This window comes from Scyliorhinus canicula, chromosome 8 (genome assembly GCF_902713615.1).
Source record: "Scyliorhinus canicula chromosome 8, sScyCan1.1, whole genome shotgun sequence".
In the NCBI taxonomy this organism is placed as follows: domain Eukaryota; kingdom Metazoa; phylum Chordata; class Chondrichthyes; order Carcharhiniformes; family Scyliorhinidae; genus Scyliorhinus; species Scyliorhinus canicula.
Window position 1 is genome coordinate 3,131,848 of NC_052153.1, and position 288,358 is coordinate 3,420,205.

The following is a 288,358-nucleotide window of genomic DNA, read 5'->3' on the forward strand; positions in this document are numbered from 1 at the left end:
TTAAAGGACTTAAATGGCACTTTAAATTAAACTTTTATAAAATCTGTCCCAATATTGCTGGGTTTTTAAAAGCTTTTCAAATATTTTTCGGTGGGGGGGGGGGGGATCTTAGTTTGTGAGCCATTAAAGTATGATTTGGAACGTGCATCAACCTGTTCATAAGATATGGGAGCAGAATTAGGCCATTTGGCACATCGAGTCTGCTCTGCCATTCGATCGTGGCTGATCTGACACAGATCTCGGCAGCAGGAAAAGACTTCACTATGCTTCGGTACGTGTGACAATAAATCAAATCAATCAATCCATCTCATCCTGGCCTTAAACTCCACCGTCCTGCCTGTTCTCCATAACACTTCAACCCATCACCAATTAGAAATCTGTCTAACTCCTCCTTAAATTTAGTCAATGTCCCAGCATCCACCGCACTCTGGGGTAGCGAATTCCACAGATTAACAACCATTTGGGGGAAGTACAAATCTGTTTTAAATTTGCTACCTCTTATCCTGAGACTGACCTCTCATTCTAGAATGCCACATGAGGAAGCATCTGCTCCGCGTCTACTTTATCCATATCTTTTGTCATCTTGTATACCTCAATTTGATCTCCCCTTATTCTTCTAAACTCGAGAGTATAGGCATAAACCGTTTAATCTTCTCATATGATTATGACAAATCCCCCATCTCTGGAATCAATTTGGTGAATCGCCTTTGAACTGCCTCCAATGCCCCTCAAATAAGGACACAAACAATCTGCAGTAATCCAATTGTTTCCAGAGATGTTTAAGATTTTGACCTTGTGGAATAATACCTAAACCAATCTTTTAGACATTTTATGTGGGGAAAAATAGTCCCTTCTCTAAAGTGGGAGTGCTATCACTTAATCCACAGTAATGTCTGGACAATCTGTTTTAACTAGACCTATTCCAGTAAACTATGATGTGCATTAGATCTCTAATCATCTTTTAATTATTTTGCTGCCTTAAAGATTTTCATTCCTTGTGCCGTGTACATGGTATCTTGCAGTTCTCAAATGATTCTTTCCTATCTTGCATTGACTTTTTAAGATTGCTTTTCCTAGTGCAGTCATCTGAAAAGTCTGAGCTTGAACCAGCTAACTGTTAATTCTGTCAATTAAATCAATGTCCAAATGAAATGGATTCAAACACCTGGGGTAGTCGCTATTCCTTTGCCATCTGATAAATGGACTCTTTCAAATTGACTAGTCCATGCAGATTCACTTTAGTTTAGGAACAGCAGATGTGGTGAAGTAGCTTCAAACCACTATTTCACTTTGTGACAAAAGCTGCTGTCTCCCCAACCAAAGCTGTATTTGCCCATTTTAAAAAGGGGTTGTACCCTTTAAATGATTTTTTTTTCAAAAAGGCTTATGTAATCACAGATTTAAAAATAGAGCTTTAATCGTGCTAACGTAGTTTCTTAAGGCTAAAAATGAAGGTCTGTGGCCTCAAACTGGCAGTGTTCAGTGTTCCTGTTAAAATCCTGAAAGCGAAGCACATTTTGTACTTTTAAATTAACCGCTTTGTCAAAAAATAAATCCGATTTAAAGTTGGTGAGTGCTGCTGAACTTGATGAAATCCGTATTCAGCAGTGAGGATAGAGGGACAGTAACCTTGGATAATTGCTCTCCAGGTTTGAGATCCCCTCCAGCGCCCTGAACAGATAATCTTGGATGACACAGGGCCAAACCTTCTCCATCTGATGATGCACCAATACCTTCCACTGAACATACCTTCTCGAGCAACATTGTTAACCGATGTAAAGTGTGATCGTACATTTATGTAGTTATTTAGGCAGGTCACTGCCATAGTTTAGTGAACAGTTTAAATATGTTACATCAGCTCCTATCCAGGCTGCTCTCAACTAGACACTGCTGTTTCTAATTTGCCCTTGCAAAATGTTTCTGTAGCCTCACTGCCTTGTTGGATACAATTGGGTGGAGGCACTGGATATTTTTTCACGGTGATTTTCTTCACTGCGATTTTGCCTGAATTGTGACCCAAGTTTGATTTGTGTTGGTGACTGGTTGTGGGAGACCTGCGTGTTTGGGATTTGTTGCCACCAAAAAAAAATATTTAGTGCAATTTCAAGGCAGCTATTAGCAAATTTTAGCCCAGACCATATCATCTGATTCTCTCGATAAATTACTTAATAATTTATTGGGCAGTTTGAAATTTGCCAACATGTGAACATGATTATGGCTGTATTTTATGCACCTTTATCAGAAACTACATGCCACAACCAAATTTGGAAACCGAGCTTCATTTTAAACCACACTGCATCTGCAATAGACTGTCAGCATTTAGTAATCTAGCTCTGGGCATTGAGATTTAGTTACTCGGATTCAACGTGAACTCGGATGGCGATTACGAGAAGGTGTTACAGGAATTGTCAAGTACCTTGGGGTAGGTAGTTTGCCAGAGAATCTCCACATTTGATGCAAGGCAGTGAATAAAGGCCTACTTGAGGGTTCAAAGATAACGATTGTATTTCAAGGACAGGCTTTAGCTAAGTACCAATTAACTCTTGGCCTGATCGCTTACTTATCTTGATTAATAAAATGAAATCATCTTTGCAATGCCCTGGGAGAATAACAGGACTAGAAGAATAAAAGGACTATTAATGTTTAGTGAAAGCAGACCTACAGTTGTCATGTGAGAAGTTGGCAATTGAAATCAAAGAGCTGTTGCTTGCAATAAAGTCGCCATTGTCCCAGATGACCATAGGCAGCTTCCCCCTTTGGGAGAGCTGACTGGTGGTGATTTAACCTGAGGGTCACCACACCTCGGGCGAGGGGTAAGGTTGAGAAGGCGGGGCCGTCATGAATAACCTCAGCCGGTACGGGGAATTGAACCCACGCTGCTGGCCTTGTTCTGCATCACAAACCAGCTGTCCAGCCAGCTGAGTAATCCAGCAAAGTTGGACTCTGAACCATGTGTGGAGATATTAGGACAGATGATAAAAACTTTGTCTAGAGGTGGATTTTTAAGAAGGAGAGCGATGCAAGAAGGAGAGAGATGCAGAGAAGTTGAGGTTCAGGCAGCTGAAGGTTTGGTTATCATAGAATTTACAGTGCAGAAGGAGGCCATTCGGCCCATCGAGTCTGCACCGGCTCTTGGAAAGAGCACCCGATCCAAGGTCAACACCTCCACCCTATCCCCATAACCCAGTAACCCCACCCAACATGAAGGGCAATTTTGGACACTAAGGGCAATTTATCACTGCCAATCCACCTAACCTGCACATCTTTGGACTGTGGGAGGAAACACACGCAGACACGGGGAGGATGTGCAGACTCCGCATAGACAGTGACCCAAGCTGGAATCAAACCTGGGACCCTGGAGCTGTGAAGCAATTGTGCTAACCACTGTGCTACCGTGTTGCCATTGGGTGATCAAAATCGGGCATGTGATTTGAAAGAGACGGGATAAGGGTTGTAGTTCTAAACTTGGTTAGAGATGGCAAGGGTACGAGGGCATTAATTCAAAACTAGAATGAGAATTTTAGAATTGAGGCATTGTTGACTCAGGAACCCATGTGAGTCAGCACAGGGCTGATGGGTGACCAGGGTTTAGTATGAGGTGGTTTGGAATAGGTCCAAATTCATGGAGAGTGGCCTAATGGTCATTGAAGTCTGCTAGCAATTGTTACTACCTCTGCCCCCTATGTACACTCCACAACCATACCATAAATACTAAGAGGGCTAAATTGAACGAGGAGAATTTCTGAATCGTCAGTCTCGAGGTAATGAAGATAAGCATGAGGAGTTTGGCAGAGCTGCGGAAGGGGCGGAGTCAGTTGATGTGGAGATGGAAATAGGTGGTCTTACGTGATGGTGTTGTAGTCTGAAGCTCGGCTAGGAGCCAAATATGACGACAGGGTTACGAACTGTTAGGTTCAGACAGTTAACCAAGGAGTGGGATGAGGTTGGTGACTAGTGTATGATGTGAGCAAAAACAATGGCTTCACGCTTGCTCATATTTACTTGGATGAAATTTCTGATAATCAGTACTGGGTGTAGAATTAGCTTGGGACAGATTACTGAGACTAGACGATCAAGAAAAATGATGGTGTGGTACAGCTGAATGCCATCAGCATTCGTGTGGAAATTGGTTTGTGGAACAGAACTCCCATAGCATGTATTGGGCAAGACACCAAGCTAGGGGTACAGGTCCACAGGTCACTGAAAGGGGCAACACAGGTGGGGAAGGCATTCGGCATGTTTGCCTTCATTGGCCGGGGCATTGAGTATAAGAATTGGCAAGTCCTGTTTCATCTGTACAGAACCTTAGTTAGGCCACACTTGGAGTATAAGTGTTCAATTCTGGTCGCCACACTACCAGAAGGATGTGGAGGCTTTAGCGTGTGTGCAGAAGAGATTTACCAGGATGTTGCCTGGTATGGAGGGCATTAGCTATGAGGAGCGGTTGAATAAACTCGGTTTGTTCTCACTGGAACGACGGAGGTTGAGAGGCGACCACCTGATAGAGGTCTACAAAATTGAGGGGCATAGACAGAGTGGATAGTCAGAGACTTTTTCCCAAGGTAGAGAGGTCAATTACTAGGGGGCATAGGTTTAAGGTGCGAGGGGCAATGTTTAGAGGAGATGTACGAGGAAAGTTTTTTACACAGAGGGTAGTGCGTGCCTGGAACTCGCTGCTGGAGGAGGTGGTGGAAGCAGGGACGATAGTGACATTTAAGGGGCATCTTGACAAATACATGAATAGGATGGGAATAGAGGGATACGGATCCAGGAAGTGTAGAAGATTTTAGTTTAGACAGGCAGCATGGTCAGCGCAGGCTTGGAGGGCCGAAGGGCCTGTTCCCCTGCTGTACTTTTCTTCTTTATTATCCAGATTCTGTATCTGAGTGTTTGGCAATTGCTGCTAAACTAGGGGTCAGCTGGTGTGAAGCTCACTCAAAGATTTAAACTAAAATAAAAGACGCCCACCAAGAAGTGTCTATGAAGAGAACCTACAAATTGATATCGCTGTCGGTGAAAGATGGGGAAACCTGTCAGCGGAATGATTTTTTAAAAAAAGGAAATGAAGGAGGAACTATCAACACTGCTGAAGTTAATGGGTTAAATAAGGATTCTTGGATAATATGAAAAATTCTCATGGACAATTGTTGTGGGTCTGGGAGTTGCATGTAGACCAGACTAGGTAAGGATGGCAAATTTCCTTCCCTGAATTGGTGAACCAGATAGTTCCATGGTCACATTACAGAGACTAGCTTTATATTCCAGATTTATAAATTAATTGTAATTCTGGGCTGAGTGGGATTTGATTGGGTGGCTAGTGCTGTGACATTGTCACCAAGCCACTATCTATTGTACAATATGGTCACTGATAAATAATTCCAACATGGCACTGTTGGGCTGAAGGACCATTTTCTGTGTACACATACAAACAAAGGCTGAATGTGGGCTCTGCATTGATTGAAAGGAATGAAAATGGCTAAAAACCGGCAATGCTGGTAAAGCTCGCATGGACGTTTAGGGTTCAATAGGACCTCCTTTCCCAAGGAGCGTCACTTTGGACTCACTAATTCTCTTTCCTGCTCTGCAGATGCTGCCAGACCTGCTGAGCTTGTCCAGCATCTTCTGGCTTTAATTCAGATTTGCAGCATCTGCAGTATTTTGTTTGACGGAGAGGAAAGAATTGGGGCTAGCGTGCCCTGTTGAACAGTGTGGCGATTGAAAAGGAAGTTCTGGCTGGGGTGATAGAATTGTTTTGAGCTTGTGTCGGCAATGGAGAAGCAGGTTGGAACATTTACAGAAAGAGGTTGAAAAGTTGTCATTTCACATTTGATGTTTTGCAAATACTAAATATTGGAATCCACTTCCAGATGTGAATCCTCTCGATCTCTCAGCGCCGTGTGTCCCCTTCATTTAATACCGTGTTTCGTTGATTGCAATATTGGAAACTGCTTTGCCGAGTTAAATGATTGGTGCAGATTATTTTGTAATCCATGTAATTTGGGAGAATGTGTTAGAGGTGCTTCCACATGATGAACGTGCCCATTTTATATGATGTGAATTAATGTCAGCAATTCAAATAAAAGGCTTGTGCTGGAGGCTTTATCCTTTCTCATTGTTTTTCTTTCCAGTTGATACACAACATGGTCATTGACCTATCCATGGTGTTCCCACACTCCTTAGGGTTGCCCCACAAGCGGGCACTCAAGAGTTTGATGGCAGATTACCTCAACCATAGCATCCCAGTCAATGGTAAGTAATTTTAAGAGCATTAATGTGAGCTGGAAGCGGCCATTTGGACCTTGAGCATGCTCCATCGTTCAGTAAGCTTGACTCCACATTCCCTTGGAGTGTGACAACCAAAACTGTGCAGTGCTCCAGACGTAGTCTTACCAAAATTCTATATATTTGTAAAACATCTTCACCCTTTTGTTTTAATCCCTCTTTAATAAAGGCTTAACACATGTTGTGTCCGATTGTTAACTTTGTGATTTGTGCACAAGGACACCTGGGTCCCTCTACCAATGTGTCCCAGCTTCAGCAGTAAAATCAAAAAAGTGCCAAATTGGATAACTTCATGCTTCTCTATTCTTCCTGTCACATTCTTGTCTGCTCATTTAACCAGTCTATTTCCCAGTGTAGCCTCTTTGTATCCTCCTCACATAGAACATAGAACATAGAACAGTACAGCACAGAACAGGCCCTTCGGCCCTCGATGTTGTGCCGAGCCATGATTACCCTACTCAAACCCACGTATCCACCCTATACCCGTAACCCAACAACCCCCCCTTAACCTTACTTTTTAGGACACTACGGGCAATTTAGCATGGCCAATCCACCTAACCCGCACATCTTTGGACTGTGGGAGGAAACCGGAGCACCCGGAGGAAACCCACGCACACAGGGGGAGGACGTGCAGACTCCACACAGACAGTGACCCAGCCGGGAATCGAACCTGGGACCTTGGAGCTGTGAAGCATTGATGCTAACCACCATGCTACCCTGCTGCCCTCACAGTTCCCCTTCCCACCTAACTTTGTTTCACCAGCAAACCTGGATACATTACTGTCTTTTTATATGTTACTTGACATAGTGGATTGTAAACAGCTGAATCCCAAATATTTGTGATACCCCACTAGTACTGTCATGAATCCATGCTGATATCAAAGGTTAATGGATACAACCGTACAAGATGGTTAAGGAGCCCTTGTATTAAACAATGTAACTGCATGCATCAATAAGTAATGTATTTTATGAACTAAAACTCCATTGGTCCCTACACTTCTTTCTTCTCCCTCAGCTTATTTTTGCAACGTGAGAGAAATATGCTGCAGTTATAGCATCTTTAATGTATGTGCTTCACTGGAGCATTTATTAGGGAAAGTTAAACATTGAGCCACATGGAACAGGTGACCTAAAGCTTGATCAAACTAGTAAGTTTCATTCTGAGTGGCGGCAAGTTTGGGGGGGGGGGGGGGGGAAAGTTCTGAACTTCAGTTCCAGGCAACTGGTATGAATGTTTAGCTTTAATGAAGCAGGTCACAAACTTAATAAATAGTAGCAGGAGTAGGCCATTCAGCCTATCCTGCCATTCAATAAAAGCATGAGGTGGCACAGTGGTTAGCACTGCTGCCTCACATTGTCAAAGACCCAGGTTCAATTCCAGCCTTGGGTCACTGTCTGTGCGGAGTCTGCACGTTCTCCCCGTGTCTGCGTGGGCTTCCTCCGGGTGCTCCGGTTTCCTCCCACAGTCCAAAAATGTGCGGGTTAGGTGGATTGGCCTTGATAAGTTGCCCCTTCGTGTCCAAAAGGTTAGATGGGGTTACGGAGACAGGGTGGGAGCCTGACTCTAGGTAGAGTGCCCTTTCAGAGGCTCGGTGCAGACTCGATGGGCCGAATGTCTCCCTGAACTGTAGGGAATTCCATAACGTTCCCAATCTTTCTTCATGCCAGGACCCAGTCAAGTGAATGTTCTCTGAACTCCTTATAACATTGTCTCCTTTTTCTTAAATAAGGAGAACAAAGTACACAACTCCAGATGCAGTTTTACTCTGGCCCTACACAAGCTTCAGCAACACTAAACACTATTTTATAGTCTATTTCCCTTCCATTCTACTTACTTTGAAGCAAAGTAACCTTTGTGGTGCATGTATCAGGACATCAATTCTTCAAACTATCTCCATTTAAGTAACATATATTGCTTTAATTCCTGCCGAGGTGGTCACCTTCACACTTTACCACAATATACTCCACTTCCAAACTTTTATCTACTGACTTAACCTGTCCAGATCTCTTTGTTAGCTCTTTATGATCTCTTGATAACTAGGTGTTCTACCCATAATTACGCCATCAAGCAAAGTTAGCTACCACACATTCCATTCCTGGAAAAGCTCAGAGGTATACATTCTTATCTCTGACTAGTGGAGATAAAACACTTTCAAATTTAATTGCTTTGTCATGCACCGCAGCAGTGCAGGAACAATTGGCTGCAGAGTTAATGAGAGGGAAAATGACCAGATTCCCTCTACTGTCTGAGGGGTGCCTGATTCGACATGCGGGTACAGAGCTGGGCTTGGCTCCGTCTCCACACTCAATGTGCTTGTACTTCCTGGTCAAAATATCCCTTGGTCATCAAACGTCCAATAAGGAGTATGAGGAACTTCCATTACACACAGGCTAAATAAGCTGGAATTGTTTTCCAGGGTGGAGATGGCTGAGGAAGTAATATTCAATCATGATTTTTGATGGAGAAAGTACTGTTTCTAAAGGTATATTATAGTGATTGACAAAGGGGCAGGTAAACATTAACAGGATAAGGCTGATATTCTCCACTCTCATGTCCCTTCCTCAGTCTAAGTGAGTTCCATAGTAATTCTCTAAAGGGAACTGGACAAATACTTGAAAAGGGAAAAAGAATTGCTGGGGGGGAAATGGGACCTGCTCTTTTAGAGAGACAGTACAGCAACGATGGACGATTGGCCACCCGCACTGTATCATTCTAACACGATAGTCTAATGGAAGATGGTGGTGGCAGTGGTGAGGGAAATGGAGAATAAATTTGATTTGCCTTTCCTCATTTCTTACACCAGTTGACTGCTCGGATAAGGGGCGTGCATGTATGGAGCTCATGATGTGGAAAGTGAAGCATGATGCAAAAGGCAGGAAGTGGTGAGACTACGTGGAAAGTCCATCGGAAAAATGGTCCAAAGCTTTTCAACTTGCAACACCCCAGTGGATGAGGCATGACCCTCTGCCCTGCTCAATCCTGTTTAATCACATTTGAATTGTGTATATATGTCATTCTTGTTTTGTGGTGAGGAATGGTGATAAGATAGTAGGTCCTGATTACAAAATAAATTGGGTGAATAACGCTCGTGTCTTTTTTTTTTAAGACCCAAGACCTTTTGAGATAATATTGCAAGCATATCACACATTTGAGAGACGTGCTACCTAATTTGTGAGAGGGAGCTGGATTTTTTGTATACTGACCAGTAATTGGTGTGGTGTAGTGAATGCTAACCTTTAACTAATACTAATGAGGCTATTTTGTTCATTGAGCAATACATAGCTACAATTGAAGAAAATGCATGTAAACCAAAAACAAAATCAAAGCTGATTTCCAAAGATGTAACTAGTTTGTCATTTCATTTCTGTGTATGGGTAGTGAGGCACTGTGCACGATGAATAACCCCCTCATCAAGCTAATCAACTTCCATCAGTAGAATCATAGGAGCTTTTGCAAAACAAAAGCTGATGGCTATGGTCTTCCGTTTAAACCACGCTGCCCTCTGCAGAGTAAATCTGGCCTGGATATGTTCTTGGTGTGAAGTACAGTACAAAGGAGGAAAATATTGATTCAGAAAACTTTAGGTCTTTTTGTAATTATGGGAAGCTTTGTGTCTCATTACTTTTTCTGGTGGTTGGTCCAGAATATATAGTTTTATCAACCTATGTATGTTCTTCATACTCTTCGCCCTATGCACAGTCTCCTGCTTGTGATAATAGATTGATGTCAAATGTTAATTATTTTCACTGGAAGTTACTGGTCTTGTTTTTCCTGAAAAAAACTTGGATATGATTGTGTACTTTATAAGTAGGTACACTGTCTTGAGTAATAGCAGTTCTGTATAGTTTAACAAGGGGATTTTCTCCCTGTTTTAAAAAAAAACAAAATTAATTTTTGACAACTTGAATACACAAATGTTTTGAAAGTGTCCTATAATACTTGATGGATTAAGATCTTGATTAAATGTTCTTGTTTCAATATTTTGGCAAGGAGCTGGGCTATTAAAATGTATCAAAGCAGTTTGGTATTTGTATTTACTCAAATATTTGCCAGAAATATTTTGCCTGTTCTTTTGTTTCATCGCTGTTCAAATCTCTGTGACATGACGCATCGCTCATTTAATTAATGAGTGAAAAGGATATAATTGATGCTATCAAGAGTTACAAAGCCAATATGCAGAGGTATGATGCAATTGAATTAAATATTATAATAAATTGCCATTTCCTGTTGAGGCTGTTACTCCGGATTATTTGAGGCTGTTTCTCTGGATTATCAATCTGATTACGGAGCAGCCCCACTGTTGTTCTGTTCACACAAATCACCCAGTAAATTTCTGCAAGCTGCCACTCCAAAATCCCATACAAACTTGTGGCTAGCTGTGATGGATGCCAAGTGTAGTTCCGGAGCTGAGCTAATACATTTCTCTAGTGCAGCAGGAGAGTTTTGAAACCGTACAATTCTCAATATGCAATAAAGGTGATTACTTTGGTACGTTACTGGAATAGCCGTGCTGCAGAACTGCTATTACTCAAGTGGGTAATAAATGCTGCAGTGATGCTCTTGTCTCATGACTAAATAACATTTGGGTGATGAAAACCCTCAGCCTTATAATGGCCTGGGCTACAGTGCCTTATAGTAGCACAGTGGTTAGCTCTGTTGCTTCACAGCTCTAGGGTCCCAGGTTCGATTTCTGGCTTGGGTCACTGGCCGGAGTCTGCACGTTCTCCCCGTGTCTGTGTGGGTTTCCTCCGGGTGCTCAGGTTTCCTCCCACAAGTCCTGAAAGACGTGCTTGTTAGGTGAATTGGACATTCTGAATTCTCCCTCTGTGTACCTGAACAGGTGCTGGAGTGTCGAGACAAAGGGATTTTCACAGTAACTTCATTGCAGTGTTAATGTAAGCCTATTTATGACACTAAAGATTATTATTATTTATTATTTTGGGAAGTTACTGGGCACTAAAACCATGGCTGATTGGGTAACGTACTCCTCTGAGTCAGAAGATTGTGGGTAGGAGACTCTCTCCAGTGACTTGGGTGCATGATCCAGGCTGATATTCCAACTGATTTTCAGTGAGATGTCGAACTCTGGGATCCCACCTGCCTTTTCTGCTAAATGGAAACGATCCTATTGCACTAAGAGTTGGGGAGGTCTTTCCTCATGTGCTCGGTCAATATTTATCTCACAACCATGAAATGAAAATGAAAAATCGCTTATTGTCACGAGTAGGCTTCAATGGAGTTACTGTGAAAAGCCCCTAGTCGCCACATTCCAGCGCCTGTCCGGGGAGGCTGGTACGGGAATCGAACCGTGCTGCTGGCCTGCTTGGTAAGCCAGCGATTTAGCCGAGTGAGCTAAACCACCACCACCAAAAACATTACCTGGTCGTTATCCCACATTATGTGTATGGGAGATTACTATGCACAAATTGACTGGTGAGTTTCTTATATTAAAGCACTGACTACACGTCTAAATGTGCTTAATTAACCGTAAAGTAAATAATGATAGCTTGAGGTTCTGCTATACAAATGCAAGCCTTTATTTTAAATGTACATTTTCTTCTATTTGTAGCTGTAGTTTCTTGTAAATACACCACATTCTTGTGGGAAAGATGTTCTTAATGCCAGGCGCTCCAGATTAATCCACAGTGAAGACTGGGCAACGACTGGTGACATTTTTGTAGGATTCCGAGGACACATTACAACAATTATGGTGTAATATGTTCCTGCCTGGTGTTTCTTTAGCTCTAACAGGTGGCACACACTCAACTGGTTCTCTCAAAATAACATAGCATGGTCTTGTGGTATTCAGAGCTGGGTATCTGAGAATATCCTCAGTGGCTCTTCGTAATGGTGAAAAGGGCAATAGGTCTACATACCTCATTTTGAGGAGGTTGACCTCAATCTCAGTATCTCAGATAATGGGACTACCATGTTGATATTGATATTTAGGAGCAATTATTTCTAATTCATAATGTTTCTACCAGACAGTTCTCATACATGGAGGGCAAAGACTTGAGTTGCAGCTGGTAAGTATTGTCAGCTTGGTGCTTGTGTGGTGACAGTCAAAGCCTTTCAGTGACATTAAGGTCAAAAATTCAGAAGTGCACAGATGAGTTTACTTTCTCAGGAGATGGACAGGTGCTTGGGGTAGGATTAAGCTCAATCTAGGGTGGGGATTTCATTCCATGAATCCATTTGGCCTCCGATGCCAATGGCATTTCTTCATTTCAACCAAATATACTGGAGAATTAACAGTTGAAGCAAAATAAATGTTGGCGATCAGAGAGATTAAAAGACAAACTTGCTGGGAATATTTAGGGAAGGTTGCTTTGTCCCTGTAGCACAGTAAGAAGTCTTACAACACCAGGTTAAAGTCCAACAGGTTTGTTTCAAACACGAGCTTTCGGAGCACGGCTCCTTCTTCAGGTGAATGGAAAGGCTTGTTCCAGAAATGTTTATATAGACACAGTCAGAGATGCCCCGGAATGCGAGCACCTGCAGGCAATCAAATCATCAAAGATGCAGAGAGAGAGGTAACTCCAGGTTAAAGAGGTGTGAATTGTCCCAAGCCAGTTCAGTCGGTAGGCCTCTGCAAGTCCAGGCTTGTTGGTGGGGGCCGAATGTAATGCGACATGAATCCCAGATCCCGGTTGAGTCCGCATTCCGGGGCATCTCTGACTGTGTCTATATATGATGTGGAGATGCCGGCGTTGGACTGGAGTGAGCACAGTAAGAAGTCTTACAACACCAGGTTAAAGTCCAACAGGTTTGTTTCAAACACGAGCTTTCGGAGCACGGCTCACCTGAAGAAGGAGCCGTGCTCCGAAAGCTCGTGTTTGAAACAAACCTGTTGGACTTTAACCTGGTGTTGTAAGACTTCTTACTGTGTCTATATAAACATTTCTGGAACAAGCCTTTCCATTCACCTGAAGAAGGAGCCGTGCTCCGAAAGCTCGTGTTTGAAACAAACCTGTTGGACTTTAACCTGGTGTTGTAAGACTTCTTACTGTGCTCACCCCAGTCCAACGCCGGCATCTCCACTTCATTGTCCCTGTAGGACATTAGATTGGCATGTGATTTCTAATCTATTTAGTCTGTTCCCCTGACCGTAAGGTGCAGGAGCAGAAGTAGGCCATTCGGCCCATCGTGTCTGCTCCGCATGATTCAATGAGATCATGGCTGATCTGATATAATTCTCACTTTCCCGCCTTATCCCCACAACCATTGATTTCTTTACCGATTAAAAATCCACCCCCATCAGCCTTGAACATACCTAATGACCCAGCCTCTGGCAACATTCACCGATTCGCTACGCTTGGAGAGACGAAATTCCTCCTCATCTGTTTTAAATAAGTGACCCTTAGCTCTGAGATTAAGCTTTCTATCCAAGACTCTCCAACAAGGAATTTAATGCTCCATAAACAACCTTCATGTGGCTTCCCACTTTTTATGAACGAAGCACTGATGATTTGTTTTTGAATAGTTTGGTGGGAAATATGCTTTTGTTCACGAGCAGTTGCTTATGACCAGTTAGTTTACTTCATTCCTAACAACCAAATGCTCCAGATATCAGCCCAACCTGAACGTGCCTCAGTAAGAAAACTGGTGGGATTCTCCGTTCCTGAGACTAAGCGTTGACGCCGTGCAGGGTTCGTGGAGTTCCACAACTGCAAAGCTGGTGCCACACCCGGATCGATTCAGTGATTGCGGAGGGGCAGCACCAGCACCGCATGGAACACAATCGATTCCAATGAGAAACGGGGCCGGATTCGCCGGGTCCGTGACTGAAACTCGGGAGGCTGACAAGATGCAGCCACTCATACACATTACACTCCCCACACACACTCATCCCAGCCGCACATACACATTACACTCCCCACACACACTCATCCCAGCCGCACACACATTACACCCCCCACACACACTCATCCCAGCCTCACACACACATTACACTCCCCACACACACTCATCCCAGCCGCACACACACATTACACTCCCCCACACACTCATCCCAGCCGCACACACATTACACCCCCCACACACACTCATCCCAGCCTCACACACACATTACACTCCCCACACACACTCATCCCAGCCGCACACACACATTACACTCCCCCACACACTCATCCCAGCCGCACACGCATTACACTCCCCACACACACTCATCCCAGACGCACACACACATTACACTCCCCACACACACTCATCCCAGCCCCACACACACATTACACTCCCCACACACACTCATCCCAGCCGCACACACATTACACTCCCCACACACACTCATCCCAGCCGCACACACATTACACTCCCCACACACACTCATCCCAGCCGCACACACACATTACACTCCCCACACACACTCATCCCAGCCACACACACACATTACACTCCCCACACACACTCATCCCAGCCGCACACACACATTACACTCCCCACACACACTCATCCCAGCCGCACACACACATTACACTCCCCACACACACTCATCCCAGCCGCACACACACATTACACTCCCCACACACACTCATCCCAGCCGCACACACATTACACTCCCCACACACACTCATCCCAGCCGCACACACACATTACACTCCCCACGCACACTCATCCCAGCCGCACACACACATTACACTCCCCACACACACTCATCCCAGCCACACACACACATTACACTCCCCACACACACTCATCCCAGCCGCACACACACATTACACTCCCCACACACACTCATCCCAGCCGCACACACACATTACACTCCCCACACACACTCATCCCAGCCGCACACACATTACACTCCCCACACACACTCATCCCAGCCAACAGGGTGGCACTGGTTGTGCTGGAGTGCGCCCATACAGCTGATGGGGCACCTGGGGGGGGGGGGGGGGGTGGCCTGGTGGGGACCTATACGGCTCGTGGCCTTAAGTTCGCAGTGGGCTGCCAACGACATGTGCAGCTGCATGGCTGCTTTACCGGCTGCTGCAATGGTGCTCTGTGTCCACCCACCCCGACCCCACAGCCCACCTCCTGGCCACCCCCCACTACTCCCCCCGACCCTGAAAGAAGCCCCCCAGCCAGAGGCACAACTGTCAGCAATCTACACCTTCCGTACCCCCTCTCTCTCCCTCAGCAGCCATGACACTGGTTTCACAATTTTTAAATGCACAATCTACCTAACCACAGGGTAGCACAGGGATTGGTGCTGGACCCCAGCTATTCACAATATATATTAATGATTCGGATGAGGGAACAAAATGTAACATCTCAAAGTTTGCAGATGATACCAAATTAGGTGGGAGGGTGAATTGTGATGAGGATGCAGGGGTCCTACAGCAAGATCTGGACAGGTTGGGCGAGTGGGCAAACCAATGGCAGATGCAGTATAATTTGGATAAGTGTGAGGTTATTCACTTTAGAAGCGAAAACAGGAAGGCAGATTACTACCTGAATGGTTGTAAATTGGGAGAGGGGAGTGTGCAGCGGGACCTGGGTGTCCTTGTGGCCCATTCGCTGAAGGTAAGCATGCAGGTGCAGCAGGCGGTAAAGAAGGCTAATGGTATGTTGGCCTTTATTGCGAGAGGTTTCGAGTACAGGAGCAGGGATGTGTTGCTGCAATTATACAGGGCCTTGGTGAGGCCACACCTGGAGTATTGTGCGCAGTTTTGGTCTCCTTTTCTGAGGAAGGATGTTCTTGGTCTCGAGCGAGTGCAGCAAAGGTTTACCAGACTGATTCCAGCGATGGCTGGACTGTCATATGAGGAGAGATTGACTAGGTTGGGATTGTTCTCGCTGGAGTTCAGAAGAATGAAGGGGGATCTCATAGAGACTTATAAAATTCTAACAGGACTAGACAGGGTAGATGCAGGGAAGATGTTACCAATGATGGGTGTGTCCAGAACCAGAGGTCACAGCCTGAGGATTCAGGGTAAACCATTTCGGACAGAGATGAGGAGACATTTCTTCACCCAAAGAGTGGTGAGCCTGTGGAATTCATTACCACAGGAAGTAGTTGATCTTAAAACTTTGAATATATTCAAGAGGCGGCTGGATCTAGCACTTGGGGAGAATGGGATCAAAGGCTATGGGGAGAAAGCAGGTTAGGCTATTGAGTTGGATGATCAGCCATGATCGTGATGAATGGCGGAGCAGGCTCGAAGGGCCAAAAGGCCTCCTCCTGCTCCTATCTTCTATGTATCTAACCGGCCCATCTTTGGACTGTGGGAGGAAACCGGAGCACCCAGAGGGAACCCACCCAGACTGGGGGAGAACGTGCAGACTCCGCACAGACAGTGACCCAAGGCTGGAATTAAACCCGAGTCCCTGACGCTGTGAGGCAGCAGTGCTAACCACTGCGCCACCCTGTCATCTCAACCTCCCTTGGTAATTTCCACATTCTCTCTGCTCTGGCTATACACGTTTCTCCTGAATTCCCGATTGGATTTGTTAGAAACTATTCATATTTATTCCCCATTGTTTTTGTCTCCCCCTACATCTTCTCAAACCCTTTCTTAATTTAAAAGGCCTCCAACCTACTCTCTTCTAGAAAAATGAACCCAGACTCTTCCTTTCCAGGTTCACAGCTCCAGGGTCCCAGGTTCGATTCCCGGCTGGGTCACTGTCTGTGCGGAGTCTGCACGTCCTCCCCGTGTGTGCGTGGGTTTCCTCCGGGTGCTCCGGTTTCCTCCCACAGTCCAAAGATGTGCGGGTTAGGTGGATTGGCTATGCTAAATTGCCCGTAGTGTCCTAAAAAAAAAGTAAGGTTAAGGGGGGGGTTGTTGGGTTACGGGTATAGGGTGGATACGTGGGTTTGAGTAGGGTGATCATTTGCTCGGCACAACATCGAGGGCCGAAGGGCCTGTTCTGTGCTGTACTTCTATGTTCTATGTTCTATGTAATTATATAGCCTCTCAATCCTGGTATTATCTTTGTGAATCTTTTTCACAGTTTCTCCAGTGTTCCTAATTCCTGTTATAAAGTGTATAAAATACTCCAAGTGTGGACTAATCAAGTTTCAATTCAGGTTTTTAAAAAATAAATTTAGATTGCCCAATTATTTTTTCCAATTAAGGGGCAATTTAGCGTGTCCAATCCACCTACTCTGCACATCTTTGGGTTGCGGGGGCGAAACCCACGCAGACACGGGGAGAATGTGCAAACTCCACACGGACAGTGACCCAGAGCCGGGATCGAACCTGGGACCTCAGCGCCGTGAGGCGGTTGTGTTCAATTCAGGTTTAACATGGCGTCTTTGATGAGGTTATTACGACTTAAATTAGACAAATTGTTCTAACTCCCTTGACTATTTGTTTAAATAATGATTAAGATGATCTTTTCTGCCCAGCCTCTGTTTTGGATGATTCTCATACTCTTATCCAAATGGCATTTTACCTTTGAAATTGAGTGGGTTTTTTTTATTTCTTCATAGGGCGTGAGCATCGCAGGCTGGGCCAGCATTTATTGCCCATCCCTAATTGCCCTTGAGGGGACAGTTAAGAGCCAACCACATTGCTGTCAGTCTGGAGTCACATGTAGTCACATGTAGGCCAGACCGGGTAAGGACGGCAGATTTCCTCCCTTTGGGGCATTAGTGAACTCCGGTTTCCTCCCACAGTCCAAAGATGTGCAGGTTGGGTGGATTGGCCATGACAAATTGTCCAAAATTCTATGATTAACCTAGGACAAAAGTTCGGCGCAACATCGTGGGCCGAAGGGCCTGTTCTGTGCTGTATTTCTCTATCTCTATTAGTTGGGTTTTTACATCATTAGACTTTTAATTCCAGATTTTTATTGAGTTTTTTGCTGTGGTGGGTTTGAACCCGGGTCCCACGTCATTATTCTGGGTCTCTGGATTTCTAGTCCAGCGACAATACGCCTCCACCTACCCTTTTCACAGTGAAGAATGTTATAGTAAATTGTGAACTATTAAGTCAATTACATAATTAATGATTACATTACAATCTAAACTTCCTGTTCTATATTAATGGTGGAAATCTGTAGCTTTTAATGTATTTTTCTTTTGGTGCATTTTTGGATCTATTTACCTTCTAGAAACAATGTAAAGTGTGTTAGTCCACATCCACATTCAGGGTGGTTAGCTGCTGTGCAAATTAAATGCTCTAACACTTACCCACGGAGAGGGTTTTCAGCATTCCTGTGATTAACAGATCGTAAAATTAGATGGACACAGATTTGGGAAACAGGGGCAACCAATGAACAATAACAACCTTTTATCGTCACAAGTATGAAGTTACTGTGAAAAGCCCCTAGTCGCCACATTCCGGCACCTGTTCGGGTAAGCTGGTACGGGAATTGAACCCGCGCTGCTGGCCTTGGTCGGCATCACAAACCAGCTGCCTAGCCCACTGAGCTAAACCAGCCCTGAAAGTTGTGGAATTAAGTTTCCTCATCGAGATAAACTTGGGCTGGATTCTCCTGCCTCTCAGCCACACGTTTCTCAGCTGCGCGCCGTTCGCTGGGAGTGGGATTCTCACTGCCGCTGCTCACCAATGAGATTTCCCATTGAAACCACCCCACGGTAAACCCGCCAACGAGGGTTCATATCAGCGGGAAAATAAATTCCTGGTGACACGCAGACAGACGGAGAATCCCGTCCAATGTCTAAGGAAGGAAGGTAATGAACAAGAACGAACTTTAAAAAATCATGAATGTGACAGCCAAAGCATTTTGCTACAGAGATGATTCTTCGAACAAATTTGAAGTTTTGTTGTTCATGTTTTTTGATCTTTTGGAAAAATTACTTTTGGCTTTTGTTCTGGCAGTCAGCACTGATAACTTTTGGGGAGTCTAAACCTAGCTGATATCGAGCGTAACAGTGTGATGGCTTTGGATTAACTAATGTGATTTGAACCAGAAAGAAATAGGAACGTGTAGGCATCTAAGATGGCCACCTGCAAAGGACCATGGGAATTATGGCCAACCCAGGACTCAGACAGATACAGAGCCTATGTGTATCTAAAACACAGGTAACCAGACCTGATCGAAACCCTCCGCTGGTTTGCATTTTAATGGCCCATTCCCCAGAACAATAGGACTCCAATCAAGCAACCGGTACAGCCACAGACTGATCGGCGCCACTCCCTTTACTCAGAGAGCCCAACTGCCAAGGTCAATGACCGCTAAGGACCCACCCAGCTACCAAGGCAGCACGGTAGCATAGTGGTTAGCACAATTGCTTCACAGCTCCAGGGTCCCAGGTTCAATTCCCGGCTGGGTCACTGTCTGTGCGGAGTCTGCTCGTTGTCCCCGTGTGTGCATGGGTTTCCTCCGGGTGCTCCGGTTTCCTCCCACAGTCCAAAGACATGCAGGTTAGGTGGATTGGCCGTGCTAAATTACCATTATTGTCCAAAATTGCCCTTAGTGTTCGGTGGTGTTGCTGGGTTATGGGGATAGGATGGAGGTGTGGGCTTGGGTATGGTGTTCTTTCCAAGAGCCGGTGCAGACTCAATGGGCCGAATGGCCTCCTTCTGCACTGTAAATTCTATGAAAGGCACCCGCCCCTTTATTGGCCGAATTCAAAGACAGTGATCAGAGCCCGGTCGAACTATTGGGTCCAAGGTTAAGGACCGTCCCAAAGAGCGTGAAACCCCAGAGGGATAAAAGAGAGCGCAGCCATGTGTTCAGTCTCTTTTGGATCCAGCCTGTGCCACCCAATTGCAGCAGGAACAGCCAGCCAAGTTCAAGACCAACGATCGCTACCTGACGGATGAGGCCAGCAGAGACAGAGCCGCTTTCTTCGAACCAGCCAAGTGAAATCCAGATAAAGGCCTTATCCATTTGCACAGTGCCGGTCGCCCTGAAGTTAAGTATAGGCTATTGTAGCTGATAAGGGGCAGCACAGTGCACAGTGGGTTAGGCCTGTTGCCTCACGGCGCCGAGGTCCCAGGTTCGATCCCAGCTCTGGGTCACTGTCCGTGTGGAGTTTGCACATTCTCCCTGTGTTTGAGTGGGTTTCGCCCCCACAACCCAAAAATGTGCAAGGTAGGTGGATTGAACATGCTAAATTGCCCCTTAATTGGAAAAAATTTAATTGGGTACACTATATTTTTTTATTTTAAATTGTAGCTGGTAAGTGTAGTTTAACTCATAGTAGATATTGTGTTTGCATGACAACATAGCCCTTGTGTATGTGAATAAACCATCTTTGGAACTAACTGGTTGTGTGGTCATTTGATCGATATAAGGGAAGGCTTGTGGTTCACCAACATTATTAACAGAGCAACAAGCGGAAGTGGAGTATAGGCACAGTGGTTAGCACTGCTGCCTTACAGCTCCAGGGTCCCGGGTTCAATTCCGGCCTCAGCTGACTGTCCAGAGTCTGCACGTCCTCCCCATGTCTGCGTGGGTTTCCTCCGGGTGCTCCGGTTTCCTCCCACAGTCCAAAGATATGAAGATTAGGTGGATTGGCCATGCTAAAGTGCCCCTTTGTGATGGAAGGTTAAGTGGGGTTACGGGGATAGGGCAGGGGAGTGGACCTAGGTAGGGTGCTGTTTCGGAGCGTTGGTGCATACTCGATGGACTGAATGGCCTCCTATTCCATCGTTGGAATTCTATGATGATAAGGCCCATTGAGCCTGCTCTGTCATTCAATCTGATCGTGTGTTTCACCTTCACTTTGCTGCTTGCTTCCCGTATCCCTTGGCAATGTCCTGCAGTAGTGGCTACAGAATTGCTGATCAGGAAACTCGTCTGCTCTTACCACCCCCTACCAGACATATTGAAAGGATTTACAGTCTGATAATCACTCAAACCTCAACATAAATCATCTTTAGTAGAGGAAGAACAAAGTAAAAATTTCATTTCATTTCATTTCAGTACAGAGATCGTTTCAAGGATTTCCTTTTCTTCATGAAAGTTTCCAGTGGATTGGTATTCTGCTTTTAAACAACCGCTGAAAGGTACATGTGAGGAATTGTACTTGACTTGCCTCCTTCACTTTCGGAGGAGATTCACAGACCAGTGATTCAGGATATTGGGAATAGCAATGTGTGTTACAGGCGTGTCTACATCTGTATCAGCAGGAAAATGTGGGACTTCCCTTTTAAGGAAGGCAAATTTTGGGCTGGATTCTCTGTAGCTTAGCGCCGAAGTAGTGTTCGGCGATCGGGCAGAGAATGGATTTTCGTGCCTAAATCGGGGCCGCCGCCTGTTTGATGCCGGTCCACCATGCCCCGCCCCCTCCAAACTGGCGTCATCGTCATGCGTGCCGCGTGCCATTACAACAGCGTTGGTGCATCATCAGCCAGCCCACCCGCAATGCTCTGCCCCCCGATGGGCTGAGTTCCCAAAGGCGCAGGACACGTGTGGTCCCAACCGTGCGTGAACCCGGCACGCCAGCTGCAGACTGTATTGTCAGGTGGATGAACCTTAAAGAAATGGGTGTTTATTAAATAGCTGCAGTGATGTCAGTGTGTTGGTGGAGCTGGGCTTCTGTCTGTCTTTTACTTTCGGTTTGAGCTGAAAAGCTGCTTTGTGGCTCTGTTTTTGATTTTGTTTTCAGAGTTGGAGAGCTGTTTTCAAAACAAGCAGAAGTGTAGATAGATAGAAATAGAGAAATACAGCACAGAACAGGCCCTTCGGCCCACGATGTTGCGCCGAACTTTTGTCCTAGGTTAATCATAGAATTTTGGACAATTTTTCATGGCCAATCCACCCAACCTGCACATCTTTGGACTGTGGGAGGAAACCGGAGGACTCGGAGGAAACCCACGCAGACACGGGGAGGATGTGCAGACTCTACACAGACAGTGACCCAAGTCGAAATCGAACTTGGGACCCTGGAGCTGTGAAGCAATTGTGCTATCCACAATGCTACCGTGCTGCCCTTAAGAAATTAATCTCCACCCCATTATTCTACCCTAATCCATGTACCTATCCAATAGCCGCTTGAAGGTCCCTAACTTTTCCGACTCAACTACTTCCACAGGCAGTGCATTCCATGCCCCCACTACTCTCTGGGTAAAGAACCTACCTCTGACATCCCCTCTATATCTTCCACCATTTATCTTAAATTTATGTCCCCTTGTAATGGTGTGTTCCACCCGGGGAAAAAGTCTCTGACTGTCTACTCTATCTATTCCCCTAATCATCTTATAAACCTCTATCAAGTCACCCCTCATCCTTCTCCGTTCTAATGAGAAAAGGCCTAGCACCCTCAACCTTTCCTCGTATGACCTACTCTCCATTCGAGGCAACGTCCTGGTAAATCTCCTTTGCACCGTTTCCAAAGCTTCCACATCCTTCCTAAAATGAGGTGACCAGAACTGCACATAATACTCCAAATGTGGCCTGACCAAGGTTTTGTACAGCTGCATCATCACCTCACGGCTCTTAAATTCAATCCCTCTGCTAATGAACGCTAGCACACCACAGGCCTTCTTCACAGCTCTATCCACTTGAGTGGCAACTTTCAAAGATCTATGAACATAGACCCCAAGATCTCTCTGCTCCTCCACATTGCCAAGAACCCTACCATTAACCCTGTATTCCGCATTCATATTTGTCCTTCCAAAATGGACAACCTCACACTTGTCAGGGTTAAACTCCATCTGCCACGTCTCAGCCCAGCTCTGCATTCTATCTATGTCTCTTTGAAGCCGACAACAGCCCTCCTCACTATCCACAACTCCACCAATCTTCATATCATCTGCAAATTTACTGACCCACCCTTCAACTCCCTCATCCAAGTCGTTAATGAAAATCACAAACAGCAGAGGACCCAGAACTGATCCCTGCGGTACGCCACTGATAACTGGGCTCCAGGCTGAATATTTGCCATCCACCACCACTCTCTGTCTTCTATCGGTTAGCCAGTTTGTTATCCAACTGGCCAAATTTCCCTCTATCCCATGCCTCCTTACTTTCTGCATAAGCCTACCATGGGGAACCTTATCAAATGCCTTACTAAAATCCATGTCCACTGCTTTACCTTCATCCACATGCTTGGTCACCTCCTCAATAGCTGCAGTGATGTCAGTGTGTGGGTGGAGCTGGGCTTCTGTCTGTCTTTTACTTTCGGTTTGAGCTGAAAAGCTGCTTTGTGGCTCTGTTTTTGATTTTGTTTTCAGAGTTGGAGAGCTGTTTTCAAATCAAGCAGAAGTGTAACGATCTCGCGCTCTACAAGCTAAAGAATGTCTTCAGCTCATTGATGATTTCAAAGTAATATCTGTTTCTGTAGAGAATTTAAACCTGTTGTCTTTGTTAAAAGGGTTTAACTTATGGATATTGCTAGGAAAGTTATTACCTAGAGAGTATTGTATCTGTGGGGTTACGTGTGTTGGTATTTGATAAGATGTTTACTCTGTGTTTATAAAATGTTAACTGGGTTCATAGAATAAACATTGTTTTAATGTAGAACATACAGTGCAGGAGCAGACCATTTGGCCCATCGAGTCTGCACCGACCCACTTAAGCCCTCAATTCCACCCTATCCCTGTAATCCAATAACCCCTCCTAGGGGCTGGTTTAGCACACTGGGCTAAATCGCTGGCTTTTGAAGCAGACCAAAACAGGCCAGCAGCATGGTTCAATTCCCGTACCAGCCTCCCCGAACAGGCACCAAAATGTGGAGACTAGGGGCTTTTCACAGTAACTTCATTGAAGCCTACTCGTGACAATAAGCGATTTTCATTTTTTCGTAAATATTTTTGGACACTAAGGACAATTTATCATGGCCAATCCACCTAACCTGCAACATCTTTGGACTGTGGGAGGAAACCGGAGCACCCGGAGGAAACCCACGCACACACGGGGAGAACGTGCAGACTCCGCACAGACAGTGGCCAAGCGGGGAATCGAACCTGGGACCCTGGAGCTGTGAAGCCACTTGTGGTGCCGTGCTGCCCGTTTTAAAAATACTTAAGGTCTCTGTTGCATAGAACCTGGAGAGTGGAAGCTTATGCTCCTCATAACCAAAATCTATAAACAGTTGTAGGTCAGGTCAACTCCATGATATACTTTGGTGTTCTCTGAACCTTGGCCCATAACAGTATCCAGCGCCACCACACTCGGCCAGGATCTGTACCACTGGCCGGGGGGGTGGGGGGTACTTCTGCGAGGGCTGGGGGGAGGGATGCCAGGGGATGGGCTGTGTGATTGCGGTTGGCAGGTTGGGGTCACGTACGGCCCAGGACCCCGCCATTCTCGGCCGTTTTCGGCACGGGCGGCGGAGGTTTCAGTCGGCGCCGGTGCTGGTCCTTCATCGTTCCCGGAATCGGTCAGGGTTTCACGTCGATGTACCACACAGCTCCGCTAGCGGCGACACTTAGCCACTGAAACAGACAATCCAGCCCCATTAATTTTCTCATCCAAAGCAGGGTTCTCATCAGGCTTGTTATTTGCTACACAATTGACACATTCCCATGCAAACAAGGTGTTGTGAACTGGACAAACTCAGTGCAGTCACAGGCTGCATTGTAAGGAGACAAACACTTTCTACATTTGAAGTTATTGATTTTAACTGCTTCTTCTCTTCGGTCTCTCAGACGTCAGAATAGCCTGGTCTTTGCTGACGATGTACATATTGCACACAAGTAACTGCATTCATCCTGATCTATAACGCTGAGCTAGGTCCCAGTGTAAGGTCACAGGAAATAGACGCAGTAACGTAAATTTGTGTAAAGGACGTGCTGGAGAAGGGCGAGATTTGAAAAATATGTCACAGCCATGAGAGACCGCAGATATCACCCTCCCTTATCACAAACAGCATCTCAAAGAGAAACACCTGTTGTGTTATGCAATTTGGAATAACACAAGCTGCCACTTGATGCAGCTTTGAGTAATAGATGCTCCAGACTTTGAAGGGAGTTCAATGTGTTTTATTGAACTATTAGCACAGTTCTCAATGAGTTCGACTCTCTGCTAATCTAACTGTAGTAACTCAGTCTAACTGAACCAGCCTTGCTCTAAGCCACGTGCTGGGGGGTGATGCTGAGGATACGCCCTGTCTCACTCTGTAGATGTTGGTCTGTGGAAAGAGGCGGGATGTGAGCGCCTCATCCCTTTTATAGTGAGATACCACCCCTGAGTGTCCTGACTGCTCATTAGTCATGTCCTGTTCTATGTGTTCATTAGCTGCATGTTTGCCTATCATGACAAGACCCAGCAGTTTTCAAACTATTTGTGTGCACTTTCCTCCATTTCATTAAGAATGGGGATCCGCTCCGAAACTTAAATATCATGAGAGAGAAATATCAACTAACCATGGAACCATATGGAATGAGGTTTCCATTGGAATGAAATTATTTCTAATTAGCAGTAAAACCTCTTTGCAATTAGCCTGGGTGTTTGAAACCATCTTAGCAACTATGCATAGTATCCATAGAAACCCTGCAGTGCAGAAGGAGGCCTTTCAACCCATCCAGCCTTTGCTGACCATCTGAATAAGCACCCGACACAGGCCCACTTCCCCCGCCCTATCCCCATAAACCCACCTAACCATCCCTGGACACCAAGGGGCAATTTAGCATGGCCACTCCACCTAACCTGCACATCTTTGGGACTGTGGGAGGAAACCGGAGCACCCGGAGGAAACCCACGCACACACGGGGAGAAAGTGTAAACTCCACACAGTCACCCGAGGCTGGAATTAACCTGGGTTCCTGGTGCCGTGAGGCAGCAGTGCTAACCACTGAGCCACCCTATCTGACCAGTCATTCCAAATCGAATTACTTGCTTTCCTAATGTTGTTTTTAATTTCTAAAGCATTTCTTTTTCTCAAATCGTCTTCCCTTTTCCCACCCCTTTTGTTTTGATTATGATTCCATGGTTACCAGCAGCTGTGTCACACCCAATGCCCAATGTTTGAGAGTGGTGGGGCGGCCCTGTCCTCGGCTACGGGAGAGCATGGATCCAGCAGGACTCACTAAGCAGTGCGGAGGAATCCTGGAAGGCATTTCCCTCTTCCTGCCCACGCGGGACAGTGTCATTCCTCACACTCTGCTGTGGCTTCCACTGAGCTGAGAAGGCATGAGTCATCAGCAGAATATTGGTTCCTGTGTTCCACGGTGAGGGGTGGAGGGGGGGGGGGGGCGGAGGGGGTGGGCGAGGGTGGCTCGTTCCCTCGCAGTCACTGCTCTTCCTCCGATTGTTTGGCAGCTTCAAGCTTCTTTCCTGTTTGTGTTCCGACTCCATAACCCGCCAACCTTTCTGCTGCTGACAGCTTGCCCCTTGTGCTGTTTGTTAAACCCTGCTCTGTTCAGAGGAACGGAAGAGAAAGTCTGTTTCTCAAGGACACGCCGAACACCATTTACCCCGACAACAACAACTTGCAGTTACTCAGCCTCGAAACCAACAAATGTCCCCAGGTGCTTAACAAGAGCTTTATTGATCCAAATTTGACACTGAGCCAAACAAGGATATTTCAGGGAAGATGCTGGGCTGATTCAGGTCAGCTTTAAGGAGTGTTTTAAAAAGAGAAAAGAGAGTGAAAAACACTCAGGGACGAGATTCCAAAGCAGGCAGCTGAAGACATGGCCACCAAATGTGGAGTCAGTAAAGGGAGCAGAATTGGAAGAACAGTTAAATGATCCTCATTATTTCAGCAATTCAGACGGAATGATGTCCAAAAGAAGCACAGAATGATCATCTTCCATTTTCCCAGACTCTCTGATCATAACTGACTCTCTCCTGACATGAGGAGAACACGCAAACTCCACACGGAGAGCGACTAGGGGCCGGGAGTGAACATGGACCCCCGGCGCCGCGAGGCAGCAGCGCCAATCACTGCTCCCCTACGACTGCATTATCATTGAGAAGTATTGTGGTGAACGTATTTCACCTAATGCATGAGCTGTCTGTTCCGTCTGCAGAATGATGTGATCCATGACCTGGAAGTGATGATACGGGCTACTTCCAGGTACTGTACTGGAACCCTGGTGGGCTCCGCCTCTGGCTCTGCCCTCTCCGGGGCCATATATAGTCCGGCCACCTGTGGGTGGCAATCATTTGTACAGCCGACTCTGGCAGGAGTGTTCATGGATATTAAAGCCTAATGTTCACTCTTTCTCACCGTCTCACAGTGAATTGACGGTACAACAAGTATACAGCACAGAAAAGTCCCATCGCGTCTGTGCTGGTCAAAAAACAGCTGTCTTCAATGCTGTGGGTCCCAAACACATCCGAGACCACACATCCCATTCCCATATTGTCAGACCGAAATCCCCCAAGGACGAAGAATGCCATCCCCACAGCAGAAACCTCTGTCAGGGTTCCCCAGGGGGAACTGAGACAGAAGCCGCAACAAGCGACGCTCCACTCAGAACATAGAAAAATACAGCACAGAACAGGCCCTTCGGCCCACGATGTTGTGTCAAACTTTCGTCCTAGATTAAGAACAAATTAATCTACACCCCATCATTCTACCGTAATCCATGTACCTATCCAATAGCCGCTTGCAGGTCCCTAATGTTTCCAACTCAACTACTTCCACAGGCAGTGCATTCCATGCCCCCACTACTCTCTGGGTAAAGAACCTACCTCTGACATCCACCCTATATCTTCCACCATTTACATTAAATCTATGTCCCCTTGTAATGGTGTGTTCCACCCGGGGAAAAAGTCTCTGACTGTCTACTCTATATATTGCCCTGATCATCTCATAAACCTCTTATCAAGTCGCCCCTCATCCTTCTCCGTTCTAATGAGAAAAGGCCTAGCACCCTCAACCTTTCCTCGTATGGCCTACTCTCCATTCCAGGCAACATCCTGGTAAATCTCCTTTGCACCTTTTCCAAAGCTTCCACATCCTTCCTAAAATTAGGCAACCAGAACCGCACACAGTACTCCAAATGTGGCCTGACCAAGGTTTTGTACAGCTGCATCATCACCTCACGGCTCTTAAATTCAATCCCTCTGCTAATGGACGCTAGCACACCATAAGCCTTCTTCACAGCTCTATCCACCTGAGTGGCAACTTTCAAAGATCTATGAACATAGACCCCAAGATCTCTCTGCTCCTCCACATTGCCAAGAACCCTACCGTTAACCCTGCATTCCGCATTCATATTTGTCCTTCCAAAATGGACAACCTCACACTTTTCAGGGCTAAACTCCATCTGCCACTTCTCAGCCCAGCTCTGCATTCTATCTATGTCTCTTTGCAGCCGACAACAGCCCTCCTCACTATCCACAACACCACCAATCTTCGTATCATCTGCAAATTTACTGACCCACCCTTCAACTCCCTCATCCAAGTCATTGATAAAAATAACAAACAGCAGAGGAGCCAGAACTGATCCCTGCGGTACACCACTGATAACTGGGCTCCAGGCTGAATATTTGCCATCCACCACCACTCTCTGACTTCTATCGATCAGCCAGTTCGTTATCCAACTGGCCAAATTTCCCACTATCCCATGCCTCCTTACTTTCTGCATAAGCTTACCATGAGGAACCTTATCAAATGCCTTACTAAAATCCATGTACACCACATCCACTGCTTTACCTTCATCCACATGCTTGGTCACCTCCTCAAAGAAGTCAATAAGACTTGTGAGGCAAGACCTACCCCTCACAAATCCGTGCTGACTATCCCTAATCAAGCAGTGTCTTTCCAGATGCTCAGAAATCCTATCCCTCAGTACCCTTTCCATTACTTTGCCTACCACCGAAGTAAGACTAACTGGCCTGTAATTCCCAGGGTAATTCCCATCTGTGCTTCATTGTCCCATTGTCATCTGGGGCGATGAAGTATAAATCCCCACCTGATCCACCGCTGCCCCACCGGCTGCCCCCCCTCCCCCCCAAGCCCCAGGAAACCCATGCCACTCCAGCAACACTTGATGCCAAACCCCTTGTGGCCGCCTTTTATGGGGGGGCAGATAATGCAGAGTGAGAGTTACTCGGACATGGTCAGCACAGCGGGTCCGGGGCCAGTGTGTGTGTGTGCAGGGCACCCAGCAATGAGGAGGCGGTGTGGGTGCTGCCATGTGGTACAGGGTGGGTTGCTCGCAGACTGCTGGCAGGTGGGGTTCAATCTTCCTCTGGGGGGTGGGGGGGGGTGGCTACAACAGGTGTGTGGGACAGGGGTGGTGCCAGGAGTATGATGCTGGTGGCGATTCAGCCTGGCTGACCCAGAGGTTCCCATCTCCCGGTCTGCCGGTGGGGGGGCGCATTGGACTGGCGGGGGGGGGGGGGGGGGGGGGGGGGGTAGGTGATTGGTGCGAGGAGCGTTGCACGAGGCTGGTGCTGGGGCACGTGGTGGTGGTGACTTACCCTGGCCGCCCTGAGGAGGTCGTGCACTGCTGTCTGGTTCTGGCGGCGGGCTCCTAGGTGCTCACGGTCTCTGCCACCTGGGCCCTGTTGACATCGGTGGGTGGCAGTCTTCTTCCCACCCTGGGGAACAGGATGCCCGCCTCTCCTCCGCGGCATCCAGCAGGGTCTCCCGCTCAGCAACTGCGAATCTTGGGGCCGCTCCACGGGGTGGGGCAACAGAACCAACGGTAACACTTTGCCGAGTATAATCTTAGACCAATCCAATTGAAGTGCATGATTGCCAACACCTTCTTAGGGTATGATACCTGAAGGAGGAACAGTGCAAGCAACTGTGCACCTATTGTCAATAACCGTTCTTCACGTTAGGACCTGTGCACTGAATGTCAGTGAGCAATTTGACTGAGATACAAGGTCCAAACCAGTTTTCATCTCTTACCATAATGATGGTCATCATAAAGATGGGTTCTAGCGTCACCATCACACCAAGGTTGAGCCCATAGAATCCCTACAGTGCAGGAGGAGGCCATTCGGCCCATCAAATCTATTCTGACCCTTTGAAAGAACATAAGAACATAAGAACTAGGAGCAGGAGTAGGCCATCTGGCCCCTCGAGCCTGCTCCGCCATTCAATGAGATCATGGCCGATCTTTTGTGGACTCAGCTCCACTTTCCGGCCCGAACACCATAACCCTTAATCCCTTTATTCTTCAAAAAACTATCTATCTTTACCTTAAAGGACAACCTACGTAGGCCCACTCCCCTGCCCTATCCCCGTTAACCCCACCTAACCTGCAGGTTTAATATGTTACCATACACTTAATTTGTTGAGATAATTTTTGCAACATGCGTAAATATTCTCTGTGTAGCTTGGGCAGCACGGTGGCACAGAGGGTTAGCCCTGCTGCCTCACGGCGCCGAGGTCCCAGGTTCGATCCCAGCTCTGGGTCACTGTCTGTGTGGAGCTTGCGCATTGCACGTCCTTGCGTGGGTTTCACCCCCACAACCCAAAGATGTGCAGGCTAGGTGGATTGGCCGCTCTAAATTGCCCCTTAATTGGAAAAAATAATTGGGTACTCTAAAATAAAAAATATATTCTCTGTGTATTTCAACAGAAGGATTTTTAGGGAAAATGTTTACAGGGAAGCTTTATGGAATCAGGCTTTACGTTAGTTAACTTTAGCAGTCAGTAATGGGAGTGGTGCTGACTTGAAACACTGAAGGTTTTATTCTCTTCCTTTCACAGTGTCGAATCTGTTTTTACTTCTGCCAAGGCTATTTTTTCTTCACAAACATGCTTTTTGTTCAAAAGAAATTAAATGGATACGCAGAGATTAAATATAGTAACTTTGTAAAAACAAGGAAATATTTATTTACTTTTCCAAAAATAATTTTAAGAACTGTAACTATTCTTGCAGGAGATTGATCAAATGCAGCATCTCTAAGGAAGCTGGAACCGTGATTAACAAGCGACGCTCTGGAGTATATCTCACTGTATTTCTAAATTAGATTCCGGCTAAAATATCCATATAGGTTGTAACTCGCAGGAAATGCTTACAAATAGCTGTAAATATTACGCATGCATACAGATAGCCAGACTCAAATATTGCTACAATAATCAAGAAAGCCGATTTAAAATAATATCTTTTGTGTATATATTGCTATGCCAGCATTAATAATGTAACGGAGATCAAATAGGCCTGTTTCACAAAGTCAAACATTCAATGAAATTTTTGTTTTTACACATTGTTTAAAAGCCAAATAGTACGAGGCTGTCAGAAATGGCGGGATTAACGAAACAGTTGAAATTCGCTGACTCTGAAAATAGCAGAAGGCATTTAATTAACACGAGTAACAAATATCCTGACGCTAATGAGTTCCGTCACTCTCAAACACTGCAGACAACTCAACGTTGCTACAAACTTAAGAAGGAGTTTAGTCATTAGATTGGCCACCAAGATAAACCTCAACTCTTAAACAACTAACGATAAACTACACTGTTTCTTATTCAGGATTAACATAGAGGTTCCAAGAACTATATACACTGTGATAATTGCCAGACATGGAGAGAGCTCAGATTTAAATACTATACATTTCCATCATCCAGGTTTGAATCAACCCGACACTCTTGCCAAACTCCCACCCAGCTCCGTCATGGACACAAAAAATCAAAGGCTCACCAGGTTCAATGTAATGAGTTAGCAACTCCAATTTGACTCTATTTCTAAAGTGGACAATTACAAAGCATTATCTTTTGGGTGAGATATTAAATCTAAGCTTCATCCTCCCTCTCAGGTGGATAGGGAAGATCAAAAAGTTCTCCCAGTATCCTAGCGCCAATATTTTTCCCTTGACCAACATCACTAAAACTGATGATTTGGTCACTATCAGATTCCAGTCTGTTTAACATGCAAATTGGCTGCTGTGTCCTCTCTATTACAACACTTCCAAAAATACTTCATCGATTGTGAATCACTTTGGGATTTCCGGAGTTCCTGAAAGGCGCTATTAAAATGCAAACCTGTCTCTTCTTGGACTTAATTGTAACCTCCATTTATTCACTTCTGTCACCTTGTTCATTTTTGTCCTTTTCGTGGGATAATCGTTACAATTACTGAACATCTTCATTTAAATTTCTCTCACTGCCACTTCAAAATAAAAGGCACAGATTGACATCTTCACTAAAGTGAAGTTGGGAGGAGTTGCAGATGCAAATGCAGATGTTTGTGTTCATCATTCTCCAACATAATTTCAATGCCTGTGTTGGTTTTATGGATAATCATTGCTTCTGACTTCATAGTGTGTTGGAAAAAGTAATGCACACATGAGGTTAAAACTGAAGCACGTTTAGATTAATGACTACCTTTACTGATATGAATGTCCAAAACAGATCCTGGGTCAGCTCACTTACAATGTACAATCCAAAAAATTCCAAACGTACGTAAAAGCAACAATATTGATTTGTAATCCATTTTGAAAACAAATTCCTGATGGTGACACTCTATCTTTGCAAATTTACATTTGTCAATAAACCTTCGCCAATCACTTCCATATTTCCACAAAAATAATATACTATAGTGCATTGCATGTGTTGGCAATTCTGTAATTTACAAAAGTTTACAAAACACAATTTAGTTGAGTTTTCACGAATGTCGTTGCCCCGTGGAGTGTTCACCCAGCCTCTTCAGCAGAGCAGTCGATGCCTGCATAAGCAAATTTCTCAAACAGCGTTGTGTTCACGTAGGTCTAAAATGAACGCACAGAAACAACAAGTGTCAAGGACCCTAGCCGACCAGTTTCAAACCAGAAGAACACATTAAAATATGGAGTGAGCATAGACGGTCAGTATAGAAAACAGGCGCAATGTGGGTGCAAGCTGGGATTGTTCTCCTTCGAGCAGAGAAGGTGAAGGGAAGAGATCCCACAGATGATGTTTAAAACGATGAACGGTTTCACATGAACAGGAATAAACTGTGGAAAAACTCTTTTCAATGGTAGAAAGAACGTGAGGACGCAGATTTAAGATCATATACAAAGACCTCTGGGGTGGAGGTGGGCGGGGGGTGGGGGTGGAGATGAGAGGGTAATTCTTTTACACAGTAGGTTATAACGATCTAAATGTGTTGCCTGTCATGGGGCGTTAAAGCAGATTCAAAAATGCTGCACTATGGGGAAAGAGCACAGGGAGTCAAATAATTGCTGGATAATTCCTTCAAAGAGCTGGCACAGATTTGACAGACCAAATGGCCTCCATGTGTGCTGAGTAATTCTCTGATTCTATGCAGTCTGAGGTAAGGGTTGAGCATTGCAACCTCAGCCGCCCACACTTACATTGAGTACAGTTCCTCTCTGGAAGTGAGAATTTGCGGAATATCTCAACCAATGTCTTCAGACTTACCTTCCTTTCCTCAAGCATCCTGTTGAGGGACACCAGTATTTGAGCGAATGCCGGTCTCTCGTAAGGCTTCTCACGCCAGCATTGTAACATTAACTCGTATCTGAAAGAATTGAATATCACTATTTATCATCACAAAGACATTTATTATATTTGCACTTTGTGTTGAATGTAATGTTAAAGCAGTTTTAAAGCTGCATCAACAATTAACCAATGTAAGTGTCACTAATAAACCCAATACAGGTTGAGCATTCCTTATCCGAAATCCCGAAAACCGAAAACTTCGGAAATCTGCGCTTTGTTTCAAGCACTGCCATGATGTCACGGGTCCCCGGGCGATGCGCAGGTCCCAACGCATGCCACACATGCACAGTTCCCAATGCGCACCGAGCAATGAGGTTCCCAATGCGTGCCACACATGCATAGTTCCCAACATGCACCGCACAGGCAGAATGCCCAAAGTGCACCACACCGGCGCAGTTCCCAACACGCGGCGCACATGTGCAGTTTCCAACGCGCTGCACATGTGCAGTTTCCAACGCGCTGCACATGCGCAGTTCCCAGGGTGCTTCAGATGCGCCTTTCCCAACCCGCGCTACACATGTGCACTTCCCAATGAAACCACCCATGAGCAGTTCCCAACACATGCCGCACGTGCACATTATATTCCGAAATTCGATACACACTCGGCCCCAAGCATTTCGGATATGGGTGCTCAAGGTTGGGAAAGCCAGAGGAAGCTTCTTTGCTCAGTGAGTGGTGAGAATGGGTGGTAGGGTTGTAAAGTATTTATGGGGAAGCTGAATAAACACATGAAGGAGAATGAAATGGAAGGATATGCTGATATGGTGGATGAAGAGGTGGGGTCTGGGATGAGGTTGGTGGAACTGAAATGGCCTGTTTATATGTCATTCTATGTAATCAGGCCAATTCCTGATTATTGTACACATGAGATAAGATGAAAAGGGGAGTAGAAAGCTGATAAATTCACAATGGCCACTTTGTACAGTTTGAAAAATATCACCACAAGCCCGGGACTGCTCATCCTCATGGTCAGAATCCTGGATGGTCTGAGGGAGTTCTCATTGAATCCCTACAGTGCAGGAGGCCATTCGGCCCATTGCTTTTGTACCGACCCTCCAAAAGAGCACCCTACCTACGGCCCAACCCTAACACCATAACCCCGTAACCCCACCTAACCTTTGGACACCAAGAGGCAATTTAAAATGACCAATCCGCCTAACCTACACATCTTTGGACTGTGGGAGGAAAGCAGAGCAGCCGGATGAGTTTTGCCAGACTTATCTTCAGAAGGTGCTGGCGAGGGGATCAGCAACCTGGCCGGGAAGGAGAAAATTAGAAAATTGGAACAGGAAATCAAACTGGCAGAAAGTGGGGATGTGACGGGAATGCCCCTGTCATCGGCGTCTGTTGAGAACACAGAATGTGGCCACCTGGAGTCTTTTTCAGGAGAACCTGCCAGAGAAACAATGGAATGGCTGCTTCACAGGGACATCCACTGAACCTCCATTAAAGTTAAAACATGTGATTGGGATGAACCTGCGGAAATTCACCTCTTCGTTGGAAAACTACACTTGGCGCTCAAACCAAAAACAAACCAAAGATTAACCAGTCCCCATTCTGATATTGATCACTTTTCCTCAGAATATTTCCCGTGATGTGGAGCTTCATGAGTTGGCTTCTCTAAAACACAGTTTCAGCAACAGCGGAGAGCAGCAACCAGTCGAAAAGGTTTTGAGAAACTTACACTTCATCAACACAGTTGAGTGGTTTTTCCATCCTGTACCCAAGGGGCAGCTTTTCATAAAGTTCAGCACAGGTCACTCCACAATAGGGGGTGCCACCTAGTCACAGAGTCACAACACAAGGGGGTTATTTACCGCCTCAATGCAACCATATCGCAAACTAGCCATGTAATATGTTAACAGATTATTTTAAAACTTCCTTTCAGTTATTTACTGTAACATCAGCAATACTGAATTAGCCGTCCATTATACATCAGCCCATCATACTCTCGCCCGTCATGTACCCCACCAAGATTAATGGTCAGTGAAACCTAGTACTGGGGACCCAATGGGTCTACCAATTGTTACAGACTGGGCATCCTGGATATTCCAGTGTAAAAACTGGCAAGTCAAGCTGCCGTTGTATAGAACCTTGGGAAGGCCGCACTTGCAATATTGCGCACAATTCTGGTCGCCACACTACCAGAAGGCTGTGGAGGCTTTGGAGAGGGTGCAGATTGGTTGACCAGGATGTTGCCTGGTCTGGAGGGTATTAACTATGCAGAGAGGCTGGATAGACTCGGACTGTTTTCATTAGAACGGCGCGGAGGTTGAGGGGCGACCTGATAGAGGTCTACAAGATTATGAGGGGGATAGATAGAGTGGATGGGCAGGTACTGTTTCCCAGGGTGGAGGGGGCATAGGTTTAAGGTCCATGGGGCAAAGTTTAGAGGAGATGTGCGAGGCAGGTTTTTTTTTTTTTTACATAGAGGGCGGTGAGTTCCTGGTACGCATTGTGGAAGCAGGTACATTGACGGTGTTCAAAAGGCATCTTGACAAATATATGGATAGGATGGGTATAGAGGGATACGGCACAAGGAAGGGCTGAGGGTTTTGGCCAAGGGTGGTATCATGACCGGTGTAGGCTTGAAGGGCCGAAGGGCCTGTTCCTGTGCTGTATTGTTCTTTGTTCTTAATTACAGTGATAAAAGAATGGTTTACATGGTGTTACTTACCGAGACTAACAATCTCCCACAAGAGAACTCCATATGACCATCTACAGAAAACATTCAGTGAGTCAGAGATATTTTTGTAACAAGTCCATCTTGTAGTCATATAAATAATTCATTGTTTCAAAAATTTATGCAACGATATAAACTGGGGCTGTCTAACTAATCAATAACTTCAATTTGTTACAAACATTTAAAGAAATAACCAGCTGCGGTGGTGAATAATCCTCTTGCAAATTCAGACAAATAAATGTCAACGCATTGAGGTGGGTTTCAGATCATTTTCTGAGCAATATTCTAGTACAAAGATTGCCTGTCCTTTATAGAGCTAATTGAATAAGAAGCCGAGGTGGCCTGTACGGGGTGATCTGCTAGATTCTTGCCCAGACATTAAGGGGGACATTGGCTTCATTATTTGTGTGATTCATACAATGAGGTGGAAAATGCCATGCTGCTTTCGAAGCCGACACCAGTGCTCAGATGCCTTCCTGGTCACTTTGCGTATCCTGAATCACATAACCCAACAGGGAATCTATTCCCAAGACTCTTTCAATGGCAGTTTTGAATTTGTTGAAAGAAAGAGAGGAGCCTGGTAGTTAAAAGTCTGGATAATGTTCAGTTCACCCTTTCATGCATTCCTATTTTTTCAATGTTAACAGGATGAAGGATACAATGGTGGGAAATTCTTTCTGTCACCCAGTATCAGTATTATACACGCTCCCACACTGAGTAAAGTGCAGCCAGCTGTGCAATACAATCCTTCGCAATTCTGCCTCAACAATCTAATTCTACCCCAACCTCAGTTGAGCCCCACTTTACTGCAGCAATGTAACAGTTTTTTCAATTCCTCATTGATGACCCTTCTGCATTTGTCCTTCCTGGTGCGATTGCCAATTTAATGCCAGATTTGGGATTGTGGGATTAAAGAAAGAAAGAAACACAAGAAACAGGAGCAGCTGTTGACTATACAGCCCCTCAAGCCTGCTCCTCCATTCAATATGACCATGGCTGATCTTCTACCTTATTGCTACTTTTCCGCACCATCACCAAATCCCTTAACTCCCTTCGAATCCAAACATCTATCGATCTCTGTCCTGAACATACTCAACGACCGAGCATTCACAGCTCTCCGATCTCTATCCTGAGCATACTCAACGACCGAGCATTCACAACTCTCTGAGTGAAGACAAGTCTCTTCATCTCAGTCCTAAATAGCCTGCCCCTTGTTCTGACACCGTGACCCCGTGTTCTAGACTCCTCCAGCCAGGGGAAAAGCTTCCAGCACCAACCCTGTCAAATCCTCAAAGAGTTTTATTGGCTTCAAAGGCATCACCTCTCAGTCTGCCTAACTCCAGAGAGTATGGCTCAATTCAATTCAATCTTTGGTTCATTGTGAAAAAAAAGGAACTTACACGTCACTGTTTGTGGTATAAACACTGTAATTTAAAGATTCAATGGCCATCCATCGGACTGGCAACCTTCCCTGTGGAAAGACAACAGTGGATAAAATTAGATTACTGCAATGTATAAGCATCAATGTTCTGTTGTAAATCAATGAAAAGTAAAAACAACATTCGTCAAGTCCTTGCGCTATCTGCTTATTCGAATATCAGATGTGTGCCGCTTATGATTTTCCTTCTGAACAATTGCCGTTTTTCAATGAACTTCCTGCGCTGAAATAACCACCTCGTGCTCTGGGTTGCTCTGAAGAATTCGTACGCATATGATCTGCAGGGTAAGGTGTCAATTCTTGAGGACAGCATGGTAGCACAGTGGTTAGCACTGTGGCTTCACAGCACCAGGCTCCCAGGTTTGATTCCCCGCTGGGTCACTGTCGGTCGGGAGTCTGCACGTTCTCCCTGTGTCTGCGTGGGTTTCCTCCGGGTGCTCCGGTTTCCTCCCACAGTCCAAAGACGTGCAGGTTAGATGGATTGGCCATGATAAATTGCCCTTAGTGACCAAAAAGGTCAGGAGGGGTTACTGGGTTACGGGGATAGGGTGGAAGTGAGGGCTTAAGTGGGTTCGTGCAGACTCGATGGGCCGAATGGCCTCCTTGTGCATTGTATCCCCTATTTAATCTATGACATCTCTCCCGGTGTGGGATCCTGCTCGGAGAGTTGGGTACGGTCTGCAGTGTGTGAAATTCACCGTGTGCTTCCGATATCCCAAAAATTAGCAGTAGCTTGAACAGGCACGGAGTGGTCGAGCGAGGGAACCGTGGTTTATTAAAGTAGTTGAATCACTTGTCAAAAGGTAGAAGGAGGCTTATGTAAAGATGAGACGTGAAGGTTCAGTTAGGGCGTTCGAGAGTTACAAGTTAGCTAGGAAGGACCTAAAGAGAGAGCTAAGAAGAGCCAGGAGGGGACATGAGAAGTCTTTGGCAGGTAGGCTCAAGGATAACCCTAAAGCTTTCTATAGATATGTCAGGAATAAAAGAATGACGAGGGTAAGAGTAGGGCTAGTCAAGGACAGTAGTGGGAAGTTGTGCGTGGAGTCCGAGGAGATAGGAGAGGTTCTAAATGAATATTTTTCATCAGTATTCACGCGGGAAAAAGACAATGTAGTCGAGGAGAATACTGAGATACAGGCTGCTAGACTGGAAGGACTTGAGGTTCATGAGGAGGAGGTGTTAGCAATTCTGGAAAGTGTGAAAATAGATAAGTCCCCTGGGCCGGATGGGATTTATCCTAGGATTCTCTGGGAAGCTAGGGAGGAGATTTCTGAGCCTTTGGTTTTGATCTTTATGTCGTCATTGTCTACAGGAATGGTGCCAGAAGGCTGGAGGATAGCAAATGTTGTCCCCTTGTTCAAGAAGGGGAGTAGAGACAACCCCGGTAACTATAGACCAGTGAGCTTTACTTCTGTTGTGGGCAAAGTCTTGTAAAGGTTTAGAAGAGATAGGATTTATAATCATCTAGAAAGGAATAATTTGATTAGGGATAGTTAATACGGTTTTGTGAAGGGTAGGTCGTGCCTCACAAACCTTCTTTGAGAAGGTGACCAAACAGGTGGACGAGGGTAAAGCTGTTGATGTGGTGTATATGGATTTCAGTAAAGCGTTTGATAAGGTTCCCCACTGTAAGCTATTGCAGAAAATACGGGGGCTGGGGATTCAGGGTAATTTAGCAGTTTGGATCAGAAATTGGCTAGCTGGAAGACGACAGCAGTTGATGGGAAATGTTCAGCCTGAAGTTCAGTTACTAGTGGTGTACTACAAGGATCTGTTTTGGGGCCACTGCTGTTTTCATTTTTATAAATGACCTGGAGCTGGGCGTAGAAGGATGGGTGAGTAAATTTGCAGATGACACTAAAGTTGGTGGAGTTGCGGAAGGATGTTGCAGGTTACAGAGGGACATAGATAAACTGCAGAGCTGGGCTGAGAGGTGGCAAATGGAGATTAATGCAGAAAAGTGTGAGGTGATTCGTTTTGGAAGGAATTCGTTTTGGAAGACAGAGTACTGGGCTAATGGTAAGATTCTTGGTAGTGTGGATGAGCAGAGAGATCTCGGTGTCCATGTGCATAGATCCCTGAAAGTTGCCACCCAGGTTGATAGGGTTATTAAGAAGGCGTACGCTGTGGTAGCTTTTATTGGTAGAGGGATTGAGTTTCGGAGCCATGAGGTCATGTTGCAGCTGTACAAAACTCTGGTGAGGCCGCATTTGGAGTATTGTGTGCAGTTCTGGTCGCCGCATTATAGGAAGGATTTGGAAGCATTGGAAAGTGTGCAGAGGAGATTTACCAGGATGTTGCCTGGTATGGAGGGAAGATCTTATGAGGAAAGGTTGAGGCACTTAAGGCTGTTTTCGTTAGAGAGAAGGAGGTTAAGAGGTGACTTAATTGAGGCATACAAGACGATCAGAGGATTAGATAGGGTGGACAGTAAGAGCCTTTTTCCTCGGATGGTGATGGCTAGCACGAGGGGACATAGCTTTAAATTGAGGGGAGATAGATATAGGACAGATGTCAGAGGTAGGTTCTTTACTCAGAGAGTAGTAAGGGCATGGAATGCCCTGCCTGAAACAGTAGTGGACTCGCCAACACTAAGGGCATTTAAATGGTCATTGGATAGACATATGGATGATAAGGGAATAGTGTAGATGCGCTTTAGAGGGGTTTCACAGGTCGGCGCAACATCGAGGGCCGAAGGGCCTGTACTGCGCTGTAATGTTCTATGTTCTATGAGTTGGATATTCCTGATAGTGAGAGAGAGGGAGCAGATTGGGATGAGCTCACCATGACACATTCACCAATCCCTTCAAACCCAACCATTTAGAAAGACGAGGGCAGCAGAGACATGCAAATGCAACCAGCTGCAAGTTCCTGGCCAAGTCTCAAACCATACTGACTTGGAACGAGACAGCCGTTCCTTCACTGTCATTGGGTCACAATCAGGGATGGCCAACAAGTGCTGCCCTCGACAGCGAAGTGCGTATCCCTTGAATTGATAAAAAGGAACAAATCTTGGAACTCCACTGTGAGTGTGCCTATAGCACACGGACTGCAGTGGTTCAAGAAGGCAGCTTGGGTTAGGGTTGAGGGCAGTTAATGAAATAATCTTTATTGTCACAAGTAGGCTTACATTAACACTGCAATGAGGTTACTGTGAAAAGCCCCTCGTCGCCACATTCCGACCCCTGTTCGGGTACACTGAAGGAGAATTTAGAATGTCCAAATTAACAAAGTCTTTCAGGACTTGTGGGAGGAAACCGGAGCACCCGGAGGAAACCCACGCAGTCACAGGGAGAACGTGCAGACTCCACACAGACAGTGACCCAAGCCGGGAATCAAACTTGGGACCCTGGAACTGTGAAGCAACAGTGCTACCCACTGTGCTAAATTAGGGATGGACAATAAATGCTGATCTAGCAAACAATGCATACACCCTGAGAATTTAAAACAATTGCTGTTTCATTTTTCCAGAGTAAGTTTGACAGCGACATCAAGGCAGCCGGTAATTGAGAATGCATCACGAGAATCTTTATTACCCTCTAATGATACTGCCGGAGTAATCCAATAGGAACTGGATTTACCACTAACGGGGAACAATGGATGGTGAGTGACTCTAGATTTATTCTCATCTGAATGACCCTATTAGAGAATGGTCATTGGTCCAAGAAGAAACAAACTCGAGTAAAGCGCAAACGATACAAATAAGCTGAAGAATTCCCGGGGAAAAGGAACACACAACTTGACATTCCATAGCCTGTGTAACATCGTAAACCAGCCCTTGTTATTGGGCAAAATAACGACACTGAATCGCATGAGGCAATGTCAGAATACGTGATCAAAACCTTGGTCAGAGAGCCAGGTAGCACAGTCGTCATCTTACAATCGTGAGCCAGCGGTCTGGATTTTATTCCCCCATTTATTCTTTCATTGGATGTGGGTGCTGCTGACAAAGCCAGCATGTGTTGCCCATCCTTAATTGCCCTTGAACTGAACATTTCAGAGGGGAAGGTGGGAGTCAACCCCATTGCTGTGGGTCTGGAGTCACATGTAGGCCAGGCCGGGTAAAGACGGCAGATTTCCTTCCCTAAAGGACATTAAATCACAAATGGGGTTTTATGACAATTAATGATAGTTCAGATTTATTCCATATCATAAAACGTGGGAGCAGAAGTAGGCCACTCAGCCCATCAAGTCTGCTCCGCTATTGCAATGAGATCATGGCTGATCTGACATAATCCTCAACTCCACTTTCCCACTTTATCCCCTTAACCCTCGATTCCCTCACTTATTAATAATCCGTCTATCTCAGCATTCAGCATTCTTAACGACGCCGTCTCTACAGCTCTCTGCGGTAAAGAATTCCACAGATTCACTATCCTCTGAGAGAAGAAATTCCCCCTCATCTCTGTCTGAAATGTCTGACCCCTTACTCTGAGATTCTGCCCTCTGGTCCTGGACTCTCCCACAAGGGGAAACAACCTCTCAGCATCGACCCTGTCAAACCCCCCGAGAATCCGATATGTCTCAATAAGGTCACCTCTCATTCTTCTAAACTCCAATGAGTCCAGGCCCAACCTACTCAACCTCTCCTCATAAGAAAACCCCTCCATACCAGGGATTAACCAAGTGAACCTCCTCTGGACGGCCTCCATTGCCAGAATATCTTCCCTTAGATAAGGGGACCAAAACTGTTCGCAGTATTCCAGATGTGGTCTAACGAGTGCCTTGTATAGTTTTAGCAGATTTCCCTATTTTTAGACTCCATTCCCTTTGAAATAAAGGCCAACATTTCATTTACCTTCCCTATTACCTTCTGAACTCATTGCCAGCTATTTGTGATTTATGCCCACGACCCCCAAATCCCTCTGAGCCGCAGTATTCTGCAGTCTTTATACATTTAGATAATAATCAGCTCCTTTATTCTTCCTACCAAAGTGCATAGCTTCATATTTTCCTGCATTATATTCCATCTGCCATGTTCCTACCCACTCACCTAACCTGTCTCTATCCCACTGTAGACTCTTTCTGTCATCCTCACCATTTGCCTTCCCACCCATTTTTGTGTCATCTGGAAGCTTGCCAACATTCACTTCCCTCGTCCAAGTCATTTATATATGTTGTAAATAATTGTGGCCCCAGCACTGATCCCTGAGGCCCTCCACCAGTTACAGGTTGCCATCCTGAAAATGCTCCTCTTATCCCAACTCTCTGTCTTCTATCAGTGAGCCAGTCCTCTATCTGTGCTAATGTACCACCCCAACACAATAGGCTCTTATATTATTAAGTAGCCTTTTGTGCAGTACCTTATCAAATTCTTTTTGGGAATCCAAGTATATTACATCTGCTGGTTCCCCTTCATCTACCCTGCTCATTACCACTTCAAAGAATTCTATCAAAATTTGTCAGGCATGATTCCCCCTTTATTAAAACCATGCTGACTCTGCTTGATTAGCGAAATACCCAGGATATTTATTGCAGATTTATAATTGAATTTAAATTCCCCCAGCTGCCTTGGTGGGATTTGAACCCATGTGTGTCTTAGGGCATTAGTCTGGGCCTCCGGATTACTAGTCCAATGTCTATTACTAAATAATGATGACACCATTGCCCCCAAATAATAATCCAAGACCATGAATTCAAATCCTACTATCCTGTACCAGAGTTTGTGAATTCAGTGAATTAAGTAATTCTGGAATAAAAACACTGGCATTAGTAATAAACAAAGAACAAAGAAAAGTACAGCACAGGCACAGGCCCTTCGGCCCTCCAAGCCCGTGCCAACCATGCTGCCCATCTAAACTACAATCTTCTACACTTCCTGGATGCATACCCCTCTATTCTCATCCTATTCATGTATTTGTCAAGATGCCCCTTAAACATCACTATCGTCCCTGCTTCCACCACCTCCTTCGGCAGCGAGTTCCAGGCACCCACTACCCTCCGTGTAAAAAACTTGCCTCGTACATTTCCTCTAAACCTTGCCCCTCGCACCTTAAACCTATGCCCCCTAGTAATTGACCCCTCTACCCTGGGGAAAAGCCTCTGACGATCATAAATGATGACCATAAAGCACTGGATTGTTGCAAAAACCCATCTGGTTCACTGATGCCCTTTAGTGAAGGAAATCTGCCGTCCTTACCTGGTCTGGCCTATATGTGACTCCAGACAGACGGCAAATGACGAGAAAGACACCAATCTGCATCAAAACCTCTTACAACAGGTTCTGCAGTGTTCAAGAAGGCAGCTCATTCTCAAGGGCAACTAGGGATGGGCAATAAATACCAGCCTTGCCAGCGATGCGCACATCCTGTGAATAAATACATTATAAAAGAGCCCTAAAGGAACACCGAGTTAGAGATCCAGAGGTCCAGGTTAATGCTCTGGGAAACCAATGAGTTCAAATTCCATCAAGGCATCTGGTGGAATTTAAATTCAATGAATAAAATCTGGAATACGTATCCTGGAATAAATCTATCATCAATTGTCGTAAAGTCCCATCTGGGCCACTAATGCACTTTAGGGAAGGAAATTTGCTGCCTTTACCCCAGGCCTAAAACAATGCGGTTGAGGTTTGGGGAGGGAATGTGGAGAGGTTTGGGGAGGGAACGCCAGAGCTGTGGTCCGAGACAGCTGCAGCAGACACCAACAATCTCACTGTCTTTTTCTGTTCTACAGACGTGATTTAAAAAAAACACAGGTATTTTTTTTTTACACTCACCATTGTCTTTTTCACATAAACCTCCTTCCCTCTCGACAGTCCAAAATCTGCAATCTTTGCCACATAACTGTCCCCCACAAGAACATTTCTAGCCGCCAAGTCTCTGTGAATAAACTAAACAAATGAGAGAATGCTGTCAATAGATGGGTATTAAATGGGCGTTCTCATGTGAGTGTCCCTTTAAGAAAGGTTTTGTCTTATCACATGGCTTGTAGCATGGCTTCAGTGATGTAATTTGTGGGTGGAGCTGGGCTGTGGCTGTCAGGTGAGAGTGGGTTTAGTGTTTTGGTTTTTTCTTTGGACTGCAATAGAGAAGCAATGTTTCCCTGTTTTCATTTTAAAGCTGTCCCAGTGAACTGAAAGCACATTGGGTGGGGTAAACTGCCTTGGTAACTTTAAAGATAGAGTTGCTTTCCGGATGGAATTTTGAATCTGCTGGTTGGAACTGGATCAGAATCTCCGGGAAAGGACTAGTCCCATTCCAGTGAGATTACAGTGTGCTGGGCCACATGATTTGGTTTATTGGATTTTGTATTGAATTGGAACAGTTATAAGGGGGATTCATTAAGAATTATGTACATAGATTACTGTAGCTGTGGTTTGTTTTTTCGTGTTTGTAATTGAGAACAACTTCTTCCTAACTGTTTTATATATGTTAACTACATTCTTATAATAAACTTTGTTTTGATAAAAACGCCTAGGAGGTCTGATGACTCACCCTTGAAGTGAAGGGCTCTTGCGCTCATCCTAGCCAAATTCAACATAACAGTTATAGGTCAGGTGTGCTTCATAATATACTTTGGACTTTCTAAGCCCTGGCCCATAACAGTGTATTGAAAAAAAAGATAACTGCTACTTCGATCTCTCTCTCCCCACTGCGAGTACGTGACCATCGTCAATCTGATTGATTGGTCGGAGGTGGGTTTGCTGATCATAGTGGGAGTCTCTGGGTTTGAGATGAGCGTTTGCCCAGATGAACATTAATTGGGAGACCATAAAAAACCCATTGAGGGCACCGTTTGGGTGGTGGGGGAACCATATTAATTTGAATCCCCAAAATGACAATGTTCCTGCTACCCTTACCCGACCCCGAGGGAAGTCAGTTTTGACTCGCACTCATTTTACTTCTAATTTCCCAAATGCATTTGAACAGCAACGTGGTCAGAGAACTGAGGAATTCAAAGAGTTCAATGAAAGATCCAAATTTAATCTCTGCTTTCTCATCTGTTAACCAATCATGATGGTGGAGCATTGCAATTGGCTAGAGAAACCAAGTGACAGGTGGAGCTCAAAATAATTATCGCGTTGGGCAGCATGGTGGCCTAGTGGTTAGCACAACCGCCTCACGGCGCTGAGGTCCCAGGTTCGATCCCGGCTCTGGGTCACTGTCCGTGTGGAGTTTGCACATTCTCCCCGTGTCTGCGTGGGTTTCGCCCCCACAACCCAAAAAAAAAATGTGCAGAGTAGGTGGATTGGCCACGCTAAATTGCCCCGTAATTGGAAAAAATAATTGGATAATCTAAATTTATTAAAAAAAAGAAAATAATTATCGCGTTCCCTTACCAATTGGCCTGGGAAAATATAAATGTTGTTCCTTGGATCGCCTGATAATATGAATTGATGTAGAGCCTCACTTCTTGATCGGGTTCTTGTAACTAACAGGAGGGGCCACTAATCCACTCGGTCTGGACTGGATTCATACTTGGGTCATGTAGGAGAATGATAGAACATAGAGTGCAGAAGGAGGCCATTTGGCCCATCGAGTCTGCACCGATCCACTTAAGCCCTCACTTCTACCCTATCCCCGTAACCCAAATAACCCCTCCTAACCTCTTTGGTCACTAAGGGCAATTTAGCATGGCCAATCCACCTACATGTCTTTGGACTGTGGGAGGAAACCGGAGCACCCGGAGGAAACCCATGCACGCACGGGGAGAACGTGTAGACTTCACACAGACAGTGACCCAGCAGGGAATCGAACTTAGGACCCTGGCGCTGTGAAGCCACAGTGTTAACCACTGTTCTGCTGATGATGTGCGTTAACCCCCCTGCAATGGCTCAGCTACCCCTCCCCCAAACACACACACACACCCCCCTCACACACACACCCCACACGGAACCACGATTGAAAATAAAATGAACAAAATAATGAGGCAAACGAGACATAAATTCAAACTGACGCCCAAAAGACACTAGAAGATGATGATAGGGGTGACATTACAAAAGTGAAGCGAACCTGTTTTTGGCTGAGGTAATCCATACCCTTTGTCACATCCGCTGCGAACTGCAGCAACTGCTGTGAGGAGAGAGTGGAGGCGGTGCCGTGGGCAATGGCGTAGGCAGGGTCGGTGTCCAGCACTCTGCTGTTCCGCAAAAAATCCAGCAAATTCCCATGTGGTGCAAATTCGATCGCTACATACAAATATCCTGCAAAAGCATAGAGATCGCACAGAGCATTCAGAGTGGAGATTCTGCACAGAAACCCAACAGGACCCAATAGCACAGCTATCTACGGAAAGGATAAAATATACTTACACCAATAACTCGCAAAATATGCAAAACTTTTAATGCAGTAAAATGCTTCACAGGAGTGGAACCAAACAAAATCTGACTGCGAGACACACAAGTGATATCAGCTGATCAGAACCTTGGTCAACGTTTAAAGGAGCGCGTTAAAAGGGAAGAGAGAGGTGAAGAGGTTTAGGGAGGGAATTGCAATGTCGGAGTGACTGAAATCAGGCTGCTCTTGAGGATTGGAAACAGTGACTCATAGATCATCCCTCGTGCGGGCTTTTAGAAATTCAGACATTTGCAGCACAGGAGGATGCCATCTGGCCCATCGTGCCTATGCTAGCTCTTTGAAAGTTCTACCCAGTTAGTGTAACTCACTGCTCTTCCCCCACAGCCCATACACGTTTCTCCTTTATGATTATTTCTCCAATTTCCTTTTGAAAGTTAGTTTTGAAGATTCTTCCATCTCCCTTTCAAGCAGAACTCACTGCGTTAAAATAGACAATCATCTCTCCCTCGTCCTTCAATCTGTGTCTTCTGGTAACTGACATTCGTGCCACAGAAAACAATTTCTCCTTATTTGTTCCAGCAACACCCTCCATGATTTTGAACACATCGATTAAATCTTGCACCAGCCTCCTGTTGGGTTTCAGATCCTGGAGGTCATTGGCGGGATTCTCCGATGGCGGGATCCTCCAATTCGCCGGCAGCGTACCCACGCCCGCTGGAGTCCCGACGGCGTGGGGATGGCCACAATGGGAAACCCTTGACCGGCTTTGGGAACGGGAATCCCACTGCCGCTGGGGGGGGGGGGGGGGGGGGGGCACATCGCCGGAAAACGGGGCAGGCCGGAAAGAGAATCCCGCCCCTTGTTCCTGCGCAGATATTTCGAAACCACTTCTCCAATGGAAAAGCAATGTATATAAATGGTTAACGATACTTGTCCAAGAACTCCCTTGCTGGTCTGTGATTCTTTTTCCAGGCCGAGTTTTCCTTTTATTTATGTGCAGAGTTCTGTAATCTCACAGATTCTTTGCAGAATAGTTCTTCACTAAAGCTGAACAAATCAGCAAGGAAAGAACAGCAATGGCCCATTGGTGCTCTCAGGCTATCAGCCATGATAAAGTTTCAAAGATTTTTATACTTGACAGACCATTAAGAAAAAAAATAACTCTCTAGAATTCTGTACATAAAGCTATTAATGAACAGGTATTCATTCTGAAACAGAAATACAAAGCCCGTTAATAGTTTTCAACGTTGATGGAAAACCATAGAAAGCAGGTATTTTGTACAAAGTTAATTCTAAACTTTTAACTTCTGTTTTTAATGTTTCTGTGCGAATGACAGTTTGAGTGAAACAGAATTCTAGTCAGAGCGACTTCGACTGATAACAAGTTATGACAGAAGCACCGAACACACAGAAACAGATATTGCTGATGAAGAGGTACAACAATCTCTCTGCTGATGTCATGCACCTGGAAAATTAGGGAGTGAGTCAAGTTATGGAGAGATTTTCTGATTAAAACTGAAGTCCAGCTAATTGGATGAGGTAATACTTAGAAACATGTGGATTCTCGCGTCATCCGAGTGAAGTAAAAATGGATAAAGGGGTGTTGGTATTCAACAAGCCTCTTCCAACAGATCCCCTCAAACTTGAAGCCTGTGACATGAGAGTTAACGAGAATAGTACCATGCACATGAACTTGGTTATAATAATTATTAATAATAGCCATCATCGTGTTATTAATGATAGTTATTACAGTAAAGGTTTGATTATTACTAATAATAGTAGGGCGGCACGGTAGCACAATGGTTAGCACTGTTACTTCACAGCTCCAGGGTCCCAGGTTCGATTCCCGGCTTAGGTCACTGTCTGTGCGGAATCTGCACGTTCTCCCCGTGTGTGCATGGGTTTCCTCCCACCGTCCAAAGATGTGCAGGTTAGGTGGATTGGCCATGCTAAATTGCCCTTAGTGTCCAAAAAGGTGGAGTGGGGTTACTGGGTTACGGTGATGAGGTGCAGGTGTGGGCTTAAGTGGGGTGCTCTTTCCAAGGGCCGGTGCTGACTCGATGGGCCTAATGGACTCCTTCTGGACTGTAAATTCTATGATTTCTATGAGTTATCAATGTAGGTTTAATAATGAAAACCAATAAATGCCTTTGAAACCTATTATTAGTCCAATAACGTATAAATGTCTCAGTATAAATATCTGTTCCTTAACTACATTTGGATCAAGAGATGAGCAAAATACAAGACGTGCTCATAGTGTTGAGAGCACTGGTTATAGGAATTGTATATAAAACACTGACAGCAGGTCTATCAGAAATGAAAATCGCTTATTGTCACAAGTAGGCTTCAAATGAAGTTACTGTGAAAAGCCCCTAGTCGCCACATTCCGCCGCCTGTTCGGGGAGGCTGCTATGGTAATTGAATCTGTGCTGCTGGCCTTGTTCTGCTTCAGAAGCCAGCTGTTTAGCCCACTGTGCTAAACCAGCCCCCAGTACCTTAACTAGTACCTGTATTGTTTCTCGGCCCTGTAAGTCAGTCTGAACTGATTTATCATACTGCATTGTGACTATTCAACAATCTGTCATTCCAGCAAGGAGTAGCATCCACCAAAATAATAGTTGGAATATTTTCCCCTGTACTCTTCTGACCATTTTGAAAGTCAGAAATCATGGGTACTGTATCTGAGAGTTTGATAATCATTACACACAACAGACTGACACTTGGAGATGTGAAAACTTCGACCAACCGTACCAGTGATAAGAAATGTTGCATCACATTGATATTCCTCCATAGAAATGATACAAAAACAAGTGGTCTACAGATTGAAGCTATATTGCCTTTCAGAATTTGGAGTATTTCTATCCCATTAACAATCTATATCACAGAATGAGACAGAATATGATGAAGGATCCATACCCCTGTGCTCACAGGCTCCCAGAAGGTTTATGATGTTTGGGTGATGTCCAAGTCTGCACAGAACTTCCAGTTCACCAGCAAAGTCCCTATGATCATCTTTGGAGGCATATTCTACAGGAGGAGTAAGAATCACAGTTAAGGCTGCAGCAAGATTATTTCCAATAGTACCAGAGGATTTTAACTTTCAATTGTAAGTGCTAAGAATGAACAAATAGCTAAATTTTTGGGACCATTTTATCACTCGCACACAATCAACAACAAATTTACAAGGTGCCTTTAATGTACTAAAATGCCCTCAGATGCTTTACAGGAGCGAATATCAAATAAAATGGACACTGAGCCACATACAGGACAGGCTGGCCAAAAGTCTGATCAAGCAACTAGGAGAGTCTTAAAGGAGGAGAGGCAGAGAGATGGAGAGGTTCAGGACGGGAATTCCAGAGGAATGGCCCAGCAGAAGGCACGGTTGTCAAAGTTGATGCAAAGGAAACTGGAGATGTGCAAGAGGCCAGAATTGGAGCAGGGCAGCGTTCTCAGAGTGTCAGGGGGGCCTTGTAAAGGTCACAGAGGTTTGGGGAGCGGGGGGTGTGCTGTGGCCATGTGAATACAGTGGTGAATGTAAGATGGACGTCGGGAAAAATATTCATTCAACGCCTCTCCTGTCTCTTCTGACTTAAAATCAAATTAGGCTGGAGAGAGAAAACCGTAATAAAGGTGAAATTAATTATGCTGACAGTTAATAGCGAAGAATTTGTGCAAAGCAATGTCCCTGGATTTTGTTATTCGAGAATAACATAGAGGATACCAGCACTTGTAATTATAATGGAATAAATCAGACATCAGAGACTGGATTCTCCGAGCATCCACACCAAAATAACGTCCAACATGGGGGGGCGGAGAATGGCCGTTTACCCGGAAATCAGGACCGGCGTTGCTAAAACGATTCTAAGAATTGCTCGGGAGTCTCTCGCGCGCGATCTACACAGCGCGGGTAGGGGGCCATTGACAGAGCCCCCCCCCCCCACGATTCTCCACACAAAACTTGCCGAGTTCCCGACGGCGTGGTGCTAACCACATATCGGCCGTCGGGAACCTCGGGTGGCGGCTGCGGACTCAGTCAGCGGCCACCCTGGCGGGGGGCGGGGGCATCGATCACCGGGGGGGGGGGGGGGTGGCCTCATGGACGGCCAGGGGAACGATCGAGTGGCACGGACCCGCTGGAGGTCTACATTTTTGATGATGGTCCGCGGTGCAAGTCCGCCATGACGCAGGGAGCCCGATCTCTGGAGAATCCAGCCCCAGGGGTCTGCACATGCACACTTAAATATGCAAATCTGAAGTTGCTGTTTGAACTTCCCTGTTCCTGAAAAAAACTGCTCTACTCATCTCATAGTGTGAAGATGTAATACTTACCCACTGGTTACCCACAAACATACCACAGAATGTTCGGCTGATACATTCAAACGTAAGTCAACTTTGTTCAGAGTGAACATGTTTTAGTTACTTCCACACAAAACCTCTCTGCCCTCGGAAAATTACTTTCATGAGTTTGGAGTCTCATCCTTCAGGTTTTAATTGTTGTTTGAGATTAAGGGTGGGATTTTCCATGCAACTGGCCATGCGGAAGACGGCCCGCCATTGGCCGGCGGCGGACCTTCCGGTTCCACCATTGCCAGCGGGGCTTCCCGCTGAACCTGTGGTGGGGGTGCGTCGTCGGGGGGGGACTGGAAGATACCGCCAGAGTGGACGGCTGGAAAATCCCACCCTAAGTATTTTGTATATCTTTCTCCTTTAACGGTTTCTCTTCATCCTACCTTTCTTTGTCTCGATTTTGATTTCTGGTCATGCTGTAACACTGAATTAATTATTCTGACACTTCAGGATTCGGATTCTGCGTGCATCAGTGAAGATTTTTCAATCTGAATGGTTAAGGGACCTTGCATGCCCTGCTCATACCCGCCACAGGTATCTTGCAGAGGGCACTGGGCACTTACTGGTGCATGGTGACTGCAAATTGGTGCCCAAAAGGCAACACTAAGCCAGGGCAACGAACGGCAAAGGCCATTCCTTCACTGCTGATCACAAATCCTGGGCCAGGAGTTTTAAATCCACCCTCCCCCCTACCTCGCCCCTGCAATGCCTTTTCAGGCCCATTACCCGATTTGAACTGCTTTGTCTCCTCCTCCTTGGAGAGCTAGATAATTGTGGTGCTCCCTCAACCAAATGACTAGGGGCTTTAACCAAATCTCAATGATGCATAAAATATCAAGGAAATGATTCTGGCAACTGACCACTCCCACCAGGGAACAATGGACTCACCTCCCACTCAATGGAAGCAGTCACTTCAAACTAAACATTTTCTTGTATGAAAGATATAAAACTCAACATGTATAGCAAGGGAAGGGGTGAGGTTTGCGTGTTAAAACTGTATTCATAAGCAGTCTGCTAAGGTATGGTGTCGGTGATGTCTATCGTCAACAGATATGAAATAAAGATTGAGACGAAACCTATTTTCTCTGGTGGGGGAGTCCAGGATAAGGCGGGGGGGGGGGGGAAACCTTAAAATCCGAGGCAGTCATTCAGGGGTGATGTCAGGAAACATTTCTTCGAACCCTGGGGGCGCGGAAATCTGGAACTCTCGCCCCTAAAAGGCTGAGAAGGCTGGCGATCAATTGGAAACTTCAACACTGAGGTTGTTAAGTTTTTGTTAGTTAAGGGGATTAAGGTTACTGAGGTAAGGTGGGTAGATGGGATTACAATTTAGAACAGCCATGATCTAAATGAATGGTTGAACAGACTCGATGGGCTGAATGGCCCTCCTGTTTCAATGTCCCTATATAACAAAGGAGTCTTACCTTTCATTCTTTTAATGGCAGCGTTCATCTTGTGCCCATCCTTCTTAATTCGAGCCTTCAAGACTTGTCCAAAATTCCCTTCACCAATAATGTCTTCAAATTTGATATCATCCCACTGGAGTACAGGGTAAACAATTGGCATTCGCAACTGAGGCTTTGGTTTTTTGGTCAAAGTGAGGGTCCCTGAATTAAACTGAATAATAGGTTCCTCCCTCTTCAAAGCAAAAAAATAAAAGCAGGTTAAGTGTCATTCTGTAAGAAAGATCATTTAAAATTATTTAAATTATTGAGTCGGTTGCGGACATGTCGAGTTTCCTGGGTATGGAAAAAATTAAGTTAGCCTTGAGGGGATCTGTGCAGGGGTTCGCCCGGAGGTGGCAACCATTTATTGACTTCTTTGCGGGAGAGTGAGCGTCAGCAGGGGGGTGGGGGGGAGGGGGGGTGGGGGAGAGTAGAGTAGAGTAGGAGGGAAAATATGGCGGGTAGTACCGGTGGGAGAGGAGCGGGCTTGTGCAATATGTTACGGTGGAAGTATTGAAAGTACGTGGATGTTTGCACATTTTTGCCTTTTTTGCTTTCTTTCTGTTGATGTCTGTAACTGTTTATAAAGCCAAAAACTACCTCAATAAAATTGTTTATTAAAAAAAAAATTATTGAGTCGCCATGGGAATTTTCTTTTTGAGCCCGAGATCCAGCTGCCACTTAAATTGGCCCATTTGCCTGGATTAGGGTTTATCTTGACTTCACTGGCGGGCCGCCATTTCCAGGAAGGAGCACCAAGAGGCAAGGCCCAACGGAGCTGCTCTGGGGACAGAGTACAGCAGCAAAAGGGGTGTTGGAAACTCACGTCTTCGCTGATGGGCTCCACTGAGATTGAGGCCTTCAACAGCCGGACACCAGGGCTAACTTGAAGGATGCTACATAGGCCTCACCCTCAATTAATGAAAATGAGGATCTTTCCTGCCGCGTCTTGGGCTCTATCACCACATTCGGCAAGGAGCCCCTGGATGGCGGTGTGGAGAGCCAAGGGGTTTAAGAGAATCCTTTTGGGGAAGGAGAGAAAAGTGGCCAATGGCAATTCTGGTATGGCAGAATGGACTTCTCCATCTACCCTTGCCGACTGATGCTCCCTGATTTTGCATGGCATGGTGGTGTGATTTCAGGAAGCGCTTCTTCACACAAAGCGCAATGGAAATCAGGAACCCCTTTCTCCAAAAATCTGTTGAGGCTGGGAACCAATTGAAAATGTCAACAGTGAGAGGAATACATTTTCGTGGAGTAAGTGGATCAAGGGTCTTGTAACCAAGGTCAGTCGACAGGGTTAAGATACAGCTCAGCCATGATCTAATTGAACAGCAGAACAGGCTTGAAGGGCTGAATGGCCTTCTCATGTTCCTAGAGTGAATGATCAGATCACAAAAACATTTCACTTCAGCGGCCATGGCCGGACACACCTAGTGAACATTAATTGATATTTTAAGTTGAGTCCCAAGAGATATTACTCAGTCCTGTAAAACCCGCAGAACTTTCTTATTGGAAGGGTCTCGATTACATCTCCCTGTAGGAGCAACAGTGATGTCAACCCAGCAATGTTTGGTCTTGTGATCGTACCGAGCTGTTTTGGAACGCTTGCACCATTCTCCGTTGGAAGTTGTTCCTCTTGAAGTGAAGAACAATGCAAAAGGCTAATAGGATAGTCATACAGGTCATCGCTGCTGATCCCAGGATGGCATAGAGCAGCAGCCGCCCCTCTTGCTGGCGTCTGTAGTATTCTGCTGGAAAAAGACGGCATCAATGCTTAGATAGATCTCAGGGACGTTGCACTTTAAGACGACAATTAGATATTCTTACAGCACAGCAGACAATCATCCAGCCCATTTTGGTGGTGCTGGACCTTTAACAGAGCTCTCTAATCAGTGCCACTCACTCTGCTCTTTCTAAATAGTGTGCAAAATTCTTCTTTTCAATTCTTTATCCAATTCCCTTTTGAAAGTTATTGTTGAATCTGCTCCCACCGCCTTTTCTTTTTTTTTAGAAAATATTTTATTGAAGCATTTGTAATTTTCACAATTTAGCATATTGAGATTTCTGAAACAACTCCGCCGGTCGACACACAAAATAACAAACAAACCACGTACCCCACTTCTCCCGCCCTATCCCCAATTACCCGTATACTAAATTCCCTGTCCTTATCTAACATCACCATGCCTCCTGCCCCCCCCCCCCCGCCACACTTTTCCCTTTCCCACCTTACTGCTGACGTTCAGTTTTTGATAAAGAAATCGATGAACGGCTGCCAACTCCGGGCGAATCCCTGTATTGATCCTCTTAGAGTGAACTTGATTTTCTCCAGACTGAGAAAGCCTACCATATCGCTGACCCACACTCCTGATTCCGGGGGCTCCGAGTCCCTCCATCTCAGCAAGATCCGTCTCCGGGCCACCGGGGAGGAGAAGGCCAGGATATCGGCCTCCCTCCCCCCTTTGTCCCCGGATCCTCCGACACCCCAAATATTACTAATTCTGGACTTGGAGTTACCCTACCTTCCAGGACTTCCGACATGATATCTGCAAATCCCTGCCAGAATTCCCTCAGTTTCAGACATGCCCAAAACATATGAACATGGTTGGCCGGGCTACCCCCACACCGCCCACATCTGTCCTCCCACCTCCTCGAAGAACCTACTCATCCGGGCTACCGTTATGTGGGCCCTGTGGACTACCTTGAACTGAATCAAGTTGTGTTTAGCACAGGACGAGGCTGGATTTTCCCCTTTTCAAGCTTTTGCCCCACAGTTCAGTTTCCAGCTCCCCTCCCAGTTCCTCGTCCCACTTCCTCTTTACACATGGGACCCCTTCCCACTCTAACAATTCCCTGTATATGTGCGAAACATTCCCACCTCCAACCCGTTTTTGACAGCACTTTATCCTGTAGTCCCCTTAGTGGGAGGCGAGGAAAGCCTGGGACCTGTCTCTATACAAAGTCGCACACTTGAAGATACCGAAACCCCTTCATACCCGGCAAATCAATCTCCTCCTCTAATGTCTCCAAGGTCGGGAAGCCCTCCTGGATGAATAGATGCCCAAATCTCTCAATCCCTGCCCGCTGTCATACCTTAAAGCCCCCATCCAGCCCCCCCAGTCTCCAGTCTCATATGCTGCCTCCATTGCCCCCACACCCTCAGGGCTGTCACCACCAGAGGACTTGTGGAGTACCGAGCCGGCGAGAATGGCAGGGGCGCCGTTAAGTAAAGCCTCCAGACTCGTACCTTTGCAGGATGCTGCCTCCATCCGCTCCCAGACCGACCCCACCCCCACTACCTGACCATCGATATGTTGGCAGCCCAGTAATAGTTAATAAAGCTCGGGATAGCCAATCCCCGTTTCCCGCGAGCCCGTTTCAGGAGGGTCCTCTTTACTCTCGGGGTTTTACCCGCCCATATAAACCTTGATATCGCCACATTCATACTTCTGAAAAAAGCCTTTGGTACAAAATCGGGAGACACTGAAAAAGAAAAGCCATCTCGGAAGGATAGTCATCTTCACCGTCTGAACCCTCCCTGCCAGCATCAGTGGGAGAATGTCCCATCTACAAAATTCCCTTCTCATTTGATCCATTGCTTTGCCCAAATTTAACTTGTGAAGCTGCCCCCAATCCTTGGCCACTTGAATCACCAGATACCTAAAACTCCTCCCAACCACTTTAAAAGGTAGCTCCTTCAGCCTCCTTTCCTGCCTCCGTGCCCGAATCTCGAACATCTCTCTTATTCCCATAATTAAATTATAGCCGGAAAATCACCCAAATTCTCCTAATACCTCCATGATTTCGGTCATCCCCCCCCCCCCCAACCGGGTCCGTGATATGAAGCAACAAATCATCCACATAGAGAGAGACCCTGTGCTCCACCCCCCGGCCCCCCTCTCGCTATTCCCCTCCAGGTATTGTCTGCCCTCAGAGCCATTGCTAAGGGTTCTATGGTCATGGCAAACAGTAATGGGGAGAGCGGGCATCTCTGCCTTGTCCCCCGACAAAGACTGAAGTATTCTGACCCAACTCGGTTAGTTTTTACATTTGCCACCAGGGCCTGGCACAGTAGCCGGACCCACTCCACAAATCCCTGCCCAAACCCAAACCTGCCTAAAATATCCCATAGATACTCCCACTCCACTCGGTCAAAAGCCTTCTCCGCGTCTATGGCAATTACCACCTCAGCCTCGCACCCCTCCACTGGCATCATAATTACATTAAGAAGCCGTCTAATATTGGATGTCAGGTACTTGCCCTTTACAAATCCCGATGATCCTCCCCAATTATCTCCGGGACACAATCTTCTATTCGAGTGGCCAGGATCTTTGCCAATAATTTGGCATCTACATTCAAAGGGGAGATTGGCCTGTACGATCCACAGCTCTCCGGATCCTTGTCCCGCTTCAGGATGAGAGAAATTGATGCCTGTGATAACATTGGGGGAGTACTCCCAGCTCCTTGGACTTATTGAAAGCCTTAACCAGGAGCGGCCCCAGTAACACAGAGAACTTCTTATAAAATTCCACTGGGAACCCATCAGGTCCCAGGGCTTTACCCGATTGCATCGCCCCCAGTCCCTCTATCACCTCCCCAAGCCCAATCAGGCCCCCCAGGGCCTCCACCAGCTCCTCATTTACCTTCGGGAACTCTAGCCTTCCCAGGAATTGATTCATGCCCTCCTCCCCAACCGGGGATTCTGACTCGTATAGCTGGCTATAAAATTCCCGGAACACTTCATTCACCAACCCCGGGTCCGTCACCGTCTTCCCCTCAAATCCTTTATTTTCCCTATTTCTCTCACTGCCTCCTGTTTCCTCAGCTGATGTGCCAGCATCCTGCTACCTTTCTCCCCATGTTCATATAGAACATAAGAACATAAGAACTAGGAGCAGGAGTAGGCCACCTGACCCCTCGAGCCTGCTCCGCCATTCAATGAGATCATGGCTGATCTTTTGTGGACTCAGCTCCACTTTCCGGCCCGAACACCATAACCTTAATCCCTTTATTCTTCAAAAAACGATCTATCTTTTGCCCCTATATCCATATTGCCCCTTTTACCCTCCTCAGCTGACCCTCTGCCTTTCCTGTGGAAAGGAGCCCAAACTCCATTTGAAGTCTCTGACTCTCCTTCAGGAGCTCCTCATTCGGAGACTCTGAGTATCTCCTGTCCACCTGTAAGATTTCTCCTCCCAACCTGTCCAGCTCCAACCGCTCAGTTTTATCCCTGTGGGCTCGAATCGAAATACATTCCCCTCTAATGACCGCTTTCAGTGCCTCCCGTACCACCCCAGTTGCAGTCTCTCCTGTGTCATTGATCTTTATGTACCCCGGAATGGCCTCTCTCACTCGCTCACAGATCACCTCATCCACTAACAACCCTGTATCTAGTCTCCACTGTGGGTGCTGGGGCATTCCCGTGTCTGGCAGTAGGTCTATCCAATGTGCTGCATGAACTGAGACCACAATTGCTGAGTACGCAGTGTCCTCAACCCCTGCTAACAGTGTTTTATGTAGCACGAAGAAATCTATCCTGGAGTACGCCTTATGTACATGGAAGTAGAATGAATATTCCCTGCTCCTTGGTCTCTCAAATCTCCACGGATCTACCCCTCCCATGAGCTCCATGAACCCCGCAGTTCCTTTGCCATTGCTGATAGCTTCCCCGATCTAGCACTCGACCGACCTAACCTCGGGTCCAGGACTGTATTAAAGTCACCCCCCCCCATGATCAGCCGGTGCAAGTCAAGGTCTGGAACCTTCCCCAGCACCTTCCTGATAAATGCAACATCATCCCAGTTTGGGGCCTATATATTCACCAGCACCACTGCCATTCCCTCTAGCTTCCCACTAACCATAATAAATCTGCCTCCTGGGTCTACCTCTATCCTCCCCACCTCGAATGTCACCCTTTTATTATTCAGGATAGCCACCCCCTTGTTTTAAAGTCCAGTCCTGAATGAAACACTTGCCCGACCCATCCCTTCTTTAATCTAATTTGGTCTCCCAGCTTCAAGTGTGTCGGGGAAGACGGGGGGGGGGGGGGGGGGGGGGGGGGGGCTTTTGCCCCCCCTCCCCTGTCGGTCAACCATGACCTTTCCTAGGCCAGCTCCTACCCCGAGGTATGTTCCAAGCGGATCACACCTCACTTGATCCGCCCCTCGGCGGCGTTCGCCATCTGATCTCCATCTCCAGTCTCCTAACTGTCCCTTACCCATCAGCAGTACCCCTCTCCCACCCCCCTCCCCCCCATTTTGTCTTTCCTCAGCTCTCCCTCCACTTTGCTCCCATGAACCAGCTATCCAGCTAGCTCAGCATCTCCCACCCTCTGGCGTCAAAAAGCCTGCCCCGACTGCCAGATTCTATCATACCGACACAGTAACAACAATCCCAAAAAGCAAACATACCCTCCCCCAATGTGCAGGCAATGAAGCAAACCCCTCCCCCTCTAACCGATTCTTATCAGTCCCATCACCTTCAAACAGAATCCAACACAAAGGAAGAAGCTTCAAGCAGCTTAAGCGAAATTATGCATGCAAGAATCAACCATCCTTCTTGCAGAAACTAAAACACCCCATCGCATCTTAAAAGTTCTTCCCTCTCTCTAGTACATAAAACAATAAATCAAAATCAAATTACACAAAAAGAGATGAAAGAAAAAAAAATTATAACAACAAAACCCTTTTCTTCCCGAACATCGCAACTTAACTCACAGAATTTAAAGACCAAAATTTTAAACAAGACTGTCCCTTCCCCCAAACTCAGACCACCAGTTTGAGTTTAAAAGTCGTTACACCGATTGCCAGGTTCTACTCCTTGCCCTTTCACCCAATCTTATCAGTCACATCACCTTCAAAGAGAATCAGAAACAATAGAAGAAGCTTCAAGCACCTTAATCAAAATTATGCATGCAAGAATCAACCATCTTTGTTACAGAGACTAAATCAAAATCATATTACACAAGACGAGAGAAAAGAAGAGAGAGAAAAACATTTTTTTATTTTTAACATAAAACACCCAAACCCCTTTCTTCCCGAACATCGCAACTTAACTCACAGAATTAAAAGACTGAAATTTTAAACAACGAAAAGCAGAATATAGAACCATGTTTCTCTCCTCCCCGCCACTCCATCCTGTCCCTCAAACTCAGCCCACCACAGTTAGAATTTAAGCCAGATTATTAGGGGCAGCACGGTAGCATGGTGGTTAGCATAAATGCTTCACAGCTCCAGGGTCCCAGGTTCAGTTCCCGGCTGGGTCACTGTCTGTGGGGAGTCTGCACGTCCTCCCCGTGTGTGCGTGGGTTTCCTCCGGGTGCTCCAGTTTCTTCCCACAGTCCAAAGATGTGCGGGTTAGGTGGATTGGCCATGCTAAATTGCCCGTAGTGTCCTAAAAAGTAAGGTTAAGGGGGATGGGGTTGTTGGGTTACGGGTATAGGGTGGATACGTGGGTTTGAGTAGGGTGATCATTGCTCGGCACAACATCGAGGGCCGAAGGGCCTGTTCTGTGCTGTACTGTTCTATGTTCTATTGTCTTTCATGAAAGTAACCACCTCTTCCGGAGAATTAAAGTACAGCTCCCGGTTCTCATTAGGTCACCCAAAGACACGCCAGGTATAACAGTCCGAATTTAATGTCTTTCTCAAACAGGGCCGCCTTCACTTTGCTGAAACTTGCTCTCCTCTTCGCGAGTTCTGGTCCCCAGACTTCGTGCACCCGGACATCTGATTCTTCCCACATGTACCGTATCGTCTGCCTGGCCCACTTCATGATACGCTCCTTGTCAAGGAATCAATGTAGCCTCACCACCATGGCCCTCGGGGGCGCATCACCCTGGGGCTTATGTACAAGCACCCTATGCTCCCGGCCCACCTCCAGCCGCTTGTCAAACACATCGGCCCCGACCATCTCCTGCAACATCTTCCCCACGTACACTCCCGCATCTGATCCCTCCTTCCCCTCTGGCAGCCTGACGATTTGGATATTCTGCCTGCAAGACCGGTTCTCCAAGTCTTCTACTTTATCTAGCAGTCGTTTATGTCTGGCCTGTAGTATGCTAATTTTCAAAGCTAATTTCATTGGACTCCTCTCGTTCAGTCACCAGCTCCTGCAGCTTTAGAATCTCCTGTCCTGGGTCGTCATTTTCTCCTCCACCCAGTCAACCATCTCCTTAATCGAGGCTATCGCCTGGGTTACATCTTCTGTACACTCCTTATGATGCCGGGCGAACTTCTCAACCAGGTACTCGACCCATTGCTCCATTGACCAGTGAGCTGGCGTGGACACGCTTTGTCTCGTTACCATTGAGCTCGATGACCTCTGATTCTTGCTTTCACTCACCTTTTGGTTTCTCCTCCTTCAACTCTTATTTGGACAGGATTCCATAAATTGAGGGTCACCTCCTTTTCCTCTCCCTTCGATCAACTTGTGTTGAGAAATTTTCTGAAAAATCCGGCTTAAGCACCATGAAAAAAAGCACTAAGGGCGTGAGCTGCTGAATGTTGACTCCATGGCTGCCACCAGAAGTCCCCCCCCCCCTTTCAGACAGTGCCTCCCAGATCACAACACCTGATGCGTAAAAACAAATTTCTCCTCCCCCCTGGTCCTTTTGCCAATTGTATTCAATCTGTGTCCTTCCTATCACCAGCCCTCCAGCCACTCCCTCCTTATTTACTATATCAAAATGCTTCATAACTTTGAAAGCCTCTATTAGATCTCTCAGTAGCTGTCTCTGCTCCAAGGAGGAAGCTCCAAGCTTCTCCACTCCCTCCACATAATTGTTCATCCCTGATACCATTCTAGTAAATCTCTCAAAGAAATCGACATTGGGCATAATGAATAAATGTCTAACTTGCAAGCTGTAGGAGAGCATCTAACTGCGGATCATAGCACACTGAAAATAAAGAAAGTCTCTGTGATCCCCGAGGACCAGAAGCTGCTCTCTCCTTTTGAGAGCTGACTGGTGGTGATTTAACCGAGGTTACCGCACCTCAGGCGAGGGGCAAGGTTGAGAAGCTGGGGCCTTCATGAATAATCTAAGCACGTACGGGAATTTCACCCGCACTATCAACCGGGAATCAAACAATATAAAGGGAATTGAGGGAGAGAAATTCATGCAGTGTGTCCAGGAAAATACTTTCAACCAATTAGTGACAAACCCAACAAGAAGAGATGCAATTCCAGACCTAGACTTGGGGAACGAAGAAGGGCGAGTGGGTGAAGTGGCAGCTGGCGTCCGTATCGGGGATAGTGATCACAATTCAGTTAGATTCAGTGTTACTATGGAACAGGACAGGGATAAAGCAGCAGTAACTATTTTGAATTAGAGAAAGGCAGATTTTGCAGAAATGAGAAGGGGCTTGGCTGGGGTGGACTGGCTAGAACAGCTAGAGGGTAAATCAGTGGAAAACCAGTGGGAAGCACTAAAAGGAGAGATCCTAAATGTACAAAGTAGACATGCCCCATGCAGAATAATAGTGGTACTGCCAAATGCCGACCCTCTGGTTGTCTAGAGGTACACAGGGGAAGATCAAAGAGAAAAAGAAAGTGTATCATAGGCACAAACAGACAGACAGATAGCCTCGACAAGTATAGGAAGTGAAGGGGCGAAGTAAAAAAGTAAATAAGGGAATCAAAGAGGGGCCATGAAAAAAAGATTACCAAGTAACGTTAAAGAAAACCCAAAGATGTTTTACCAATATATTAATGGTAAAAGGTTAGTTAAGGAAAAAGTGGGACCTGTCAGAGATGAAGAAGGGAACTTGTGTGTAGATGCAGAGGCTGTGGGAAGGGTTTTAAATTAATATTTTGTCTTGTGTTTACAAAGGAAATGGATGATGCAGATATAGTCGTCCAGGAGGAACACTGCCAGATATTGGATGAGGTAATCATAGAGAGGAAGTACAGAAGAGTTGGAATCCTTGAAAGTTGATTAGTCACCAGGGCCAGATGGATTGTTTCCGAGGCTACTGACGGTGGCCAGGGAGGAGATAGCAGATGCTCTGACGGTGATTTTCCAATCCTTATTAGGTACAGGGGGGGTACCAGAGGACTGGAGAAATGCAAATGTTGTACCATTGTTTAAAAAGGGATCAAAGGAAATGCCAAACAATTATAGGTGAGTTAGCCTTATGTGTGCAAATTAGTAGAATCAATGCTAAGATATAGGATTAACTGTCACATAGAAAGGCATGGTCAGCGATGGTCAACATGTGTTTGTTAAAGGAAAGTCTTGCCTCACAAATTTGATTGAATTCTTTGAGGAAGTGACAAGAAGGTTTGATGAAGATAGTGCAGTGGATGTGGTATACATGGATTTTAGCAAGACGTTTGACAAAATCCCGTATGTCCACATTGGTCAAGAAAGTGAAGGCCCATAGGATACAGGGCAATGTGCAAAACTGGATAAAAAGTTGGCTTTGTAACAGGAAACAAAGGGTAATGGTCGATGGTTGCCCTTGTAAATGGAAAGTTGTTTCAATGGTGTTCCACAGGGCTCAGTGTTGGGACCCTGACTGTGTTATATATTAACGATTTGGACATGAACGTGGGGGGGGGGGCAAATTGGGAAATTTGCAGATGGCACAAAGATTGTCCAAGTGGTGGACAGTATAGACTGAGGATAGCTATAATCTCCAAAGTGATTTAGATGGGTTGGTGGAGTGGGCAATAAAGTGGCAGTTGGATTTGAACACCGAGAAGTGTGAGGTCATGTATTTTGGGAGATCAAACAGTTATAGGGAATACACAATAAATGGGAATATACTAAGAGGGGTCGATGAAGTTAGAGCTCTTAGTGCACAAGTGCACAGGTCCCAAAAGGCAGCAGTTCAAGTAGACAAGGTTGTAAAGAAAGCATATGGAATTGAAGGGAACTGACTATTTCTGATAGGTAAAAGGGTCATTGATGTAGCCATGTTTAATGTAAATGCATTTTTAATGTAAATGGATTTTAAACTGGGTTTCACCATAAAACTTCGAGCGTAATTTAGATTACAAAAACACACAGCTTGCAGGATTTGCAGTGGCAAAGTACAGAATTTGAAATATTTAAAAGCTAGCTAAAGCTTATGCAACATTTTACTGGAAGGTTAAATTGACATTATAAAATATCCATTGATCTAATGAACAGAATTACAAAAGTTATGCAGGTTAAGGTTACCATGACAACATGAATCCACTATTGTTCACAACATAGATAATAGCGCAGTCAGCAGTGAAACCAGTAAAAGCTAGAATTGATTAAAAGTATAAAACACATTTCAACACATAGAAAGTACCCAAAGATGCACCATATCTGCATATATGTTGCACATTGATGATTGACAACTGACCATCCAACCAAATGCATTTGAGACCCATCCAAGCCAATCAGCGCATTGCAGAGGTAGGGACAGATGGAGGCAGACTGGTAACATTCTCTTTAAACATAGAGGTCCGGGCAGACACTTTTCATTCCGGAATCGCTCTATATCTTTTTGCTTAACTATTCGATATCCTTATTTCGTATTTTCATATTTCCATTCTAACTCTTCAAGTCTGAACAAAGAAACCGTTATTGTATTTTGAAAGTTAAGTCTGTTTGTAAACCATTAAGCCAATTACTTCTCTTAAAGTCTTGCTGGGAAGGGCTTTATTGAGAACATTTGATTTGTAACCACAAGAAGATTTCAGTCTCCCAATTATAATCAATAGACACAGTAAACGATTTTTATTTCGCATCCGAGACGTGTAACTTAAAGTCTACTGAGTTTTGATGTGTATACGGACTACACTTAAACCGCATGGTAGATTCCTACAGGAATGCTCTCCTTCATTGGCAGAGGTATAGAATTTAAAAGTAAAGATATACTGAGTTCTCCGATTTTGGCGTGAGAACGGTGGCGTTTGACGCCCAAAAAAATGGCATAAAATGGGCACCGATCCTCCGTTTGATGTGGGAGTGAGCAGCCCAGCAGAGTAGAGCACCCCCGGCTGTAGCTGCCGATACAGGCCGGAGAATTGCCGGGTCCGTGGCTCTGCATGCGCAGGGCGGTGGCCTGCAGCGGCCGTGCTGTGTTACATGGCGGCGGCCGCTTGCGGGTCCGTGAAATAGTGCCCCCCTTTTGGCTGGCTCATGTGCCTCAGACCACCCCCTGACAGTGCCCCCAGCCCCTGCCAAAGTCCCCCCTGCCCGCGGATCGGCCCTCCTCCGAGTGTGGCGGCGCTGGACTGAGTCCACAGCTGCCAGGCTGAGTTCCCGACGGATGGGAGCATGGAAGACCCCAGACTTTCGGGAACCTGGCCAGTCGGGGGCAGAGTATCGGCGGGCGGGCCTCAGGCAATATCCTGAGGCTGTCGCCAAGGCGTGCGCTGCTTTGGAGGGGCCGGTGCATTGCGAAATCGGCGCCACGCCCGATTCAGTCGTGAACGGGGATTCTCCGGCTGATCGCCAAATGCAATTTCACTGTCGGCGACTGGAGAATCCAGCCCATAATGTTAGAACTGTATAAAACACTGATGAGGCCACAACTGGAGTATTATGTGCAATTCTGGACAGCACAAATTGCTCTGGAGGGGGTGAAGAGGAGGTATACAAGAATGTTGCCAGGCGAGAGAAGTATAACTACAAGGAAAGATTGGATAGGTTGGGGTTATTTTCCTTGGAACAAAGAAGGCTGACCGATGACTTAATTGAGGTGGACAAAATAATGAGCGTAAGAGAAAGAGTGGGCAGGATAAAATTGTTTCCCTTGGTGGAGAATTCTAGAACCAGGGGGGTACAGATTAATGATAAGATGTGAGAAGGTGTAGAGGGGAAATGAGGAAGAACCTTTATACGCAGAGGGTAGTGGGAGCCTGGAATTCACTGCCCGAGTTGGTGGTGGAGGCAGAGACACTGAACTCTTAAAAACTACTTAAAAGGTGGATGTGCACCTTAAGTGCTGTACGATACAGGGTTATGGACCGGGTGCAGGAAGGTGGGATTAGAAAGGGCACCTGGGTGTCCGAGGGCTGGCATGTACAAGATGGATCGAATAGCCTCTTTCTGTGCTCTACCTTTTCTATGGTTCTATGTTGGCATCGCTTCACACCACAAAGCAGCCAACTGAGCTAATCGAACCCACATTATACTGGTTGTAAATAGCAATCGAGATATTAAGTCAAGTTTCGGGGATATTAATATCAATTTGTAAATTCCTGCACTGATTTAATAAAGTGATTATTTTTTAACCTAATGGATGAAAGCATTAAACTAACCAATTATCGAGGTCATTATTGTGAATTCTAAAGGATAAACTATAGAGACAAGAAAGTAGGGCTAAAAATGGATTTGCAAAACAAGTGCTATCTGCCAACAATTTCCCAACTTCCTACCAGCACAAGGAACACTCGACAACCCTATCGCAATACAAACATCAAGTAATAATTATTAAGGGCCGCATGGTGGCGCAGTGGTTAGCACTGCTGCCTCACATGCCGAGGACCCGGGATTGATCCTGGCCCAGCGTCACTGTCCGTGTGGAGCTTCCACATTCTCCTTGTGTCTGTGTGGGTCTCACCCCCATAACCCAAAGAGGTGCAGGGTAGGTGGATTGGCCACGCTAAATTGCGCCTTAATTGGAAAAAAATAATACTAATTAAACCATATTGGGGTGATATTGAGTGCACTGACAGAAGCTCTTAGATCTGCTGTCAACCCACAGATGGATGGAACATAATTATATTGTCAACGCATGAAATGATTGTAACCAAGATTTGCTTTGGGAACAGGAATCATTTTGCCTTATTTTATATTATTTCAGAAAGGAGCTCTTGCTCATATTGACAATGGTAAATGTCCTTGTCAGGTCAGTCAGCATGGTTATGGAAAATTGTAACCTAATAGCAAAAGTACCTTTTATTTATTTTCTGTGGGAGGCAGCAATCAAATCCAAGAAATAAAAGCAGAACAAGTTCAGTTAATATTTTATAAACATGAAGTAACACAGACATTTTATGCATGTGTATCAAATAGTCTTTGTAATTTCTTGGGTTTATCTATGACATATATATTGACAAATACATGTTCATAAGTGACACATTTACCACTTAAAGTTGTACCTGCAGATTCTGGCAGTGTATGTAGTTCCATGGTCGGATTAGGATCACTCTTTCCCATGTTATTCTTTGCGTAGATTTCTACCAGGTACGGTGAATTTGCCTCCAGCCCTCGCAGCTGGAATTCTGAAACAAGGTTCTCCCTCACGTTGATTTCTGTCTCCTGCGTGTAATCCTCCACCCCATAGATTTTGTAACGTATGACGATCGATGATATTGAGTTGCCGTCTTCGATTAACCAGGAGATAAAAGCCGAGGAGTCGGATATATTAAAAATCTTGATGTTGGTCGGAGCAGGAGGCTTTTCTGTCAAAATCAATAGGACCTTGGTGTTAACCCCACTGAGTTCAACTCTCAGTCCAGCTTCTGGGAGGAGCCCACATTGACAACAGAACACTGTTAAAGTGGAGGCCAATATCAGCCCTTCTATCCCTCTCTCCCTCATTTTAGTATCCAGTATCCCCTTAAATATATCTATATGGTTCACCTCAACCACTCCCTGTGGGAGTGACTACCACATTCTCACCACTCTCTGGCTAACGAAGTTTCTCCTGAATTCCCGTTTGGATTTATTAGTGCTTATTTTACATGGATGGTCCACATTCCTGGATTCTCCACAAGTGGAAACATTCTTTCTACCTCTATCCCAATCCAAACTCTTCCATAATTTTGAGGAGAGGTCACTCCTCAAGCTCACTCTTTTCTAGAGGACATCGCTGAAGACAAGTTCCGGAAGCAGTCAGTGGGCAGGGAATGACTTACTGTCGCTGTATGTCCACGATGTCACAACGTCACACCATTCTCCCACCGAATTGGTTTGAGCTCGCACCCGACACTGGTACTGCTGTTTAGGCTGCAGGCCCACGATTTCCAGGCTGGATTGATTGCCGGGCACCTCCAGGGTGGTGGGCTTTCCTTTGCTGTCATTGGCTGCTTGGCACTCTACGTGGTAGGCGATCTCCTCCAGGCCCCCAGGGACTGGCTGCCATGTTAGCCGAAGGGAGGTTTGGCTTCTGGGAAGAACTGTAAAACCCAGTGGAGCAGGAAGAGCTGGAACACACGGAAGAGTCTTTTACCACTGATGCAATAGATTTATTAACAATTCTACTGGTCATTACCAAAGATAAAATGCAAATGATTAAAATTAAGAATGCAGTCCCTTTTAATGGGACGGGCTTAAAAACTATTTGCATTTTGTGCTAAACAGGACATAAACATCATTTTAAAATCAGTATAAACACATGTTAAATGCTCAGTGGATAGATAAATAATCAGGAGCATGTTCAGCATTCATCGCTTAATATTGACAATGTGATATATAGGCTCCGCGGGAGATCAAAACGATTTGGACAAACCCTACTACAAACAGGTTTGTAACATCCAAAATTCTGCTGTCCCTGTTTTAACTCACATCCAGCCAACTCATAAGATTTGGAGGGGGAGAAGATATTTCCGCTTGTGGAGCTTTCCGGACACCCGCTCAAATGGGAGTTGAGGCCACAACTAGATCAGCCATGGCCGTATTGAGTGGCAGAGCAGGTTCAAGGGGCTGAATGGCCTCCTCCTAATTCTTCTTTGTGCTTGCACTTAATCATCTTTCACCCATCACCCCATGTTTGCTGACCCAGTGCATCCTACCCCAGCAATGCATTGATTCTAAAGTTCTGCATCAAATTTATTTGATAATGTTCCTGTGAAAAACTTTGGGACTCTTAATCATTTTAAAGGAGGTATTAATACAAGTTGTTGTTAATGTTAAGTGTTCATTCTGGCATTCAAATTAACTGGGACCACAAATGCACAACCCCTTCCATGCACTCCCGATGTAACATTGGCAGAGCTCAATGGGAGGGCTTTAAATAGGTCTGTTAATACCTGCTCCAAATCTTGTCCTGCCATTTCCACAGGGGCCCATAAGACACTGAACCCTTGCCCCCCGGGACAATAAGGGCGTGTTGTGATATATGGGATGATGGGATGGAGGGCAGATGTGCTCAGTAGAAACAGGTGTTACAAACTCACTGATTAGTGAGATTGGATTCCACCTTGTCCCAATCTGGGACCACCTCACTGCCCCAAAGCCCACAAATGATTTTTGACCCCCTTACGAAAGAGTCCAATCCCACCATGGGAAGGGCACTTTTGTAGCCACAGAAATCCCAACCTTCACAGGCACCAGGGCTATATTCTACAACGTTTCAGCAACGATCTCCCATTACCAATCAGCCAACTCGGTTGCACAGGCTGTATTCCAATCTCTGATATTTACAATCAGCAATGTGTTCCCATCTCCAATATTTACAATCAGCAATGTGTTCCCATCTCCGATATTTACAATCAGCAATGTGTTCCCATATCTGATATTTACAATCAGCAATGTGTTCCCATCTCCGATATTTACAATCAGCAATATGTTCCCATCTCTGATATTTACAATCAGCAATGTGTTCCCACCTCCGATATTTACATTCAGCAATGTGTTCCCATCTCTGATATTTACAATCAACAATGTGTTCCCATCTCTGATATTTACATTCAGCAATGTGTTCCCATCTCTGATATTTACAATCAACAATGTGTTCCCATCTCTGATATTTACATTCAGCAATGTGTTCCCATCTCTGATATTTACAATCAACAATGTGTTCCCATCTCTGATATTTACAATCAGCAATGTGTTCCCATCTCTGATATTTACAATCAACAATGTGTTCCCATCTCTGATATTTACAATCAACAATGTGTTCCCATCTCTGATATTTACAATCAACAATGTGTTCCCATCTCTGATATTTACAATCAACAATGTGTTCCCATCTCTGATATTTACAATCAACAATGTGTTCCCATCTCTGATATTTACAATCAGCAATGTGTTCCCATCTCCAATATTTACAATCAACAATGTGTTCCCATCTCTGATATTTACAATCAACAATGTGTTCCCATCTCCAATATTTACAATCAGCAATGTGTTCCCATCTTCAATATTTACAATCAGCAATGTGTTCCCATCTTCAATATTTACAATCAGCAATGTGTTCCCATCTTCAATATTTACAATCAGCAATGTGTTCCCATCTTCAATATTTACATTCAGCAATGTGTTCCCATCTCTGATATTTACAATCAGCAATGTGTTCCCATCTCTGATATTTACAATCAACAATGTGTTCCCATCTCTGATATTTACAATCAGCAATGTGTTCCCATCTCCAATATTTACAATCAACAATGTGTTCCCATCTCTGATATTTACATTCAGCAATGTGTTCCCATCTCTGATATTTACAATCAGCAATGTGTTCCCATCTCCAATATTTACAATCAACAATGTGTTCCCATCTCTGATATTTACAATCAACAATGTGTTCCCATCTCTGATATTTACAATCAGCAATGTGTTCCCATCTCCAATATTTACAATCAGCAATGTGTTCCCATCTCTGATATTTACAATCAACAATGTGTTCCCATCTTCAATATTTACAATCAGCAATGTGCTCCCATCTCCGATATTTACAATCAGCAATGTGTTCCCATCTCTGATATTTACAATCAGCAATGTGTTCCCATCTTCAATATTTACAATCAGCAATGTGTTCCCATCTCTGATATTTACAATCAGCAATGTGTTCCCATCTCTGATATTTACAATCAACAATGTGTTCCCATCTCTGATATTTACAATCAGCAATGTGTTCCCATCTCCAATATTTACAATCAACAATGTGTTCCCATCTCTGATATTTACAATCAGCAATGTGTTCCCATCTCTGATATTTACAATCAGCAATGTGTTCCCATCTCCAATATTTACATTCAGCAATGTGTTCCCATCTCTGATATTTACAATCAGCAATGTGTTCCCATCTCCAATATTTACATTCAGCAATGTGTTCCCATCTCCGATATTTACATTCAGCAATGTGTTCCCATCTCCGATATTTACAATCAACAATGTGTTCCCATCTCCAATATTTACAATCAACAATGTGTTCCCACCTCTGATATTTACAATCAGCAATGTGTTCCCATCTCTGATATTTACAATCAGCAATGTGTTCCCACCTCTGATATTTACAATCAGCAATGTGTTCCCATCTCCGATATTTACAATCAGCAATGTGTTCCCATCTCTGATATTTACAATCAGCAATGTGTTCCCATCTCTGATATTTACAATCAGCAATGTGTTCCCATCTCTGATATTTACAATCAGCAATGTGTTCCCATCTCTGATATTTACAATCAGCAATGTGTTCCCATCTCTGATATTTACAATCAACAATGTGTTCCCACCTCTGATATTTACAATCAGCAATGTGTTCCCATCTCCGATATTTACAATCAGCAATGTGTTCCCATCTCTGATATTTACAATCAACAATGTGTTCCCACCTCTGATATTTACAATCAGCAATGTGTTCCCATCTCCGATATTTACAATCAGCAATGTGTTCCCATCTCTGATATTTACAATCAGCAATGTGTTCCCATCTCTGATATTTACAATCACCAATGTGTTCCCATCTCCAATATTTACAATCAGCAATGTGTTCCCATCTCCAATATTTACAATCAGCAATGTGTTCCCATCTCTGATATTTACAATCAACAATGTGTTCCCATATCTGATATTTACAATCAACAATGTGTTCCCATCTCTGATATTTACAATCAACAATGTGTTCCCATCTCCGATATTTACAATCAGCAATGTGTTCCCATCTCTGATATTTACAATCAACAATGTGTTCCCATCTCCAATATTTACAATCAGCAATGTGTTCCCATCTCTGATATTTACAATCAACAATGTGTTCCCATATCTGATATTTACAATCAACAATGTGTTCCCATCTCTGATATTTACAATCAACAATGTGTTCCCATCTCTGATATTTACAATCAACAATGTGTTCCCATCTCTGATATTTACAATCAGCAATGTGTTCCCATCTCCAATATTTACAATCAACAATGTGTTCCCATCTCTGATATTTACAATCAGCAATGTGTTCCCATCTCTGATATTTACAATCAACAATGTGTTCCCATCTCTGATATTTACAATCAACAATGTGTTCCCATCTCTGATATTTACAATCAGCAATGTGTTCCCATCTCCAATATTTACAATCAACAATGTGTTCCCATCTCTGATATTTACAATCAACAATGTGTTCCCATCTCCAATATTTACAATCAGCAATGTGTTCCCACCTCCGATATCTACAATCAGCAATGTGTTCCCATCTCCAATATTTACAATCAGCAATGTGTTCCCATCTCTGATATTTACAATCAACAATGTGTTCCCATCTCCGATATTTACAATCAACAATGTGTTCCCATCTCCAATATTTACAATCAACAATGTGTTCCCATCTCCGATATTTACAATCAACAATGTGTTCCCATCTCCAATCCAATATTTACAATCAGCAATGTGTTCCCATCTCCGATATGTACAATCAACAATGTGTTCTCATACCTGATATTTACAATCACCAATGTGTTCCCATCTCCAATCCAATATTTACAATCAGCAATGTGTTCCCATCTCTGATATTTACAATCAGCAATGTGTTCCCATCTCTGATATTTACAATCAGCAATGTCTTCCCATCTCTGATATTTACAATCAACAATGTGTTCCCATCTCTGATATTTACAATCAACAATGTGTTCCCATCTACGATATTTACATTCAGCACCGCTGTTCCAGTCAGCAATAAAATTGTTCAAAGAAAAAGTACTTTAAAAAAAAAACAACCTGAGTTCACACAAGAGTAATTCCTGGAGACTCCAACCATGAGGGTTAGCAACCCGACTGGGTAGGATAGAACCTGACATGGACCTTATTGTGTGAGTAATTAACCATCAATTTTAAATGGTGTGACCGTCCCATGACCTGAAACTGGACCTCAGTGTGTGTCAAAGGTCACGGGCATGAATATTATGGTTTGTGGAGTTTGAATCCCATTATGTTCACCGTGTTTCCCTCTCCAGCCCCTGTCCCCAACCCCTTCCTTCCTTTTCTGGAGGTAATAAGTCAAGGTCGGGTAACAATTGCACCGTGCTGGTAGTTTCAGGAATCATCCCAAGGGCCTTTCTTTGTGCAGGATTCCAGGCAAAGGCAGGTTTTTCCACATTGCAGTTTATCACCGGGAAACTCATTTCTAATCTCAATATTTACACATTTGTACCTACACCAGGATGTACTGCATCTTGATCAAGAATGAGAACCTTGGGCGGTGTTCACTGATCCTGAGGCTAAGTGTTGACGCCGTTGTAAATGCCAGCAGCAATTCTGATCCCTCCAGGGGGCCAGCACAGCACTGGAGTGACCCACGCCGCTCCGGCTGCCGATGCTGGCGTCAGAAGGGCGCCGTGGGTCTGCGCATGCACAGTGGGGCCGGCGCCAACGCACGCATGTGTGGTGTCTCCCTTCTCCGCGCCGGTCCCGGCACAACATGGCGTAGGGCTACAGGGGCCGGCGCGGAGCTAAGGAGGCCCCCAGCCCGAGAGGCAAGCCTGCCGATCGGTAGGCCCCGATCGCGGGCCAGGCCACAGCGGAGGTCCCCCCCACCCCCCCCCCGGGGTCAGACCACCCTCTCCCTCCCCACCAGGCCACCCCCAGATAGACGTAGGCCGAGGTCCCGCCGGGTAAGACCACACGTGGACCGCGCCGGCGGGGCACGCATTTTTTATGCGGCCCCTCGGCCCATCCCGGGCGGAGAATCACCAGGGGGCTGCGTAGAGCGTTCCCCAACCTGCGCCGCGCCGGCGCCAATTCTCCGCTCTCCGGAGAATCTCTGGACCGGCGTCAGGGCGTCGTCATGCGATTCGTGCCCGCCGATTCTCCGGTCCGGCCTGGGCTGAGAGAATCCTGCCCCTTGTATCATCCCATCCCCTGACCCTGGGTCACCGTAAGATCCCCTCTGCTACCCCGATTAAGATCAATTATGCATTTTGGTACATTAAAGATTTTCAAACTGCATAAATGTTTTGATTCATGTCCACTGAAGCAGCAAAGCTTTTCTCACAATATCCGACTGAGCTGTCAGTCCAGTTGTCAGACTTCACCACAGGCAATTTGTTAACATATGCGGCCCACATGGAGCTGATCCTGTGAATGACAACTTCAAACAGCACTCACTGCGAGGTGCCACTGTCTCAGTGTACAACCCAGATAACACGCCAAGAGTTCAACAAAACCTCTTGTTCCAGCTTTCTCTGTTGCTGCCTGCAGCTCACGGTTTGACGGAAGACTGCGCAAGGCCAGATTTTGAGGTAAGGTAAAGTCTGAACATGTCGCTAGACAATATGTCAATTGGACTTTGGAGGATGTTATACATTTTGGAGCTCTTCCTGCAGGAAAGGAGATTAACCCCACGGAGCTCTCTCTATTAGAGGACAAAGTACCTACGTGGGAGCCGCACTGATCCCTACTTCCAGTGACAGACAGGCTGGAGACACAACATCAACTGATCAGTCATTACACCCTCTGATATTTCCCACAGTGTCATTCACTCTTTAATGAACCATTACAGGGTAATGAACCCTCTAGTTCTTTATCCAGCACTCCACTCATTCAGCAACTTCACCACCAAACTCCAGAATTCCCTCAAAGATTAAATATGTTGGGCTAAATGCTCTGATTTTGAGGCCGAAGGATCCGGGGCTTTTTACGTGGGAGAGATCGGCGGCGCCCAGCAGCGATCCTCAAACCAGTGAGGGGCTAGGAGCAGCGACATGTTAAACCCCCGGCCTCCATGAAATAAACAGCCGGAGAATTGCCAGGTCCGTGTTGGCACATGGACCAGCCATGCACAGACCTGACCTGCCAGATAGTTGCCCCCTGGGCACCCCCCGCCAGCCCTCGCGGAAGCCCCCCCCCCGGCCAGCGGCACGGCTCACACTGACCGCAGCCGCCACGCCGGCTTGCTGACCGCTGAGACCCCACGTCAATCGCGCGGTCGGGAACTCGGTCCATCGGGGCCCAGCATCGGGGGAGGGCCTTCAGGTGACATCCCAATGCCGTGCAGCGTGCGCCGCGATGATGCTGTTTTGGAGGGGGCGGAGCGATGATGCTGTTTTGGAGGGGGGGGAGCGATGATGCTGTTTTGGAGGGGGGGGAGCGATGATGCTGTTTTGGAGGGGGGGGAGCGATGATGCTGTTTTGGAGGGGGCGGAGCGATGATGCTGTTTTGGAGGGGGCGGAGCGATGATGCTGTTTTGGAGGGGGCGGAGCGATGATGCTGTTTTGGAGGGGGCGGAGCGATGATGCTGTTTTGGAGGGGGCGGAGCGATGATGCTGTTTTGGAGGGGGCGGAGCGATGATGCTGTTTTGGAGGGGGCGGAGCGATGATGCTGTTTTGGAGGGGGCGGAGCGATGATGCTGTTTTGGAGGGGGCGGAGCGATGATGCTGTTTTGGAGGGGGCGGAGCGATGATGCTGTTTTGGAGGGGCGGAGCGATGATGCTGTTTTGGAGGGGGCGGAGCGATGATGCTGTTTCGGAGGGGGCGGAGCGATGATGCTGTTTCGGAGGGGGCGGAGCGATGATGCTGTTTCGGAGGGGGCGGAGCGATGATGCTGTTTTGGAGGGGGTGGAGCGATGATGCTGTTTTGGAGGGGGCGGAGCGATGATGCTGTTTTGGAGGGGGCGGAGCGATGATGCTGTTTTGGAGGGGGGGGAGCGATGATGCTGTTTTGGAGGGGGCGCCGCGATGATGCTGTTTTGGAGGGAGCGCCGCGATGATGCTGTTTCGGAGGGGGCGGAGCGATGATGCTGTTTTGGAGGGGGGCGGAGCGATGATGCTGTTTTGGAGGGGGCGGAGCGATGATGCTGTTTTGGAGGGGGCGGAGCGATGATGCTGTTTTGGAGGGGGCGGAGCGATGATGCTGTTTTGGAGGGGCGGAGCGATGATGCTGTTTTGGAGGGGGTGGAGCGATGATGCTGTTTTGGAGGGGGCGGAGCGATGATGCTGTTTTGGAGGGGGCGGAGCGATGATGCTGTTTTGGAGGGGGCGGAGCGATGATGCTGTTTTGGAGGGAGCGCCGCGATGATGCTGTTTTGGAGGGGGCGGAGCGATGATGCTGTTTTGGAGGGGGCGGAGCGATGATGCTGTTTTGGAGGGGGCGGAGCGATGATGCTGTTTTGGAGGGGGGGGAGCGATGATGCTGTTTTGGAGGGGGCGGAGCGATGATGCTGTTTTGGAGGGGGCGGAGCGATGATGCTGTTTTGGAGGGGGCGGAGCGATGATGCTGTTTTGGAGGGGGCGGAGCGATGATGCTGTTTTGGAGGGGGCGGAGCGATGATGCTGTTTTGGAGGGGGCGGAGCGATGATGCTGTTTTGGAGGGGGCGGAGCGATGATGCTGTTTTGGAGGGGGCGGAGCGATGATGCTGTTTTGGAGGGGGCGGAGCGATGATGCTGTTTTGGAGGGGGAGGGGATGTACATCCTCCATAGAACAGGCGCCGCCCCAATTCTGTCGGAAAATGGACTCTCCACCCGATTGCCAATTACGACATCGTCAGGGAAAAGGAGAATCTCGCCCCCTGTGTCAGTAGGGAAAGTGGCAATATACCCTAAGACATTGTGTGTCGTGGGGGGGGGGGGTCGTATCTGTGTGTTTGTGTGTGGGGAGGCGTGTGTGTGCGTGTGGGGGGCGTGTGTGCATGTAGAGGGAGTGTGCGTGTGTGTGTGTTTGGGGGGGCATGTGTGCGTGTGGGGGGAGCGTGCGTATTTGTGTGTGGGGGGCGTCTGTGTGTGTTTGTGTGTGGGAGGGTCGTGTATTTGTGTGGGGGGGCGTGTGCGTGTGGGGGGGTAGTGTGTGTGGGGGGTCATGTATGTGTGGGGGGGGAGTGTGTGTGGGGGGGGGAGTGTGTGCGTGGGGGGGGGGAGTGTGTGCATGTGGAGGGAGTGTGCGTGTGTGTGTGTTGGGGGGGCATGTGTGCGTGTGGGGGGAGCGTGCGTATTTGTGTGTGGGGGGCGTCTGTGTGTGTTTGTGTGTGGGAGGGTCGTGTATTTGTGTGGGGGGGGCGTGTGCGTGTGGGGGGGTAGTGTGTGTGGGGGGTCATGTATGTGTGGGGGGAGGAGTGTGTGTGGGGGGAATGTGTGTGTGTGTGTGTGTGTGGGGGGGGTAGTGTGTGTGTGGGGGGGTAGTGTGTGTGTGGGGGGGGTGTGTGTGTGGGGGGGGTGTGTGTGTGGGGGGGGGTAGTGTGTGTGTGTGTGTGTGTGTGTGTGGGGGGGGGTAGTGTGTGTGTGGGGGGTAGTGTGTGTGTGGGCGTGTGTGGGGGGGGGGTAGTGTGTGTGTGTGTGTGTGTGGGGGGGGGGGGCAGGAATCAGGCAGGAACTCATTCCGTTTATTCTTTCCATCTAGCGTGGCCATGGTGCTGGTTTGGGAGCTTCCTGTTCATCTCATCTGTGTGGGGCTGAAAGTATCTGCGAAGATGAAAAGGGAACGTGGGAATCACAGGGTGGTACATACACTCAATTTAAATCAGCACATGATATCGGGGGCTGGAGGAGGCTATAAAATAGGAAGGGTTGTCAGGGCTGTAGGAGGTTACAGAGGTAGGGAGGGGGTGTAGTGGCTGGAGGAGGTTACAGAGATAGGGAGGGGGTACCAAAATCAGGGGTATGGGTTAGCGACATGGCTGGGTTTCTCAGGCTTGAGAAAATTAAGTTGGCCTTGAGAGGGTCAACGTTAGGGTTTGTTTGTAGGTGGCAGCCGTTTATCGACTTCTCGAAAACTAAACTGTCAGCAGATTCAATAAGGGGGCGGGGGGGGGGATAGGGAGTAAGGGGGGATAGGGTCAAGTTAGGCTATTTTTTGTCTAGGTTAGGTGGGAACAGTCTGATATGGAGGGATGTGTTACGCACTGAACTATAATTACATTTTCATTTCTCTCTTTCATTGTTATAAAACCATAAATGCCTTAATAATATGTTTGTTAAAATAAATGTTAGGGAGAGGTTGTAGCTGCTAGAGGAGGTTATCTAACTTTGTGCTTGTTGGGTCACTGTATAAACGTGTTCAAGCTAACTTCATGTTACTGGTACAATGTGAGCAATCAAGTGAATCACCTTCAGTCTTAACATTTTATAGTTTGGGAAGGATCTAACAAACCCAGATGTAAAAGGGACACATATCAAAGATCTAACTCAATACATTATCCAATTTCCCTTTTCATTCTTAAATTACAACTATACCTTCTGATACTTTTTCCATCTTGATACTGCTAATCTGTTGCAAGAATGTAAATTACTTGTTTCAATTTCTTTTTAAAAAAAAACTTCTTACACATGGAAATGTGGAAAGTAGGAATTCAATGGCAGAATTGTCACATTCGCACTTTCCAGCTATTAGAAAATTACCAGCAGGATTTGCCTGGTTGGATACTATCCTGGAGGTTTAATCACATGATCTCAAGCTCCCTGCCTGGTCAAATATCCTTTCAATTTCCCATCTCCAACCTCATTATAACAGCTCGGTGCAGGGGCAGCACGGTGTCCCAGTGGGTTAGCCCTGCTGCCTCACAGCGCTGAGGTCCCAGGTTCGATCCCGGCTCTGGGTCACTGTCCGTGTGGAGTTTGCACATTCTCCCCGTGTCTGCGTGGGTTTCACCCCCACAACCCAAAGATGTGCAGAGTAGGTAGATTGGCCACGCTAAATTGCCCCTTAACTGGAAAAAATAATTGGGTACTCTAAATTTATAAAAAAAAACAACAGCTCGGTGCAGTGGCACAGTGGTTAGCACTGCTGCCCCCCAGCGCCAGGGACCTGGATTCGTTTCTGACGTCAGGTGACTATGGAGGTTGCACGTTCTCCCCGTGTCTGCGTGGGTTTCCTCCCACAGTCCAAAGATGTGGCAGGTTAGGTAGATTGGCTATGCTGAATAAATGTGCTATCCACCTTTGCAGAGGGGGATATAGTCGATAAGTTGATTTGAATTGGGACTGTATTGGGTATGGAGGGAGCGATTCATGCTAGTGGACCTAGGGGATAGAGTTCAGATTGAGTTAACTGAAAACTAATTCAGAAAGAAACACTTTTGTTAATAAGATTGCAGAACCATTGGTGGTACAAAATTAATTAAGCGAGTTAAGGAAGAAGATGGGACCTTGTTCAAGAAGTAGCTGATGTTAGAACATAGAACATAGAATTTACAGTGCAGAAGGAGGTCATTTGCACATCGTGTCTGCACCGACCCTTGGAAAGTCCAAAGGTTAGGTTAGGTATTGCCCAAAGGTTAGGTAGGTTTACGGGGATAGGGGTGGGGGATTGGGCCTAGGTAGGGTTCTCTTTCGGAGCAGGGGCCTGTGCAGGCTCGATAGGCCGAAAGGTCTCGGTGCGCACTGTAGGGATTGTATGACCTCTACGATCTCCAACATCATCAGAATTAATAAACAAAGGTGTTTAAAGCATATTCAGAAAAACACAATTTAGTCTATGCCCCAACTCCCAGAAAGTCTCCCAGCTGTAAGTGATTAACCTTTAATTCCTGGAGACTCCCGGGCAACCTTGGAAGATTGACAACCGTAAGGATTACTTGTTTAAGAGCTGACGTGACAAAGATCGTTTCCAATTTGTATAATTGCTCTCAGGTTAAGAACAGAACTGTTACAAAGCAGAACTCAGTAATAAAATGGAAGCGCTCCATTACTTGGGCAGTCAGTCCAAAAGCTTGCCACTGGACCAGGGTGTCCTTCTCCCCCATCTCCAGGTCGGCTCAGCTGTACACACACACTGTACTGGCACATTGGCTGTAGGTTGTCCAGTTTCACCACTTCTGATGAATCTGTTACTGAAGGGAAAAAGAATACACACATTATTTTGAGTTGCTATAGAGATTTGGTGAACCGATGATATTGCTAAGTCTGAATTATTGAAGAATTCACACCCCAATGTCCACCCACCCAGATTCTCAGGAATAGCAGATGCATCTTTCCTTTGTCTTGGTTCTAATTCACCAACCTTTCCGCAATTCTTGACCTCCAGCACCTAGAACGACAAAGTAGTAAGTATATGGGAACCCCACCACTTCCGGGTTTCCCTCCGGGTCACACACCTATCGCTGTTCCTGCATTGTCATTGAGTCAGAATCCTGGAACTCGCTCCCAACCAGCACCTTGGATGGACGTGCACCACACAGGAATCTCATCGCCAGCTTCCTAAGGGTAACTATTGTTCAGTAATATACGCTGACCTTGCCAGCGACGCCCTCATCCCAAAAATGATTATTTTGAGAAAGATGTTGTATCTATTTAACCCTAGTCCTCCAACCTATCTTAACGTGGGTGGCACGGTAGCACAGTTTGTTAGCACTGTGGCTTCACAGCTCCAGGGTCCCAGGTTTGATTCCCGGCTTGGGTCACTGTCAGTGCGGAGTCCTCATGTTCTCTGCGTGGGTTTCCTTCGGGTGCTCTGGTTTCCTCCCACAGTCCAAAGATGTGTGGGTTATGTGGATTGACCATGCTAAATTGGCCTTGGTGTCCAAAAGGATTAGGGGGATTACCGGGACAGGGGGAAGTGTGGGCTTAAGTGGGGTGGACTTTCCAAGGGTCGGTGCAGATGCGATGTGCAAATGATCTCCTTCTGCACTGTAGATTCTATGTTCTATATTCTAACATCAGCTACTTCTTGAACAAGGATCCATCTTCTTCCTTAACTGGCTTAATTGATTTTGTACCACCAATGGTTCTGCAATCTTATTAACAAAAGTGTTTCTTTCTGAATTAGTTTTCAGTTAACTCAATCTGCACTCTATCCCCTAGGTCCACTAGCATGAATCGCTCTCTACATACCCAATACAGTCCCAATTCACATCAACTTATTGACTAAATCCTCTCTGCAAAGGAGTATTGCACATTTATTCAGTCTCTCATCATTGTTAAATCCCAGATTTCTTGAACTATTCCTATAAAACACAACTGGACCTGCTCCAAGTCCACATCTCCTTTCTGGTGGGGGCAATTTAGAGATGCAGCACCTTCCATTCATAGCTTGTATAATGGCCAATCCTTCCTGATGTTGCAGATGAGGACAAACCAGCTCGGTTTGTTAAAAATTCTTTCAAGGGTTGCGGGTGTGACTGTCTGTTACCCATCCCTAATCACCCTTGAACTGAGTGGCTTGCTGGGCTACTTTAGAGCTTAGTTTCGCGTCAGCCACATTGCCGTGGGTCCGGAGTCACAATTAGGCCAGACGGGGTAAGGTTGGCAGATTTCCATCCCCGAAGGACATTAATGGACCAGATACCTTTTTCTGAGGATGTTTGTCAAGGTCACCATTGCTGCGTATTTGTGTTTGTTCCTGGTTGGAACAAGGTCACTTTAAGAGTTCCATCACGCAAAGTACTGACGTTGTCATCGGCAATTTGAGCTGGCTAACAGTCAGTCTATTCTAGCAGCCTGTGTGAAAACACCTTCCCAATAAAGCCTGTTTTCTGCCTTTGTGGTCTGCAAGTTCCTCTTTTAAAAACAGCGCAACCATCACCGAGATTAGCCTGATCTTCCAGATTTATTAATTGAATTTTTAATTTCCACCAGCTGTCTTGGTGGAATTTGAACCCACACCCCCAATATATTAGCTCAGATTATTAACCCAGCCATATTACCAGCACACCACCACCTCGAGAATCTCAGTTTCCTTGTTTTAATCTTCCGTGCCTCCAGTGAAAATCATTATCCGTCCGACTGCTTTTTGAACCAATGGGCTAGTTTGTTGGGACTTGAGCATCCTCAGTAAAACCCTCACTTTATTTAATCTTCAGAAGCAGATTCTGTTGGTATTAATTAATAGCAGCCTCCAATATTCACCAGCTGGTTGTGAACACAGGATGGTACAAGTTACATCAGGATGTATTATGGTCACGTTATATTCTCCCAACAATACAAATGAAGCATGTATTTTCGTATTCCAGTAAAATGAAACATGCACCATGATCCAAAAACAGCATTCCTGTTAGTTAGATGGTGAGAAACGTGTTGTTGATAAATTAAGTGTTTAATTCCAGCTATGCTGGGTAGGAAATCTGTCAATATATCCTGTGCATAAACTCAAAGGAATTTCTTTGTTCAAATTTACTCAGTGAACAACAAGAACAGGCACTATAGTCTCTGAATCATAGAACATAGAACAGTACAGCACAGAACAGGCCCTTCGGCCCTCGATGTTGTGCCGAGCAATGATCACCCTACTTAACCCACGTAACCCGTATACCCGTAACCCAACAATCCCCCCATTAACCTTACACTACGGGCAATTTAGCATGGCCAATCCACCTAACCCGCACATCTTTGGACTGTGGGAGGAAACCGGAGCACCCGGAGGAAACCCACACACACACGGGGAGGACGTGCAGACTCCACACAGACAGTGACCCAGCCGGGAATCGAACCTGGGACCCTGGAGCTGTGAAGCATTGATGCTAACCACCATGCTACCGTGAGGCCCGTAATCGACTGATTGATTTAATCGACTGATTAATGCCCATAGGAGCTTAACTCTTTACTATTGAGTAATTCGAAAACTATCGAGTATAAATAAATTCTTCTATTAAGAGTAGCAAATCACCCCCCCCCCCCCACGGACAGGGAGATCTAACTTCCCCACAGGACAGGGGGGAATACACTGGTGTTGTGGTATTGTCACTTTGGAAGCTAGTGGGAATTTAAAATTCCATGAATAATTCTGAAGTATACGGCTAGAGTCAGTGATGGTGAGTGTTCAGTTCAAGGGTAGTTAGGGATGGACAATAAATGCTGGCCTTGTCTACAATACCCACGTCCGATGTTAGAATAAAATCGAACAGAACTAACTCCTGGACATGGAACCGCTCCCCACTGCCACAGAATCTTTTCTAACACTAATTAGTGTCATATTTTCATACATCTGGTCGAACAGTTTTTAAAAAAGTGAATGATATAATTTATATGGCCACCATCAGTTCCAGGAATTGTTTCTGATTTAAAATTCCTTCCAGTTTCAATTACTGTGTGGTTAATTTTTAGCATTAGATCCTTTCGCCAAATTCTTAGTCAATTGTATCAGCTTGGCCAGGAAACTGGGATTAAAATTCATCATTAGTTCTATACTTCAGAAGCAATCCGATATTATGTTCTGGGAAAACAATAACGGGAAATATCTTTAAAATCCATCATGGAGTGAGTGAATGGCCCGTGGCTGAGTTAATCCACACGCAATGCTCCTCAGCGACCACTGATTTCACTCCCAGAGTGCCCACCCTGACTCTTCCTCACTCCTGGAGTGACAATCCTGATCCTTCCCCACTCCCAGAGTGACCACCCTGACCCTATCTCACTCCCAGAGTGACCACCCTGACCCTATCTCACTCCCAGAGTGACCACCCTGACCCTATCTCACTCCCAGAGTGACCACCCTGACTATATCTCGCTCTGAGTGACCACACTGACCCTATCTCACTCCCAGAGTGACCACCCTGACCCTATCTCACTCCCAGAGTGACCACCCTGACTCTATCTCACTCCCAGAGTGACCACCCTGACCCTATCTCACTCCCAGAGTGACCACCCTGACTATATCTCGCTCTGAGTGACCACACTGACCTTATCTCACTCCCAGAGTGACCACATTGTCCCTATCTCACTCCAAGAGTGACCACACTGTCCCTATCTCACTTCCAGAGTGACCACACTGTCCCTATCTCACTCCCAGAGTGACCACACTGTCCCTATCTCACTCCCAGAGTGACCACACTGTCCCTATCTCACTCCCAGAGTGACCACACTGACCCTATCTCACTCCCGGAGTGACCACCCTGACTATATCTCGCTCTGAGTGACCACACTGACCTTATCTCACTCCCAGAGTGACCACACTGACCCTATCTCACTCCCAGAGTGACCACACTGACCCTATCTCACTCCCAGAGTGACCACCCTGACCATATCTCACTGCCAGAGTGACAATCCTGGCTCTATCTCACTCCCAAGGTGACCACCCTGACCCTATCTCGCTCCCAGAGTGACCACACTGTCCCTATTTCACTCCCAGAGTGACCACACTGTCCCTATCTCACTCCCAGAGTGACCACACTGACCCTATCTCACTTCCAGAGTGACCACACTGTCCCTATCTCACTCCCAGAGTGACCACACTGTCCCTATCTCACTCCCAGAGTGACCACACTGACCCTATCTCACTTCCAGAGTGACCACACTGTCCCTATCTCACTCCCAGAGTGACCACACTGTCCCTATCTCACTCTGAGTGACCACACTGACTCTATCTCACTCTCAAAGTGACCGGACTGACCCTATCTCACTCCCAGAGTGACCACACTGACCCTATCTCACTGAGTGACCACACTGACCCTATCTCACTCTCGGAGTGACCACACTGACCCTATCTCACTCTGAGTGACCACACTGACCCTATCTCACTCCCAGAGTGACCACCCTGACCCTATCTCACTCCCAGAGTGACCACCCTGACTCTATCTCACTCCCAGAGTGACCACCCTGACCCTATCTCACTCCCAGAGTGACCACCCTGACTATATCTCGCTCTGAGTGACCACACTGACCCTATCTCACTCCCAGAGTGACCACCCTGACCCTATCTCACTCCCAGAGTGACCACCCTGACTCTATCTCACTCCCAGAGTGACCACCCTGACCCTATCTCACTCCCAGAGTGACCACCCTGACTATATCTCGCTCTGAGTGACCACACTGACCTTATCTCACTCCCAGAGTGACCACATTGTCCCTATCTCACTCCAAGAGTGACCACACTGTCCCTATCTCACTTCCAGAGTGACCACACTGTCCCTATCTCACTCCCAGAGTGACCACACTGTCCCTATCTCACTCCCAGAGTGACCACACTGTCCCTATCTCACTCCCAGAGTGACCACACTGACCCTATCTCACTCCCGGAGTGACCACCCTGACTATATCTCGCTCTGAGTGACCACACTGACCTTATCTCACTCCCAGAGTGACCACACTGACCCTATCTCACTCCCAGAGTGACCACACTGACCCTATCTCACTCCCAGAGTGACCACCCTGACTCTATCTCACTCCCAAGGTGACCACCCTGACCCTATCTCACTGCCAGAGTGACAATCCTGGCTCTATCTCACTCCCAAGGTGACCACCCTGACCCTATCTCACTCCCAGAGTGACCACACTGTCCCTATCTCACTCCCAGAGTGACCACACTGTCCCTATCTCACTCCCAGAGTGACCACACTGTCCCTATCTCACTCTGAGTGACCACACTGACCCTATCTCACTTCCAGAGTGACCACACTGTCCCTATCTCACTCCCAGAGTGACCACACTGTCCCTATCTCACTCTCAGAGTGACCACCCTGACTCTATCTCACTCCCAGGGTGACCACACTGACCCTATCTCACTCTGAGTGACCACCCTGACCCTATCTCACTCTCAGAGTGACCACCCTGACTATATCTCGCTCTGAGTGACCACACTGACCCTATCTCACTCCCAGAGTGACCACCCTGACCCTATCTCACTCCCAGAGTGACCACCCTGACTCTATCTCACTCCCAGAGTGACCACCCTGACCCTATCTCACTCCCAGAGTGACCACCCTGACTATATCTCGCTCTGAGTGACCACACTGACCTTATCTCACTCCCAGAGTGACCACATTGTCCCTATCTCACTCCAAGAGTGACCACACTGTCCCTATCTCACTTCCAGAGTGACCACACTGTCCCTATCTCACTCCCAGAGTGACCACACTGTCCCTATCTCACTCCCAGAGTGACCACACTGTCCCTATCTCACTCCCAGAGTGACCACACTGACCCTATCTCACTCCCGGAGTGACCACCCTGACTATATCTCGCTCTGAGTGACCACACTGACCTTATCTCACTCCCAGAGTGACCACACTGACCCTATCTCACTCCCAGAGTGACCACACTGACCCTATCTCACTCCCAGAGTGACCACCCTGACTCTATCTCACTCCCAAGGTGACCACCCTGACCCTATCTCACTGCCAGAGTGACAATCCTGGCTCTATCTCACTCCCAAGGTGACCACCCTGACCCTATCTCACTCCCAGAGTGACCACACTGTCCCTATCTCACTCCCAGAGTGACCACACTGTCCCTATCTCACTCCCAGAGTGACCACACTGTCCCTATCTCACTTCCAGAGTGACCACACTGTCCCTATCTCACTCCCAGAGTGACCACACTGTCCCTATCTCACTCCCAGAGTGACCACCCTGACTCTATCTCACTCCCAGGGTGACCACACTGACCCTATCTCACTCTGAGTGACCACCCTGACCCTATCTCACTCCCAGAGTGACCACCCTGACCCTATCTCACTCCCAGAGTGACCACCCTGACTCTATCTCACTCCCAGAGTGACCACCCTGACCCTATCTCACTCCCAGAGTGACCACCCTGACTATATCTCGCTCTGAGTGACCACACTGACCTTATCTCACTCCCAGAGTGACCACATTGTCCCTATCTCACTCCAAGAGTGACCACACTGTCCCTATCTCACTCCCAGAGTGACCACACTGTCCCTATCTCACTCCCAGAGTGACCACACTGTCCCTATCTCACTCCCAGAGTGACCACACTGACCCTATCTCACTCCCGGAGTGACCACCCTGACTATATCTCGCTCTGAGTGACCACACTGACCTTATCTCACTCCCAGAGTGACCACACTGACCCTATCTCACTCCCAGAGTGACCACACTGACCCTATCTCACTCCCAGAGTGACCACCCTGACCATATCTCACTGCCAGAGTGACAATCCTGGCTCTATCTCACTCCCAAGGTGACCACCCTGACCCTATCTCGCTCCCAGAGTGACCACACTGTCCCTATCTCACTCCCAGAGTGACCACACTGTCCCTATCTCACTCCCAGAGTGACCACACTGACCCTATCTCACTTCCAGAGTGACCACACTGTCCCTATCTCACTCTGAGTGACCACACTGACTTATCTCACTCTCAAAGTGACCACACTGACCCTATCTCACTTCCAGAGTGACCACACTGACCCTATCTCACTTCCAGAGTGACCACACTGTCCCTATCTCACTCCCAGAGTGACCACACTGACCCTATCTCACTTCCACAGTGACCACACTGTCCCTATCTCACTCCCAGAGTGACCACACTGTCCCTATCTCACTTCCAGAGTGACCACACTGTCCCTATCTCACTCCCAGAGTGACCACACTGTCCCTATCTCACTCTGAGTGACCACACTGACTCTATCTCACTCTCAAAGTGACCGGACTGACCCTATCTCACTCCCAGAGTGACCACACTGACCCTATCTCACTGAGTGACCACACTGACCCTATCTCACACTCGGAGTGACCACACTGACCCTATCTCACTCTGAGTGACCACCCTGACTCTATCTCACTCTCGGAGTGACCACACTGACCCTATCTCACTCCCAGAATGACCTCACTGACCCTATCTCACTCCTAGAGTGACAATCCTGACCCTATCTCACTCCCAGAGTGACCACACTGACCCTATCTCACTCCCAGAGTGACCACACTGACCCTATCTCACTCCCAGAGTGACCACCCTGACTATATCTCGCTCTGAGTGACCACACTGACCTTATCTCACTCCCAGAGTGACCACATTGTCCCTATCTCACTCCAAGAGTGACCACACTGTCCCTATCTCACTCCCAGAGTGACCACACTGTCCCTATCTCACTCCCAGAGTGACCACACTGTCCCTATCTCACTCCCAGAGTGACCACACTGACCCTATCTCACTCCCGGAGTGACCACCCTGACTATATCTCGCTCTGAGTGACCACACTGACCTTATCTCACTCCCAGAGTGACCACACTGACCCTATCTCACTCCCAGAGTGACCACACTGACCCTATCTCACTCCCAGAGTGACCACCCTGACCATATCTCACTGCCAGAGTGACAATCCTGGCTCTATCTCACTCCCAAGGTGACCACCCTGACCCTCTCTCGCTCCCAGAGTGACCACACTGTCCCTATCTCACTCTCAAAGTGACCACACTGACCCTATCTCACTTCCAGAGTGACCACACTGACCCTATCTCACTTCCAGAGTGACCACACTGTCCCTATCTCACTCCCAGAGTGACCACACTGACCCTATCTCACTTCCAGAGTGACCACACTGTCCCTATCTCACTCCCAGAGTGACCACACTGTCCCTATCTCACTCCCAGAGTGACCACACTGACCCTATCTCACTTCCAGAGTGACCACACTGTCCCTATCTCACTCCCAGAGTGACCACACTGTCCCTATCTCACTCTGAGTGACCACCCTGACTCTATCTCACTCTCAAAGTGACCGGACTGACCCTATCTCACTCCCAGAGTGACCACACTGACCCTATCTCACTGAGTGACCACACTGACCCTATCTCACTCTCGGAGTGACCACACTGACCCTATCTCACTCTGAGTGACCACCCTGACTCTATCTCACTCTGAGTGACCACACTGACCCTATCTCACTCCCAGAGTGACCACCCTGACCCTATCTCACTCCCAGAGTGACCACCCTGACTCTATCTCACTCCCAGAGTGACCACCCTGACCCTATCTCACTCCCAGAGTGACCACCCTGACTATATCTCGCTCTGAGTGACCACACTGACCCTATCTCACTCCCAGAGTGACCACCCTGACCCTATCTCACTCCCAGAGTGACCACCCTGACTCTATCTCACTCCCAGAGTGACCACCCTGACCCTATCTCACTCCCAGAGTGACCACCCTGACTATATCTCGCTCTGAGTGACCACACTGACCTTATCTCACTCCCAGAGTGACCACATTGTCCCTATCTCACTCCAAGAGTGACCACACTGTCCCTATCTCACTTCCAGAGTGACCACACTGTCCCTATCTCACTCCCAGAGTGACCACACTGTCCCTATCTCACTCCCAGAGTGACCACACTGTCCCTATCTCACTCCCAGAGTGACCACACTGACCCTATCTCACTCCCGGAGTGACCACCCTGACTATATCTCGCTCTGAGTGACCACACTGACCTTATCTCACTCCCAGAGTGACCACACTGACCCTATCTCACTCCCAGAGTGACCACACTGACCCTATCTCACTCCCAGAGTGACCACCCTGACTCTATCTCACTCCCAAGGTGACCACCCTGACCCTATCTCACTGCCAGAGTGACAATCCTGGCTCTATCTCACACCCAAGGTGACCACCCTGACCCTATCTCACTCCCAGAGTGACCACACTGTCCCTATCTCACTCCCAGAGTGACCACACTGTCCCTATCTCACTCCCAGAGTGACCACACTGTCCCTATCTCACTCTGAGTGACCACACTGACCCTATCTCACTTCCAGAGTGACCACACTGTCCCTATCTCACTCCCAGAGTGACCACACTGTCCCTATCTCACTCCCAGAGTGACCACCCTGACTCTATCTCACTCCCAGGGTGACCACACTGACCCTATCTCACTCTGAGTGACCACCCTGACCCTATCTCACTCTCAGAGTGACCACCCTGACTATATCTCGCTCTGAGTGACCACACTGACCCTATCTCACTCCCAGAGTGACCACCCTGACCCTATCTCACTCCCAGAGTGACCACCCTGACTCTATCTCACTCCCAGAGTGACCACCCTGACCCTATCTCACTCCCAGAGTGACCACCCTGACTATATCTCGCTCTGAGTGACCACACTGACCTTATCTCACTCCCAGAGTGACCACATTGTCCCTATCTCACTCCAAGAGTGACCACACTGTCCCTATCTCACTCCCAGAGTGACCACACTGTCCCTATCTCACTCCCAGAGTGACCACACTGTCCCTATCTCACTCCCAGAGTGACCACACTGACCCTATCTCACTCCCGGAGTGACCACCCTGACTATATCTCGCTCTGAGTGACCACACTGACCTTATCTCACTCCCAGAGTGACCACACTGACCCTATCTCACTCCCAGAGTGACCATACTGACCCTATCTCACTCCCAGAGTGACCACCCTGACCATATCTCACTGCCAGAGTGACAATCCTGGCTCTATCTCACTCCCAAGGTGACCACCCTGACCCTATCTCGCTCCCAGAGTGACCACACTGTCCCTATCTCACTCCCAGAGTGACCACACTGTCCCTATCTCACTCCCAGAGTGACCACACTGATCCTATCTCACTTCCAGAGTGACCACACTGTCCCTATCTCACTCTGAGTGACCACACTGACTTATCTCACTCTCAAAGTGACCACACTGACCCTATCTCACTTCCAGAGTGACCACACTGACCCTATCTCACTTCCAGAGTGACCACACTGTCCCTATCTCACTCCCAGAGTGACCACACTGACCCTATCTCACTTCCAGAGTGACCACACTGTCCCTATCTCACTCCCAGAGTGACCACACTGTCCCTATCTCACTCCCAGAGTGACCACACTGTCCCTATCTCACTCCCAGAGTGACCACACTGTCCCTATCTCACTCCCAGAGTGACCACACTGACCCTATCTCACTTCCAGAGTGACCACACTGTCCCTATCTCACTCCCAGAGTGACCACACTGTCCCTATCTCACTCTGAGTGACCACACTGACTCTATCTCACTCTCAAAGTGACCGGACTGACCCTATCTCACTCCCAGAGTGACCACACTGACCCTATCTCACTGAGTGACCACACTGACCCTATCTCACTCTCGGAGTGACCACACTGACCCTATCTCACTCTGAGTGACCACCCTGACTCTATCTCACTCTGAGTGACCACACTGACTCTATCTCACTCTCGGAGTGACCACACTGACCCTATCTCACTCCCAGAATGACCTCACTGACCCTATCTCACTCCTAGAGTGACAATCCTGACCCTATCTCACTCCCAGAGTGACCACACTGACCCTATCTCACTCCCAGAGTGACCACACTGACCCTATCTCACTCCCAGAGTGACCACACTGACCCTATCTCACTCCTAGAGTGACTTTCCTGACTCTCACTCCCAGAGTGACCACTGTTATGGGCCAGGGTTTAGAGAACCCCAAAGTGTATCACGGAGTTCCCCTGACCCACGACTTTTACTAGATTGTGGTATGGGGAGCATATGGCCCACTCTACAGGTGTGGTACAGCAGAAATGGAAACGTATTTTTTAAAGCAAAACAATAATGAACTCAAGTTAACCTTTTTAAAACATGCAGTGAACATCTTAGCAACCATTAATTCAAATACAACCCCCAAAGAATACAACACTAAGTAATCCTTAATAACTTCCCAAACAACATCCAGAAGACAAAAGAAACACCTTTTAACAGAAGCACATTAGGCTTACATTCACTACTGAGAACATATATAGTTCTGAATTCACCAAATGATCAAGGGATAGTCTTTTCATGGCAGAGAGAACAGCAGTACACCTGCTTTGGCTGGCTTCAGCTCCAACACTGAAAACGAAACTAAAACACACTCTGCAGCAAACAGCCTAAAACGAAAGTAAAAAGCCGACAGACAGCCCAGCTCCACCCACACTCTGACATCACTGATAAACACCCATTTCTTAAATGTACACTCGCATGACACCACACTGACCCTATCGCACTCCCAGAGTGACCACCCTGACCCTATCTCACTCTGAGTGACCACACTGACCCTATCTCACTCTGAGTGACCACACTGACCCTATCTCACTCTGAGTGACCACACTGACCTGGTCAAATCAGCCCCCATAAAACTGATATTACCTCTTGCATTCGGTAGAAACAATCTGTAGCTAATAAGACAGTAATCAGATGATGCTGAAATACTGTGCGTATGAAGCTGCTTTATAAGCAAAAGTATTTATAGATGCAAATGAAATCAATGAGTCTTGTATATTCTTAATTACTTTATGATTAACGTTTCGTAAATATTAATTCCTTCCAGGAGATTTACCAGGATGTTGCCTGGTATGGAGGGAAGATCTTATGAGGAAAGGCTGAGGGACTTGATGCTGTTTTCGTTAGAGAGAAGAAGGTTAAGAGGTGACTTAATTGAGGCATTCATCGTGATCAGAAGATTAGATAAGGTGGACAGTGAGAGCCTTTTTCCTCGGATGGTGATGTCTAGCACGAGGGGACATAGCTTTAAATTGAGGGGAGATAGATATAGGACAGATGTCAGAGGTAGGTTCTTTACTCAGAGAGTAGTAAAGGCGTGGAATGCCCTGCCTGCAACAGTAGTGGACTCGCCAACATTAACCCCGTTCAAATGGTCATTGGATAGACATATGGACGATAAGGGAATAGTGTAGATGGGCTTTAGAGTGGTTTCACAGGTCGGTGCAACATCGAGGGCCGAAGGGCCTGTACTGCGCTGTAATGTTCTATATGTTCTATATAGAACATAGACCATAGAACATTACAGCGCAGTACAGGCCCTTCGGATGACTTTGGATGTCATCCCTCTGATGACTTTTCCTCCCTTCTATTATGCCGGGGTGTGGCCCCTGCTCACCAAGATTGCTTCCTTGGCATGGGATAACTGCAGTTTGAAGCAATACATTGGAGCCCACATGCCACGCACTTTATAAATACTAACAGCTCCTCGAAGCAAAGAGGGACCATGTAGAATGACATTCTTACCTTCGACGGATGACCATGACTCCAATCCTCCTGCAGGTTTATAGAGGAGTCTTGTTAGGATGATTGGTCCATCACCATTATGTGGCTCAACATTGGCCTTAACAATAATGTATCGGGTGCCGCTGTTGGTTTTAGTCGGAGGAGTCTGTGGTGAAGGAGGGACTGTTGAAAATGAACAATTAGTAATCAGTTAAGGCGCCACTGATAGAAAACTGTTGAAGAAGCATATCGTACAGGCTCACCAAGAGGGAGGTACACACTAGAAACATTTTGAATGTTGATGAAAATAAACATGTTGCTGAAGCTTTTTATGTTACACACATCAGGACAAATGCGAGAATATCAAATTTCAAACCATCACAACAATTTAAACTGCAGGAGAAAAGGTGGTCCCGATTTGTTGGCAAGTTAATTTTGATTGGCTGAGGTGTTGCCTTGCAGAAAACAATGGGGGACTAAGCTTATCGAAGCTCCTGGGCAGTGCCAAAAAATGTGAACGGCTTGAACAAATTCCTTTTGTATGCAGAGTACAGGACCCCGTGTACAAATGTATTTCACGTCTAGCAAGTGCCATGTTACAAGCTTGACTGATAAACTCCAACTGGCTGTTTGTGTAGATACCAGCGCACTCGGGATTGCTCTGCAAATGCTGTCCAATCACAGAATTACACCTAATGCTCGATGCTTTGTTTTAGAAACATTTTATTGTATACTGAACACCCACAGATTTTAAACATTTTATTTCCCCTGAGTTCCTACTGGAGTAAGACCACAGTAAGATGACAACAAAAGGTAGAACATTATAAGATGGTAGTTGAGTTACAGTAGTGTTATGATCCCAGTTGGTGTTATAACTGGTCAGGAAGATCCCAGAATGGAACCCTGGCTCAAATTACCCTTACTTTCACTTTTTAAAAAATAAAATGTGGAGGAACAGAGTCATGGGACCGCTAATTAGTTTTAACAACAATATTTTTTAAAAATTAAACATGAAAAAAGTTAGATTATAATACCTTTGCTCCCCCTTTAGTTTAACAGTTACACACAGACTTTAGGATTAACGTGGATTACAAAGTACATCTTAAACCAAGGGGAACTTAACCAGCATTCCATTAAATGTATCCAATCTATTCACCTCTACCAATGTCTTTGGCATTGGGTTCCACAATCTCACAACTCTCTGAATAAAGATCTTTTCCTTGATATTTTAGATGGATTACAAAGTACATCTTAATCTACTCATTGACACAAAGTCCATTTAAGCACACAAGATGACTGTGGGCAAATACACTCTCCACTGTGAACCCTAAGTGAATGTTTGTGGCTATCTCTTTAGAATTCCCACAGATGATTGTCACATGAGAGTTTCCAAAGTCCACTCCCAAAAACAGCTTTAAAATCTTCTCTCATAATTATGCTTTTGCTTCGCAGTTCACATTCCGAAATCCAGACCAGGTTTTCCAAATGACACATGTTTAAACAAAGCCACTGCACCAATTTTAAAAGTGAATCCAGTCCAGGAGTTTAACACTAATCCCTTTAGAAGTTTTTCCTCTTGACCGCTGTTGAAACTGCTCACAATTATTTTAATTCTCAATTCCCAGATTGTATTGAAGTAGCATCAGATGTTTGATTTACCTTTGAGGGCTGTTATCCCACTTTAAATCATGTTACCGCAATTGTCTCTTGAACTGAGAACACTGAATTCGCCTGAACCATACCTTGGTCTCTGTTCACTTAACTCCAGATTTGTTCTTGAACACTTCTCCCCATTTCTCTAGTTTCCTTAACTACCTGGACTTTAGATTTCCAGCAACTGTTTTTTTTTAACCATTACTCCATAGTATGGCTTTTCTCCTTGCATGGCTGAGAGTGATGTTCCTTCCTTTGCCTTCTAAAGCTAACTGTTTCTAGCACAGCAATAAGAGCAGCCTTCTCCTTCACTACCTATCTCCAACTGCAATCAAAGTAGCTAAACTGTAACTTAAAAGCATTTTGTATTCCTTACAAGGGCCTCCAGTTGCTCAGCAACCCCCACATGCCTTTTATTTATTCTTCACACCTTAGCCCTCTCTAAGCACAATAGAAAAATTGGAACTTAACCAACCCCGCACATACAAACACCTTTTTCCAGCATGACTCCAACTATAGATTGTACCCTTCCAGGCAAAGAAACATTAAATTAAACCCACTTAAAACTATAACTCATTTTTAATGTTTACCAACACAAACATAAATCTCTTAAAACTATCTTTGTTTTCATAACAGTAGATAAAAAAGATATAACATGTTGTTCCTGGGAACACTTGTTTGAAATACCTGTGCACTCACTAGATGTAGAGAATACCAGAAACAAACAAAGATAAACAGAAGTGAAAAATTAAAATTTGTGGCTGCTTGCTGTGTAATGTTTTATATGCGGTCGATGTCTGAGTTTGTGGAGTTTAACCATTTGCTTGATTGACTTGAATTGGGGTATGGCTGGTAAGGAGATTTTCTGATTGCAAAAATTTGATTTAGATAAATTTAGGAACATTTCAGCATAACCTTGTTGCTGCACTCAATAATTTCTGGGGCCTAAATGTTTATTTTGCGAATTCTGTCATAAAGTTTCAATGTCAGGAGGAAGTGAGCACTGCAGGTTACCTACCAGGTCATGTCTTCTTTATCGCTGTTCTTGAACATAACTCTTTCCGAGAGCTATGTCATGTTGTGGTGATCACAGGGATTTCAGCTGTAACATTGTATATACCAGGACAGACCGACGACTGGCAGTCCAGACTTGAGATACCGTGCACTGTTCTGGGGCAAAATTCTCCAACCCCACGCAGGACAGCGATGGGCAGAAGTCCCGCCGCTGGGAGGCCTCTCCCACCACCGAGGTTTGAACCACCTCTGGTGGCGGCGCAAGCGGGCCCCCGGGGGGTGGGGGGGGCGATCGGACCCTGCGGGGTGCCCCCACGGTGGCCAGGTCCGCGATCGGGGCCCACCGATTGGCGGGCGGGCCAGTGCCGTGGGGGCACTCTTTTTCTTCCACCGCCACCACGGCCTCCACCATGGCGGAGGCGGAAGAGAATCCCCCAGCGCGCATGCGCCGGTGGTGACGTCAGCAGCAGCTGCCGCTGACGTCACCACCGGCGCATGTGCGAACCGGCGCATCAAAGGCCATTGGTGCCGGTTTTGGCGCCAGTCGGCGTGGTGCCAACCGCTCCGGCGCGGGCCTAGCCCCCAAAGGTGCGGAGTAGTTGGCACCACTCCGCTACGCCGGGACCCCCCGCCCCTGCCGGGTAGGGGAGAATCCCGGCCCTGATTACAAGTGTGTGGAGGCACCGGAGAAGATGCAAGAGATTCACAGAATTGAGAGGTTACAGACCAAAAATGTTGGGATCTTTTCCTTTGAAAAGAGAAGGCCAAGTGGTGAGACAATAGATGTCTGTGCAATTATGAAAGAGTTTGACAGGATTGACATGGAGAAAGTCTTTCCAATGTGGACGAGATCAGGACTAGGGACCATGAATACAAGATAATGACTATTAAATCCAATGTGGAATTCAGGAGAAACGTCTTTATCCAGAGAGTGGTGAGGATGTGGAACTCACTATCACAGGAAGTGGTTAGGGAAAATAGTATAGATAAATTGAAGGAAGTTAGATAAGCATCTGAGAGAGAATGGAATAGAAGGATAGGATGAGAGTCAGGTTGGAGGAGGCCCGTGTGGAGCAGATTCACCAGTGGAGACCAGTTGGGCTGAATGGCCTGTTTTTGTGCTGTAAATACTATGTAGAAATAGCCTACCTTTGACAGACACATTGAAGGGCCTCACAGCAACTCCAACCGCTGTTTTGACGTGGCAGATCCATTCGCCTGAATCCGATGGTGACATTTTCAACACTTTGAAGAACGTTATGGTTTGGTTGACTGGGTGAGTTATCGTCCTTTCCGGCTGAAATGGAGAAGCAATAGACAGTGTAAGTGACAACGGACAAATACAACATCCTTCCCAATCTGGGGAATATTCATACAGCCAAGGTTTCAGCAAACTGCTTAACAGAGCGGGTTTTCTGCAAAGTTCAACATCTGGAGGTTCTTTAATAATTATCAACACCCAGGAAGTGTATCAAACTGGGCTGAGCAGAGTTAAATTATTTATCAATCAACAGAACCAGAGAACCAGGTGAAAATGTGGAACTCCTGACCACAGGGAGTGGTTATGGTAAGTGGTATAGGTAAATATCTCAATATCTAAGGACTTTTTGGGGTGATCACGTCTCTGGCTACCAACAAGGGAGGGAGCATTGAGAGGGAGCATTGAGAGAGTTGGAGGAAGCTGCCACTGGGATAATGTGCTTACATTAACTTCTCCTCGATGTGGTATCAGTAGCTGAATGTCACCGTGCACTGGCATTGGCTGTCCTGTCGCTGTACAGTTCAGACGCAAGTTCATTCCAGTATTCACCTCAATGTTGTCACTGGGATTCACCAATTGAAGAGGCAATTCACCTAAACCTGCAAAGGCAACACACAATTTCACAAAAAGCAAAGTCTCTTGAATGAAAAAGCTACAATGAGTGTGGAGGTTGGGGGGTGGAGAGGGGTCAAGCTCCCCTATGAGGGTGGCGTAGCAGCAGTGATGCTGTCAATGATGTAGGCAGTTGCCGGAGATGTGTCTGCAATGGCCCCCGTGCCTCATACGAATGATCTGCCTTTCGACTTCCACAAGGGCTAGCACAGGAGGCCACCGTCAGGCTCAATTAGCACAGCAATATCAGGGTCAGCAATGGCCTCGCAGGAAAGACAGCTGGAAATGAGCCATGTTGGTCATTTCATGGAAGCATAGAATTTACAGCCCAGAGCACCCTACCTAAGCTCACACTTCTACCCTATCCCCGTAACCCAGTAACCCCACCCAATCTTTTTGGACACTAAGGGACAATTTAGCATGGCCAATCCACCAAGCCTGCACATCTTTGGACTTGTGGGAGGAAACCGGAGCACCCGGAGGAAATCCACACAGACACGGATAGAAGATGGAGACTCTGCACAGACAGTGACCCAAGCCGGGAATTGAACCCGGGACCGTGGAGCTGTGAAGCAACTGTGCTAACCACTGTGCTATTGTGCTTCCCGTTCTTGTCAATTAACCACTTTTTCTCATAGCGTGCGCAGTAGTCACCAAGTTCGGATACACTGAGGGAGAATTCAGAATGTCCAATTCACCTAACCAGCACGTCTTTCGGGACTTGTGGGAGGAAACCGGATCCCCCGGAGGAAACCCACACAGACACGGGGAGAACGTGCAGACTCCGCACAGACAGTGACCCAAGCCGGGAATCGAACCTGGGTCCCCGGAGCTGTGAAGCAACAGTGCTAACCACTGTGCTACCGTGCCACCCAATGTGTACCCAGGTTGCCTTCTATTACTCGAATTTGGAATTCCCTATTTATTATATGCTTCCGCATTAAGATGTACTGAGATGTTACAGTGCTATTAATTGTGCTTTTTACCTTCTTTCTCACACCGTTGGCCCTGCCAATGCTGGGGGCACAGGCACCCTCGGAAGCGATCACACTTTCCTCCATTGATACACTCACACTTCAGCCGGCAGTCAGGCCCATAGAACCCAGGGTCACAAGCTGCAAACAAAAAAAAAACAGTTCAATAAAAATGCCCCTTCAAAATAAATAACCTTCAGTATAATTTTGAAGATCCTGTTTTATGACTGAAACTTTTTTAACTCCACACTTAAGAGGGCTCCCGATCACACCAGTCACTCAGAGATTGTACAGTTTGCAGAACATTCCAGAATATCTTTGATTCGTCAACAAGGAGTTGAAAGGTACAGGGTAGAGGACTCTTAGACAACCACAGGGCGAGAGGTCAAAGGGGCAGGGGGATTGATCTGTTGTAATATGTATATCTTTAGATGTCACAAGATGAGATCTTGATTCTTGTGTGTTTAAACATGAACCATTTATTATTTGTTTTTAACTATTTACAGATCACAGGTTGCTGTCATGCATGACACTGCTCCATGCAGGTATGCTTCTTCCAGAGTATTAGAACATAGAACATAGAACAGTACAGCACAGAACAGGCCCTTCGGCCCTCAATGTTGTGCCGAGCCATGATCACCCTACTCAAACCCACGTATCCACCCTATACCCGTAACCCAACAACCCCCCCCATAACCTTACTTTTTAGGACACTACGGGCAATTTAGCATGGCCAATCCACCTAACCCGCACATCTTTGGACTGTGGGAGGAAACCGGAGCACCCGGAGGAAACCCACGCACACAGGGGGAGGACGTGCAGACTCCACACAGACAGTGACCCAGCTGGGAATCAAACCTGGGACCCTGAAGCTGTGAAGCATTTATGCTAACCACCATGCTACCCTGCTGCCCGAAGGGAAAAGTATTCTCTTTGAGCCTATTACCATGTGACTCTATACATCATATTGGGGGCACACTATTTCTCCAGTTCCACGTTAACCCTTGCACTATCGAGCCCTTTTAAAAAAAATGTAGAGTACCCAATTCATTTTTCCAATTAAGGGGTAATTTGGCCTGGCCAATCCACCTACCCTGCACATCTGTGGGTTGTGGGGACGAAACCCACGCAAACACGGGGAGAATGTACAAACTCTACACAGAAATCCTACACAGTGATCCGGGACTGGGATCGAACCTGGGACTTCGGGGCTGTGAGGCTGCAGTGTGATGCACTATCAATTACTACAAAGACGAGAGTGGAGAATAATCGAGGCTTTATTGAGCTGAGATGTGTGGCCTCCTGCAGCTGCTACCAGAATGGGAGCAGCTCCGGCGAGCACACACATTTATACTCCGCCTACTGGGCGGAGCCAACAAGCAGGGATTTACCCCTGTACCTCTTACCGTACTACATCTAAAGCCTTACCGTGCTACTAGAGCCTTACCGTACTACATCTAATATACAGTTACTACATATAATATATAGTTAGTGGTGACTACCACATTCACCCCCTGTTACAAAAAAGTCCAGCGATGGTGGAAAAAGGTACAGTTCAGGCAAAATCTACAGGTTCAGTCAGTCGGGTGCCTTGACCCTCCGCTGTGATCGCCTCGGTCCCGGTGGTGATGCGGGCACCGACTTGGTCGCCTGTGACTCCGGGAGAGTGTTGTCCTCATCCTCATCCCCGAGTGGAACCAGTGGGAGGACAGATCGTCCTGGGGCGGGGACTGGGGTGAGGTGCTCTGGGGGGAGGGTGAGTGGCGCCGGGGCAATCGGAGGGAGGGAGGGTGTCGGGTGGTGGGCCGTGGGTGGGGATCCAGCTGGTGCCAGGTCCCGGAGGGAGACTGTGTCCTTGCGCCCCTTAGGGTGCGCCACGTAGGCGTACTGCGGGTTCGCGGGCAGTAGTTGTACTCTTTTGACCAACGGGTCCGCCTTATGGGTCCGCACGTGTTTACAGAGGAGGACGGGTCTGGGAGCTGCCAGCCATGTTGGGAGCGAAACCCCGGAGGTAGACTTCCTGGGGAAGGCAAGGAGGTGTTCATGGGGGGTTTTGTTAGTTGCAGTGCAGAGTAGTTACCGGATGGAGTGAAGGGCGTCAGGGAGGATCTGCTGATAGCCGGAGGCCGGGAGAGTTTTAGACCATAGGGCCAGCAGGACGGCCTTCCAGACCGTCCCATTCTTCCTCTCCACCCGCCCGTTTCCCAGGGGAATGTAGCTGGTCGTCCTGCTCGTGGCGATGCCCTTGCTGAGCAGGAACTGACGCAGGTCATCGCTCATAAAGGAGGATCCCCGGTCGCTGTGGACGTAAGCGGGGAAACCAAACAGGGTGAAGATGCTGTTGAGTGCTTTAATGACCGTGGCAGACGTCATATCAGGGCATGGGATGGCGAAGGGGAATCGGGAGTATTCATCGACAACGTTCAGGAAGCACGTGTTTTGGTCAGTGGAGGGGAGGGGCCCTTTGAAATCCATGCTGAGGCGTCCAAAGGGGCGGGAGGCCTTCACCAGGTGCGCTCAGTCTGGCCGGTAGAAGTGCGGCACTCCGCACAGACCTGGCAGTCTCTGGGTACGGTCCTGACCTCCTCAAATGAGTAGGGCAGGTTGCGGGCTTTTATGAAGTGAAAGAATCGGGTGACAGAGACTATCCTGTGGGGCTCAGAGTCGGTCCACTAGTGCGCTGGCACATGTACCTCGGGATACGGCATCAGGGGGCTCGTTGAGCTTCCCGGAGTGATACAAAATCTCGTAATTGTAGGTGGAGAGTTTGATCCTCCACCTCAAGGTTTTATCATTTTTGATCTTGCCCCGCTGTGTGTTGTTGAACATGAAGGCAACCGACCATTGGTCAGTGAGGAGAGTGAATCTCCTGCCGGCCAGGTAATGCCTCCAATGTCGCACTGCTTCAACAATGGCTTGGGCCTCCTTTTCGAAGAGGAGTACCGAATTTTGGAGGTATGGCTGGTGCGTGAAAAGAATGCCACGGGCCTGCCTGCCTGGTTGAGGGTGGCGGCCAGAGCGACGTCCGATGCATCGCTCTCGACCTGAAAAGTGAGGGACTCATTGACTGCGTGTATCGTGGCCTTTGCGATGTCTACCTTGATGCGGTTGAAGGCCTGGCGGGCCTCAGCCGTCAGGAGGAAAACTGTGGAGTGGATGAGTGGGCGGGCCTTGTCCGCAAAGTTAGGGACCCACTGGGCATAATAGGAGAAAAATCCCAGGCATCGTTTCAGGGCCTTGGGGCAGTGGGAGTTCCAGGAGGGGGCACATGCGGTCGGGGTCGGGCCCTCGGACTCCGTTTTCCACAACATAGCCAAGGATGGCTAAGCGGTTGGTGCGGAACACGCACTTCTCCTTATTGTACGTGAGGTTGAGGAGTTTGGCGGTGTGGAGAAATTTGAGGTTAGCGTCGTGGTCCTGCTGATCGTGGCCGCAGATGGTGACGTTATCTAGGTATGGGAAGGTGGCCCGCAGTCCGTACTGGTCAACCATTCGGTCTATCTCACGTTGGAAGACCGAGACCCGTTAGTGACGCCGAAGGGAACCCTAAAGAAATGATAGAGGTGGCCGTCCGCTTCAAACGCAGTGTATTGGCGGTCCGCCTTGTGGATGGTGACTACCACAGTGCTACCCACTGCACCACCCTGCTGCCCTCTATCGAGCCCTTTAACATTACACTGGAAACTAATGGAGATCTTTCATTGTACATTGTTGTGAATTATGTCTGTTTGTTAAAGGCTGATCAGAAACGCAAAGGGTTTTATCATTTAGGATACTGTCATTATTTTTATTGGTGATTGAGGGTTGAGAGTCTGGTTCCACAAATTGTACCTTTATCGCATTGAAGTCCCCTCCATCCAGTAGCACAGGAGCAGCCATAAGGGTCAGGTAAACAGAACATGGAGAAGCGACAGTTTCCTCCTTTACATATTCTGCAGCTTCTCCCGTACGTACTTTGCCCACATGCTGTAAGAATTTCAATAAAGTAGAGTAAATATACAGTCAAAGGAAGGTGCTCGATGGAGCAAGGGGTCATATTGTCTGTGTTAGTTCTTTGCTAGAAGCAGCCATCCCTTATCTCTCTGCCCTGTTGTCTCCTTGCATCCCTGTATCTTCCTCTGCTTCAGCTGGGAATTCCAATGTTCCCTGAAAAGATGCAATGGTCATTGTGTCAAACCCTCCCTCTGTGCTGAAACAATTGTTGCAGCACGCCTCATTCTCTTAGTAAAACTGCTCCTGAAGGTGTAGGGCAAGAAGGGGTAGGGAAGGGTATTAACAAGTACATCAGGACTAGCCAGAGTCAGTCAGGATTTGACGTCACAGGGGAATGAGTGACTCCAATAACCCACAACACATCTAGTGGGTGCATTGGCAGTTCATCTGCCACATGCAGCAGGCAGTAAAACCAAAAATGTAGAGGCTGCACCCATTCTTGTTATAAACAATTTCATTTAGTAGCTGTCTATCCTACTTATTCACACTTACAATCAGAAAATCATTGCGAACCTCATCAGATTTTCATCAGGTGTGATCATCTGATTGCGACCACTCAAAGCTTTGATTCTTGCTGATCTTGTTCAATGAGTTAGTCTGGGATAAGCACCCACTCAACTGTGCGAGATAGCGCATTTAAAACAGTTTAAGCAATGTCTTTTAATGCCTATGGTCACGGCAAATGGTCAGATCCTTGACTCAATATGGGCAGTGTCTAAGTGACGTGTGGACAGTGAGTGGTGGGAGCTACACTGCAGTTTTAACTCCGGTTTGACACGATGACCACTGCATCTTTTAAGAAAACATTGGAATTCCCAGCTGAAGCAGAGGAAGATACAGGGATGCAAGGAGACAGTAGGGCAGAGAGATCAGGGTTGAACTCCAAGATCACACCGATTGCAATGAGCACTCCTATGAAACTCAGGCTGCAAACGAGAACACAGAGCTGGCTTAGCTAACAACAAACTAACTTTTGGCAGCTTGTTTTTAAACAATAGAAAATACGTTAACGGCGCTAAACACAGCTGTCCCCAAATCTGAAATATCTCTTATAATTTTAGAATGAAGTTGTAGCATCCCCACCTTTACATCTTTAAGAAGCCAACTTTGGACCTATTTTTCAGGTCAGTGGTTTGTATCAGTTTAGATTTACGGTAGCACAGTGGTTAGCACTGTGGCTTCACAGCGCCAGGGACCGGGTTCGATTCCTGGCTTGGGTCACTGTCTGTGCGGAGTCTGCACGTTCTCCCAGTGTCTGCGTGGGTTTCCTCCGGGTGCTCCGGTTTCCTCCCACAAGTCCCAAAATACATGCTTGTTGGGTGAATTGGACATTCTGAATTCTCCCTCTATGTACCCGAACAGGCACCTGAGTGTGGCGACTGGGGGATTTTCACAGTAACTTTATTGCAGTCTTAATGTAAACTTAATTGTGACAATAAAGATTATTATTATAAAATTTGAAAATATCCGATCGGCTACAAGAAAGATTTTAATTGCTCTGGCATCTTTCACCAGCTCAGGATATTGCAAAGTGCTTTCCAGTTAATGATTTACTTTTTGAGATGCTGTCACTGGTGTGATGCAGGAAACACCAGCGAGTACATTGATGAACTTTCAGTGATGACCTGATAGTGATTGGAGTTTGTGGGCATCTTATCTCGACATGGAAGCTTGCTGGATACAAATGCCGGGGAAATGACACTGTAGCACAGCATGTAGATAACATCAGAAACAGGAATTTGGGAGCAGTTACTCCAGTGGAACGGATCCTTATGCAATTGTAAACCTTCAGTAATGGAGCGGGACTACGATTTGCTGACTCGGAAAGGCACTCAAAACTGACTAAGACAGGCCAATAAAACTCACCGAATATGTTAGAAAAAGCCTGATCAATTTCAAAATGTTTTTTTTATCATGTTTGCGGTTTACAGAACTTTGAATTTACTTTGAAGAAGGAGGCCATTCGGCCCATCGGGTCTGCACTGGCTCTTGGGAAAGAGCATCCAACTTAACCCCTCCTAACCTTTTTTGGACACTAAGGGCAATTTACCCTGGCCAATCCACCTAACCTGCACATCTTTGGACTGTGGGAGGAAACCGGAGCACCCGGAGGAAACCCACGCAGACACGGGGAGATCGTGCAAACTCCGCACAGACAGTGACCCAAGCCGGGAATCGAACCTGGGACCCTGGCGCTCTGAAGCAACCGTGCTAACTACTGTGCCACCATTGCTGTTGTAACTCAAAGCCTTGGATTGTGGGTCATTATCTGATGTGTGGGAAGCAAGACCTCTGAAATGTACCTGTTTCACATCGCTGCCCCATGAATCCTGGTGGACAGATGCATTTCCCCTTCTGGTCATGGCAAACCCCTCCGTTCAGGCAGTCCGGACACAGCTTGGAGCACTCAGCTCCCCACATGTTAGCTTCACATTCTGTAACACCAATATTTCATCATTCATACACTGGGACTGTTCAACAATTCAACTGATGTTCAATGAAATCCAACAGAAACGACAATCACAATAACCTTCACACACACACACAAGCACAGCACCGACAACAGAAACTTGCATGTTTAAGGTCCCGAGCGAGGGTCCTGACCGGGGCGGGCGGGTGCTGACATTTTGGTTCTCATTGCAGTAGTGGGAAGGATGTGGCCAGGGATCCCACCAACAGCTCAGGCTTTTTTCCATCAGGACCATGTCACTATGATTACATTTGGCCTGATCTGTGTCCATCTGTGGGGCGGCTAGAAGCCTCCAGAATGAGACCTGCAGTAACAACGATTGTATAAGCAAACCCCAAGCCCAGGACTCCGAGGAGAAGGAGACCCAGCCAAGGAGACTGACCACCTCATCTTGCAACGGGTGGTATCTGAATCCAAGCTGTGAGCTTTGTGGCTCATTGTAATAAGTAATCTTAACAAGTAAAGAGCAGTTCAGTGTTTATCTAGCGTTTTAAACATTGATAAAGATTCAGTTGTATGACATATCTCACCCCTCAAGTCCCAGATTTCCGCAAATTTTCGTGTGAGAAATACTTCCTGACATCGCTCCCAAATGGCCAAGGTAACTTAGAGATTCAGTCTCCTTTTACTGAGTTACCCCACCCCACCAGAGGAAATAATTTATTTCTATTGACCCTATGAAACCCTTTAATCTGCTTAAACACGTCAATTAAATCACCCCTTAAATGTTTAGTCCCGAGGACAGACAGACCCAGTCAGTGAAACCGGCCGTTGTGATTTAACCCTGGTATGATTGTAAAGCAGAAGCTGGAAATGTAGGATCAGGTAAACAGAACATGTAGACACGGCATTTTCCTCCTTTTTATTATTCAGTTTCTCCCGTACGCACTTTGCCCACAAGCCTGGAAATATAATGCAGTTATTCAAAACTATCTACAAATCTTACTTCTTACTATCAGCCGGGTGAATGCCGCAGTTAAAACATTTCCTCCAATTAAAAATGCAGAGTAGACACCTGCATCATCCACAGTGACCGATTTGAATGGGTATTCGACCATATGAGCGACATCATCCCTGGGTACGGATGAGATAAACCCACCTGGAACAGCAAAAAGAAACAGCAGTTACAAACTGCAGGATAAACTGTGAAAAATCAAACTTTGCGGGCAAGATTTTCTCCAGTATTGGCAAAGGCCGATGTCGGGCGCCAACCGCAATGGTGGTATCTGCTGCCATGCAGCGCGGGATATTGAGAAAAGGCAGCAGGGGTTCCCCATCGTATCGCTGGCAGGAAGCCAGCCCCACCATCAACTCAGCCAATCAACGATCTGGCCATCGTTTGTAAAGGCCACCACAGCACACAGCGAGCACACCAGGAAATATTCCTCACCTGGGACCAAACAGAAACTGCTGGAAAATCTCAGCAGGTCTGGCAGCATCTGCAGGGAGAGAAAAGAGCTAATGTTTCGAGTCCAGAAGCTTTGACAAAGTGTCACCTGGACTCCAAACGTTAGCCCTTTTCTCTCCCTACAGATGCTGCCAGATCTGCTGAGATTTTCCAGCAGTTTCTGTTTGGTTTCAGATTCCAGCATCCGCAGTAATTTGCTATTATTCCTCACCCGGGAGCACCCTCTGGCACTCCCCTGACATTAAACTGGCATTACCCTGGCACGGCCCTCTTGCTGTGAGCCTCGCATTCATCTCAGAACTCACCTGGGATTGCTGCTCGCCGGGTGCATTTCACCCAAGACCAATCATGCTTCACGTTGCCGTGGATGGACGTTTTGGTGTGGGGGATTATTCCGGCATATCACCTGACAATGATATGCTATATGTTAATGTATAACATGAAGGTTCCTGACAAATGGCAGGAGACGCAGCCCGACACTGATGAGGGGGGAGGGGGGTGGTGATCGTTTCCTCGTGAAGTGCAACTTTGGCCTTCTCAGGGTATTTTCCTCTTTCGTCACCAAACCTGCCCAATGAGAGCCGAAGAGGAAAATCCCGGCCTTTCTTTACAAATGGCGATCCTCTGGCACCTTGGCTGGAATTTCCTGGTCTATCTGACCAAGGGCAAACTCCTGCCAAGGGTTTCACTGCGGTGGTACAGGTCCATACAGCAGGCAGTCCCGTTAATAGTGGCAGGGTCAAAATAAAATGTTTAAAATGTGTGCCTCATGTTTTCAATCCTGTTTTGAGCTCTTAATACTTGAAAAGTTGTCCCCATATGTGATCAATAAACTAATTCTCGTTTATATCAGAAAATTTATAATCTGACTTCATTGCTATCACAAGGCCAAATTGTTTCTATATTGTACAATCTCAATGGATTTCAGCAGAATTCATGTTTATCTTGGCTGACGAAACTGGTTCAGGTGGTAATAAAAATTTCATCAACAACTAGAAACTTTGAAGATTTTCCAAGTATTCCTAAGAATAGGTCAAGGCACGTGAGAGAGTTCTTGTTCTGGGAAGAGTACTTTGCCGCCTTCGAGACTTTGACATCCTGTTGCATGAGGTGTCGTTTATCCTCACAAATGTGAGAGGTCGGTGCTGGGCAAAGCGAGTTCCCGATTCAACTCGAAGGTTGGCTGCCATGCTTCACTAATCTTGATTTGGAGGCTGGGTGCACCCAATTGTTGGGTGTTTTGACAAATCTTTTTCCCTTTGGCGATGGGGGTCTCCCCGGGTAGGGCTGGCGTAAGCGTCCTTTATTTTCAGTGTGAATGGGGGCGGTGCATTCCCCTGGATGCGGTTGGAGAGGTGCAGGTCCGGCTGGGGTCTGGGTGTTGGGCTGCGCTGGAAGTCCCGGGGGGGGGGGGGGGGGGGGGGGGGGGCATTGATTCCTGTGTGTCAGGAGGTGCTGGGCTAGCCAGGTCCAGTCTGTGGCTGATAACCTGTTGTCCCCTGGACCTTCTTGAAGGTGCCTATTCGGGACATATTGTGTATTGCTTTGTTGGTGCACCAGGACCTGGGGTTGATCTGAACCCTGCATTTTGGTTGATATCCCGTTACCCCCGGGGTGGGGGGGGGGGGGGGGGAGGGGGGGGGGTTGGGATGCTTTCTTGGTTGAATGAGCAACTTGTTCTTGTTCTCCATTGTTGGGTAGTCTGCAGGCACCTGGGAAATAGGGAACCAGGACTGGTCCTAGTCCTTTGTTAACCTGTAGTTTGCTTATGGTGGTTCCAGCCTGTTTTCCTCTCTGTTGTTCCTGGGAGACCTTGAAGACTTGATCATAATCCAAACATGTTGCGGTCCTCTCTGTATTAATGCATGGAATGGTTTTGGCCACACACTGAGCCGGAGACTGGGGGGGGGGTTAAGTTGTGTTGTGTGGTATTTATGTAACTCCCTTTAGAACTGGGGTTTTCACGTATTTGCTTTGTTTTCTTCTCTCTTGTAAGCAATGAGCATCAAGAACACGTGGTTGACTCCTGTGTGAGCGCAGACGGGATTGGTATCTGAGGAGAGGAGGCTGTGGTCTGTCATTAGTGCCTTTGGTACTGTTAGAGTTGAGAGAGATGTATATTGGTGTGCAGCAGAACATGATGCAGAAACTCTATCCTGAACTCTCTTGGTAATTGTGAGCAGATGCATCATGGTAAAGCGACGCCATTTTACCATTTGTCCTGACCTCGTCCGATTTCTTCCTTAATCTCTGGTGGGGTTTATAGAAGCATCCTGCCACGACTATTGATTGTATCGAGACAGTTATAATGTTGTTCTCCTGTTCCCCTCCATATTCATTATGTTCAGACGTTTTTTTCCTTGCTTACTTATTTATTTTGTAATTTTGTTGCGTTGTTTAAAAATCGTAAAATCCTAATAAATATACTTTTTTAAAAAAAAAGTAAAATGTCCCAAGTTGCTCTACCGGAGCATCATCAGACACATTTTGATAGAAAACGACATTAGGACAGCTGACCAGAATCTTGGAGTGAATTGAGAAGCATCTCCAAGGAGGGGAATAAGGTGGACAGACGGAGAGAGTTCAGGGAGGGAATTTGAGAGCTTAGAAGACAGGCAGTTGAAGGTACATCCGCCAATGGTGGAGCGATTATGATGAGCAAGATGCCAGAATTGGAAGAATGAAAACCATCATATTTATTATTTATGAATAAATGTCTGAAGAAGGATTAGGAATGTTGAAGAAGGAAGTGATTGAGAATAACACTGTCTCTTTGTCTTTCACAATAAGTTGGTTAGCTTGACAGTAACAGCTTAAATGTTAATTAATAATAATATTCTGAACTCAGCAGGGCTGGTTTAGCTCAGTGGGCTAAACAGCTGGTTTGTGATGCAGAACAAGGCCAGCAGCGTGGGTTCAATTCCTGTGCCAGCTGAGAATTCTGAATTCTCCCTCCGTGTACCCGAACAGGCGCCAGAATGTGGCGACTTGGGGATTTTCACAGTAACTTCATTGCAGTGTTAATGTAAGCCAACTTGTGACAATATTAAAGATTATTATGAATTATTATTATTAGAATTGGTGCGTCTCACATCTGACAGAGAAAGGATCGAACTACAGATGTTCCATTACCATTTTTATAGATCATCACATCAGCATCTGTCTGGAGTTGTCGCCTGAATTGAATGGTCACATTTTCACCCTTATTTGCAGTAATAGAAAATACCTCTGGGAAGAAATGAGCTGAAAAATAAAACATATTTTAACAGGTCAGGTGGATCGCTCTATCCTTGAGCAAGGGGACATAAAGTCAATGATTCAGGATCTATGACAGAGGCAGAACCATGGTGGGCACACACGCTGATGTTTTCTGCATCTGTTTAAGGATCACTTTGAAGGAGGGCGGGATTCCAGCAGCAGGAATACTAATCAATCGCCTGACCATTCCAGACAAGAGAGTCTAACCAAACAGCTGAGGCAAAGCACTTCGGAAACTCATTCAGAGATGAAAGAAGATCTCCATTGCAAATATCGTGACAAAGTTAGTTCTTTATGAGTGCGGTTGTTGCAAATACTCACTGCACAAGGGAATTGTCCTCTGCTGCATTTATTTTGTAGTATTTCCTCATAATATCAGTGAGATTCATAGAATGATTCAGCCCATTATGACCTTATTTATTCTATCAAAATCCTTCATAATTTTGAACATCTCCCTTACACCTCCCTATGGCCTTCTCTAAAGGAAAAAGAGTGCCACAAAAAAGGGAACTTCAGAATGTGTGAAAAGTGATGGAAAAGTGGCATGAACAGCTTTTATTACGGTTATTGACATTGTCAACATTATACTGTGTATTTGCTACAAATGTGATTAATCAGGTGGTACAGCTCTGCATCTGATTTTTGCTGACCTAGAACGTACAGAGTGAGTTGCACATGATCACTGCCAGGGAGATGTGGATCTGTAATGATTTGATTACCTGCAAATGCTCGCATTCCAAGCATTGTCCGGCATCTCTGACTTTGTCTATATAAATGTTTCTGGATCATACCTCTCCATTCACCTGAGGAAGGAGCAGCGCTCCGAAAGTTCGTGTTTGAAACAAACCTGTTGGACTTTAACCTGTTGTAAGACTTCTTACTAGGGAGATGTGGGTGAGAGGGTATGGGTGCAGGTTTCAGACAGAGTGACTGTGAGGTTCGTGAGTAGTTTGACATTGGGAGTGAGGTGCTGGCGGGCTTAAAAATGGACAAATGCCCAGGTCCAGATGAGTTGGCTCCCAGGCTGCTAAGGGAAGAAATTACAGGGACTCTTACTCAAATTTCTAATTCCTCTCTGGCCACAGGGGAGGTGCCAGAGGACTGGAGGATGGCTAATGTGGTTCCACTTTTCAAGAAACGTGGTAGAGATAAACCAGGGAATTACAAACCAGTAAATCTCACATTGGTGGGAGGGAAACTATTGTAGAAAATTCTGAAGGAGAGAATCTATCTCCACTTGGAGAGGCAAGGATTGATCAGGGATAGCCAGCGTGGCTTTGTGAGAGGGAGGTCATTCCTAACAAAATTAATTGAGCCTTTCAATGAGGTGACTAGGTGTGTAGATGAGGGCAGTGCAGTTGATATAGTTTATGTAGATTTCAGCAAAGCCTTTGACAACGTCCCAGATGGAGTAGCATTATAAGTTGAATCCTAAATTGGCTTTCTGATAGGAGAGGGTGGTTGTAGAAGGCTGTGTGACTGGAGGCCGGTGTCCAGTGTCATACCATAGGGATCAGTGGCAGGTCCCTTATTGTTTGTGATATATATAAACAATTTGGAAGAAAATGTGTGTGTGTGTGTGTGTGTGTGTGTGTGTGTGTGTGTGTGGTGGGGGGGGGGGGGGGGGGGGGGGGGGGGGGGGGAATAAGTAAGTTTGCAGATGACATGGAGATTGGTTGGGTGGTTGACTTTGATCTAAGGTTATAGAAGGATATAGACAAGAATACATGAATTAGAAGCAGGAATAGACGATAGGTCTACCAATACGATCATAGCTGATCTATTCCGGCCTCAACTCCTTCTCTGTACCATTTCCCCCAAAGCTCTCTATTCCTCGATGTATCAAACAATTATCCACCTCCACCTTGAACACTTCTAATGATCCGGCCCTCTCCTCCCGTCAGGCAGAGAATTCCAGAGATTTCCCACCCTCTGCGAGAAGAAATTATAGACGGATGTGGATGGATTGGTCAGGTGGGTGCATCATGGAATTTAACCCTGGACAGTGTGAGGTGATGCAGTTTCGAAGGAGTAACACAACAAGGGAGCACTCAGTGAATGACAGGACACTAGGACTCTCAGAGGCACAGAGGAATCTTGGGGGTGCTTGTCCAAGATTCCTGAAGGTGGCAGGGTAGTTAGGAAGGCAGACGGGACACTTGCCTTTGTCAGTCGTGGCATAGATTAGAAGAGCAAGGAGGTTATGTTGGAGATGTACAAAACATTGGTGAGGCCACAGCTGGAGTACTCTGTGCAGTTCTGGTCACCGCACTATAGGAAGGATGTGACTACATTAGAGAATGTGCAGAGGAGATTCACCAGGATGTTGCCTGGGATGGAGCATTTTAGCTATGAAGAGAGGCTGGATAAGCTCGGGTTATTTTCGCTGGAGCAGAGGAGAGAACCGATTGAGGTGTATAAGATTACGAGGGGCACGGACAGGGTGGGTAGAAAGCAGCTTTTCCCCTTGGTTGAAGGCTCAATAACAAGGGGACATAATTTTAAGGTAAGGGACAGGATGTTTAGAGGGGGAAAATCTTTTTCACCCAGAGGGTGGTGGGAATCTGGAATGTTCTGTCTGGGAGAGCAGCAAACGTCACAATCTTTAAACAGTACTTTGACGAGTACTTGAAATGTCACAACATTCAAGGCTGTGGACCAAGTGCTGGGAAGTGGGATTAGTGCCGATTAGGATAGTTTTTAGTCTGTGCAGGCTTGATGGGCCAAAGGGCCTCTCCTGTACTGTACTGTGGTGCGGAAAGGACCTGTGTACTTTGCCAATTTCCTGAGCAAGGCGACCAACTCAACTGCTGCTCCTTTCACATCTCTGAAACCAAAACATCAGTAAAAAGGAATTTCAACTGGCAATCAATGACCCACTATTGTGCTCAACAAGGACTCGGAGCAACAGGCACAGGGCTCAACAATGTCTTTTTTTTTAGAAAGAAGGGCCATATCTCACTTTGGGGTGCAGGTATCTATATTGCCTTTGGATGGAATACAATCCATAAACCACGTGAGACCAAAACTGATCCCAGTCATCTCGATAGGCTCCCACCTCCAGAACTGTTGAGTGTTTTTACCTTGTTGTGACATCTTAACTGTAGTTATTGTGGTAACTTCTTCATCAACTCTCCCCTCACAAATGAATATTCCAACGCTATCGTTTTGCTCGTCGTTTCTCCACACCACCTTTGAAGAGTAGTTTTTAGTCCTGCTCTGCTCCGCAAGGATCCTTGGCCGATCAACGAAGGCATCAACAGCCCGAGCTATGGAAATCTGGTCAGGAACAGGTTTGCCATTGGGAACACACACCAATGAGGTTTCAGAGGTGGAGATCAGAGGGCTCGGGTTTATTAATGTTAAGTCCAGCGATGCCTCGATTAAACCTGCAGTCAAATGTAAACACATCAGTCAGAAGGAATTGATTGCAACAGAGAGGAGAAAGATAGATTCATGTTTCTGTATTTCACACCCTCAGGGTGCTCCAGGTCCAATGAAGAATTTACTGAACTGCACTCACTGTTGTAACACTGTTGGAGGAAACAAAGCAGCCAATCTGTACACAGCAAGATCCCACAACAACAACAAAGGAATAATGGCTAGATAATCGGTTTCCATGATGTTGGTTGAAAATTAACATTGTGCGTGAGAGAGAGTGCGAGAGAGAGGCGAGAGTGAGTGAGAGAGAGGAGAGAGGAGAGAGTGAGAGGAGTGAGAGTGAGAGTAAGAGACACAGAGAGAGAGAGAGAGAGACAGAAAGAGACACAGAGAGACAGAGAGAGAGAGACAGAGAGAGAAACAGAGACAGAGAGAGAGACAGAGAGAGAGACAGAGAGAGAGACAGAGAGAGAGACAGAGAGAGAGACAGACAGAGACAGACAGAGAGAGACAGAGAGAGACAGACAGAGAGAGACAGAGAGAGACAGAGAGAGACAGAGAGAGACAGAGAGAGACAGAGAGAGAGACAGAGAGAGAGACAGAGAGAGAGAGACAGAGAGAGAGAGACAGAGAGAGAGAGAGACGGAGAGAGAGAGAGACGGAGAGAGAGAGACGGAGAGAGAGAGACGGAGAGAGAGAGAGGGAGAGAGAAAGAGAGACAGAGAGAGAGAGACAGAGAGAGAGACAGAGAGACTGAAAGAGAGAGAGAGAGACAGAGAGCGAGACAGAGAGCGAGACAGAGAGCGAGACAGAGAGCGAGACAGAGAGCGAGACAGAGAGCGAGACAGAGAGCGAGACAGAGAGCGAGACAGAGAGCGAGACAGAGAGCGAGACAGAGAGCGAGACAGAGAGCGAGACAGAGAGCGAGACAGAGAGCGAGACAGAGAGCGAGACAGAGAGCGAGACAGAGAGCGAGACAGAGAGCGAGACAGAGAGCGAGACAGAGAGCGAGACAGAGAGCGAGACAGAGAGCGAGACAGAGAGCGAGACAGAGAGCGAGACAGAGAGAGAGACAGAGAGAGAGACAGAGAGAGAGACAGAGAGAGAGACAGAGAGACAGAAAGAGAGAGAGAGACTCCCCCACTTTGCGTTGAAAGGATGGCATGGGATTTTTTAACTTTCATGTGAGAGGGAAGATGGGGGTCCTCAGTTTAACATCTGCTCCAGACACAGCACCTCCTGCAATGCAGCACTCCCTCAGCACTGCTCTGGGAGTGTCATTGTCAGATTATGTGCTCAAGAATCCAGAGTGCAGACTTGAACCCACAACCTTCGACCTCAGGAGGTGGGAGTATTACCCACTGAGGCACAGATGACACACACCAATACTATATCAACTTTTCATGGCGATGTTCTGATGCTGCAGGTTTTCCTGAGACAGTTTTGTCCAAAGATGTGCAGCTTAGGTGGGATTACGGGGTAGGGCGGGGTGTGGGCCTAGGTGGGATGCCTTTCAGAGGGTCACTGTAGGGTACTGGTTTTGGTGACATTTTAAATGCTGGTTTTGCACATATATTAGCGAATGAGATATTGGAGTAAGGTTTTCACGCTGCTGGGTGATCTAGAGGAGAGATGACAAACAAAAGCTCTAGCAAGAAACAAAACTAGAAGCATTTTATGTACCAAAACTAAAATTCCTGTGCATACAGGAAATAAGAAAAAAAAACAGTAACTGCTGAAAATACTCAGCAGGTCGGACAGCATCTGTGGAGAGAGAAACAGAGTTAGTGCAGTTTATTGACCTTTCAAAAGAACTGGAAGATATACAAGGTGCCTTATAGAGATTAAATGCATCCAGTCATTGCTCATTCTGTTTCTCTCTCCACAGGTGCTGCCTGATCTGCTGAATATTTCCAGCAAACTCAGCGAAAGAATCTTGGCTTTGCCTGGGGAGGAGCTCCAAAGTGCTTTCTAATTCTTTAACAAGCCATGTCTAATGAAAGGTGAGTAGATCATTAGAAAGCAAATATTTAAGGTTATTACCAAAATACCCGGTGGAGAGATGAGGAATTTGTTTTTCTTTATTCATTCATGAGATGTGGGCATTGCTGACTAGATCAGCATTTATTACCCATCGCTAAGTGCCATTGTGAAGATGGTAATGAGCTGCATTATTGAACCGCTGCAGTCCATGTGGTGTATGTGCACGCACAGAGCACCCTACCTAGGCCCACACCCTACCCTATCGCCGCAAGATTTTGACCCAGCCACAGTTAAGGAACGATGATGTATTTCCAAGTCAGGATGGTGAGTGACTTGGAGGGGAACTTGCAGTTGGTGGTGTTTCCTGGTGTCTACTGCCCTTGTCCATCCAGGCCGTCGAGGTTTTGGGTTTGGAAGGTGCTGCCTGAGGAGCCTTGGTCAGTTCCTGCAGTGCATCTTGGAGATGGCACACACGGCTGCTATTGTCCGTCAGTGAAAGTAGTGAATGTTTGTGGACGGGGTGCCAATCAAGCGGGTTGCTTTGACCTGGATAGAGTTGAGCTTCTTTAGTGTCGTTGGAGTTGCACTCATCCAGGCAAGTGGAGAGCATTCCATCACACTCTTAAGTTGCAAGTTGAAGATGGTGGACTAGCTTTGGGGAGTCAGGAGGTGAGTTACTGCCCTCAGGATTCCTAGCTGCTGACTTGCTTTTGTAGCCACAGTATTTATATGGCTAGGGTCCAGTTCAGTTTCTTTTTAACAAAAATTTCCAATTAAGGGGCAATTTTAGTGAGGCCAATCCACCGACCTTGCACATCTTTGGGTTGTGGGGGCGAGACCCACATAGACACGGAGGGAATGTGTAAACCCGCATGGATAGTAACTTGGGGCAGGGATTGAACCCGGATCCTCAGCGCCATGAGGCAGCAGTGCTAACCACTGTGCCAACCTGCAGTTCAGTTTCTTGTCAATGGTGACCCTCAGGATGTTGATAGTGGGGGATTCAGTGATTGTAATGTCACTGAATGCCAAGGGTTGATGGTTAGATTCTCTCTTGTTGGAGATGGTCATTGCCTGGCACTTGTGTGGCACAAATGTTACTTGCCACAGATCAGCTCAAGCCTGAATATTATCCAGGTCTTGCTGCATTGGAACTGCTTCAATACCTGGGTCGCAAATGGTGCTGAACATGGTACAATCAGCAGTAGCAAACATCGCCACTTCTGACCTTATGATGGAAGGAATATCATTGATGAAGTTGCTGAAGATGGTTGGCAGAGGAACTCCTGCAGTGATGTCCTGGTGCTGGGAGAGATGGTTGACCTGTACAACCACAAACACCTTCCTTTGTGACTTTCTCCACCGCTCTAAAGCGGATTCGTACAGACTCAAAACGTTAACTCTTTAACTCTCAACAGATGCTGCCAGACCTGCTGAGTTTTTCCAGCATTATCTCCGTTTGTTGAAAATTTTCAGCATTTGAAGAGTTTTGCTTGAATCTTCCTTTGTACTAATTCTGACTCCAACCAATGGAGAGTTTTGCCCGATTCCCATTGACTCCAGTGTTGCTAGGCGATGCCACACTTGGTGAAATGCTGCCTTGATGTCAAGGGCAGTCACTCTCACCTCACCTCTGGAGTTCAGCTCTTTGTCCATGTTTGAACCACATTTGCACATTAAAGTTTCTTAAGGACTTAGAACCTTTGACCAGAACAGTGGTGCAAGCAGAAAAGATAACCATTTCTAAGAGGTAAATGGTAAAACAAGAAAGGGTAGGGGGATGGGGTTAAATGGACAATTCTGTCAGGAAGGTATATTTGCATTTTTACAGGGGTTTCCCACGGCTTCAGGGTGTCCCAACGTGCTTCACAGTCGATTCAATAAGTTTCATAGCTGATGTGACAGAGAATAGAGCTCGTTAACAGTCTACATTTATAAAGGCTGCTAAAAGGATTTCCACATTCTCAGACGCTGCCCTCGTCCTTGACAATTTGTGAAGGTAATATTGCTGCTGGTTTAGATTAAAAGCCGAAATCCATGCAGTGCTAAATAATTGCAAACCCAAATACCTGTACAACATTTGCCAAGTCCAAGCACAATAAGAGTCTCCAATAATAAATGCAGAAAATGCTGGAAACTCTCAGCAGATCAGGCAGCAACCCCGTGGAGCGATACCGAGATAATGTTCCAACCACAATCTCCATCATTGATGCGATTATCACCAACATTCTGACTGAGTAAAACTTCCACCCAAAACGCAGGACACGTTATGATATTAAATCAAGGGAAACAAAAATAAGGCGGATTCTCCGAGCCTCCACGCCGAAATTGCGATCGGTGCGGGGCCAGAGAATGGGCGTCAAACCCGAGATCAGGGGCGAAATTCTCCGACCCCCAGCAGGGTCGGAGAATCACCCGGGGCCACCGAAAATCCTGCCCCCGCCGTGGCAGAAATTCTCGCCGTAGCGGGGGCGGGAAACGCGTCGCACCGAGCGGCGAGCCCCCTGCGGTGATTCTCCGGCCCGGATGGGCTGAAGTCCCGCCGCTGGGAGGCCTCTCCTGCCGCTGAGGTTTGAACCACCTCTGGTCGCGGCGGGATTGGCGGCGCGTGCGGGCACCCATGGTCCTGGGGGGGCACGGGGCGATCAGGCCCCAGGGGGTGCCCCCACGGTGGCCAGGCCCGCGATTGGGGCCCACCGATCGACGGGCGGGCTAGTGCCATGGGGGCACTCTTTCCCTTCTGCCGTCGCCACAGCCTCCACCATGGCGGAGGCGGAAGAGAATCCCCCAGCGCGCATGCGCCGGTGGTGACGTCAGCGGTAGCTGATGTCACCACCGGCGCATGCGCGAACCGGCGAAGGCCTTTCGGCCAGCCCCGGCGGCGGGCGTCTAAGGCCGCTGGTGCCAGTTTTAGCGCCAGTCGGCGTGGTGCCAACCGCTCTGGCGCGGGCCTAGCCCCTCAATGTGAGGGTTTGACCCCCAAAGGTGCGGAGAATTCCACAACTTTGGGGAGGCCCGACGCCGGAGTGGTTGGCGGGACCCCCCGCCCCACCGGGTAGGGGAGAATCCCGGCCCATATCCGATGCCAGTCTCGCGATTCTCCGGCCCCCGGAGAATCGCCGCCAATCAGGCGCACGCGGTTGACACGGCGCCGGTCGGGGAACATTGAAAGAGGCCCCCATAGTGATTCTCCGAGACCAGCTGGCCGAGTTCCGGCTGGTGTGGTTCCCTCATGGTTCTACCCGGAAGGGAATCGGCGTGGCGGCTGCTGACTCAGTCTGCGGCCACCCTGGTCGGGGACAAGGGGATCATTCACGAGAAGGAGGGGCCTCCAGGACAGCAAGGCTACCGAATCAGAGGCCACCGATCCGCGGGTGCGCACTATCTGGGGGGATTATCCTCTTGGTGCCAGTCCACGGTGTGGGTCGGCCATGTCGTGTGGGGTGGCCGACACAGGCCGCCGCCATGCGCACGCTCGGATCCCCGACCGGAAGTGCAGCGCCCCATATCGGCAGCCGGAGCTGGGAGGAGCACTCCGGGGCCCAGCTAGCCCCCTACAAATCGCAGAATCACCCTGGTAATTACTCCAGGTAAGTCCAGAGTGATTTGTGTGCATTTTTCCACGGGCGTGGGGACATAGCCGTGTTATTGGAGAATCCCGCCCAAAATCTTCTGGCTCATTGAAGTTTGAATTTGTGAAAGAATTGTTGTGAATGTCATAGGTTTGCAACAGGATTCAGTCAGTCACAGCATCAAGATGATCATTTCTAACATCAATTATTTCATCAGAAGCTGTGATGTAATAAATATTACGGTGGACAAAGACAAACTGTGTTTGGAATTATGGTGATGAAGAATTTTGATAGCAGTTACCACAGTCACCGAGAGATTCTGACATTATCCCCTTCACAATACGGGGTCATATAGTATAAGAATTTATAGCCATGTTGTGGCGATGTCGGCGTTGGACTGGGGTGAGCACAGTAAGAAGTCTTACAACACCAGGTTAAAGTCCAACAGGTTTGTTTCAAATCACTAGCTTTCGGAGCACTTTCGGAGGAAGGAGCAGTGCTCCGAAAGCTAGTGTTTGAAACAAACATGTTGGACTTTAACCTGGTGTTGTAAGAATTTATAGCACATGAACCGGCCAATCAGCCCAACAGGTCTATACTGGTGTTTATAACCCTCTCCAGCCTGCTCTACATTTCTCCCTCATGTGTTGTTTCTCCAGCTTCCCCTCAATATTCTATTCACCTCAACTACTCTCTGTGGCATGGAATTCCACATCCTCACCACACTCCGGTTAAAAGAAGACCTGCCTGAATTTCCTATTGGATTTATTCGCGACTGTCTTTGCGATTCCTCACCCTGCTTTCACCCACAAGCAGCGAAGCATCTTCTCTTCGTCTACCCTGTCAAACACTTTCATCATTTTAAAGATCAGTCACCCCTCAGTCTTCTCTTGTCTAGAGAAAAGAGCCACAGCTTGTTCAGTCTATCCTGACTACATAACCACTCAATTCCAGTGAATAGTTATTACATATGAACATGCGTATGACTTAAGAGCAGGAGTAGGCTTTCGGCCCAGGTCATGGCTGATTTTCCTGTTCAGCCCCTACAACCTTTGACTCCCTCGTTAATTGAGAACCTCTCTAACTCAATCTCCAATTCCCTCTGGGGGAAGAATGACCCTCTGAAAGAAAGGATTTCTCCTCATCTCTATATTAAATAGGTATCTCCTTATTTTTGAACTGTCCCTACCCAGTTCTCCAACAAGGGGAAATATTTCCTCAGGATTCACCCTGTCAAGTCCTCTCAGGATCTTGTATGTTTCAATAAAATCGCCTCTCATTCTTCTTCCCTCCAATGGATACAATCTCAACCTGTCCAACCTTTCAGCCCAGGCATCTGCTGCATGAACCTTCTCTGAACTGTTTTGGATGCATTTAGAACCTTTCTTTGGAGACCAAAACTGCACACAGTACTCCAGATGTGGCCCTACACAACTGTAGCAAAATATTCCCACCTTTTATATTTGAACACCAACATTCTATTTGCCTTCCTAATCATAGAATTATCATAGAATTTACAGTGCAGAAGGAGGCCTTTCGGCCCATCAAGTCTGCACCGGCTCTTGGAAAGAGCACCCTACCCAAGGTCAACACCTCCACCCTATCCCCATAACCCAGTAACCCCACCCAACACCAACGGCAATTTTGGACACTAAGGGCAATTTATCACGGCCAATCCACCTAACCTGCACATCTTTGGACTGTGGGAGGAAACCGGAGCACCCGGAGGAAACCCACGCACACACGGGGAGGATGTGCAGACTCCGCACAGACAGTGACCCAAGCCGGAATCGAACCTGGGACCCTGGAGCTGTGAAGCAATTGTGCTATCCACAATGCTACTGTGCTGACACTTGCTGTATCTGTGGACTAACTTTTTGTGATTCAGATACCAGAATGTAGAATCTTCTGCAGTGCTTCTATCGTATTTTTATAACACGGAGGCCAGAACAGCACACAGCATTCCAAATGTTGCGTAACCCAAGTTCTACACAACTTTAGCATACATAATGACTTCAATCTGAAGCAACAAGTTGAATCTCTCCAACGGTATCACTAGTAAAAATATCATAACTTCTTCTGTAGAATATATTTTCGGACACAACTGCAATGAATAAATTTGTTGAGATTTGACTGAGGGCTTCTGTGAACACTGGATGTTTAGGCGCAAGATTTTTGAAAAGCTAACAAGTCCTTCATTTCATTCACAGATGGTAATAGCCCAGAAGAATGTCGTGTGTTCCTTCACATTAAAATGCTTAACTTTATAAAGTTGCAGCTGGAAACTATCCAGGCCTGAAAGCAACTTTTGTTTTTAACATGAGACTTTTAAGACCTTCCAAGATGCAATGTTAAATGAAATGTGCGCACATTTGTGTTTTCATTGTGGAAAACGCATAATGCTCTTCCCACTGACAACAGTTTGAGTAAATCCAGATTTCCTCACCTTGCTACCCCGGGCAGTTAATCAGAAGAAACGGCCTTGTCTGCTTTCTGTTAGTTTTAATGCTAAATTCTACAGACTATTCTACAAATATTGGAAGAGTTTCCTCAAGGTCAGCAACTGTTCTCATCTTTCATATAAATATTTGTGAAGTGCATATTTATTCAGTGAGCTACTGATAAATCATTAAATTGAAACCCCTTAGAAGCTGTTAAGATTTACTTTGAATAATGATATAAAATGTTAGTCTCAACAGTGTACATCTTGCTTATGTCAGCTGGGCACCAGACACTAAGAAGTTCTGACATTGCTGCATTAACAATGTTTACATTTCCAGGGAGGCATCGGTAGGAAATATTTGAGACACACCTGGAAGATTGATCTTGAAAGATCAAAATACAAAGGAATGAGAAGTAGGGGCTTAGTTCAAGGCCATTGAATCCCTGCCTGTGCCCAGCTTTAGTAATTGAAGTTACCAGAGCAATATAATTACAAACGAGTTATAAAATGTCACAAGAGCATTGCCCAGGTTTTCCCAGGTGTGATAGTGTTATAGGACTTTGATTTTGGCCATCTGTTAAAGCTTTTACAGCAATGTATTCTGCTGTACATTGAATTACTCAGACAGATGTAGACCCAGAGGTGGCCTTGCGTGGCCATTTTGCTGACGCAGCAACTGCAAAACATGTGACTCACGCAATTGCCAATTTATCCCTAGCTGCGCAGAAAGTATTCTGACTAAATGGTGATTAGCCCATCACCTTCCCTCTCTAGGGATCATCCTCGGACAAGATTTGCCTGTATAAAAGAGTAAAGAATCATCACTTTATTTATCTGAATAACCGAACACCTTGGAGTGGACACTCTGCTGCCCACCGCTGGTAGTGGAGTTCCCAATGTGGCAGAGAATCCCACATCCAGTAAAGAACGGGATCGGCGCCCGATGCTCTGGTCCCCCGCTGACAGCAGCAGCCCCGTGCATTAGGATGCAAATGGGTCATCTAAACCCATTTGCATCTGATGAATGGGCTGGACACCAGATTCTCCAGGCGGCCATGATACTCCAGCTCTCCCGGCTGGGGTTCATGCGAGTGTGGATTGCTGCAATTACTTTCCGGAATTGCCCTTATGAAATGGACCTTGTGGTGGGCCAAAGGGGTAAATATTTAATGGAAGTGCCCTCAAAGTCCATTGGGGGGGCTCCTCTCCCTCACAACACAAATCCTGCCCATCCCACACCACCCCCAGCCCCCATTAGACTCTCATAGCAGAGACCCACATATCAGAGACCCTCCTGCAAATGCTCCATCTGACTTCCATTTCAGAACCCCCCCCCCCCCCCCCCCCCGTTTCAAGACCCCCATCAGACCACCCCAGGTAAGAAACCCCCCATATCGGAGACCCTCATATCAGAGACCCCCATATCAGAGACAACCCCCATATCAGAGACCCCCCATATCAGAGACCTCCCCACTCCAATCAGTCGCCCCTGCCTGGAAGGTAAAGAGCAGTCCAGGCAGAAACAGTGAAAATCACTGCTTTTGCACTTACCTGTCCTAACACCTGTTGCCTCAGTCAGAAGTGTAGACAGCAATACCTGATACTTCATAGGAAGCCAAAACCACAGCACAAGGCTTTAAATCACTTCAGATCATTTGATGTGTGAGGCGTCTATTCACTTCCAAAGAGAAGAAGCTTTTAGTAGGCTGCAATTGATGGGGTAATAGCTTCCAGGCAGCCAGGTGTCTGGATTGTTTATTTTCATTTCCCTTCATGCTTGAGTGCAACTCAAGTATCCTGCTGTGAAGCTAACCATAATGTTTATAAACATCGATGAGGTAAGTTCTTTCACATCCTCATTTTCTGAGCAGAAAGTACTTAACTGCTTTTGATGTGGTCAAGACCTATTAATTATTTCTCAATGTCTCTAATATGGCGGGGGGGTGTTTCTCTGATATGGGGTTACTCTGAGATGAGGGGTCTCTGACATGGGGGGGTCTCTGACATTGCGGTCTCTGATATGCGGGGGGGGGGGGATGGATCACCCTCATGCTCACGTGCAGTCGGGTGGCGGGAGGTGGCGAGGTGACCCAGAAATTCCCATGGGCGGGAGGATGACCCTACTTGATAGTGGGTGGGCAGGGGCAGGATTTGTATTGTGGATCAGGTAGGGGGCCAGCCAACGCACCTCAGCTTTGGGCCGCCCACTCAAAATGGCGGCCTGATAACAGGATTCAGAACAGAATCCCGGGAGCGCGCACCATGCATAAATTTCCATGGCAAGGGAAAATGAAACGCACCCGTGCACCACTCCTTGCAAACCAGGAGCGATTCTACTCCGTCGGGAAAAGGGTCTCCCAAATAGTGAATCCTGCCCATTGTTAGAAACTCATCTTGTGAATGGCGATAAATGGGCAGCGTTGGATCCGTCATCTGTTTTAATCCCTGCCTGACATCCAATTTTACTGCTGAATATCGAATTGAATATTGGGCGTGGTGTATAATGGGCAGTGTATGATTTCACCCAATTTCTGCTACTGCCCAAGGTAAATATTTACCCCTTTGCGTTCATTATAAATCTATCACATACAAAATGCACATCATATTCTCCATCAGCTGATGGCTGATTCGTTGCGATATCATGTTGATCAAACTGTGAGGAAGCATTAAACCAGTCAGTTGAAGAATAAATAAATAAATAAATAATCTTTATTGTCACAAGTAGGCTTACATCATGGCTTAAGATCTAGTAGCCCCACTGTTATTCATGATGTACCAAAGGCTAATACAGGATTTTACTTTCAGGCTTATGCTCATGGCTCTTGTAGACCCTCCTTTTTTATAGCATTTACAGTGCAGAAGGAGGCCATTCGACCCATCGGGCGAGGGTCCGCCTAAGCCTACACTTCGTACCTATCCCCGTAACCCAGTAACCCCACCAACCTTTTGTTTTTGGGCACCAAGGGCAATTTAGCATGGCCAATCCACCTAACCTGCACGTCTTTGGAATGTGGGAGGAAACCGGAGCACCCGGAGGAAACCGACGCACACACTGGGAGAACGTGCAGACTCCGCACAGACAGTCACCTGAGGCTGGAATTGAACCCAGGATCCTGGATCGGTGAAGCAACTGTGCTAACCACTGTGTGGCCGTGCTGCCTCAGGTCACATTACGAGTACATTTCACCAATTTTATTGCCTGGTGGAAATTCCATCCGGCTGTTCTTCATCTGCCTCAGCGGTGGTTTGATATTTTCCACTTTTAATGTCCATGATCTCAGTAACGTAAAGAGGGGCTTACAGAAAGATGATGGAGCATATTCTGTGCTTTTCCCAAGGTCCCCATTCATTACACCGATTTCCATGGGGTTTTTACATTCTATACGCTAATCATAGAATCTCCGGCACAGAGACATGCCCTTCAGCCCAAACTGGTCCATGCCAACCAAAAAACACATCTAAGCCAACCCCATTTGCCTGCATTTGGCCCATATCCCTCTACACCTTTCCTAGCCATGTATTTAAAAAAAATTAGAGTACCCCATTCATTTTTTCCAATTAAGGGGTCATTTAGTGTGGCCAGTCCACCTACCCTGCACATCTTTGGGTTCATAGAATTTACAGTGCAGAAGGAGGCCATTCGGCCCATCGAGTCTGCACCGGCTCTTGGAAAGAGCACCCTACCCAAACCCACACCCCCACCCTATCCCCATAACCCAGCAACCCCACCCAACACGAAGGGCAATTTTGGACACTAAGGGCAATTTAGCATGGCCGATCCACCTAACCCACACATCTTTGGACTGTGGGAGGAAACCAGAGCACCCGGAGGAAACCCACGCACACACGGGGAGAATGTGGAGAATGTGCAGACTCCACACAGACAGTCACCCAAGCCGGGAATCGAACCTGGGACCTCGGTGCCGTGAGGCAGCAGTGCTAACCCACTGGGCCACCGTGCTGCCCCTCCTATCCATGTATATAGAATCTGGAACGGGATTTCTCAGGCAATATTGACATTATTACAACTGGCATAATCAAGATAACAATGTGTGCAAATGCTGTCATTTATCAAAAACAAGTCTCATTCATGCAAAAAAAACCTATCTAATATGGGAACCTCAATCTGAAAGGGCATTGTCTTCATGAGAAAAAGCCAGACAAACTAATTTTTGTCAAGTTCCAGCTGTAGTTTTCATTACTTGCTGGTGGTTTAAAAGTTAATTCACGTAAGTTGTAAAAGGGTAGAAATTTCATGGTGATTGAGTGAAGCTATGATGCACGGGAAGTTTTAAGGTACTCGAACTCGTAAATAAGTATCAATGCCCAAGCATTGAAAGGATTAATGGTTTTATGGTTTATGTCAGGTTTATTTGTTTGGCCAGAAAGCATATTGACCTCAGAAGGTGTATAGAGAAGTAGATCTAGATGTTTCAATTTTACCTGTGAGATATCAGCGTTGCTTTGAAACTACAAGGAAGCAAACACAAGTATTCTGTGAACGATTTTAGTTGCACACAATAAACTAAAAGTGACTTATTTGAACAAACTAGAACAATGTGAGGTGATTGTATTTCTCACAAGGAGATAATTTCACAAAAATAAGGAAGATACATTTCTGTGATCATAGAATTTACAGTGTAGAAGGTGCCATTCGGCCCATCGAGTCTGCACCGGCCCTTCGAAGAGTACCCGACTTAAGTAATTTCAAGTTTAATGGTCAAACGTATTTTTGGACCCCACCGCATTGATAGAAATGTTTAAAATACACAATAAGAACGTTATTACTTCTGAAAGTATATTGAACCCAAAAGGTGTACAGAGTGCTGCAATGTTGGACGGTCAGAACTGAGGGAGTGCTGTACAGTCAGAGGGTCAGTGCTGAGGGAGTGCTGCACTGTCAGAGGGTCAGAACTGAGGGGGTGCTGCACTGTCAGAGGGTCAGCACTGAGGGAATGCTGCACTGTCAGATGGTCAGTACTGAGGGAATGCTGCACTGTCAGAGGGTCAGTACTGAGGGAGTGCCGCACTGTCAGAGGGTCAGTACTGAGGGAGTGCCGCTCTGTCAGAGGGTCAGTACTGAGGGAGTGCCACACTGTCAGAGGGTCAGTACTGAGGGAGTGCCGCACTGTCAGAGGGTCAGTACTGAGGGAGTGCCGCACTGTCAGAGGGTCAGTACTGAGGGAGAGCCGCACTGTCAGAGGGTCAGTACTGAGGGAGTGCCGCACTGTCAGAGGGTCAGTACTGAGGGAGTGCCGCACTGTCAGAGGGTCAGTACTGAGGGAGTGCCGCACTGTCAGAGGGTCAGTACTGAGGGAGTGCCGCACTGTCAGAGGGTCAGTACTGAGGGAGTGCCGCACTGTCAGAGGGTCAGTACTGAGGGAGTGCCGCACTGTCAGAGGGTCAGTACTGAGGGAGTGCCGCACTGTCAGAGGGTCAGTACTGAGGGAGTGCCGCACTGTCAGAGGGTCAGTACTGAGGGAGTGCCGCACTGTCAGAGGGTCAGTACTGAGGGAGTGCCGCACTGTCAGAGGGTCAGTACTGAGGGAGTGCCGCACTGTCAGAGGGTCAGTACTGAGGGAGAGCCGCACTGTCAGAGGGTCAGTACTGAGGGAGTGCCGCGCTGTCAGAGGGTCAGTACTGAGGGAGAGCCGCACTGTCAGAGGGTCAGTACTGAGGGAGCGCCGCACTGTCAGAGGGTCAGTACTGAGGGAGTGCTGCACTGTCAGAGGGTCAGTACTGAGGGAGTGCCGCACTGTCAGAGGGTCAGTACTGAGGGAGTGCCGCACTGTCAGAGGGTCAGTACTGAGGGAGAGCCGCACTGTCAGAGGGTCAGTACTGAGGGAGAGCCGCACTGTCAGAGGGTCAGTACTGAGGGAGCGCTGCACTGTCAGAGGGTCAGTACTGAGGGAGTGCCGCACTGTCAGAGGGTCAGTACTGAGGGAGTGCCGCACTGTCAGAGGGTCAGTACTGAGGGAGAGCCGCACTGTCAGAGGGTCAGTACTGAGGGAGTGCCGCACTGTCAGAGGGTCAGTACTGAGGGAGTGCTGCACTGTCAGAGGGTCAGTACTGAGGGAGAGCCGCACTGTCAGAGGGTCAGTACTGAGGGAGTGCCATGCTGTTAGAGGTGCCAAGTTTCAGCTGAGCTACAAACCAGGTCCATCTCTCTGCCAGGTGGACATAGAAGTTTCCACAGCAACGTTTCTATGAAGGGCCAAAGAGTTCTCACCAAAGCTCCAGCCAATATTTATCCCTCAATGTAAATTGCTGTAACAGTTTATCTGGCCATTAACAATTTCTGTTGTGGGAGCTTGCTGTGCACAAATGGTCTGCTGTGATCCCACAGCACTGCAGCAGTCACTCCTGTCCAAAGCACGTCATTTACTTGTCAGCACACAGGAACCATAGAAGCACAAGTGTCCCTTTCTTCTGTATTTAACGTTCAGACTCTTCCTGAACAACCTGTGCTACAAAAAAATATTTCCAGTAATTCTCTTGGAAAAGATTTGTTCTGCTGAATTACCCTTGCATCTTGATCCACAGCTCAATTTTGGAATGAAGACACTGAACAAGGCTATCACATCAAGCATTTTTTTAATTACACAAGGAAACGTGGTTTTAATATCAAAAAATGATTTACAAGAGAATTGTGGTTGGTAAATGTGAGACAATAGGATTCTTTGACTTTTTCCTGTTTAAAAGGTTTCCCTTAGGTTCACCAGATACAAGAGGCTGCACTGCTCAAAATAATATACCGCCCGTCATTCTCTTTGTAGCTGAAGATTGTTCAAGAAAGTAATGAACATTAATTGGCTACAATTTATCAAGGGCCCAGAATAATTTTCTGTTCCTCCCTCCTTCCTGTCCTCGGACAGAGCCCTCAGTAAACAGGGTGGTCACAAGGACTTTAACCTAGCCAATGGGGAGGGTGGGGGAGGGGGTGTTGCGAGGCCTCAGGGGAACTCAATACAGTTCCAAAAACAAGTAGCGGGGCAGAGAATAAAGAAATAGTCAGGAACCCAACTTCAGGAACTGCAGCTAATGGCAAACAACAAGTCGTACAATGGTCAAAGTGAAAGTGAAAAATAATAAACAAGCAAATAAAACATTAGCCCTGAGGGCCAGGTCAGGACGAATAGTCCAATTAAGAGTTCACTAATGCATGGAGTGTAAGGAAAAAAGTAGGTCAGTTGCAGGCGCTAATGCAAGTTAAAGATTACAATGTGGTAGCTATTACGGAGACGTGATTGCAGGATAGTCGGGTCTGGGAACTAAATATACCCAGTTATAAAGTTTACAGGAGGGACAGTGAAGATTGCAGAGTAGCTTTACTGATTAGAAATACTATCACCGCAACGGTGAGCGAGGATATAATGAGGGGAAAGCATCCAGCGGAGACTATATGGGTGGAACTGAGGAACAGGAAAGGATCTAAAACTGTTATGGGTGTTGTGTATAGAAACCCCCGCAGTAATTTTCAGGTGTTAGATTGTATAAAGGCAGAAATTAGACAAGTGTGCAGCAAAGGCAGAGTAGCATTAATGGGGGATTTCTGGAATGTGTCCGGGATAGTTTCCTGCAGCAATATGTTCCCGATGCAATAAAGGGACAGGCACTATGATATTTAGTTATGAGTAATGAGCCCAATTTAATTAGTAGCCTAACTGTGCGCAAACATATCAAATAGTGATCACAACATGACTGAATTCAGTGTAGTGTTTGAAAGTGAAAAGAATAATTCAGTTTCTAGGGCTTTCGACTTGGGTAAGGCTGACTTCAACGAGATGGGGCAGAGGCTGTCCACGGTAAACTGGGAAGATCTGTTAATGGGTCAAGCAACTGAAGATCAGTAGAAAATATTTAAAGGAACATGTAATGAGATACAGAGCGAGTATATATCCCTGAGAGGAAAAGGCTCCACTTCACAAAAAAAGCAGCCATGGACAACGAAAGAGGATAGGGACAGCATAAAACTAAAAGGGCTGACAAAAATGCAAGACATAGCTCAGATCTGGATGAATAGGATAGGTACAAGGACCAGAAAGCAGCTTATAAGAGCCACAAAAAGGGATTATGAAAGGAAACTTGCAAGGGACATCAAAATCAATAAGAAATGTTATAGTTATATCAAGGGAAAGCGGGTGGTGAAGAGCAATGTGGGTCCAGTAGAAGCTGAACATGGAGACATTGTCAGTGATAATGGGGAAATGGCAGACATGCTGAACAATGACTTTGCCTCAGTGTTTACAGAAGAAAAGGAGGGTAACTTGCCAGAAGCCCGGAAAAAATTAATACTCGCTAGAGGACAGGGACTTAATACAATTAACATTAATGTAGCATCAGTAACTGGGAAATTAATGGAACTAAAGAATGACAAATCCCCAGAACCTGACGGTTTCCATCGAGGTTGTTAAGGGAAGTAGGGAAGCACATTGCAGATGCCCTAACTATAATTTTCCAGAGTTCCCGAGATTCAGGAATAGTCCCTCTGGATTGGAAAGTTGCACATGCCACTCCACTTTTTAAGAAAGATGAATGAGAGAAACCAGGGAATTACAGACCAGTTAGTCTAACATCTGTGGTGGGGAAATTGCTGGAGTCTATAATCAGCGATGGGGTAACTGAACACCTTGAAACTTTTTGGTCAATCAGGGAGAGCCAGCGTAGATTTGTGAAGGGAAGGTCATGCTTGACTAATCTTATTGAATTTTTTGACGAGGTGACTAAAGTAGCGGACAGGGGAATATCCATGGATGTCGTATATATGGACTTCCAAAAGGCATTTGATAAAGTCCCACACAAGAACTAGGAGCAGGAGTAGACCACTTGGCCCCTCAAGCCTGCTCCGCCATTCAGTAAGATCATGGCTGACCTTTTTGTGCACTCAGCTCCACTAACCTGCTCGCTCACAGTAACCCTTAATGCCTTTCCTGTTCAAAAATCTATCTTTGCCTTAAAGACATTTAACGAGGTAGCCTCAACTGCTTCACTGGGCAAGGAATTCCACAGATTCATGACCCTTTGGGTGAAGACTCCTCACCTCAGTCCTAAATCTGCTCTCCCTTATCTTGAGACTATGCCCCCTAGTTCTAGTTTCACCCGCCAGTGAAAACAACCTCCCTGCTTCTACCTTAATTTTTCCCTTCATAATTGTATGCGTTTCTATAACCCCCCCCCCCCCCCCCCCCCCCCCCCATTCTTCTAAATTCCAATGAGTATAGTCCCAGTCTACTTTAGTCTCTCCTCATAAGTCAATCCTCTCAACTCCGGAATCAACCCAGTGAATCTCCTCTGCATCCCCTCCAGTGCCTGTACATCCTTTCTTAAGTAAGGAGACCAAAACTGTACACAGTACTCCAGGTGTGGCCTCACCAGCACCCTATACAGCTGCAACATAACCTTCCTGTTTTAAAACTCCATTCCTCTCGCTATGAAGGACAAAATTCCATTTGCCTTCTTAATTACCTGCTGCACCTGCAAACAAACTTTTTGTGCTTCATACACAAGGGCACCCAGGTCCCTCTGCACAGCAGGATGCTGCAATTTCTTTACCATTCAAATAATAGTCCACTTTGCTATTATTCCTACCAAAATGGATGACTCCATATTTACCAACATCGCACTCCATCTACCAGACCATTGCCCAGTCACTTAAACTATATCCCTATGCAGACTTTGTGCCCTCTGCACACTTTACTCTACCACTCATTTTAGTGTCATCTGCGAACTTTGACACATTACACTTGGCACGCGACTCCAAATCATCTATGTAAATTGTAAACAATTGCAGTCCCAACACTGATCCCTGAGGGACACCACTAGCCACTGATCGCCAACCAGAAAAACACCCATTTATCTCCACTCTTTGATTTCTGTTAGTTAACCAATCCTCTATCCATACTAATACATTACCCGTAATGCCATGTATCATTATCTTATGCAACAGCCTTTTGTGCGGCACCTTGTCGAATGCCTTCTGGAAATCCAGATACACCACACCCACATAAGAGACTGCTAACTAAGGTGGAAGTCCACGGAGTTGAGGGCACATTATTGACCTGGTTAGGAAACTGGTGACTGAGAGTAGGGATAATGGGTAATTACTCAAATTGGCTGGGGTTGACTAGTGGTGTACCACAGGGATCGGTGTTGGGGCCTCATATTATTCACACTATGGCATTGGAGCTCATATATCCAAATTTGCTGATGATACAAAGTTGGGTGGTACTGTAGACAGCCTAGACGATAGCATAAAATCGCAAGGAGATATTGCAAGGAGACTTGGTGAATGGGCAGAATTGTGGCTGATGGAATTTAATAGAAGCAAGTGTGAGGTTATCCATTTTGGACCAAAAAAGGATGGAGCAGAAACTTTCTAAATGGAAAGAGGTTGGGTACAGTGGGTGTCCAAAGAGACTTGGGGGGGGGGGTTCAGGTTCACAGATCCTGAAAATGCCAGGAACAAGTGCAGAAAATAATCAAGCAGGCTAATGGAATGCTAGCCTTTATATCTGGAGGATTGGAATATAAAGACACAGGGGTTATGCTGCAGTTATACAAAACCCTGGTTAGACCCCACTCTGAGTCACTGGGAGCAGTTTTGGGCACCACACCTTAGGAAGGATATTCTGGCCTCGGAGAGAGAGCAAAGCAGGTTTACAGAAATGATACCTGGATTACAGGAGTTGAGTTACAAGGAGAGATTCCTGGTTTTGAATTTAGCTGGTTCCATTGCTCGAGATGAGATGAAACACCAGGTCCTTTATCTGCTGACTCATTTAGAATCATAAAAAGTGCAAATGGTTCACTCGCTCATCATTTTCTTTTCCAGTGAGAACATGCCTAATTTGCATGATCGCTCCTCATAATCCAATCCTTTAAACACAGGTAACAACAGACAAATAAAAGCAAAATTGTGACCAAGGATATTGATGATAAAATAAGAAAAAAGAGGCATGTGCTGCATGCCAGAATAATAATAGCAATAGAAATCAGGAAGAGGATCTCAAATGCAGGAGAGAGGCTAAGGCTGGAGTAAGGAAGGCGAAGGGGAAGCATGAGGAAAGGTTGGCAGGCTTTGCTAAAACAAATAGCAAAATGTTCTTCATATTAATGGTAAAAGATTAGTGAAGGATAGAGTGGGGCCCATAAGGGACAAGCAGGGTAAACTGCTCACTGAAGTGGAGTGTGTGGCAGTGGTACTGAATGAGTACTTTGCTTCTGTCTTTACCAAATTAGAAGCTGGTGACAATGGCCCAGTTGAAAATGTGGGTGTGAAGCAACTGAGCAGCGTAGTGATAGATAAAAAAAAAAGGTGCTAAAAAAGGCTGTCAGCACTCCAAGACGTCGCCAGGCCTGGATGGGATGCATCCGAGATTGCTGAGAGAGGTAAGGGAGCATATTGCGGTGCAGTTGACAAAAATTTTCCAGGTCTCTCTGGACACAGGATTAGTCCCGGGGGACTGGAGGATTGCAAATGTGACTCTGTTGTTTAAGAAAGGGGCAAAGGATAACCCAGGAAACTACAGAGCTGACAGCTTGACATCAATAGTGGGAAAACTGATAGAGGCCATAATACAGGATGAGATAAATATACACAAGAGAAAAATAAGTTAACATTTGGCAGTCAACATGGTTTTGTCAAGGCAGGTGTGACAAATTTAATTGACAAGTTGATACAGGCAGTGGGTGGATGAGGGTAGTCCTGCGGATGTTGTATATTTGGACTTTCAGAGGGCATTTGATATAGCGCCACATGGCAGGTTGGTTAGCAAATTAAAAATGTTTGGGATTGATGGGTCCTTGGCTGCATGGATTAGAAATTGGCTAAGAGATTGGAAACAGAGGGTCAGTATAGATGGCCAATTCTCTGTCTGGGACCTTTGCTTTTTCTGATTTATATAATTTATATGATTTAGAAAGTGGGGGCAAAATCTCTAAATTTACATAAGATACTAAGCTAGGGAGAATAGTAAATTGTTCAGATGATGCTGAGCGACTTCAGGGGGCATTGAATTGACAAGTTGGCAAATGGGCAGACACCTGGTAGATGAACTTCAATGCAGCGAAATGTGAGGTAATGCATTTTGGTAGAAGAAACATGGGAGACGATACAGGCTCAATGGTACAGGAGGGGAGTACAGGAGCAGAGAGACCTCGGGGTTCAAGTGCATAATTCTCTGAAGTGGCCAGGCAAATTGAAACAGTTGTTAAAGCGGCTTATAGCAGCCTTGGGTTTATAAATAAAGGCACAGAGTATAAAAGCAAGGATGTGATGCTGCACCTCGACAGATCATTGGTCAGACCACATTTGGAGTATTGTGTTCAGTTCGGAGCATCTTATTTAAGGAAGGATGTTAAAGTTCTGGAGAGAGTGCTGAGGAGATTTACTAGAATGATACCAGGAATGAGGAATTTTAGATACAAAGAAAGATTGGAGAAATTGGGCTTGTTCTCCTTGGGAGCAGAGAAGAGTAAGAGGCGACCTTATTGAGGTGTTCAAAATATTCCGGGGACCGTCCCACAGTGCGTTTGGGCTGGTGGGGATGTCGGGGAACGTTTCCGGGCTTTGGAGAACTCTCACTACAATGGGGAGTTCTGGCAAGAAGGGATCCCCAAGATCCCCAAACGGGGCTGTGTGGAGCCTTGGCCGCGTTTTCATTGTCCAGGCCCCTTATTCAACACGAGTCGCTCCCTCGGGGACTTCGCTCCTTTTTGCGAGAATCGTGCCCAAGGGGTATGAGTGTGTTTGAGATCAGCTTCAATCTGAGCTGAGAAACCTATAGCAATCTTTCATAGCCTTCATAGAGGCCGCGTCATTCTTTTTAACGAAGCAAGTAAACCGGAGTAAATCTGAAATGCTGCTGCTTGTATCACCTGTTCATCCCCTGTGTACCCAAATTTAAATTGCCTCCTGGTCCATCAACTATTTCTACCTGGTCCATGTCCTCTCCCGTCCTCCAGCCCTGGAACCTTCTGAGATCTTTGTGTTTGCACTCCACTAATTCTGGTCGCCTGCTGATTCCGATCACTCCACCATTGGCTGCCATGTCTTCAGTTACCATCTAGAATACCCTCCATAACTCCTCCACCTGTGTACCACCCGAGTGAAAAAATCAGACTTGTATTTATATTGCACTTTTCATGAACACCGGATTTGTCAAAGTGCTTTACAGCCAATGAAATATTTAATAAGTATAAATTAAATTACATGGGGTATCCATTTTGAATAATTCTGCATTGATTTTTCTTTATTCTTTCAAGGGATGTGGGCGTTGCTGGCTGGTCCAGCATTCATTGCCCATTCCTAATGGCCTTTTAAACTGACTGGTTTGCTAGGCCACTTCAGAGGGCTGTTAACAGTCAATCACATTACTGCGCAGCACGGTAGCACAGTGGTCAGCACTGTGGCTTCACAGCGACAGGGTCCCAGGTTCGATTACCCGCTGGGTCACTGTCTGTGCGGAGTCTGCACGTTCTCCCCGTGTCTGGGTGGGTTTCCTCCGGGTGCTCCGGTTTCCTCCCACAAGTCCCAATGACGTGCCATTCTGATGTGTACCTGAACAGGGGCCGGAGTGTGGCTTCAATGCTGTGTTAATGGAAGCCAACTTGTGACAATAATAAAGATTGTTACATACAGACCAGACGAAGGAAGGAATTCATTCCCTAAAGGAGATTAGTGAAGCAGATGGGTTTTTACAACAGCTGACAATGTCTTCATGACCATCATTTGACTGTAATGCCAATTTTAAGTGGCATACATGACATGCCTCTATTGTTAAAAAAGATGCGCATTGTAATACAAGGGTCTGGCACATAAGATTAATTTGGGTCTGAGTGCAATACCGCCCACACAGTGATGTAAGCGAACACATGAAATGCACCTCGGGGTTAATCTAGTGTTGGGCAGAGCCGTGTGCACAAGCAAGCATGGACACAGCTTCTAGCTTGAACCCTTTACGGCTTCAGTGTTCAGGAGCGAAGTGGGTCTATATGACCTGCAATCCGTCAGGTCTTTGTCTATTTTGGGATCAGTGAGATCGAGGCCTGCTCCAGCGTGGGTGGCAGGACCCGTATCGACAGCGAGCTGTTGAATAACTCCTGCAGGTGTGGGGCCAGTGCTGCGCGAACTTCTTATAGAAGTCCACCAGGAGCTCATCCGGTCCCGATTCCTTCCTGACTGCACGGAATTAATGCATTCAGTGATCTCTTCCAGTCCTAACAGTACTTCCAGTCCCTGTCCCCTTTCCTCCCCCATGACTGGTTATGTCCAGCCTGTCAAGGAATTATTTATTCTTGGAGTCCTTCACCGGGGGCTCGGAGGTGTACAGTCCCCACTAAAATTTTGCGAAGGCTCTATCGCTCTCGTCTGGAGCTGTGGCCACCCTACTGTTCCTGTCCCTCACCTGCGCTCTCTCTCTTGAGGCTGCCTGCTTCCACAGCTGGTGTGCCAGTAGGCGGTTGGTCGTCTCCATGCTCATAGAAGGCCCCCCCCCCCCCCCCCCATGTCTGGCGGAGTTGGTTCATTGCTTTCCCAGTGGAGAGCAGGTCAAATTCCATTGGTAGATTTTTCCTCTCCACCAGCAGCTCCATGGTTGGGCCGGGTTGAGTACCTCCAATCCACTTCCAATATGGTGTTGATCTGTTGCTGCCTAGCCGCCATCTTCCTATCCCCAAAGCCCCTATATGCCAATATTTCCCACCGATAACTACCTTCAGTGCCCCCCCCCCCCCCCCCCCCCCCCCCCCCCGAATGTGGAGTGTGAGACCTCCCCGTTTTCATTGTAGGTTACATATCAGTCGATGGCTTGTTGCATTTTTGCGTAAAACGCCTTGTGGGGAGGAGGGCTGTGTCCAGCCACCATTGGGGGGGGGGGGAGAGAGGCACTGAGGGCGGCCCGTTTCCAACCTCACGTCCACGTAGTGTGAAGCTTGGTCCGAGATTACTATTGCGGAGTATTCCGCTTGAACCACACCTGGAAGTACCGACTTCCCCACTATGAAGATGTCTATGTAGGAATAGGCTTTGCGTACGTGGGAGAAGGAGGTTCTTCCGGCGGGTCCTCTCTTCAAGCGAGGTGATCCGCTCCCTCAGGTCCGTGGCTGCCTTTTCCAGGTCCCGCACCGTTGCCTCGTGGATCCCAAGTCTCCGCTCGCTCCATTGCTTCCTTTATGGAGCCAATACGGCCTCTATTGCTGATCTCATTGTCGGCACAAGGTGCTCTTTCACCGTCTCTCTTTGCTCTGGAGTTCTGTTGTGATGAACTCCATCAGTTTCTCAATCATCCACTGGACCTGTTGGATCCGCCGTGCTCAGGTTTCCCTGTTCTGGGGCCCAGGTTTTCCTCTCTCTGCTTTTACTGGTTGTGTGGTCTGGATGTTGTTTCATTGGCATCCTGGTCAATTTAGTCGTCGACGGGGGTTCAGCTGGGGGATTTCTTGCACTTTTGGTGCCCATTTGACGGGGCTAGAAGATCTAATCAGAAGTTCCTTGGGAGAGCGATCGCTCAGCTTGGCTGCCACCGAAAGTCCACGCTTTAACCTACTTAAGACCACAAAGACTTCATTAAGACCTACCAAATGGTATCCAATAGCCTGTAACAGGTACATGGAAGCATAAAAACATAGAAAATAGGAGCAGGAGGAGGCCATTCAGCCCATCAAGCCTGCTCCGCCATTCAATATGATCATGGCTGATTCTCTATGTTGATGCCACACTTTCCTCGTATCCTTCGACACCTTCAGAGTCCAGAAATCTATCTACATCCTTCTCAAATAGATGCAGTGACTTGGCCTCCACAGCTTTCTTTGGTAGCGAATTCCACAGGTTCACTACCCTCTGGGTGACAAAGTTTCTCCTCATCTCAGTCTTAAATGGCCCACCCTGCATCCTGAAACTGTGACACGTTGTTCTCGACCCCCTCAGCCAGAGGAAGCAACATTCCTGCATCCAGCCTCAGTCCTGTCGGGATTTTAAACATTTCCTTCATAGAACCGCAAAATACCATTATCCTGTTGGAAAATAAATCTCAGAAATTTTCTGAATTCACAGAACTGGAAGAAATAAATTCTAAGTGAAAACATCGTTGATAATAAAGCTTTAGGAAAGGTGTATTATAGCATAATAACCTCATGTGGGCAAATTTCCATGATATATGTGGACACAAGAATTTATAGTGGCCAATGTTGACAAGGTGTGTGTTTAGATGCAGGTTTATTATTGGAACCAACTAGCCAGTAAATTTTAGTATATTTTGAGAATTTAACTCCATTCTCCCCTCATCGAAGGTTGATTTCAAATCAACTGTTTTAAAAAGGTGGTGTTGTAATGTTTAATAGTCCAGTTCTTCAAACCTGCACAAAGAGCCCAGGAAAAGATTTGCTTGGTGCTATACTGATTTGATCATCTCCATCTGTACTTACAATCTTCAACCATGTTTCTAACTAGACATTCCACTGAGTTTAGAAGATTAAGAGGTGATTTAATTGAGCAACGTCTCCACCCTGTGCCCTGGCGTGGCGGGGGGACCTGTTGGAATTCTTGACTCTTGAGAAGGTTAGGTTTGAACTGAGGGGAAGGATGGAGGGGTTCTACAATTCAAGGGCAGCACGGTAGCATGGTGGTTAGCATAAATGCTTCACAGCTCCAGGGTCCCAGGTTCGATTCCCGGCTGGGTCACTGTCTGTGTGGAGTCTGCACGACCTCCCCGTGTGCGTGGGTTTCCTCCGGGTGCTCCGGTTTCCTCCCACAGTCCAAAGATGTGCGGGTTAGGTGGATTGGCCATGCTAAATTGCCCGTAGTGTCCTAATAAAAGAAAGGTTAAGGGGGGGGGTTGTTGGGTTACGGGTATAGGGTGGATACATGGGTTTGAGTGGGGTGATCATGGCTCGGTACAGCATTGAGGGCCGAAGGGCCTGTTCTGTGCTGTACTGTTCTATGTTCTATGTTCTAAATTGCCCCTTAATTGGAAAAAAAAAATTGGATACTCTAAATTTATTAGAGAAAAAAAGCTGCTTCAGGGCTGTTCCTTCATTGGATTTTGTGCTTCCTGGAAAATGTGCTAAGTCAATTAGGTAATGTTTTTTTGTGCATGTCGACTATTCAAAATTGACAGCTGGGCTTATGTCACACACTTTGCAATGTCCAGCCCCTTGGGCTGTGTCTGCACCTTCCTCTCAATTTTTAATCATGCAAAATCTGTACTGGGGAGGGGGGGGGGGGGGGTGGGGGGGGGGGGAGGGGGGGAGGGGGGGAGGAGGGGGGTGGGGAGGGGGGGTGGGGAGGGGGGGGTGGGGGGTGGGGAGGGGAGGGGGGGTGGGGGGGGTGGGGTGGGGAGGGGGGGTGGGGGGGGTGGGGAGGGGGGGTGGGGAGGGGGGGTGGGGGGTGGGAGGGGAGGGGGGGTGGGGGGGGTGGGGTGGGGGGAGGAGGGGGGAGGGGGGGGAGGGGGGGGGTGGGGGGGGGAGGGGGGGGTGGGGAGGGGGGGTGGGGAGGGGGGGTGGGGAGGGGGGGGTGGGGAGGGGGGGGTGGGGAGGGGGGGGTGGGGAGGGGGGGGTGGGGAGGGGGGAGGGGGGGTGGGGAGGGGGGGGTGGGGAGGGGGGGGTGGGTGGGGGGGGGGGGGAGGGGGGGTGGGGAGGGGGGGTGGGGGGGGTGGGGGGGTGGGGGTGGGGTGGGGGGGGTGGGGGTGGGGAGGGGGGGGTGGGGAGGGGGGGGTGGGGGGTGGGTGGGGGTGGGGAGGGGGGTGGGGGGGGTGGGGGGTGGGGTGGGGAGGGGGGGTGGGGTGGAGTTGGGAGGCGGTGAGGGGGGCTGTATGTGGTTAATGGTGACTTCGGGTGATTCCTGATTCCTCTTTGTTATTTGTTTATGTTAACATGCGGGCTGGGGTTTGGTGGGAGGATGGGATCGTTGTTATTGATATGGGGATTGGCATTATATTCGTTACTGCTTATTGTTTATTGTTGGTGGGTGCAAATTTGGGAGAAAATGTAAAAAAGGAGAATACAAAGAGTTTTAAAAAAGAAGTGATTTAATTGAGATGTTTAAGATGTTTGAAGGGATTGATAGGGATTATTGAAAGGAACTATAGTTTCTTGTGAGGGTTGGGGCGGGGTTGGTCACAAAGGGGAGTCCAGAACAAGGTGTATAAAAGAGCCAGGCCATTCAGGAACACTCATACGCCCTGCCCAACCCCTCCCACCCCCTAACCAAAAACAACATTGAGGCTCAGGGGTCAACTGAAAAATTCAAAAGGGAGATGGTTAGATTTTTGATATGCAAGAGAATTATGGGATACAGAATTAAAGCACAGGTTCAAGGGACTAAGTGACATCAATGTTCCTCTTCCATCATCGAGCTGGGAGACATCCGTGGTGTAGTCAAGAACATGCCTTAGAATGATACACCAGACCTACTGAAACTACACTGGGCTGTCTACAACAACAAATCTGCACATTTATATAGTGTCTTAAACATAAAATGTTCCATGTTGCTTTAAAGGAGCGTTATGGAACAAAACTTATCACTGATCCACAGAAGGTGCTCATTCAGGTGATCAAAACATTGGTCAAAGAGGTAGGATTTAAGGAGTGTTTTAATGGAGGAAAGTGAGGTAGAGAGGTGAAGAGATAAAGGAAGATGATTCTAGAGTCTATGAACTAGGAAGCTAAGGGCACCTCTGCCAGAGTTGGAGCGATTAAAATTGGGAATGTTCAAATGTTAGAATTGGTGGGGTGTGGAGATCTGGGTTGGGGTAGGAGAGGTGCTGTGAACCTGAAGGAACTATCACAGATAGGGAGAGAGCAGGCCACGGAGGAGTCTGAAACAAAGATCAGGGATTTCAAATCCAGGCACTGCTTTACTGGGACCCTGTAGATTAGCAAACACAGGGAAGATGGATGAGGGGAAATTGGTGCAAGTTAGGACATGGACAGCAGCATTTTGAATGATCTCCAGTTCTCAGATTTGGGCAGCCGGCCAGGGGTGTGTTAGAATAAGCAAAACTAGAGGTAACAAAGGAGCAGATGAAGGTTTCAGCAGGAAATAAGTTGAGGGACGGGCTGGGTGGGACGATGTTGCAGAGAAGGGCCTCACGGTAGCATGGTGGTTAGCATCAATGCTTCACAGCTCCAGGGTCCCAGGTTCGATTCCCGGCTGGGTCACTGTCTGTGTGGAGTCTGCACGTCCTCCCCGTGTGTGCGTGGGTTTCCTCCGGGTGCTCCGGTTTCCTCCCACAGTCCAAAGATGTGCGGGTTAGGTGGATTGGCCGTGATAAATTGCCCGTAGTGTAAGGTTAATGGGGGGATTGTTGGGATACGGGTTACGTGGGTTTAAGTAGGGTGATCATTGCTCGGCACAACATCGAGGGCCGAAGGGCCTGTTCTGTGCTGTACTGTTCTATAAGGATATGGTCAGTTTTATTGATGAATGTGTGGTGGGAAGCTCATCTCAGGGTCAAGTATAAGATCAGACATGCAAATAATCTGATCATAGAATTTACAGTGCAGAAGGAGGCCATTCGGCCCATCGAGTCTGCACCGGCTCTTGGAAAGAGCACCCTACCCAAGGTCAACACCTCCACCCAATCCCCATAACCCAGTAACCCCACCCAACACTAAGGGCAATTTTGGACACTAAGGGCAATTTACCATGGCCAATCCACCTAACCTGCACATCTTTGGACTGTGGGAGGAAACCGGAGTACCCGGAGGAAACCCACGCCCACACGGGGAGGATGTGCAGACTCCGCACAGACAGTGACCCAAGCCGGAATCGAACCTGGGACCCTGGAGCTGTGAAGCAATTGGGCTAACCACAATGCTACCGCGCTGCCCCTAATCTGGTTAGATATCAGGTAGTTTATTGGGAGGCGAGTGGAATCGGTGGCAAGGAAATGGATGGACCAAAGACAATGACTTAAACACAGTAAACAACAAATGTTGTAGGTTATAGACAGAGCTATGCAGCTCCACAATTGATATCAGCAAAGCTCTGTAACCCTACTGCATTCCACTGAGAATAATTAAGCAACTAACTGGAGAAGCAGACTTCATGAATATCCCCACCCTCAACATAGTGGATCACAGAACCCAAGAGAAAGGTTGAAGTATTTTCAAGTGTCTTTATTCAATCCACCTTCTCCTGAAGTCCCCACCATTGTGGATAGTGATACTCAGCTGCTCCAGATGATATTGTAAAGGGGTTGAGAGCACGAAATATAGCAAAGCCTATGGACATTGATAACAATCCGACTGTAGTGAATAAGCCCTGCAATGCAAAACTAGCCATGCTGTCCCAGCCAAACTATTCCAGTGCAGTTACAACACTCGCATCTAACCATTGATGTCACAAATTGCTCAGGAATGTCGTATCCACAAGCTGCAGGACAAACCTAATGGGACTGATTCCTGTCCAATTAATCATCTTCAAGGTGATAGAAGGAGACATCAACACTAGCATCATGGGAGACATACTCATCAATTGTTAGCATTTCAATGTTCAGTTTATGTCCTGTCAGTCTTTTTACATTCCTAATCTAGATATAGGTGTAAAGGTTCAATGTCAGAGGGCAGCTTCTCTCAACATTAAGGCAACATGCAATAGGGTATGGCCAAGAGCCTAAGCAAAACTGAGATTGATGGAATTCAAGGAATAAAGCCGCCCGTGGTCGGGATCATATGACATAGAGCATGATGGGGTGGCACGGTGGCTAGCACTGCTGCCTCACAGCTCCAGGGTCCCAGGTTCAATTCCAGCCTTGGGTGACTGTGTGGAGTTTGCATGTTCTCCCCATGTCTGCGTGGGTTTCCTCCCACAGTCCAAAGATGTGCAGGTTAGGTAGGGTTATGGGGATAGGGCAGGGGAATGGGCCTATCTGGGGTGCTCTTTCAGAAGGTTGGTGCAGACTTGATGGGCCAAAAGGCCTCATTCTGCACTGTAGGGATTCTATGATTGTACGGTTATGGTTGTTCGAAGCTGGTCAGTGCAGCATCAGGACCCAATATCCATTCCTCTGTGCACCCCATTGATCACACCATCAATGACACAACCCTGCTCAGTCTGTCACCTCCAGCAGCCCGAACAGACCATCACCTCCAAGTTAGTCTCCAAGCCATTCACCATTCTATTTTGGACATTAGATGTTCCTCCAGCATTGCGGGAACAATCCCTTGGAATAGTCTACCTGGCAGTATTGTGAGCACCTGGCATTATTGTGAGCACCTGGTCAGAAGGTGGATCGGGCAGAATGCAACCTCAGGACAAAATTAAACATTGTCAGCACCACCCCACATTCTGGAAAGGTTTTTAAAAAAAAACTATGTCCCGAGGCTAAGCAATTTCTGAAGGGAGGATTGAAATAAATAGCAAATTTCTGTTTATGGTAACAGACATGCTATATGACACAGGTAACCCATCTGGCATTTTGACATATTGGCCCCGAGATAAATACAGTTTATCTGATAATTGGAGTGATTAGTGAGTGGCCTGTTTAAATGCATTTCTTTCAAAATTGAAAGCAACACTCAGGCAGGGCAACAAACAGGAAAACTGCCACCATTCCTGAAACTATTACAGAAACACCCCAAAATGCACAATACGTTTTCATCGATAAAGTCTATGGAAGGTTTCAACTCACAAAATTAAACACCCAAAATATCAACATATTTTGTAATGAATTAATTTCACTTCCCAATATACTTGGGTGAAGCAGCTACAATTCCTTTGAATATGCACACTTTTAACAGAATATTTTCTAAATTAACGTGTCCGCTCTTCGCAAGAGTGATTGAAACACTCAATAGTCTCCAAAAACCAAAGTGCATTTCTTGTGATAATCAGCCAAACGCGGCTAAGCTTTGTTAAATCTGAATTCTCGGAAGAGAAATGTAGCAGCATTATGTAGGGCGGAAAGCAGTAAACCCGGTCTTACCTGAATTGGACAAACAGCAAAGATGAATGATCAATAGTCCCAATAAATCCATGTCTGGACTCCCGCAGATGTCCGATCACCTTCACATGGCTCTGGGTTTCACCCCCATCTCCCCCTCTCTCTATCCCGTTATCCCAAAGAGTGGGAGCAGACTGTACACTTCTTACTCTCCGAGCTGCCAGTGAACTTCAAAATAATTACAAGGAAAGGGCTGGAAGTTCGCTGGTCATTCCCAAATCCAGTTCGAATGAGACGGATTCGGGGTTATCCAGTGCCGCGGAGTCGGTTCCCTTTTCCTGTTTCCTGTCAGAATGGAAGAAGAATAGGCGAGAGCTCCAACTCACACAGAATATACTCTGGGAGTTTGGAAACTGATCAACAGCAAGCAGGAGCCTTGTCAATAAAAACTGCAACTGCTCCACTCAACTTTACATGCTGGGGGGGGGGGGGGGGGGGGGGTTAGTATAAAAGGAAACAGGGATCATCCAGGCTTTAGCAGGGAAGAGGTTCCTCCCTCAGGTTAAAAAAAACTGAGACAAAGGAATTTAATATAAATAATTAAAACCTGCCTCACGCACAATAAAAAAAAAATCAACTTGGAAGTACTATCAGTATCGTTTCAAAGACGCTTCACTCGGATACAAGTGTTTTTCCATCTTGGCTTTTGATCAGTTTTTTTTTTAGCTTTGTGGCATATTTTGACACTACCGGCTAAAACTGCACCCCCCCCCCCCCCCCCCCCCCCCCCCCCCCCCCCCCCCCCCCCCCAAACTAAATTTTCTGGCCAAATTTATTACCATGCAAAAGTTTATGGATTAGAAAAAAAGTAGGTTACCGACTGGACCAAATCATCAAGTATTAATAATTTGATGCCACTAAATGGACAGCACCTCACTAACACATTCACTGTTGGTAAATGGTTTAAGAATTTGAATCACACAATTATTGTTGGTTCACGCACAGTCCCATTGCAAGTTGCTGGTGCAAGTGGGAGTGTAAAACCCTGATAGCTGTACCAGCTGGCAACCTTATCCTCTCTATAAATGTAGGGGAGGATTTTCCAATGTCTTCTAGAATTAGCACTACTAAAACAACTTAGCAATGAAAAATGAGTTCCGAATAAAGTTTCTACCATTCAACTTTTTCAGAGTAGTACAGCATTATTGCAGTGAAAATGCTAAGGGGATGGTTATTTTGCTTCACGCTCAAAACCAAGGAGTAAATGAATCACTTTAGATTCTGTTAAGCGAAATTTACATTAGGTTATTCATTTAATCTCTTTATTTTATTATGTTTAATTATTAGCTTATGCCTGCAATAGTGTGGACCGCTAAGTCATTCGACACTAGCTTATGCCTGCAATAGTGGGCTGACAACCACGGCAATCTAATTCTGCAATGACCTGATAAGAGGGGTTAGTGGCGATTCATTCTCTAGCTGACCTACTAACACATCTGCAATGTTCCGATTAATTGAGGAGTCATTCGTAGCTGACAGACTGACCATTCACGATTGAGACACCAGTTATCCTTGTAATTGTGAACAAGGAGTAGCAGCATTAGATAATGAATGGTTTCAGAGGAATGTGATTGGAAGCTAATTGTTGCTGGGGGACGGAATGTGATTGGAAGCTAATTGTTGCTAGGAGGGCCTAATTGGTCATGTATGTAACCCCCCCCCCCCCCCCCCCAACCCCGCTAATTAGGAACTAATCCATGTACATGTATAAAAGAGGCTAATAGCCATTGTACCATTGAGAAGGTGACCACGGGCACTGTGGAGAGCCTGGCTTTCTCACAAAAGCTTTTGCCAATAAATCGACTTGACTCAACTCTTTGGTGTGAATAAGTTATTTACCACTTGAATTCAATAGCTTTGCCTTACACAAACACTATAACACCTGGGTGTTCTATATCACTAGTGTTTATTAAACAAGGAAGCTATTTTTATTAGTATATTTACTCTCCTGCCCAGCTGGTTGAATGGTGCTGGCATCTTTTAGGAGCTTTCATGACCCAAGTAATGATACTGGTATTTCACTCATTTGATTGGATGTGGGAGTTTACCGATTGAATTCAGTTAACTTCCCATCAAGAAATAAAGATGCACAAAAGTAACCGCGACTATAGTTCTGTAAATATTACATTGATGATTACCAGCATACCAACTTGGTGATTTGTAAGTAATCAATTAGTCAAAAATCCGCAAGAGTTCATTAGGTACAAATCCTATGAACTGGAAGTCACATCCAGGAGCACATAATGCTTTGTTCTGATTGGAGCTCATGTTGACAACAAACTTTTCAGATTGGTGGAAAAATCCTGAGAACATTGGTTTTCCAATCTGATGTTTTTGAGGAACCCGGAGAGAGAAGTGGGAAAGATGCACTTCTCTTTGCTCTAGGATCTTGATTTCCTGGGCAGCTTCGTGTTCCATTAAGCTCACTGGTATAGTGTGCTTGGTCAGAGTGCATTATCCCTCATCTCCCTTGACCCCTCTGCAGGTCTTTGACACAGCTGACCACACCATCCTCCTCCATCTCTCGATTTCCCAGCTGAGACTGCTCTCCAGTTCTACTCTTACCTGTATGATCATGACAGACTCTCCAATGATGACCGTTCTTCCCCTTCCACATCGTTGACATTGAGATTCCCAAATTACTTTCCAAGGCCCCCTCCTCTCCGTTCTACCCTGACTGACATAATCTAAGCTATGCAGTCAGTTACTACACCCATTGATAATATTCAGCTTAACTTCACCACCATCATCACTCTTGAACTCTGGTTGATAACTGACACCATTTTTTATTTAGGAAAAGAAAAAATGTGATTAAAGAAAGTACTTCACAAAATAGACAAATGCTCTAATTATTTTATTGGATTGCTGAAACAGCACAGAACACATTTATCATTGTACAACAAAACAGCAAACTAGAATAGATTACCTCAATACTAAATTCAAGTGATGAATAAATTCAGAGATGAATACACATGTACCTATATTTTCATACATCCCAAATGGAAATAAAGTTACCTGCTAACAAATTGAGATAAAATCTCAATTTACATTACATGCAACAGAGTCATTTCTGTTGCACAATGGAGCCCCGCTTCAAATTCCTCAGTATGAAGTTGGGTTGCAGGTACATGGAAGTTGGAACACAGAAACAAATCACATTGCCCAGGTTGGCATCTACCCTCCATGGGAACAAATACTTCTCTGTGAAATACATACTGCATGGTTCAACGTAACTGAGTCAATACACAGTTCAGCTAATAGTTTCCTCTTATTGTACTGCTGTCTTAACCATTTTCTTCTCAAGTATCTCAACAATGTGAACCTGTCCAATTTAGTTTGATTCATAGAGCACGGGTAATTAATTGAATGGTCTTCTCATTCCTAACACTGATATCTGCACCTTATAGTCACTGCATGTTATTTCCCCAGATTGATAGGAATATCTGAAAGATTTCATGGAGTTGAGACTCAGTCCTATGCAAAACAAAAAGCACTACAGCAATGTTTTTTATTGTTGGTGCCTAAGTGGAATTAATATGTTTGGCAGTAAATCAGATTGTATAAAATAAAAATGGCAGCTACAAAATTTATGGTATGGAAAAGGTTTACTCAACTATAAAGTACAAGCTTGTCCTCTTGTGAAAATTTCTGTCTGGTTGAAATAAGTTCGAAACAATTTTCTTTAATGTCCTTCCAGATTATTCAGAAAGGGGTTCGGGTCAGTTTCTGGTGTTTTGAAGGGCCTCTTGAAGTATTTTGTTGAACTCAGCAAGTTGTTTGGCCACATTCTTCACAACTGGTTGGTAGTCACTTTCCATGCCCTTTGTGGCAATGACTGTTGAACAGAGTTAAGGAAATTAAAGAAGAGTCGCAAGTGTAATCTGTTTTTTTAGATTCAATCGACTGAAATCTCAAAAGGCAATCAAAAAGTTCACAACTCTCAGAAAATTAGGGCGAACATTAGTACTATCAGCAATGCTACAAAACATCTGCTCACATATACACGGCATAGAATAATTAAGTATCAAGAAAATGTCTTAATGTAGATACTGCAAACAAAATAGGTCCGTAAATAGCTTTGCTTTACGTTATAATACATCATTTAAAAATTCATATGCTACGTTACTTTGGCACAAATGCACAAAATGAAACACATGCCATCATTGTAATTTACTGCATATAGAAGGGAGCTACAATTATAAGTCACCAATTCAATTAGTGTTCTGGTCACATAGTCCATCTATAAATATGTTAGAATTCAGGGTAAAGGAGGTCATTTGGTTTGTCTATGTCTGCCAAAAAAGAGCTATTCAGCATAAGCCCACTTTTCACATATTGGTCTTCAGCCCTAAGAGTTATAGCACTTCCAAGTACTTACCTGAGTATTTCTAAAATATGTTGAGAACTTGAAAATTGAAATGAAAATGAAAATCGCTTGTTGTCACAAGTAGGCTTCAAATGAAGTTACTGTGAAAAGCCCCTAGTCGCCACATTCCGGCGCCTGTTCGGGGAGGCTGGTACGGGAATTGAACCGTGCTGCTGGCCTGCCTTCAAAGCCAGCAATTTAGCCCTGTGCTAAACCACTTTCCTAGCCTTACGACCAGCAAGATCCAGACCCGCGCCATCCAGTGGTGAAAACATTTCCCCCTCAACTCTCCTCTAACCCTTCTACCGATTACATTAAGTTTATGTCTTCTGGTTATCTGTTAAGGGAACAAGTCGTTCAAAGCAACACTGCCTATGCCCCTTCAATTTTAACCACTTCAATTAAATCTCCTCTCACATTTGTCGTGCTCCAAAGAAAACAACTCCAGCTATTCAATCTTTTCTCATAGCTAAACTTACCCAGTGTTAGCAACATTCTGACAAATCTCCTCTGTATCCTCTCTATCATATTCTTTCTGTAATTCGCTGAACAGAACTGTATGTAGTACTCTTGTTGTGGTTTAACCAGTGTTTTATACATATCCAGCATAACCTCTCTGGTTATTAAAGGAAAGTATCTACGTCTTTTTAACCACCGTATCTAACATTTTATAGAAATTTGACCATAAGAGTAGAGGCAGAAGTAGGCCACTCGGCTCATCGACTCTGTTCCACCATTCAATGAGATCACAACTGATCTGAAAATCCTCTACAACAGTCATTTTCAAACTCAGGGTTGCGACCCACGGGTTGGTTGTGGGCGGGTGTCGGGAGTTGCAATGTCCCCGATTGTGGGAAGAAGGGCTCTAAAGCCCACAACTAGCACTTAAAAAGGCCGGCCAAGACCGGCTTTCAGAAATGCTGGCCACCCTGAACACACGTGCCCCCCTCAGCCGGATGTAGCAGTGCGCAGACCCGGAGCCCAGCAGGGCAGATCGCCTCCTCCAGACATCCTCCTGTCTCAGGAGCTGATTTTTAAAAAAACTACCACCAGAAGGGATGGAAGAACGCAGGTCATGTGCCGCGTACACTGGCATCACGTGCTCTGGGTGCGGAATCACTGACGAGAGATTCCTCCATTTTGTAGCTGCCAGCAAGCCAGCAACAGGACTGAAAAAATTAAAACAGATTGTTTCGTAATAAGGAAGCAAGGGCCAGAAACGCAAACAGGCCAGGATCTCACAACTAAATCTCCTGGAGAGAGCTGCACAAGAGAATCCACAGCAAGCCAAAACAGTGGAGGTGCGAGCTGCTCAGAGTTCACAGCAGGGCAAAGTAGTGGAGGTGTGAGCTCCAGGACCTCTGGTGAACAACTCATTAAGAAGCTGAAATCAGGAACAAAGCAGTATAAAGATGATTTCTTGAGGTATGGTTTTATTAATTGTGCCAATGCAAATCAGGATGCAAAGCCCATGTGTGTTATATTCAAGGAAGTACTGACAAATGAAAGTTTAGAACCCTCAAAACTTCAAAGACATTTGGTGAGTTTGAGGACAAATCTCTTGATTTTATTAAATGGAAACAACAAGAATTTAGATCGTCAGCTGAAGCCCTGAGCATTAATGTAACAATGAATGACAAAGCAAGTGAAATCGTGAGGACAAAGCAGGATTACCTATTGAATTTAAGGTAAGCAGTAATAGAGTTGCGAAGGTCAGCCGGCGTGGGTCGTGAAGGTCGACCGGTTGGTAAAAGTGGGCCCCAGGAAATAAAGTTTCAAAAACACTGCCCTACGCCACTTTCCTGCCTTATCCCCATAATTCTTGATTCCCTTACTGATTTCTGGATAAGAACTCGAAGGTTCCTCTGTTCCTCTCCACAGCCCAGAATATTGTGTATTCCCTTGCCACAATAGCCATTCCCAAAAACATTATTGCACACTTCTCTGCATTGACATCCACTTTTCTGTCCACCTGATCATTCTATCAAATCTGCCTGCAAATCACAGCTTTCATACTCATCAATCACATGACCGCTTTTTGGATCAAAACATGTTTCCTGCTTCAATGATACAAGTTTAATCTTTACCTTTTGCTTAATTTTCATTATCAGAAACATTTAATGAGGCAGCAAATGTTTCAGATTGGCACTCTGAAACAAACCAAATTCCGAGGATGTAAAAATAGGTCCAGTGAACAAATAAAAGCTGAAATGCTAAATCCGGAAAATCTAAGCGACTGAGGAAACAATTACACAATTGATTATTGGCAGTAAAAATAGAGCATCGAGAGTAAGCTGGAGAATATAAATTATCATTTAACAAGCTGCTTTGAAAAGGACAACTAGTAAAACGAATTGAAATGTCAAACTGCGCGGATGTTATAAAACTTGCTTCTTTGTCAATACTGCAATGCTGCAATCAGACAAACACTGGCTTCACTTACAGGAGTAAAAATAGCAATGTGCAACTTAAAGAGTTGTGAACCTCGTGATTTTTTTGCTTTATAATTTTCAATCCAATGTGACTTTCTGGGCTACAGAGAATTAATCAGTGGAAACCCAAAATAGCTACTGAAAACAGTTTGACATTCCTGGGGGCAATTTGAATCATTAGATTTATTTTGTTTGTTTCTAGCTGGCTGGCGTTTTAGTGATTTTTGGCTGTTCATTTGCAGTTTTCTCTTAGTTGTTAGTGGGATGCCAGCATGCCTTCCCTTCACAAAGGGTGGTTCCCAAAATCCTGTTCGGCAAAGATACTTGAAGAATTTTCCTGTGTCCTTTGGAGACTTTCAATGTGCAATGTTGAGCAAAGTGTAATGAATACTTTCCCATATGCAGACTCATATTAGAAAACAATTGTGAAAATGTTGTCTAGCCACTGGGACTTCAGTAAAGAAGGATTTTTAGTGATATATTTGCTTAATAAAACTTTTTTGTTGAGTATGAAATATGAAACCAGACCGGATTGCTCCTGTGGGTCATCAGTCTATACTTTTTGCGCTGGCAATCAGCTTCAAACGCAACCTGGCCTCTTCAGTGACAAGTATTTCAAAATGATTTCTCAATGTAGTAGCAACAAATACACCAGGGGTATTTAAAGTAAGGCGGTATAGTACAACAGAATTAGGATGGGAGAGAAACGAGCTATGTCAGAACAATGCCGGTCCTGATTCATGGATTGCACTCCTGCCTGTGTGTCAGAAGGTTGTAGGTTTACATCATTCAGGCTAACACTTCAGCACAGCACTGAGGGGAGGGAGTGCTGCATTGTCAGAGGTGCTGCCTTTTCCTTGAGAGTTCAAATTGAGTTCCTGCCCATCACATCAGGTATATGTGAAAGATGCTATGATAGTATTCGATGAGGAACAGGGCAATTCTTACTGTGTCCTGGCCAATATTTCAACCTCAAGTAAAAACTTCTGAATTAAATTTACGTACTTCTAAACTGAAAATATGACTGGCAGACAAGGTAAAGGATACATTCTTTCATAACAAAGTTGTTCTGCTCATGGTGTTGCCATTTGCGTTCCAGATTCATGAGCTGAAAAGTAAATACGAAGAGTTACCATGGTAGGTTCCAACATTTATGTACAGTTTCAGAGCTCAAGTTTTAACTTATTGTTGCTGTAATCCAGCAGTGTTTCCCTGACACCCTTTTGCTCTCCATTTCCACTGGGGTGCAGTAAAATGGTATGCAAGGAACAAAGGAGGAGTAGGCCATTCAGCCCCTTGAGCCTGCTCCACCATTCAATTAGATCATGTCTGATCATTTACTGTAATGCTACTTTCTTTCCTTGCACGATCTCCATATCCCTTGATGTCATTATTATCTAGAAATTTATCAATTTCTGTCTTGAACATGCTCAATGATTCAGCTCCCACAGCCTCTGGGGTAGAGAATTCCAAAGATTCTGAAATTCCTCCTCAACTCGGTGAATGGCCTACCCCATATTCTGAGATGGTGTCCCCTGTTCTAAACTCACCAGCCAGGGGAGGCATCTTGGGAGGAATTATCTGTCGCTGGGAGCGAAGATCTCAACGTGGTGGAGAATCCGGTGTCAGGGGGAAAAACGGCCTGCGGTTCCCTACTGGCAGCAGCAGAGGTTGGTCTTCCACACCAGCAAAAGGATGCAAATGGGTCAAAATGACCCTTTAGCATCTTATTAACGGGCTGGACACTGGATTCTCCATGCCTCCATGCTCTGGCCCTCTCAGCTGGGATCCACGTGGGTGTGGATTGGTGCAAATATTTGCCAACCTGGCCCTGATGCGGCAGGCTAAGGGGGTAAGCATTTAAGGTAGGTGCCTCCAAAATCCATCGGAGGGGCTCCCCCCCCCACAATACAAGTCTTGCCAAACCCACACCCCAGACCTTCCACCAGAGACCTCCAACAGACTCCCCATAACAGAACCCCCCCCCCATGGTAACAGAGAACCACCCCCTACGGAAACCGAGAAACTCTCCCCATGGTAACAGAGAAACCCCCCTCTCTGCGTAACAGAGAAATCCCCCCTCACCGTAACAGAGAAATCCCCCCCCCCACCGTAACAGAGAAACACCCCCCTTCGTAACAGAGAACCCCCCCACCGTAACAGAGAACCCCCCCGCACTGGAACAGAGTAACAATCCCCACCCCACCGTAACAGAGTAACAAGCCCCCCCCACCGTAACAGAGTAACAACCCCCCCATCGTAACAGAGTAACAACCCCCCCACCGTAAGAGTAACAATCCCTCCCACAGTAAGAGTAACAAACCTCCACCCACCGTAACAGAGTAACAAACCCCCCCACCGTAACAGTAACAAACTCCCCACACAGTAACAGAGTAACAAACACCCCCCACTGTAACAGAGTAACAAACCTCCCCCATCGTAACAGAGTAACAATCCCCCCCCACCGTAACAGAGTAACAAAACCCCCCCCACCGTAACAGAGTAACAAACCTCCCCCACCGCAACTGAGGAAACCCCTCCCCATTGTAACAGAGAACCCCCTCCCACTGCAAACGAGGACCCCCCCCCCAGCGTAACAGAGAACACCCCCCCCATCAGAGACAGAGAATTTCCCCATAGCAGAGAATTCTCCCGATTATCAGAGACCCCCCCCCCGCCCTAAAGTATCAGCGATCTCCCCCATCAGTCACCCCGTCTGGAAGATAAAGAGCAGTCCAGGTAGAAACAGTGACAAAATCATTGCATTTTGAGTTGCCTGTCCCTTACACCTGCTGCCTCAGACAGATGTCCAGAAAGCATCAGCTGTTACTTCAAGGAAAGCCAAACCAACAACACAAGGCTTTAAACCCCCTCATATCCTTCGATCTGTGAAGCTTCTAATCACTTTGAGGGAATTGTTTTCATTTCCTCTTTTTCTCAGCTGAAAACACTTCATTGTTCTTGATGTGCTCTACAGTTTGTGTAGATTCATTGAACAAAATACCAACATCAATTAAACGTCAGCTGAAAACACTTCATTGTTCTTGATGTGCTCTCCTTGCGTTGTCTCCTTTTACAATTTAATCGAGGAGTAAAAAGGACGCTTTCATCTTGTTAAGCAACAGAATTTAGAAAAAACAATGGCACTGCTGCTAACTGTGGGGTATAATTTTCCAGACCTCATTATAAACAGAACTTGTTGAAAATACAGTACCGATTCAATGAGGAACTGATGTCACAAATACAATGGTATAGTATAGCTGCTGGAAACCCGGTGTTAAAAATATAAGCCTATGTAATGAAATAAAACTTTTTTCAGATCTAAAAGGAACCAGGGCCGAACTCAATCACTAAAATAAATAAATCCTTTGTGATCTTTTGATTTCAACAAGCAGGATGTTAAAGTAAATGAAACAATGCAATGTTTATGAGACAACAAAGGACTTACCTGATAAAAGAGCAGCAAATAGCCCTGACAGAGAGGCAAAACACAGTAAACTCCAGTGCCTAACTCACAAGGTCCTATTGATTTATAAGCCCTGTGCCCAGATTATCATCGGTTTTCTGTTAAGTAATATGTTGATTTTAAAATTCTTATTCTGGTTTTCAAATCCCTCCAGGATCTTGCTCCTCCCTATCTCTAATCTCCTCCAGTCCGACAACCCTCTCATTTCTTTGCTCCACCAATTCTGGCCCCTTCAGTGTTCCTGATTTTCAGAGGTCCATGAGTAACATCGGAGCAGGAGGAGGTCATTCAGCCCATTGAGCCTGTTCCACCATTCAGTACAATCATGGCTGATCAGACACTTATACGCTTACCAACGATAACGTTGAGGGTTATGGAGATAGTTAGAAATCTATATTAGAGGAGATATATGAGGCAATTGTTTTTACACAGAGGGTAGTGGGTGCCTGGAACTCGCTGCCGGAGGAGGTGTTGGAAGCAGGGACGATAGTGACGTTTAAGGGGCATCTTGACAAATACATGAATAGGATGGGAATAGACGGACCCCGGAAGTGATTTCTTATCATTTAGGAAATATTCTGCACAACTGTTCCTTCTACCAAAGTGGATTACCTCACCTTTTTCCACATTATATTCCATCTGCCATGTTTTTGCCCACTCACTAAGTCTGTCTGTCAAAATCCACTTTACATGGTCCTCACAATGCACATTCGTGCCTTGCTTTGTATCGCCCCCAAACCTGGAAATATTACATTTGGCCCCCACATCCAAATCATGACTGGGGCCCCAGAAATTGATCCTTGCGGCACCCATGGAACTATAGAATCCCTACGGTGCAGAAGGAGGCCATTCAGTCTATCGGGTCTGCATTGACCCTCTGAAAGAGCACCCCACCCAGGCCCACTTCCCCCGCCCAATCCCCGTAACCCCACCCAATTTGCATATTTTTTGACACTACTCAGCAATTTATTGTGGCCAATCCACCTAACCTGCACGTCTTTGGGCTGTGGGAGGAAACCCACAGACAGGGGAGGAAAGTGTAAACGCCACAGTCATCCAAGGCTGGAATTGAAGCTGGGTCCCTTGTGAAGCAGCAGTGCTAACCACTGTGCCACCCGGTCACCAGTTAGCACATTAGTCACAGCCTGCCAACACCAGAGCTAGTAGCTGTTTTTCTGGCCACCAATTGCGGAAGCTCTAGAATTGCCTCAACCTCTTGAGCCTCATTCACCTCAATTATGTGGACAGTGCAATAGCATAGTGGTTAGCACAGTTGCTTCACAGCTCCAGGGTCCCAGGTTCGATTTCCCGCTGGGTCACTGTCTGTGTGGAGTCTGCATGTTCTCCCAGTGTCTGCGTGGGTTTCCTCCGAGTGCTCCGGTTTCCTCCCACAGGTCCAAAGATGTGCAGGTTAAGTGGATTGGCCATGCTAAATTGCCCGTAGTGTCCAAAAAAATGTTAAGTAGGGGTTACTGGGCTAGGGTAGATACGTGGGCTTCAGTAGGGTGCTCTTTCTAAGGGCTGGTGCAGACTCAATGGGCCGAATGGCTTCCTGCAGCACTGTAAATTCTATGATTTATGATACTCATAACCCACATCTTTGATCAAGTTTTGGGTCATGTGCTCTAGTATTCCCATATCTGATTCGGTATCAAAGTCTGTTTGATAACACACCAGCAAAGTCTCTTGGGGTGTTTTACTTTGTTAAAAAGTGTTCGATAAATAACAGATATAATTGTTAAAATATGCAGGCTTTCAGTATGCAAAATGCATAAATTTACAAGATAATTCCTAATGCTGCTCCCCGGAATGTTACTTTTTTTGTGCGCATGGAACAAAATGGCAAGTTGATTTGGGTTATTCTTTGAAAGATTAGGCAAGGACTGATTTAGTGAAAAATTAACTAAGACTTTACACTGACTCTGCGGCTACAAGACGTTCACACACCATACCCTAGAAGATAGATTTAAAATTAAGTGCAGACTGTGGGAAGTCTGTCAGCAAATCCCATAGAGAGTGCAAAGTCATCAGATTTTTATTCTGTTATTATAAACCATGGCTTTAGAATGAATTATTAATCTTTGTGTAAGTAAAACTCAGCGAGTATAATCTGCGGTACTAAAAATCCGAAATTTACACAGGTTCTGCCCTTAATGACAATGCTGACTGGAGGTTGGAATTTTAATAAGTGTGATGGGCTGGAAATAATAATAAGTAACATTGGGGACTGACGAGTGGGTGAAAGAGGGGAAATAAGGCTAATGGAAGTTATTTAACAAACTTTCTTTTGCTTACTTGAAAATCCAGGAATCAACCACCCCTTTATTTACAAAAAAAGTGGAAACAGTCACACAGCAGCTTGTTAATTCAAGTTAATGAGATACATATAGATCTGGTCTACAGCTCGGTTTCGGCATCATTGTAAAGTATATTGTGCTTTTTAAATCAAATATAAACAGTGAACAAGAACTTAATATACTAAAGACAAGAAAAAACGCTGATTTTATTAATGGGTGCTAACACCGCAGTGAAACTTGGCAGCTTGTGCCAAGGCAATCTAAATAAATACATGCAAGGTGTTGAGGCAGTCACTACTTTCCACAAATGGAGAAACATTTGCACTATCTGAATTGGCTTACTTATTGTCATTGACGCACATATACGAGTGCAGACACACACAAAATATCCTTGCTCTACAGCCTAGCTTCCTGTTAGTACCAATTATCTATAATAATCATAAGCTGCAGTGTGAAGATTATGAGGCAACAGGACTAACAAAGGCCACCCTTCATAATTCAGAAGGCTAACAGGAAACTCAAAGGGTTATCATGTTGATGTTTATTTCCAGAAGATAAATCTAATGATTTGCAAACACATTAGACTAAAAGCAGAATTTTGGCTGGTAGTGGTTTACAAACATTTCAGTTTCCATTGCTTCATAATAATAATCACTTATTGTCGCAAGTAGGCTTCAATGAAGTTACTGTGAAAAGCCCCTAGTTGCCACATTCCGGCACCTGATCGGGGAGGCCGGTACAGGAATTGAACCTGCACTGCTGGCCTTCTTCTGCATTACAAGCCAGCTGTTTAGCCCACTATGCTAAACCAGCCCCCAACTAGTTCCCCATTAGCCTTGCTCATTCTCATGCAGAATGTTGAAGACCATTAAGGTTACTGGCAGCTGGAAGGGAACCGTCAAAAGGTTCTGCCATTTTTAAAAACCCCTCTGTTTGGTTGCAAGGTGTATAGCACTTATTTCAAGGGCTGCCATGACAGGATCTTGAGGCAACAGGATGAAGAAATACTAAGGTGGCCAGGGAGATGATCAGAAACAGCTTGTCTGTCCATGTCCACTATCGTGCCCTCAATCATAATTGCAGGTTTAGCAGAGCTTCATGGTCAAGGGGAGAGAGAACTGTTGCAACAAGACCTGGGCTTCAGTTAGCAGGTAGTTGAAGAGCTCATCCACCTACAGCTGGCATCACATGAATGGTACAGCCAATGACAGTCAAGGTCAGCTTCACCATCCTATTCTGCCATTGGCACCTTCCAGGCCTCAGCCAATGTTCTGTCTGTAGATGTGTCAACAGGGCTAAATAGCTGGCTTTTAAAGCAGACCATGGCGGGTCAGCAGCGTGGGTTCAATTTCCGTATCAGCTTCCCTGAGCAGGCGCCGGAATGTGGCGACTAGGGGCTTTTCACTGTAACTTCATTTGAAGCCTACTTATGACAATAAGTGATTTTCATTTCATTTAATTTTCAAATAGGCTACTGATCAATTAAAGAGCACATATACCAGCTTCATGTCCTTTTTACATAAGCATCACGTAGATGCTCAATTTAACAGTACAAAGCCAAAGGAGCATTGCCGACAGTCACCTATATTCAAGTTGTAAGTTTAGGAATCCATAGAGTGACACACTTACGTAATTTGCAGCTCGTCTTATTGTCATTAAACAGACATGCATCTAAGAGGCTTTGTGACAGTTGTGTGAAGTTCCACAAAAGTTTTAGTGTGAATAAAATCTTCACACAAGTTGTGTGTGCTAAGAATGCCAAAGGCTGCAAAGAAGCTTTGATGATGGCCAAGAGTAACAGGATCCTGGCCAGTTTAGGGTTAATTTCCGGATGCCATCAGGAGCAGCTTTTCCGTTACAGGACAAGATTACCGCAGAATTGGGCAAGTAGATCTGAATGCACTTAATAATAAAAATAATAATAACTGAATTTCGAATTGCACGCAAGAGAATGTGTTTTCATCAAGCTGTTATACTTTAAACACCTGAGAGGCTCATTACTGCTCCAAAATTAACAGATTTGATCCAATGACAAATTTCCTGTGGTCTTGCATGGTGCAACTTGTCAATCTCTGAGCACCCATTTAAAATGTGCACAGGAGCTGCAGAAATGCAATACTTAAAGCCAAGGTTGTACACTTTTTGTTACTTGGATTTTGCCTTGCTGTTTGGGAGTTGTCAGACTGAAACTCCTGCATTACTGTGAGTGCAATCACTTTTGTGGCTCCTTGCTCCTACTTTTCAGTAATTCTGGACTTTGGATGACAACTGCAGCAACAGCAGTAAGTCGTCAACCTTAGCTCCCACACGCTGCACAGCATGACCATTTCACTAGGCTTGCCAACAGTCGCCCTGGATTTGGAGAGAGGGAGAGAACTTTCAAGGGAGGGAGCAAAAACAGACACTTGGAGCCCATTCACAGACAGCCCTGAGGCTGAGTTGGCTGACCGAGGCTAAGCCAATTATCTGGGGAATGTTTGAAGATACCTGCTTCACTCTTTCCGCTTCAGCAACAATGATGTTACTAAGCTGCACCAGGGGGCTGGTTTAGCTCACTCAGCTAAATCACTGGCTTTTAAAGCAGACCAAGCAGGCCAGCAGCACGGTTCGATTCCCGTACCAGCCTCCCCGGACAGGCGCCGGAATGTGGCGACTAGGAGCTTTTCACAGTAACTTCATTGAAGCCTACTCGTGACAATAAGCGATTTTCATTTCATTTTCATTTGCTGAAGGCTGATCTAGAGACAAGATGCTGCAAAAAGCAAGTATGCCTCTGCTGCAACAGTGCCATCACATTGAAGTTACATGATAGGAATCGGTAGGAGACAATAAATGCCTTAAAGGTGCTCTTAAAATGCATTTTTAAATGTCCTTGTTGACGCTGGGAAACCAAAAAGTTAAGGATAAGATATATAGGTACTTCCAAGCCACCAGTGTGGGGATAAATGTACTTTCATAGCTAGCATCTGGTTTCAATTACAGAATGAAACTAAGCACACCGAGGCTGGTCAAGGCTGAACAGAGGATAATGTTTTGCTGACTAGGAGAGAAGGGTGCCGAGAGTGGCTAGCTATCTTGTTCATCCTCTGCTGTGATTAATGGCTCAGCAAAGTAAAGGGTTCCTTCATAATAGGCCAATAACAGGCATGGTTTCTTTATGGGTTGTCTTGCAAGTAATTCAAGTCAAGCAAAGTGAACTGTTTTAATCTGATGGGCAGATAGGACATTTGACAAATTGACTTATTGCAAGTGCCTGCCGAATATACAATTATCGAATGAGGTAACTCTTAAAAGGTACACTGCTCCACATGGCAATAAACCGTGTAATGTTTCTTTGTTGCATGCAGCCTGTTTGTTGCATCATGCGATACATTCAAGATTGCAGTGGGGTCTTGCACACTTTAGAGAGGGAATGTTAGTTCCGCAAGGCGTGTTCGGCGTGCTGTGCAGCACATTCCAGATTGTTGTATGGCCGTACACTCGCGCAGCTGACAGGGACGTTGTCTGTTATCCCTTTAATATAACTGATGGCAAATTAATTTGAATGTTATTCCCTGAAAAATAATACAATGCACTCAAACATATGTCTGAAATTCTTCTGCATTTCAAGTTCTCAGATGACAGTTATTTGGATAAACTGATTGATGCAATGCAGAGGTTTTCAACCTTGGCTTCCGAACTCTAAGGAGTCTCTGCTTGATCATCACATTTCTACTTGTCAGCAGATTTCTGCAACTGTTCTGTGTTTAATTGACTAAATAGATTATCTCAGATGGTACATAACTAAACACATTTTCTGCAATGAGAAAGGTTACTTCCCTTTAGATTGCTGACACTGTTTAGTGGAAAAAATATTTGCATTGATGTTCTGAGGAGTGTGGCAATATTGCCAGAGAAGTCCGAGAGCCACAAGTGTAGTGAAAATGATCTGTTGACTGAAATTCTCCGTAACTTCCAATGGAGTGACAATTGAGTCAGATTGCTTGCTTGGAAATCCAGGTGATCCTATTTCACCTGGCCTTCCAAGATCTTTGGGGGGGGGGGGGTCAGTACAACAGTTCGCAGAAGGAAACATCAAGTTTGTGGTTTAAAATCGCTTTTTCAGATGGTTTCCAGTGCAGGACCAATTGTCCAAAGGAAGACAGAATTTTCCAGGCAATTATCGCGCAAGCCTTACCTGGGAACCTCTGCCGAAGGGCGGGCGTTCCCAGTGAATCTGTGGAGTACCCTGCCCGATGCTATAGGTTCGGGAATGAATGTCCAGTGTTTTGTTTCTGTTTTACCAAAAGGCATAACTTTAATCAAATTAAAATGTATAATTATCACCAGATTTGCAACTTAAACTGCAAACTCTTCCAGTCAGAAAAGTGATTTACAAACCGTCTGTAAGTCATGGTGCTACGTAGTCTGAGACGTTTAAAAAATATTCCCACCTGTGCATGAGTCTCATTTTCCTGTAGCTGTATCTTCAGAGTATCATACTCCTTGGAAACCTGCTGCATTACTTTCTTAAAGATGTTTCTGCGCTGCGTCAGGGTCACCTTCTGCTCCTGAAGTTTCTGGATAACAAGTGGAACGAAAATCATGTGTTCATCATTCCGGGTAAATCAATAACACATTTGAGAGCAGAACTCCATAGCGTAAGCAAAAAAAGATACCTGTCAGAATGGCCATGATGAAAAATACTCTACAGAATCACAGAACTTACAGTGCAGAAGGAGGTCACTCGGCCCATCGAGTCTGCCCCGGCCCCCGGAAAGAGCACCCCACCCAAGCCCCTACCCTAACCCAGCAACCCCACCTAACCCCCTTTTTTTGGACACTAAGGGCAATTTATCATGGCCAATCCACCTAACCTGCACATCTTTGGACTGTGGGAGGAAACCGGAGCACCTGGTGGAAACCCATGCAGACACGGGGAGAACGTGCAGACTCCGCACAGAGTGACCCAAGCCAGGAATTGAACCTGGGACCCTGGAGCTGTGAAGCGGCCGTGCTAACCACTATGCTGCCGTACTGCTGTAATCAAGGATTAGGCCAGAGTTTTCAAGGGGATGTATAATTTTAGAGCAGGGCTTGAAATCTTATCTTGCGAACAGGTGATGGGTCAGACAAGATGGGGATTCATTCAATGCTGATCATTTAACAGAACAAGGTGATGAAACAAAATAATAATAATCACTTATTGTCACAAGTAGGCTTCAATGAAGTTACTGTGAAAAGCCCCTAGTCGCCACATTACGGCACCTGTTCGGGGAGGCTGGTACGGGAATTGAACCCATGCTGTTGAAACACGGCTCTTTACCACATAGTCTAAAAGCTACGCTTTCGCTTTCAAAGCATCAGGAACTGTACATCAGGATGGTAAAGTGAACAAAAGAAAGGTTTCTAGAAATTATAAGAGACAGCTTTTGCAAAGGGGTAGAAGGAATGGCCAGTGTCAGAATTGAAGGACGGCGATTGATAATCCTTATCAATAAAACTGTGCTTACGAAAATTTCATATTGATTTACAGAAGCTGCAGATGTAATAGATAGTGAAAGCAGCAACTTGACAGACAAAAAATAGAAAAGAATTATCAAAGACCATTTTGCCTGGTTGGCATAAAAGGATAGCTTTGCAAGGCCGGATTATGGAACTTCATTAGATGAGAGCGAGTTAAGAGATAAATAAGTTTAATTCTGTAACCCACCTTGAGGTTCATTCAAGTTTTGCCTCACAGCATTTTAAAATCATAATACCCTAAATGTACATTCTTAAAAAAAAAATCATACAACACTTTTCCTATTAAGTGTGAAAGCACATGCAGTTAACTCATTTTGGATGATTTCCCCTGACAATACCTTCTTTTTCTCCTCGCCAGCAGCCTTCAGGCCATCCAAGTCACTGTAGGTTTCCAGAGCATCTGTGATCTGCTGAATCTTTTCCTTCAGAGAACTCAGCTCAGCACCAATCTTGCTTTCTAATTGTTCAACCTTCTGAAGGTCCTGCTGGAGCCGTTGGCTCTCTATGGTTGGACGGAGGAAAGGAGAGATGTCAAGCTCAAGACAACTTTCCTCTCACATCTCCAGGCAAACCTAACAATTATATAAAGTCACAGCAGCCAACAAAAACAGATGGGATAATGTAAAGCACCATACATTTTACAGTGTCAATATGGAGGATAATGTACGAGGTGGAGTGACATATCCCATCATCAGGCAGGAATGTCTGCAGAACATTGCTCAAGTTCAAATATCAACCACTTTGGGAAATTGCTCTGTAAAAGGAATTACCGCTAGTCCCACTTGTGAAATATTTCATGTTCTGAAGTTTTAAAATTAAAAAAAAACAACTTTTGAGCAATCCAGGAGAATGTTCTGTTTAATTGGCCAGTGTGAAAGAATTCCATTGTTGGGTGTGGCAGACCATAATGTGAAGAGTTCCAAATCTGACTGCTGAAGCTCTTCACTGCAGCATTTCGGAGGTACTGGGGTAAGCTGGGATCCTGTATGCAAAGACCAACCAAGGGATTGTTCAATGACTCAGTTAAATGACTAAAAAGAGCTCTTGGATTTTGGCACTGTTTTAATGTAATACGTATATCTTATGCGGCTAGTGGTCTGCTTTATTTCTTTGCTTCTGTATTATTCTAAATCTTTTGCTTGCAGGATGCAGTCTGACAATAAAGCTTTCTGCTTTCAGAAGGACAGGACAACATGGTTAGCTGCACATTTAACCTCTGCTTCAAAATATCACCAAAAGAAAACAGTTTAACCACTAGAAAATCACTCCCATTCACAGGGTGTAAATAGCGGATCATAGGCAATTGGTTCTGTCTACAGGCGATTGATTCTGCCTGTAGTAAACTGTAATTTGTATCAGCAACACTAAGTAGAAAAGCTCAATTCTTTCATCCGGTTAGATCTTTAAAGTATGAGTAAAACATATTTCAATAATCATAGAATCCCCACAGTGCAGAAAGAGATCATTTGGCCCATCGAGTCTACACTGACGCTCCTAAGGAGCACCCTCACCCCAGGCTCAGGTCCCCACCTAACCTTTTGGACACCAAGGGGCAATTTATTATGGCCGATCCACCTAACCTGCACATCTTTACACTGGGAGAAAATGAAGCACTGGAGAAAACCCACGCAGACTCCGCACAGACAGTGACCCAAGGCTAGAATTGAACCTGGGACCCTGGTGCAGTGAGGCAGGAGTGCTAACCACTATGCTACCCATACTATCCAGCAAATTAAAATCAGCTTGCATGGCACTTAGTAATATACTTGAGCTTTTGGATGGTAATGGTGTCAGTTGGTCTGGGAATGAAGTGCAAGCTTGCCTTACCAAAAAGGAAGCCAATAGACCAATAGTCTGATCCACCCTTTTTCTTCCGCCGCCGCCACGGCCTCCACCATGGCGGAGACGGAAGAGACCCCCTCCACCGCGCATACGCCGGTGGTGACGTCAGCGGCCGCTGACGCTCCAGCACATGCGCGGACTCACGCCGACCGGCGAAGGCCTTTCGGCTAGCCCCGACGCCGGTTGGCACCAGTCGGCGGAACGGGAGCCACTCCGGCGCAGGCCTAGCCCCTAAATGCGCAGAGAATTCCGCACCTTTGGGGAGGCCCGACGCCGGAGTGGTTGGCGCCACTCCACTATGCCGGGAACCCCGCCCCGCCGGGTGGGGGAGAATCCCGCCCCATATCTTTCAAAACTATATTTTTATTTTGCATTACCTGGGCACTTGGATGCTGACCTGGAGTTTTTTACATGTACGCATGCGTACTGGGGTATTTTTAAAATGGGTAGTTATACTCTATAGGTGACTGTTAAGGATGATCTGCTCTGGAAAAGTTCTGCTGTAACTAGGACAGGATACTGCAAGCAATGGAGTTTTGAATGAAATGCTGGCTCAGAATTTCCTCACGTGTTTTCTCTCTGCCCCTGATATGCACTTGCTTTCAAAGGACACTGCACTGTTTATTATTCGGCTGTGCCGGTGATCCTGGGCAACTTTTCCCCAGGATTTAAAGTCAATATTCAAACTCCTAAGTGAAGCCTTTGTTGTGCACTAGTAGTGTTTGTGAATTTGATAAGTGTGTGTTAACTAGTTCTTGAAACTTGTTTTAAAAAATAAGCTTTGCATTATAATAAATTAATAATTCTGAACTTTTAAACAGGTGGTGTGACCTGTGGAGTAGTCGGGCTAGGTAGACTGTGCAACCCTTCCACCTCAGTCATAATAACTTGTACCAGTCTCACACCATGAAACTCAACTACTGTCACTTGAGCTGCCTTTGGAAGCTTCTGAAGATTAGATGACAGGGTAGAATACCAGACACTGGTGCTAAACATCAATAAGATTAAGGAGGCAAATGCGTGGATCAAACATTGGTGTGGGAGAAATGGATTTGAATTCATGGGACATTGGCACCAATACTGGGGAAGGAGGGAGCTGTTCCGATGGGGGAGTCTTCATCTGAATCATGCCGGGACCTGGCAAATCACATAAAATGCAATAAGGGGAGAGAAGATGAAATATGGTGTAAGCTAGCTAGTAATATAAAGGAAGATAGGAAGAGTTTTTTTCAATATGCAAAAGGTAAGAGAGAGGCAAAAATAGACATTGAGCCACTGGGAAATGTGGCTGAAGAAGTAATAATAGGAAACAAAGAAATGGCAGAGGAACTGAATTCTTTGCACCAGTCTTCAGGGTGGAAGACACCAATGGGATGCCAGACTCCAGGAGAACCAGGGGGCAGAGGTGAGTGTAGTGGCCATCACTAAGGAGACGGCCCTGGGGAAACTGAAAGGTCTGAAGGTGGATAAGTCACCTCGACCGGATCGACTACATCCCAGGGTTCTAAAAGAGATAGCTGAGGAGATTGTGGAGGCATTGGTGTTGATCTTTCAGGAATCGCTGGAGTCATAGTGGGTCCCAGAGGCCTGAAAAATGGCTGTTTAAGAAGGGAGGGAGGCAGAAGACGGGAAATTATAGGCTGGTTAGTCTGACTTCAGTCATTTGTAAGATTTTAGAGTCCATTATGTCATGTAAGAGTCCCTTTAAGAAATGTGTGTTTCTCAAATGGAGGCAGTGATGTCAGAGTATGGGTGGAGCTGGGCTGTCTTTCACTTTCATTTTGAGCTGAAAGTTGCTTTGTGGCTCTGTTTAGTTTTGTTTTAGATTTGGAGAAACTGCAGTCACAGCAAGATGTATATGAATCTGCAAGCTAAAGCATGTTCACTTGGTGATTTCAAAGTGGTAACTGCTCTCAGTAGATAATTTAAACCTGATGTCCTTCTGTAAAAAGGGTTTTTGTCTAATGGATGTCTGATAGAGTACTGTAGTCTTTGCGGGGGTATCTGAATTGATGGTTGCTAAGACGTTCACTGTATGTTTATAAAATGTTAACTGGGTTCATAGAATATACATTGTTTTTGATTCAAAATACTCTTAGTTCTCTGTTGCATCACATCTGTAGAGTTGGTCCTTGTGTTCCCCATAACCAAAATCTATTTAAAGTTGTGGGTCAGGTGAACTCCATGATACACTTTGGGGTTCTCTAAATTCTGGACCATAACAATTACTAAAGATGAGATTGCGGAGTATTGTGTGCACACACACACAGAGACAGCACAACTTTGTCAAAGGGAGGTCATGTCTGAAAAATCTGGTGGAGTTCTTTGAGGAGGTAACAAGGGAGTTAGACGTGAATGTGATGTATTTAGATTTCCAGAAGGCCTTTGACAAGGTGCAGTATAGGAGGCTGTTAAATAAGTTAAGAGTCAAGATACTGGCATGGATACAGGATTGGCTGACTGGCAGAGGCAGAGAGTGGGGATAAAGGGGTCTTTTTCAGGATGACAGCTGGTGACTAGTGGTGTGCCTCAGGGATCGGTGTTGGGACCACAACTTTTCATAATATACATTAATGATCTGGAAGAAGGAACTGAAGACACTGTTGCTAAGTTTGCAGATGATACAAAGATCTGGGACCCCCCCGGGGGGATCGGAGAATCGCCCGGGGCTAGCGTCAATCCCGCCCCCGCCATGTCCCGAATTCTCCGCCCCCCGAGATTCGGTGGGGACGGGAATCGCGCCGTGCCGGTCGGCGGCCCTCCCGCGACGATTCTCCGGCCCGCGATGGGCCGAAGTCCCGCCGCTGACAGGTCTCTCCCGCCGGCGGGAATCAAAACACCTAACTGGCCGGCAGGATTGGCGACGTGGGCGGACTCCGGGGTCCTGGGGAGGGGGGGGGGGGGGGGGGGGGGGGGGGGGTGGTCTGACCCTGGGGGGTACCCCCACGGTGGCCTGGCCCGCGATCGGGGCCCACCATTCGGCGGGCGGGCCTGCGCCGTGGGGGCATTCTTTTTCTTCCGCCCCGCCATGGCCTTCACCATGGCGGGGGCGGAAGAGACCCCCTCCCCTGTGCATGCGGCGGTATGACATCAGCAGCCGCTGACGCACCGGCGCATGCACGGACTTCCGCCAGCCGGCGAAGGCCTTTCAGCCCCGGCTGGTGGGGCGCCAAAAGACGTTCACGCTGGCCGGCGGAGTGGGAGCCACTCCGGCGCGGGCCTAGCCCCTCAATGTCAGGGCTTGACCCCTAAAGGTGCGGAGAATTCCGCACCTTTCGGAAGGCCCAACGCCGGAGTGGTTCACGCCACTCTGTCCCGCCGGGCCCCCCCCGCTCCGCCGGGTAGGGGAGAATCCCGTCCCTGTAGAGGGACAGGCAGTATTGAGGAAGCAGGGGGACTGCAGAAGGACTTGGACAGGCTAGGAGAGTGGGCAAGGTGGTAGCAGATGGGATACAATGTGGAAAAGTGTGTGGCTATGCACTTTGTTAGGAAGAATGCAGGCATAGGCTATTTTCTAAATGGGAAAAGGCTAAGGAAATCAGAACCACAAAGGGATTTAGGAGTCCTAGTTTAAGATCCTCTTAAGGTTAATGTTCAAGTTCAGTCAGCAGTTAGGAAAGCAAATACATGTCGAGAGGGCTAGAATACAAGAGCAGGGATGTACTTCTGAGGTTGTGTAAGATTCTGGTCAGATCTGACTTAGAGTCTTGTGATCAGTTTTGGACTCAGTATCTAAGGAAGGATGTGCTGGCTTTGGAAAGGGTCCAGAGGAGGTTCACGAGAATGATCCCTGGAATGACAAGCCTGTAATATGAGGAGTGGTTAAGGACTCTGGGTCTGTACTTGTTGGAGTTTAGAAGGATGAGGGGGATCATATTGAAACCTACAGGATACTGAAAGGCCTGTGGAAAGGATGTTTCTACTAGTAAGAAAAACTAGAACCAGAGGCCACAGCCTCATAGTGAAGGGATGATCCTTTAAAACTGAGATGAGGAGGAATTTCTTTAGCCAGAGGGTGATGAATCTGTGGAACTGTTTGCCGCAGAAGATCTTCAAAGATGCATGAAATGATGCATTGATCCTTTAAGCAAGTGTTGAGGGTTAAAAATTCAACAGTCTTTTCATTTATCATTGAAATGTCAATTATTAAAATCAGCAAGTTAAGCAGTTTTAAATTCCAGATTACCACACCCCTAATGCCTGGAGAGAAAGGAAGCAAAAGGAAGAAGCCCCGTAGCATTCTGTTCTTTGCTGAGTAACACAGTTCATGACACAGTCTTTGGTCTTTAAACCATGGTAAAGCAAGAAGCAGGAAGAGGATGCAGTCCAGTTCCTTCTGATAGGACGTTGGGGGTCAAACCTTTCAGAACGTACTCTTTGGAGTAATGTATTGACTTGAACAAGTTCTTGACTATCTTGTGAAAAGCTCCCTGTGTAGTAAATCTGTTTATCTACTTGTTTCCTCCTTTTCACAGTTAGTACAAAAGTATATCGCATTTTGTTCACAATGTGAAATTTGAAACAGGGGAAAAGAAGTTTGAATCACTGTTCAAGAATATTACTGAAATCAGATACTGAACCATATAAACTCAGATCTGAAAGCCTCTTCCAGCACTTTGTAGCTTTCCTAATAAGAACTGACTGAAAATACTAACTAGCTCACACTCTTTTACATTACTCTGTAAAATTATTAACCGCGCAATGGACTGTTAATTTTTTTAATATGCATCAGAATATTTTACAAGTTTAAGTCTGGCTATATTAATGTTAACAGATTATTAAGGCCGGGCTCAAGAAGGAAATCCTGAACAACAATACAAGTGTCAGTAGAGTCACTAAATGCTTACAAGAAACTACACCCATCGAGAAAAAGCAGCTCAATGCAGGCACTGGAATTTTCTGCACCATTTGTTCAGCTGACAGTTTTATCAGTATTCAGATCTTATCATATTTTGCAACAAGAAAACAATTTATTTCTGAGTTGCTGAATGTAAGCTATTTTGACGGCAATAACTTGCATTTATACAGCATCCGGAATGTAGAAATCAGTCCCAGAGTGCTTCATAGAGAGCAGGGGCAAAAACAATGAATGCCAGGCCAGAGGAAGAAATACTTGGAGCAGTTGCAATTTGGTCAACAAAGTGGATTTTAATGAAAGTCTAAGTGAGCAGAGGGAAGCAATTGAGGGAAAGAATCCCAGAGTGTGGAAAGTAGGTTGGAAGGTTGGATAAACAAAAGGTGAATGTTTGGGGAACGGGGTGTCTGGGGGAGACAGCAGATTACAGAGATAGAAAGGGTCAAGATAATGCAGAAATTCAAATACTAGGATTTTAAAAGCACCCATTCTCAGGATTTTAGCGTTGCTGGCAAGGTCAGCATTTACTGGACAATATTAGTTTCCCCAGGTGTGATACAACTGAGTGGCTTACTGGGTCACATCAGGTGGCGGATAGAGAGTCAACCATGTTGGTTTGGGACTGAAGCCAACCATGTTGGTTTGCGACTGAAGCCACTTACAGGATAGCATGGTTTCTTTCCCAAGGACATAGAGAACCAGTTGAATTTTTACCATAATTCACCAACTCCATGGCAACCATTAATGACACCAGTTTCATTTGCAAAAAAACTTAATTTAGACATTGCCGTGATGGGCTTCGAATCCAGGTTCTCTAACTGTGTAGGACAGGAGGAAAGTCATCGGTAAAGATGCTTTGCGCTCTTGGAGAGAATGGAACCAAGTGAGGGAAGTCACCAAGATTGGAGAATGGAGGGAGCAATGCATTGTCGGGACATTGAGCGCTTAGCCATGTCAAAAGGTGGCAGAGAGGACAAGAAAGATTTGGGGAATAGATCAAGGTCAGTCACAGAGCATATTTTTTATCTGAGTTGTTTTGATGCTATGGACAATAACCCGACTGAAATATTTTGAATCTTATTTGAAATGGACAAATCATGGATAAGGGGAAAAACAGTTTAAAATTTCTTACCATCAGTCAAACCCTTGGCAGTCGTCTGGGATTTTTGCATTTCAGTTTCCTTGAAATTCAGGTCCTCCTGCATGGACTTGAGTTCATTTGCGGTTATTGAGGAGATCTGTTTCATTCGGTTCATATTCTGCATTGCAACATGGAGATGCATTAAACATTGCACAAATACATTGACCCTTTGGCCACACAATCCCTATAAACTATTGTAAAGAACAATGGGATTTTTGATGCAAAAAACAAAATTGGCCTCAGTTACAGCGAGAGGTTAGAGAAAAATAACAAAAAAAACAATATTTGTACAGATAAAGACGCATGATACTCAGGAGGGAATTTTGAAACCAAATTGTTCTACTGACCTACTTTGTTCTTTTTACAATTTTATGGCTGCACTGGAAATCACAGATGCTGCAAAATTATTTCAATTTTATTGTTTCAGCAGGTGTTCGAAATAATTATGCTTCATGATTAAGCAGCACTGATTTTATAATTTCCCCTCTTCTTACAAAAAATGTGCCCTGGTCAATGCGTTAATCAGTGGAATGCTCAACTCCCTAAAATTGCTATCTCACCCAACAAAATCTGGCATTTTTCAACTGTAGTACTCTCAAACGTTTCATTCATATGCTGTACAGAAAGCTATCAATAGAGAGGCTGAAGTAGGATCATCTCATTTAATGTTGCAAAAATGCTGGTTAATGTTTTTGCAAATTTAAACTCTGAAGACACTTAATACAGCATAACTTACCACTTACTGTTCTATATAATGTATAATGTTCTATTATAGTATATTATTGTAGATGTGTACTGGTGAGAGCATTAAAGTCCACTTTTATAATCCATGGTTCAGGCTTTCTGCACCCCTCCTTCACCAGTATGTGTTTCCACCAGAGAAGGACTTTGATTTAAGAAAATAAAAGCAAAACTCTGCAGACCCTGGGATCTGAAATAAAAACAAGGGGCGCGATTCTCCCAGACAGGGAGAAATCGTAAGGCTGGCGTCAAATCCGGGCGGGTTTGACGCCAGCCTCCCCCTCCCCGACCGGGAACCGATTCTGGTCCCCGGTCAGGGCTAGTATGCCGCGGCCGTGAACTCCGGCATTGCGGGCTTAACGAATTTCGTTAAGCCCGCTTGCCAGAGTTTGCGCCGGCTGACGCGTCACATGACGTCAGCCGCGTATGCGCAGATTGGAAGACTCCAACCCGCGCATGCGCGGATGACGTCACCGCGCATTTGCGCGAAACCCGCGCATGCGCGGGCCGGGATGCCCCTCAGCCGCCCCGCGAAGTGATACAGCGGGGCGGCGGAAGGACAAAGAGTTCGCGGGAATCGGACCCGCTGGCACGGCCGTGGTACTGCCGTGCCAATCGGTGCCATGGTTTTCAAAAGCGGGACTTTACGGCGTTTTTACGAACGGCCAGACCAGGTGTGTTTGCCGTTCGTAAAAACAGCCGTAAAGGGCTTGGACTTCGGCCCATCGGCCAGCTGAGAATCGCTGCTGGCCGTAAAAAAACGGCGGCAGCGATTCGTGTCGGGAGTCGGGCGTGGGGGGGGGGGGAGAATAGCGGGAGGGCGTCAGACTAGCGTGGCCGTAGAAATTTACGAACCCCGCTATTCTCCGCACCGTCGTGAGTGCGGAGAATTGCGCCCATGGTGCTGGAAAATCTCAGGAGACCTGGCAGCTTCTCTGGAGAGCGAAATAGAGTTAACATTCCAATATGACTCTTATGGAACTCTGAACAAGGACTTTGATTTTCCTGCTTGAGACATTGCAGTTGATTTTGACCATATTTCTGACTCAAAGGTCATTTATAAACAGCAAGCAGGCTCTCCGATCTCTACCACTGAGTCACGGCAGTGTAGGGGCAGAGACTTACTGCAGCAGGAGACACAAACAGGCGTCCAGGAACTGTTTGGCTGAAAATTTCTAATCTCATGAACAGGCGTATACACAACTTGATTATCACATCACTCTATACAGCAATTATTGGAGTGACGTGAGAATGGGAGCCCTCTCTGCAGATCTGAGTAGAGATCTAGGATGCGACGTTACCGCCAGTCCCACCAATGGCGACCACCTCTTAACGGGTTTCCCCATTGAAAGGGCGAGACAAGCAAAACATACTGCGGGAGAGGGGTGTAATTCCCACCCCTAGTCTTCTAAGAATGCGAATTGTGAGAATCGCAGTGGAGAAAGTGTACTCTAATATGTCTGCTGCATGTTTCTGGTTGGATGCAGTTTGTCTTAGGATCAGCTCCTGGAAACCAGTACGGATACAGTAGACCACATTTCCAGGCTCTGACTCCTGGTTTTAACTAAAGATTGCGTGGGAGGTGAAAGAGATAAGCCCATTTTTCCTGTATGAACCTACCCTGCTTGTGTGTTCCAGGAGGGCAACAATACTAGCCTCAAGCTGTGCCTTCCGTTCCATCTCTTGGTCTTTGATTTCTTCATAAGTATCCAGGAATGCTTGAAAGACAAATAACGCCAAAATATGGGTCTTTTTATATATTTAATTTATCGTACTCTGACTGCATTCTAAAGGAGATCATTGCTCTAAATTCTCTGGTGTTCTGCCAATAGTCTAAGGTTACACTAACATGGGAAAATCTGACTTTGGGCACTCCATTCTATCTTGCTTGATTTTCTGAAGATGCTTCACAGCAGGAAAGGTATGATTTGTTACAGAATGTAAAGCCCAATGAAAAGGCAAAGAAACCTCAGAATGTCCCAAAGTGCTACACAGCAAATAAAATACTTCCCTGAAACATTGCTATGGAGAGGAAAATCCTAGCCAATTTACACACAGCAAAGTTCCCCAAACAGCAACGAGGTTAATATAGTTTATTGATGTTGGTTGAGCGATAAATATTGGCCAGGAAATATTTTCTTTATGTTCTTCAAAATAAATGCTACAAAATCATTTACATCCACGTTAAAGGTCACCTTTAAGATGGCAGATAGGGTGGAGCTTCTTGAAGACTCTTGGAGTTGCACTCAACCAGGCAAGTGGAGAGTATTCCATCACACCCCTAACTGTAGATGGTGGACATGCTTTGGGGAGTCAGGAGATGAGTTACTCGCTGCAGTATTCCCAGCCTCTGACCTGCTCTTGTAGCCACAGTATTTATATGGCTGCTCAGTAGATTTTCTGGCTAATGCAAACCCACGGGATGTCGATATTGGGGTATTCAGAGATGGTAATGTAATTGAACGTCAAAGGGAGATGGCTAGATCCTCCCTTGCTGCCTGCCACTTGTGTGGCAGGAATGTGACTCATTAGTATCAGCCCAAATCTGAATATTGTCCAGGTCTTGCTGCATATGGATACGGGCTGCTTCAGTATCTGAGGAGTCATGAATGGTGTTGGACATTGTGCAAGCATGTGCAAGCATCAGCAAACATGCCCACTTCTGACCTTATGATGGAGGGGAAGGTCATTGGTGAAGCAGCTGAAGATGGTTGGGCAGAGAATGAACTCCCGTACTGATGTGCTGGAAGTTTACTTCCCTCTCTTTTGCTCAAAAGCTTGGAGCTATCAAGTCTATTTGTCTTTTGTCCCCAGGTGTGAGAACTTCACACCTTGCTGAGCAGGTACCTTGATTTAACCAGGCTTATTGTCAGGTAGGATTTGGAATAGTTATATGAAATGAAAAATGAAATGAAATGAAAATCGCTTATTGTCACGAGTAGGCTTCAAATGAAGTTACTGTGAAAAGCCCCTAGTCGCCACATTCCGGCGCCTGTTCGGGAAGGCTGTTATGGGAATCGAACCATGCTGCTGGTCTGCTTTCAAAGCCAGCGATAACCTTTCCATGATTCCATAGGAGCAATGACTCCACAATGGAACGATTAGGCATATTTTCTGTTATCACCACAAATTTTTCTTTTAAAAAAAGCTGCAGCTCGTCGGCGGCAGGGTGGTGCAGTGGTTAGCACAGCTTCCTCACGGCGCCGAGGTCCCAGGTTCGATCTCAGCTCTGGGTCACTGCCCGTGTGGAGTTTACACATTCTCCCCGTGTCTGCGTGGGTTTCGCTCCCACAACCCAAAAGATGTGCAGGGTAGGAGGATTGGCCAGGCTAAATTGCCCCTTAATTGGAAAAAAAAAATTGGATACTCTAAATTTATTAGAGAAAAAAAGCTGCTTCAGGGCTGTTCCTTCATTGGATTTTGTGCTTCCTGGAAAATGTGCTAAGTCAATTAGGTAATTTTTTTTGTGCGTGTCGACTATTCAAAATTGACAGCTGGGCTTATGTCACACACTTTGCAATGTCCAGCCCCTTGGGCTGTGTCTGCACCTTCCTCTCAATTTTTAATCATGCAAAATCTGTACCAAGGCCAGATACAGTGAACACCAAGTACAAAAAGATCCTCGCTGGATACAAAATCAACAGAAATGGACAATAAAGGGAATTCAAAATTAATAAAACTCCTTCTGTGGTCACTCAACATTTCTTACAGATGCATACATGAGACACGTTAATAATTCACAGCATGAGCTTTTTCAAAAGGAACCTATTGTCTGACAACATTGCAACATAAATCCTACTCCCCTGGTTTCTAGCACAGCTTGGGGAATAAAATCAAAACAAAACTGACTGCTGCAGTAACTTTCTAATCTTTTGTGAGTTCATTTACTTAAAATATCTTGTAGTTTAAGAGTAGGGTGCGGTCTGTGAAAGGAAATGTTAGGCCAGTTTGGTTTTTACTACTGACATTACATTTCTGCACAGAGATCAAAGATGACAGTTTTCCCAAACGCAAGAGCCAAGAATTGTGTTAATTGTTTAAATTGTATGTACTATTGAAATTTTTTGAAAAGTAAATTCCTGGGTTTTATTACATAAGGTGTGTCCGCTATGGTTCAGAGGATAGCACTCTTGCCCAGAGTCAGAAGGTTAAGGGTTCAAGACTCACTCCAGACTTTCAGCACGACAATCTAGGCTGTCACTACAGCCCAGTACTGAGGGAGTGCTGCATTGTCATGGATGTCTTTCTGACGACACGTTAAACCAAGGGTCTGCCTGCCCTCTCAGGTGGTTATAAAAAATCCCACGGCACTAGAGCATGGAAAAAATCCCCAGCGTCCTCATCAATATTATTTATTCTTCAATCAACATCGGCAGAACAGATTACCTGGTGATTACCACACTGCTGCTTGTGAGAGTTTTCTGTATGCAAATTGGCCGTCACATTTCCGATATTACACCAGTGACTACACCTCAGAAATACTGGCTGTAAAGCGCTTTGAGGCATCTGATGGTCATGAAAACCTCTTTATAAATACAAGGCTTTATTTTAAACTAAATGCAGTATGACCTGTACTTAGAGCACCTCCCTGCCTGACATCTGAGGTTCAAAGAGAAGGTTCTCCACCACTCTCCCAGGGTAACCTGGGATGGGCAACAAATGGGGACTGGTTCACATCACTCCTGTTCTAAGAACAAATGGTCACCGCATGAGGGACCTCCAGCAAATATTGATACACCTCCATTGAAGACCTGTTCTGATTTCTGAAAGGTAATAAGCATCCAGCTACCCAATGCTATCACTGTCGAAAATATTTTATTTTTAATAATATACATTAACAGAAATGTTATACTGGTAAGTCAAGCACAGAGAATTACAGGCATCTGATGTCAAGAAAATAAACCTAATGGGCTTACTGATGCCTGAGAGGGTTTGATGACTCCCACAAGGGGCGGCAGGATGGCGCAATGGTTAGCACTACTGCCTCACAGCTCCAGGGTCCTGGGTTCAATAGGATTCAGCCTTGGGTGACTGTCTGTGTGGAGTTTGCACATTCTCCCCATGTCTGTACGAGCTCCCTCCGGGTGCTCTGGTTTTCTCCGAGTCCAAAGATTTGCAGCTTAGGTGGATTGGCCATGCTAAATTGCCCCTAAGTGTCCAGGGATGCGCAGGTTAGGTTATGGGGTTACGGGGATAGGGAGGAGTGGGCATGGATAGAATGCTCATTCAAAGGGTCAGTGCAGTCTCGATGGGCCGAATGGCCTCCTTCTGTACTGCAGGGACTCTATTTTATTCACTTTGGAAACTTATGCTCTGGAAAAGGTACAGTATTGTTTCATTGCTATCATGGCTTTAGCTGGAGGGTGGAAAAAAGTTCAACAGCAAAAGGAAGCTCATTAAAGTTGGCGATTAAGTTACTCATTCCATCATCTGCCCATTCAAAATCTCTCAGTGCTGGAAACAGTGACCATAAAAGTAGAATGGCTGCAATGCAGCTAGTTAGAAATTAAGATAATTATAAACAGAGATAGAATTTGTTCAATAGTAAAGGAAACATTAACAATCACAATAGTGACTTCAATATATAGAGAAAAATGATAAAGAATTAATTGCATAAAATACAGATTTCAGATAGTCCTTTTGTCCTTGTTCATGTACAACGCTGCTGTAAAATCCATTTACCACTTTTACTTTCATAGAATTTACAGTGCAGGAGGCCGCCATTCGGCCCATCGAGTCTGCGCCGGCTCCTGGAAAGAGCACCCTACCCAAGGTTAACACCTCCACCCTATCCACATAACCCAGTAACCCCACCCAACACTTAGGGCAATTTTCATAGTGGTTTGATATAACAACACCTGATCTGAACTTTACTGTAACTATTTGATGCGGATATAATGATGCTTGGCTAAGAAACTCAGCCAGTTTAGCATAAACTCACCATCCATTGTTTCTTCCCTTTTCTTTAACTCTTTGTACTTCTGATTCCGTTCACCTTAAACAAGAACAACAAATTGACATAACTCATTAAGTGATACAAATCTGAATCTTTGCAGTGTGGTTCTTCCCTTTGTTATTTTGACCTTTAATAAACAATTGTAATTTCAGTCCAACATACACTGTTGAGGTTGTTGGCACAACATCCTGGAACTCCCTACTTTATAGCATTGTGGGAGTAGTTTCCCGTATGGCTGCCTTGGTTCAAGAAGGTTCACCCTCAAAGGTTACTAAGGGTGGACAATAAATGCTGACTTTGTAGTCTGGGTTGTGTAAGCTTACAGAGAGAACTCAAAATCTGTGAACAACTGGAGAGGTCAGGTGGCAGGAAACCAATTGACAGTGGCCATGTTCGGAGGATATAAAGGCATCTGAGTGAAACTTCAACATGTGCAATTTCCAGAGCAAATTTTAATCCATAAACAACTTTAGGCTAAGCATTTTCTTAAAAAGCTCCACTAATGTTACATGTTACATCCCAAAATTATGAAGGGGTCGTTGGAACCTTGGTTTCTTAGTGGCGTATATTTGCAATTTGGTATACTGTGAGAAAAAGTAGGCGAAACAGGGAGGAATAGACCAATAATTGTCTGATCAATTAATAAAGAATATATATTAGCTTAAAAGAAAAAAAAACACATAAGTAGGGATATAATACACTACACCACCGAATTACACTAATGGTTATATACTCAGTATTACATGAAGTTACTCTTGGTTTCTAAGCTCCGAGACGCCCCTTTGTTTCCAGACAACATCCAACATGATATACCTCTTTGAGCTAAATGCAGCAGATAATTACCACGCACAGGTTATTTCGCCATGCTTGGGAAAACTGTCTTCAGTTTCAGCAAAGGCAAAATCTTCTCGGTTAGAAAAACTAGAAACAACTGTAATTTTCTCATCTCTTCCTGCACCAAGGTCAATTACATCAGCATATATTTGAAAGAAATGTGGGACCTTCCTCTGCTTTTCAGATCTAAAGCACAACAGGTGCTGCATTTTTCAAAACCGAGTTAGGGTGACAATGGTTTGCATCTTTACTCATGTGCACAGGATGAGTAAACGGGGAAGAATGTTATCTTACTAAATTGTGATTATGCGCACACAACAAAACTCTGAACAGGGTCAACCCACAACAGAACTTGTGGAAAACAAACACATTCAGTCAGTGTTCACTTTGGTTACCAAGTTAAAACTTTTCTAAAGTCCAGGGTTCAATCAGTTCAGTGATTTGTTACTACACTTGCAATTTTAAGAAGCCATCTCGGTAGCCCGCTTATTTGTAAAGTGTGGCTTGCAAACAGAGAGGAAGATTAAGCTGGAGGAGAAAGTCATCCTTACCTTCTGAGATTTTATCCAGTGAAATAAGCCAGTGGACAAATAGGCAAGAGAGAAATGTAAAACAGTGAAAAGAGACAAAGCTGAGAATTGGAAAGCTGAAGCATTTATATGGCTACATTATAATTACTTATTTTCTAAAGTGAAGGGAAAGAGTTCTACCTAAAACGGAATGATTTGTAATTTATAATGCTCTGCAACTAGAAGAAAAATGAACAATTAATAAGGGCAATAATGTTCTTCAACACAAGATAGCATTCATTCAGGCAAGTGGAGCATATTCCGTCACACTGGAGGAAAGGCTTTGGGAAGATGGGCGATATTTTGCAACCCCGAGCTGGCAGATGAGATCACAGTTTTCTGTCTCATCCAAAGGTCAGTGCCTCCAACAGTGCCAAACTCCCCAGAACTGCACTAGAGTGTCAGCCAAGATCGTGTTCATGTTTTGGATTGGAACCTGATCCCAAGACATGACCTGAAGGAACGCTCAACAAAGCTCAATGCCATCCAGGACAAAGCAGCCCACTTGTTTCACACTCATCCACCACCTTAAACATTCACTCCCTCCACCACCGTTGCACAGTAGCATATCTCTGAATACTAATACCTAACAAAATACTAATACCTCCCTCATGGGAGGCTGGTGAAGAAGGTAAGAGCCCTTGGGATCCAGGGTAATTTGGCAAAGCGGATCCATAAATGGCTTAGTGGTAGGAGGCAGAGGGTGATGATTGAAGGTTGTTTTTGTGACTGGAAGCTGTGTCCAGTGGTGTTCCACAGGGATCGGTGCTGGGTCCCTTGTTGTTTGTAGTATATATTAATGATCACAATGATAAGTAAGTTCTCAGATGACCCAAAAATTGGCGTTCTGGTAAAGAGTGAGAAGATTATACGATAACATAAATGGGCTGGTTAGATGGGCAGAAGAGTGGCAGATAGAATATATCTATGAAAGGTGTGTGGTAATGCATTTTGGGAGGACCAACAAGGCAAAAGAATATACAATTAATGGTCGGACCCTAGGAAGTAGAGGATCAAAGGGACCTTGGTGTGCAGGTTCACAGATCTCTGAGGACAACAGAACAGGTAGATAAGGTGGTTCAGAAGGCCTATGGGATTCTTTATTAACAGATGCATTGATTGTGAGAACAGGGAGGTTATTCTGGAGCTGTATAAAACGCTGGTTAGCCCCCACCTGGAGTACTGTGTGCAGTTCTAGACACCACACTACAGAAGGGATGTGATTGCCCTGGAGAGGGTGCAGAGGAAATTCACCAGGATGGTGCCTGGGCTGGAGCGTTTCAGCTGTCAAGAGAGACTGGATAGGCTGGGGTTGTTTTCCCTGGAGCAGAGAAGGCGGAGGGGGGATCTGATTGAGGTGTATAAAATTATGAGGGACATAATCAGGATAGATAGGAAGGTACTTTTCCCCTTAGTGGAGGGGTCAATAACCAGGGGGCATAGAATTAAGATAATGGGCAAGGGTTTAGAGGAGATGTGAGGAAATAGATTTTCACCCAGAGGGTGGTGGGAATCTGGAATTTGCTGCCTGAAAGGGTGGTGAAGGTGGGACCCTCAACTTTTAAGAAGTATTTAGATGAGCCCTTGAAATGCCATTGCATTCAAGGCTATGGAGGTAAATTAGATTAGATTAGTTAGGTGCTTGATGGTTGGTGCAGACATGATGGGCCGAAGGGTCTCTTTCTGTGCTGTAAAACTACAAGACTCTACAAAAAACTTACACTAAATAATGACCAGGAAAATGAAAAAATGAACACTTCAAATCTGCAAAAGGCCAGGAATATTGCTTCTCTGGTGGTGTAAATAAAATGCAAAAAATGTAAATAAATTACAAAGATTGGCAAGTTATTGATCGAACACTTGGAAATCAACCGTTGGCAACTCTCTCATATAATTCCGCAGTGGTTGTTTGGAATAATTAATAGCAACCACATATTTCAAACACATTTTGTTCATTTAGGACTGTGAGCCACATTTCATCTCCAAGGATTTAGAAACATGCATTTATTAAGATTATTTCTACCCCTCGACAGGATTTTAAAATTGTAGTGAAACATAGTTCTACTGCGATAATGGCTACTTTCTTCAGCCAGTCATACAAAGGCTGGAGAAGGGTAAATGGAACCCACATGAATCAAATAGTCTATTCCTATACTGTAAACAGTGCAAGACTCTTTTAGACTATGAAGTCTGGTATTTCATCCAGGGCTTGGGTTGGACTTCTGCCTGCCAGACTGTGGTGTTACGGTACCCTGGGCTAGTGCACAGTTGATTCCAGCCCCACAGACCCCAGTTCCAACATCAGTGAATTAACCAATAATGTGCGTAAAATCTGCGGTCCCTTGATTGCTCAATAAGTTATAGCCACCAGCTTTCAAAGTTGAACACAATAACTATTTATAGCAGGAACAAAGTTGAAATATGCAATAATTGACGAAATAGCGGCCAGCTAATCTACTGATTCCCCCCCCGCCCTGCTTTTACCATCCCACCCTCTACCCAACACACACAAGACAGACACACAAAGCAGGGGAGGGGTAAAATTAAAGGGATTCAAATGGAAAAAGAGACATGAATGTCCTTCTTGCTGATATTGAAGTTGTTGTAACCGGCTATTCTCCCCGAACAAGGAATGTTTGAAATTACCAGCTGAATTGCGAATGAGGATCTTATGACAGTTGCATTCAGTCAGAACTCCCAAGCTGTAGGTTTTCATCTGGGCAGTCACTTTCACTTTTATTAACTTGGACCTTCAAGAAAAGAACAGCCTCAGGCCTATGTAATTCTTTCGAACTCCACCAGAATAACCAACAGCTTGTCTCAGATAGGAGCTGAGTTTCACACAGGAGCGTTTCAAAGGGGTTTGTAAACAACTGACCCGGCCTGTAGCGGTCCTGGACTGGATATCCCTGCAGTTTAATCTAGCTGTGCAGAGAGAAAGGTCTTTACTTTGAACCTTCAGACAGAGTCCATCAGGTCAGAGGGATCAGGACTGTGGCCCTCCAGCTTCTTGATCACACCAAAACTGAAAACCAGATGAAGCCTTCCTGCCTTTGGCAGAACATTCCAGAACGGTCAGCACCAACCAACATACTTATTAGCTAAGAAGCCTGCAATGTAAACAGCTCATTTTCCATCAGCCAAGTCCATCATGATGTATCATCACTGTTGTCAGACCAAACAGCACATCCTGTATGGAGATTCCTGTTTTAAAATTAAAGGTGAAGTCCATCTTAAAGGAATAGGTCCCATTAATTGTCAAAGATAGAAAATGAAATAGCAGAATAACGGAAATTAAAAGGAAAAACAAGGGATGGGGATTAACAGTAGGGTCCTTACAGTGACCCAGGCTCCATGGTCCCTGGGTGTTGATCAACAAAATAAGCTGCACAAGCTTTCAATGGAATTGTGGCTTTGCATAAAGAAACTGCAACCACAAAGGTGAAAAATTTTGTGATGCAAAAACAAAAAGGGATGAAGGTTAAAGCAACATAGGTCACTAAGTGAAATGCAGCATAATTTGGCAATAGCCTTTATAAAGCTCCTAACCTGGTAACTTTGTTAGTATATAAAATGCCTAGAAGTGACAATTTCTTCACTATTAGCTGTAGTATAATGGGATGTGTTCAATTAAATTCCATAAACGGTCAAGTGTAATGGTCTGAAATATCATAGAAGGAGGTGACATATACTCATGTGATCTGAGAATCTAGGAGAAAGAAGCATTGAATGAAGCTAGTGTAATAGAACACAGAACAGTACAGCACAGAACAGGCCCTTCGGCCCACGATGTTGTGCCGACTACTTATCCTAATCTAAGATCAACCTAACCTACACCCCTTCAATTTACTGCTGTCCATGTGCCTGTCCAAGAGTCGCTTAAATGTCCCTAATGACTCTGACTCCACCACCTCTGCTGGCAGTGCATTCCACACACCCACCACTCTCTGAGTAAAGAACAGACTCTGACATCTCCCCGATACCTTCCTCCAATCACCTTAAAATTATGTCCCCTCGTGGCCGCCATTTCCGCCCTGGGGAAAATTCTCTGGCTATCCACTCTATCCATGCCTCTCATCACCCTGTACACCTCTATCAAGTCACCCCTCTTCCTTCTTCTCTCCAGTGTGAAAACTAAAGCAATGCGATAAGACAAAAATATTTCTCAAAAGGGAGTGTCCCAGCAGTAAATACGTTACAATAAAGTCAGAGTTTACAGCTGGTAGTCTTTGGGAGGTGCTGAAACTACTCCAGCCCAACAACACAATAATAGATCAGCAAGTCCTCCTGCATCCCATTGCCACATTTCCTGACTCGCTTTCTTCAATTCATATGTGACATTAGGGGAGCAGTAGGAACTGGAATTCCAAGATTACACCCCATGATAGTTAAAATATGACAATACAATCAAAGGACATCCCTGCTTTAAATGCCCAGTTTCCGGAGTAAGAAATCCTGACCTAAATGTGTGCTTTGATTTAGATCACGTGTTCTAGCATTCTCTATGATAAAATAACCTGCTCGCAGGTCTTGATCAAACACACTAACATTTAGATGCCAAGAGAGGAACAAAAGAGATGAACTAGAGGTTAATCCCTAGGAATGTGTTGTTGCTTCCTTTGGGGGAAACACCTGGTCTTTGTTCCTTCCGAGATGGTCTACCTGCCTCAGAGGTCATCATTTAAGGAACTGCAATGGAAAAACCACATCCAACCATGCAATTTCAGTGCTGAACTGGAGAAAGGTTTGTACCAGTAGCGCTCAAACAGGGCATGCAAAATAATGTATACTGGGCAGGGCTGGCGGTGCAAGCTGGGAATGCAGTACAGCTTCCACATGGGCAATGCAGACTGCCTGTGAAGGAAGCACATGCTGAGGAATAGAGAGCAGCATGAAGATTGCTATATCTTCAAGTAATGAGTAAACATAAGTAAGTTTAAAATACCTGCTTCCTAAAACACTTCACAGGCTACACTTTCATTGAATGAGTATGATCATTTAGACCAGACTGGGGTCGATGATTATTAATCCACTAGTCTAGAGTACTTATTGTCATACAGTAAAATACACACTTTGAAAAGCTATGATCAAGTAGTGTGTCGTCGATTATCTATTCTGGATCTAGTTTTAACTTGTTCTTTGACTTGAGTTCAAGCTCCATTTACAGGAGGGATATTATCTGGTTATGGCCTCCTTCTGCGTTGTAGGGATTTTATCGAATCGCGTGATAGCTGTTAAGCTAAAAAGTGCTCACCCCCAAAAGAATACAGAGCCACAAATTGTTCTGAAAAAACTTGCTACGGGCAAAACCAATTTAAGTGGGCAGCACGGTAGCATTGTGGATAGCACAATCGCTTCACAGCTCCAGGGTCCCAGGTTCAATTCCGGCTTGGGTCACTGTCTGTACGGAGTCTGCACATCCTCCCCGTGTGTGCGTGGGTTTCCTCCGGGTACTCCGGTTTCCTCCCACAGTCCAAAGATGTGCAGGTTAGGTGGATTGGCCATGATAAATTACCCTTAGTGTCCAAAATTGCCCTTAGTGTTGGGTGGGGTTGCTGGGTTATGGGGATAGGGAGAAGGTGTTAACCTTGGGTAGGGTGCTCTTTCCAGGAGCCGGTGCAGACTCGATGGGCCGAATGGCCTCCTTCTGCACTGTAAATTCTATGAAACTTCTATGAAACAGCGAAGAACAACTGTAGAAATAGTGGGGACAACTTTTCAAGTCCTCGCATCATTACCTTACCCTGCCATCAGACAAATGGGTTTGAGCACATTTTGGGAAGATCACATATCCTAGCCGTCATCTAAGAAATGTTTTCATTTAGCACCATAAGCTGTCTACGCAGGGGTTTTCTATATAGCAACAATGTCACGATAGCTAATGGAAGCCAAAATTCCCTAAAGTGGACTGAAGGTCACGTTATCAGTTGTAGGTTCTGGGAGTTACTGTGCCTGGTCCGACAAACACTGGATCCGCAAATTCTCTAGCGAGGATCGCAATGAATCAGACTGCACTGCAATGCCCGGGTATGCGGTCATGAGGATGATTATTTTATTTCCTTCCAAATAATACGAAGCATTTGTGGCAATAGAAGGAAGAGGGGGAACTGCATACAGGAAATCTCTTTCTTCAAAGAAAACAACTCATTCAGAATGAATGCTGTCTCATCTGAAATCGTAGGACAAAACTGACACTCTGCTTTTGAAAAGTGGCCATGAAGTCTGTTTTTTTATTATTATAAAGGAAGAACCGTACTCAAGTAGAGTAAGATTTGATATCAATGATACTGACAAACAGCAAAGTTTGTATGCAAACAGCAACAGGAAACAAAAGATATACCAGCAAGGAAAAAAGGTTCACCAACTTGAACCATGGCAAATAATATTAAGAAACCCAATTAGAAACACGGATGAAATTTTAAAAGCATTCGAATGCAAAAGGAAAGTTACAAAACAGTGAACAGTTTAAGAACAAGTAAAGTGTGTGTGTGTTTGTGTGGGGGGGGGGGGGGGGGGGGGGGGGGGAGGGGGAGGTGGGAGCGGAGAGACAGTAGATACAACTGGCAGTGCAGGAAAAATTGCTGCTTTTACATTTCAAGAGGAGAAACAATAACTGATCTCCAATGGCAGGAAATTAAGGATGAGCATCATAAAGAGAATTATCCCAAGGTGATTTTATCCAAATACCTTTCAAGCAACATCCTCATTTACGCTGAGGGCAAACAATACAATTTATATATTTAATGGTAGCTGAATTCATAGAAATTAACGAGAGCGGCCGTAGACGTGACTCCAGGACATTAGACCATAAGACACAGGAGCAGAATTAGGCCATTCAGCCCATCGGGTCTGCTCCGCCATTCAATCATGGCTGATATTTTTCTCATCTCCATTCTCCTGCCTTCTCCCCTTAACCCCTGATCCCCTTATTAATTAAGAACCTATCTATCTCTGTCTTAAAGACACTCAGTGATTTGGCCCCCACAGCCTTCTGCGGCAAATAGTTCCACAGAAATTCCTCATCTCAGTTTTAAAGGACAGTCCCTTTAGTCTGAGATTGTGTCCTTAGCTTCTTGTTTCCTACTATTGGAAACATCCGCTCCACGTCCACTCTATCTAGGGCTCACAGTATCCTGCAAATATCAATAAGATCCCCCCATATCCTTCTAAGCTCCAAGCTCCAGATCCAACCACTCCTCATATGTTATGTTCCTTCCCTGGTTCCAGGGTCAGGGATTCACATTACTGGCTGCAGGGCATTCTTCAATGGGACAGTGAACAGCAGAGGTTGTGGTTTACATCGGAACCAACGACATAGGTAGACAGAAGGATGAGGAGCTGAAAGCAGATTTTAGTGAGCTAGGCAAGATATTGAAAAACAAGACCTCAAAGTGCCATTTGCTAGTGAACATAAGAAGAGCAAATTGTGGAGGTTGGAGCTGATGAATGTCTGCCTGGAGAGATGTTGTAGGAAGAAGTGAATCAGATTCCTGGGTCATTAGGCTATATATTGAGTATTGTAAGCAGTTACATGCAAACAAACATAGAAAATAGAAGCAGGAGGAGGCCAGTCGGCCCTTTGAGCCTGCTCTGCCATTCATTATGATCATGGCTGACCATCAAGTTCAATACCCTGATCCTGCCTTCCCCCATATCCCTTGATCCCTTTACCCATAAGAGCTATAATACAAACAGTTCTGGTCATCTCATTACAAAAAGGATGAAATTGCATGAGAGGGGGTACAGGGGTACACATGAGATTTACGAGGATTTTGCCAGGACTGAAAATTTGCAGCCAATGAGAAAGCTTGCACAGGCTGGGGGTTGTTCTCCTTGGAACAAAGGAGGCAGAGGGGAATTTTCTTGTGATGTACAAAATTGTGAATGGCTGGGCTAGAATAGGAAGGGTCTATTTTCTTCAGCAGACAGGTCAGTGACAAGGGGGTATAGATTTATAACAATTGGTAAAAGCATTAGGGGGGAGATGAGAAGAACCCAGAGGGCTTTGGAGTCTGATTTTCACTGCCTGAAAGGATAGTAGTGGCAGAAACCCTCAACTCAAGGTGTCTGGACGTGCACCTGCAGGGCCTCGCACCAAATTCTGGAAAGGGGGTTAGACTGGATAGCTTGTTTTTCAGTCTGTGCAGTCACGATGGGCCATGTGGCTTCTTTCTATGCTCTAAACCTTCTATGATCTGAACATAATGATTCTTACATTATGTATTACATATTTCATAATGTACTGCATCTCCCAACTGATGTCACTTCAATTTGAAATTGCATCTTTACCAGTGCACGCTAGAAATAGAGTATTGAAATGATGTCTAATTTACAATGGTGAAAGCTCCAAATGACAAACATCCTTCAATTTTTGTAACAATTTGCTGCTACAGATAGCTGAAAGATTGTTTTTTTTTTTAAAAGCCAAGGAAGAAACACATGCAATTCTTTATTAAAGCACATTATGTGAATATAGGCTAAGAGAGGAGTGAGAGAAGAAACAATAGAAGCTCTCTGTTATGATCCAATCGTAGTGTCACCATGTAACATAGTTTACCATGACTAGGCATTCCAAACATTCTTTTGCAAATAAATGCATTGCTATAATGCTTGCTGAATGACTCTCTCTAAAAGGGGCAATCAAAAGTCAACAAAATGCAGAGTTGTCTATGAACCTCTTAATATAACAGTATACTTTCATTCTTGGGCAAGACAGCATACCTTGGTGCTCTTCCAGATCCATGTCAAGATGCCGAATTTCCTCAGTTACCTGGTTAATTTTCTCCCTCATCTCAGTAAGTCTATAATTAAATATTCAGTCATCATTTGTATTTTAGACCAAAGATTCCCATACACAACAATGACAACATGTTACTCGACTGAAGCTGAAATGGTAAGTCTGCCTGGAAACTACATGAAATGAAGTGCTAACGTAAAACATGACACTAGATCCACCAAAACCAATTTAGCTTACACTTTTAATTTCCCGCAATACAATTTATTCATGTTTTGAGAAACAGAACACTTCAAGCAAACAGTCAAGAATATATTATCTCAATGGAATAAATGAACACAAATTAACTATCACTAAATTATTTGAAATAATTTTAATGTCAAGGTAATTTCTTACTGTCTTTCCATGCTTGCTATTTCTTGATTGTCTTCTTTAACCTGTTCAAATGAAAATGCAGTTTAATGAACAGTGGAGCCTCCTAATAGAAATAGTTTCAAAGCAAGAAATTTTAATTTGATTGTCCTCGAGACACATCCTTAAAAACTTTAAAAATGTAATGAATGACATGAAAACATAAATGTCAGATATCCCATGGAAAATAACTGAAATGAGCACATTAGGTGTTGAGACCAAAATACTGCTGAAAAACATTTTGTTGAAGTTTTTTGTCTTGCACTGATCAGGAAAATTTGCAAGAATACCAATGTAAGGGAGGACAACAAATGTATACAATATGCAAAGAGAGTGATGAATGGTTGGCAAGTGGACTCTGATTAGTAGAGGCATTGCCATGGAATTGATGGTTAACTACCAAGTATTGTTTGAAATGTAAAGCAGGAAGCTTGACTCTGATGGGTCAAGTCTTTGCCCTGGGCAACGAACCAGCGAATGGCTGTTGCTTATTAGCTGAAACAGGTGCAACGTGTGCACATGTTCTGTCTGCAAAGAACACGGCCCTGTGTATTAATATATGTAGCTTCCAGTACAGCATACTAGTGTTCCAACACCCTGGGCTAGGGTCCGTCAATTCCAGCCTGCGTTGACCTGGGGTTGCAACACAATTGAATTAACAAATAATTCGCTGCCGTCGTGAAACGGGAGTGAGAAGCCCCTTTGGGGATTGTAGGTGGCCAAATCGGACGCACTATTTCCCCTCCGCCGCCCCGCAAGACCAAGCCGCCCCGCAGGGAAAGACGGCCACCGCGCACGCACGGGTTTGTGCCGTCAGCGTCATGACGTCAGCCGCGCATGCACGGGTTGGAGCCGACCAACCTGCGCATGCGAGGCTGACGTTATTAGGCGCGCCGGCAGCGTCATTCTTGGCGCGACGCCCCCGCGGCCGAGATTTACGGAGCGCCGCTCCTAGCCCCACCGGGAGGGGAGAATAGGGGGCGAGGAGCGGCCTCCGAGGCCGTCGTGAATCTCGGAAATTCCGCACCTTTGGGGAGGCCCGACGCCGGAGTGGTTGGCACCACTCCCCTACGCCGGGGCCCCCCGACCCGCCGCGTAGGGGAGAATCCCGCCCCAGGTCTCCAACTTAGCTTTCTTTGGGTCTCTGGAAAGTATCCCACTCAGGCACTGTGTTAGTGGTGGAGAGAATGAATGTTTAAGGTGATGAATGGGGTGCCAATCCTGGATGGGGTTGAGCTTCTTGTGTGTTGTCAGAGCCGCACTAATCCAGGCAAATGGAGAGTATTCTGGCACACTCCTGATTTGCACGTTGCAGATGGTGGACAGGCTTTAAGGAGTCAGGAAGTGAATTACTCACTGCAGAATTCCCAGCATCTGATTTGCACTCGTAGCTACGACTATCGTATGTACCGATGAACAGCCAATTCTTCAGCCAGCTGGCAGCCTCCTCATCAGCCTGGTGTAGGGCAGTGGGACGGTCACTGAAGCACAGATCGGGGCACCAGTCAATTACACGCACCTAGGTTTACACTTTGCCACAATTGCACAGGAGTGAGTACCGGTGTTCACAATGGAAGAGGTTGTTGTGGCAGCGTTCAACTCCAGTGCGCTACCTGTTCAGTTTGACCCATTAGCCACATGCGAGGTGGAAGCCTGGGATTTCCAACGTGGGATCATTAACCAAGTACTGATTCTCTGGCTGTTGTTGGTGTTGGTGTTGTCCTGCAGGTTCTTCCACAGGTCCACACCAGAACTGCCTAGCTCGGGCAGATTGGCCGTCTTGAGATGAGGCATTTTCTGGGTGGATGGCTGATATCGTCTACCAATGGCAGATTTGGAGTTTTGTGCACTCTTTCTAGCCATCGTGCTGTGCTAACTACATGATAGATTGTGGTGACGCAATGCAGCACAGCACAACTAGGCAATGTGTTTGTTGACCAGATTACTCGCGAGATGTTCTTCATGGTCTCATTCAGCTAAACATCTACCAGTTTGCAGACAGAAGCACAGTACTCAGCTACTCTCATAGATGTTGTGTTTATATCTCTGGCCCAGTAAGGGCTGGTTTAGCACAGTGGGCTAAACAGCTAGCTTGTAATGCTGAAGAAAACAGCAGCGCAGGTTCAATTTGTGTGCCGGCCTCCCCGAACAGGCGCCGGAATGTGGCGACTCGGGGCTTTTCACAGTAACTTCAGTGAAGCCTACTTATGACAATAAATGATTATTATTATGTTTCGTTTCTGGCAAATGGTAACCCCAGGATGTTGACAGTGGTGGCTTCAACTATGGTAATGCCATTGATTGTCAAGGGGAGATGGTTACATTCTCTTTCATTGGAAATGGTTATTGCCTGGTACATGTTTGGTATAAATGTTGCTTGCCTGCCATTTATCAGCCCAAGCCTGAATGTCGTCCAAATCTTGTTGCATGTGAACACGGACTGCTTCAATTACCAAGCCAATTAACTCAATATTTGTAAGTGAGCAAATAGTATGGGCTATATTTTTCAACAGTGATTGATTTAGTCTTCATGAAGCAGAAAATAGCATCCTATTGTTTAATTTATAGGTTTTCAAACTGGGTTCTGGTGTCCTAGGCAATCCACAAGGAATCAGTAAGTCCTGTGCCCATTTGTGACTCAGTTTCAAGCTATTAACGCACAGTAATGGAAATTATTTTTTAAACAATTAAACCATCATTTCCTTTTGGATTACATTATTGCGAAGGTTCGAGTAAGAGCTTGCCTTTGAGACTGACTCAACAAGTTCCCGGTTCCATTATTACAGCAGAAGTTGTTAACCAGCTAACAGTGCTTGTTATTATGAAATACATTGCAACTCATTAGTTAAGAGGAGAATATGTGGCTAATAATCAGGTTTTTTTATTCGTTCATGGAATGTGGGCGTCGTTAGCTGAGCCAGTATTTATTGCCCATCCCGGAGGGCATTTAAGAGTCAACCACATTGCTGTGGATCTGGAGTCACATGTAGGCTAGACGACAGATTTTCTTCGCTAAAGAACATTAGCGAACCAGATGGGTTTTAACGACAATTGACAATGGTTTCATGGTCACCTTTAGACTCTTAAATCCAGATTTTTATCAAATTCAAATTTTACCATCTGCCATGGCAGGACTCGAATCCGGGTCCCCAGGGCATGATTCTGGGTCTCTGGATTACTGTAGTACTGCAGAAGAGTGATGGGTAGCACAGGTGAAATTTTCATGATAAGCACATATATTGAAACTTATCAGACTCTAAAGTACGAAGATAAAAGCCAATTACCACGGATGCTGGAATCGGAAACAAAAGCAGAACATACTGGACAATCTCAGCAGGTCTGACAGCATCTGTGGAAAGAGAATGAAGCTAACATTAAGAGTCATCCAGACTCGAAACTTTAGCTCCCTTCTCTCTCCACAGATGCCGTCAGACCTCCAAAGTGCAGCAACTTTATATCCAGAAAATGCAGGAACTAATCCACGGCCAAGCAAGAGCTCTCAGTAACTGGGATCTCTGAGTTGGATGTACATTTTCCGATCCCAATCTCCTTCAGTTTTCCCTGATGTCCTGGCCAATATTTATCCCTCATTCCAGACCACCATAACTGTATGTCTGGTCATCATCCCATTGTTGTCTGTGGGATCTTAGTCTTGTCACAATTCCTACATTAGAACACTTTAAAATAACTTCATTGGCTGTAGAGCGTTTTGGGACATCATGAGGTTGTGAAAGGTGCTATACAAATGAAACTCTTCCCGTTAGATATTTACAACTATTATCAGTATAATGTTCCTTCCTTTAGCTTGATGGCTTAGACAGTTTGCTACCCGAAGATCAGCCAACAGGAAATGTGCTTTAGTAAGGGAGTGGCTGACTTGGATAATATTTCCTACCCGCCCTGTGGGACTGCAAGGTGTTTTGTCCAGTGTCAAAGCTAAATAATCTAATGAGCACAGTAGAGTTCAAATGATAGCTAAGACTGGCTTGAATTCAGTTTCCTTCGCCAAGTATTCCACAAACTTCTGCTGTTGCTCTAGTCAGGAACTAAATGTTTTATTGCGATGATTATTTTTCTAAAAAAATCAAGAAATACAATGCAGCAATTGAACTTCCGAAACCCCATTTTGGAGCTCAGGGCAATGCTCACAGCATAATGTAAAAAGCGTAGGAAATCAAAGTATACCAAATAGGAGAATAATTGATCTTATCCAGTTCTGCAGAAGTTGCCAACCTGAATATAAATCAACCTTTCTGGTTCAATATAGTGCATATTAATTTTAAAATAAAATTCAGATGTGGGCATCACTGGCAAGACTGCCAATCCCAAGTTGCCCTGAGAAGGTGTTAGCGCGCCTTCTATTCAAATTGTTGCAGTTCTTTGTAGCGGTTTGATAAAAGTGCATTGCCAGCTCGGCTACTTGGGAGGAAGTTAAGAGATGGTTTCCTCACCTGTTTTAGGAGCCGTTCCCTCTCCTCCTGTGGCGATCCCATACTCTTATCCTCTGCAACCATCTGACTTCGGTGAGTTTCCAGCTCATGCAGCTTTTCATATAGCACCACAGCTTCCTGCTTCACCTGGGAATGTGCTATCTCCTGTGAAAATATACACAGTTTGAATTTTATGCACTACCTTACATCACTTCTTTCTCACATTACAATTAATGTTGGAAAAATGTAATAATGACAGCAAGTGTGGAATTAGAATAGGTGTCAAGCTTGTCCACATGCATTCGCATAAATAAAAATGTTTGGCCATTACAATTGCGATCTGGATAGTCCCTTGTTAACATACAATAAAGTTTATTTACTGAAAAATGAGCTTACAATGTTCTTGCAATCTCCTGCTGCCCAACAATATCAATCACCATTATGGTGTCTGCTGCTCAATAGAAATATTTTAGGTTATTTAAATTTGAGATGTGGTCAGTATTCAGCCTATTTAATGCAATAATTCAGTGAATCTGAATTATAGCCTTCAGCTTGGTTTCTGCTAATGTTCAGAATCCCGACTCTTGCAGTTGGCAAGTTACTCAAGAGTTGCCAAATTGTATTACGGTTTGATAGCTGTAAATACTGTGGCTACAAGGGTAGTCAAAGGCTAGGAATCCTACGGCGAGTAATTCACCTCCTGACTCCCCAAAGTCTGTTCACCATCAACCAGGCACAAGTCAGGAGTGTGATGGAATACTCTCCACTTGCCTGGATGAGTTCAGCTCAAACAATACTCAAGAAGCTCAACGCCATCCAAGACAAAGCAGTCCACTTGATTGCTCCCCCTTCCACATAAATTCACCCCCTCCACCACCGGCGCACAGTGACAGCCGTGTGTACCATCTACAAGGTGCACTGCAGTAACTCGCCAAGGCTCCTTTGACAGCATCTTTCAAACCCACGACCACCTAGAAGGACAAGAGCAGCAAATAATTGGGAACCTGGAGGTTCCCCTTCCAAGTCCCTCACAACCCTGACTTGGAAATATATCACCGTTCCTTCACTGTCGCTGGGGCTAAATACTGGAACTCCCTCCGTAACAGCACTGAGAGTGGACCTACACCTCAGGGACTGGAGCGGTTCAAGAAGGCAGCTCACCACCACCTTCTGAAGGGCAACTAGGATAGGCAATAAATGCTGGCCTAACCCAGTGACGCCCACATCCTGCAAATGAATAAAAATCTCACTTTACAACATTTTCAGTTTATAGATAAAATTGCATTTAATACTATTGCTGTTACAAAGGGGAAGGAGAATGTTTCTTACTGTTCCAATTTTTTGGTGAGGCAGTGCTATGTACTATCGCTGGAACAGGTGTGAATGGGCAGTAGCCTTCACTACGACAAGCCACTAAAACTGCAAGTGCTCTTGACGAACATTCTCACAAAGGTAGATCTTTCTGTGAGTAACTGTAGAATATCCTCATTACACTCCCAGACATGTGGCATCAAGAGTTGGGACAAGCTACATCACTATAAGGTCCATAAATTTAAGATAGTTACTAATAAACTGAGTAAGGGATTCAGGAAAAGCTTCTTTACACAGAGTGTTTAGAATGCAGAACTCATTCCACATTCCACAAGTGAATACATAGAACATACCAGCACAGTACAGGCCCTTCGGCCCTCGATGTTGCGCCGACCTGTGAAACCCCTCTAAAGCCCATCTACATTATTCCCTTATCATCCATATGTCTATCCAATGACCATTTGAATGCCCTTAGTGTTGGTGAGTCCACTACTGTTGCTGGCAGGGCATTCCACGCCCTTACTACTCTCTGAGTAAAGAACCTACCTCTGACATCTGTCCTCTATCTATCTCCCCTCAATTTAAAGCTATGTCCCCTTGTGCTGGACATCACCATCCGAGGAAAACCACAGATGCCTTAAGGGGAATCCAGATAAACACACGAGGGAGAAAGGAATAGAAGGATATGTTGATGGGGATAGACATAGAGGAGTGGGAAGAGGCTTTCATGGGGGCATAAACGGCAGCATGGGCCAGTTAGGCCAAATGGTCTGTTTCGGAGCTGCCCAGTCAATCACATGAACCTGCCTCCCATCCATTGACTCCATCTAACCTCCTGCTGCCTGGGGAAAGCGGGCAGCATAATCAAAGAGCCCTCCCACCCGGCTTACTCACTCTTCCAACTTCTTCCATCGGACAGGAGATACAGAAGCCTGAGAACACGCACGAACAGACTTAAAAACAGCTTCTTCCCGCTGTTACCAGACTCCTAAATGACCCTCATAGACCGACCTGATTAACACTACACCCTGTATGCTTCATCCGATGCCAGTGTTTATGTAGTTACATTGTATACCTTGTGTTGCCCTATTATGTATTTTCTTTTATTTCCTTTTCTTTTCATGTACTTAATGATCTGAATGAGCTGCTCGCAGAAAAATACTTTTCACTATACCTCGGTACAAGTGACAATAAATAAATCCAATCCAATCCAAATACATTGCCACTAAATTATTTAGTGATTGTGTTGCAGCTCAGAAGGTGCCGCACCGCTGCATAACTTACAAGTTTAAAAGGATTTTTTTCCACTTGGGCCCATGCCACATTCTGCACATCAGACATATATGGCGGGGATTCTCCTTTCCAAGGACTAAGTCCCCAAGCCAGCGGGAAAACCGGCGGCAACCACTCCGGCGTTAACAGCCCCCAAAAGTGTGGAATTCTCTGCATTTTCTGGGGCCAGGCGGACGCCGGATGGGTTGGTGCCGCTTCAGCAGGCGCCGAAGGGACTGCGCGAGTTCACGCATGCGCGGCAGCTCTGCCATGTTTTGGTGCATGCGCGGGGGGTTCTCTTCCCTGCGCCAGCCATGGCGGAGCCATACTAGGGCCGGCGCGGAAGGAAGGAGTGTCCCCACGGCACAGGCCCACCTCTAAATTGGTGGGCCCGATTGCGGGCCAGACCACTGTGCCCCCCCCCCCCCCCCCCCCGAGGTCGGATCCCCTCACGCCCCCGCTGACTTAACAGCCAGGTCCTGCTGTGTGGGACCATGCGTAACACACGCCGGCGGGACTTGCCAGAAACGGACAGCCGCTCGGCCCATCGGGGTCCGAAGAATTGCTGGGCAGGCCGCTGCCAACGCCCCCCCCCCCCGGGTGTGAACCCACCCCTGTCCGAAAAACGGCCCGGAGAATACGGCAGCCGGTGTCGGGGCGGGATTCGCACAGCCCCCCCCGGGGATTCTCCGACCCGGCGGGGGGTTGGAGAACCCGCTGATAAACATGTTGAATGATCAAGAATCGCAATTGATTTTTCTATGAGATAATCAGACTAACGAGACATGATAACTGGAACTAAAAGAATGGTGTAAGTGTTACTAAGTGTTAACTTATAACATTGATTATTACACCACTATACTCTTGCTTTTGCATTGTTATGTCCAGAATTCAAACAGATGAAGGCAGAATATCTTGCACAAAGATGAATTTTGATAGTTTGCTGAACCATTGCATTCATTTGGTATGAAAGTTGGACATTTGTATCTGCCAGGACAAAACGTCTCCAATTCGAAAATGAAATGAAATGAAAATCGCTTATTGTCACGAGTAGGCTTCAATTAAGTTACTGTGAAAAGCCCCTAGTCGCCACATTCCGGCGCCTGTCCGGGGAGGCTGGTACGGGAATCGAACCGTGCTGCTGGCCTGCTTTAAAAGCCAGCGATTTAGCCCAGTGAGCTAAACCAGCCCCATTCTGGCCTTTTGAGCAATCCAATTTTAATCAGTCTACCATTGGCAGCGGTGCCTTCTGCTGACCAGGCCCTGAGCTCGGTAATTCCCTCCCTCCACTTCTCTTTCCTCCTTCATGTTATTCCCTAAAATTTACCTCCTTTACCAAGTTTCTGGCCATCTGACCTAATACCACTACATGGTTCGGTACCAAATTCTGCTTTATAATGCTCCTGTGAAGTGTCCTGGGGTGAACTGATATGGCGCCTGTTACCGTTCACACACTCATTAATCCCTTTTGCGGGTGTTATCTCTCAAACTCATTAGTAGTGATTGTTCGTTGCGTTAAGTGGACTGTTTTTTTCCACTGTAAAATTAAACATTCAATTTGAAGCTGGCATTTTTTTTTTCAGATTGCTTTTTATTCTGCATCAATGAGGCAGATTTGTTGTAATTCCCAGATTCTGAAATTTTCTGAACTTTTAGCAAAGAGCTAACCAGCTGATATTAGAGGTAACTCCGAACAAATGCCAATGGGCATGCTGGTAAAAAAGAACTGATGACCTTTAAAGTCCAATGCTAGCTGAGTATTGTCACTTGGCTATTACTGAGTTTTGAAGTGGATGATCGATATTCAAGCTCAAGATAGATGGCAACCACTGACAGACAGACACAATAGTAATGTCAGGTGATCAAATCTGAAAACAATTCAGATCGAGCAACAATTAAAAAATAATTTTCCTTCTTTGGAAGCCATTATGTTGAAAATCCAGCTGGCTAGAAGAATACCCACCATTATTTACATTGCTACAAGTCGTACGCATTTATTACAAAAATGAAATTTTGTAAAAAGTATGGTGCTAGTTAAATAGGAGGGCAGTGATGTATGTTCTGCAAGACTAATTGCTTTGTAATTAGTAAAATCTATTTACTAGGATATAGGAAAGTCAGAATATAACACTTTTGTTTTCCTAAGGCCAACTCTGATGTTACAACTTGAAAAATTCCAAACCAAAATAGCCCGTTGAATAGTCACTGAATAGTTAAATAAAATACAAATGGAGATGGAAATGTTCAGAACTCTTACAGCCCCCAGGGTTTCCTTCTTCGTGTTTAATATATCCAACTCTTGCTGTCGAGCATCCAACTCCTGAAAACACACAAGGGAAAGGTTTTAACGTAAGATTAAATAGTACCTTCATCAATCTAAACAGCCAGCATTGGACAAACACTGGGCAGACATTAAGGATTTCTATATGACTCTGAGGAATACGAGAGTATTTCTGTGGCAGAATAAAATTATTCCGTAATGTGATTAAGAATATTTGCTACTTCTCCCAAACTGAAAATTTTAGAAATTGTACAACTCTTATTTGAAGCTGGGCAGCACGGTGGCACAGTGGTTAGCATTGTTGCCTGCGGCGCTGAGGACCCGGGTTCGAATCCCGGCCCTGGGTCTCTGTCCGTGTGGAGTTTGCATATTCTCCCCGTGTTTGTGTGGGTTACGCCCCCACAACCCAACAGATGCGCAGGATAGGTGGATTGGCCACCCTAAATTGCCCCTTAATTGGAAAAAATGATTGGCTACTCTAAATTTAAAAAAGAAACTCTTATTTGAAGCTGTTTTACTGTAGCATCTACAAATCAACTGTAAAGGGTTGCTCCACAGAGGCACGAAGGTGAGAAGTTATCAAAGTAAAATTCAGCAAAGTATTTCAGGTCCCTTTGAGCAAGTTGTTCACACTCTCATGGCTTCTTCACACTAACTGCATTACCAATTCCCATCATTGGCATGGTGGGGAGGTTTGTGTGCTCCAAAGGTCCCTTGAATGGTAACGTCAGGAGCCCCTTTCTTCTCGTGGGGCTACCCGTGGTGGCAATATCGGGGAGAAGTGCCAGACAAAGTGCGGTTTAAAATCTCCTCAAAGGCAGAAGAGGCAAAGGAGGACTGTGCATCTCACTGGCAGCGAAGAGGGAAAAGGGCTGCAGTGCCAAGGAGGTCCCAATCACCCCGGATCGACATGTCATTGAAATCTGTCCGCTAACCCAACAGGTCCTTGGTGAGACCACACCTGGAGTATTGCATGCAGTTTTAGTCTCCATACCTAAGAAAGGATATACTTGCCATAGAGGGAGTGCAGTGGAAGTTCACTCTGAAATTGGGATTGACGGGACTCCAATGAGGAGAGATTGGTTCGATTGGGCCTGTATTCGGTAGAATTTAGAAGGCGAGGGGGTGTATAAAATTCTAACAGGACTGGACAGACCAGATGCAGGGTGGATATTTTCCCTGGTTGAGGAATCTAGAACCAGGGGACAGAATCGTAGTATACTGGCTAGACCATTTAGGACTGACATGAGGAAAGATTTCCTCACTGAAAGGGTAGTGAACCTTTAGAATTCTCCACCACAGAATGCTGTTTGAGGCCAAGCCACTGAATGCATTCAAGAAACATATAGATTTGTAAAAAATATTTTAATGGCTTCAAGGGGTATGGAGAGAAAGCAGGAATATGGCATTGAGATAGAGGACCAGCCATAACCATTTTGAGTGGTTGAATAGACTTAAAGGGCTGAATAGCCTCCCCCTGCTCCTAGTTTCTATAATCGTGTGGGTATGATGATGGCCCAAATTCCCCATGTTAAACAAAAGCACATGCAAGCTTCTACCAAGGTCCATTTGCTAACCCCGATTGCGATGGAGAAATGTTGATGAGGGCAGGACTGTGTACCTGGAAGTCCCTAGTCAAAAATCTGCACACAGGCGACAGATTCATGAAGAACAATGGACACTTGTGTTGGGAAAGAGGTGTCTTTGGGAAACGACATCTGTGACTTTTCTTTTCACTCCAAAAGAGGAGGGTGCTAAAAAAAAGGTGCTAAAAATAGGCCGTCCCATCTTTTCTTCGTTGGGGAATCACTCTCTGTGATCACACTCTGTGGGATCATTAACTTTGTGGTTGAAGAAAGAAAACTTTGAATTTTGCAACTTGGAATATCACTCATGGATAATCTCAAGTGTACAATACCAAAATAATCATATACCGTGAAATATCGAGATTTCAAACTGACATCGCCGCCCTTGGTGAGACCTGCTTTCTTTGGGAGGGGCAGTTGCAGAAACAAGCAGTGTTCATGGATTTGACTTTGCCATTCAGAACAGGACCTTGGATGCACTCTCAGAATTTCCATAATTATGTAAACGAAAGGCTCGTGTACCAGTGGTATGCACCAATTCTCAAACTGTTTTCTCCATTGGAATCGCTCTCCCTTACGTGCAACAGGGTCCCACTGCCTTAGAGCCTCCTTTCCTTTACAATCTTCCATGAATAATTCACGTTCCAAATGCATTTTTAAAAAATGTGCATTCTATTCCTTTCAGACCACACAGAACTTCTTTCATCTCTCCAATTCTTTTCACTCCCCTATGTCTCCTGAACCTCTCTTATGCTAACTTGGTTGAGCCAAGTTCCTTCCTACTCCAACTCAATTATCTTTAAAGTAGGTGCAATTATCTTTGAAGTAGTCATAATCTTACCCAGGGCGCAGAGACCTCCAGTCTGTGGCCAACGTACTGGCCGTCAATCACCCTGTCACAATAGTTAAATGTCTCGCCTGTTCTTTAATAATAAAATCAACATTGGACTGTCAGTAAGTGAAGCTTTGCAGATGTGCTGAACTGTATTTTTCTTCATTAACAAGTCACAGGGAGTAGGCAGTATAAGAATAATAACAGGTCCACATGGCCAAAGCAGTTATCGTGCCTAAAATGGTGCCTGCAATATAATTACACCCTTCCACTGTGCATATGCAAAAGGTCTAAGATACTATAAGCACCTCTGAACATATTCTGGATTCTGTGGTATACGCTAAAGCACAAAGTTTGTAACCATTTCGGTAACTAGCTAAACAGGAAAGGTTTATTACAAACAAAACAGGAAAACATTATTGAAACTTCATCCTGTGCAGGCTAGTCAGACATCCCTTTTGAGTGTAGCAATCGGAGGCCAAGAAACAGTTTTATGCTTTTCTGACCAACACAGACAATAACATTACGAGTTTTGTGGACTTAAGTAAATGTAAATAATGAAGCCTTTTCAGTTACATTTGCACATGGTACCCTTCAGTCAGCCTTGACTACGGTTAGTTTGATATCCAAGAAAGTGATGTAGATAAAGTTTCCTGTGAACTAAGCTGACAAACGACACCAATGAGGGCTGCTCCTGCTTGGGGTACCACACTTGAAAAGGAATTCTTGGAGTGCAATTTCCTTTAACCTTCTTGCTCTGAATTGCACTGCAGAGATTTTACAGGGATCCAGAATTCTTGTACATGAGCTGCAGCTGCCAGCGAAGGCGATCTCACTCCAGAAAGCTTTCCATGTCTAAATACATGACGTGGAGAAGCCGACGTTGGACTGGGGTGAGCACAGTAAGTAGTCTTACACCAGGTTAAAGTCCAACAGGTTTGTTTCGAATCACTAGCTTTCAGAGCACTGTTCCTTCCTCGGGTGAACAACACAGCAATTTCACCTGAGGAAGGAACTGTGCTCCGAAAGCTAGTGATTCGAAACAAACCTGTTGGACTTTAAGCTGGTGTTGTAAGACTTCTTAATAAATACATGACAGTAGCCTCGGGCGAACGAATTAAAGGGTCTCAGGAAAAAAAAGAGACAGTGAATTACTGTTCTGTACCACAGCAAAGGGGAACTTCAGGATCCGGAACACAGGATTTTACCGTAACACCCATTGGTATAGTAGTGGAGGGTGAGGGAACAAAATTATAAAATTCAAAACGTGTGTTTTCCGGGATCCCCATATTGTTGGACAATTTGTGCACTGTAACTGACATTCTGCTTAAAAGAAAAATCAGAGAGAATGTGTAAGGAGTGATAAGCCAGAGGATTGGCATCAAGTAGGAAGGAAAAGCCAGTTCAAAAGCATGAATGGAAGGCATTTCCAAAACTAGCCCAAGTGCAAGAGCTGTTATGTTTTTATCCATGTAAAAGTATCAGAATTTATCCCAACATCTTTATAGAAAGCGAGCAACCATTAGGTAAGAAATAGAGGTTAACATTCATGCAAAAGAGTGTTTGAACATTCACTGAATTTGGATTGGAGTCTGTAATGTCAGATACCCTTTAACCCTGTAATAAGTGAAATCTTAAAGTTACATTTTATTATCATGATACTTTTGCTCTCTTTGCTTTACTCGTGCTGATGCTGATGTAGAGAGAGGATACTGCAGGAGATTCAAATGATAATTTGCACCGAAGTCAGAATTGTGTCGGAGTGTCTCCCAGTTAATTCACTGATGAGATGCATCTCCATGTTGTCTTAATCTTGGCCAAATCTTTCAAATTTTCCCAGGTTCCTATATTTTGAACTTTAGGTCATCACTTGCTTCAGGAAAAAGCACCAACCTGCAATAAACGTTCATTAATTGCTTTCATTTTCATATATCTGGCTTGTTTGTCTTCTGCCATGTTTTTGATGATGGTATCTGCCGCTTGCTTTTCTCGTTCAATTTCTTCATCGATAACTCGAATAAGGTCTTCTTTCCTGTAACCAAGAGAAGTTCACAAAACCTGAATCTTTCAATATATTTTAAAGCAACAATCTTAAAATGGACTTCTAACTAGCAAAGAAGAAACTATTATTCAAATGGCTGCCAGTTTGGAGAAATAAAACAAAAATAAATTGCACTGCTTTGTAGATTTTGTGAGGATTTTCATAGAATCACAGACTTTACAATGCAGAAGGAGGCCATTTGGCCCATCAAGTCTGCACGGCCCTTGGAAAGAGCACCCTACTCAAGCCCACACCTCCACCCTGTCCCCCTTTATCCCCGTAACCCCAGCTAATTTTTTGGACACTAAGGGTCAATTTAGCATGGCCAATCCACCTAATCTGCACATCTTTGGGCTGTGGGAGGAAACCGGAGCATCCGGTGGAAACCCACGCAGACACGGGGAGAAAGTGCGACTCCACACAGGCAGTCATCTGAGGCCGGAATTGAACTCGGGTCCATGGAGCTGTGAAACAGCAGTGTTAACCACTATGCCACCGTGCCGCCCTTAAAGCATATTCCATTTCTTTTAGATTGTGAAAATGGGATACTCATGTTTGTGGATATTTACAAGTATGTAGTCAATGTTATTTTTAGTTAACCAGAGAATATGTGGCAACATGAGAGGGACCTCATTTAGTCTACCTATGCTTCTTTCAAATGGCTGACATGAGACGGACCAGCTTCAGGCACGGATTTCCAGCAAAGTTCCGACAGGAACAAGGCCAGGGTCTGTGAATGACTTCATTCAGCCTCTTCGACTTTGGCAGTCCCTCGGGATCGAGGATGATTTGTTTCCACTCAGGTTCAAAGGCTTCTGAAATGGCTGATAAGTCCAATGCCTGATTTGCAGCCTCTGCCATGCGCAGGGCAGGAGGTGCCTGAAGGGTCAGGAACATGAGGTGTTTGAAGGTTTCTGCACTCTCTCCAGGCCTCGACTTTACCTCCAGACACTTCGGATGCAGTCTCTCAATGTGTTCAGTGCCTTCCTGAATGAACCTTCTCTATTTTGGTCGGTCAGAAGCCAGGGTCTCCAGAGGTTGGCAGGAATGTTTGATCTTTTTAGCGATGCTTTGAGGAAGCCCCTAAAGTGTTTCCGCTGTTCTCCAGAGGCTCCTGCTTTGACGGAGTTCCAAGGAACACATGCATGGGGAGTTTGGTGTTCGGCGTACAAACAACAAGTCGTGCCCAGCAGAGCAGGTTTGAGTGATAAGTGCCTCAATGCTGGGCATGTTTGCTTGGGAGAGGATGCTACTGTTGGACTACCTTTCTTGCCATTCGGTTTAGAGGATCTTGCAAAGATACCACTGCAGTACTTTGAGGTGCTTAATGTAGGCTGTCCAAGTCTCCAAAGTATATAGGAACTCGCTGCCTGGTAAACTATTACCCTGGTCTCGGTCCCCAAAATCCCATTTTTTCCGATCAGTCAAAGGCTACACTGGCATGTAGGAGGCATAGATGAATTTCGTTGACTGTCTGCCTTCATCAGGGGAGGCTCCAACATAGAACATAGACATAGAACAGTACAGCACAGAACAGGCCCTTCGGCCCTCAATGTTGTGCCGAGCCATGATCACCCTACTCAACCCACGTATCCACCCTATACCTGTAACCCAACAACCCCCCCCCTTAACCTTACTTTTATTAGGACACTACGGGCAATTTAGCATGGCCAATCCACCTAACCCGCACATCTTTGGACTGTGGGAGGAAACCGGAGCACCCGGAGGAAACCCACGCACACAGGGGGAGGACGTGCAGACTCCGCACAGACAGTGACCCAGCCGGGAATCGAACCTGGGACCCTGGAGCTGTGAAGCATTTATGCTAACCACCATGCTACCCTGCTGCCCCCTATGGAAAATGGTTCACATTTTCCAGGATCTTGCCAATAGCCTTAATCAATGGCTGGGGTGGTTGGGGGGTGGGGGGAATAGGAGGGAAGAGGCACTGTGCTCTGGGAGTTGGTTAGAAGAGGACCTTGGTTTTCAGGTGTTTGCTGAAAGACCATTTTCTTGCAGGCTTCGATAATGATCTGGAGCTCACTTTCTCTGAGTGCACGCACATCTGCATACTGAAACTCAATGACTGAGATTGGAATGGTTTGGGACTGAGGGTGGGATAAGTTGAACAGTTTCCTATCTGTTCTAGAACATAGAACGATACAGCGCAGTACAGGCCCTTCGGCCCACATGGGAAGTCAAAAACTAAAGGCCATCTAACCTACACTATGCCATTATCATCCACTGAAGAAATTGCGAGGCATCTGGATAGAAATTGTCCCATTGGGCAGACGCAGCATGGGTTCGTAAAAGGCAGGTCATGCCTAACTAATTTAGTGGAATTTTTTGAGGACATTACCAGTGCAGTAGATAACGGGGAGCCGATGGATGTGGTATATCTGGATTTCCAGAAAGCCTTTGACAAGGTGCCACACAAAAGGTTGCTGCATAAGATAAAGATGCATGGCATTAAGGGTAAAGTAGTAGCATGGATAGGGGATTGGTTAATTAATAGAAAGCAAAGAGTTGGGATAAATGGGTGTTTCTCTGGTTGGCAATCAGTAGCTAGTGGTGTCCCTCAGGGATCCGTGTTGGGCCCACAATTGTTCACAATTTACATTGATGATTTGGAGTTGGGGACCAAGGGCAATGTGTCCAAGTTTGCAGATGACACTAAGATGAGTGGTAAAGCGAAAAGTGCAGAGGATACTGGAAGTTTGCAGAGGGATTTGGATAGGTTAAGTGAATGGGCTCGGGTCTGGCAGATAGAATACAATGTTGACAAATGTGAGGTTATCCATTTTGGTAGGAATAACAGCAAATGGGATTATTATTTAAACGATAAAATATTAAAGCATGCCGCTGTTCAGAGAGACTTGGGTGTGCTAGTGCATGAGTCACAGAAGGTTGGTTTACAAGTGCAACAGGTGATTAAGAAGGCAAATGGAATTTTGTCCTTCATTGCTAGAGGGATGGAGTTTAAGACTAGGGAGGTTATGTTGCAATTGTATAAGGTGTTAGTGCGGCCACACCTGGAGTATTGTGTTCAGTTTTGGTCTCCTTACTTGAGAAAGGACGTACTGGCGCTGGAGGGTGTGCAGAGGAGATTCACTAGGTTAATCCCAGAGCTGAAGGGGTTGGATTATGAGGAGAGGTTGAGTAGACTGGGACTGTACTCGTTGGAATTTAGAAGAATGAGGGGGGATCTTATAGAAACATTTAAAATTATGAAGGGAATAGATAGGATAGATGCGGGCAGGTTGATTCCACTGGCGGGTGACAGCAGAACTAGGGGACATAGCCTCAAAATAAGGGGAAGTAGATTTAGGACTGAGTTTAGGAGGAACTTCTTCACCCAAAGGGTTGTGAATCTATGGAATTCCTTGCCCAGTGAAGCAGTTGAGGCTCCTTCATTACATGTTTTTAAGGTAAAGATAGATAGTTTTTTGAAGAATAAAGGGATTAAGGGTTATGGTGTTCGGGCCGGAAAGTGGAGCTGAGTCCACAAAAGATCAGCCATGATCTAATTGAATGGCGGAGCAGGCTCGAGGGGCCAGATGGCCTACTCCTGCTCCTAGTTCTTATGTTCTAATCCAATAAACTTTTAAATGCCCTCAATGTTGGCGAGTTCACTACTGTTGCAGGTAGGGCATTCCACGGCCTCACCACTCTTTGCATAAAAAACCTACCTCTGACGTCTGTCCTATATCTATTACCCCTCAATTTAAGGCTATGTCCCCTCGTGCTAGCCACCTCCATCCGCGGGAGAAGGCTCTCGCTGTCCACCCTATCTAACCCTCTGATCATTTTGTATGCCTCTATTAAGTCACCTCTTAACCTTCTTCTCTCTAACGAAAACAACCTCAAGTCCATCAGCCTTTCCTCATAAGATTTTCCCTCCATACCAGGCAACATCCTGGTAAATCTCCTCTGCACCCGTTCCAAAGCTTCCACGTCCTTCCTATAATGAGGCGACCAGAACTGTACGCAATACTCCAAATGCGGCCGTACCAGAGTTTTGTACAGCTGCAACACGACCTCATGGCTCTGGAACTCAATCCCTCTACCAATAAAGGCCAACACACCATAGGCCTTCTTCACAACCCTATCAACCTGGGTGGCAACTTTCAGGGATCTATGTACATGGACACCGAGATCCCTCTGCTCATCCACACTGCCAAGAATTTTACCATTAGCCAAATATTCCGCATTCCTGTTATTCTTTCTAAAGTGAATCACCTCACACTTCTTTACATTAAACTCCATTTGCCAACTCTCAGCCCAGCTCTGCAGCTTATCTATGTCCCTCTGTAACCTGCAACATCCTTCCACACTGTCTACAACTCCACCGATTTTAGTGTCGTCTGCAAATTTACTCACCCTACCTTCTGTGCCCTCCTCTAGGTCATTTATAAAAATGACAAACAGCAACAGCCCCAGAACAGATCCTTGTGGTACGCCACTCGTAACTGAACTCCATTCTGAACATTTGCCATCAACCACCACCCTCTGTCTTCTTTCAACTACCCAATTTCTGATCCACATCTCTAAATCACCCTCAATCCCCAGCCTCCGTATTTTCTGCAATAGACGACCGTGGGGAACCTTATCAAACGCTTTACTGAAATCCATATACACCACATCAACTGCTCTACCCTCGTCTACCTGTTCAGTCACCTTCTCAAAGAACTCGATAAGGTTTGTGAGGCATGACCTACCCTTCACAAAACCATGCTGACTATCCCTAATCATATTATTCCTATCTAGATAATTATAAATCGTATCTCTTATAATCCCCTCCAAGACTTTACCCACAACAGACGTGAGGCTCACCGGCCTATAGTTACCGGGGTTATCTCTACTCCCCTTCTTGAACAAAGGGACCACATTTGCTATCCTCCAGTCCTCTGGCACTATTCCTGTAGCCAATGATGACATAAAAATCAAAGCCAAAGGCTCAGCAATCTCTTCCCTGGCTTCCCAGAGAATCCTAGGATAAATCCCATCAGGCCCTGGGGACTTATCTATTTTCACCTTGTCCAGAATTGCCAACACTTCTTCCCTACGCACCTCAATGCCATCTATTCTAATAGCCTGGGTCTCAGCATTCTCCTCCACAACATTATATTTTTCCTGAGTGAATACTGATGAAAAGTATTCATTTAGTATCTCGCTTATCTCCTCAGCCTCCACACACAACTTCCCACCACTGTCCTTGACTGGCCCTACTCTTACCCTAGTCATTCTTTTATTCCTGACATACCTATAGAAAGCTTTTGGGTTTTCCTTGATCCTACCTGCCAAAGACTTCTCATGTCCCCTCCTTGCTCGTCTTAGCTCTCTCTTTAGATCCTTCCTCGCTTCCTTGTAACTATCAAGCGCCCCAACTGAAACTTCACGCCTCATCTTCACATAGGCCTCCTTCTTCCTCTTAACAAGAGATTCCACTTCTTTGGCAAACCACGGTTCCCTTGCTCGACCCCTTCCTCCCTGCCTGACTGGTACGTACTTATCAAGAACATGCAATAGCTGTTCCTTGAACAAGCTCCACATATCCAGTGTGCCCAACCCTTGCAACCTACTTCTCCAACCTACACATCCTAAGTCATGTCTAATGGCATCATAATTGCCCTTCCCCCAGCTATAACTCTTGCCCTGCGGGGTATACTGATCCCTTTCCATCACTAATGTAAAGGTCACCGAAATGTGGTCACTGTTTCCAAAGTGCTCACCTACCTCCAGATCTAACACCTGGCCTGGTTCATTACCCAAAACCAAATCCAATGTGGCCTCGCCTCTTGTTGGCCTGTCAACATATTGTGTCAGGAAACCCTCCTGCACACATTGTACAAAGAACGACCCATCTAATGTACTTGAACTATATCTTTTCCAGTCAATATTTGGAAAGTTAAAGTCTCCCATAACAACTACCCTGTTACTTTCGCTCTTTTCCAGAATCATCTTCGTCATCCTTTCCTCTACATCCCTAGAACTATTAGGTGGCCTATAGAAAACTCCCAACAGGGCGACCTCTCCTTTCCTGTTTCTAACCTCAGCCCATACTACCTCGGAAGAAGAGTCCCCATCTAGCATCCTTTCCGCCACCGTAATACTGTCCTTGACTAGCAGCGCCACACCTCCCCCTCTTTTGCCCCCTTCTCTGAGCTTACTAAAACACCTAAACCACGGAACCTGCAACAACCATTCCTGTCCCTGCTCTATCCATGTTTCTGAAATGGCCACAACATCGAAGTCCCAGGTACCAACCCATGCTGCCAGTTCCCCTACCTTATTTCGTATACTCCTGGCATTGAAGTAGACACACTTCAAACCACCTACCTGAACACTGGCACCCTCCTGCGAAGTCAAATCTGTGCTCCTGACCTCTATACTCTCAATCTCCCGTACCCCAAAACTACAATCCAGGTTCCCATGCCCCTGTTCTGTAGATTATCTCCTTGTAGGAGAGTAATTTGCTGGAAGTGAGGTGCAGCATTGCAGCAAGGAAATGGTAGAAGACGGTTGGTGCAAGGATACAACATTTTTTGACCTTGAAGGAAATGATGGTGGAATCTATGGAATCCCGACAGAGCAGAAGGAGCCTAAGCGGCCCGTAGAGTCTGCACCAACCATCTGAAAGAGCACCCTAACCTGGGCACACTCCTGCGCCCTATCCCTGTAACCCCACCTAACCGTTGGGACACTAAGGGGCAATTTAGCATGACCAATCCACCTAACCTTCACATTTTTGGACTGTGGGACAGTCCATTCAATTGACAAGAGCACACAATGAAACCCACGTACACGCGGGGAGAACGTACAAACTCCAAACATACAGGCACCGAAGGTCGGAATCAAACCCGGGTCCTTGGTGCTGCGAGGCAGCAGTGCTAATCACTGAGCTACCGTGCTGCCCCCTTTATAGAAGGAGGCCATTCGGCTCATCAAGTCTGCACTGGCCATCCAAAAGAGTACCCTATTTGTGCCTGCTCCCCCGCCACAACCCCACCTAACCTTTGGATACCCACAGGCAATTTAGCATGACCAATCCACCTAACCTGCACAACTTTGGACTGTGGGAGAAAATCGGAGCACCCGGAGGAAACCCACGCAGACACGGGAAGAATGTGCAAACTCCGCACCGTCGCCAACCAAAGTCAGAATTGAACCCGGGTCCCTGGGGCTGTAAGGCAGCAGTGCTAACCACTGTGCCACCGTGTCGCCCCCGGGTTGCAGTAACGTGACATGACTGGTAACCCAGAGGTCCAGGTTAATGCTCCCAGGACAACTGGTAGAATTTGAACTCAATTAATAAAATCTGGGCTTGGAAGCTGGTCTTAATTATGGTAACCATGAAACTTCAATTGTCGTAAAAACAATGTCCTTTAGGGAATGATTCAGTGGAAATTATTCAGGTAACCGCTATCCCATGGAAGTTAATCAGGAGTAAAATTTTATTTTAAAACCTGAAAACGACCAAATTCTTAAATAGTTATCAAAATTAAATTTTACATTAAGGAATAGAACATTTAAATATATTCATCTCAAAAACTGGAATATATGTCAATACTTACATTCTAAAAGAACAAATCATTGTTGTGATACTTTCAAATGTAATAACATCAACAAATCGAGTAAAGCACCATGGTAAATCATTAACTGAAATACATTACTACAGTGCATGCTTAACTAGCAATTCAATTCACATGCAACATTTTCAGGACATAGGTCATCACAAAACAGTTTACAATATATGAACTGCTTGCTAATTAAATCAGAAAGGCACAAGTTGACCATTTTTTTTAAAGAGGTATGAAGCCACATTTTTCTATTGGGATGCACATGTTTTATTATGAGAGTTGGATTCCTTACTTTCTTCTGTGTTCAGTTTTGAGAATGTTGAAAAAGCTCGCAAATGGTCAATAAGTAATTGAGTTATGCAAATCAGGAAGGGGCCAGGTTCAATTTCAAATCTGTACTCAATTAGCTGATCTCACCCAAGGGTACGGATGAGGCAAATCAGCTAAGGTTCCCTCTTCCTATCACTAATTAACTGCTCCTGCCTAAAGTACATATGACTGAAGATTGGGTAAGGATCGGATCGGGCTCTGCTGCAGCACACTTACTTTTCTGCCCCATAGTTGAATTGCTTATTCACAAATCAAGGGTACATGTGGCGATGATATCAGACGGCTAGTGCCTGTGGAACTAAACCCCAACAAGGAGTCAACACCTTCACCAAGAGAGAGAATACTGGCAGAGTGAGTAGGTAAGAAAATAAGGAAATGCAAACGACAAAAGCCCTTGAAAAAAAACAGATTAACAGCAACATACAAAACAAAGTCAGGAGAATTTAAAAATCAGACTGAAATAAGACAGCTAGTTTAATTCACAACAAAAATAGGTAGATTTTCTGGTCGTGCATAGGGGTACTCAAACTAGATCTTGGGAGTATAAATCTATCTGGTAACAGGTGAATTTGAAGCCACTTGTCTCATTTGTGCTTTTAGATGGGAGCTTGCCACAGGTCTGAGGGAGGCCTGGGTTTTGGCAGCAATGTGGGTGCATTCCTGGGGTGAGGCAGAACTTAGTAAGGCAGCTTTTCTGCCCCATAAATTACTTATTCATAAATTAAGGGTTACATGTGGGGTTGATATCAGACGGCTAGTGCAACAGTAGTTGCAACACTGGTTCTGGCAGAACTAGCAAAGGCAATTCTGAAGTCTTACAGAACCAGGGAAAAAGCAAGACAAAGAAAATATTCCTGGGAGCATTGGCTGTGTGATTATTTTTTAAAATAAATTCAGAGTATCCAATTACATTTTTCCAATTAAGGGGCAATTTAGCGTGGCCAATCCACCCACCCTGCACATCTTTGGGTTGTGGGGGCGAAACCCACGCAGACACGGGGAGGATGTACAAACTCTACACAGACATTGACACAGAGCCGGGATGAAAGCTGGGACCTCGGTGCCGTGAGGCACCAGTGCTAACCACTGTGCCACCGTGCTGCCCCCGCTGTGTGATTATAGGAAAAGAGGGAGAACAGTTGTTGGATATTGAGGGCGTGGGATTTGGGAGCTGGAAAGTGAGATAATGAGCCGCTGGGATTTAGGGGAATAATTAACAACAATCTCCCAATCTCAGATCTAAAATATATAACGGATTTAGTAACAACTGCCATTTGCTAAAAAACAGTTCAAACTTCGAACATCTTTTTTTGGTGTAAGCAAGCTTTTCCGAATTTCACTCCGGCAAAGTCTTGCTCTAATTTTTTAAGACTTAAATTAGATTAATTAGATAAATGGAATGAATTTATTGGTGAAAGTGAAACTATCAATTGTTGTAACAACCCGTCTGGTTCACCAACTTCCTTTCGGGAAGGAAATATATGCCATCCTTATCTGGCCTCGCGTACATAGAACAGTACAGCACAGAACAGGCCCTTCGGCCCTCGATGTTGTGCCGAGCCATGATCACCCTACTCAAACCCACGTATCCACCCTATACCCGTAACCCAACAACCCCCCCCCCCCCCTCCCCCCCTCCGTAGACGTAGAGCGGATGTTTCCTCTTGTGGGGGTAATCAAGTAGACACGTACATAGTAGACACAAGAATAATCAGTAGGGAACATTGGCAAATGGTACATTTATCAGAGCAGTGATTTGTTACAGTGTGGAACATTGGGCCAAACAAAGCAAATACATGAGCAAGAGCAGCATAGGGCATCGTGAATAGTGTTCTTACAGGGAACAGATCAGTCCGAGGGGGATTCTGCCTGATGGAAGGGTCTGGAAGAAGGCAATGCCTGGGTGGGAGGGGTCTCTGATAATGCTGTCTGCCTTCCTGAGGCAGCTGGAGGTGTAGACAGAATCAATGTGGGGGTGCCAAGCTTGTGTGATGCATCGGGCTGAGTTCACCACACTCTGCAGTTTCTTGCGATCTTGGACCGAGCAGTTGCCATACCAAGCTGTGATGCAGCCGGATAGGATGCTCTCTATTGCACATCTGTAGACGTTTGTGAGAGTCGATGCAGACATGCCAAATTTCTTTAGCTTCCGCAGGAAGTAGAGACGTTGTTGCGCTTTCTTGACTGTTGCATCCATGTCAGTAGACCAGGACAGACTGTTGGTGATGGTGGCCCCCGGGAACGTAAAGCTTTCGACCATCTCCACTTCGGAGCCATTGATGCAGACTGGAGTGTGTGGCGTGCTGCGCTTCCTGAAGTCGATGATCAGTTCCTTGGTCTTTCCAACATTTAGAGAGAGGTTGTTTTCGGTGCACCATGCAACCAAGTGATTTATCCCCCCCCTGTAGTCTGATTCATTGTTGTTTGAGATGCGGCCAACCACAGTCGTATCATCCGCAAACTTATAGATTGACTTGGAGTTAAATGTTGCCACACAGTCATGGGTGTAGAGGGAGTACAGTAGAGGACTGAGCACACATCCTTGCGGGGCTCCGGTGTTGAGGACTATTGTGGAGAAGGTGCTATTGCTGACAGATTGCGGTCTATTGGAGAGGAAGTCGAGGATCCAGCTGCACAGGGAGGGGTCAAGTCCAAGATTGCGGAGTTTGGTTATTAGTCTTGTTGGGATAATGGTGTTGAAGGCGGAACTTCTTGTTTAGGTGTTAGAGAGTTGATTGCAGAGCCAGGGAGATAGCGTCTGCTGTGGATCGGTTGCGGTGATAGGCAAACTGCAGTGGATCGAGACCGTTTGGGAGGCTGGCAGTGATCCGTCTCATGACTAGCTGTTCGAAGCATTTCATGATAACAGACGTCAGGGCCACCGGTCGGTAGTCGTTAAGGCACGCTACCTTGTTCTTCTTTGGTACTGGTATTATGGTGGCCTTCTTGAAGGAGGCGGAGACCTCAGAGCGGAGGAGGATACACTCACCAGCTGGTTAGTGCAGGCTCTCCGTCGCCCGCTGCTTTCCGCGAGTTCACTTTCAAGAAGGCAGCTCTTACCTCCGAGGCTGTAATAGTGGGTATGGGTCTGTCCAGGGCTGTTGGGGTGGGTGGCACTGATACATTGGCTGACTGCTCAAAGCGGGCACAGAACTTATTCAGATCATCGGTTAGGGATGCTCCAGCCCCAGATATTCCGCCAGGCCTTGCTTTATAGCCTGTGATCTTGTGTAGGCCCTGCCATAGTCGTCGTGGGTTACTGTTGTTGGCCTGGGACTCTAGTTTGATGCTGTATTGTCTTTTTGCATCCCTGATGGCTTTCCCTACGTTGAAGCTCAAATATTTGACACAGTTTAGGGCCGTGAAGTTTTATTCAGGTGTACACAAAAATTCAACAGGTAAATTCAATCACTTAACTTTTTATGTGCTTATTTTACACAGGAGAAATTTTCTAGAAGGTATTTTGAATAATTTGTGCGAAGCCAATATAACAGTGCCATCCAGTGGTATGACAACCATTACAGGGATAATTTGTGAATACAGTATAACAGTGGAGTTCTGATAAGAGCTCCACCTGGCGCCAGAACAGGCCGACATGTTAACATTCCCACTGAAGGTGTTTACACACCAGACTACAATGTGCATTCCACAGGAATAGGGCATCCAGAGCACAATACAGTTCTAAAACAAAGAGACGGAAAGGGATAGCAATTGCTTCTTAAATATAATATTTTCTGTGTCAATGCTTTATTATTATATTTTTTTGCCTCTAGATTTCTCTTTAACCTTCAATTATTCCAGTTGTCTTTCACACATTGGAAGTCAGTTTCTAGTTTAACAAGGCACTGTCCGGCATGCAAAATGTTTATTGAACACATTTCTCAATTTCTTGCAAATAGTTCTAAATATTCAATAATATGTACATTTTAATTCCACATGGAAAAGCAACAAGTTTAAAAAAAAACTCAATTTAACATTGTTAGACATGATTTCAGTTGATTTATTTTGTCAAATATATTTTCCCTAAACTGCTCTCTTGTATAAAAATATACAAAAGAATGAATTTGCAAGATAAAGTAAATCTTGGTCGTGGATGGGAGTTGAAACCTTATGACATGGTGGATTTGATGTCACATAAAGGTTTACAAGAGCTTATGGCAGTTGTATATATTAGCATGGATAAAGAGAGGACTGGCTAACTAACAGGAAACAGAGTCGGGATTGATGGGTCATTTTCAGGGAGGCAAATTGTAACTAGTGAAGTGCTACAGGTCAGTGCTGGGACCACAACAATTTACAATCTATATTAATGAGTTGGATGAAGGGACTGGCTGCATTGTAGCCAAATATGCTGATGATATGAAGACAAGTAGGAAAGCAAATTGTGAGATGGATGCAGAGTTTGCAAAGGGACACTGGTAAGTGAAGTGAATGGGCAGAGGTTTAGCAGATGGAATATAATTGGGGAAATGTGAGCTTGCCCACTTTGGCATGAAGAGTAGAATATAAGATTATTAGTTAGATTGAGAGAGACTACGGAATGCTGTGGCAGAGGGACAGAATCACGAGAGAAGTTAGCATGTAGGTACAGCAAGTAATTAATAACAATAATCTTTATTATTGTCACAAGTAGGCTTACATTAACAATGCAATGAAGTTACTGTGAAAAGCCCCTAGTCGCCACATTCCAGCACCTGTTTGGGTACACGGAGGGAGAATTCAGAATGCCCAATTCACCTACCGGCACGTCTTTCGGGACTTGTGGGAGAAAATCGGAGCACCCGGAGGAAACCCACGCAGACACACTGGGAGAACGTGCAGACTCCGCACAGGCAGTGACCCAAGCCGGGAATCAAACCTGGAACCCTGGCGCTGTGAAGCAACAGTGCTAATCACTATGCTACCGTGCCGCGCACACAAGGAAAACTTAACATACAGGTAAAGCAAACAATGAAGAAGATGAATGGCATGTTGCCCTTTAATGTGAGATGGGCAGCACGGTAGCACAGTGGTTAGCACTGTGGCTTCACAGCGCCAGGGTCCCAGGTTCGATTCCCGGCTGGGTCACTGTCTGTGCGGAGTCTGCACGTTCTCCCTGTGTCTGCGTGGGTTTCCTCCGGGTGCTCCGGTTTCCTCCCACAGCCCAAAGACGTGCAGGTTAGGTGGATTGGACATGCTAAATTGCCCTTAGTGTTAAAAAAAAAGTTAGGAGGGATTATTGGGTTACGGGGTAGGGTGAGTGCTTGATGTGGGTCGGTACAGACTCGATGGGCTGAATGGCTTCCTTCTGCACTGTATGTTCTATGTCTATGAGTGCAGGAATAAAGAAGTCCTGCTGGAGTTCTACAAAGTTTTGTTCAGACAACAGCCAGATGTTTCTGGTCTTTGTGATTCACTTTTCCCGCTGGCAGCGCTACCTCGCCCGCAGATTTTCCGGCGGCGTGGGGTGGTCGCAATGGGAAATCCCATTGACAAGTGACGGAAAGATAACATCTCGCCGCCAGCGAACAATGCACCACCGAGGAACACGCGGCTGGGGGCCAGAAAATCCAGCCCAACATCTAGAATACGGTGGGCAGCCTTGGTCTCCACATGTAAGAGAAGCTATTTGAATTGGGAGCAGTACAGCGAAGGTTCTGGGTGCCCATCCAACTGCCAGACGACATTAAATAAAATAGATGTATTAAAAGGGATTATAACTAGCAAATGTATTAGAAGGGATTATAACTAGCTCCCCAGAAGCTAAATTTTTATGTGGCAGTAAACCATACACCAGTGAATCTTGTGCGCCTCCAGGGCCCATATCAGTAGGATGAGTTGTCTAAACGAGCCTGGTGTTCATCCAGGATCTTAATCATTATAAAGACAGCAGAACAGATCACTACACTAAGACAAACGTGGAGTCAGAGAGATTAGGGTAGCCTCCAGGAGATAAGGGAAAATACAGTTCGTGCTAGCTGAGTGCATCCAGTCATACCTGAAACAGAGACATACATAAAGGAAACCTGCATAGAAAATAGATGCAGGAAGAGGACATTTGGCCCTTTGAGCCTTCTCTGGCATTCATTATGATCATTGCTGACCATCAAGTTCAATACCCTGATCCCACCTTCCCCCCCATATCTCTTGATCTCTCAGCCCCAAGAGCTATATCTAATTCCTTCTTGAAATCACACAACATTTTGGCCTCAACAACTTTTTGTCGTAGTGAATTCCACAGATTCACCCCTCTCTCTGGGTGAAGAAATTTCTCCTCGCCTCAGTCCTAAATGGTTTACCCCTTATCCTCAAACTATGACCCCTAGTTCTAGACTCCCCCACCATCGGGAACATTCTTTCTGAATCTACCCTGTCCAATCCAGTTCGAATTTTGTAAGTTTCTGTGAGATCCCCCTCTCACTCTTCTAAACACCAATAAATATAATCCTAACTGACTTTGTCTCTCCTCATATGATGGTCCCACCATCCCAGGAATCAGCTTAGTAAACCTTTGTTGCACTCCCTTCATAGCAAGAACATCCTTCCTCAGATAAGCTCACCAAAACTGCACACAATTAGGAAGGCAAATGGAATGTTGGCTTTTATTGAATGTGGGATGATTATGAAACTAAGTCTTGCTACAGCTGGGCAATGGTGAGACCACACCTAGAGAACTATGCTGTTTTGGTCTCAAAGAACAAAACAGCACAGGAACAGGCCCTTCAAGCCTGTACTGGTCACGATACCAAACTTTGCCAAAACCCTCAGCACTTCCTTGTGCCGTATCCCTCTATACCCATCCTATCCATGTGTTTGTCAAGATGCCTTTTGAAATCCGTTAAAGTATCTGCTTCCACAACCTCTCCTGGCAATGCGTTCCAGGCACTCACCACCCTCTGCGTAAAAAACCTGCCTCGCACATCTCCTCTAAACTTTGCCCCACGGACCTTAAACCCATGCCCCCTGGGGACTGACCCATCCACCCTGGGAAAGAGTGCCTTCCCATCCACTCTATCCATGCCCCATATAATCTTGTAGACCTCTATCAGGTCACCCCTCAACCTCCGTCTTACTAATGAAAACAGTCCGAGTTTATTCATCCTCTCCAGAGCTAACACCCTCCAGACTAGGCAACATCCTTGTAAATCCCCTCTGCACCCTCTCCAAATCCTCCACATCCTTCTGGTAGTGTGGCGACCAGAATTGTGCGCAATATTCCAAGTGCAGCCATACCAAGGTTCTGTACAACTGTAGCATGACTTGCCAGTTTTTATACTCAATGACCTGTGAAATGAGGGCAAGCATTCCGTATGCTTTCTTGACTACCTCGTCCACTTGTGTTGCCAACTTCAAAGATCTGTGGACCTGCACGTCCAGATCCCTCTGGCTTTCTATTTGCCTAAGAGTTTTACCATTTACGGTATATTTCCCCTCTATGTTAGACCTACCAAAATGCATGACCTCACATTTGTCCGGATTTGTCACATTTGTCTCCTTTAGGGGGGACCTATTTGCATTTGAAGCAGTTCTGAGATGGTGCACTCAGGCTGATTCCTGGTATAAGGGGGCTTGTCTTGTAAAGAAAGATTGAGCAAGTTGTGTCTATACTCATTGGAATGTAAAAGAATGAGATGTGGTCTGATTGAAAGATCGAAGATTCTGAAGGGGCAATTGGCAGGGTAGATGCTGAGAGGATGTTTCCTCACGGAGGTGGGGGGGGGGGGGGGGAATCTAAAACTAGCGTTACAGTTTAAAAATAAGGGGTCACCCATTTAAGAAGGAAACAAGGAGAAATTTGTTCACAGAGTGATATGTCTGTGGAATTTTCTTCCTCAGAGAGCAATGGAGGCCGGGCCATTGAATGTATTTGAGTCCGAGTTAGACAGAGTTTTGATTGACAAGGGAGTTAAGGGTTATGACCACAATCAGGTCAGATGTTATTGAATGGCAGAGCAGGCTCGAGCAGCTGAATGGCTAACGCCTGCTCCTATTTCTTACGTTAAGAATCGTCAAACTGAGATTTTAAAAGATTGTATTTAAATTTGAAATTATCTTCCAATTACTGACAGAAAACTTGAGAAAAGGACAATCAAGGTCCGGAAAAGCACTGCTCCATCTTGGACTGGTTATTTGTGTGTGCTATATGCTATTAAATTCCATTTGAATCACTGTTTGTTATTACTTTTTAAATCAGAATGATAAAAGAAACATCCAAACACTTGGTTAACTGAAAGGAACTAAAAGCATTTATTTTGCAGTAGAATTGGGACCATGAGAATCTGCTGGATTAAATTTTGGACTGGAAGTGTTATTTTGACAACTGCTGCAATAGCCTCAACTCCTTGCAATTTTAGTGTCACAACTGTAAGTACAGTGGAGCTTAACAAAGAATGTCAACACATCTTAAAAGAGATCTGTGTTCTTAAAGTTCCATTCTATCCAAAGTTTTGGTGCATTTAGTGACGTGTCTGTTATTTTCACTCCCCCAATCTCATCTTTTTTCTTTGTGAGTTGATCAGAGGTAGTCTAAATATCTTTGTAATATCTACAACGTCTTGTATCTTTGACTTTGTCTATATATATATTTCTAGATCCCATCTCTTCATTCACACGAGGAAGGAGCTGCGCTCCAAAAGCTAGTGATTCGAAACAAACCTGTTGGACTTTAACCTGGTGTTGTAGGAATTCTTACTAGTCTAAATATAGGCAGTTTGAGTAGAAGTCCCTTTGTTTTATTGCGAAAGGGACAGGGATACAAGACGTTTATAAATTACATTCAAATATCCTATAATTTTCTTACAACTCAGAACTCTTGCAGTTCATTTGCCAAAGTTGGTTAATCCCGTCTGAATGTTAAATTTTAATGTTTTGTCTTAGTGGCAGTTTACGCACTATCTAAAATCTGCAATTTAAAAAAGAATTGATGCAGAAATTAGAGTTTGGACATTGCTTTTGGTGTAAAGTTTTATGCCAGTAGCAAATAGATACTGGTAACCAGGAATATCATCACACTGATTTACTGCCCTTTCTCAACAATATTAAATATGGTGAAACGAGATGTTGAAGAGTGAGCGGCAGTGCACACAAGAGGTACTCAGGAGAAAAGTGTCCAGCAGTGCTTGTTTGATATTATCATTTGCTGTTACTAGTGTGGGTGCTGTGAGAAAACTGGAGTCCTAATTCAAATGTGAGCTGGTTCCAAGTTTCTTTCCACTTTATGGCTTGTTATACACTATGAAGGCTGAATTCAGAGATCCCCTAGCATTGCACTTGGCACAGGAAGCTTAGCAAGATCAGGAAAAGACTTGCTGCAATGTCAGGCGTCAGGCTATACCAGGCATGAATACCTGGTAACGGCAATAGAAATGTGGTCAAAGATGCTGAGGCACCGTGTGCCTTATGTCCTTCAGAAAGGGTTCAGCACAGCACATATCTGTTCATTAATGATAGTGGTGGTCAAGCCCATTTCTGTGCAGCAGGTTCCTTACAGGCTAGCACTGAGGTCGTCTGCAGTGTTAATTACTTTGCTGGCCACAGATGTACAAAGGAGGCCAGGGTACAAATGGCTGACTAACAGCAGCACCACAAGAGGGCAACACAGTATTACTGAGGTGCTGGCTTTCCCCACAGGGCAACATTGCCTTCAGGCTGCAGTGCACAATGATGTGGCCTTTATAAATCAAGAGAGATTTAAAAATTCTCAGTGTGGATGTGAATTAAGGGAAAATATGCCAAAGGGGAGTTAATAGCAGTACCAGCAAAGCAACAAGCAGAATAAGCAACAGGTACCGATTCTAGGTGTGGGCTAAACAATGCCAAAATTAAATAATTTCTCAGAAGGACAAGTAACATTTTATTTACACTGTAATACTCTCTTTCTCAAGTAACATCTACCCTGTTCTCATGTTGGATTCCTGGCAGGGCTCCTGCTATATTCTAACTCATGATAACTAAATAGTTTGCCCAACTTACAAATCAAGTTTAGGCAAATAGTAATTTGGTAGAAGAGAACATTGAGTATTGCCGAAAAAAGACACTGTTGAAGTTTTTCACCTTGCACGCAGCAATCTCAGCAGGAGCAATACAAATGTGAGGGGAAACAACACCTTTATACTGTGGGAGAAGAGAATGCTGATTGGTTGGCAAGTGGTCACTGATTAGTAGAGGTGTTGCCATGCAGCAGCTAATGGTGACTGACAGTCAACTGCAAGCTTCGTCAAGGCGTTGCCCTGGGGAATGAACCAGCGAATGGCTTGCACTTACTTTTGTTCAGCTGAAACAGGTACGATGCCTGTAAATGTTCTTTCTGTCTGCAAAGAACCTCTCCTCCTAAACCTCCATCTATCCTGTTATCCCTCCAAATGCTCTTAAAACCTCCTTAATGACCAAGTTTTAGGATTTTCTGAATATCTCAAATGTGGTTAGTGTCAAATTTTATTTTAGAATGTTCTCATGAAGGGCCTCAGGATATTTTACTTATTTAGGATGCTATATAAATGCAATCCTTTGCACTAAAAAATAACTCTCAAAGTTTAAAGAACATAAAGAGATATTTCAATTGAGTGCCAGCCATGGATGAAGTTGGAAGCACTCTTGCCTCTGGGCTCAAGTCCCACTCCAGGGTGAGGACATAAACCAAGGTTGACACTCCAGTGTTGCACTGAGTGGGTAGTGCACTGTTGGGGGCACTGCCTTACGGATGAGATTTTATACCAAGGATCCATCGGTCTTCTCAGATGGATGCAGAAGATCCCATGGCACTATTTTGAAGAGGAGCAGGGAATTTATCCCTGATGTCCTGGCCAATATTTATCCCTAAATAAACATCACAAAAAAGGTTATCTGGTCATTATCACATTGTTATTTCTGGGAGTTTGCTGTGTACATATTGGCTGCTGCATTTCCTACATTGCAATAATGACTACACTTCAAAAGGACTTCACTGGTTGCAGGGCATTTTCAGACACCAGGTGGTTATGAAAAGGTCCTTACAAAAGCAAGTCTTTCTTTTTAGTAGATGTCAACAATCACCCAAATTGCTTTTTTTTTTGCAGTGTGACTACAGTGGAATGAGTTTGTCATCGATTCCTCGTGACCTACCTGCAAACACAACAAAGTTAAAACTCACGAACAACAGCATTTCTTTAACTCATCGCGATGTTCAAATTCTTTCAAATTTAACTCAGCTTAAAGAATTGTATCTGGGATATAACCTCATCTGCAATTTAATTTCAGGAGCATTCAACAATTTAAAAAAGTTGGCTGTACTGGATCTGCACAATAACTGCCTCACAAATGTTGGCAGAGATGTTATGAAACCACTGAATTTGTCACATTTGACACTGTACGGAAATCAATGGAACTGTAGTTGTGGCCTTCTAGGTTTACAGATGTGGCTTAATGCGTCAAAAGTTCACCTGGGTAGGTTCAACTCCCATAATGACAGGTTTGCAAAATGTTACAGTTACTGCATTTATGAATGAGAAAATCTCACCAGAGAACTTGAAAAGTGTCTTTGTTACTGCAATGAATGGATTGTTTAAATTACTGGAGTGAATCCAAAATTCAAAATATTGATGTAAACTTTCCAGCCGGATATTGGAATGACAAACAGGAAGTCAAGAATTTTAGATATTTGTAAAGTCACATCTCATTTCAACTGCAGGTAACGAGGACATCACATGGTGTGAATCCCCTGAAGAAATGCAATCCTGCACCATCAAAAAAGCTCCCATCAAGCAAAATGGATGTTTTCAAGTCTCTTCTTCAGCATCATCTCTGCACAGTTCCAAAAATATACACAAGCCAGCATTGCAATCTCCTACCGTGACTGTACAAAACACCACTGGGAATCAAACTGATGGCTCAGGTACTACAGCATCTAATATCAATTGTACATATTTCTGACAAGCAACAAGAGAAATTATAGTGTAGCACATTTCAGGGAATTTCTGACAGAAAGACAGCCACCAAGCAAAATGACATGATACTAAATGTCCATGTGCTACATCCATGGAAAGGTTGGTGCGAGTTGCCAAGAGTACATACTGTCCTATGCAGTCAATTCAGAGCAATAGTGGTCGAGGCCTGAATATCTCTGACTCATCTCTATAGATGAAATTGGATTTGGATTTGATTTATTGTCACGTGTACGGAGGTACAGTGAAAAGTATTGTTCTGCGTACAGTCCAGACAGATCGTTCCATACATGAAACAACACAGTACATACATAAATTTACAATGTAAACACATTGGCACAGGCATCGGGTGAAGCATACGGAGTGTGGCACTACTTGGCAGAGAAGATGTGTGAAGAGATCAGTTCAGTCTATAGGAGGGTCATTAAGGAGTTAACAGCAGGGACAAAATTGTTTTTGAATCTGTTAATGCGTGTTCTCAGACTTTTGTATCTCCAGCCCAATGGGAGAAGTTGGAAGAGAGAATAACCCGGGTGAGGGCTGTTGTGCTTTCTTGGTGGTAGCGTCGACATGGGTGGACCAGGACAGATTGTTGGTGATGTACACCCCTAGGAATTTGAAGCTGCTAACCATCTCCACCTCGGCCCCGTTGATGCTGATAGGGGTGTGTACAGTACTTTGCTTCCTGAAGTCAATGGCCAGCTCTTTAGTTTTGCTGGCATTGAGTGAGAGATTATTGTCGCTGCACCACTCCACTAGGTTCTCTATCTCCCTCCTGTATTCTGACTCATTGTTGTTCGAGATCCAACCCCTATGGTTATGTCATCAGCAAACTTGTAGATGGAGTGGGGAAGGCCTGTGGGCGGACGCGCTGAGCAGGGTTAATGGACAACATGTGCCAGGCTCAGCCTGATTCAGTTTAAGGTCGTTCACCGGGCCTACATGACCACGTCCCGGATGAGCAGATTCTTCGGCGTAGAGAACAAGTGTGTAAAGTGTCTGAGAGGACCAGCAGACCATGTCCACATGTTTTCGGCGTGTCCAAAACTTAGGAGGTACTGGCAGAGGTTCAAGGACGTCATGTCTAGAGTATTGAACATAAGGGTGGCAATGGGTCCGGAGGTGGTGATCTTTGGGGTTTCAGAGGCCATGGAAGTCCGGGGGGAGAAAGAGGCCGACGTTTTGGCCTTTGCTTCCTTGGTAGCCCGGAGACGGATACTCCTAGCTTGGAGGGACTCAAAGCCCCTGAAGTTGGAAGCCTGGCTGTCAGACATGGCGAGTTACCTGGGCTTGGAGAAAATCAAGTTTGCCTTGAGAGGGTCATTGTTAGGGTTCGCCCGGAGGTAGCAACCATTCATTGACTTCTTTGTGGAGAATTATCATCAGGGGTTATGGGAATGTAGTATAGGGGGTCAATTAGGCAGATCTGGGTTGGACGGGTTACGGTAATTGCACTGTGTACTTTGTTTATTGTACAGTCCTTTTGTTTTCTCGTTCTGTAATTCTACTATTTACAACACCAAAAAATACCTCATTAAAATTGTTTATTATTAAACACAAAAAAAAACTTGTAGATGGAGTTGTAGCCAAATTTTGCCACAGTTGTGTGTGTCTAGGGAGTATAGTAGGGGGCTAAGTATGCAGCTTTGCAGGGCCCTGGTATTGAGGACTATCGTGGAAGAATTGACAAAGTGACTAAAATAGGCAAACTTCATGCTTCTCTTCAAGGAAACTCCACAATAACCAGAATTTAAAATTATTGTGGCAGGTTGCTGATGATTTAGTGGGTTTGTCCAGTAAGCTGAGCTTTACACATTTAAACTAGATTCCTAGAGTATGTTGAACGCACTGGCAATTGACATAGGATTGCAATAATTGGCCTGAAGAATCTCTTACTTAAGCAGGCAAAATCTAAACGCCACAGCTTTGCATTAGCTAATGATCCCTCCATGATGTACATTCATGGAAATGGGGTTAGATTGACATCAGATATATTAAAACTTCAGGTCAAGTGGCCTTCCACTGCATATAGCTACATGAAACAAGCCCAATTAACCAAGTTATAGAAAAACACCTGTGGATTTCTACCTTAGCAGGGTTGGTGTTTTTGGGAAGGGAGAGAACTATGTAAATAGATTTTTTGTGGTACTACACGTAATACTATGACATTCAGTGCACTTTTCCCTAGACAAAATCTATTTTGTTTCTTCAAGTTATTGATTTTAATAGCCAATTTTTCTTCACTTAACCTTTGCCTGCAAAATAAATGAGACATTTTTCTGCTTCATCAGATGAGGGATGTCATTTTCCAGTAACAAACTCATATGCACCAATGTCATATCAGCCATTTGCAACACCAGTCATGTTTGTAGACTGTCCGTCTGAGGTGATCAGTTTAGTGTCTGTGACTGTAATTATAGAAGTAGTTTGGTTAAAATTTAACATTTAAGTCAATGATACCTTCTGAAAAATAACAGCTGGACGTTATGTCTGTCTAAACTACTCTTTTTTAAAAATTTATTAGATCAATCAAAATTTGGGAAATCCTGGAAATTAGTGGTCGCTGTCATGGCAACCTCAATCGGCATATCTTCCATACTTGTCCTGTTTGCAAAATGCATCAAATGGTACCACTGCCTCTTTGCCTACCATCATCATCGACTGCGGGAAGAACCAGAGTTTTTCATGGAAAATGCATCTGCAACAACAGAGGATAGTGTCCCACAGGCATTGCAAAAAACTAAAAACAGTGACCAACAAACTGAAGTGAGGACAACCTCTCAACTTTCTGAAGACGATGATGGTTATATTGAAGATGGGTATATAGATACTATAGGATTCCATGATTGCGAGGAGCAGTAAAAATGGAAATGGTCATAGATTTGCTCCATTGAGGTTGACTGACTCTGCAACATGTGCAGTAAGTTAAGCCAGCCATACTTTTACTAACATACCCACAAGATACCATGGCCGCAATTCTCCGCTCCCCACGCCGGGTGGGATAATCGCGTGAAGGTCCCCCGACAAATTTCACGCCCCCCCCCGCTCGGAAGAATCGCCGCTCGCCGTTTTTCACGGCAAACGCCGATTCTCTGACCTGGATGGGCCGAGCTGCCTGCCGTTCGCGGCCGTTTCACGACCTGGTCGCTGCCGTCGTGAAACGGGAGTGAGAAGCCCGTTTGGGGCTTGTAGGTGGCCTAGCAAGGAAAGAGCACCACGACTGTGCTCGGGAGGGGACAGGCCCGCGATCGGTGCCCACCGATCGTCGGGCCGGCGTCCAAATCGGACGCACTATTTCCCTTCTGCCACCCCGCAAGATCAAGCCGCCACATCTTGCGGGGCGGCTGAGGGGAAAGACAGCCACCGCGCATGCACAGGTTCGTGCCGTCAGCGTCATGACGTCAGCCGCGCATGCGTGGGTTGGAGCCGGCCAACCGGCGCTGACGTCATTAGGCGCGCCGGCCGCGTCATTCTTGGCGCGACGCCCCCGCGGCCAAGAGTTACGGAGCGCCGCTCCTAGCCCTGCCGGGAGGGGAGAATAGGGGGCGAGGAGCGGCCTCCGAGGCCGTCGTGAAACTCGGCCGAGTTCACGACGGCCCTCCCGATTTTTCCCAGGAGCGGAGAATTCCGCCCCATGTCTACAGATTGCTAACTTTGAAATGTTTTGTATATCCATTTGGCACAGCATACAGACACATTTTGTACCGGGAAGGAGAAAAATCTCCTAAAATTCACACTTTAAGCGCACAGATGAATCCAATATAGTTTAAGAAATGTAATAGTAGTCAAGATAATAAATTGCTAATTATAAAGTATCAAGGACACCATTGCGATTATTATGAAAGTGATTGTCACATGTCAATTGATTCATAACTATTATGGTAAACAATAAACATAGCACAACTGAAAATGTATTGAATTGCACTGTGTATGGTAGACAAAAATTGAAAATATTGCAATAAAAGTTTCGATAATTTAGATCCTGTTTCAGCCCATGACAGTCTTTACCAATATTTTTCTGGTCACGCCACATACTCCTGAACATTCCCCTTTCTAAGCAATTGCCCAAGTTATACACAGTGTTTCAACCAAGGTTTGTAACTGAGTTCCACTTTCTAACAACCTGCTGCATTAAAAAACATTCTAAGCTTCTTTACTTTTTCTGATTTTTTTAGTTGTAGTCTTACCATAAATTATAATAATTTTCAAAAATCCCTATCAGCATATCTCCTCAGCCCAGGAAATATTGGCCGTGTTTCCATTACTTTTATAACTCAACTATACTAGGCTGCCCAAACTGTACACAGTACTCAGCTGCAGCTAATGTTTTGCATAAGTTCAACATTAAGTCTAAATGTCCAGACACAAAACCAAGGATTCCGTTGGCCTTTTTGTGGCAATATCGGCTTGTGCACATTAAGGGCAATCAGTTACAAACTATAGCACTGTATTCAGCTTTAGCTACCGAACCTCATTAAATATATATTTGGCTATGGAGAGGGATACAGCACAAATTGATACTGGCACTAATTAAGGACAGGTTGCCATAAACATGAGTTAAGATGCTTAAGAACATAAAACAGAGGAGCAGGAGACTATACAGCTTGTCGAACCTGCTCCGCCATTCAATAAAATCATGGCTGATCTTTGGTTCAACTCTGCTTTCATGCCTGCTCCCCATAAAGCCGAGCCAAACATCTGTGCATCTCAGCCTTAAATATATTCAATTCTGGAGCCCCTGCAACCCTCTGGGGAGAGAATCCAAAGATTCTCAATCCTTTTGAGTGAAGAAATGTCTCACGTTTCAGTCCTAACTGATCGTCCTCTAATCCATGTTTTAGATTCCTCAGCTGGGGAAAACAACCTTGTCAAACCTTTTCACAATTTTGTATGTTTCGGTAAGATCATCCGTCATTCTTCTAAGCTCCAAAGAATTCTCAAAAGATGAGGTTATTTACATTGAAATGGCAGCCTCTGGTCGTGAATTCAAGAACAAAGATCTTAAAATTAGAATCAAGCCATTTAGGAGCAAAATCAGGAAGTATGTTTTACACGATTAGCAAAAAATCTGGAACTCTCCACAAAGTGTCAAGAAGCAGAGTGATCTATAACATCTATAACCGTATTGCTAAATATCAGAAATAAGATATAGATTTAAAGGGGTTTAATTTAGTGTTTTTGTCTAGGAAAGGGTTAGATTGATGTTAGACAATGGGAATTTTTGATTTCATTTCAAACTGTGCTTCTATTGTGCTGCGAGAGTTTACGACGTGTAAAGTAAATAAGAGGTTGGTGAGAGAATGAGCTGTTGTTTAGCAACCAGGGGCTAATTTTAGGGAAAATACCTTTTTGAGTTAGTTTTAACTGGACACCAAGAATAGGAGGAGCTTAGCAGGTAGAGGGGGAACAACTTTCTCAGTTTTGCTCAGAGAAAAGCCAGAGATCGGAAACAATTGTACGTTTGATATCCTTATTTTCAGCCTTTGAAAACTAGTATTGTGTTGGGGACCGAGAAACTGCGTTTTTGTGCAGAGGTTTGAATGTTCTGGCAATTCAAGACAATGAAATATAGAAAGGAGAGTAGAAAAATGTGGAGGTGGATCCTTGCTTAAACTCTGGAAAGGAGGCCTCATATAAAAGGATACTTGGAAAACCTAGAGATGGATCCTTGAAAGCATTGAGGAAGGCATTGATTGAAATAAGATTTTAAAGCATATCTTTTTGAGAGTGGAGCTTGGAAACACTCGTGTGACAATCATCTGGGGGGGAAGAAATCCACAGGAGATCGATTGAGTGCATCTGCCACTGGGTTTCAAAGCGGGGTGTTATCCTTGAAATCAAATGGCAGTATGTGGCACAGTGGTTAGCACTGGGACTACAGCACTGAGGACCTGGGTTTGAATCTCGGCCCTGGGTCACTGTACGTGTGGAGTTTGCACATTCTCCCCATGTCTGCGTGGGTTTCACCCCCACAACCCAAAAATGTGCAGGGTAGGTGGATTGGCCACGCTAAATTGCCCCTTAATTGGAAAGAAAATTGGATACTCTGAATTTATTTTTTTTTAAATCCTTGAAATCTGTGTACATTTGTAAAGAGTATTGTAATATACTCAAACTTTTCATGTTTAATATATTTTTTTGTTATTAAAAGCTAATTGCCAATCGTGTGACTCTTCCTCCATTTTTTTCTTAAAAAAGTAAAAGGTTATTGGCTTCTGAGCCATGGTTCCATTCTGCGACCTTCCCTCCCAGTAGTAACACCAACTGGGGTCGGAACCAAACTGCTGTGGATATTGTTTTAACTGAAGTTTTCAAGGTGGTTGACGGCAGAACATGCTTAAAGGGTGGAAAAGCACGTCCTTATTTTCATTTTGTACTTGGAACAAAATAATACTACTTACTCTCGTCGCTCAGTAAAGATTACATCCATGCTCTGTGCTTCTCGATCATTTTGTGCTTTGAGCTAAAATACAATAAATTGTGCACATTAAAAGCAATCAGCTACAGTCTATCACAACTTTCAGTTTTGGTACAGTAGCCGTCATAATTTGGACATGATTTTAATTGGACGAAACTACAGAACGAAAGCCATAACCCTCAATTCAGAAAGTTTTATTAATAATAATTAGGTTATTTTTCCGTACCATCTTTTGCGCTTGTGATTAATAGAGATGATTGAAGTTTTGATTAAAAGATGGATATTGAGAGGATTTGGAGGCCGATTAGCTGAGGGAGAGCAACAAAAAACAATAGAACTGAAGTAGTTGAAGGCTTGGCAATTAGATTAGGCAAAAAGAGCTTACAGAAGGTGCGGTCAAAGGATGTGAGGGGACTTTAAGACTGCAGAGATAGAATGAGGCAGCACCACAGATGAATTTGAGGATAATATGATCCAGAGAAAAGGAAATGCAGACAAGGTTTGGGAGCAGGCTGAGTAGCTTGTAGCCCAATTCGAGTGTAAATGGCAGATTATCTGAGGGGAAGTACATTCGAAGCATTAAGTAATTATAGCGGTGGGGCAGAAAACGACAGCGTGCCAATGAATTCAATTTGAGGCTGAGAATCTCAGTTAAACCAGAATGCAACATTTTAAAAGAGTTAGCAAAACACATGAAAATTGTTCTCCATAACATTTAAATGTATATTCTTGCTCAGTTCAAAAAGCCGAGTTTACTTTAATAGCATGTAATGTTTTATGGTGCAAGTAACAGGGAGACAATTGACGGGAAAAATAAATATGGAGAATTATAGTAATAAAGAAAAGAAAGATTATTAATTTTTGTTGGCAATTACAAGACTTACTATGTTATAGTCGTTCATAACTTCTTCCATATCGGTATTGGTGTTCAGTTTATCTACCAGCTAAAGGCAGAACACAAAATCAAGTCAAAAGAGCATTAAAGACAATAAACTTTGTATTTGTACTGTGCCTTTTGTACTCTTAATACCTTACAAAGTCCAATGAAGGTTTTTATTAACCTTACAAAGTCCAACGAAGCGAAACATGAAAATCTACTGGAATTCTCTGAGGATGTAACTAGTAGAGTTGATGAAGGGAAGCCAGTGGATGTGGTTTATTTGGACTTTCAGATGGCTTTCGATAAAGTCCCACATAAGAGATTAATGTGTAAAATTAAAGTGATTGGGATTAGGGGTATCTATTGAGATGGATAGAAAACTGGTTGGCAGACAGGAAACAGAGGATTAAACAGGTCTTTTTCCGACCCGGCAGACAGTAACTAGTGGGGTACCGCAGGGATTGGTGCTGGGAGTCCAGCTATTTACAATGTATATTAATGATTTAGATGAGGGAACAAAATGTAATTTATCAAAATTTGCAGATGACACAAAGCTGGGTGGGAGGGTGAGCTGCGAAGAGGATGCAGAGATCCTTCAGTGTGATTTGAACAAGTTGAGTAAATGGGCAAATGAATGGCAGATGCAGTATAATTTGGATAAAAGTGAGGTTATCCACTTTGGTACCAAAAATGGGAAGACAGATTATCTGAATAGCCATAAATTAATAGAGGAGAATGTGCAGCGAGACCTGGGTGTCCTCATACACCAGTCACTGAAGGTAAGCATGCAGGTCAGCAGGCGGGAAAGAAAGCAAATGGTATGTTGGCCTTCATTGCGAGAGGATTTGTGTGCGGGAGCAAGGACGTCTTGCTGTAATTATACAGTTTTAGACTCCTTATCTGAGTTAAGATGTTCTTGCTGTAGAGGGGGTGCAGAGAAGGTTACGAGACTGATTCCTGGGATGGCAGAACTGGTGTATGAGGAGATATTTAATTGGTTAGGATTGTGTTTGCTGGAGCTCAGAAGAATGAGGGGGGGAATCTCACAGAAACCTATAAAATTCTAACAGGACGGGACAGGGTAGATTCAAGAAGGATGTTCCCGATGGTTGGTGTGTCTAGAACGAGGGGTCATAGTCTGAAGACACATGGTAGACCACTTAAGACTGAGATGAGGAGAAATTTCTCTGCGTGGTCGGCCTGTATGTTTTCAAAAAGCAGTTAGATATAGACTTGGGGAGACAGGGATAAAAGGGGATTAGGCTATTCAGTTGGATGATCAGCCATGATCATAATGAATGGTGGAGCAGGTTTGAAGGGCCAAATGGACTCCCCCTCCTCCTATTTTCTATGTTACCTCGCGAGATCCTACCGACAGCAAAGATAATGACTTGATCATTTGCTGTTTACCTATATTAGGGGCTGGTTTAGCACAGTTGGCTAAACATCTGGCTTGTAATGCAGAACAAGGCCAGCAGCGCGGGTTCAATTCCCGTACTGGCCTCCCTGAACAGACGCCGGAAAGTGGCGACTCGGGGCTTTTCACAGTCACTTCATTTGAAGCCTACTTGTAAGTAAATAAGCGATTTTCATTCATTTTCATTTCATGTTGGCTGAGGTGTGCTTCCCACCTCCTCGTCATTCACATTCACCTGTGAAGGCAGACAGGACTCGGAGTCTAATGTCTCATTTTAAAGAAGGTACCTCTGACAGTACAGCACCTCCTCAGTGCTGCACTGAAGAGCCAGCTTGTAGCATGTGCCGAAGTCTAAGAGTGGGGCTTGGCCACAAGACCTTCAGGTTCAGAGGTGAGTGTTACCACTGAACCAAAACAGAGTGACACAGTTACTGCTCAGGAAGCAGTAAAGAAAACGTCAATCGTTGTTAGTTATTCCACTTTATCATTTTAGATTGATTACGATGGGATAGTAACAATAGGCATTGCTACTCTGTTCTCAACAATATGTAACTACATCTAAAGTTAAATTAATAATTATACTCACCATATTGTAGTCTGCTAGCTGCCCTTGTAGATCTTTAATTTCTACTGCCAATGCTTCAGCCCTGTTGCGAAATATGAAAGACTGTTTAACAACAATACCTGCATTCACATGTATGGAGTGTGCACATATGCAGAAATTATGTACTTGCCTCTTTTCATAGGATAGGTAGACAGAATTTTCTTGATTGAATGTATCAATTTCCTTTTGTAGCTTGCTGACTTCCGTTGTCAGTTCATTTATTTTGGCTCTGTGCAGAAATGCCCCGGATAAGATTTCCACAATTAAAAAAGAAACAATATTAAAACAAATGATCCAAAGTAAGGCACTATCAGACATATACTGTGCTCCCATAACTGGAGCACAAAGATTGAGACACAGAAACATTTTACAGTCTTACAGCAAAGGAAGAGGTCCATCATCCCTATGGTGTCTCTCTCTCTCTCTCTAAGAACTATCCGATTACTCCAACTCCCCTACTCTTTCCCCATAGCCTTGCCAATTTTATCCTTTGCAAGTGCAAATGCAATTCTCTTTTGAAACGTGTTGCTGAATCTGCTTCCACCACCTTTCTAAATGGTGCATTGCAGAAGACAAAGAAAAATAACTTGCCAAACTGCTGCAAGTTGAAGGTGTCAGCCATCACTGCACCCGTGATGAGGAAGCTGCTGAATTAAAGTGGGGGAGGGGTGTCTATTTTAATAATTTAGATTAGTTTTGAGGCCTATGTTGGTCACCAGGACAACCCTCCAACAACCTGGCAACTTTCCTTCCTGCAATGGAAATCAGGCTTGGTAGTCTCGACTACCGACTACAAACATGAGTCTCGACTCAATTTTGTGGCGAAATTTAGGGAAATTTATTGTTGGTCCAAGTAGTGAACAGAGACTGGAAATTAGAGAAAGTAACAGAGTTAAAATGTGAATTTGCCTTTAAAGTGACAACCGCCTTGCCAAGGTAGTTCACAAATAGTTAGAAAGTGAATGGCAAGCCAGCAAGAGAGGTTAGGAGGGGAACAGAGTATGGGGTTGTAGATGTGTGTGGGGCAGGTTTGTAAAAGGTGGGAAGGGAAGTGGAAATGTTTAGATAGGGAACTGAAGAGAAGAGGACGAAGGTGGCTGATAAACCGCCATTCTGAGAGTGAAGTAATGTTGAAGAGGAGTTTGGAATCAGACAGATGGTTCAAGATAGGTTACAAAGCTGGAGGAACCTGCATGGGTCAGCTCAAAGACAAGGATGTGGATTTAAATTTAGTGTACAGGGAGCAGTGAAGGTCAGCAGGTATGAGTGCGGACATGAAGGACTGGATTCAAAACATGCCAAAAGGGTTTTGGATAAGCTGGAGATGATGTGGATGGCGAGCGAGAAAGTGCAAAAATACCTATAAGAGTTTAAGCAGCACACCATCTCGAACAAGACGTGAAAATAAGTTGATCTTTGATGGATAAACTATAAAGCTCAAAAACCTATCCAAATGCACGGAGTTAAAATTGGGCGCGTTGTGTTTCATCAATATTACTTATGAACTCACCTGAGTAGTCCAAGAAAGTAGGACTTGTCCAGAATCTGACGATGTGGTCCTGTAAATTAGTTAAAATAAGTGCATTCTCAGAATTATAAACTGATAATGTCCTAGTCTTTGTCAAACAGCAATTAAAAAGTAAAACAAAAAATAATCTACCAAGATTTTTAACTCTTTCAAATGGATATGGTAGTCTAGTGGTTATGGTTCCCGACTAGAAACTCAGAGGTAGCAAGTTGATAAATTGGTAAATTGAGAAAGAAAATGCAATATATCTGCTCACTTTTAAAAAAGCATTTTCATATAAAGAAACATGAGGTATATTAACTGTAGACTCCAAATGGTCAGCCACAACAACCATATTATTAACGATATACATGTATGGGCGGCACGGTAGCTCAATGGTTAGCACTGTTGCCTCACAGCACCAGGGACCCGGGTTCGATTCCTGGCTTGAATCACTGTCTGTGCGGAGTCTGCACATTCTCCCCGTGTCTGCCTGGGTTTCCTCCCATTTTTCCCGAAAGACGTGCTGTTAGGTGAATTGGACATTCTGAATTCTCCCTCTTGTACCCGAACAGGCGCTGGAGTGTGGTGACTAGGGGATTTTCACAGTAACTTAATTGCAGTATTAATGTAAGCCTACTTGTGACAATAATAACGATAATTATTATTGTCCCAGGTGTGTGTATGAGGCCACAGATGTATAATCTATTAGTTGCCGTGACACCATCAAGGTTTTTTTCCCCCCTCAGCACCCTTTGGGCCTTGTAGTTGCTTCCACTGCCCTCTGGGTCTTGCCTCCCCATCCCCACCTCCTCAGAATACTATTGAAACGGATTCACTGATGCCCTACAGAAAAAGCAATCTGCCATCCTAACTGGTCGGGTCTAGCAGGGAGGGGGGAAGCGCACCGGGGAAGGGGTGGGGCACTCCGGATAAGGGGGTGAAGCGCCCCGGGTAAGGGGGTGGACCGGAGAATGGGAGCGGGGGTGCACCTTGGGGGGGGGGGGGGGGCACTAGGGGAGGAGGGGGGGTTGGAGCAGGGAGGTGGCCAAACCGAGGAAGGGAGGGTTGCACCATGCAAATTCAGTGCAGATGTCCGACTGGGTCACACTTCGAGCTGGGGATCGGGTAGGGGTGATGTGGGGGGTCCACTGGGGGGGGTCATGTTTGTGCGGGGTGGCCCTTGCGAGCTGGGTTGGGTTTTTAGAAAATAGTTACTCTGGGGTTAGAAATTATTTTTTTTCCTGTCTCAGCAACTTCAGAGTAACTATCAGGGTAAAACTGGCAGAACCATCCAAAGTTAGTGATTTAAATCGCTTCTGTTGGATGGTTCCCAGCCCAGCAAAATTGTCCAGAGGACGTGAGCACTTCTGGATAATTGCCGGGTAAATCTTACATAGGCACCTCCTGGAGGGATTCCCATTGCATCATTGGAGTTCTCCTGAATGTGACACTGGGGAACCAGGAAGTTATGGATCAATAACTGGCTTTATACATTATGAAAATTCTGATAGGAGACAACTTTCACACACCTTTCATTCCAGTTTTCATTCCACTCAAACCCTGCTGAGTTACTGGTCGATCTGCTACTTTAATCTGAGCAGACAGCACACCACCCGGCATTACAGGCCCACCACGAGTCCCAGGTCTCGCTGTTCCAGGGGCTGCCTAGAAAGAAAGAGAACGTTAACATGTCAAGCCATGTTGAGCAGAATTAGTGGTCATTGTCTCTATGCTTTATGTTTTCAAATCATATTTGTGCTGTGTAAGCAAAACAGTTTGGACAGCATATACACGATCGAGTCTGTAAAATAATAATGTTATGGGCTTCATGACTTGCCCATTGCGGTCCAATGCAAGCCTTCGCAAACCATTCAATAAACATGTTGGATTTATGTGCTACCAGGTTAGCTATCAACAATCTTGTAAATAGTGCCCTAGTCATTTGCTAACCTTTCAAGCTTGGCACAGAAATAGGGCCAAAAGTTATCCTGATGGACAATGGCTATCCTGATCAGATGTCCACTGTGCATCACACAAATTCGCAAGTGGGCCAAAGGCTGCCACTTTCAGACCTGAAATGTGCCCGATCTATCTCAACTTACCCTGGAAAGGCAGAGTATCACAAAAGTTTGCACAAACGGTTCAGTAATCTGTGGGTATGGGAGAGGTGTTACAGGGATGGGGACGCCAATAGAATCAGAGAATCCCTACAGTGCAGGAAGCCATTTGGCCCATTGAGTCTGCACCGAACCTTCAAAAGACCACCATACTTGGGGCAAATGCCCCGCCCTATTCCTGCAACCCCACCCTAAGGGGCAATTTGGAAAGCCTAATTCACCTAACCTGCACATCTTTAGAGGGGTGTGAGGGGTTTAGGATAGGGCATTGGTGAGACCACATCTGGAGCACTGCGCATTGCTTTGGTCCCCTTACTGGGGGAAGGGCGTAACTGCATTAACGGCAGTTGTGTGAAGATTGACGAGATTGATTCCAGGGATCTTGTTTTATGAAGGGAGATTGAGCAGTTTAGGCCGGACACTCGCTGGAGTTTAGACGAATGATTAGTGATCTAATTGAGGCACAGAAGATGCTAAAGGGGATTGGCAGGGTAGACGTGGAGTAGATCTTCCCCCATTGGACATTTCAGAACGAGAGGCTCTTGTGTAGAGCTGGACGATTCAAGAGGGAAATGAAGAGGAATTACTTCACTCAAAGGGTTGTGAATCTGGTGGATGGCGGAAGAGTAAACACACGAAACAAGGAGAGGGACGATTTTTAAATTAGTGGTGGCAGTGGGGTGAAGAGTTACCGGGAGTGGGAAAGAGAGTGGCGATGAGGACGGGAAGGAGAGTGGCGATGAGGATGGGAAGGAGAGTGGCGAAGAGGATAGGAAGGTGAGTGGCGATGAAGACGGGAAGGAGTGGCGATGAGGATGGGAAGGAGAGTGGCGATGAGGATGGGAAGGAGAGTGGCGAAGAGGATAGGAAGGTGAGTGGCGATGAGGACGGGAAGGAGTGGCGATTAGGATGGGAAGGAGAGTGGCGATGAGGACGGGAAGGAGAGTGGAGATGAGGACGGGAAGGAGAGTGGCGATGAGGATGGGAAGGAGAGTGGTGATGAGGATGGGAAGGAGAGTGGCGATGAGGATGGGAAGGAGTGGCGATAAGGATGGGAAGGAGTGGCGATGAGGATGGGAAGGAGAGTGGCGATGAGGATGGGAAGGAGTGGCGATGAGGATGGGAAGGAGTGGCGATGAGGACGGGAGGAGTGGCAATGAGGACGGGGAGGAGTGGCGATGAGGATGGGGAGGAGTGGCGATGAGGATGGGAAGGAGAGTGGCGATGAGGATGGGAAGGAGAGTGGCGATGAGGATGGGAAGGAATGGCGATGAGGATGGGAAGGAGTGGCGATGGGGATGGGAAGGAGAGTGGCGATGAGGATGGGAAGGAGTGGCGATGAGGATGGGAAGGAGTGGCGATGAGGACGGGGAGGAGTGGCAATGAGAACGGGGAGGAGTGGCGATGAGGATGGGAAGGAGAGTGGCGATGAGGATGGGAAGGAGAGTGGCGATGAGGATGGGAAGGAGTGGCGATGAGGATGGGAAGGAGTGGCGATGAGGACGGGGAGGAGGGACGATGAGGACGGGGAGGAGTGGCGATGAGGATGGGAAGGAGAGTGGCGATGAGAATGGGAAGGAGAGTGGCGATGAGGATGGGAAGGAGAGTGGCGATGAGGATGGGAAGGAGTGGCGATGAGGATGGGCAGGAGAGTGGCGATGAGGATGGGAAGGAGAGTGGCGATGAGGACAGGGAGGAGTGGCGATGAGGACGGGGAGGAGTGGCGATGAGGATGGGAAGGAGAGTGGCGATGAGGATGGGAAGGAGAGTGGCGATGAGGATGGGAAGGAATGGCGCTGAGGATGGGAAGGAGAGTGGCGATGAGGATGGGAAGGAGTGGCGATGAGGATGGGAAGGAGTGGCGATGAGGACGGGGAGGAGGGACGATGAGGACGGGGAGGAGGGACGATGAGGATGGGAAGGAGAGTGGCGATGAGAATGGGAAGGAGAGTGGCGATGAGGATGGGAAGGAGAGTGGCGATGAGGATGGGAAGGAGTGGCGATGAGGATGGGAAGGAGAGTGGCGATGAGGATGGGAAGGAGTGGCGATGAGGATGGGAAGGAGTGGCGATGAGGATGGGAAGGAGTGGCGATGAGGATGGGAAGGAGTGGCGATGAGGATGGGAAGGAGTGGCGATGAGGATGGGCAGGAGTGGCGATGAGGATGGGAAGGAGTGGCGATGAGGATGGGAAGGAGAGTGGCGATGAGGATGGGAAGGAGTGGCGATGAGGATGGGAAGGAGTGGCGATGAGGATGGGAAGGAGTGGCGATGAGGATGGGAAGGAGTGGCGATGAGGATGGGCAGGAGTGGCGATGAGGATGGGAAGGAGTGGCGATGAGGATGGGAAGGAGAGTGGCGATGAGGATGGGAAGGAGTGGCGATGAGGATGGGAAGGAGTGGCGATGAGGATGGGAAGGAGTGGCGATGAGGATGGGAAGGAGAGTGGCGATGAGGATGGGAAGGAGTGGCGATGAGGATGGGAAGGAGTGGCGATGAGGATGGGAAGGAGAGTGGCAATGAGAATGGGAAGGAGAGTGGCGATGAGGATGGGAAGGAGAGTGGCGATGAGGATGGGAAGGAGAGTGGCGATGAGGATGGGAAGGAGAGTGGCGATGAGGACAGGAAGGAGTGGCGATGAGGACGGGGAGGAGTGGCGATGAGGATGGGAAGGAGAGTGGCGATGAGGATGGGCAGGAGAGTGGCGATGAGGACGGGGTGGGATCAGCAGTGATCATATTGCATGTCTGAGCGGGCTGTTCCCCACTCCTCCCTGATAGGAAAGGGGTATGGGGGAGGGGGGTCAGCGGATTAAGAGCACATGGGGAGGTAGGGAGGCGCTCCTGCGGCCCTCCACGGGCTGCTCCGTACCCGGGCCCGGCGGCAATCCCGCAGCCTCGGCTGCCCCACTTACCCCGGTGCCGAGCCGCAGCGCTGTGGGCGGCGCCCGGGCCGCAGTCAGAGCCGCTCTCCCGCTGCCGGCTTTACTCGGGGGCCGGGCTGCGGATGGAGGCCTCTGGCCGCTCGCCATCCTCCAGCACCCGGGACAACACACTGCAGTCGGAACGGCCCCAACCGCCCACTGTCTCCCAGCAACGGCCAGGCCCCGCCCCCGTGGCCCAGCAACGGCCAGGCCCCGCCCCCGTCTCCCAGCAACGGCCAGGCCCCGCCTCCCAGCAACGGCCTTTCGCCACCCCGTCCGCAAGCAACCGCCAGGCCCCGCCCCGTCAGCCAGCAACGGCCAGGGGGAGGGAGGGGAGGGAGGGGGGGGGGGGGGGTGTGAGGGGGAGGGGGTGGGGGTGGGAGGGGGAGGGGTTGGGGGTGCGAGGGGGGGTGGGGGTGTGAGGGTGGGGGTGGGGGTGGGGGTGGGGGTGTGAGGGTGGGGGTGTGAGGGTGTGAGGGAGGGGGTGGGGGGTGTGAGGGAGGGGGTGGGGGTGTGAGGGAGGGGGTGTGAGGAGGGAGGGGGGGTGGGGGTGTGAGGGGGGGTGGGGGTGTGAGGGGAGAGGGGGAGGGGGTGTGAGGGGAGAGGGGGAGGGGGTGTGAGGGGGGAGGGGGAGGTGGTGTGAGGGGGAGGGGGTGTGAGGGGGTGTGGGGGGGAGGGGGTGTGAGGGGAGAGGGGGAGGGGGTGTGTGGGGGAGGGGATGTGAGGGGGAGGGGGTGTGAGGGGGAGGGGGTTGTGAGGGAGAGGGGGAGGGGGTGTGAGGGGGAGGGGGTATGAGAGGGAGAGGGGGAGGGGGTGTGAGAGGGAGAGGGGGTGTGAGGGGGAGGGGGTGTGAGAGGGAGAGGGGGTGTGAGAGGGAGAGGGGGTGTGAGGGGAGAGGGGGTGTGAGGGAGAGGGGGTGTGAGGGGGAGGGGGTGTGAGAGGGAGGGGTGTGAGGGGGAGGGGGTGTGAGGGGAGAGGGGGCGTGAGGGGTGAGGGGGAGGGGGTGTGAGGGGGAGGGGTGTGAGGGGGAGGGGGAGGGGTGTGAGGGGGGAGGGGGAGGGGGTGTGAGGGGGAGGGGGTATGAGGGGAGAGGGGGAGGGGGTGTGAGGGGAGGGAGAGGGGGTGTGAGGGGAGAGGGGGTGTGAGGGGAGAGGGGGTGTGAGGGGGAGGGGGTGTGAGAGGGAGGGGGTGTGAGGGGGTGTGAGGGGAGAGGGGGTGTGAGGGGAGAGGGGGTGTGAGGGGGAGGGGGTGTGAGGGGGAGGGGGTGTGAGGGGGGAGGGGGAGGGGTGTGAGGGGGGAGGGGTGTGAGGGGGAGGGGGTGTGAGGGGGAGGGGGGTGTGAGGGGGAGGGGGTGTGAGGGGGGAGGGGTGTGAGGGGAGGGAGAGGGGGTGTGAGGGGGGAGGGGGGGGTGAGGGGAGGGGGTGTGAGGGGAGAGGGGGTGTGGGGAGAGGAGGAGGGGGTGTGAGGGGAGAGGGGGAAGGGGTGTGAGGGGAGAGGGGGTGAGAGGGGAGAGGGGGTGTGAGGGGGAGGGGGTGTGAGGGGGGGAGGGCGTGTGAGGGGGGGAGGGCGTGTGAGGGGAGAGGGGGAGGGCGTGTGAGGGAAGAGGGGGAGGGCGTGTGAGGGGGAGGGCGAGTGAGGGGAGGGCGAGGTCGTGTGAGGGGAGGGGGAGGGCGTGTGAGGGGAGGGGGAGGGTGTGATGGGAGGGGGAGGGCTTGTGAGGGGATGGGAGGGGGAGGACGTGTGAGGGGAGGGCGTGGGAGGGGGAGGGCGTGTGAGGGGAGGGAGGGACGTCAGACTGCAAAGTGCAGCATTGGTCTATCACTTTCAAAGGCCTTCGAAGGAGTGCATGAGTCCAGACAGAGCATTAGCCTGGAGAGAGTAAGATCCAGTGGACAATACAGTGTGGGAGGATCATGAGAGAGCAGAGGAAGACCGAGCAAGCACATAATTTAAAGAGCAGCGTTGAGTAGGAGCAACTGCCAGAGAAGAGTTCAGGGAGCCTGGAGAGACCAGAGTCGAGCTTGAGAGCCCGTGTTTTTTTACTCATTCATGGGCAATGCTGACTGGGCCAGTATTTATTGCCTATCCCTGAGGGCATTTGAGACTCAACTACATTGCTGTGGATCACATGTAAGCCAGACCACGTAAAGAGGACAGATTTCCTTCCCTGAAGGACATTAGTGAACCAGATGGGTTTTCACAATCGGCAATGATTTCATGGTCACATTTAGACTTTTAATTCCAGATTATTATTGAATTCAAATTTCAGCTTCTGCCATGGCAGGATTCGAACCCAGGTCCCCAGAGCATGATTTGATTTATTATTGTCACATGTATTAATATACAGTGAAAAATATTGTTTATTGCATGCTATACAGACAATGCATACCGTACATAGGGAAGGAAGGAGAGACTACAGAATGTAATGTTACAGTTTTGGCAAAGTGTAGAGAAAAGATCAACTTAATAGGTCCATTCAAAAGTCTGATAGCAGCAGGGAAGAAGCTGTTCTTGAGTCGGTTGGTACTTGAACTCAAACTTTGGTATCTTTTTCCTGACGGAAGAAGGTGGAAGAGAGATTGTCCGAGGTGCATGGGGTGCTTAATTATGCTGGCTGCCTTTCCGAGGCAGTGGGAATTATAGATAGAGTCAATGGATGGGAGGCTGGCTTGCGTGATGGACTGGGCTACATTCACAACCATTTGTAGTTTCCTGCGGTCTTGGGCAGAGCAGGATCCATACCAAGCTGGGATACAACCAGAAAGAATGCTTTCTATGGTGCATCTGTAGAACTTGGTGAGGGTCGTAGGTGACATGCTTAATTTCCTTAGTCTTCTGAGAAAGTAGAGTCGTTGGTGGGCTTTCTTACTTTCTTATTATGGAGAGAGCGGTGCCGCGAGTGGGCAGGAGTGCGGAGAAAGTGGGAGCACAGAACAGGAAAAGCTGGACCCCTGAGGCAGTGAGAGGCTGGAGAGTGCAAAAACAAGAGAGGCCTGGAGAGATTGGGAGGCTGAAGACAGCAGGAGCTGGAGAGAGTGAGAGTGGGAACATGGAGTGTATAGGAGCTTAAGAGAATTCATGTCACTGAAGGGAGTTGGAGCCAAGGGAAGCAAGAGCCTGCAGAGCACAGGAATTAAGATAGGGGGAGTCCAGAGCATGTAAAAGGTTTGTCTGAACAAAGGAACCTAGAGTGAAGGGGAGCTTGGGGCGGGTGAAGTCTGGCAGGAGCAAAAGCATGGGAGACCAAAAAGAGCTGAAGCCAGGAGTGCAGGAGCTTGAATGAAACTGGACCTTGGAGAGTGTAGGAACCCAAAGAGAGGAGGAGATCAAGAAGACGAAGGAGCTTGCTACATTGGCGCTTGAAGACAGCAGGGGCCTGGAAACAGTGGGAAGGCAGGAGAGAGTGGTAATCCTAGAGAGAACAAGAGCTTGAAGACTTGTGAGCTCAAAACCTGAGATATGTGCACTTCAGAGTGTGAGAATATAGACTGCAGGAACCCAGAGAAGAAAAGATAATGGAGAAAGCACTTGGGAAGTAAAAGAAAGGCAAAAGCACTGAAGAAACAATATGGAGACAGTAGGAGCATGGGGAGAGGAGGGAGAGAACATAAGAGGACTGGGGAAGAGATGGAGCCCTGGAAGAACAAGAAGCCAAAAAGAGTGAGAGCCGGAGCCAGCAGGGAATGGTGGCTTAGAAGCAAAGGGTGCACAAAGGCAGCACGAGTCGGGAGAGCGGGGGCTTGGCGAGACCGGAGTTTGGTGCCTGTGGTAGCCAGGAGAGATGGAAGACCACAGGAAGCTGGAAACAACGGGAAACTAGAAGGTTCAGGAGGCCGGCGAGTGCAAAGGCAAAATTGAGTGGGAGCCTGGGGAACAAGGAAGGGGGAGAAAATAAGTGGTCCTGAGGCAGTAGGACCCCGGAAAGAATCGGACACAAGAATGCACTAGAGAATGGGGAGAAGATTGCAAAATGCCTCAAGAGTTTGAGCCAGAGAGAACAGGAGCCCAGCGAAAACTGGAGCTTGAAGTACGTGGGGCCCAGAAACAGTAGAGCAGCGTTCTTGCAGGAACCCGGAGAAAGCAGGAGCATGGAGAGAAATAGGTTTCAGATTAGAAATTATCTTTTGCTGTCTGTTTAGGTGAAGTACTGTTAGGAAACCGAGATAGTTAAGTACTATTTTGTGGATGGCAGGAATAAGATATGGCTTTGAAGTTAAAGTTTAATTTATATTTTTTATTTGCTGGTTAAATAGGTGAAACTTGGGTTTTAGTTTAATTTTTGAGTGGAGATTTTGTCTACCTGCATTTTAATGAGGTTTTACAACCTTTGAAGTGGGGAACTGTGTTATCAAGGGATGGGTGATTTGGGGAACTAAAAACAAAAGTAGAGAAATAAAACTGATGTTGCCTAGCAAAATGGACCTTGCGAGAGGGACCCACAGAGACAGAACAGCAGTTTTTTGTTCAGTTGGTTATGCTTTAAGGTGAAGGGAGTGGACAAACTAGCAGATTGCTGAAGAAAATAAGTCACTAAGAATCTTAGATGGGTTTCTCTAAAGTTAAAGGGATAATGAAAGTTTTGATCTCAGAGGAGATGCCAGGTTGTCAAGCCTACTGGAAGGGGAAATGCAGGGAGCAGGTCCAAAGGAAAAAGAGAAAAGTCCAAGAGGACTTCAAGTTAAGTCAAAGGTAAAGGACAGGAAACCTGGAACTGATTCTGTTCAATGAAGTTAAAGAACGGAGGAAAAGGCTCTGAATTGAAAAAAGAATAAATAAATAATCTTTATTGTCACAAGTAGGCTTACATTAACACTGCAATGAAGTTACTGTGAAAATCCCCTAGTCGCTACATTCCGGCGCCTGTTCGGGTACACGGAGGGGGAATTCTGAATTCTCAAACCTGCTGGAAGCAGAATTAAAGCAAATGGGCTTGTGAGGAATGAGAAGTTCCAAGGAGAGACAGCTGAAGATCTGCAATTCTTTACAGTGGACCTTTGAAACAGTGGTACACTGTTGATACAGCTGAATCCCTGAGAGAGTATGGAAGACGAAGCTTGAACGCATGTGGCAATCCAGGGTCAAGGTACATTGAAATAAGAGATTGGTATCCTGGAAGTGGACCCACGTGGAAGTTGTATGAGAAAAAATGTTGTCTGGCAAAGGATTCCGAAACGAGTACGGAATATTGAGATTTGAATCAATCATGTGAAAAACAGTGTTCCAGTCAGATTAGTTGGCTCACAGTGTGACAAGTATCTGGAGGAGTTGATTATGGTGAGATTATGCACTTTGGAAGGAGGAATTTATACATAGACTATTTTCTAAATGGGGAAATGCTTAAGAAATCAGAAGCACAAAGGGACTTGGGAGTCCTTGTTCACGATTCTCTTAAGGTTAACGTGCAAGTTCAGTCGGAAGTTAAGGCAAATGCAATGTTAGCATTCATGTCAAGAGGGTTAGAATACAAGACCAGGGAGGTACTTCTGAGGCTGTATAAGACTCTAATCAACCCCATTTGGAGTATCGTGAGCAGTTTTGGGCCCCGTATCTAAGGAAGAATGTGCTGGCCTTGGAAAGGATCCAGAGGGGATTCACAAGAACGATCCCTGGAATGAAGAACTTGTCGTTTGCGGAATGGTTGAAGACTCTGGGTCTGGACTCGTTGGAGTTTAGAAGGATGAGGGGGGATCTTATTGAAACTTACAGGATACTGCGAGGCCTGGATAGTGTGGATGTGGAGAGGATGTTTCCACTTGTAGGAGACACTAGAACCAGAGGACACCATCTCAGACTAAAGGGATGATCCTTTAAAACAGATGAGAAGGAATTTCTTCAGCCAGAGGGTGGTGAATCTGTGGAACCCTTTGCCGCAGAAGGCTGTGGAGGCCAAATCACTGAGTGTTTTTTAAGACAGAGATAGATAGGTGTTTGATTAATAAGGGGATCTGGGGTTATGTGGATAAGGGAGGAGAATGGGGATGGGAAAATATCAGCCATGATTGAATGGCAGAGCAGACTCAATGGGCCGAGTGGCCTAATTCTGCTCCTATGTCTTATGGTCGTATTAGATTCATAGTATCTGTTTGGGGTGACACCTGTCACTTGGGTTCAATGTGGTGTTTCTGACCATAGGTTGCCTGTTAGTTTACAAGACTGTATACTTACTGTGAATATTAGTGTAAGCTGGATTTTGAAGCTTGTGTTATCCTTATGAATCTGTATATATCTGTAAAGATATTGCTATGGATGAAGAAATAGTGTAATATAGTTATGATCCCAGTTCATGTTATAACTGGACGGGAAGATCCCAGAATGGAGCCCTGGCTCAAAAATCTGTAAATTTTACATTTTATTATCAAAGGTGGAGGAGCAGAGTCACAGGACCATTAATTGGATTTGACATGAGCAGTAGCCTTGACAGAATGGGAGCCCAATCAGAACGGGAATCCAGAAAGAACCGAAGACAGGAAAGCATTGGAGCATGTAGAGAGCTAGAGAGACTGGAGAGAGTTCGAAGAGTGCGGGATCCCGAGGAGAACTAAAGAGCTGATGTGAATGGGAGCTCACATCCAGCAGGTGACTGGGGAGATTGGGAAGCTGGTGAGTAGGACTCTGAGGCAAGTGGAGTCCGGAGAGTGTGAAAGGCCAGGGAGAACAGGAGGCTGTGAAGAACGTGAGGCCGAATGGACTGGGGACCCAAGATGACTGGGAGCCTGGGTCAAATGGAGTCCAGAGTGTGTGAAAGACGGATGAGAATGGAGCCAGTAGGATATGGGAGCCTGGAGAGTAAAGCCCAGAGGGAATGGGAACCCAGAGAGCATGGACTGGAAAGAATATTCAGTTGAGAGTATTGAGCTTGCTAGCATCCAGAGGAAGGGGGCGCATGGAGAAAGCAGGAGCTTAGAAAAGGTGGGTTTGTGGTGAGAGACAGAGTCTGGATAGACCAGGAGACCAAGAGAGCTGGAAGCTGGAGAGAGTAGGAGCCTTGGATGAGAGGAATAGCCCTTGTAGGAAATTCCAGAGGATAGGCACTCGCAGCACATGTGATCTCTTACGCAGCTTGAGAACACAAATTTGGAGAGAACTAACTGAGACAGTGGAAACTTGAGGCAGATGGCCATCAGGAGGCAGCAGGAGCCTGTGATGAATGTAGTCTGGAGAATGCAAGAAGCGAGTGGGAATCTGGGGAGAACAGGACTCCAGACAAATGGGAGCTTAACGTGAGCAGAGCCTGAAACAGCAGGAACTGCAGACAGTTGGAGCCTGGAGAGCTTGGGGCCCAGCGAGAGCACGAGCCTTGTATGGCAACTGCTCAGTCCAAGATCGCAAGAAACTGCAGACTGCGGTGAACTCAGCCCAACGCATCACACAAGCTTGCCACCCGCACATTGATTCTGTATACACCTCTCGCTGCCCCAGGAAGGCAGACAGCATTATTAGAGACCCCTCCCACCCAGGCATTGCCTTCTTCCAGACCCTTCCATCAGGTAGAAGGTACAGAAGTCTGAAGACTCACATATCCAGACATAGGAACACCTTCCCCACATTGACAAGACTCTTCAATGACTCCCCCCTCGGACTGATCTGTTCTCTGTAAGAACACTATTCACGACGCCCTATGCTGCTCTTGTTCATGTATTTGCTTTGTTTGGCCCCTTGTTCCACACTGTAACCAATCATTGTTTTGTCGATGTACCATTTGTCAATGTTCCCTGTTGATTATTCTTGTGTCTACTATGTATGTACTGTGTACATTCCTCGGCCGCAAAAAAATACTTTTCACTGTACTTCGGTACATGTGACAATAAATCAAATCAAATCAAACAAACCAGTTGTTTGGAGAGTGCCTCAGGTCAGACAACGCAAAGGAAAAAGAGAGCACCATTGTGGCAAGCGTGGGGCCCGAATGTGAGCTGAAGAGTGCAGCCAAGAGAGCACAGGAGACTGACAACAGCAGTACTCAGAGTGCCAGAGATCAGAGAGAACAGAAACTGAAGAAGAATGGCAGCCCTGAGACTGGAGAGAGGCGGAGGGAGCTTGACAGAGAACAAATGATGCTCTGCTCTGAGAAAAGCTGAGACTCATATCGAGGCAGAAATGCTGAGAGCATTCACAGAGACTACATTAGCATGACAGGAGCAGACTGACAAAGTTCAACAACACTAGGAAGAAATATTGGATCATCAAGGGGAATTGAAACACAGATTTGATTCAGAGACTGGTGTTGGGAAGATCCAAGTTAATAGGCTTGCAGTTGGCTTTACCCAGATTAGTACAGTACTGCTGAAAATAGCTGGACATAAACCTTCTGTCAGATGATGTGCACAGTGAAAAAAACGGTTAAAAAGAATATAGGGGCAAAGATTGGCAATTTCTTTTTGTTAAGAGGGATCCAACAGGCAAATTTTAACATTAAATTGATGGATAAAAAAGATTGAGTTGCAGAAGGGGTAAATTTTTCAGTTGCCCTCAGTGTGAGAAATTGATGGTTTTAATCTGGAGCCCATGAGGAAATGTATGATCCAGGAGAGAGCTGGAGATGCAGATAGTGGGAGTATTAAGTTGCAGGAGCCCAGAGAAGTAGGACCATGGAGAGAGACCGTCAACCAGGCGAGGCGGAATACTGGAAAGAACACGAGCCCTGAGACTGTTAAGATTCTGAGGGCAACAGGAGTCAGCACTGGGGAGAGTGGGAGCCCAAGGACGATGGGAACCCAGAGCTCTGAGGAAGTGGAGTGAGACCAGTGAGAGAGTGGCTGGAGAGAATGGAAGCTCATGGGCTGGATTTTCCGATTCTGGGGCTACGTCCCCGCGTCGGCGTGGGAACGGTGGCGTTTTACGCCAGAAAAATGGAGTAAAACAACCACTTATTCTCTGTTTGGCTGGGAGCTAGCATGCCGGCAGCCTACAGCACCCAGCTCTGGCTGCCAATACGGCCAGGAGAATTGCCGGGTCCGTGGTCGGGCATGCGCATAAGCAGAGAGTGTCCGTGGTGGATGGAAATTAAATGAAAAAATGAAAATGAAAATCACTTATTGTCACAAGTAGGCTTTGTCATAATATACACACAAGTATATGATGGTGCGCCGACAGACATTGATTGAAACACAGGATGACCAATAAACACACAGAACACAGCAGCCAATCACCAGACAGGACACGGCCACTATAAAGCCAGAGGGCACTAGTTTTCCAGCTCTCTTGGGATCCAGCCTCTGAGACAGTCAGAGCCTGTGAGCAACAACTAGAATATCCACCATGTGGTAGTCAGATAGTCTGGTCAGGTTAGTCTCAGGTCAACTCAGCATAGTGTCAACCCAGTTAAAGTATGTTTAATAGTTAAGAGTTCAATAAAATAGAGTTGCATTTCTTCAAGTGTTGGAAGCCTGACTCTCTCACTGCTACAGTAAACGCAGTCCTCGCAGACCCAGCATACCCAACACATCATGGTACCAGTGAGTCATGTTTTGAGTTTGACAGACCTACCTTGAGATAGTCTGCCTTTGACCAGCGATCAGCCATCCGGTAACATGGCGCCTTCCCCCGCTGCTTCGCATCGCCGGCAACCTCGGTGCGAACTGGAAGACTTTTAAGCAGAAGTTTCAGCTGTACCTTGAAGCCACCGACCTCGAAGCCGCATCGGATGCCAGAAAGATTGCTCTCTTCCTCTCTACAGCTGGGGACCACGCTATCCACATTTTTAACTCCCTCCCCTTTGCTGAAGGTAAGGACAAGACAAAGTTCAAAACAGTCCTGCTGAAGTTCGACAGCCACTGTGACATCGAAGTCAACGAGAGATTTGAACGCTATGTGTTCCAGCAGAGGCTTCAGGGTAAGGATGAACCTTTTCAGTCCTTAACCCATGTCCGTATCCTCGCGCAATCCTGCAACTACGGCTGACCAGATTGTTTTCGGGGTTCATTCCGATCCCCTTCGCCAGCAGCTCCTTAAAGTTAAGCAGCTCATCCTCACCATCGCCATCGAGATCTGCGTCCTACATGAGCACGCTAATAACCAGTACTCCCATATCAAGGTGACAGAGACAGCGCGGCAAGGGCCCCATGATGCGGAGCGGGTGCAGGCCGTAAAACAGCTCCAGGGCCTGAGTCTGGATGAGGGCAGCCATTTCGCGCACTTTTCCCGGGCTCCTGCGCATGCACGCAATGACCGAGGGGACGGCGGGGCCGAGGACCGAACTGTGCAGGTGCGCACATCGTTCGACCGCACCGCGGAGGCGCACGGAGCGTCCTGACGTCGGCGCCATGATGTGCAACAACTGTGGCTCTGCCCACTTAAAGCGGCAATGTCCCGCAAAATCTCGACGCTGTCTCCAGTGTGGCAAGCTTGGCCACTACGCAGCCCTGTGTAAATCTGCTCAACTGCCCACCACACAGCGATCCCAGCCGCAGCGCAGGAACATCCGGTCAGTGCAGCAACCCGTTGCAGACTCCGACTCCGACATGGTTCCAGATTCCGACACCGAGGGCCTCACATCCCCATTCCAGGTGCGCATCAGCACCAAGCATACGATGCTTTCCGCAAAAAAGGCTAAGGCACTCCCAGTGATGAGCATTGATCCGGATGACGAGTGGTGTGCCACCCTTACGGTCAACAAATCTCGCATACGCTTCAGGCTGGACACCGGCGCTTCAGCGAACCTCATTTCGAAGTCTGACCTGGATACCATCCACGTCAAGCCGAGCATTCTTCCATCGGCCTGCCAGCTTCTCGACTACAATGGCAATGCCATTGCTGCCAGTGGCTCATGCCAGCTTGTGGTATCTCATCGTTCCTCAAGAGCCACCCTGTGTTTCAAAATTGTGGGGTCCAACAAAGCTTCCTTGCTCGATGCTCAGGCCTGCAAAATACTGAATCTTGTGCAGCGGGTTCACTCCATGTCGCCCGCTGAGGCATCAGCCTCGCCAGAAGCCAACTTTAAAATCCAATTAAATGACATCATTGCACGATACCACAGCGTCTTCGAGGGTATGGGCACACTCCCGTACACATGCAAGATACTTCTGAAACCGAATGCCACAGCTTTGGTTCATGCACCACATCGGGTGCCGGCACCACTTAAGGACTGCCTCAAGCAGCAGCTGCAAGACCTCCAGGACCAGGTCGTCATTTCTAAGACGTGGAGATGCATTAGCCTGGAAAGAACGGGGGCTGGATTCTCCACCCCGCTGCGCCACATTTCTGCCCCGACCCACCGGCGGGATTCTCCATTAAGCCGGCCGGCCAATGGGGTTTCCCATTGTGGGGCAGCCCCACGCAGTCAGGAAACCCCCGGGCGCTGGTAAAACGGAGAATCCCGCCGGCGGAGAATCTCGCCTCAGGACTCTGAAAAAGAAGGAGACTGCATGAGACTGGGTGGAATGAAAGCTAAGAGAAAGCAGAAGGCGAGTGAGCTTAAGCTAATCAATGGTAGAAAGGGTGTTGCGAGTAACTGGGAGACTGGTCAGAGCAGGAGCCCAGATGGAATGGGAAAGAAGGAGCTGGGAGCAAGTGGGGGCCTGGAGTATGCAGAATACAGAAACATCAGGAGCTCAGAGTTTGGACCTGCAAAGACTGCACTTCTGGCAGTCAAGAGCACGATGGAGCATGGACGGAATGGAAGCCTGGAGAGAGCGGGAATTTGCATTCATGGTGAGAGTACCAGAGCCTAGGAACAGAATTAGGCCACTCGGCCCATCGAGTCTGCTCCACCATTCAATCATGGCCGATATTCTTCTCATCCCCATTCTCCTGCCTTCTCTCCACAACCCCTGATCCCCTTATTAATCAAGAACCTATCTATCTCCGTCTTAAAGACACTCAGTAATTTGGCCTACACAGCCTTCTGCGGCAAAGAGTTCCACAGATTCACCACCCTGTTTTGTCTCTGTTTTGAAGGATCATCTCTTTAGTCTGAGATTGTGTTGTCTGGTTCTAATATTTCCTACAAGTGGAAATATACGCTCCACGTCCCCACTATTCAGGCCTCGCAGTATCCTGTAAGTTTCACTACGATCCCCCTTCATCCTTCTAAACTCCCAACGAGCATAGACCCAGAGTCCTCAACCATTCCTCATACGACAAGCTCTTCATTCCAGGGATCATTCTTGTGAACCTCCTCTGGACCCTTTCCAAGGCCAGCACATCCTTCCTTAGATACGGGGCCCAACACTGCTCACAATATTCCAAATGGGGTCTGACCAGAGCCGTATACAGCCTCAGAAGTACATCCCTGTTCTTGTCTTCTAGTCCTCTCAACATGAATAGTAACAGTACATTTTGCCTTACTAACTGAAACTGCACATTAACCTTAAGGGAATCTTGAACAAGGACTCCCAAGTCCCTTTGTGCTTCAGATTTCCGAAGCATTTCCCCATTTAGAAAATAGTCTATGCCTCCATTCCGCCTTCCATGGTGCATAACCTCCACATTGTATTCCATCTGCCACTTCTTTGCCCACTCTCTTAGCCTGCCCAAGTCCTTCTGTAGCCCCCCTGCTTCCTCAACACTACCGGTGTTGGCTGCAGAAGTGGGCGGGGTCACACAGACCAATGATGATGCGTTGGCACCTCGGAATCCACCTGAAACTCTGCAGACCTCCGAGCACTGAGTGCAGACCAGCACTGAACCAAGAGGCTGCCAAGCCTAAACACAAACACAAGGCTTTGTCAACCCATTGTCAGGACAAGAAGATTTGGGCAGCACGGTAGCATTGTGGATAGCACAATTGCTTCACAGCTCCAGGGTCCCGGGTTCGATTCCGGCTTGGGTCACTGTCTGTGCGGAGTCTGCACATCCTCCCCGTGTGTGCGTGGGTTTCCTCCGGGTGCTCCGGTTTCCTCCCACAGTCCAAAGATGTGCAGGTTAGGTGGATTGGCTGTGATAAATTGCCCTTAGTGTCCATGCCAAACTTAGTGTTGGGTGGGATTACTGGGTTATGGGGATAGGGTGGAGGTGTTGACCTTGGGTAGTGTGCTATTTCCAAGAGCCGGTGCAGACTCGATGGGCCGAATGGCCTCCTTCTGCACTGTAAATTCTATGATAATCTATGAAAGAGAACAAGACTGGTAGAGCTAGCTCATCCCACTGTCAAAAGTAAAAAAGGGGAAGATGAGGTCATGACTGACAAACCAGAAACAAAGAGAAGCAGCAAACAGCATTGTGGCAAGAAGAGGAAAACAAAGAAGCTGGTGATGCACGTGTGGCAAACATGGATGCATGGCTTCCAAAGGCACAGAGTAAAGAGGAGATGGAGTAAGAGGCCGGCACGTAAACCAGTCTTTGAAAAGGCTGGCAAGAACCCAATGGTCTCCAGTCATTTGATACATTCCTTGCTAGACATCGAACACAGAACACAACAGGAGGCAGCTGTAAAGATCCGCTTATTTAAACCTGGTTTGGCCTCCGGAGTTCAACGTTATCAGGACTGTTTTGTCCATCCCAGTTGTGGATGTTCTGGAATGCTCTGCCGAACTGAGACATACTCCATTTTGTAGAGGGAAGCGCGCGCACTTCTTTTGATGTCGGTCTGAAAAGGCACAGTTAATCTCTCTCTCCTGATGAACACTCTTTTGATCAATAAGTTTGAAGAGGCAGTTTATCTCTCACTCTCTGCCTGTCGATTCAGAGAGCATTCTACAACCTGCAGGTTCTGGTTGAAGACATTAGGAGATTGCTGGCTACAAAGACCAACCTGTCCAAAAAGACGAGGTGTTGGGGCATCTTGATAAGTCCCCAGGGCCTGATGGGATCTTCCCCAGAATACTGAAAGAGGCAAGAGAGGAAATTGCTGAGGCCTTGACAGAAATCTTTGGATCCTCACTGTCTTCAGGTGATGTCCCGGAGGACTGGAGAATAGCCAATGTTGTTCCTTTGTTTAAGAAGGGTAGCAAGGATAATCCAAGGAACTACAGGCTGGTGAGCCTTACGTCAGTGGTAGGGAAAGTACTAGAGAGAATTCTTGGAGACAGGATCTACTCCCATTTGGAAGCAAGGGGTCGTATTAGCGAGAGGCAGCATGGTTTTGTGAAGGGGAGGTCGTGTCTCACTAACTTGATAGAGTTTTTCGAGGAGGTGACAAAGATGATTGATACAAGTAGGGCAGTGGATGTTGTCCATATGGATTTCAGTAAGGCCTTTGACAAGGCTTTGGCAGACTGGTACAAAAGGTGAAGTCACATGGGATCAGAGGTGAGCTGGCAAGATGGATACAGAACTGGCTGGGTCATAGAAGGCAGAGAGTAGCAATGGAAGGCTTTTCTCATTGGAGGGCTGTGACTAGTGGTGTTCCGCAGGGATCAGTGCTGGGACCTTTGCTGTTCGTAGTATATATAAATGATTTGGAGGAAAATGTAACTGGTCTGATTAGTAACTTTGCAGATGACACAAAGGTTGGTGGAATTGTGGATAGCGATGAGGACTGTCAGAGGATACAGCAGGATATAGATTTGGGCGGCGAGATGGCAGATGGAGTTTAATTCGGACAAATAGGAGGTGATGCATTTTGGAAGGTCTAATACAGGTAGGGAATATACAGTGAATGGTAGAACCCTCAAGAGTATTGACAGTCAGAGAGATCTAGGTGTACAGGTCCACAGGTCACTGAAAGGGGCAACACAGGTGGAGAAGGTAGTCAAGAAGGCATACGGCATGTTTGCCTTCGCTGGCCGGGGCATCGAGTATAAGAATTGGCAAGTCATGTTGCAGCTGTATAGAACCTTATTTAGGCCACACTTGGACTATAGTTTTCAATTCTGGTCGCCACACTACCAGAAGGATGTGGAGGCTTTAGAGAGGGTGCAGAAGAGATTTACCAGGATGTTGCCTGGTATGGAGGGCATTAGCTATGAGGAGAAGTTGAATAAACTTGGTTTGTTCTCACTGGAACGAACATGGTTGGGGGCGACCTGATAGAGGTCTCCAAAATTAAGAGGGACATAGACAGAGTGGATAGTCAGAAACTTTTTCCCAGGGTAGAGGGGTCAATTACTAGGGGTCATAGATTTAAGGTGCGAGGGGCAGTATTTAAAGGAGATGTGCAAGACAAGTTTTTTACACATAGGGTAGTGGGTGCCTGGAACCCGCTGCCGGAGGACGCATGGACGATAGTGACGTTTAAGGGACATCTTGACAAATACAGGAATAGGATGGGAGTAGAGGGATACGGACCCCGGAAGTGTGGAAGATTTTAGTTTAGGTGGGCAACATGGTTGGCGCAGGCTTGGAGGGCTGAAGAGCCTGTTCCTGTGCTGTACTTTTCTTCTTTGTCGGCAGCAAAGAACCGTCTCATATTTCTCAATCCCTATTAATTATTATCCTTTTCCACCATGTGTCTGTCTTGTATGTGTCTGTGTGGAGGGTGGGGCTGGGTTTTGGGATTAGGTAAATTGGTATCAATAAACAGTCTATTAACGTTTTTACTTATCTGATTGGAGCAATCTAGGGCCAAAATCTCCGCAAGTTTATAAGAAATATTTGTTAGTTCACTTATATTGCGACCCTGGGTCGAGCGGGGCTGGATTTCACCGCGCCCTCGCCCAGGGTGTCGTAACACAGCATGAAGCTTAACAGAGACCAGGGAGCATGAAAATAGCAGGAGCCAGGAAGAGTTACTCCAGAGAGAACAGAAGCCAGGAGAGAAGGGGAGTTCAAACAGAGCCAGGAGCCTGGTGAGAGTGGATGTCAGTAAGGCACGGAAGTCCAGAGAGAGGCGATCGCTATAAGGATCAGCAGACCATAGTGTGCAAAGGGAAAAGAGTGCAGGAGGCTGCAGAGCACGAAAGCCCAATGTGAGCACATGAGGAGAGTGCAGAACCATAGAAAGTACAGAAGCTATGAGAATGCAAAAGACGGAGGAAAATTGGAGCTTGAAGAGTGTGGTAAGTCCGAGGGAGCTCGATAAAAGTGGGACCCCAAAGAGTGTAAGATCTCCGAGAAGCAGAGATCTGAAAGGGAACAGGAGCCCAGAGACTGCTGGTCCTCAAAATAGTGAGACCATGAGAGCGCATAGATTTGGAAGAATGGGAGCTTGCAGTGTTCAAAAAGCCATTGGGAGTCGGAGCCACAGAGTGGGTAAGTGTAGAAGGAGCAGGAACCCAACGAGAACTGGAGTCCAGGAAAAAGGGACCACGGAACTGGCAAGAACCTAGAGAAAGCAGGAGAGTGGAGAGAAGAGGCTGCGGATCAAAAAGTATCTTGCTTTGGTTAGTTGCAGTACTTAGGAACACAACTGTGGTGAATGAATGAATGTCACGTGTTTTGAACTCCAATCTGTGGATCCAATTGCCAAATAGATCCTGGTTCTGCCTCAACTTGTTATATCTGGTGTCATAAATGGGATTTTGGTGCTCTGAGCAAAGTGAGGACTCGGTGACGGAGGAAAGGCTGAGAGCATTCACGCAGTGCATATTAACATAACATCGCAGACTAAAAAACATCTCTGGCAGTAACAAAATTGGGTCTTTGTGGTGAGTGGAAAGAACTGAGGCTGAGTTCCCAAGTTTGATGCAGAGACTGGTGTTGCGAGGGTCCAAGGGAACAAAACTGCAGTCTACCTGGCCTAGATTAGTACTGCAAAACGTAAATGGTCGAGTGACATCCAGTGGTGGAGGAATTGTTTGATGAGGTGGTCCCTTCTCGTCTGATGAAAGGCAACACGGTAGCACAGTGGTTAGCACAGTTGCTTCACAGCTCCAGGGTCCCGGGTTCGAGTCCCGGCTTGGGTCACTCTCTGTCCTGAGTCTGCACATTCTCCTGTGTCTGCGTTGTAGGTTTCCTCCGGGTGCTCTGGTTTCCTCCCACTGTCCAAAGATGTGCAGGTTAGGTGGATTGGCCATGCTAAATTGCTCTTAGTTAAGTGGGGTTACTGGGTTACGAGGATAGGGTGGAGGTGTGGGCTTGAGTAGAGTGCTCTTTCCAAGGGCCGGTGCAGACTCGATGGGCCGAATGGCCTCCTGCACTGTAAATTCTGTGATTCTATTAAATGTAGCGATCCCAATACCTCATAGAGGTACTGGAGCGGTTCGGGCTTGGAACAGGGTTCACCGCTTGGGTAAAGCTCCTATACAACGCTCCCATGGCGAGTGTACGGACCAACAATACCAACTCCCAATACTTCCAGCTGCACAGGGGCACTAGACAAGGATGCCCACTGTCCCCGCTGCTGTTCGCACTAGCAATCGAACCGCTAGCAATCGCGCTCAGGGCAGCAAAAAATTGGAGGGGGATCCGAAGGGGAGGTAGAGAGCACAGAGTCTCACTCTATGCGGATGATCTGCTCCTCTATATCTCGGACCCACAAAGCAGCATGGACAGAATCATAGCGCTCCTGAAAGAGTTTGGAGCCTTCTCGGGCTACAAACTCAACATGAGCAAAAGTGAGATCTTCCCAGTACACCCGCAAGGGGGGGGGGGGGGGGGGGGGGGGGCAGCACTAAAGGGGCTGCCGTTCAAACAAGCCCGAAATAAATTCCGCTACCTGGGGATCCAAATAGCCCATGACTGGAAAGGGATCCACAAATGGAACCTCACCAGCCTGACGGAGGAAGTTAAAAAGGACCTGCAAAGATGGAACACACTCCCGCTCTCCCTCGCGGGGAGAGTCCAGACGATCAAAATGAACGTACTGCCCAGGTTCCTTTTCCTGTTTAGATTCATTCCGATCTACATCCCCAAGGCCTTTTTCAAAGCGCTGGACAAACATATCATGGCGTTCGTATGGGGGGGTAAAAATGCTAGGATCCCAAAGAAAGTCATACAAAAAACAAAATCCAGGGGGGGGCTAGCCCTCCCGAATCTACAATTCTACCACTGGCGGCAACAGTCGAGCGAGTAAGGGGATGGATCCAGGAGCCAGAAGCCGAGTGGGTGCGTGCGGAGGAGGCCTCCTGCATGGGAACCTCCATCCGGGCCCTCGCCACGGCAGCACTCCCATCCCCACCCAAAAAACACTCCACCAGCCCAGTGGTGACAGCCACCCTCCAATCCTGGAACCAACTGCGGCAGCAATTTGGCCTGTACAAAATGTCGGACAAGGCTCCCATCTGCAACAACCATAGGTTCAAACCAGCACTGACCGACGCCACCTTCAAAAGGTGGAGGCAGGACGGGGGGACACTGACAGTCAGGGACCTATACACGGACGACAGGATCGCAACACTGGACGAACTGACAGAGAAATTTCAGCTAGCTGGGGGGAACGAGCTACGGTACCTGCAGCTCAAAAACTTCCTACGAAAGGAGACAAGGACGTACCCACAACTGCCACGACAGACACTATTGGAAGACCTACTGGACGCAAGTATCCTAGAGAAAGGGAACTGTAGTGACATGTATGACCGACTGGTAGATAGGGACGACACCGTACTGGACGCAACAAGAAGGAAATGGGAGGACGACCTGGGGATGGAGATAGGGTGGGGACTCTGGAGCGAAGCACTGCATAGGGTCAACTCCACCTCCACGTGCGCAAGGCTCAGCCTGACGCAACTAAAAGTGGTACATAGAGCCCACTTAACGAGAAACCATATGAGTAGGGTCTTCCCGGAGGTGGAGGACAAATGTGAGCGGTGCCAGAGAGGCCCGGCCAACCACGCCCACATGTTCTGGTCTTGCCCCAGACTTGTGGAGTACTGGACAGCCTTCTTCGAGGCTATGTCCAAAGTGGTGGGGGTGAGGGTGGAGCCATGCCCGATAGTGGCGGTCTTCGGGGTTTCAGACCAGCCAGATCTATTCCTGGGGAGGAGGGCGGACGCCCTTGCCTTTGCCTCCCTGATTGCCCGCCGTAGAATCCTGTTTGGCTGGCGGTCAGCAGCACCACCCAGAGCTGCAGACTGGCTGTCCGACCTCTCGGGAATCTCTCCTAATGGAGAAAATCAAATTCGCCATCCGCGGGTCGGACGACGGCTTCCACAGAACGTGGGAGCCATTCATGCAACTGTTCCGGGACCTGTTTGTGGCCAACGTTTATGAGGAAGAATAGTTGGGTGGCCAAGAACCAGGGGAAAATGGACGGGAATCGGGGGAAGGTAGCCCGGGGGGGGGGGGGGGGATACGGGCTCGGTATAGGGGTTTGATGGCAAGCCAAGGCCCAAAACCAAACTATAAATAAATGCCTATAAACATGTGCCTCGGCCATATTGGGGAATGTAAAATATGTATGCTGGCTAAAGGGGGCGGCCACAATTATTGTTATGAAGATGCTTACCTGTAAATATTCATGTTAAATTTTTGTGTTTTTCCGTTTTCCTTTTTTTTTTCTCTCTCTCTAATAACTTGTAATTTGTCATATATAAAATATGAAAACTCAATAAAAAAACATTTATAAAAAAAAAACACAAATACTGGACGTCAAAAGAGGACTTGGATATCCATCTAATCAACTTAATATTACCTTGATCCCCAACAGTGTAAGATTCGTTAGGTTCAGGATGGATTTCACATGGAGGTGACCACTACCAAACCCTCCTCTGACAAAGTCTATTAATTAAAATTATATGGACTTATTTATGATGAATTGTTTTGGTTTTGTACATTAAACGTTGACGAGTAGGATAGTAATTTGTTCAATAATAGACCACCCCTAATCATTATCCCATATTAGGTGAGTAGACTCTCCTATTGTAATTAGGTTGTCCATTCAATTTCAAAGAAATGTTTTTCTGAGGTTATTCTTGAAAAACTAGGTTGGGGTAATGGTCATATTTCAAATTGCTTGGTCAACGTAGTGCATCCAGTAAGATAAGACTTTGGGGCCTGGTGTTCCTTCATCGTATAGTGGTTTTATATTTCCAAACTAGCATTGTACTTTAGTGATAGTTGTCACTGCAACGGCCCTCAGGATAATGGTTTCTAGATGTGTGCAATCTTCATCAGCAATGTCACATTGATATGCAGGGAGTTGACCAGGTGTATGCTTGGCTAATTTTGCTCTTAGAAATTGCAGTTTGCTGTAAGTTTTACTGAAAAATTATTTTAAAATTAATTTCTTGTAGCTATCTCATCTCATAGCCCCTATTCCTTTACAAGTGTAAGCAAGGCAGTGCTGATTGACCGTGAGCTACACAAATTGATGTTGACATTGCTCTACAGGAGATGAGAATAGCCAACACAGGCTCTATGCATAGGGCTAACGACACCTTCTATTGACATAGCAGGAGCATTGAAGGCCATCAGGGTGTAAGTGTTGCAGTCAAGTGAGACCAGTAGCAACTTCTGAAAGCCGACAGCTGATGAAAACCTAGTCAACACCATCTGCACTTGCGCAGCAACTTTGAATCCTAATTGACATAGTCAAATATCCAACTATTGGCTCTACCTGGCATTCTGGAGCACATATGGTCAGAGGTTATTCATCCAAGGTGACTTCTATGTCTGTTACATACTCTCAGCGTTACATGGAAACCACTTTGACGATCCTCTCAAAAGGCAAACCTTCCAAGTATGCCAGCACTCATCAAGCAGATGGGACTTTGTAGGTTGGGCAGATCGCAGGCTGGAATATTCATTCGCAAGGATATTCCAAATGGTGAGGAAGCTGGAGCCGGAAGATGAATAGGAGCCCAAAGCTCCACGTGAAGGATGCACTGCATACAAGTGTGACAGGAAAGCCCTCAACATTGATCTTCACACTGGGAAGACACAAGTCAACTGCAGAAAAATTTGGCCATGTTACCTCCATGCACCACCATGATGATCAGCGGCTTCAGCAGCTTTACAACAGGTGCCAATGCTGAGAACCACTCCACAACCAAATCTGATGTCCACCTTAGATGCAGGAGCCTGGGAAGAATTGGAGACAAGACCGAGCAGGAGTCAGGGGAGAGTGAGGGCCCTGTTGGGGAGAGGGTCCAAGATTTTGACCCAGCGACAGTAAAGGAACCATGATATGTTGTTCATGATATATGGGGGGCTGGTTTAGCTCTGTGGGCTAGACAGCTAGTTTGTGTTGCAGAACAAGGCCAGCAGCTGAGAATTCTGAATTCTCCCTCCGTGTACCCGAACAGGCGCTGGAATGTAGCGACTAGGGGCTTTTCACAGTGACTTTGAGTGACTTGGTGGGGAACCTCTAGCTGATGGTGTTTCCATGCATCTTCTGCCCTTGTCCTTTGAGATGGTAATGGCAGTGCATTTGGAAGGTGCTGCCTGAAGAGCCTTGGTGAGTTCCTACAGTGCATCTTGTATATGGGCACAGAACTGCCACTGTGGTGGAGGGAATTAATGTTTGTGGAAGGGGTGCCAGTCAAGCGGGCTAACTTGTTCTGGGTGGTGTTGAGTTCCTAGGAGTGTTGTTGGAGTCGCATTCATTCAAGGAAGTGGAGAATATTCCATCACACTCCTGATATGTGCATTGTAGCTGGCGGACAGGCTTTGGGAGTCAGGACTACTCGCCACAGAAAGGAGCTTGAATAGTGTCTGAGGTTGGAGAGATTGGGAGCCTAGGGAGAACAGCTGACCAGAGAGAGCAGCAGCCGGGAGAGAGCAGGAATCTGAAGAAAATAGTTGACTGGAGAGAACAGGAACCTGGGATGAGTGGAGTCCAGAGAGTGTGAAAGCCCAATGGGAACAGGAACCCTGAGAGAGCAGGAGTTCAGGAACAACTGGTGTTCAGATTGAGTTGAAGCCCAGATACAATGTGGGCCCAGAAAACGACAGGCTGGAGGGTGTAGAGGCAAGTGATGCAGGAAACCACACGCCTGCAGGAGCATAAACCAGAAGACAGCAGGAGCCAGAGAGAATTGGCGAATAGGTGCTAATAGAGAACTGGAGCATGGAAAACGTGGAGGGACCAGATGGAGAAGGAAACCGAAAAGAGTGGGTGTCCGGACAGAATGGGGCTCTGGAGAGTTGGAGCGTGGTGAGACCAGACGTTGAAAGAAAATGGGAGCCCAGAAATAGCATGATTCTAGAGCGGTGGAAACCTGCTCCGAGCAGACCCAAGTAGAATTCAAGCCCAGAACCAAGAGAATGCAGGATACCGTGGAGAGCAGGATATCAGGGAGTGCATGAGGTTTTATGAAGCTGTCACCTGGAAAGAATGGGAGTTTGCAGACAGCTGGAAACTGAGACAATGGAAGTTTGGAGTGAGCAGGAGCCAGAAGAGAATGAGAGCCTGGATTAATTCTAGTCTGGAGAGTAAGAGCTGAGACCTCGGGAGAATGAGACTCCAGAAAAATGGGTAACTGGAGAGTGGGAGCAGAAGAGCAGAGCCCAAGACAGCAGGAACTGGAGAGTGTTGGAGCTCGGAGAATGGCAATCTGGAGCTAGTGGGAAAAAGAAGGGGATGTGAGGAGAGAGGAGGAGCTCAGTTGGAGCACAAGCCTTAAGGGAGTGGAAGGCCAAAGCAAATAGGTGTCTGGAGGAAGCCAGAGGCCAGATAGTGTGTTATAACCCCCACAAGACCCACGTGGACAAACCAATGAATCTCCTGTGAGCCTCGTGGAGTACAAGCCTCCCTGCTGAGGAACGGAGGCCCATCAGCGGGCTTGTTAATTCAGTATCATGAAAGCCAGCCCAGGTAGGAACCAAGCTGCAGAGTAGTCCCAACTGGGACTGTAAATACTCTCCATTTGGAAATAAACCATATTTTTGACTCTACTTTCCGGACTCCTCTATAACACCTAAATTGGCGATGAGGATAGGATAGAGACCCAGGTATCCGAGACTTCCAATGGCGACCTTGTGAGGGATCAGTCACCAGCGGTGCCCCCCAGGAGCTCATCGCAGAAATGACGTTCCCCGACACGCTAAACCCCACCCTAACCCAGTTCTGCAGCCGCTGGAAGTGCAATGGTGGGCAAAGAGGAGCAGATGTCCTTCTGCTCTCCCTTCTTCAGAGGGCCTTACGAACTTCGGAGAGCGGTAGGGATGTTATAACCCCCATGAGATCCATGGGACAACGCAACTAATCTTCCCCGGAGGTCCATTGGCGGGCTAGTTAATTCAGTACCATCAAAGCTGGCCCAGGTAGGAGCAGCTGCAGAATATTCTCGACCGGGATTGGGACTGTTAATTGTGAATACCTTTCTTTTGGAAATAAACCATCTTTTTGACTCCTTTCCGGACTCCTCTATGACTACTAAACAGTGCAAAGGTAAAAGAGTCTGCGATCATGAGAATCATGGGACCTAAATCCGAGCTAACGCTCAGACAGCAGCACACAGGAGACTGGAGAGAACAGCAGAGGAGCATGGAAAGCTGAAGGAGCCTAAACCCAGGGAGAGGAGGAACCTGGTGAGAGCAGGAACCTATACAGTGCAGGAGTACGGAGAGATCAGAAACCATAAGAGAATTTGAGCCTGGGGTCCACGGGACTCAGAAAGAGCTTGAGCTTGGTGATAACTGGAGAAAGGAGCTTTTGGGAGCCCAGTAGATGCAGAAATGTGGAGAGAAAGATGCTGCAGATTGTATCTGTTGCTCTACGGTTGGTTGCAGTAATTAAAACAAATCTGAGGTGGGTGAATGAATCTAATTTGTTTTGCTCTTTAGTCTGTGTATCTATTGAACTTACTGGGCCCTGGTTCTGCTTCAGCTTGTTATATGTGGTGTCAAAGTGGGATAAAAATAATCTTGATTAGTGTTACAAGTAGGCTTACAACACTGCAATTAAGTTACTGTGAAAAGCTCCTAGTCGCCACACTGGTGCCTGTTTGGGTACACTGAGGAAAAATTCAGAATGTCCAATTCACCTAACAGGCACATCTTTCTGGGCTTGTGGGAGGAAACCAGAACGCCTGGAGGAAACCCATGCAGACACGGGGAGAACGTGCATACTCCGTACAGACAGTGACCCAAGCTAGGAATCGAACCTGGGACCCTGGCACTGTGAAGCTACTGTGCTAACCACCCATTTTGGTGCTCTGAGCAAAGACTCACCATCGTAGAGGAAATGCTTAGAGCATTTGCATGGAACAAAGGATTTGGATCATTATTGTAATTGGAAAGAACGGAGGTGAGATCCCAAATTTGGGCAGAGACTGTGCTGCAAGGAGGATCCAAAGTCACAGAACTGCAGCGTACCTGGCCAGGTATTACAAAAGGTAACCATGGACACAAACCTTCTGTCAAATGACATGCACAGTCACAAAGATTGTGAAAAGAATAGCAGGAATTGTGGCACCTTTATTTTGGTACGCGACACCCAAAAGGTAAATTTTGATATCAAAGTGATGGATACAACTGATTGCGAGGTGCAGAAGAAGGAAATCCTGCAATTGCCCTCGTGAGAACTTGATGGTTTTTATCCTGGCCCTATGAAGTGGGAGATCTTCCTGCCCAAATACAGAAGACATAGTGGTCATTACAGCCTAAGTCAATTAAACTGGTGAGGATTAGGGGTCTGGTTGTACTGGGCTGGTTCATCTGAGTTCTACACCTGAATGTTGGAAAATGGGTTGGCCAAGGAAAGTATGTGTCGTCCCACGGCTTGGTTTCTGTAGTAAAGTGACATCTAGTGGTGGAAGAACTGGCTTGTGATTGATGAGATGGTCACACTTTGTTGTGAAAAGCTTATTTACTGAGGACGTTTGTGCTGAAGTGGGGGTTTTGCTGAGGTGGTTTAGTGCTGTGATTGGGATTTTATTGAAGGAGTTTATTGCTGAGGGATGGATACTTTATTGAGAGAGTTTAGTACTGAGATGGAAGCTCCTTGAGGAGCTACAGTAGAAGTTTGATCAAGGCAGTTTTGTGCTCAGGTGGCTGTTTGAGGGGTTTAGAGCTTGGGTGTGGATTTGATTGAGGGGTTCAATGCCCAGGTGGTAAATTTAATGTGGGGGTTATGTGCTGGAGCGTTTATTATGACAGTTTGGTGTTGAAGTGCAAGTTCTATTCGGAAGAGTTTAGAACTGAGTTAAATAAATAAATAATCTTTATTATTGTCACAATTAGGCTTACATTAACACTGCAATGAAGTTACTGTGAAAATCCCCGAGTCGTCACATTCCAGCGCCTGTTCGGGTACACAGAGGGAGAATTCAGATTGTCTAAATTACCCAACAGCATGTAATTTGGGAGGAAACCGGAGCACCCGGAGGAAACCCACGCAGACACAGGGACAGCGTGCAAACTCCGCACAGACAGTGACCCAAGCCGGGAATTGAACCTGGGACACTGCCGCTGTGAAGCAACAGTGCTAACCCCTGTGCTACGGTGCCACCCATGTACCGTGTCTGTCTGGGTTTCCTCCAGGTCCTGCTGTTTTCTCCCACAGTCCAAAGATGTGCAGGTAAGGTGCATTGACCGTGATCAATGTACTGGGGTATGGAGATAGGGCGGGAGAGTGGACCTGGGTAGAGTGCTCTTTCGGAGCGTCGGTGCAGATTCGTTCTGCACTATTAGGGTTTCTATGGATTCTATGAACTGCGTTTCAAATGTAAAGTTAACATTGACACCACTTGGGGTCAGTGTTGGAGCATGTAACAGAAACAGTGGTCTGAACAGATGTAATTTAGAGACTTCTGAATCAGGCAGTTAAACATTTGTACCTTCATCTTCCAAGTAGGGAATTCAATGGTCATTGACTGCCCCACCACACTTAAATGGTAGTGGAACAGGAGATGAGAAGAATCATCTGATTTCCCTGTACTTACGGATGATATTAGGTAATGCCACAAAAGGTAATGTTGGATTCTGGGATCATTATGGGAAGCCTGTTAAAGGACTTGATTTAGGGAAAAGACCTTTTGCTAAACTGTATTCTTCCCTTCGGACAATTATAGTAAAGGAGTCAAGCGCCCCCCCCCCCCCCCCCCCCCAAAAAAAACCAGGGAAATGACTGGTATTGGTCTGAGGTAGTCTTGTAAACCTTAAAATGGACCTCAGTTCAGACCAGTATCGGTCTTTTCCAAGTTTTATTGTTTTTTGTCTTTAAAAAAATTAACACTTCCATCTTGCAATCTGCTCCCTTTATTGTCACTTCCTCATTCTGGTGACAAGTATCCCATTGCAATACTGAAGTACATTACTTTATCACAGTTGAGTTTCTTCTGTGTCACGGACAATCCATCAGGAGCCTGACTTGCATCATTAATGCAGGAAAATGGGGGTAAAATTACTGCAGTGGGAAATTCAGGCAACATATCAATTTCAGGGACACAATGGATAGCGTTCCAACCTCTGGGCCAGAAGCTCTGGGAAGCTCAAGGACTTGATGGCCAAGGAAGATGTTCATAACACGTAGGAAGGTTGAATATTAACTTCTAAACCCTTCCAACCTACGCTAGTAACAGGTGGTAAGAGCAGGAGAGATCTCTGGTCAGCCAGATGATGGAAAGAAATTTGGAACCTCCACCATCATTATTCATAGCTCTGCGCTGCAACATACATGCAAGGGTGCATTTTGCCACAGCAACTCACACTCTTTGGAGGTCCAGATGGCAGGCGTGGTTCAGATTGATGCCAGCAGCGTGGGATTCAACCCCTGTTCTAGCTGGGACAATTTTGAGACATATCTCCTTGCAATGCCCATGGTGGAGGTTGAGCTGGTGGCACTGTGGGTCGAACCTGCCTTTGGGCAGGGAACTGAAAAAGATTTATTTCAGAACTACAAAAGCTGTTAACTTTTATCTGCTGACGTTCCTGTGAATCGCCGTGGGACAGTTTTCAGTGTTAAAGGTGTTATGTAAATGCATCTTCTAATATGTCAACAAAGGAAATATAAGAAAACATTCGGAAAATATTGAAGGTAACTGTGTGGCAGGAATGATGCCAAATTGCCTCTTATAATTGGAAAAACATCATGATGGTGTCTGGGCAAAACACTGTTACAGAGTGTGCTGCATCCAAGGGTTCAAATAATACAACATTTTAAAACTTTTTTTTGCTTGACTAAAGCACAGTGCTAAAAACAAGCATGCTTGGAAAGAAGAATTTGTTTTTACCTATTTGTGGAATGTTAATTATGGTCAAGAATGGCCAATCTTCTCATAACTGAAATTCATGCTTTATGTGATTTGAGCTCTTTGGACCATTTCCGCCTCTAAAATATCTCCTGTAAAAATAGGATATGCACAGTTTGTCGCAGATTTGATATTTGATCAATGGTGGACGTAAGGGCATAGTTGTTGGCACTCCTGCCTCAGCTCCAGGGTCCCAGGTTCGATCCCGACTTGGGTGACTGTGTGGAGTTTGTACGTTCTTCCCGTGTCTGCGTGGGTTTCCTCCAGGTGCTCCGGTTCCCTCCCACAGTCAAAAGATGTGCAGGTTAGGTGGATTGACCTTGCTAAATTGCCCCTTAGTGTCCAAAACTTGGGTTAGGTTACAGGGATGGGGTGGGGGAGTGGGCCAAGGTAGGGCGTTCTTTCAGAGGGTCGATGGGCCGAATGGCCTCCTGCACTGTAGGGATTCTATGATTGTATTAATAGTTGGTATATGACCATCAAAGCTGGTTGGATATTGAATAAATCAATTATTTAGACCTAGAATGTGCCCTTGTGGTTTAACAATTGCTAAATGTAATCATTTTTAAAGTCATTTTGATAAGCAAGTGGGATGAAATGTGCCCTAATTGTGTGACTGATTTGCCATAGCAATCAAAAGAATTGAAATGAGCCCGTCACTGTGAAGTATATTGAGTTAAAATCACCTGACCTGCACGATACTGAGGTCAGATTATACCAGTCTGAATGAAATTAGGATTTGGATGTTTGAAATAATTAAGGTTCTATATCCCAGCAGTAACATCTCACGATTTGCTGAAAATTAATTACATTTATTATTGTCAGTTTCTTTTGTTCGGACAAAAATCCTGCTCTGATTCCATTTCAAATTGACATCACAACGTATTCAATGTTCACCGTCATTGTTGCAATCTACATTTTCAAGATTCCTCAGTGCGTATGTTATGTTCGATTGTCAATAGGATATGTAAATTGCTGCTTTGGAATTTACATTTTTATCTCACAATCTTTCTTTCACGAGGTCGCAAAGGTGACCTGAGATACCAAAAGGACATTTCCTCTGATGGGTCCTCTTAATCAATGTTAGATTCGCATATGGTTCACATTTTAACATTTCCACATCAAGGTAAAAATAATTGGGCCGCTCGCAGGCTTCTGGCAATACTGCTGCTGCTTCGGTGACTAGGAGGAGACTCCTCTGGCCTGTCAAATTTCTCCCCCCCCTTGCAAAGGATCACCTAGTCACGACTCTTCATTATCTTTGTAAATATTTAATTGGATATTGTGGAAATGGAGCAGAAGCAAAGCTTGGGTGAAATATATAAAAACATAGAAATAGGCTTCATTGTATTGAGGAAGGATGTTTGGTAAAACCTCAACAACCCCTGTTTTGCCAGCCAATTTCAGTAAGGTGGCATTTAAATTTCAAAGCACTGCTTTTGTGAAGTAGCTGGCAATTAACCCGCAGGAGCTTTGTTTTTAAATCTTACAATATTTTTATCTTCTGAGCTGGAGTAGGAGTTCCTTTCATTTTTTTTCATTTGATTTTACTTTGATATACATATAAGGGCAGGGGGATTTTCATTTACTAATTTATGAAAACAGTGGAGCCGAAATTTGTTCAGCTAATATTTGGCATGCCCGTACCAGAAAGCATTGGGGTGGTGGAATCGGTTCTCAGTCTTTAAATATTTGGGGCAAGCTGCCTACACCTGTCATACCCCACGCAAAGCTCACCTCCAGAGAAAATTGCTATTTCAGGCTACCTGCGATGATGACAGCAACAAAGAACTAAGAAAAGTACAGCACAGGAACAGGCCCTTCGGCCCTCCAAGCCTGTGCCGACCATGCTGCCCGTCTAAACTAAAATCTACACTTCCTGGGTCCGTATCCCTCAATTCCCATCCTATTCATGTATTTTCAAGATGTCCCTTAAATGTCACTATCATCCCTGCTTCCACCACCTCCTCCGGCAGCGAGTTCCAGGCACCCACTACCCTCTGTGTAAAAAATGTGCCTCGTGCATCTCCTCCAAACCTTTCTCCTCGCGCCTTAAACCTATGCCCCCTAGAAATTGACCCCTTTACCCTGGGAAAAAGCCTCTGACTATCTACTTTGTCTATGCCCCTCCAGTGAGAACAAACCGGGTTTATTCAACCGCTCCTCATAGCTAATGCCTTCTATACCAGGCAACATCCTGGTAAATCTCTTCTGCACCCTGTCTAAAGCCTCCACATCCTTCTGGTAGTGTGGCGACCAGAATTGAACACTATACTCCAAGTGTGGCCTAACTAAGGTTCTATACAGCAGCAACATGACTTGCCAATTCTTATACCCGATGCCCCGGCCAATGAAGGCAAGCATGCCGTATGCCTTCTTGACTACTTTCTCCACCTGTGTTGCCCCTTTCAGTGAACTGTGGACCTTTACACCTAGATCTCTCTGACGATTAATTGATTAACCCACAAGTTAATTCCGATGTTGGGGGAAAGGGAGCAAGGATCGGGTGTTAGGAGAGACGATTGTTATGACTATGAAGCCAGAGGTTCACTCGTACTGGCTCCACAGAAATGCTTTTTTATTTTAAAAAAAGTAACATCTTTAAGGTGCTGCAGAATCCTGAGCAGGACAGGTCTAATGATTTTCTTGCTAATTGACAGCTAATGTTAATGGGGATCCTTCAACAGGTATTAAACTCCATATTAATATAATTAAGGCCCAGACAGGCGGCGGGGTGTCGGAAATCAGAATCCTCACTCCCCATGAGGAACAGGCCCTGGAGGTCACAGGCGTGGCTGAGGACAAATCAAGTCATCAATTTGTATTTCATCACATTTTGTGTAACTTTTAAATGTTGTCTAGCCAATTCACCTGCTCTATTTAATCGTTCCCTAAAATTTGACACGTAATCCAATAATGTAAGTTCTGATTTCCCACTCACCAATTTTTCCTTAATCAATTTAAGTGGTCCTCTTACCTCATGACTAAAAATTAGTTCAAATGGACTAAATTTGGTTGACTCATTAGGTACATTCCTAATTGCAAACAGTACGAATGGAATTCCTTTATCCCAATCCTCTTGGGGCTGGTTTAGCACAGCGCTAAATCACTGGCTTTTAAAGCAGACCAAGGCAGGCCAGCAGCATGGTTCAATTCCCATACCAGCCTCCTCGAACAGGCGCAGGAATGTGGCAACGAGGGGCTTTTCACACTAACTTCATTTGAAGCCTACTTGTGACAATAAGCGATTTTCATTTCATCAATTTCTCTGGATAATCGTGACAATAAGCCCTCAACATTGTCTTTGATGTCTGATGCCACCTTTCTAACGCTCCCTGTGATTCTGGATGGTATGCAGTTAATTTAAAGTGTTTTATTCTTAAGCTATCCAGAACTTCTTTGAATAACCTTGAGGTAAAATTCGATCCTTGATCCGATTGTATTTCTGTGGGTAGTCCATATGAAGTAAAGAATTTAAGTAACTCCTCCACAATCTTTTTAGCTGTAGTATTACGTACTGGAATGGCCTCTGGAAACCGAGTAGACATATCCATTATAGTCAAAAGATATTGATTTGCACTTTTTGGTTTAAGGAAGCGGTCCTATGCAATCAATTAGGACCCTTATAAAAGGTTCCTCAAATGTTGGAATGGGTATTAAGAGTGCTGGTTTTATCACTGCATGAGGTTTCACTATCACTTGACATGCGTGACATGATTGACAAAATTTACCTACATCTTTATGTAGTCCAGGCCAATAAAAATGTTTTTGTATTTTAGCTTGAGTTTTCCTTATTCCCAAATGACCTCCCACTGGTACCTCATGTGCAACTCGCAACACCTCCTTTCTATACCCTACTGGCAATACTACTTGATGAACTTCTGCCCACTTTTCATCTGCCTGCATATGTAAAGGTCTCCATTTTCTCATCAATACATCACATTTACGGTAATAACACTCTGGTACACATTCAGATTCCTCTTCCCTATATGCTTTCTGATACATCCGTTTTATTTCTACATCTTTCTGTTGTAACTCCACCAATTTTCCCAAACTAAAAATAACCGCCTCATCCTCCACTTGTTCTTTTTCAACCATCTGATCAAAAATCGTTTCTGATAATTGCACTTCAACGTCTCCTTCACTCTTTGATTTCTCCTCTTGTTTTAACCTGTGACTTTGCAACCTTGTTACTACACAATCCGGAAAAATCCCAGGATATTTGTCCTTCAACACTTCAGTTGTCTGATTTTCCACTAGCTTATCAACCACCGTAGGCATCAATCCCACCTGTGATCCAGCTATATCATTACCCAAGATAAACTGTATTCCTGGACAAGATAGTTTCTCTATTACTCCTACTACCACTTCACCACTCTTCACTGGACTTTCCCACCTTACCTTATATAATGGAACACTACTCCTCTCACCCTGAATTCTACATAACTCCTCATCTCTTACCATTAAAGATTGACTAGCTCCCGTATCTCTTAAAATTGTGACTTCTTTACCTGCTCCTCTTGATACACGAGTAAACTTTACCCACACCAGTAAATTCTTTAAAGAGATCTGGCACCTTCTTATCAATCACCTCTTGATCAGGCTGGACAATCTTTTGCACCTCCTTCGCTTCATTTGGGCTTTCCTTTACCAATTTAACAAACCCCACTGTCTTATCCTGTTTTACCACATCAGCCTTCCCAGTGCTTTTCTTCAACCACCAACACTTACTTTACATGGCTGAGTTTATTACAGTGAAAACATTTGAAACTTTTCATTTATTTTCCACCCTCCTGGATTTCTTTTTTAATCTGAGGTACACGCTCATTATCTCCCATCAGATCACCTTTGCCTCAACCATGTGAGTATTTCTCAGGTCCCCAGTTTCTATCCCTCACAGGCTGGAACTGATGTCGGAAACCAAGCTTTGATTTATTAACTAATTCATAATCATCTGCCATTTCTGCTGCCAATCTCGCAGTTTTAACCCTCTGCTCTTCCACATGAATTCTCACTACATCAGGAATTGAACTTTTAAACTCCTCCAAAAGTATAATTTCTCAGAGCTTCATACGTTTGGTCTATTTTCAAAGCCCTTGTCCTCCTATCAAAATTACTCAGCCTTTCAAACTGCATGTATGTTTGACTAAATTCTTTCCTTAAACTTCTAAACCTTTGTCTGTAGGCTTCAGGCACCAGTTCACCTCCACCGAAGATGGATTTTTTTCACCTCATACGTCCCGGATACCTCCTCTGGTAGTGATGCAAACACTTCACTAGCCCTACCTTTCATCTTTGTTTGAATCAGTAATACCCGCATGTCCTGTGGCCATTTAATTTGTTTAGCTACCTTCTCAAATGAAATGAAAAAGGCTTCCATCTCCTTCTCATCAAACCTTGGTAATGCTTGGACATATTTAAATAGATTCCCACCAAGCCTTCGACTATGACGCTTTTTATCACTATCCTCATCACTATCCACCAACCGTACATTTCCCTTTACGTCTGCCAATTTTAACTGACTGTCATGTTTCATGGCCATTTTCTGAAGTTCAAACTCTCTTTATCTTTTTCCCTGATCTGTATCTCTTTTTGTTCTGCTAAGGCTATTCTTTCTGTTTTCCTTTCTTCTCTCTCTTTCTTTTTCCTCTCTCTCTCTTTCGTATTCAAGCTGCTTTAATTCTTTCTCAGGTTCCATTTGTTTAATTTGTAACTGAATTATTGCCATTTCCAATGAGTCAAACTGTATCTCAGGCAACTTTAAATGCTTAGTCACCGCCATAATTACCTCATCTTTTCGCATTTTGTCAGGTAATGTTAACTGCAATGTTTATCCCAAATCTAACAGTCTACTTTTAGTCTCTGTCCGTAAGGTAATGCGTGTGACCGTCTCGACCCCCAAAAACTTCAGAGCCTCTGAAAGAGCCATTGTCCACAACACACTCCTTACTTAAACTGAAATACCACAACTGAAAAGCAACCACAATATGCTCACCCCTCACTGATTTTAAGTTCACTAAGCCAATCCAATAGATAGACTTTTATCCTGGACGAGCTCCCAATTTGTTATGGGCCAGGGTCTAGAGAAGCCCAAAGTATATCATGGAGTTCACCTGACCCACAACTTTTCATAGATTGTGGTATAGGGAGCCCATGGCCCACTCTACAGGTGTGGTAGAGCAGAAATGGAAATCTATTTTTTTTAAGCAAAACAATGTTTATTCAATGAACTCAAGTTAACCTTTCAAAAACATACAGTGAACATCTTAGCAACCATTAATTCAAATACAACCCCCAAAGAATACAACACTAAGTAATCTTTCAAGCTTTTCTTTTAACATCCATAAGACTTAAAACACCTTTTACCAGAGCACATCAGGTTAAAGTCACTACTGTTATTAGTTTTAAATCACCAGGATCGATTTACAGTCTTTAGATTACTGAGAGAGATTCATACACCTTCTGGCTGTGACTGCAGCTATCCAGCTCTGAAAACGAAACTAAAACACACCCTGCTCAAACAGCCTAAAACAGAAGTAAAAAGCTGACAGACAGCCCACCTCCACCCATTCTCTGACATCACTGCAGTAATAAATACCCATTTCTTAAAGGTACTCTCACTACAGATACTTATATACACACCCATTGATAAACACCCATTTCTTGAAGGTACTCTCACATGACACTTTTTCTACTCCAAAGGTGCTTTAATCATTTGTAACACCTGCATTGTTCTACCTAAAATCAGTAAATGACTTGGGCTTAGTTTCACAAACCTGGGAACTTTCTATTCTGTGTGCCTCATTAACTTACTGGATTAGTTAGCTGAGCTATTGGGGAAACAAGCTCCTGTGAAATCTGCAGCTCATAGTTTTTACAAAAATGCAGATGTAGATTATTTTCCATACATCTGCTCATTTTATAACCAATGGGTCACAGTTATTATGTTTCTGAAAGTCTTGAATGCCAGCACCTTAAGTCACTTATTGACCATTTCAAAATGCAGTTTTCTGTGGTAGAAATTAGTGGGATTCTGAATGGTGCTGGATGATCGAGCTCCATGAACGTTGTTCCTAGAAGGGATCATTCAGGTTGCTCCATGTGACCAACGTCATGGGGATTGAGTTATCAGGGACACGTGGCTCCTCGAAAAGACAAGCCATATTTTACTAACAGTCAAATTGTCCAAGGTAGTTACCCATTTGTTGAATAAAAGATGGATGTGGCTAACCAACAACTTGTTATTGGCTGCTGCCACCCAACACTGAGTGCATCGCAAGAGTCCTCACATTGTCTGATGAGAGCAGCTCACTTCAGTATATCCCCAACCAGGACAATTGCAGGCCACAGCCTTTATTCAATACAATGTAGACACTGTAAACAGGATTTCAGGTTCCATATGATGTGCTACGTTTTAATGTGCAATTGCTTTTGTTCTTAGATTTGCAAAATAAGTGGGTCTGAAAAATTTAATCAGTCTGAACATGCTGTGTTTAGTGTATGACCCATTGGGCTTTTCTTTTTTTCAATTGGGAAGCTCCGAAGAAAAACCGCGGGCACCATCAAGGATACAATTAAATGGTGTTGATGCCTGCATCATAGGATGAAATAAATATTGAGGAAGGTGTGGGCTTTTTGAGATCCTAGGAAAAATGAGTTGGCATTTGGTACTTTAAAAAAAAACATTTTATTAAGACATTTATAATTTTATAATAACAGTAAACAGTACAAATACAAATATAAACATAGTGCAAAGGCCGCCTCCCTCCTTCACCTTCTCTGCATTTGGTATTTCTAAACAATAGCAAGATCAACTCCCTAAAAACCCCTTCTGCTGAGAACTGCTGCCTCGCAGTGCCAAGGACCTGGGTTCAATTCCAGCCTTGTGCGACTTGGTGTGGTGTTTTCACATTCTCCCAGTGTCCGCTTGGGTTTCCTCCCATGGTGCAAAGATGTATAATTTAGGTGGATTGGCCATGATTAATGCATGGGGTTACAGGGATAGGGTGAGGGAGTGGGCCTAAATAGAGTGCACTTTCAGAGGGTTGGTGCTGATTCCATGGGCCAAATGGCCTCCTTTTCCATTGTTGGCATTCTATGGAAGATAGAATAGTGCACACAGTTCAACTGAAACAAAATTTCACACTTTTTAGTCTTATTATTCACAGTTCAAAAAAATAACATTCGCTATGTAAATCTTGTTCATGCTTAATTGCTCTTGGCTGAGATATGAATAAAATGCATAATTTTGATTACTGCTCCAATCTTTGCTCCTGTAAGGAAATCCAACTGGCAGAAATGTAGCAATCCTCTTTCGTGGCTGATGCCTAATTTTCAGGAACAGAATTCTAAATGAATAAGTCAGTAAAATCTTTTGGTTAAAAATATTGCAACTGCTGTACATTTCAACAGAACATAATACTTTGCACCTTATTTGACAAGGGCTTAACGTAGGAGGACATTTTAGTAGCTTTTGTAATACCGCAGCAACTGGTCCAGAAGTGGAAATATAAATCAACCCCAGCCTCCAATTTTGTGGCCAGTCAGCATCCCAACTTTATTCCCATAATAATAATATTTATTATTGTCACAAGTAGGCTTACATTAACACTGCAATGAAGTTACTGTGAAAATCCCCCAGTTGCCACACTCCGGTGCCTGTTCGAGTACACAAGGAGAATTCAGAATGTCCAATTCACCGAACAAACACGTCTTTTGGGACTTGCGGCAGGAAACCGGAGGACCCGGAGGAAACCCACGCAGACACAGGGAGAACGTGTAGATTCTGCACAAACAGTGACCCAAGCCGGGAATCGATCCTGGGAACCTGGTGCTGTGAAGCAACAGCGCTAACCACTGTGCTACCGTGCTACAGGTCTGTGCAGCAACTGAAGGTGTGCAGGATCATTCCTGTCTGCTAATTGCAATACTTTACGGATTTCATCCTTTTTTTACCAACTGCTGCATTGGAACTGAGAGCAAAATTCTGCAAATCGCTATTTTGGCAGAAAGACATCGTTGGGGAGGGGTTTGCTCTAACAGGATAACATTCTGACAAATTCTCATTAAACAGTGATAGAAATGAGAGACTACTGACCTGCAAAATTCTTTCAGAAGAAAAGCAGAGTGAGCATTTTTCGAACAGCATTCATTCCTGAGCAAAGCTAAAATTGGGCCGAATAAATCACGTTCAGGCAAATATTTGGTGAGTCATCATTTGTGTATCTGTTACATCCCAACTCAGCAGTCCAGGCCCAAAGTGATCCAGTACACAGTCTACCATCACACAAATGCAAACATTAAACGTTACTGAAACAAGTGATGCAATGTTATATTTTAAATGGCGCGTTGACATAGACATAGAACAGTACAGCACAGAACAGGCCCTTCGGCCCTCGATGTTGTGCCGAGCAATGATCACCCTACTCAAACCCACGTATCCACCCTATACCCGTAACCCAACAACCCCCACCCCCTTACTTTTTTGGACACTACGGGCAATTTAGCATGGCCAATCCACCTATCCCGCACATCTTTGGACTGTGGGAGGAAACCGGAGCACCCGGAGGAAACCCACGCACACACGGGGAGGACGTGCAGACTCCGCACAGACAGTGACCCAGCCGGGAATCAAACCTGGGACCCTGGAGCTGTGAAGCATTTATGCTAACCACCATGCTACCGTGCTGCCCCGCATTGTATCCAAAGTGTTAGAAAGGAACAGGACTGCCATTGCCACCTCCTCAAATTTGCCTTGCCAGCAATTCCACGCTCAGAAGAATGATAAAACAACTGCACATTTTGCACTGTGGCATACCAACTGCAGTTTTGTGTCATGACATACAGTATATGGGGACATAAAGTCACCCAAAACATTCTTGGGCAAGGATTACAAGACCATTTATTGGTGTCACTTACAAGATTTTGCCGTGTAACATTTGCAATATTACCCCAGGAGTGTAGACAGGGATGTAATTGAATGTTTCATCCTAGAGACAGCACTTCAGACAGTGCAGCACATCCTCCTTGCTACAATAGAATGTCAGGCTACATGATATGCTTAAGTCCTTTCAATCCTGTTTACGGAATATCAAAAACAAAATTAGAATAAGTTTGTTTTTGACTAGGAGATCTCAACCCAGATACCCTTGGCATTAAGATTTAACTGATTATCAGTGATATATACGCACCTACATACACTAGCAACCTTTTAATCCAATTAATTAAAAATTTCCATCTTGGCTAAATATATTTGCATTTCTGTTGTGTTCAGGACCATGAAGCCCTCAGCTGAAAGTCACAATGTCTTTTGGTTAGCTTTCAAAAGGATGTAGAGAACATGACTGTGTAGTGTACAAAGGAGTAGATGAAATTGCAGATTTTGGGTTCAGATTCCAACAGACCTGTAATTAATTTAACCAGACCTTCATATAGACTTCGTGACTGACTTTTTAGTGCAAACCTACCCATGTGTGACACTTGGAAGTGCCAGAATTTATAAAAATTGTATAGGGATGAAGTCCTTTCAGTTTCAGCCAAGGTGTCAGCCTTGGCTCAGTAGTAGCACTCTCACCTCTGAGTCAGAAGGTCATGGATTCAAGCCCCACTCCAGGACTTCTTTTGCTGTTCTTAATATTTTAGGCCAGATGAGCTGCGACTTCATTGGTTTTCATTTATGCTAATGTTTAGGGTCCAAGACTTCTTTTGAGTAGACGTATTTCAAGTAGCTGATCGAGAATTGATTCCAAACAGGAATCCTCCAAGATCGTGGTTGAACCATCCCAGTGACAGGTTTGGCCAAGTCTTAACTACATAACTACAACCAATCATTTTTCACTGCTCCACTTTGAGGGTCAGCACATTGACATTTAACTTTTCATAATCATGGAGTGATTGAATTAGATTTTCTTTCATACAGTACAGGCATTTAAATTGGAAATGTGAAATGGAGGATTTTAACACATTAATTTTTAAGTTGTGAGATTTCAAAAGGACAGTTTTGGAACCGAGCATAGGACCTGGATTCTAGTTCTAGCTTACCTGTATGCTTTGTCATTTCAGTTATTATGTAGACTAAAATTGTGAAATAATACAATAACCAGGAATATCTGAAGTTATGACACATCGCAATATCAAGATGATCATTAATTGGACATAAGAGCAAGAAAATATCAGGAGCAGAGAGCTCACCCATAAAAATCCGGAAGAATAAGTCATCCTTCAGAGATCCTTCATCAGAACAAATCCTAAATTCCGCAATTAAATTGACACTCATACTCTGTGGGCAGGATTCACCTACCCCACGCCGGGTCGGAGAATCACCGGCGGGCTGCGCGAATCACGTCCTGATGCCGTCATGCGATTCTCCACAGAGCGGAGAATCGGCGCCATTGACGTGGCGTGGTTGGCACGGCACTGGTCTTGGACCGCTCTATGCAGCCGGCTGGCCGATTCTCCGGCCCAGATAGGCCGAGTGGCGTAAGAGCCGAGTCCTGCCGGCATTGTTCTAACCTGCTCTGGGCTAATGGGACCTAGGCACGTAAGGCTACATAGTACAAAAAAAAAAATTCCACACAATTACATTCCTTTCTGACAAAATGTTCTTAGAAAAATAAACTTTTACCTGTTGAGCCTCAACTATAAAAAATGTCAAAATTACCACGTACTTCCATGTAAACTCCAAAGATGTGCAGGTTAGGTGGACTGGCTATGCTAAATTGCCCTTAGCGTCTAAAAAGGTTAGGTGGGATTACGGGGATAGGGGGAGGTGTTGGCTTAAGTGGGGTGCTCTTTCCAAGGGCAGGTGCAGACTCGATGGGCCGAATGGCCTCCTTTTGCACTGTAAATTCTATGATTCTATAAACTTCTCCACTGGTCATGTAAATTAGCAGTACTCCGACGTTGTTGTTTTGGTGAGGTAAACTGCAAGATAAAATCTGAGTAGCAGGAATCTGACCACAATTCCCCTGATGGCAAGTTTTAAAATCTGAGATTGTTCTTTTTTTATTCATTCTTAGGATGTGGGAATCAAATCAGCATTTATTGCCCATCCCTAATTGTCCTCAGAGAGCAATTAATAGTTAAACATAGAGGCCAGACAAGGGCTACATAATAATAATAATCTTTAACATTGTCACAAGTAGGTTTACATTAACACTGCAATGAAGTTACTGTGAAAATCCCCTGGTCGCCACATTCCGGTGCTTGTTCTGGTACACTGAGGGAGAATTCAGAATGTCCAATTCACCTAACAGCACGTCTTTTGGGTCTTGTGAGAGGAAACTGGAGCACCCAGAGGAAACCCATGTACACACGGGGAGAACGTGCAGACTCCACACAGACAGTGACCCAAGCCGGAAATCGAAACCGGGATCCTGGCGATGTGAAGCAACAATGCTGACCACTGTGCCCCCCTGTCTGCCGCCCGTACTGTCTTCCCTAAAGGGAATTAGTGAACCAGATGGACTTTTACAACAATCCAGTAGTTTCACCATTACCAAGACAAGCTTTATATTCATGTATCTTTATTTAATTGAACTCAAACTCCTCCAGCTGCAATGGCAGAATTGAAACTTGTCTTTCCAAATCAACAGTTTGGGCTTCTCGATTACTAGTCCAATAATGTATCCACTATGCGACAATGCCCCATACAGAGCAGGCAAATAGAGTTGAGCCACCAACCATTGGGAGGGAACATCATTGGATGTGTCAGGACATACATGTTCAAACAATCAGATAAAGAATGGGAGAAAAAAAACATGTTTTAAGATGAGGATAACATAAATTCCAAAGAGCAAATCTGAGCAGATTGTAAATCAGTAAACACATGATTGTATGTTAGTTTATAACACTCAGGATATCTAATTTTTAGACAGCATTCAGAATTGAAAAAAATAACACCATGGAATCATTTCATTCTATAAGCAATCTGTCACTAAAAAACTGAATATTGGGTGTAACTTTAAAAATACATAGATACTTGGCATGTTTTCAAGTCACATCACTGTATGGGAAATTAGTTTAAATATTAATAATTATGAGTTATAGAACTCTATTTTTAAACACTGGTGAACAATAAAATGATTTATGTTTAACAAGATATTCCAGTCATGAAAACTTTGATCTTGAATCAAAAAAAGACATCACATTACGTACATAGCAACAGGCAACTCACAAGACCAATGTGACGTGACAAGACCAATTGAAGCCTAGTTCTTTGTAACAATTTGTGCAGCACCAAATTATTCACACCATGCCGCCATACATTTTGAGGTGGATTATCCATATTGTCTAAAGCTGTGTTCTCCCTGTAGGTCCCTCATCTTTGGTTAAATTGACCTATATTATCAAAACATTTTCATCAATAACAGAAATCCTGCTGCCTACATTAGTGCCACATCAGATGGGCAGTGTTATGCATTGGAATCACAGCACAGAAGGAGGCCTTTTGGCCTGTCAAGTCCATGTTGGCTCTCTGCAAGAACGATTTTGTTTCTCTCAAACTCTGCTCTTTCCACGCAGCCAATTTTCTTTCCTTCTAGTACTTAGACAATTCCTTTTAAAAAACCACGATTGAATCTGTCTCTGCTTCCCTTTCAGCCAGAGCATTCCAGATCCCAACTACTTGCTGCATTAAAAAGATGCTTCTCCTTTGGTTCTTCTGGAAAATCACTTTGAATTTGTGTCCCTTAAATTGGCTTCATTTTGGAAGTATCATTAGAAAAGCTCTTATTGAATAATGTTTTGTGTGAGAAAGAGAGGGAAGAAATTAATTTTATCGTCAGAGGTTAATGTAACAAGGTTGAGATTGGTCCGTAGCTTTCTGGCTCCCTAGTGCCGCATTTGGGGAAACCCCAAAGGTGTGCTGGGGACTCCCTCTTGGACGTTCCCAACTAAGGGTTTACCCGACAATTGTCCAGAAGGCTCTAACATCCCCTGGACAATTGCGCTGGGCTGGGAACAATCTGACAAAGCGATTTCAATCACTAACTTTGGATTGTTCTGCTGGTATTACCCTCATTGCTATTCTGAAAGAGTTTGAAGGAAAAAAGGCACTTCAAACTCAGAGTAACTTTTAAAGACCCAGACTGAGCCCCGTACTGGACAACACGCCACCCCCTCCCAGGGGAACCTCACACTCACCCAAACTAAGCACCCCACCCTCCACGGTATTCCATGCATTGACTACCCCCCCCCCCCCCCCCGACCTGACCTCCCTCAACCTGAACAGGCCTGGCACACATCACCCAACCCCCTCCCCATCCCAACACAACCTGCCCCCAAAACCCCAGCCCGCACCCCATGATGACCGAACCCCCGACCCCAAACGATGTCTGAACCCCACTTCCGATTTCCAAGCCCCCACCCACTAATGTCTGAATCCTCCACCCCGATCTCTGAAAACCCTACCCCTCACAATGTCTGAATCCCCATCAGCAGAGGTCCGAACTTCCCATGCCGCCAGATGTCTGAACCCCCCACCCCACTGATGTCAACACCCCCATGTCTGATTCCGTCCCATCCCCCCAGATGTCCAGATCGCCAATATCTGAATGCCAACCCGCTATCCCATTCGCTTGCATTACAAATGTACCTTCTTTGAATGAGACTTTTAAACTTTTTTTTCAGTAATCTTTATTGTCACAAGTAGGCTTACATTAACACGACAATGACGTTACTAGGGAAAGCCCTGAGTTGCCACACTCTGGAGCCTGTTCGGGTACACGAAGGGAGAATTCAGAATATCCAAATTACCTAACAAGCACGTCTTTCGGGACTTGTGGGAGGAAACCGGAGCGCCCGGAGGAAACCCACGCAGACACGGGGAGAACGTGCAGACTCCGCACAGACAGTGGCCCAAGCCGGGAATCGAACCTGGAAATCTGTAGCTGTGAAGCAACAGTGCTAGGCCGGCGCTGGAGTGGTTGGCGCCGTGCCAACCGGCGCCGAAGGGCCTCCGCCGGCTGCCACAAGTTAGCACATGCGTGGGAGCGCCAGTGTGTTCTGGTGCATGCGCTGAACTGCTGCCGTGATCCCAGCACATGCGCAGGGGGTTTCTCCACGCCGGCCATCGCGGAGGTTCACAGCTGCTGGCGCGGAGGGAAAGAGTGCCCCCGAGGCACAGACCCGCCAGCGGATCAGTGGGCCCCCATCGCTGGCCAGGCCACAGTGGGGGCCCCCCGGGGCCAGATCCCCCCCGAGGACTCAGCAGGCTGCCGGTAAGAACCTTGTGTAATTTACGCCAGTAGGACTGGCTGCAAACGGGCGGCTGCTTGGCCCATTGCGGGGCAGGGAATCGCGCCGCGCCAGTTGGAGGCTGCTGGCAGCGGCTCCCCGGCGATTCTCTGCCCTGCCAAAACCCCGGCGCTGGAGAATTCGGCAGTTGGCGGCGGGGCGGGATTCATGCCGCCTCCCAGCGATTCTCCGACCCGGTGGGGGGGGCGGAGAATCCCACCCATCATGACTCAATTTGGAAAAGGGCTTGTAAAAGGTGACGAGCCCCCAATTTGCAACAGAAAGGGTCTAACACCCTAACAGATGGGTGCCCTCACCATTATGGGTCACTGGATGTGCGGAGTCTGCACATTCTCCCCGTGTCTGTATATCTTTCCTCCAACATGCTTGTTATGACATTCTGAATTCTCCCTCTGTGTACCCGAACAGGCGCCGGAATGTGGCGACTAGGGGATTTTCACAGTAATTTAATTGCAGTGCTAATGTCAGCCTACTTGTGACAATAAAAAAAGATTATTATTACTTTAAAAGAACACTTCAGGCACAGAATGAACACACGCATAGAGCCTGTCAGAACAGAGCCCACACCGCCCACTTCTTTTCCAAGAAACAGACTCTGCTCAGTCAGATTTCTGGGCCATTATGTCTGAGATATGCCAGCTTGACCAACTGTTTCTTCATCATTGCCAAGTGTTGGCATTTACTCCATTTCATCTTGATTGTATCTTGGTTCATATGCATCCTGTTCAGGGGAAAAAAAATCAACTTGTGTCAGTGATGTGTGCTGCAAGATATTAAAAAGGTAATATTTTCTTGAACGTTATTTCTGGCAGTACAGATTTTCTCACAAATAGGCTATTCCTGAAAGGCTTTACAATGAAGAGGACAAGGGGGAGATTGTGAATTGGGATGGTGACCTACATGTGTAATTATGCTACGTGTCCTATAGTCAAACCAGCCCTTCTACCAAAAATGCTTGTTTTACCTCAACAACCATGAGCAGTAAAATTATTTTACTGGGCTGATGAATGTTGTCTGACAAAGTGCTCTTCTGTAGCTACAAGCTGCATCCTGCATTCTGTAGGAGTAAAGTTTGCAGGTATGTAAGGATACTTTGCAAAGATGGGCAAGGAAGAAATCTACAGTTATGGTATTGGACAGGACTTGGAAATAACAGTAGACTCTTGGGTAATTTTTATAGCATCCAATCTTTTACATATTTTGTAAACATACAATCTTAAGTGGAAAATGACCCATAAGGACAGCATGGTAGCACAGTGGTTAGCACTGTTGCTTCACAGCTCCAGGATCCCAGGTTCGATTCCCGGCTTGGGTCACTGTCTGTGTGGAGTCTGCACGTTCTCCCCGTGTCTGCGTGGGTTTCCTCCGGCTGCTCCAGTTTCCTCCCACAAGTCCCGAAAGACGTGCTGTTAGGTGAATTGGACATTCTGAATTCTCCCTCAGTATACCTGAACAGGCACCGGAATGTGGCAACTAAGGGATTTTCACAGTAACTTCATTGCAGTGCTAATGTAAGCCTACTTGTGACAAGAAAGATTATTAATTAAAATAATTGTTTCAATAAATTGTGTTGTCATTGAGGAATGCTAGCATTCTGAAAGGTAACACTCTCCAATCTGGACACTAGTCCGGGGTTCTAAATTTGACATAGTTTTCTGTCTACCCTCGTACTCCCCATAGTTACCAGAATAGATTCATAAAGGAACTTCATTTGGAGAAAGTAATTGAGAGATTCATGATCCAGGTGTTTGAATATGAAATAGAATGAATAAAGTAGATGGGTGTGGGTTATTTAACCTGTGCTGTTAGACAACATGACTACAAAATTAATGAACCTCAAGCATGATTTGAGATTAGAGAGCCTTCTTTTCCTCTTTTAATTAACCTGACTTTGTCCTGGACCCCTAGTGGAACCCATTTCCACTGCTCTGGAGCACACGTCGCCTCATTTTGCCGGCCATTCTGGTCTCCTGCCTTAGTGCAGTCCCACTGAGCTAGGCATGAGAACTCCCAGTGAGGGGAGTGCGTCCCTCGCCCCACTTTGTTTCAGATTATGCAGCTTCTGCGGCCACACAAAACTATTACAAATTCCCACTGAATGCCAGTGCCTGGTGGATCTTGCTGCCTCAGTGGACTCCCTCCAGAGTTACAGCCACACTCCACTGAAACTGCTGGGCAAATTGAGGACCAGTCAGTGGTCAAAGTGACAGTCCTACCTGTACAGAACATGGAGGAAAGAGGAAACAGATCTAAAGGGCCAATGATAAAATTCATTAAATACTTGGCAACAGGAATGAAGAAAATAAATAGCTAGTTATGAACCTGAGCACGTCAGATGCACATTGCCCCCAGCACAATTGATCTAATGACGCCATATTCCAGTGTTTTTAAAGTATCCTTTCTGATCCATTAACATAAAAGCAATGAAGGATGTTTCATGAATGCCATTGCCACATATTTTCCAGCATAGAATGTGATTCATGGGGTGATAGCATGTTAGTGACTCATGCATTATGCTTGTGATTCCCTATTCTGCGTCAGCTTCTGCTACTCAACCAAAACATGTCTGCCAGTCACATTAAAACCCAAGATTCTGCTTTCTCACAGTTTCTCTCTGATCTCCCTCATGCCCCCTCCAAGCACATTTTGTTCCGGACACCCACGTCTATCCCTCCGTCTTATTCATATTGCTGATCACCCAACTTCCCTTCATGCTCCCAATAGCTAGCTGATATTATTAATGGTTCTCTCTCTTATAGGTGCTGTTCAGGAAACCAACCCTTGACCCTAATATACTTGCAGGTTGTCAGCCCCATCTCCAAACTTCCCCTCAAAGTTTGTTGCCGCTTCCCAAATCCGTGTCAATCTTTCCTAGAACTCCATGTTTGAATCCCTTCAATCAGCTTTCACTATCCAACTCCCCACCCCTGCACCGACGATAGCAAAGTGGCTCTTAACAAAGTCATAAATGAAATCCTACTGTGAAAAGGTAAACATTCCCTCCTCATTCTTCTCCTTTCACATAGTTGACCTCAGCATCTGCCTCCAACACTGTCGCCCGTCTAATTGTAGAAAGAGAACCACTTGCAATGGTTTCTGTTCCTGCTCCCATACAGTTCTCTGCTGTCCCTGCAAATTTCTGTCCCTCGGTGCTATCATCTGAAAACACAGCATCAGTTTCCACATACAGGCTGATGACACCAAACTCTCCGGTTCATGCGCGGCCTTCCGCCGGCTGGGGAAGTCCCTTCGGCCCCAGCTGGAGTGGCGCCAAAGGCCGTCCATGCCAGCCGGCGGAGCGCCAACCACTCCGGCGCGGGCCTAGCCCCTCAATGTTAGGGCTTGGCCCCTAAAGGTGCGGAGAGGCCCAACGCCGGAGTGGTTCACGCCACTCCACCATGCCGGGACCCCCTGCCCCACCGGGTAGGGGAGAATCCCGGCCCATGTTTGTAACTTGTCTTTTTTTGTATGCGACATGCATTCATGTACAGAACTCATATAAAAATCGGACCCCTCTCTGTCCATATGCACAACTGCTGTATCTCCCACACACGTGATTTACTGCATTGATTTTCACTGAGACGAACAGTCAGTTAATATTACACAGGTGGCCTTAGTGATAGAGTGGATATGGGGCTGGAGGCTCATTTTGGTGTCAAATACAACACCGACGTTGCGCACAGTCTGGCGCAGCCTCAGAGAGCTGCGAGAGAGGGAGATGGACTTGATGGCACGGGAGCGGAGATGATGAGGATCTGAAATCAATGGGCCGGATCCTCCGTTTCTGAGTCTAAGTGCCGACACCAAAGGAGAATCCCTGGACTTTCACGTCAGACAACCCGGCGCCGCACCTGCACCGATTCTGCTGCCAGTGAGTGGTTAGCACTAACACAGCATAGAACACATAGAGAATCGCCGGGTCTGTGATGGACACTCGCAGGGCTGACAAGCTGCAACCACGCTTAAACTACACACCGCCCCCCCCCCCCCCCCCCCACACACACACACACACACTGATCGGGGCTGAGAGAATGGGACAGGTTGTGCTGGAGCACCCAGACAACTGATGGGTCGGCTGGGACAAGAGGGCACCGGTGGGGTCACCTATACGAGCCAGGGCACCAGGTTTAAAGCAGGCTGTCAGCGGTATGCGCCATCCACCATCCACCCCGACTCCACAGCGCACCTCCTGGCCACCCCCATTACACACCCTGGCCCTGGCAGAAGCCCCTTCTGCCAGAGGCACATGTTTTGGTGAAGTATGACGGTGCTAGACACTGTCTGCATCCCCTCTCTCTCTCTCAGCAGCCACCATGATTTGTGATGGCACACGTGGACCCTGCCGTCAGGAACCCGGCCCATCGGAGGCAGAGAATCGCGGGTGGGTCCACTAATGAGATGTGAACGGTGTCAACTACACACGGCATGCGTCGCTTTGACACAGTTTTCAGGAGGTGGAGCATCGCGATTCTGCATCAAACCACTGCCTGCCGCGATTTCGGCACCAGGAGCTATTCTCCGCCCAACTGCACGCCCTGATTTCCTGCGTCAGCCAATGGAGAATCCCACCCAATAGCTTAGGCCTTCCCATAATACCAAAATACCAGCTCCACAGAGGATTCCCTTTACACCCTCACTTTCTTCCTGCACTCTCTGTCACTAGTCATACTGTCTCCTTTAGTCCTCACGACCCGTGGAGAGTACACTCTGGAATAAATATTCCAGAAAAATAGTTCCCTCTTGAATGCGGCACAGCGTATTTATTTGGCCGTCAATCTGTCTGTTGGAATCAATCAATCTGGAAACATTAACTCTGTTTTCCTCTCCACCGATACAGTCAAACCAGCTGACGTTTTCCACCACATTCTGTTTTTATTTAGGATTTCCAGTGTCTGCAGTATTTTGCTTCAGGGCGTCTCTCAGGGTGAGGGGTGGGTCTCCCCTTTCAGGGTGAGCATTCTTCCCATCAGCTCTATCCACCCTAATCCAATCCATTTTCCTTTTTTGGGTCTCATTAAATATGCACACTGGGCTCCTGATGAGATTTACACCATCAATAGGAAATCCAGCAGCGCTTTCAAGAAGCCACTGACTGTACTTCAGCACAAGAAAACCAAAAGTGACCAGCATTGAATGCCCCAAAGATCATTTTTGGGGTTCCTTCTCAAGACCTTGACTGATACCAGTGTTTTTAACAGTTTAATAACGACTTGGAGGGAGCCAAAGCAGGCCTTACAAGGCCGGACCCGTTACTCAATTGGGGAACAATACCAGCATCCCCACAACTTACCACAATCATCCTCAGGTCAGTTCCAAGGGAGAAACTATCAGGACATTTATTTTAAGCGGGGTCATAGAGGAGAATCGCTCCTCTTCGAAATATTGATTTTAATTTGTCACTTAGTTGTGGAATTTTGATTTGAGCAAAACCATGATACAGCGTATAGCTCCCTTAAATCGTACCAAAGTCACCAGCAGTAGCTATTTCCAGATAGCATAAGCTCAGCATGTGTTAAACATTTGGATCAATTGTAACATTATGGAAATGTATAGCTTATAAGTTACTCCATTTTTGGCTTTTCCAAATTACCTTCTCTATGATCCTTCTCCAACATCCTTTCTTCCATTGGCAGTGCCGGAGTAGGCAGGGAAGGGCTGGGCAGGGCCAGGCAGGGAAGGGCCAGGCAGGGAAGGGCAGGGCTGGGCAGGGCCAGGCAGGGAAGGGCCGAGCAGGGTAACCCAAACAGATCTCCATGCATACAGGCAACCCACGCCTTTCTCACTCTGCCTGGAGCGATATTCAAGCATTGTCTGAACTTGGAATATTGGTTTCGCAATGCAATATTAATTTGACTAGTTTTATAAATGCTACTAGGCAACAAACTGGCAACTTGATGAACCAGTTGTTTGAAAGATATGACGACCGAGTCTAAAATGTGTCTCGGCCAGAAAACACTGAGGCAGCTTTTCGGGCGGTGACTGCCATTTTGTCTGCTGCGGTTCGGTGATTAGCACTCTTGTCTGTGAATCAGGAGTTTGTGGGTTCAAGTCCCACGAAGTGCACAAAGCTAAGCTGGTACTCCAGTGTCGTACTGAGGGAGTGCCGCACTGCTGGGAGTGCCGCCTTTTGGATGTGACGGTTAAACTGAAGCCCTGTCATCCTCCAAGGTGTAATTAAAAAGATCCCGCGGCACTATTTTGAAGAAGGGCAGGGGAGCTATCCCCGGTGTGCAAACCAACAATTATCCCTTAATCAATGTTAGTAAAACAGAATATCCAGTCACTTTGCTGTGTGTGAGCGTCTGCTGAGTGAAAATTGGCTGCCGTATTTCCCTCACATTTCAGAAATTATTTAATTGGTATTTTGAGCGGGTCTGAGACTTTCAAACTCAAATGGAAATAAACATCCAACTACTTCATTAGATATTTTAGGTGCTCTGAGAAGATTCTTCACTGCCAGGTTTTTACATAGAATACGTTTTTGTGCCGGATGCATTGTGGTTTAAATATCATGAAATAAACAGACACCTTTGGACTAAAGCGGCCTGTGAGATCTTGCACACACATGCCGGTTCCTCAGCTTTATTCCCACTGTGCAATGAGAGAAAAAAAAGATTGCGTGTAATATTGCAGCCAACAGACCCAGTTCATTAGACTCCATGGCAACATATTACTGTTAATCATCCGCACTAACCTGCCACAGCTGCAAAGCGTTCTTTGGACACACCAAATTTAATCAGTTTGAGCAGAATTAAAAAGTGATGTTGCCCTTATATATTCCATCTCAGAGAGGGTGCACACTTCCAGAAAATGGGAGTTCATGTTCATCGTAATTACATGCCATCCAGTTGCGCGGAGGGGAGCTGCGGTTTTGCTACGAGCCTATTTTTCTCGGCTTGTTTCCAGCATTTCGTTTTATACCTACCCCTGCAGTCTTTTCCCACCTCGCCTTTGTATTCCACCCCCTGTTTTGCCTTTCTCTGTGCGTGGACCACTAACTGTTTTAGCTATAAATCCATTATTTTAAATTCCTTAAAACCTCCCTGGTTGAGACGGCCTTTTGTATTGTCCAGTAAAGCCCAGTGAAGCAGTTGAGGCTCCTTCATTACATGTTTTCAAGGTAAAGATAGATAGTTTTTTGAAGAATAAAGGGATTAAGGGTTATGGTGTTCGGGCCGGAAAGTGGAGCTGAGTCCACAAAAGATCAGCCATGATCTAATTGAATGGCGGAGCAGGCTCGAGGGGCCAGATGACCTACTCCTGCTCCTAGTTCTTATGTTCTTATGTTCTTATGTAAAGCCAATGCTTTTTTTTTTAGGTCGGTTATTCAACCCTTAAGCTTCCTGCGATTGGAATAGCTGAATTTCATTCTTCCCTCTCTTTCTGCAGTTCTGAGGAAGGTCCTTACCTGAACATTCACCTGTTATTTTCACTTTACAAATGCTGACTGAGCGACTGTATACTTGCTGCTTGTTTTTTTCATTCAGATTTCCAGTATTTGGAATTTGGGGCAGAATTCTCCCAAAACATTCCGGCGGGAAATGAGGTGCGATTCCCATCCATCTGCTGGATCGGTGAAATCCACCCTCACTTAGGAATCTTTTGGGGCTGGGGTGATTGGCGCCATGGGACTTGACGAAGACGGCAAGGCGGGATCCTCAGAGAGCGGGGAAGCTGTTATAAAGGGCACCCCAATCTCAGAATAACCCACAGCTCCCCAACCGCCACCCCCCCCCCCCCCCCTCCCCTCACAGAGGTTGCTGGAACCCTCCCCTCCCTCAGAATTGCTGGCCAGGGTGCCAGATGGCAGCGCCAGGGCATTGCCCAGCCATGTCCCTGACCACCCAGGGGCTACAACAGCCTCCGAGCCCCACGGCGGGGCAGAGAATCCAGCCCCTGCTCTTTCAAGAAAGCACCTGAGTAGAAAAGCAAAATCACCGTTGAAAAAAAGGACTCAGACAGCACACCTGCTGAAAAGAGGAAACACTTAGAGTTAATGGACTGTGAAGTGCTATAAAAGCAAACAAAGCTAACCCTTCCTTTGGGATAGCCTTAAGCTGTCAATCAAGAGGCTCGTAAAAGTCAATGGGTATGAAATTCAATGTAAACAACCAAGTACAAAGGGATAAGAGCAGGCTTATCTGAGTCTATTGAAACTTCAAGGTGGGGGGGGGGTGAAATGGAATGTAAATAAGCAAATACAAAGGGGAAACTTCAAGGAGAGTTAAATGCCTCTCCAAGAGACAAGGTGCAGAATGGCTCTGTCCTGTAGGAGGACTTTGGGACGGACAGACTGCAGAATGGCTCTGCCCTGTGGGAGGACTTTGGGACAGACAGGCTGCAGAATGGCTCTGTCCTGTAGGAGGACTTTGGGATGGACAGGCTGCAGAATGGCTCTGTCCTGTAGGAGGACTTTGGGACAGACAGGCTGCAGAATGGCTCTGTCCTGTGGAAGGACTTTGGGATGGGCAGGCTGCAGAATGGCTCTGTCCTGTAGGAGGACTTTGGGACAGACAGGCTGCAGAATGGCTCTGCCCTGTGGGAGGACTTTGGGATGGACAGACTGCAGAATGGCCCTGTCCTGTGGGAGGACTTTGGGATGGACAGGCTGCAGAATGGCTCTGCCCTGTAGTAGGATAAAAGCAAATTACTGCGGATGCTGGAATCTGAAACGAAAGGGAAAATGCTGGAAAATCTCAGCAAGTCTGGCAGCATCTGTAGGGAGAGAAAGGAGCCCATGTTTTGAGTCCAATGGCTCTTTGTCAAAGCTTTGACAAAGAGTCATCGGACTCGAAACATTAGCTCTTTTCTCTCCCTACAGATGCTGCCAGACTTGCTGAGATTTTCCAGCATTTTCCCTTCCCTTTCGGTCCTGTAGGAGGACCTTGGGACAGATGGGCTGCTGCTGTGCTTTTCCCTGTTATCTCATGTTCAACGTGAAACAAAACAGGTTTCAAAGCTTCACAGACACAAAAGCGACCCCCATCCTGGGGAGACCCCAGACCAGGTCCCCTGCAGCTGAGCCCGAGAACCCCCAAACCCCAGCTCCCTTGAAGGACCCAGAGATGGCAGTGACCAGCAGCTGCTGTGCCCATTGTGCTCCCTGGAGGTACCTGGAGACGAGTAATCAACTTCCTTGTTCCATCTTGGAGTCCATGATACCTGGTCCCCGGGTTTAAGGGCCAGGAGTGTATCGCGCCCGGGTGACCCCCTGCTAGGGTGGGGTGCGGGAGATTACCGAGAGGCCACTGCGATCGACTTTAATCTCAGTAATGAGATTAAGCTGAATGCAAATTAGCTGTGATCAATTTCTCGCCCTTTCTGGGAGAGATCCTGATCACGGCAGCTGGAGCAGGATGGCAGAATGGGAAACTGTTTTGTCCCCGGCGCATATCCCGTTTCCTGGCTCTCCCACAATTCTCCCGACATAGCGAGATTTACAGTGGGCGCAACAAGGCCAGAGAATCACCCCCTTACATAGTGAATTATTTCTCTTTTGTATTTCGACTATAAAGCTATGCCACCCAGGAATTCATACCAGGAAATAGCACATCCATTAATATTAATGGGTAGAAATCCAGGGCTTGCATCGTCTGATTTTCCAATAAGTGCTCCCCAAGGGTAAAGCTTTTGAGCTCGAACTTCGCAAGTGGAAAATGACCCATTTTGTTCCTTTTCGTCATCAGTTACCTGTAATATTACGAGAGTACATGTGCTCAGTGTGTGATGGAAAACAATGAGCATGGAAATACACATCATGCCATGACCTTTTATTGCATTTTCCCATTCTCATGACGTACTGAAAGCTGCGAACAATTTCCTCCTTAATTAATACGATCAGACGGTGGAAGCTTGCCTCTCTTTAAATGCATGTTTTCAAATTAATTGCAAGGAATTCAAAGAAAGCACAATGTACTAACATGGTGAACACATTTAACACATTGCTGTTATCCCCACTTAGTGGCCGGGATTCACCGATATCGTGGCCAAGTGTTGGCGCCAGCGTCAAAACCGGAGCGAGAGATGCCGGAGTCAACGGGCCTCTAAGCCCAGTTATTCCCGTCTTCCTCGGGGGCTAGAACGGCTCCGGAGTGCTGTGCGCTGCACCAGCGCTGAACGCTGGCCCTGCATGGCCGGCGCGGGTCTGCGCACGCACGCCACGGCCGTCTCCACGCCGGCGCCCACGCGACATGGCGGAGCCCTACAGGGGCCCAGCGTGGAAGAACATAGGCCCCCCCCCCCCGGAATGAGTGCGCCCGCCGATCTGTAACCCCCCGATCGCGAGCCTGGCCAGTATGGACCCCCCCCCCTCCCCGGAGTCAGATTCCCCCCCCACCCCGCCACCAGGACGGCTCCCGCAGCCAAAACGCCAAGGTCACGCCGGGTGGGACCGGGACCATATGTAAATCACGCCGGTGGGACTCGGCCGAACTTGCCGGGCCAAGTCGGAGAATCGTCGCAGCGGCCATTTTCAACCCCGACCGGCGGCGCGGTGGCCGGGCGGGCGCCAATCCTTCAGGGGGAGGGCAGGATTATCACGGCCAGTATTTTTTGCCCTCCCCCTGAAGGATTTTGTTCATGCTGTGATACAGTGACATACATGCATACATTTAAATATACACGATTGGTCATCCTTCCTGCATGAGCCTGTTCAGAGAGGAATGACAGGCTATTCAATTGTCTTGGTTATTTGTCTGCACGAGGCAACATTTAACCAAATTTGTTGTATTGTGCACAGTTATGAGTGCATATTTTAGAAAGAATCAAAGACAAGAGAGAACGTACAAAACCCCTATTCACTGGGATGGTATCAGGCCTGTAAAACATTATAATTATGAGGATAGACCTGACATAACGGTAAATTTCAACTTTAGCAGAGAAGGCAAAAAAAATATTAAATCAAGTTTTTAAAAAAGCTGGAAGGTTTCTCATAAAGTCGGCAAGAGAAAGGCTGTTTCTTTCGGGAGTTGGTGAGGGAGGATTATCAATTGCACATCATCGGTCACAAATCAAAGAGACAGTTTAGAATATATTTTATACATGGAAGAGTTTTGAGGCACGGTGTGCTTTTCCACCGAGAGGCAGGGGCCATTCCATCTTAAGGAAAGAGTAGGAAAATGTTTGAAGTAGAAGAAGGTTCAGGGCTCTGCAGAGAGAGTAAGGCAGTGGGATTAGCTTTCAACTGTTCCCAGCAAAGAGCTGCCATCCCATATACATCTCAACACTCAGCAACACCCCATATACATCTCAACACTCAACAACATCCCATATACATCTCAACACTCAGCAACCC

The 288,358-nt window shown here is 45.9% G+C and overlaps 4 protein-coding genes across 9 annotated transcripts in view; 2 read left to right on the forward strand and 2 right to left on the reverse strand.

Moving 5' to 3' along the window:
- LOC119970057 (RNA exonuclease 1 homolog) overlaps window positions 1-10,512 on the forward strand; it is a 30,949-nt gene extending 20,437 nt beyond the window's left edge. The window contains exons 12-13 of the mRNA XM_038804022.1: window positions 6,129-6,249; window positions 9,087-10,512. Coding sequence (XP_038659950.1) covers window positions 6,129-6,249; window positions 9,087-9,169 — 204 coding nt within the window. The 3' untranslated portion in view covers window positions 9,170-10,512. The remainder of the gene's footprint in view (window positions 1-6,128; window positions 6,250-9,086) is intronic.
- A 20,342-nt stretch (window positions 10,513-30,854) lies between these two features.
- Window positions 30,855-142,753, reverse strand: tek (TEK tyrosine kinase, endothelial). Of its 2 annotated transcripts, none has more exons than XM_038804024.1 (23): window positions 142,328-142,753; window positions 112,109-112,414; window positions 108,900-109,010; window positions 105,306-105,458; window positions 104,193-104,324; window positions 101,728-101,862; window positions 97,909-98,037; window positions 96,755-96,909; window positions 96,199-96,346; window positions 92,404-92,565; window positions 79,407-79,547; window positions 67,490-67,777; window positions 66,731-67,033; window positions 54,237-54,397; window positions 52,626-52,839; window positions 49,771-49,881; window positions 46,570-46,760; window positions 44,334-44,447; window positions 37,578-37,648; window positions 36,172-36,212; window positions 35,179-35,275; window positions 33,414-33,513; window positions 30,855-32,761 (listed from the first exon to the last, which is right to left on the reverse strand). In XM_038804024.1, exons 1-23 carry the CDS (start codon window positions 142,377-142,379, stop codon window positions 32,687-32,689), a joined length of 3,390 nt encoding a protein of 1,129 aa, XP_038659952.1. In that variant the 5' UTR covers window positions 142,380-142,753; the 3' UTR covers window positions 30,855-32,686. The 2 variants fall into 2 exon arrangements, with proteins under 2 accessions (XP_038659952.1, XP_038659951.1); XM_038804023.1 differs by having other exon boundaries at window positions 54,237-54,400.
- A 2,429-nt stretch (window positions 142,754-145,182) lies between these two features.
- ift74 (intraflagellar transport 74) lies at window positions 145,183-235,110 on the reverse strand. Of its 3 annotated transcripts, none has more exons than XM_038804026.1 (19): window positions 234,914-235,108; window positions 231,413-231,548; window positions 229,884-229,932; window positions 228,504-228,602; window positions 228,356-228,416; window positions 226,357-226,416; window positions 225,456-225,517; window positions 199,100-199,238; window positions 194,765-194,827; window positions 189,946-190,089; window positions 185,480-185,520; window positions 185,071-185,150; window positions 174,932-174,985; window positions 170,611-170,708; window positions 168,241-168,367; window positions 160,750-160,913; window positions 159,340-159,465; window positions 150,191-150,251; window positions 145,183-146,180 (listed from the first exon to the last, which is right to left on the reverse strand). In XM_038804026.1, the coding sequence occupies exons 1-19, from the start codon at window positions 235,028-235,030 to the stop codon at window positions 146,065-146,067; spliced, it is 1,797 nt and encodes a 598-aa protein (XP_038659954.1). In that variant the 5' UTR covers window positions 235,031-235,108; the 3' UTR covers window positions 145,183-146,064. The 3 variants fall into 3 exon arrangements, with proteins under 3 accessions (XP_038659954.1, XP_038659953.1, XP_038659955.1); XM_038804025.1 differs by having other exon boundaries at window positions 174,932-174,988; window positions 234,914-235,107; XM_038804027.1 differs by lacking the exon at window positions 145,183-146,180 and adding an exon at window positions 148,925-148,947 and having other exon boundaries at window positions 150,149-150,251; window positions 174,932-174,988; window positions 234,914-235,110.
- On the forward strand, window positions 207,331-222,101 carry LOC119970061 (leucine-rich repeat-containing protein 19-like). 3 transcript variants are annotated; one of them, XM_038804028.1, is made up of 5 exons: window positions 207,331-207,516; window positions 215,395-215,500; window positions 218,191-218,557; window positions 218,802-219,005; window positions 221,579-222,101. In XM_038804028.1, exons 2-5 carry the CDS (start codon window positions 215,408-215,410, stop codon window positions 221,914-221,916), a joined length of 1,002 nt encoding a protein of 333 aa, XP_038659956.1. In that variant the 5' UTR covers window positions 207,331-207,516; window positions 215,395-215,407; the 3' UTR covers window positions 221,917-222,101. The 3 variants fall into 3 exon arrangements, with proteins under 3 accessions (XP_038659956.1, XP_038659957.1, XP_038659958.1); XM_038804029.1 differs by having other exon boundaries at window positions 215,398-215,500; XM_038804030.1 differs by lacking the exon at window positions 215,395-215,500.
- Window positions 235,111-288,358: the final 53,248 nt, after the last annotated feature.

Coding starts and splice junctions, on each gene's coding strand:
- ift74 (XM_038804025.1), bottom strand. CDS start 235,030: ATGGCGAGCGGCCAGAGGCCTCCATCCGCAGCCCGGCCCCCGAGTAAA. Junction 185,521..189,945: donor GGGAACGGCTCCTAAAACAG/GTGAGGAAACCA, acceptor TCATTTGAACAG/GTTAAAGAAGACAATCAAGA. Junction 168,368..170,610: donor TCCTGGAACACACAAGCAGG/GTAGGTTCATAC, acceptor GTTGCAATGCAG/AATATGAACCGAATGAAACA.
- tek (XM_038804023.1), bottom strand. CDS start 142,379: ATGGATTTATTGGGACTATTGATCATTCATCTTTGCTGTTTGTCCAAT. Junction 101,863..104,192: donor GGGGCAGCGATGTGAAACAG/GTACATTTCAGA, acceptor AAATTCTTACAG/CATGTGGGCAAAGTACGTAC. Junction 33,514..35,178: donor CTCAACTGTGTTGATGAAGT/GTAAGTTTCTCA, acceptor CAATTCTTTCAG/ATACGAGTTAATGTTACAAT.
- LOC119970061 (XM_038804028.1), top strand. CDS start 215,408: ATGAGAATCTGCTGGATTAAATTTTGGACTGGAAGTGTTATTTTGACA. Junction 215,501..218,190: donor GCAATTTTAGTGTCACAACT/GTAAGTACAGTG, acceptor TTTTTTTTGCAG/TGTGACTACAGTGGAATGAG. Junction 218,558..218,801: donor TGCGTCAAAAGTTCACCTGG/GTAGGTTCAACT, acceptor TTTCAACTGCAG/GTAACGAGGACATCACATGG.